This window comes from Scyliorhinus canicula, chromosome 11, assembly GCF_902713615.1.
Source record: "Scyliorhinus canicula chromosome 11, sScyCan1.1, whole genome shotgun sequence".
In the NCBI taxonomy this organism is placed as follows: Eukaryota; Metazoa; Chordata; class Chondrichthyes; order Carcharhiniformes; family Scyliorhinidae; genus Scyliorhinus; species Scyliorhinus canicula.
In genome coordinates this window covers 157,098,105-157,386,462 of record NC_052156.1, presented here as the reverse complement: position 1 = coordinate 157,386,462, position 288,358 = coordinate 157,098,105, and the positions used below count along the sequence as shown (strand labels likewise).

General features: G+C 46.8%; 5 protein-coding genes across 16 annotated transcripts in view; 2 read left to right on the top strand and 3 right to left on the bottom strand.

The window, feature by feature from the left end:
* Positions 1-40,252, top strand: part of LOC119973545 (protein TASOR 2-like) — a 104,573-nt gene extending 64,321 nt beyond the window's left edge. For 3 of the 6 annotated variants that reach the window (XM_038811840.1, XM_038811836.1, XM_038811841.1), the window contains 8 exons: positions 3,318-3,488; positions 7,055-9,123; positions 16,009-16,134; positions 22,565-22,718; positions 27,102-27,207; positions 32,437-32,618; positions 36,399-36,521; positions 38,008-39,580. In XM_038811840.1, coding sequence (XP_038667768.1) covers positions 3,318-3,488; positions 7,055-9,123; positions 16,009-16,134; positions 22,565-22,718; positions 27,102-27,207; positions 32,437-32,618; positions 36,399-36,521; positions 38,008-38,102 — 3,026 coding nt within the window. In that variant the 3' untranslated portion in view covers positions 38,103-39,580. Of the gene's footprint in view, positions 1-3,317; positions 3,489-7,054; positions 9,124-16,008; positions 16,135-22,564; positions 22,719-27,101; positions 27,208-32,436; positions 32,619-36,398; positions 36,522-38,007; positions 39,581-39,608; positions 39,700-40,000 lie in introns of those variants that run through there. The other 3 variants (XR_005462346.1, XM_038811838.1, XM_038811839.1) reach the window with 3 other exon arrangements.
* A 10,798-nt stretch (positions 40,253-51,050) lies between these two features.
* Positions 51,051-75,173, bottom strand: gdi2 (GDP dissociation inhibitor 2). Its single transcript, XM_038811835.1, has 11 exons — positions 74,977-75,173; positions 63,070-63,177; positions 61,907-62,006; positions 60,501-60,635; positions 59,231-59,429; positions 58,313-58,444; positions 56,248-56,347; positions 55,272-55,443; positions 54,577-54,721; positions 53,325-53,379; positions 51,051-51,779 (listed from the first exon to the last, which is right to left on the bottom strand). The coding sequence occupies exons 1-11, from the start codon at positions 75,019-75,021 to the stop codon at positions 51,612-51,614; spliced, it is 1,359 nt and encodes a 452-aa protein (XP_038667763.1). The 5' UTR covers positions 75,022-75,173; the 3' UTR covers positions 51,051-51,611.
* An 8,932-nt stretch (positions 75,174-84,105) lies between these two features.
* ankrd16 (ankyrin repeat domain 16) lies at positions 84,106-117,872 on the bottom strand. 2 transcript variants are annotated; one of them, XM_038811833.1, is made up of 7 exons: positions 117,178-117,872; positions 108,997-109,217; positions 101,928-101,970; positions 99,035-99,143; positions 97,112-97,273; positions 94,895-94,973; positions 84,106-84,286 (listed from the first exon to the last, which is right to left on the bottom strand). In XM_038811833.1, exons 1-7 carry the CDS (start codon positions 117,513-117,515, stop codon positions 84,126-84,128), a joined length of 1,113 nt encoding a protein of 370 aa, XP_038667761.1. In that variant the 5' UTR covers positions 117,516-117,872; the 3' UTR covers positions 84,106-84,125. The 2 variants fall into 2 exon arrangements, with proteins under 2 accessions (XP_038667761.1, XP_038667762.1); XM_038811834.1 differs by lacking the exon at positions 97,112-97,273.
* Positions 117,873-118,557: 685 nt separating this feature from the next.
* Positions 118,558-177,584, top strand: fbxo18 (F-box DNA helicase 1). 3 transcript variants are annotated; one of them, XM_038811832.1, is made up of 21 exons: positions 118,558-118,748; positions 120,312-120,367; positions 124,915-125,588; positions 126,475-126,605; positions 133,279-133,414; positions 136,028-136,218; positions 139,803-139,904; positions 142,237-142,334; positions 146,444-146,612; positions 152,224-152,443; positions 153,385-153,472; positions 155,126-155,212; positions 156,579-156,703; positions 160,568-160,667; positions 161,526-161,643; positions 161,785-161,861; positions 163,171-163,371; positions 164,392-164,517; positions 165,719-165,825; positions 169,928-170,062; positions 177,108-177,584. In XM_038811832.1, exons 2-21 carry the CDS (start codon positions 120,358-120,360, stop codon positions 177,216-177,218), a joined length of 3,006 nt encoding a protein of 1,001 aa, XP_038667760.1. In that variant the 5' UTR covers positions 118,558-118,748; positions 120,312-120,357; the 3' UTR covers positions 177,219-177,584. The 3 variants fall into 3 exon arrangements, 2 of the variants coding, with proteins under 2 accessions (XP_038667760.1, XP_038667759.1); XM_038811831.1 differs by having other exon boundaries at positions 153,385-153,487; positions 161,526-161,645; positions 161,787-161,861; XR_005462345.1 differs by lacking the exons at positions 169,928-170,062; positions 177,108-177,584 and having other exon boundaries at positions 153,385-153,487; positions 163,171-163,367.
* Positions 177,585-185,093: 7,509 nt separating this feature from the next.
* Positions 185,094-252,457, bottom strand: LOC119973541 (interleukin-15 receptor subunit alpha-like). 4 transcript variants are annotated; one of them, XM_038811826.1, is made up of 9 exons: positions 252,203-252,457; positions 225,277-225,474; positions 213,464-213,586; positions 202,359-202,490; positions 202,084-202,239; positions 201,288-201,392; positions 190,951-190,992; positions 188,104-188,182; positions 185,094-186,633 (listed from the first exon to the last, which is right to left on the bottom strand). In XM_038811826.1, exons 1-9 carry the CDS (start codon positions 252,264-252,266, stop codon positions 186,522-186,524), a joined length of 1,011 nt encoding a protein of 336 aa, XP_038667754.1. In that variant the 5' UTR covers positions 252,267-252,457; the 3' UTR covers positions 185,094-186,521. The 4 variants fall into 4 exon arrangements, with proteins under 4 accessions (XP_038667754.1, XP_038667755.1, XP_038667756.1 ...); XM_038811827.1 differs by having other exon boundaries at positions 202,359-202,445; XM_038811828.1 differs by lacking the exon at positions 202,359-202,490.
* Between the last annotated feature and the right edge of the window lie 35,901 nt (positions 252,458-288,358).

Genomic DNA, 288,358 nt, shown 5'->3' with positions numbered 1-288,358 from the left:
AAACTAGTATGGCCCGGGGGGGGGGGGGGGGGGGGGGATCTCAGCAGAGGGACAGGTACTGCAGCAGAATGACAGAGAAGCAAGGACAGTAATAAAAAACAGAACCGTAAAATGCAAAAACGGTAGACAAGAGTATTCAAAGATAAATAGGCAAATAGGGCCACAGTACAAAGAAAAGTTAGAATGATTAAAAATGGCAAAAAGACAAGCCTTAAGGCTTTATATCTTAACAAACCAAGCATTTGGAATAAGGTGAGGCCCGAAGGTTGTCCCTTGAACACATATCGATCTCTGGCCATGAATATATTCAATGACGGAGGATCCACAACCTGCCTGAGGCAGACGGTTTCAACCTCTTGGTGTCTACCTAGTCGAGCCCCTTCAGAATTGTTGGCAAATAGTGATCCAGACTCAAAACATTTTAGTCTCTCCCTCTCTCGCTCTCTGCAGAGATTGTGCGGCATCTGCGGTAATTTGCTTTGAACTTATTTCAGAAGCTTGTAGCCCCATTCCTTTCCTATCTTGCTTACCTCTGTCCTCAGAAGACACCTCCTGCTCCTTCTCACCCATCCTCCCGAAAAGGCACACCAGCCAGAAATTTAAATAATTAATGCAAGGTCACAGAAATGCCCTATTGTAAAATTCCAAACACCCAGGATTTGGAGTTGATTTATTGTCAGTTCAGTCTATAAGAGGGTCATTCAAGAGTCTGGCAATAGCTGGGAAGAAGCTGTTTTTGAATCTGTTAGTGCATGTTCTCAGACTTTTGTATCTCCTGTCCGATGGAAGAGGCTGGAAGAGAGAATAACCCGGATGGGAGGGGTCTTTGATTATGCCGCCTGCCTTCCCCAGGCAATGGGAGATGTAGACAGAGCCAGTGGATGGGAGATGGGTTTGTGTGATGGACTGGGCGGTGTTCACGACTCTCGGTCGTTTCTAACGTTCTTGGGCCGAGCAGTTGCCATACCAGGTTGTGATGCAGCCAGGTAGGATGCTTTCTATGATCCAGATGCAATGTTCAAGTGGTTTTACTACGCAGGTGGGGAGCAAACACTGGACATCCAGGCACTTCTCCAATGAGGTTCAAATGAGCACAGTTTAGAAATATTTTTGTGATTAGTTACAACTTAATGGTATTAAATGGTATTATACAGTGAAAGGTAGAACCCTCAAGAGTATTGACAGTCAGAGAGATCTAGGTGTACAGGTCCACAGGTCACTGAAAGGGCAACACAGGTGGAGAAGGTAGTCAAGAAGGCATACGGCATGCTTGCCTTAATTGGCCGGGGCATTGAGTATAAAAATTGCCAAGTCATGTTGGAGCTGTATGGAACCTTAGTTAGGCCACACTTGGAGTATAGTGTTCAATTCTGGTCGCCACACTACCAGGAGGATGTGGAGGCTTTAGAATGGGTGCAGAAGAGATTTACCAGGATGTTGCCTGGTATGGAGGGCATTAGCTATGAGGAGAGGTTGAATCAACTTGGTTTGTTCTCACTGGAATGATGGAGGTTGAGGGGCGACTTGATAGAGGTCTACAAAATTATAAGGGGCCTAGACAGAGTGGATAGTCAGAGACTTTTTCCCAGGGTAGAGGGGTCAATTACTAGGGGACATAGGTTTAAGGAGCGAGGGACAAGGTTTAGAGGAGATGTACGAGGCAAGTTTTTTACACAGAGGGTAGTGGGTGCCTAGAACTCGCTGCCGGAGGAGGTGGTGAAAGTAGGGACGATAGTGACGTTTAAGGGGCATCTTGATAAATACATGAATAGGATGGGAATAGAAGGATACAGACCCTGAAGTGCACAGGATTTTAGTTTAGATGGGCAGCATGGTCAGCAGAGGCTTGGAGGGCCTGTTCCTGTGCTGTACTTTTCTTCTTTATTAAGTAGACAAAGGCTACAGCACAATGGCCTCCGGTAGGCTGATAACTGTGTTCCTGTACAGTAGTTGTAATGCAGAGACCTGGTATTGTCCTTCCGGAGACAGTGAAGAATGTGGGTATTCTGCTTAACAGACTAGCGGGGTGAATTGATGTGCTTTGCGATCATCCATCAGACCATGTGAAATGGCTTCCCCCATTTCTTGATTTCAACTGCTCTCGTGTAAGGCTATGATTGTCAGTTTATATCCATAGAATCCCTACAGTGCAGAAGGAGGCCATTCGGCCATTGGGCCTGCAGCAACCCTCTGAAAGAGTACCCTACCTAGGCCCACTCCCCCACCCTATGCCTGTAACCCCATGAGCCCAATTAACCTGCATGTCTTTGGATGCCAGGGGGCAATTTTAGCACGGCCAATCCACCTAACCTGCATATTTTTGGACTGGAGCACCTGGAGGAAACCCACGGAGACACGGGAAGAATGTGCAAATTCCGCACGCCGGTCACCCAAGCCGGGAATCGAACCTGGGTCCCTGGCGCTGTGAGGCAGCCGGGCTAACTATTGTGCCCCAGCTGCTGGTCCTGACCGCCACTCTTAAGATAAGTCCAAATTAACAAATAGAAATTTTGCACCTCCATTAACAATAAACTGCAGTTGCCTGGGTTTAGAAGGGGATGTTTGGATTCCTTTGCCCGAGATCTGCCTTGTAGAACTCCCAAGTGTTAAGTTCACCTGCCTATCTGCGTCCTCGCGTAGAAATAAATGTGCTTTTTTGAAAATATCAATATCCTTTTACAAGAGGAAAACCATACTTTTCCAATATTTCAATAACGGTGCACTTTTATGTTGGAAATCTATATTTGCCAATTCCTTAATTTTTAATTATTGTTATTTTAGTGCAGATGTGTCGGACTATTGGAACTATAGCGTTCTTGCCCTATCTCTAGACCAGCCAACACCTCGAGTCTCATGAGGCAATTCTCTGTCTTGCAAAATGACTCTCTTTCACTTGGTGTATCCCTTTTTACTGTCGCTTCACAGCGCCAGGGTCCCAGGTTCGATTCCCGGCTTGGGTCACTGTCTGTGCGGAGTCTGCACGTTCTCCCCGTGTCTGCGTGGGTTTCCTCCGGGTGCTCCGGTTTCCTCCCACAAGTCTCGAAAGATGTGCTGTTAGGTAATTTGGACATTCTGAATTCTCCCTTAGTGTACCCGAACAGGCGCCGGAGTATGGCGACTAGGGGCGTTTCACAGTAACTTCATTACAATGTTAATGTAAGCCTACTTGTGACAATAATAAAGATTATTATTATTCACAACTTGAAATGGAATCTCAATTGTGAAGCGCATTTTTGTTTCAGTAATTCTTTAGTTGCGGTCATTTTTGAATTGCTGGGAAATCATATGTAACAATAGTGTAAACATCTGTTCAACAGATGAAAGAAGTGTGACTGATTTGATACAATACAACGGTGCCCAGGATACAGTTGCTGGATTGCTGGAAGAAAGCGACATTGTGGATACAAGTCAAACAGACAACAGAGAGACTAGTTCTGTTATAAAGCAAACGGAAAGTATTCAGCAATATACACAGGATGAGTCTGAAGGTAACTATTATAACTGAGGAAATACTTATATAGAACATAGAACAGTACATCACAGAGCAGGCCCTTCGGCCCTCAATGTTGTGCCGAGCATTGTCCAAAACCAAGATCAAGCTATCCCATTCCCTGTCATTCTGGTGTGCTCCATGTGCCTATTCAATAACTGCTTGAAAGTTCCTAAAGTGTCCGACTCCACTATCACAGCAGGCAGTCCATTCCACACCCTAACCACTCTCTGAGTAAAGAACCTACCTCCGAAAACCCTCCTATATCTCCCTCCCTGAATCTTATAATTATGCCCCCTTGTAACAGCTACATCCACCCGAGAAAATAGTCTCTGAACGTCCACTCTATCTATCCCCCCCATCTTATAAACCTCTGTTAAGTCGCCTTTCATCCTCTTCCGCTCCAAAGAGAAAAGCCCTAGCTCCCTCAACCTTTCGTCATTAGACCTATGGTGCAAACCAGGCAGCATCCTGGTAAATCTCCTTTGCACCCTTTCCAATGCTTCCACGTCCTTCCTATAGTGAGGTGACCTGAACTGCACACAATATTCCAAACGTGGTCTCACCAGGGTCCTGTACAGTTGCAGCATAACCCCACGGCTCTTAAACTCAAGCCCCCTGTTAATAAACGCTAACACACTATAAGCCTTCTTCACGGCTCTATCCACTTGAGTGGCAACCTTCAGAGATCTGTGGACATGAACCCCAAGATCTCTCTGTTCCTCCACATTCCTCAGAACCCTGCCGTTGACCCTGTATTCCGCATTCAAATTTTTTCTACCAAAATGAATCATCTCGCACTTATCAGGGTTAAACTCCATCTGCCTCCAGCTCTGCATCCTATCAATGCCTCTTTGCAGCCTACAACAGCCCTCCACCTCATCCACTACTCCACCAATCTTGGTGTCATCAGCATATTTACTGACCCACCCTTGAGCCCCCTCCTCCAAGTCATTTATAAAAATCACAAATAGCAGAGGACCCTGTGGTACACCGCTGGTAACTGGTCTCCAGTCTGAAAATTTTCCATCCACCACCACTTCTATGTGATTCTATGTGTCTTCTATGTGATAGCCAGTTACTTAACCAATTGGCCAAACTTCCCTCTATCCCACACCGTACTAAAATCCATGTATACGACATCAACTGCTCTACCTTCATCTACACATTTAGTTACTTCCTCAAAGAATTCAATCAAATTTGTGAGGCAAGGCTTACCCTTCACGAATCTGTGTTGACTATCCCAGATTAAGCTGCATCTTTCCAAATGATCATAAATCCTATCCTTCAGGACCTTTTCCATTAACTTACCGACCACCGACGTAAGACTAACTGGCCTATAATTAACAGGGTCATTCCTATTCCCTTTCTTGAACAGAGAAACAACATTTGCCACTCTTCAGTCCTCTAGCACTATCCCCGTGGACAGTGAGGACCCAAAGATCAAAGCCAAAGGCTCTGCAATCTCATCCCTTGCCTCCCAAAGAATCCTTGGATATATCCCATCTGGCCCAGGGGACTTGTCGACCCTCAGGATTTTCAAAACTGCTAATACATCCTTCCTCAGAACATCTACCTCCTCCAGCCTACCCGCCTGTATCACACTCTCATCCTCAAAAACATGGCCCCTCTCCTTGGTGAACACTGAAGAAAGGTATTCATTCAACGCCTCTCCTATTTCTTCTGAGTCCATGCACAAGTTCCCACTACTGTCCTTGACCGGCCCTACCCTCACCTTGGTCATTGTTTTATTTCTCACATAAGAGAAAAAAGCCTTGGGTTTTCCTTGATCCGACCGGCCAAGGAATTCTCATGCCCCCTCCTAGCTCTCCTCAGCCCCTTTTTTAGCTCATTCCTTGCTACCTTGTAACCCTCAACTGAACCTTGTTTTCTCATCCTTACATACTGTTCCTTTTTCCTCTTGACAAGACATTCAACCTCTTTTGTGAGCCATGGTTCCCTCACACGGCCATTTCCTCCCTGCCTGACAGGGACATGCCTATCAAGGACACACAATATTTGTTCCTTGAACAAGCATCACTTTTCATTTGTGCTTTTCCCTGACAGTTTCTGTTCCCATCTTATGCTCCCTAATTCTTGCCTAATCGCATCATAATTACCCCTGCCCCAATTATAAACCTTGCCCTGCCATATGGCCCTATCCCTCTCCATTGCAATAGTGAAAGACACCGAATTGTGGTCACTATCTCCCAAGTGCTCTCCCACAAACAAATCTACCGTAGATCACAGCGACTAAGTCAACATATGAAGGTTGAGACAAACTTACAAAAGCGGGGTCTCCTTGTATGTCAAACATAAAGTGTGAACTGCCAGTGTCGGTGTAGGTGCCGGTCATTTTGAAATGACCGTGTCTTAAACCCCCGTGAATCTTAAATCGGCAACAAGCCGTGATGTGCCCGCTTGATCCCATGCGCTGATTTATTAACCTTCGTTTCTGAGCTGGAAAATTGAGGTTGACTAATTTTTAAAAAGTATTTTTATTCCAGATTTTCGACCTTTACATTTTACAACAATAACAAACCTACTTGTGATACGTTAGACCCCCTCCCCCCCTCCCCGCGACGCAAAGGCCAAGACATCTGCCACCGCACTCTCTTGCAACTCCAGCCAGTCCGATATCCCGAATTTGGCTTCCGGGAACTGGGCATCTCGATGCAGAACCCCCGAAATCATGCTGAAAACTGACCTCCAAAACCTTTCCAACTTTGGGAGGCCCAGAACATAAGCATGTGATTCGCAGGAAGCCTCCCACTGGGTTGCATCTCTGATGGTAACATTAAACCACCAGGTTGTCAGAAATGCTCACCTGGTTCACTCCATCCTCACCTAGTCTAGCCCGTATGTGACTGCAGTGAACTCTCAGCTGCCCTCCGAAATGTCCGAGCAAGCCATTCGGTCAAGGTAAACTGGGGAGAGGCAGTAAATGTCGGCTTATTGTCTTCAATGAAGTTACTGTGAAAAGCCCCTAGTCGCCACATTCCGGCGCCTGTTTGGGGAGGCTGTTACAGGAATCGAACCGTGCTGCCGTGGTGAGATTTGAACTCGGGTCTCTGGATTACGAGTCTAGTAATATGACCACTATGCTGCTGTTCCTTTGCCCTGTTTAGATTCAGTGGGCCTTAACTGAGCCGTTTCTAATGGTCCTGGCATGGTTTTAGTATTAATGGATGGTCGCCGTTAACAGTCGAAATAAAGAACTAAATATCAGGTTGTGATGCCCTTGGTGAACAAGGTAGATTTGCTTCGGGGCGGCACGGTGGTGCAGTGATTAGCACTGCTGCCTCACGGCGCCGAGGACCCGGCTTTGATCCTGACCCCGGGTCACTGTCCGTGTGGAGTTTGCACATTCTCCCCGTGTCTGCGTGGGTTTCACCCCCACAACCCAAAAAGATGTTCAGGGTAGGTGGATTGGCCATGCTAAATTGCCCCTTAATTGCGAAAAAAAGAGAGTTTGATTTCTTTTTACTGTGTATCAGAAAAGCTTAAATAATACTTGGGCATTTCAAAGCAATTAATCAAATCTGTTTTGTTTTTCCTGTTAAGTATTGGACATCCAGAGTCCCTCAGCACAGCTCTCACCGTGCTCCATTTCTGATGCGGGGACGCCAGGAAGTACTGATGGCGCAGATGATCCTGTGATTGATGGCAGTCAACTGGGAATCATTCGACAGTCTTCGGTTATCAAAGAGATGCTGGGGATTCAGCTGCCAGCAGAGGAGCCACCTCTGGGTAAAGAAAACCCAAGCTCGGGCAACGTGGCTGCCTGGGGGAGTTGTCAAAAGCTGAAAGAATCCAGAGTTCAGAACAAACGGCTCGAAAATCTCGCTGCTTCAGAGGACGCCGAAAACCCATTATGCGCCGAGGACTCGGGAACCGTCAACGACACACCTGAAATGGAAAGAGATGCGTCACAGCATAAATGTGGTGAGGTAGACCATAGTGGTGCTGCTTTGCAAAGCTTTCCTTTTACAAACGATGGACCAGGTCATAATAACACTGCTGACGCCGTTGAATCTTCCAATGCCATCATGCACAACCTGAGCAGGACTTTGGGCTCCTCGGAGAACACAGCTGGGCCATTGGTGAAAGGGAACACTTGCTCTTACGTTGAAAGTTGTGCTGACGTACAGCTGCTCAAAGACGACACAGAAACACAAAGGAAGAGAATAAGCGTTGGAAAGTTGCAGGGAGACGGGACGGTTATGAGTGACTGTGATTCTGAGCATCCAGGCAGCCTGCAATGCATGTCCCCAGCTGACGAGTGCAGAAGCCAGATGAAACTTCGAGCGACCTCGAGTCAAAGCGGGGTGGGGATCCTGCATGCTCAGCAAATGCAGAAGGAATTTGAGGCAGTGAAACAGTGCAATGACTTTCACACCATTTCTCAAAAATCTGATTGCGGTCGCGCGTTTTCCAAAGAATCTGCTTTTTCCGTTGGAAACATTTCAGGAGGTTCGGAGGTTGAAATTCAGACGGGTGCTAGAGGTTTTTACAGCAAAACGATGCCTAGGACGAGTCTTAAAGTCAGCACTCAGAAGAGGAAAAGGAAAGTGCACAGGGAGAAATTGCAGTGCTTTTCCGATAGCGATCCAGAACGTGGAGATTTCAGAGAGCAGTGGAGCACCAGAGATGACCGTACGCAGGTGAGGGATGTTGACAGGAATTATTTACCAGATGTCTTCGAAGAAAACTACACGGCAGAGATTGAGATGAGCGACGGCGATGCCCCTGTGCGTCCGGTTATTAAAATCCTGGATCCTTTTGGGAGAACGAAAACCTATCAAAACTTTACTGTCACTGCAGAAGCGCGACAGAAACCTGATGGGCAAGTTGCGTGCAAAAGAATCACCAGGACCTTTTGTAACTGGCAAAAGGAAAGCGACACGCCTCAGCTGTCAGGACAGCGGAACTCGAGTGCAAGATGTCAAAGCGATACAAGTCCGATTGAGAAAATTCTAAACTTAGAGTATATCCATTTTTCTCAGCATCTCCACAATGTGGTGAGTACAGCACATGCTGCCCCCTACGCAAGCCTTGTCTCATCTTCTAGGGATGGGAACAAAACAGCTTTGAGGAGGAAGAGGCAAACCCGGACACTTTCCAGTGGGAGACACATTGGGAAGAGGAACGCATTGACCGTGACGATATTGTGCCGCAAGGTTGACCAAAGCAGCGGGAGGCATTTGCGTAATAAAACTCAAACGCCTCTTCGGACTAAGGCAGACGACGGGACCTGGCAGCAAGAAGATGTTGCATTTTACAAACCCACAAGTTACCCAAACCTCACGGGTATTCCCAAGAGGCCAGGTGGTCGGACACATGCCACGCGTCCCCATTCAATTGAGCTTGCAGACGGGATGCCCACTAAACCACACACCACTGGGGTGAAAGGGTCTTCCTTTGCTGATGAACTTTTAAATGTAAAACATAAGGAATATAAAGAACCCCGGTGTGACCGGAGGAAAAGAATTGATCCATTTTTGAGCCTAATAACTGAGTTATGCGGCGACTTGCACCAGAGCTTGAATGAAGTTGTAAAGGAATCGTGGAAAGGCACTTATAAGTTTTATGTCAGTGAGACAAATTCTGATCCATTTTTTAAGGAAATTAAGGTAATTGTACTTTTCATTATTTTATAACTGTTAACGTACTGAAAGCAAATCTCACACCTGCACCAATTTCTTGCCAACTTCACCAATTATAAGTTCACATACTTTCATGCTGTCGATGCAAACTTGCTGCATTGTAATTACAGCCTCCTACCACTGGAGGTGCTGCAATGTCATTGCTTGTGGGAAAGTGGAACTATAGACAAGTTTCTGTTAGAAATGTAAATGTAGGAATGTATCATTTATTTATTGGTGTATTTCATACAAGTAACACAACTTTAAACTGTGATTGGAATGATGTCTCATTGTGCCAATTATGAGCCAGGGTTTAGAGAACACCAAAGTATATCATGGAGTTCACCTGACCCACAACGTTTAATAGATTTTGGTTATGGGGAGCACAAGGGCCCACTTTCCAGGTGTTATGCAACAGAGACCTTAAGTATTTTTAAACAAAACAATGTTTATTCTATGAATTCAGTTAACATTTTATAAACACACAGTAAACATTTTATCAACTACCAACACAAATAATCCCCACAGATACAATACTCTGTAGGTAACCCTTAATAACTTTCCCAACAACATCCATAAGTCAAATACCCTTTTTAACAAAGACAGCAGGTTTGAATTCTGTACAGAAAGCAGTTATCACTTTTAAATTATCAAGTCATCTGAAGACATTCTTTAGCATGCAGAGAATGAGAGATCAAAATACTCCTTCTTGTCTGAATGCAGCTCCCAAGTGCAAATGAAACCAAAATCTCAGCTACAAAACAGCTTCCAGCTCAAAACAAAAGTAAAAGCCAGAAACCACAGCTCGGCTCCACCCACACAATGACATCACTACAGCTATTTGATAAATGCACTTTTCTTTAAGGGACCCTCACATGACATGCCTGATGCTCTTAACTGTCTTCAGCTAAACATTCTCTTCAACTCTTGAATGATATATATATATATATATAAAACATCACAGACAATTCACTTCATATAACACCACAGACAAGTGACTTCAATGCGTTTTTTAAAAAAAACTGTCCTGCGTGCATTGTTTAAAAAAAAGAAACAATTTGATAATTATTTTCACAATCACTGGATGTTCCAAAGCACTTTAGAACAATGGTTTATTTGAACTGCAGCCTTTGTTGTTCTGTAAACAACCATGAAAAACAACTTGTGCACAACAAGGTTCCATAAATTGGTTGGGATGGGGGGGGGGGGGGGGGGGAAGGTTGGCTGAGGAATTACAGGACATGAGTGGAAATCCTGGCTCTCCTGTGGAAAAGATCCATGGGATCATGTACAGGCCTCCGTTTAATGTCTATTTCTCCAGCAATGCAACTCTCCCTCATTATGGCACTGGAGTGTTCGACTCATATGTGCCAAACAGGATGTTGCCTGGTATGGAGGGAAGATCTAATGAGGGAAGGCTGAGGGACTTGAGGCTGTTTTCGTTAGAGAGAAGAAGGTTAAGAGGTGACTTAATAGAGGCATACTAGATGATCAGAGGATTAGATAGGGTGGACAGCGAGAGCCTTTTTCCTCGGATGGTGATGGCTCGCACGAGGGGACATAGCTTTAAATTGAGGGGAGATAGATACAGGACAGATGTCAGAAGTAGGTTCTTTACTCAGAGAGTAGTAGGGGCGTGGCCAATCTACCTAGCCTGTACATCTTTGGGCTGTGGGAGCGAAACCCATGCAGACACGGGGAGAATGTGCAAACTCCACACGGATAGTGACCCAGGTTCAAGGCATTTTCATATATACAAACCTCATCAGAAGAACGACCAAACAAACAACCAACACCCACTCACTCCCCTGCCAACCCCTCCTCACATTAATAAACAGCTTCCACCTCCGGATCAACCCATCTGCCGACCCCTCAGGATGAACTTAACCTTCTCCCGGCTCTGGGACTCCGCCAGGTCACCCACACCTTGCTTTCAGCGGCTCCGAGCCCTGTCACGTGAGCAAAATCCATCTCCGGGCTATCAGGGAGACAAAGACCAAAACATCGGCCTCTCTCACCTCCTGGACTCCCAGGTCTTCCGACACCCCAAACATTACTACCTTTGGACGCGGACCCCCACCTCCCCCTCCCAGCTCCTCCTCCCACGATATCCTCATCAAGGTTTCCTCCCACTCCATCTAGTCCTTATAGACATTTAAAAAGTTCCCCTCCCCTATTTCGTCCTTCAACAGCACCTTGTCCGGCAACCCCAGGGCGGCAGCCCAGGAAAGGACGACACCACTCCTTACAAAGCCCCGAACCTGCAGGTACCTAAAGCCATTCCAACTGGGCTATGCATACACTTTTTCCAAGTCCTCCAACTTTGCACATTTGCCTCCTATAGCCAATGCACTCAATCCCCGCCTGCCATCACCCCTGAAACCTCGAGTCCAGTCCCGCCGATGCAAACCTATGGTTATTACCAATCGGCGCCCACACCGAGGAACCCTCCAGCAACAGATGCTGGCGCCACTGCCTGCAGTTCCTTAGGCCGACACCACCAGTCGGCCTGGCCCTGTGAGAACGGTAAAGGCGCCAACAACAAAGCCCTAAGACACAAACCCTAAAACACATACCCCATACCCGATGCCGTCTACATCCATCCTCACATCGAACCCTCTCCCGCCGCCCATTTCCTAACCATAACGATATTCACTGTCCAGTAGTAAGTCATCATGTTCGGCAGCACCAGCCCCTACACCCCCCCCTTGCCCCCGCTCCGCTCCAGGAAAACCCTCCTAACCCACGGGTATTTACCCCGCCCACACAAATCCAGGGATCAGCCTATTGATCTTCCTAAAAAACGACTTGGGGACGAAGATTGGGAGGTTCTGAAATACAAACCGAAACCTTGGCAGCACCGTCATCTTTACTGTCTGCACCCACCCTGCCAGCGACAGGGGCAGCACAGCCCACCTCTTAAAGACCGCCCTCACCTGCTCCACCAACCAAGCCAGGTTCGGCTTGTACAACTGCACCCAGCTCCGCACCATCTGGATACCCAAATATCTAAAACCAGTCCCCGCCACCCTAAACGGCAACTTTCGCATCCTCCTCTCCTGCCCTCTAGTCTCAATTGGGAACACCTCCCTTTTTTCCATTTACAGTTTGTATCCCAAAAACCGACCAATCTGCCCCAGAATCCCCATGATGCCTCCGATGCTGCCCAGCGGGTCCGAAATATACAGTAGCAGATCGTCCACTTACAATGAGACCCTGTGATCTAGGCCCCCCCCCCACCCCGCTCAATCCCTTGACGCCCTAAAAGCCATTGTCAGCGGCCCTATCGCCAAGGCGAAGAACAACAGGGAGAGCGGGCATCACTGCCATGCCCCACAATGCAGCATAAAGTACCCAAACTCACTCGGTCTGTCCACCCGCTCGCAACCGTCGCCCTATACCCAACCCACAAACCCCTGCCCGAACCGCCCCAGCACTTTCAACAGATATGCCACTCCACCTGGTCAAACACTTTGTCTGTGTCGTTCGCCATCACTACCTCCACCTGGACGCAGTACGGCAGCATGGTAGCATTGTGGATAGCACAATCGCTTCACAGCTCCAGGGTCCCAGGTTCGATTCCGGCTTGGTTCACTGTCTGTGCGGAGTCTGCACATCCACCCCGTGTGTGCGTGGGATTCCTCCGGGCGCTCCGGTTTCCTCCCACAGTCCAAAAATGTGCAGGTTAGGTGGATTGGCCATGCTAAATTGCCCTTAGTGTCCAAAATTGCCCTTAGAGCTGGGTGGGGTTACTGGGTTATTGGGATAGGGGGAGGTGTTGACCTTGGGTAGGGTGCTCTTTCCAAGAGCCGGTGCAGACTCAATGGGCCGAATGGCCTCCTTCTGCACTGTAAATTCTATAATAAATTCACAATGCCAACACGTTTGCCATTAACTTCATGTCCACGTTCAATGAAGATATCAGGCGGTACGACCCACACTGTTCGCATCCTTATCCTTCCTTAAAATCAGGCGGATGGAAGCCTGTGACAATGTAGCGGGTAGCTCTCCCCTCTCCCTCGCTTCATTATACGCACTCACCAGCAGTGGTCTCAGGTCCGCCCCAAACTTTCTATAGAACTCTACCGGGAACCCTTCCCTGCCTGCATTGTCCCCAAACTATCCATCACCTCACTCAGCCCTGGAGGGCCCCCAGTTCCTGAACCAGCCCCTCCTCTACTTTTGGGAAAGTCTAATCCATCTAGGAACTGTCGCATCCCCTCCTCTGACTCGTAGAGCCTTCTATAAAACATCTCAAACACCCCATACACCCCCACCGGGTCTATCACCACTGTCCTTCTCATAGCTAATTCTGCTGATCTCCCTCGCTGCTCTTGCTTTCTCAGCTGATGGACTAACGTCCTACTTGCCTTCAGCAAGCATGGTGGCCCCCGCCCAACGCCTCCAACCGTCCTTCCTCCCTCCAGTTCCCACCGCCCCAACCATCTATCCCTAAAGAGTAACAAAAGGCACACTCCCCACCATTGCTGCCCTGTTAAAACCTGCCCCCAAAAAACCACCACCAAACATTTTAAGGAATACACAGAAATCCTCCAATAATACTCTCGCTTCTGGAAAGTCACCCACAGGCGAGCCCGGTACAATACCCCAAACTTCACCCCCTTTTTGAGGAGGGCAGACTTAATCCAGTTAAACGCGGCCCTCCTCTTTGCCAGCTCCCCTCCCAGGTCCTGGTGCACCCGCAGTGCGTTCCCAGGTTCATTTCCTGGTCTGCTTCGCCCATCGAAGGATCTTCGCCTTGTCCAGAAAGTGGTGGAACCGCACCGACATCGCCCTCGGCTGCTCGCCCGCCTGCGGCCTCCTCATCAGCACCCTGTGCCTCTGTCGACCTCCAGAGGCCAATCAAAGCCCCCCCCCCCCCCCCCCCCCCCCCCCCCAATCAGTTTCTCCAGAATTCTTGCCACACCACTGCAAGCCGACAATCCTTAGGTTTTGTCTTCTGGAGCGATTCTCCAATTCCTCCCTCGGTTTTTTTTGTGGTTTTCCCACATCACTCCCACCTCGGCCACCAGCGAGGCAAACTGCTCCTCGTGCTCCCACACCACCTGCTCCGCTTTCTGGATCGCCCGGCCCCGAGACTCCAACCTCTGCTCGACTCACTCGATCCCAGATCTCAGCGGTTCCATCACCTTGCCCGGGTCTTCCAGGACCTCTTTCCCCTGCTGCCGAAACTTATCATTCAAGAACTCCACCAGCTGCTCCGTTGACCACTGGGTGGGCAGCACAGCCCCCTTGTCCTCCACCATCTTTACCCATGGCGCACCGCAAAGACTCTCCTGCTCCCCCTCTTTCCTTCTTGCACCAGTCCTTGTCCGTGGATCCATCCACCAGCCACACCAGAGAAGTATGACCTTCCCCAGGCACTCCTGTACCTTTTGCCCTCAAATACTTGGGAGCCACCGACCATGTGACCGTTCACTCCATGTCTGCTACCGGAACGGCTAGACTACGAATATGAGCTGAATGTCTGACTCTAAAATGGGGGCTGGATTGCATTTGCATGCCCAGGTCCAGCTATCTCCCAGGTCCTTGGCTTTGTTAAAAATTCATTCATGGATGTTGGCATCGCTGGCCAAGCCAATGTTTATTGCCCATCCCTATATGTCCTGGAGAAGGAAGTGGTGAACTTACCTTCTTAAACTGCTGCAGTTTGGCGGCACAGTGGTTAGCACTGCTGCCTCACAGCGCCAGGAACCGAGTTTCGAATTGAGCCTTGGTTGACTGTGTGTGGAGTCTGCACCTTCTCCCCGTGTCTGCGTGTGGTTCCTCCGGGTGCTCCGGTTTCCTCCCACAGTCCAAAAGATGTGCAGGTCAGGTGGATTGGCCGTGATAAATTGCCCCTTTGTGTCCAACAATGTGAAGCTTAGGTGAGGTTACGGGGATAGGGTTCTCCTTCAGAGGATTGGTGCAGACTTGATGGGTCAAATGGCCTCCTTCTGCATTGGAGTGATTCTATGGTTTTAGTGGAGTGCACCCAGATGCTGTTGAGAAATGTATTCCAGGATTTTGACCCAGCAACAGTTAAGGAACAGCGATAACTGAAGATGTTGACTCCTGTGTGTGCGGTGTATGGTGGATTGATTAGTATGTAAATTATAATTGATATATGTGAGGAAGAATCATTTATTGAAACGACATAGAACACCAACACTCACTTGTCCTACAGAAATACACTTCTAGATATTCATAATGAAATATTTACAAAGAAATAAATCATTTGAATGGCTGTGAAACTGAAACCCAAACTATTGTGATGCATCACACCTCTGTTCACGTGGCACGTCAGTGCCTGACGGTCTATTAATCTTGTTAATGCAAAGTTCTCTGTTGCTTTGGATGAGGGGAGTGGGAGAAATCGTCCTTGAGCTCAAAGTAAGCAATTTAAATAATGACTGGTTTTGAACAACTTGCAATTCAGCTGAACAGATAATTTAAATTTCGCAACTTTGACTGAAGACGATTTCTTACTCTATGGACCATGGTCGAAATATTCAGCTTCAATAAATACTGGAAGACACTGGAATTTGTAAAATTCTGCTGGGTAAGGAAAGGTCTGTTGGTTGAGCTAATTGGACAGGGTCTATACAAGAATAGACTCAATGTGCTGAATGGTCCTTTTGTCATGCACGTTTTCTGCATTTGCGAGTTATTATTGGATAGCTTTGCTCCTCGCTGTTACTCCCTCACTTGATTCGGTCAGACAACGTTCGAAGACGTTTGCCTTTTACAGCGGTTAAGATACAATGCCATGACCGACACCTTTCTTCCGTTGCTTAACTGCCGCCTTGCCTCAAATGAGATGCCCCGTCCCAAATTAATGCTACTTATTTAATAACCCCATTAATGTTTCAGGAATTTCTAAAGAACGAAGGTCATGTGGAGATTGGACCATTGGATCTTTCAATGATACGGCCACGTCATTCTGGCAAAGTGCTTGTTATTATTAGAAACGAGGACATATCAGCCCACTTGCACCAGGTGAGTGGCGCAGCAAAGCTCTTGAACCTACATAACAAAGGCATTTTTATGAGACGTCTCTTTTCATTCAGGATATACATTGGAACGAGTTGTTTCCAGAAATTGCAACTTTAAAAAATCATAAATAAGGCCGGTGAAGGTCCTGGCATGAGTTACTTGAGCCAGATTCAATGCTGATATCACCACATTATCATAAAATAATATAGCACAAAAAAAAGAAGCCCTTCACCCCCCATTGCGCCTATAAAATAAATAATAAATATGCCCACTCTTTTGAAGGAGCTATCCAAATGGACCCATACCCCTGATCTCGATACAGCCCTGTCAATGCTTCCTTTGTCAGTGCACAGCCAGTTTCTTTTTAGAAATCAGCTTGGACCATCCTTCCATGCAGTGCATAGACAACCCACAACATCTTGGGCGCGATTCTCCGCTCCCCAGGCCAGGTGGGACAATCGCGGGAGGGCCGCTCTGGCACCCCCCGCGATTCTCCCACCCCCCCAAAATGGCGTGTCGCGTTTTGTGACACGCCTCTCAGAGAATCACGGGCCGCCGTTTTTCACGGCGACCGGCTATTCTCCGACCCAGATGGGCCGAGCGGCCTGCTGTTCCCGACCGGTTCACGCCGGCGGCAGCCACACCTGGTCGCCGCCGGCGTGAACATGGCGCCAATACCTGGTTTGTGGCTTGTGGGGGGGCGGAGAGGGGAGTGAGCACCACGACCGTGCTCGGGAGGGGACTGGCCCGCGATCGGGGCCAACCGATCGTCGGGTAGGCGTCTCTCAAGGGGACGCACTCTTTCCCCTCCGCCGCCCCTCAAGATCAAGCCACCACATCCGGCCAACCTGCGCATGTGCGGCTGACGTCATTAGGCGCGCCGGCCGCGTCATTCTCGGCGCCGGGCCTTGACGCCAGCGACAAGGCCCGGCGGCCGAGATTTACGGCACGGCCCTCCTAGTCCCCGGGGGGGGGGGGGGGGGGGGGGAATAGGGGGCCAGGAGCGGCCTCCGACACCGTCGTGAACCTCTCCGGGTTTCATGACGGCGTCGGGCCTTGCGGAGAATTCCGCCCCTTCTTCCTCCCCTCTGCTTTTTCTCCCAAATATCTTCAATCTGTGCCCTCGGGCTAACTGCCCCTGCTGCCAGAGGACACGATTAATGATGCTCGCTTCTCTTAAATCTCCCCTCAGTCCCCTCTTGTTATTAGTAAAACAACTGCAGCTTCTCAGTGTTGATGGGATCGGAGCTGGTTGCTGAAGTTGAAACCAAGACACAGAGGTTTTCTTTACGGAGAGAGTTTATTGACCTGTTCAGTCTCACAGCTCTCCTCCCCCTCAACCCAGTGTCCCAGTCATCCCCTATTTATATGTGCTCAATTACCCATCACCTGTTTCTCTTAAGTGTAACAATGTAATGAACAAGACATTGTCACATGTCTCAACACATTGTTTCATTCGTTCCTGGGATGTGGGCGTCGCTGGCCAGGCCGACATTTGCTGCTCATCCCCCTCAGTAAAAATATATCAAAAATAATAATGCGGATTGTCAATACTAAATTGTATTGCCTGTCACCTAAAGCCATTGGGAACCTAATGAATTGTAGTCTGTGTGTATATATAATATATAGGGCACGATCTACCGGCAGTATTGCACTTGAGCGAGTGTGCAACAAGGCTGGTAGATCCCGGAGAGGCATCCCGCGGGCTTCCCGGCAGATTTTACATCTCGCGGGATATACCCAAGTCCCGTGTGACGTCAGAATCAGAATCCCACCCAAAAGGGGCATGACCAAATGCCGCTTGCCTAAGGAGGGTTTAAATCTACTTAAGCGTACTTGCCTACGATCTACCGGCCTTCCAGGATCTACCGGCATTCCGGAATCCACCTTTCCCTAGTGACGCTGCAGCCATGCACCGTTTAGTACTGGTCCACACAAACGTGGACCAGACGGAAGGCACCCGGGGAGTCTCCTGGCCCATCGGAGACCCTGGGTGGTTATGGCCAGTGCAGGGTGGCCCTCTCCCTGGAACGTGGGCACCGTGGCACTGTCCAGCTGGCAGGAGCACTGCCCTGGTGGCACTGCCAAGAGTTAGACTCCAAGGAGGCCATGCCCATGAATGGAGGGTGGAGAGGGGTTTGAAGGGTGAGGGTGGGCTTTAGGACAGTTAAGTAGGGTCCTCTGGGAGGTTTGGGGGGGATGGGTAGGGATACCTGTCAGGGCATGTGGGTGGGGGGGGGGTCCTGAAGAGGGGGGAGCTCACTTGGGGGTGGGGGGGGGGGGGCAAGTAGTGCCCATGTGTGAGGGAGGGGGGGGGGGGGGAAGCGGTGACGACAGTGCCCATGGGTGTGAGGTCCCACATTCTCACTCGAAGATCAGGCACCCTTTCCAAATGGCGGCCCGATCTCAGAGTTCAGCTCCCCAGTGCTGAAAAAAATTCGAAGTGTGGGTTAAACCGGTGAGAAACTCCCCAGGGCCCAAAAAAGTGACTCAAGTGTCATTGAATCGTGATGAGGAACTCGCCGACAGAGCTGGCAGGAAATTCCCTGAAAATCCTGTCACAAATGAACTTAGAAAGGTCATTAAATTCTGCCCATAATGTCATTCTCTGAAATATAATTTAAGAGTCTAATATTAGGCAGTGTTGTGTATTAAACCATACTTTACAGTACATTGTAAAATGAAGATTCCATTCCCCCTTTCTCCTCAACCCACCTGAACTATACAAGGTAAGAAAATGACAGGAAAAACCTCTGGGAGAGAATGACGAGAGGTGGGGGTGTGGGAGAACCGGTTTTAGAAACTTTTCCCCCATCCCTTCAAAGGATCCGGTTTTTCTTTCTCTCGTCCTGAAGCATTCGCCATTTCCAGCTCCTGAATTCTTGAAAGACCACGGAAGGCTACCGGCAACAGAAGAACATTCGCCATTTACAGCTTCCCCCCTCCCGGTCAGTTTGGAGACTTGCTGTCTATCCTCCCTAACCCTTGCCCAGCTCACAGAATTTACACTCTGTCGATCCATTGTCTGGCTCGCAGAGACATTCTATCCCCTCCACTCCCCTCTTCAGCTCACCACAAAGCTCACCCCTGGGTAAATGTTCCTCTGTTCCCTTAACCTTGTTCCCATTCCGATGCTGGCTGCAGCACCTGCCTTGCGATGCTGCGGCTTTGCTCCAGATGTGTTCTTCCGTTGCCGGCAGCTTTTTGTGGTCTTTCAGGAATTCAGTAGTTCCTGCTTCGACTTGGCAGCCCAAAGTTCTCCCCTGAGCAAAGATGCAGTGTCAGGTACAGAAAATGTCTGGATTTGCATTGAGAAAAGTATCGGGAAGTAGAAGAGCTGTGATCTCCCAGTTGGATCACTCACTGCAGCAGCTTACACTACAACGGATGTTTTGTCATCCCAGGAGATCGAAATGTACATATTTGCTTAGAATGTGCATGTCTGACTCAGCAGCTAACCTGGGTATTCATGAGATAAGCTATCCTTGAAATCTAAATTGTATTTTAATCTTGAGGATAACTCCTAAACCACTAAGCTATCTTTTAAAACATTTTTTAAATTTTATTTTATTTTTTTAAATTTAGTGTACTCAATTCATTTTTTCCAATTAAGGGGCAATTTAGAGTGGCCAATTCACCTACCCTGCACATCTTTGGGTTGTGGGGGCGAAACCCACGCAAACACGGGGAGAATGTGCAAACTCCACACGGACAGTGACCCAGAGCCGGGATCGAACCTGGGACCTCAGCGCCGTGAGGCAGCAGGGCTAACCCACTGAGCCACCGTGATGCCTTAAGCTATCTTTTTTAACAAAACACGGTACCATTGTTTGCTGCATGATTCGTGACATTTGTCTGTCTTCACTCCGTTCAAGATTTCTTCACTGTTACATTCCCAATCCTGGACTCCCAAGTCTTTGCTGCATTTCATAATCATAATTATTGTCACAACTCGGCTTACATGAACACTACAATGAAGTTACTGTGAAAATCCCCTAGTCGCCACACTCCGGCGCCTGTTCGGGTACACAGAGGGAGAATTCAGAATGCCCAATTCACCTAACAGCACGTCCTTCGGGACTTGTGGGAGGAAACCGGAACACCCGGAGGGAACCCACGCAGACATGGGGAGAACGTGCAGACTTGGCACAGACAGTGGCGCAAGCGGGAATCAAACCTGGGACCCTGCCAGTGAAGGCTACCTGTGAAATTACAGAGTTGCCTGTTTTCTTGATTGCATTTTCAGTGGATGACCCCTTGCTCCTCCAGTACCTCTTAGCGCAGTTGATTACCCTTGCACGTGTCTCAGCCCTTGTCCTTATCTGCTTGACCAGTCCTGACCAGTAGGATCCCTCCAAGTGCAGTCACCTGTACCACCCTTGCATTGATGTAGCACTGTTAACGGCGTTAAACACCCCAGACCGCTTCACAAGAACCGGAACAACAATTGGAGAACTAGCCAAATAAAGTTATATTAAATCATAGATACATAGAAGACAGGAGCAGGAGGGAGGCCTTTTGGCCCTTCGAGCCTGCTTCGCCATTCATCACGATCATGGCTGATCGTCAAACTCAATAGCCTAATTCTGCTTTCTCCCCATTACCTTTGATCCCATTCTCCCCAAGTGCTATATCCAGCCGCCTCTTGAATATATTCAAAGTTTTAGCATCAACTACTTCCTGTGGTAATGACAACAATAACAACAAATACAATGGCAACGGCAAGCCAACGTTATGTTTTTTGAACGTTAAATAACATTATTGTTCTCTTTCTGTTCCAGTCAAATGTATGCATTTTTATTACCGTAAATCTGCTGACGTTCTCACATGTGACCAAAAGCTTGGTCAAAGAGTCAGATTTTAGATATAGAGTTGAGGTAGAGATTTAGGGTGGGAATTATCGAACTCTGGGCCTTAGGGGCAGAAGGCACAGCTGCCAGTGGTGGTTTGATTTTGTGTCGCGGAGGGGAATTGATGATTGCACTGGAGCAGTGGGGAATTCGTGAATGGCGCATGTACGTGACGCACGTCATTGTAGAATTATTGATGAGGAAAACCAACGTTGGTACACCACTAATGCACAGCAACCGGCTCTGCAAGATCAACCTGTGGTCTAGGGGGGATATTTTGTAATCATGCAGGAAGCTGCAAAAAGAAAATAAGTGTCCAGCAACACCCAAGGAAAAATAAACAAATAAAACACCCGTATCGGAAGTAAATCCTGCAAAGCAAAATTGTAAAGCTGGCCATGGAGAAGGCGAGGGATGAATAAGACATTTGGACGTTATATTTTCTTTTAATAAATATTTTTATTCTCCTTTTTCGCATTTTACAACAACAGCTAATCAACAATAACAACAAATACAATGGCAATCCGCCAGCCAACATTATGATTTTTGAATGTTAAAAAACATTATTGTTCTCTTTCTGCATCAGTCAGATGTATGCATTTTTATTACCGTAAATCTGCTGACGTCCTCACTAAAATTGCTGCGTTACAGAAATGAGTGAGCCTGTGTTGTGTGCCTGTGCTGCACTCAGTCCACCCCTGCGATCACAATCCCAAGTCCCAGACTGCCCATTGTCAGTGCTACAGGGGGTGGGGAAGGGGGTTGGTGGAAAGTGTGGAATCAAATGGTATTGGATAATGGCTGTGATGGAACCATCAATTCACCAGACACGTGTTTTCCGATATGAATATAGGCTTTAATCTACTTACTACAGAGCCAGCCTGTTACCCGTTGATGAACTCTCGGTGAACGGCCGGCCGACTCTGGACAAGGGTATTTATACAGCAGCACAAGGGGGAGGAGTCGTGGTCGGAGCCGAGGGTGGAGCCCTGTACAAGCTCCTGAGCATTCCCAGAGCTACTCCCCCTAGTGGTTGGATAACACTACTGCGCTTACAAAGATACAGTGTGAATTACCATGTTACATTCACCACAGGCTGTTAACAAAAATATGCTAGACTCATTGACAGCGGAACAGGAGGGAGCCGCAGTTCCAATGAGGTGACGCCAGGCAGTCCCACAGTGTGGGTCCAATGATTATCAATAATGATTTTTTAAACCTGATGTGAAAAATTTTTTAAAACTGAAATGTAACATCTTAAGAGTGTGCTTCCTGCTGGAGTCAGAGCCATTGCAATGGGGCAATTTTAACCTGACTCACTATGTAGGAAACCCAAGGGATCGAAGGGTTGGTTTTACCGTCCTGTCTAATATTGGTCTTCATTGATTTAAGTGGCGTATGAAACCAGCATGATACCCAATCCTGTCACCGTCCTAAGGGGTGACTTAGGCTAAAATTAGTCCTTCTAATTCTATCATTGATAAATAACTACAACACACTTGAGCTGATTTCTTGATTTGCCTTATAAGTGTGACTTTGTTGTGCATGTAGTGGAATAATTTTCTTTTGGGACCATTTCCCAGATTCCTCATTTAGTAACACTGAAACGGATGCCGTGTGTTCAGTTTGTTGGTGTGGATAGTCCAGGGGACATAAAGGACCAGACATTCCAAGAATTATTCATCTCGGGAGGCTTTGTTGTTTCTGACGAGACCGTACTGAACCATATGACTCCAGGTAGGTGCAGACGTGCAGTCAGTTTGTATAACAAGCAAAGTTAAGGCATATATATCTCAATGCTCTGACTATAATCATCTGAGGAAGGAGCAGGGCTCTGAAAGTTAGTGTTTGAAACAAACCTGTTGGACTTTAACCTGTTGTTATAAAACTTCTTACAGTGCTCACCCCAATCCAACACCAGCATCTCCACATCCTGACTATAATCGTTATTACTGTGCGGATGTAGAGGTCCAGAGTATGAAATAAGCTTAAATTTAATTTCAATGATAAATAAGCTTTTAAAATCATGAAGAAATGTAATAAAATCATCTTTATTATTGTCACATTAACACTGCAATGAAGTTAGTGTGAAAATCCCCTAGTCGCCACACTCCGGCGCCAGTTCGGGTACACTGAGGGAGAATTCAAAATGCCCAATTCACCTAACAAGCACGTCTCTCGGGACTTGAGAGGAAACAGGGAGCGTCCGGAGGAAACGCACGCAGACCCGGGGAAAACATGCAGACTCCACACAGACAGTGACCCAAGTGGGAATCGAACCCGGGCCCCTGGCGCTGTGACGCATCAGTGCTAACCACTGTGCTACTGTGCCACCCATGTGATGGGTAGTTTCAATCTTGGAACTGGAATGCTTAAGATTCCAAAATGTTGCCAGCTCATAAGGCAGCACGGTAGCACAGTGGTTAGCACTGGGGCTTCACAGCACCAGGGTCCCAGATTCGATTCCCCACTGTGTCACTGTCTGTGCGGAGTCTGCACGTTCTCCCCCTGTCTGAGTGGGTTTCCTCCGGGTGCTTTGGTTTCCTCCAACAGTCCAAAGACATGTAGGTTAGGTGGATTGGTCATGATACATTGCCCTTAGTGACCAAACAGGTTAGGAGGGGTTATTGTGTTACAGGGATAAGGTGGAAGTGAGAGCTTAAGGGGCTGGTTTAGCACACTGGGCTAAATTGCTGGCTTTTAAAGCAGACCAAGGCAGGCCAGCAGCACGGTTCGATTCCCGTACCAGCCTCCCCGGACAGGCACCGGAATGTGGTGACTAGGGGCTTTTCTCAGTAACTTCATTGAAGTCTACTCGTGACAATAAGCAATTTTCATTTTTCATTTCATTTCAAGTGGGTTGGTGAAGACTCGATGGGCCGAATGGCCTCCTTCTGCACTGTATGTTCTATGTCCTGATGTCGAATGGGATTAGTATCGTCATTGATAATGCATGGCACTTGATAAATGGGAAATTTGTCACATTAAAGTTGCCAGATGATTATTCACAGAAGAACTAATATTTCAATACCTTGGAAGGACACGGTGAAATGCCTTGAAATGATATAGGAGATTTAAATCCAATCTACAAATTTGTTTAGTTACGTGACTGCCTTCTGGAAATTCTGAAAGAAAAATGAATGATGCTGGGAACGTGTGGAAACTGGCAAACCCGCACATATAATGGTACCTGTGATAGGCTGCCAGTGGGAAGGAATAAAGCTCAGTCAGGGGAATCTCTACGAGACCAGGCTGTTCCTAATAGAATGTAATTGTTGATGAAAGCAGCGGCCTATGCAAATGGATGGTTAAAACTCTGTAGGGCACTCCCTAACCTCTTCTCTCGATAATTGTTCTGATTCCATTAGTTGTCGCTTTTGCAGTTTTTCCCCACCTAAATCAAACTGAACAAGTGGATTGTTGGTCAAACACCTGCCTTCATTTCGGGAGATTTTGCAATGGGAGGAATTCTAAAGCACTACGGTGTTAATTTTTACATTTTGGGCAGGGAAGAGAAAGTGGTAGTGAGGAAGCTGTCTCGCAATTAGGACTCCTATTAAAATCAAATTATGACGGACCATTAAAGCCTTGAAATGACACTGTGGAAAGCAAGAAAGTGTAGCACACTTTTGTCTAAAATTCCTCCAACTTAGTATAGTGCAAGCGTTAACCCCATCTTTTTTGCTGGTTATGACAATTGAGGGATATGGGACTATTACGAGAAAATGCAGATGACGTACAGATCAGTCTTTATCTAATTGAATGGTGGAAAAGGCTTGAGGGATTGGATGGTAAAATCCCTTTCCGACATTCTGACAACACCTAAAATAAATGGTTTACGATCGCCATTCAGTTATTGGAGTGCTTAATTTTTCATATACTGATATCAAAACCTATGATTTAATATTGGCATCTTTTTTACATAGAATTTACAGTGCAGAAATAGACCATTCGGCCCATCGAGTCTGCACCAGGCTCTTGGAAAGAGCATCCTACCCAAGGTCAACACCTCCACCCTATCCCCATAACCCAGTAACCCCACCCAACACTAAGGGCAATTTTGGACACTAAGGGCAATTTATCATGGCCAATCCACCTAACCTGCACATCTTTGGACTGTGGGAGGAAACCGGAGCACCCGGAGGAAACCCACGCACACACGGGGAGGATGTGCAGACTCCGCACAGACAGTGACCCAAGCCGGAATCGAACCTGGGACCCTGGAGCTGTGAAGCAATTGTGCTATCCACAATGCTACCGTGCTGCCCCAACAGTTTTGTTTGATCCCATCTGTTTAGTTAACTTGTTAGCTAGTTGCTAGACAGCTGTGAGTAACGACATCAGCATACCAGCTTGAACAGTAGAGAGATGGTCATTAGCCCGAGGATGCTCAAATACTCACTTAACACCAGCACTCACTGGATCCACACTCCCAGCAAAGAGTCATTCTTGGAGGTTCTGCATTGCAGTGTTGTAGCCCCATCTCCACGCGACAGTCCCCTCAAACCTGGCTCCCCATTGCAATGAGTCACATAAGATTAGGATAGAAGACCAAAAGCATGGTCAAGCAGGTTGGTTTCAATGACCATCTTATAGAAGGATTTGATACAGAGTCACATAAGGAGACAATAAGGATAATGAACAGAAGTCTGGCCAAAGAGGTAGATTTTAGGAGCGTCTTAAAGGAGGAAAGAAGGTTAGAGAGAGGGCAGCACGGTGGCGCATGGTTAGCACTGCTGCCTCACGGCACTGAGGACTCTGGTTCGATCATGCCCGTGGGTCACTGTCTGTGTGGAGTTTCCACATTCTCCCCGTGTTTGTGTGGATTTTGCCCCCACAACCCAAAGATGTGCAGGGTAGGTGGATTGGCCACGCTAAATTGCCCCTTAATTTGGAAAAAAAAGAATTGGGAACTCTAAATTTATGGGGAAAAAAGAGAGTCAGAGAGATTTAAAGATATTAGGGGAGTATAGATTTACCAGACTGAAGCCCGGACACCGAAAATTAAATTTTGAGGCGAGATTACAGAAATGGGGTTTATGTTCTGTGGAATTTAGAAAATTAAGGAGTGATTGGATCAAGATTTTTTTAAGGATAAATGAGAACCAGCCCTTAGAGGAGTGAAAATTGGCAAAACTTCCTCATACACAAAAGAGTGATAGAAGTTTGGAACTTTCTTTAGCCAAGAGCAAATTATGCCAGATCAATTGTTAAATGCCAGTTTGAGATTGATAAATTTCAATTAACCTTGGTATTAAGGAACATTGGGGTAAAGTGGGTATATGTAGTTAGATTTCAGATCAGCTGAATTTCCAACTCTAGTTCTTGTGTTCCTTGGAGAAATTGCCACAATATAGGGCTTGGGCAGCCAAAGGCTTGGTCACCAATGTTGGAGTCATGAAAAGCAGAGAAATGACCAATCTGTATGTGTGTACCTAAACGCTGAGTGTTAGCACACTTTCTAACCATGGGGCATTGCCGCTTACTCTGGCCTCAACATCTAATAATGTGCACTTGCCAGTAGGAATCACTGAGTAGTGATCCTGAATGGGAATCCTAGAAACCCAACAGAAGGAGGCCATTCTGTTCATCGGGTCTGCACCGGCCCTCCAAAAGAGCACCCCACCGAGAATCCCTACAGTGCAGAAGGAGACCATTCGACCCATTGAGTCGACACTAATCCTCCGAAAGAGCACCCCACCCTATCCCTGTAAGCCCACCTAACCTTTCGGACACCAAGGGGCAATTTAACATGGTCATTCCACCTCACCTGCACATCCTTGGATTGAGGGAGGAATCCGGAGCACCCAGAGGAAACCCACGCAGACACTGGTAGAACCCGGGTCCCTGGCACTGTGAGGCAGCAGTGCTAACCACCGTGCCACCTTCTGCTGGATGATTTCACCTCCTCCGTAGATGAGAGATGATAAACTCCTCCCGCCCCACCCTGCCACTCCCCTCCAACATACCGAAAAATTGGAACTGGGCTCCAATAAATGATTGTGCCGGTTTTAAGCACAATACACAGTAATTATCCAAGTGAGTGTGTTTACCAGCTCCATGGTATCCAACCTGACATTTTCACTGAGCATTTCTCTTTTTTTATTTTTGCACCATTAGAACATTTGCAACAGATTTCAGCCGTCTTGGAACAGCTGAGTGCAGAGCATAAATGGAAGTGGATGATACATTTCAAAGAACTTAAAAAGCTAAAGGAGACAGCAAGGTTGGTATATGATCAATTAATGTTCTGCCAACTGCTGTACGTGCTGGCAGGGGCATTATGGACCCTGGTCATCAGGCCAGGGGCTCAGGTACTGGTCACTGTGGAGTGTAGTCTGGTTGCTACAGGAATAGTGGCAGGGAGATGATTCAAAGCATTGATCTTATGAGCTCCAAAATGTGTGGTGCTGTAGATAATGGGGGGAGGGGGGGAATTCTGTTTTGTAAATATAACAATGACTTCTTTTTGAATAAAAAAAAAAGTAAAATAATTTTTATCCATGTTCATGAGAGCACCCTAAGGTTATAAATAGAGGACATACTATTCCTGACTGGAGAACTAGTGTGTTGCAATCAGTCTTAAAAGGAAAAATTAGTGCACCTTGCCTCAAGCTCTTGGGATCAATGAGAGTGTATGGTGGAGGAATAATACAGCAGCTCATCTTTTACCTTCAGCAAGTTTATTCTTCATACAGCTCGGTAAAGTTACCAACTCCTTATGGTTTCCCCAACTGTGTTCTTTTATATTCTTTTGGGAATTGAGCTAATAATCATCACCTATCTTCAACAATTGAATACATTGACAGATCCCCTCTCTTTTAAATTAACACTTTGGAAACAAAAATAAATTCAAGAACACATTTTTTTCAATCCAAACAAATGAAAACAAAGTCATGTACTGTAACAGTTTAGATCCCACATTCCCGTTATCATATAAATAAATATATATTACAACCCATCATATATTCAAAATCTCCCTTCTTTCCAACATTTCTTTTATGTTAGCTAAGTCGATTAACCTTTTTTCAGTGACGCTTTGTTGAATGGACAACAATCCAGAGGGATTGGCTATTAACAGAGCAGTCTATGGGCAAACCTTTCTCGCTTTGACCATCATACAGTATTTCTGTCAGTCTATTGGATGTGTAAACCCCCATATCTATTGCTTCAGCCAATCAAAAAAGAGTTTCTGCAGCTCAGGTGCTTTGCACTACCCTTTTAATTTTCTTGTCTTCCCAAACTAAAGGGCAACATTTATCCGTTTTTCCTACCAGAAATATGATTAACCCTGTGATGCTTGAATCTCCATCTGGAAGATTGGCATGCGCAGCATCACTAAAGATGACCAACCCCATATCATCTGGTTCACCCAAGGCTGGGAACTGAAGTGTGCTTTTCTCTGAGTTTAGTTTCTTTGGGGTTTGCCCTCAGAACTTCCTGTACCATGGCATGATTCACCATGGTACTCAGCTCCCAACACGTCACAACTGGCATCGGGAGCAGTGTGAGTACCTACATGACCAGTTCAACTGCCCAGTTAAACTTCCCAATTAATTGGTTTCTTTCTTGGTCGCTGGCTCCTCTTTCTGTGAAGATCTGACCTAATTTATTGGGATGCGACTAACATTTCCTGGATAGGATTATTGGTTCACAGATTTGATTTGATCTATTTAATGCTTAAACCTATGGATTTAAAAGCCCCTGAAGCCTGGCTTCCATCCTTGAACTCCTTCCTGATTTTATCAATCACCCATTGTTCAAGTTCTTCAGAACCACCAAATAGAAAATCATCCACATGCAAGATAAAGATCCCTGTTAGTCTCTCCGTGAGGTACCAATAGAACACTGCAGGATCTGCCTTTAACTGGAAGCAACCTGTTTTTTAACAGGACCAGCCTCACAGAAAAATACCATATTCTCGACGCATTATTCAATCCTTTAATTGCCACAATCTTCCTTCTATATCACAGGCTTCTTTAGGTGGTTCCAAAAATACTTCCCGTTGAAATCTCTCTCCCTGCAAAATGCTGGTTTAATATCTATCGATCAGCAGTCCCAGGGATATGTTGCTAAAATGCCCCCCAAAAAACTTCAAAACTTATTTTCCCTGTGGTCGGAGGGTCCATTCTGACATCTTCTTAAATAGGTTTTCATAAAAACCGAGCAAACAAAGTACAATACAGTATATTGACACAGCTTCTCCCTCCAGTAAACAAGCAAGCATCCACTGTGCAAACAAAACCAACAGTCAGCAATAGTTAACTGAAAGAAACATAAAGCTGCCATCTACGATAACATTTCTGGTAAATACTATTATGGTATGCATTGGTTTATTGTTACGTCCACCAAGGTACAGTGAAAAGTATTGTTCTGCGTGCAGCTCAGACAGATTATTCCGTACATGGACAGAAAATACATAAAAGGTGTTATGGGCCAGGGTTTCGAGAACCCCAAAGTGTATCTTGGAGTTCACCTGACCCACGACTTTTACTAGATTGTGGTACGGGGAGCACACGGCCCACTCTACAGGTGTGGTACAGCAGAAATCAAAAAGTATTTTTTTAAGCAAAACAATGTATATTCTATGAACTCAAGTTAACCTTTTTAAAACTTACAGTGGACATCTTAGCAACCATCAATTCAAATACAACCCACAAAGAATACAACACTAAGTAATCCTTCAGCTTTCCTTTTAACATCCATAAGATTTGCAAATAAAGTTTTAATAGAAGCACATCAGGTTTAAATTCACTACTGAGAACAGTTATCCCTCTGCATTCACCAAATGATCAAGTGATAGTCTTGACATGGCAGAGAGAACAACATTACACCTCCTGCGGATAACTGTAGCTCCAACACTGAAACAAAACCAAAAACAAACACAGACACACCCAAGCTTTTCTCAAAGTGAAACTAAAAAGCAGAGCCAGAGCTCAGCTCCACCCACACTCTGTCATCACTGCAGTAACATGAGCAGACAAGCATTTCTTAAAGTGACATTCTCATGACATAGGGCAAACATAAAATACGCAATGTAAGTACATAGATATAGGCATCGGGTGGAGCATACAAGAGTGTAGTTTTACTCAGTAGAGAAGACGGGGGAAGACATCCGATCAGTCCATAAGTCCATCAGCCCACAAGAGGGTTGTTTTGGAATCTGGTAACAGCAGGGAACAAGCTGTTTTTGAGTCTGTTTGTGCATGTTCTCAGACTTTTGTATCTCCTGCCCGATGAAAGAAGTTGGAAGAGTGAGTAAACCGAGTGGGAGAGGTCTTTGATTATGATGCCCGCTTTCCCAAGGCAGAGGGTGGTGTAAACAGAATCAATGGATGGGAGGTGGGTTTGCGTGATCGACTGGACCATGTTCACGACTCTAGTTTCTTACGGTCTTGCGCTAAACAGTTGCCATACCAGGCTGTGTTGCACTCCGATAGGATGCTTTCTAGATGCATCTATAAAAGTTGGTAATAGTCGGTGCGGATATACCGAATTCCATTCATTTCCTGAGAAAGTATAGGCGCTGTTGTTCTTTCTTGATTGTTGGTGATGTGCACACCTGGGAATTTGAAGCTGTCAACCATCTCCACCTCGGCACCAGTGATGCAGGCTGGAGTGTGTACGATACTTTGCTTTCTGAAGTCAATGACCAACTTTTTAGTTTTGCTGATATTGACATTTAATATTTTGCAAATGAAGTAACGCCATCAAATGCTTCCAACCAGGATGAAGCTGTGGGTGGTTTGGGGGAACCTCCAAGATAATAGAATCCACCTGTGGGTGATTAGCGAAGTGAATGCAATGACGTCTGCCATAATCTTCGTGAGACTGACTGGTTCAGGTGGGACTCCAAATGTGGCTATCCAAGGACTAGGCTGCAAATCAATATCTAAAACTTTGGAAAGCATGTCAAAGAAAGATGACCAATTGGTGGCCTTAATAAGTGACATCATGGTGCTCCCTTGCCCACTGAAGAACAAGCTCCTTTTCTTTATAGCGATGGAACCGTACCACAATAGCTCAGGGGAGGTTGCCTGGGCGAGGCTTCAGTCAGAGAGTATGGTAGGTTCTGAACAGCTCCAGGGGTTTATGGAAAGTTACCTCGCCACACCCCATCTTTTTGAATGACATAAACTGCGTTGGGGCCCAACCATCGGTTCCCTCTGGTAGGCCAATAATGCCTAGATTTTGTCGTCTGGACCCGTTTTCCAAGTCATCGACTTCGCCCTGCAGCGACACCTTCTCCTTGATCACCGCAGTCTGCTGGGACTCCAGGGTACAGATCCTGCCTCTGGTCCAAGAGGACAGTCTCGATGTCGGTCACCTTTGTTCTTACTTGGCTAGTTGTCCTCTTGAATAAATATCCTTATCCTGCGCCTCAACGTTACTTTGTTCATCATCAATCCACAGTCGGCTCCTCATAATTGCCCAATATGTGACGTGCACGGTGCCTCTTCAATCTCCATGTCTTGTTCCAAATCGGTAGCGGTATAATCAGTGCCAGTTAGCCTTGAAGGATGAATACTAACAGTTCGATTCCCGTGTTGTACAACACGATAGCACAGTGGTTAGCATTGTTGCTTCATAACTCCAGGGTCCCAGGTTCTATTCCCGACTCGGGTCACTCTCTGTGCTGAGTCTGCACGTTCTCCCCGTGTCTGTGTGGGTTTTCCTTCGGGTGCTCCGGTTTCCTCCCACAGTCCAAAGATGTGCAGGTTAGGTGGATTGGCCGTGATAAATTGCCCTTAGTGTCCAAAAAGGTTAGGTGGGGTTACGGGGATAGGGTGGGGGGTGGGGGGGCTTAAGAAGGGTGCTCTTTCCAAGGGCCAGTGCAGACTCGATGGGTCGAATGGCCTCCTTCTGCACTGTAAATTCTGATTCTACGGTTCACTCTACCAGGGCCTTCTTATTCTTTTTGTCCTTCTCTTCTGTAATATACCAGGTCTATGATTCTATGATCCCTGTCTGAACGTATTCCAGTTGACCTTATGCGGTGTCGTAAGGCCTGCTGAATTTTCTCTGAAACCTCAGGAGGTGAGTCAGGAGGCTGCAGGATTCCCAGCCTCTGACCTGCTCTTGTAGCCACAGTATTTATATGGCTAGTCCAGTTTCTGGTCAATGATAATCTTCCGGGTGTTGATAATGGAGGATTTAGCAATGGTAATGCCATTGATGACAAGGGGGTATAGTTAGATTTTCGTTGGAGATGGTCATTGCCTGACCCTCGTTGGCATGAATGTTACTTGTGCTTTAGACGAAATATTTCATTACACTCGGCTAGGAAGCGCTTTGGGATGTCCTGAGGATATTAAATGTACGATCTAACAGCAAGACACTTGTTTGATTATAAAGAACTCTTATTCCTTGTTTCGGTGCATGACATTTGAGTGGTTCCATTTTGTTACTTGTTTTAGAATGTATTCACTTGGCTTTGTATCATTTATTCATGCAGAGAAGACAACGCCGCAAAGAGAAAGATTTCCCTCCTGACTCGAAAGATTGCAGCCAACATCGTGGAAATTCTCCCTTTCCACGAGTGTGATTCCAGGTCCCAGAGTAAACCCGACCATCTCAGCTGTCTTGTGAAGCTACAGGGTCAGAAAATAAGCTCCAGGTTTGCCGTATTCCTCACAGGTGAGATGTGACAAAATCGGCTGCAAGGATGATGATCTTTAGAAGAATAAGATGGTATTGTTTGGAGTGAAAATAGAGAAAGTCAGGGGCTGAGACAGTAATATTTAAATTTTTAAAACTTAATTGGAACGTTGAAGGCATGGACATCTTTTGAGATTGTATTCAGCCTGTGTTCTTAACGTTTTCAAGTCTGCAGCCACTCAGGTTTCAGCTTCACAAATTCAGGGTCAGAATTTCCTCTGAAGTAAAATCAAGGATCAGATAAGATCTTTTTCTTTTAATTTTTCCAATCAAGGGGCAATTTTAGCCTGGCCAATCCACCTACCCATCGCATGTGGGGGTGAGACCCTGGCAGACATGGGGAGAATCTGCAAACTCCACACGGACACTGACCCCCGCGGGGCCTGGATCGAACCCGGGTCCCCGGCGCCGTGAGGCAAGCAAGATCAGATTTTATCGTCGCACTAAACTCATGAGCCTCATGAGGTGGTAAGAATGGAGCGTTGACAGCTGAGATTTGCAGGCATCAGGTATTGAGTGCGATGCAACAAAGCCACAATGGAACTGGGAACCAGAGCACAATGGGATGAATTCTCCCATTTAGAGAGTAGGTGGGGTGGCGGGCCGCTCCTTCAGCCCTGTTGGCCGGAATGGCAGGATCCCACACCAGATTCGGTGTTTGGAGCCTTATTAATTGGGCATAGGTGAGTTCCCCTCCCACTCACCTGGCGGACTGGCAGCCGATTCGTCCACCAGCCCCCGGCTGATGGCTTTGAAGCTCCGGCAGCCTATTCCAATACCACTCCAGCGCACTCATATCATTCTCTCCAGCCCTTCACACTTGTATCATTCTCTTCAGCCCTTCTTCACCAATCCACGCAGAGTGTCAGCAATCCAGAGAGAAAGAAGCTAGCAGCCTCAAGAGGACATCAGTTCCTCAATTCAACCCCCCCTCTCTCTGAGACCACCACCTGCGAGGCGCCAATGCCCCATTTGGGCCTACGCCCACCACATCTGAATCTTCGTGCATCCACTTCCAATAATAATAGCAGTAGAAACAACAATAAACAATGCAAATCCAAATATAAACATGGTGCATAAATCATTTCCATCCTTGACAAGTCCCGAAACAGAAAATAGCCTAACTCCTCCCCCTGCCCCCTCTCTTTAAATCTTTTGCCTCTGCGGACAGTTAATTTTCCCCGAAGAAGTCGACAAGCGGCTGCCACCTTTGAACGAACCCTAGCGTTGACCCTCTTAGGGCGAACTTGATTTTCTCAAGACCGAGGAACCCAGCCATGTCGCTAACCCAGGTCTCTGATTTCGGGGACTTCGAGTCCCTCCACGCTTGCAATATCCGTCTCCGGGCTACCAGGGAGGCAAAGGCCAAGATGTCAGCCTCTCTCACCCCCTGGACTCCCGGATCTTCTGACACTCCAAAAATCACACCTCTGGACTCGGCACCACCCATGTTTTTCGTACCGTGGACATGACATCGGCAAAACCCCTTTGACCTCTGTTTATGAGCTTTTCCTGCAGCCGTGTCAGGGTCCAGCTTCTCTCTGCCTACCATTGTTCGTCATCGTCATCCGACCGTGCCACTCTGCCTGTCAGTATGAGCTGTTCCCCTTTTCCCACCTCTCCCCTTCCAGAGCCCTCCTTCCACATTGCCCCCCTGTCTCTGTCATACTAACACTACCCACCTTTGCCTCACCTATCACTCCATCCCTGGAATTATGTCCTGCAGCACAATGCTATCCAAGTAGACACCGATGTGTGGAACCAGGTGGGGCGAGGAAACCGCTATACTCCCCATCCCCAAGCGCTGTGCTGATACGACATAGGAGGGTCCATGGGTCCAGCAGCACGATGCTGCCCATGAAGACCAGCTCGGCATGGAGAAGGAGGGCAGGAACCGGTCTGCCCTGGCCGAAAGGTGCTCGGGTATCAAGAGCAGCACAGTACGGTGGCAGACAGCTTTGTTGTACTCACCTCAAAGTCTCTTAAAACTGAGGACTTGTCTTGCACGCCACTCGTTATCAATCGCGTTCAATGCCGACATGATTTCCCGCTGGTGTGGCACAAGATTGGGAGGCCTGACGGGATACCAGTGGACAGTTGTTTTAACGAGCATTCATGAGCTGCAAATGGCATTTACGCCACCTGCCAGTGGGAAGACCAACCCACCATTGGGTGAATTTGGCTCCCGCCTTGCACCAAGCCCGCTGTAGGCGGGATGGGAGAATTCTGCCTGTTGTCTCAAATCTTTGATGGTATTGCACAGAATGAACAAGACCAAAAGAGACTCATCAGTCCAGCTAGTCTAGACTGGTGTTTATGTTCCGCATGAGCTTTCTCCTCTTCCACTCCATCTCACCCCAACAGCATATTCTTCGAGATAACCTTCGCTCCTTCAGAATATGAGTCAGCTCCGCTTCCATTATTTTTGCATAAGACGGGCGGCACGGTGGCACAGTGATTAGCATTGCTGCCTACGGCGCTGAGGATCCGGGTTCGAATCCCGGCCCTGGGTCACTGTCTGTGAGGAGTTTGCACGTTCTCCCTGTGTCTGCGTGGGTTTCACCCCCACAACCCAAAGATGTGCAGGTTAGGTGGATTGGCCACGTTAAATTGCCCCTTAATTGGAAAAAATGAATTGGATATTCTAAATTTAAAAAAAAATAAAAAAAATTTTTGTATAAGAGACAAGACCAAGTAGAAAGTGAAGAGCTCAATCTAGCCGCCAGGTCGCGCCCGGTGCAAATCCGAGGGAGCCGGTTAGATTGCGGGAGAGTCCGAAATCGAGAACTGCGCCTCTATCAGGTCACCTCTCAGTCTTCTTTTTCCTCAGGAAAAGTGGCCAGCCTGTTCAGACTTAAAGTATATAGTCCTGGTTGACACTTCAGTGTAGCATTTCACCAGTGTTGCAGGTAGCAAGTTACAGATGGGACATAATTCAAACTCCCACATGCCTGTTCAGCTGAATATAACATACTCGTGTTCAGCAGAGTCGGGCATATCTCCTGGTCGTGGCCAACAGTATGTGGAAGACATTGATCGGTCATTCATCTTATCTGCCGTACAGGATACTTTGCCATTGCATTGGCTGCTGTTTCTGACTCCAAATGAAATTGTGACTGACTATCCTTCCGAGTCATGAATTGATGATTAGGGATGTTTTTGAGATGTTCTGACGATGTTATAATCTCAAAATTGAGATCGAAAGATGCTTAATAGTTGGCAAAGGTTACGGAACCAAGGGAAATAGTTGGGAGTTCCGGTACAGATCAGCATCAATCCAACTGAATGATAGAAAAGCTGAATGGCCTGGTCCTACCTGCCGAGAAAAATTCAAGTATTCCTCTTTACATTATTAAATAAATGAACGGGCGGCATGGTGGCACAGTGGTTAGCACTGCTGCCTATGGAGCTGAGGACCCGGGTCACTGTCCGTGTGCAGTTTGCACATTCTCCCCGTGCCTGCGTGGGTTTCACCCCCACAACCCAAAGATGTGCAGAGTAGGCGGATTGGCCACGCTAAATTGCCCCTTAATTGGAAACAATAATCGGGTACGCTAAATTTATTTTAAAAAATTAAATAAATGAACATATTTTCAAACCGTCTCTTCTTTGAATAATAAAAACCCGAGCTCTCCTCGAGCATTGTCATTTTTTATACCTATTCCTTTTGAAAATGTGATCATGAATTATCAACTTGCAAACCTGTTAAAACTATAGTCGTTTATGTTTTATTGTCTTTTCAAATTGACAATCTTCCAGGGAATCCAGAGAACCGAGACGCTTTTGCACAGAGTGGAGTCCTTGTTACGGATATAAATAGTTTTACTAAAGGTTTAAGAATGCTAACCGCTCCTACACAAAGTACCCTGGCCACAAAAAATGGTAAGGCTGATTTACAATTTGTCTCTTTTGTTTCTAAATGGTTTTCTTTTTCTTGGTTGCTATAATTGGAAGATTGCCCGATGGTAGAAAACATTCTGATCAGCAAATGAGTTGATCGTCACGGGAAATCTGATCTGTTTTGCAAGTCTAGCAGCGTTACAAAAGACAATAAGCAGGGAATCCGAAATGTCAACTGAACATGCTGGAGATAGTTAGAGGGCGTAGCCAGCGGGAAACTGAGTTAACATTCAGGTCTATGAATTTACTTAAGAAATGGAAACGTTACTGAAGTAACAGCTTCAGCAGGTAACTGGGTCAGAGGGCAGGAGATTGGTGAGTTGAGGTCAGGAGGAAACACTGGTTTGTATTGTTTTCCAAATTGTTGAGCATTTGAAAACTAGGATCAGCAAACTTAGTACATGCAAACCGATTGGAGTAGAATACCCAGAGTGAATCACAATTCCTCTTTTAAAAAAAGCACAGCAAGAAATTTCACACAAATGTAATGTGATGACCAGTAGACTAAAGAGGGAAATGAACTGCCAGTATTGGATGTTAATTTGATGAAAGTTTTCCCCAGAGTAATTAATTGTTAACTGCATTTCTAATACATTTGAAATAAAATATATTAATATCCAAGCTAAACATCCAGCAGATTCGGGCATTATATCCCAAAGCATCAAGCCATGTCGCGTTTCCTCATTTATTACAGCTATGAATTCTCCCCATCCCATTGTTCTATGTGATTTATGCATAAGCCCTGAAGCCAAGCAGGTCTGTAAACCCGCACGAGGCAATGTGAACCAACGGTTTGATTTGATTTTTTTTTTTGGCCACTCAATTTTTTAAAATAAACTCTGTCCAAAGCAGCTTCATTTTACACATCTCAGGCATTTTTTGTGATTCTGTTTACCAAAAACTTCTGTAAATTATTGTTTTGAATTGTTAATGTTCTAAAAACGGCTCCGTGCAGAGACTTGCAAATGGGCCACGTTGTGTTTTTTTTCTTGTGACGTTTGTACAAAGTGCCATGGCAAACCAGAAGGCGGGTTTGCCAGATTGAGCTACAAAGAACAATAAACAAAGAACAAAACAGCACAGCAACAGGCCCTTCGGCCCTCCAAGCCTGCGCCGACCATGCTGCCCGTCTGAACTAAAATCTTCTACACTTCCGGGGTCCGTATTTCCTCTATTCCCATGCTACCTTCAAAGCCCTCTTGTCATTTTTGAACCGTTGAACCTTCCAGCACAGAAAGATGTAATTTGGCCTATCACACTTGTGGCGGCTTGTTGAAAGAGATGCGTTGAGATCCGTGGAGTGCTGAATTTGTTTTCTTTGGCATATCTGTGGTTCTGAAAACGGCTTGTCCAACACGTTGACGTATTTAATGAATGTGAGCAGAGTACAGGGCAAGCCAGTGCACAAGCGTAAAGTGACATCATATCTAAATTAGAGCACAAATAACTCTTTGTTCTTTCATTCTAGCATGTCTGGCTGAAGTAGGCCACTCCTCAGAGGCCCAGTTGGATTCGTCCTTTGGGAAAACTACAGTAACCCAGATGCCTCCCACCTTGTTCTGATTATGATCTGTGCATTGGTATGTGCAATGGGAGGAAGGGGGACGGGGTGGGGTGGGGTGGAGGGTGGCGTGGTGGTGGTGAAGAAAGTCTTCCCAACCTCTCTAGCCTGTTTTTGCTTTCAGCAAAACAAAGCCATTCATCCTCATTCAGTCATGTTAGCTCAACAAGGCATGACTATGGTGACCCATGCATTCACGAGGATCAGAGTGTGATTTTTGCATTTGGAAGAGGGTGCAACAGAATGCCCCTCTGTTGTTCATTTAGTGCATCCACATTAGTCTTTCTGCTTCTCACTTCTTTTCCTTGTTTGTTGCCGTGGATGGATTATTTTTCAGAGTGTCTTCCTGATTTTGGCAAACACTTGGCATTCTCGGCACAATTTGGAAAACCTGGTCTGATATTCTGGCTGACAGCCAACAACAAATCTCTTTTTAGTGTGGCCGAGAGGTTTCTTAATTCTCAATGTCTACTAGCATGTTCTCATCTACAAACCTCTTGCATTATTCGTTTCCCATTAGGCCAGTGAGAGTCTGGGGTGCGGGGGTGGGTGCAATCCTGAAGGGCCTCTTCTGATGCTCAAAGCGCTTACTGACCGGTTTTACCACTGAAGCTCTTGGAAAAGCTCAACGAACCCCGTTCTCCCCTACACAGTATTTCATTTTGAGCAGTCATAAACCCGTCAAGGTTACAGACATCAGCAGCACCACTTTTGTGTTCTGCATGCGCAGAATAAAGCTCTTTTGAAGAACGCAAAGGGACTTATGGTTGTGGATTCAGACAGGATTAGCCTGAAAAGGCACAGGTATCCTCCAATTTACCTGTTCGTAATATCCTGATTTACTGACATTTTGTGAAATACAATCTTCACTTGAGGAAATTAGTCTGAACCTAATGGGTAATAATAATCTACCTCTTATCCAGTAAAGTAATAGGAAACTGTTTAGGTTGTTGAAACATATCACTACGCAAAACAGGTATTGATTTGAATCAGTATTTAATGCTGTTTTTAAGGTTTCTCTGCATTAGGCACAATTCTCTCAACAGGTGAACTCCATGAGTTCTGTTTTCTTTTTTACTCACTCCCTCCCTTTTCAAATATGTAATAATTAAAGTTAACGGCCAAACTGAATGGAAATCACTTAACACAGAAACCTGCTTCAGATTTCTTGGGTGATAGTTAGGAAGACTTGTAAACCTAGAAATAGAATATACATTAATGATTATTGTTACTTGTCACAGAACTGTCACCGCTGCCACGTTTGATCAATTTTCATTATTTTGTGGATCAAAATGTGCTTTGTCTGTCTCGTTCAGACTAAAATTAACTTTGTCAATTGAAGTGTATTATATTTTTGTATTTATTTGTAAACATGTACATATTTAATCAGTGTCAAAATAAAGATTATTTCTGTATTTCAAAAATAGCATTACATTTGACACAATTTCCTTGTTAAAATAAAGTACGGCTTTGAAGATTTGTGAACGAGATTTTCTTTTTGCACGTAGAAACTCAACAGTTGTCTTAAGTTGGACAAAGTAAGAAAGAGGTAAAGTACTCCCCATCACTCCGTTAAAACATTAAAAAACACCTCTCCACAACTGGTTCCGTGGAATCCAGTACAGACAGACCTCCTAGAGCTGCCGGACAAAATATTTTTCCTTTACCTCTACAAAAGGCCCATGTCACCCTCTACAACTTTTCTCCTGCTTGTTTCACCTAACGCCAACAAATTGCATTGGTATTGTGCTGGTAATGTAGAAAAATGTCACAAGTGTTATCGGACAAACGTTGATGTACCCTTATTGATCCTGTTTGAATTACAGATGTTTTTGGCATACCCAGCAGTTTAATCAGCCCACGAATGGTGTGCTAAATTTTAACTTTCTTCACTCGACAGCAAATCCACAGAACATTCGATGGGTTCACACTAGAAAAAGCTGACCAAACGCCGATGCAGTAATTCTGAGCCTAGAGCTCACAATGATGTCCTACAGGAGATGGTGGATAGGACCAGGAAAAACCAAAATTCCCCTTGCGGGTTTTAAATGTATCTGACCGCCAAATAGAAAATGCAGCAAGCATTTTGTCAATCAGGCAGATGTGTTTGGTACCTGCTGTACATGGGAAAACCTTGAAAAGATGGTGTCTGATTAAAAAAAAAAAAGAAATTTAGAGTACCCAATTCATTTTTTCCAATTGAGGGGCAATTTAGCATAGCCAATCCACCTACCCTGCACATCTTTGGGTTGTGGGGGCAAAACCCACGCAAACACAGGGAGAATGCGCAAACTCCACACGGACAGTGACCCAGAGCCGGGATCGAACCTGGGACCTCGGCGCCGTGAGGCAACAGGGCTAACCCACCGTGCTGCCTGATGGTGTCTGATTTAAAGTCTCCCTTTGGTATTATCTTAATTTGTACGTATTGGGGAGGGTCTCAATTGCTCATATTGAACTGATGCAATAGTAATGTATCAATGGAAGCAGAGACTATCCTGCCAAAGTGGTGAACCTGAGCCACACCAAGCTAGGCACAAAATATCCTTTCATGAGCTAAAAGACTGACAATGTTATAGACCTTTATCATGTATTGCTGCTGTTTCATTAAATTGTGTGGCGTTCGATACAGTATCGCACAATAGACTTGCGAACAAACTTTTAGCTCCCGAAATGAAAGGGGCAGTAGCAACATGGATGTGAAATTGGCTGAGTGACAGGAGGTGGAGAGTGGTGGTTAAATGGTTGTTTTTCGGATTGTGGGAAGATTTATAGTGCCCCAGGCGTCAGTGTTAGAACCCCAGCTCTTCTTGATAATGCATGTACAGGGGCACAGTTTCGAAATTTGCAGATGGCATAAAACGTGGAACTGTGAAGAGGATAGTGTTAAACTTCAAAAGGACACAGGTTGGAATGGGCAGTCACGCTATTGTTGTTTCTCTCCCTGAACCTAGAGCAGACTTTTGTCTGTTCCCATCTCAGGTTTTACCTTGAACAGGTCACTGGTCTGTCTTGTCGCTCGAGGCTCTCCAGTCCACATCGATTATGGCTAACCAGGAGTTTCTCCCGGTCTTACCACCTGCCATCGGCGGCGTTATGAACGCATCCTTCCTTGGCCACACAAGTCCTGGGGTGGGTCTCGAACCTGAAGCTTCGTGACAGAGAGGCAGGGACGTGACCCACTGAACCACAAGACTCGGGCGGTCAGGTGGCAGATGCAATTTAATGCAGAGAGGTGTGAAGTTATTTGTTTTGGCAGGAAGAATGTGGGGAGACGATAATAAAAGTGTATAACTACAAAGAGGGTGCAGGGGCAGAGGCACTGTCGAGGGGTGGCACAGTGGTTAGCACAGCGCCAGAGACCCGGGTTCAATTCCGGCCTTGGGTGACTGGAGTTTGCACGTTCTCCCTGTGTTTGTGTGGGTTTCCTCCGGGTGCTCCGGTTTCCACCCACAGTCCAAAATATGTGCAGCTTAGGTGGATTGGCCATGATCAAAGCATGTGGTTACTGGGATGGGGCAAGTGAGTGGGCCTAGGTGGAGGGTTCTTTCGAAGGGTCAGTGCAGACTCAGTGGGTTGAATGGCCCCCTCTTGCACTGTAGGAATTCTATAGTTCTATATGTGCACAAGTCATTGCAGGTGACAGGTCAGTTTCTTTAAAATTCATTTTTGCAGCATGTAGGCTTCACTGGCTAGGCCAGCATTTGTTGCCCATCCCTAATTGCCCTTGAGAAGGTGGTGGTGAGCCACCCGCCATCTTGAACTGCTCAGTCCATGTGGTGTGGTACACCCACAGTGCTGTTATGGCTGGGGTTCCAGGATTTTGACCCAGGAGCAGAGATATATTTCCAAGTCAGGATGTTGAGTGACTTGGTGGGTAACCTCCAGGTGGTGGTGTTCCCAGGCATCTGCTGTCCTTGTCCTTCTAGATGGTAGTGGTCGTGGGTTTGGAAGGTGCTGCCTTGGTGAGTTCCTGCAGTGCATCTTGTAAGTGGTACACACAGCAGCTACCATGAGTCGGTGGTGGAGGGTGTGAATGTTTGTGGAAGGGGTGCCAATCAAGCAGGCTACTTTTTCCTGGATGGTGTTGAGCTTCTTGAGTGTTATTGGAGCTGCACTCATCCAGCCAAGCGGGGAGTATTCCATCAGACTTGTGCCTTGGAGATGGTGGATAGGCTTTGGGGAGTCAGGAGGCTGCAGGATTCCTAGCCTCTGACCTACTCTTGTAGCCACAGTATTTATATGGCTGGTCCAGTTCACTTTCTGGTCAATGGTAACCCCCAGGATTTTGTTAGTGGGGGATACAGTAATGGTACTGCCATTGAATGTCAAGGCTGATGGTTTGATTCTCTCTTATTGGAGATAGTCATTGCCTGACACTTGTGTGCCATGTTTATTGCTACTTGTCAGCCCAAGCCTGGACATTGTCCAAGTCTTGCTGCATTTGCACATGGAGTGCTTCAGTGTCTCAGGAGTTGTGAATGGTGCTGAACATTGTGCAGACATCAGCGAACATTCCTACATGTGACTACGAAGGAAAGAAGATCATTGATGAAGCAGCTGAAGATGGTTTGGCTGAGGACACTACCCTGAGGAACTCCTGCAGTGATGTCAAGGGCAGTTGATCTCACGTCTGGAGTTCAGCTCTTTTGTCCATATTTGAGCCAAGGCTGTAATGAGGTCAGGAGTTGAGTGACCCTGGCAGAACCCAAACTGAGCGTCTGTGAGCAGGTTATTGCCGAGTAAATGCTGCTTGATAGCTGTTGATGACCCATTCCATCACTTTACTGATGATCGAGAGTGGACTGATAGGGTGGTAATTAGCCGGGTTGGATTTGTCCTGGTTCTTGTGCACAGGACATACCTGGGCAATCTTTCACATTGCTGGGTAGATGCCTCTGTTGCAGCTGTACTGGAACAGATTGGCCAGATTGGTGAGGGGCGCAGTAAGTTCTGGAACTCAAGTCTTCAGCATTAGTGCCAGAATATTGCCAGGGCCCATAGCATTGTTTCTTGATATCACATGGAGTGAATTGTATTGGCTGAAGAGTGACAGCTTTGATGCTGGGAACCCGTGGAAGACACCGAGATGGATCATCCACTTCGCGCTTATGGTCTGTGAATTATTCATAGAATCATAGAATCTACAGTGCGGAAGGCCATTTGGCCCATTGAATCTGCACCGGCCCTTGGAAAGAGCACTCTACTCAAGTCCACACCTCTACCCTATCCCAGTAACCCCATCTAACCTTTTTTGGACACTAAGGGCAATTTGGTGCGGCCAATCCACCTAAGCTGCACATCTTTGGACTGCTGGAGGAAACCGGAGCACCCGGAGGAAATCCACGCAGACATGGGGAGAATGTGCAGACTCCTCCAACAGACAGTGACCCAAGCCGGGATTCGATCCTGGAGCTGTGAAGCAACTATGTTAACCGCTGTGCTACCGTGCTGCCCTACATGCTTCAGCCTAGATCTTTTGTACTGATGGTGGTGGGCTCCATTATCATTGAGGATGGAGAGATTTGTGCTTTCTCCAGAAAGTTGTTTAATTGTCCACCACCATTCCTGACTGGATGTGGCAGGACTGCAGAGCTCAGGTCCGATCCGTTGGTTGTGGGCTCGCTTAGCTCTGTCTATCACTTGCTGCTTATTCAGTTTAGCATGCATATAGTCCTGTGTTGTAGCTTCACCAGGTTGACACCTCATTTTTCGGTCTGCCTGGTGCTGCTCCTGACACTCATTATTGAGCAAGGGTTGATTCCCTGGCATGGTGGTAATGGTAGAGCTGGGGGTATGCTGGACCATGAGGTGGTTGAATACAATTCTGCTGATGGCCCACAGTGCCTCATGGATGCCCAGGCTTGAGTTGCTAGATTTGTTCTAAATCTATGCCATTTAGCACGGTGGTAGTGCCACACATGAAGGAGGGCGTCCTCAGTGTAAAGACGGGACTTCGTAAGGACTGACCAGTGGTCACTCCTACTAATACGTGGGCAGCACGGTAGCAATGCGGTTTCCTCCCACAGTCCAAAGATGTGCAGGTTAGGTGGATTGGCCATGATAAATTGCCCTTAGTGTCTACAATTGCCCTTAGTGTTGGGTGGGGTTACTGGGTTGTGGGGATAGGGTGGAGTTGTTGACCTTGGGTAGGGTGCTCTTTCCAAGAGCCGGTGCAGACTCGATGGGCTGAATGGCCTCCTTCTGCACTGTAAATTCTATGAATACTACCATGGACCTGCTGCAGGCAGATTGAGAGGATAAGGTCTTGTATGTTTATCCCTCTTGTTGGTTGCCTCACCACCCGTTGCAGACCCGGTCTAGCAGCCAGGTCCTTTAGGACTTGGTCAGTAGTGGTGCTAACGAGCAACTCTTGGTGATGGACATTGAAGTCCCCCACCCAGAGTACATTCTGTGCCCTCACTACCCTCCGTGCCTCCTCCACGTTGTGTTCATCGTGGATGAGTACTGATCTGTCAGCTGACGGTGGACAATATGTGCATGTTTCCTTGCTATGGGGTCGGAGTCGATGTTGAGGACACGCAGGGCAAATCCCTCCCTCCTGTAATCCACTGTGCCACCACCTCTGCCAGTAGGACAGGACATATCCAGGGATAATGATGGTGGTGTCTTTTACGCTATCTGTTAGACTGGTGGGCAGCACGGTAGCTGGGACGCTATCTGTTAGACTAGTGGGCAGCACGGTAGCATAGTGGTTAGCACAATTGCTTCACAGCTCCAGGGTCCCAGGTTCGATTCCCGGCTGGGTCACTGTGCGAAGTCTGCACGTTCTCCCCGTGTGTGTGTGGGTTTCCTCCGGGTGCTCCGGTTTCCTCCCACAGTCCAAAGATGTGCAGGTCAGGTGGATTGGCCATGATAAATTGCCCTTAGTGTCCAAAATTGCCCTTAGTGTTCGGTGGGGTTACTAGGTTATGGGGATAGGGTGGAGATGTGGGCCTGGATAGGGTGCTCTTTCCAAGATGGGCCGAATGGCCTCCTCCTGTACTGTAAATTCTATGATTCTAGCCTGTGCAACAGCTATTTCCCGACAAGGCCAGCAATTGTTTCTCACCCCTAATTTCCTTTTTAAAAAGTGGTGGTAAGCCACCTTCCTGAACCGCTAGAGTCCATCTTGTGTGGTACTCCCCCAGTGCTATTTAAGAAGGAAGTTCCAGTTCCAGAATTCTGAACCAGTGAGAGTGAAAGAATTGTGATCCGAGTCAGGATGATGTGTGGCTTGGAAGGGAATGCTGATGGTGGTGTCCCCATGAATCTACTGCCCGCGTCCTTGGTACAGATCACGAGTTTGAAAGGTGCTGTTGAAGGAACCTTGGTGAGTTTCTGCAGTCAATCTTGCGAATATAGTACACGCTGCTCCCACTGTGCGTCGGTGATGGAGGGAGTGAATAATGAAGGTGGTGGGTGGGATGCCGATCAAGTGGATTGCTTCGTCCTGGATGGTGTTGAGCTTCGAATATTGTTGGAGCTACATTAATCCAGGCAAGCGGAAAGTAATCCATTATACTCCTGACTTGTTCCTTGTAGATGGTGGCCAGGCTTTGAGGAGTCAGGAGGGTGAGTTACTATCTGCAGAATTCCCAACCTCCCCTTTTGCCACAGTATTTATATAGCTGGTCCAGATGGTTTCTGGTTGATGGTTACCTCAGGAGGTTGATAGTATGAGATTCAGTGATGGTAATGCCATTGAATATTGAAGGGACATGTTTAGATTCTCTGGGTGGGATTCTCCGGCCCCCCCGCCGGGTTGGAGAATCGCCAGGGGCTGGTGTGAATCCCACCCCTGCGTCGCCCAAAGTCTCCGGCCCCAGAGATTCGGCGGGGGCGGGAATCGCGCCACGCCTGTCGGCGGGCACCCCCGGCGATTCTCCGGCCTGCGATGGTCCGACGTCCCGCCGCTGTCATGCCGGTCCCGCCGGCGGGAATCAAACCACCTACCTTACCGGCAGGACCAGGCGGCATGGGCGGGCTCCGGGGTCCTTGGGGGGGGGGCGATTTGGCCCCGGGTGGTGCCCCCATGGTGGCCTGGCCCGTGATCAGGGCCCACCAATCAGTGGGCGGGCCTGTGCCGTGGGGGCACTCTTTTCCTTCTGCCTTCACTGTAGTCTTCACGATGGCGGAGGCGGAAGTGACCCCCTCCCCTGCGCATGCACGGGGATGACGTTAGCAGCTGCTGATGCTCCGGCGCATGCGAGGACTTACGCTGGCCGGCGAAGACTTCCGCACCTTTGGGGCGGCCCGACGCCGGAGTGGTTCACGCCACTCCATCCCGCTGGGACCCTCCGCCCCGCCGGGTAGGGGAGAATCCCGCCCTCTGTTGCTGTCACTTGGGTGACACAAATGTTAACACCATAAGAAATAGGAACAGGAGTAGGCTGTTTGACCCCTCGAGCCTGCTCTGCCATTCATGGCTGATTCAACATTCCGTGCGTCCACTTGCCTGCCCTTTCCCCGTAACCCTTGATTCCCTTACTGATCAAGAATCTACCTGTCTCAGCTTTAAATATACACAAGGACCCTGCCCCCACAGCTCTCAGTGGCAAAAGTTCCAAAGACTCACAATCCTCTTGCGAGAAGAAATTCCTCCTCATCTCAGTCTGAAATTGGACACCCCTTTATTCTAAGACTCTGCCCTCTGGTCCTCGACTCTCCCATCAGGCATTTACCCTGTCAGGCCCGTTAAGTGTTTCAATGAGATCACCTCTCATTCTTCTAAATTCCAATGAGTGGAGTCCCAACCTGTTTAACCTTTGCTCATGAGACAATCCCTCCACACTGGGGATCATCCTAGTGAACCTTCTCTGAACCGCCCCAATGACATAATATATTTCCTTAAATAAGGGGACCAAAACTGCTCACAGTGCTCCAGATACAGTCTCACCAGTACCTTGCACAGTTTCAGAAAGACTCCTACTTTTCTTTTGGGAAATATTTTTATTAAAACTTTTAAACAATTTTATTGTAAAACCTACAAAAACACAATAATTAAACAAGTGAGAGTCCCTCCCTCCACCTCCCTCTTCCCCTTACAAAAGTAACATTTAGTTACTACATCCCCGCCAAACAGCTAACTGTGACCAGTTCTTTAAAGTACAATACAAACGGCCACAATCTACGGTAAAAACTGACCCTCTCACAGTAAACTTAACCTTCTTAGGTGTAAAAACTCAAGTCACAAACCCAAACGCCGAGGCGCTTGGCAGTGTAATCGACGTCCAGCCCATGAGGATCGCCTTGTTACCAAGTGAGGCAAAGGCCAGGATGTCTGCCCCCACCTGCCCCCCTCCCGTCCCGAGTTCCAGCACAACCAAAACCCCAGAAACCGCCACCAATGGGCAAGGCTCCAACCCAATATTCAGGATTACAGACATAGTTTCAAAACAGGACCTCCAGAAGAAGTCCGCCAGCTTTGAGCAGGACCAGATTATGTGCACGTGATGGGCCTGACGCCCCCAGATATTGATCGCATCTATCATCCACCCCCTTCAGAAAATGACTCATTCTAGCCTACGTATGATGTGCTCGGAACACCACCTTCAGCTGGGTGAGTCTCAGGTTGGGTTCACTCTCCTCAACGCCTCACTCCAAACCACCTCCTCCTCCTCCAAGACCGGACTCAGCTCCTACGTCCACTTTGCCTTCACACCCTCAACAGTGCCCATCTCCTCCCCATCATATATACACGACATGCTGGCCAACCCTGAACCAGAGGAGGATATGATCCTCTTGAGCAAGGTAGAAGGCAGCTTCATCGGAAAGGCTACAAAGTACTTTTTGACCCAGCTGTGCACCTGAAGATAACAGAACCCATCTGCATCTGCGAGCTCATATTTTTCGTTTAGCTCCCCCATAGCTAGTGAGCCGACCACCTAAAAATAAGTCTCCCACTTTCTCTAAACCTTAATCCTTCCATTCTCTAAATTTCACATCCGGCCTAGCAGGTTTGAATAACTGATATCGCACAGACAGGGGTCAGCCACAAGTTAATATTATGGTGAGTTGCCTCCAAATTTCGAAAAAATCTTTTGAGTCAAATGTGACCCTTACTTTCGGTAGGTACACAACCCCAAAATCGCACACTTTCATTAAACAAGACTGTCTTTACCTTATTAAAGGCCGCCCATTGTTTCTCCTTGTGTGTGTCCTAATGACCTTCGGCATGGCAAATACTTCATCATTGCTCATCAATTGGGAAACCTTTGCAGCAAAGTATTTGGTCAGCAGTGCGTCCTCACCTCCCTCGGGTAGACCCACCAGCCTCAGGTTCATGCGCCTGGGCCTATTTTCCAAATCATCTAGCTTTGCCCCGAAGCCCTTTCTCCTATCTCCGGATTGCCATTTCAGCCTCGTGGACAAGCCTGCTGGGATAAAGCCTCCTGCACATTTTTCAATTTCTCCACCTGCACACCTACCAGTTTTTGCCCAGCTGCTCCCTTACTGGGCCCAAAGCCTCCTCCACTATGGTTTTCAATGAAGCCTTCAATTCTTGACCGTGTCTCTTGAAGCGTTCGGCCATTTCTTTAATTCTTTGGCTACCACCCCTGCCATCATGTTGAGGGTGATAGGCATGGATGCCATCTTTGGTGTCTCGTTGCTCAGACTGGACGTCTGTAATTTCACCCCTCCGCCTCTCTTCAATGCCACTTTCGAAAACACACACTTTGCAGTCATTTTCACTTTCGGGAAAGTCCATTTGAAAAAAATTCCGATTGGGCAGATAAGCCACAAGTGCCGATCCTGCCTGGGAGATACCCGGGATGTGGCTGCTACTTCATGCCGCCGCACCAGAAGTCTTCCCATCTCTTATACTCCAACCCCTTTGAAATAAGGGCCAACATTCAATTAGCCTTCCCCATCACATGTGCTAGCTTTCGGTGTTTTGTGCACAAGTACCCTCCAAGTCCTTTTGTGTTGCAGCTTTCTGCAGTTTTTCTCCATTTAAATACTGTTCTTTTGTTCTCCCAACTTTTTGCCCACTTACTTAACCTACCAATATCTCTTGCAAACTGTTTGTATCCATCTTGCAACTTGTCTTTCCACCTATTTTTGCCTGCAAATTTGGCAACAGTGCATTAGCTTCCTCCAAGTCACCATTACCATATTGAACAGTTGTGGTCCCAGTACTGATCCTGGTGGAACCCCACTGGTTACAGGTATTAACCTGAAAAAGAACCCCATATGCCCACTAGCCAATTCTCCATCCATGCCAATATACAACTCCAACACCATGGGCTTTTAAGACTTATCCTTTTGCAAGGTACCTTGCCGAACCTTACTTGCCACTAGTCAGCCCAAGCCTGAATGTTATCCAGGCTTTGTTGCATACGGACTTGTTTCAATATCTGAGGAGTTGTGAATGGTGCTGAACATCCCCACTTCTGCCTTTAGAATATAGGACGGTAATTGATAAAGCAGCTGAACATGGGTAGGACAAGAATAACCCGAGGAATTCCTGCAACAATGTCCTGGAACTGAAATGTTTGGCCTCAGCTCAGCTGGTGATGAAACCTTCAGCCAATTGTTACTTCTAGACGATTCCAACGCACACTTGCCTGGCCTCCCGTTTTCCAACCTCCATAAACCTGATCATCTACTGCATTGCCCTAATTTTCACAAAGTCCATTTCATCGTGCACCCCTCTGTTCACTGATCAATGTTGGTACCTGGTTAAGCAACACCTTGACCGTTAAAATTTGCATCCCTATTTTCAAGTCACTGCTGAACCCACCCATCTCTCAAACCCCCCCTCAGTTCAAAGGCCATTGGGGACATTGATACCCACAACCCATGTGAAAGAATTAAAATAATCAGAAATGTTAAACACAGAAGTATGACTAATTATGTTTGGCTAAGTTTGCAAAGTCCACTGGCTGTGCTTCAACCTCAGCCATGCTTCCATGTTGGGGTGAGGATAACCTTTTTGTGCAGTTAAAAATTAAAAGATGTCAGCAGCCCTATTTATATTCTGGTCCAGTCACACTTAACGTGTACAGTGCTGCAAATGGATTTTTAGATCGGTCCTGCTTCAGGTTCTTCTGGACCCATGACTGAACTCAGCACTCAGATTATTCAGAATCCTTCAAAATGACCTTTAATGTTGATAACATCCTTCCTGAGCTTTCAATGAACAAGGGGCAACCAAGAGAGAAAAGAGTGTGAACAGGTAACAACTTTTGATAAAGCGTCTTCATCTAGATGCACTAGAAAGGGTTACTCAAGTCTGGCAAGGCATTGGGAAGGAGTCAGTCAACTGCCTTTCAATGTTATAATAGTTTCGCTCGCCCATGGGCTGATCTGGAGCTCATCAAATGTGCCCAAATCGGAATATTTGGCAACTTCTCAAATGTTAAATTACCTGACTGAATGTCGAGCATGCGACTACCCAATAGTTAAGTTGGAAAACCATTCTGGGCTTGGAAAGTAGAAAGGTCTAAACGCAATCCCCAGTCATAAAAGCAAACTACAATTCTTGGTCACAATCTTTGCCAACGATTTGCATCTTTGCATGAAAGTTTGAACTCACCCCAAGTTATATGGTAGATTCAAAAAGCATACAGTAGTTTATTTGAAGACCATTTAACTTTCCAGTACAGAAGTCATTTTGTGTGAAGTGGTCATGACAGAAATAAGCTCCTGACATTTCACTGACCTTTCCAAACGAGAGACGGCATTCACAACCACCTGCTTTGAAATCAGTTCACTTGACCGAAATTCTCAAGTTGCCTCTAATCTACATTGTCTATAGCTCAGTTTAAAAGCATGGTTTACTTCAACTCAGTGTCCAGAGTAGGGCATCCTTTAGCAAGATCAGGGTCAGATCCACAGACCCTACTACCTTCAGAGTTAACTGAATCTAAAGAAAGCTTAATGGACACTCAAATGATGTGAAACTCCTGAAATGTAAACAAGATTAAAAATTATACAAGTGTCCATTGTGTTTAGAAATGGCTGGTGGTACATACAAGTTTTTATTGTGAAGTTGTAGTTCTACATAGAATCAATCCATCATAAACTGTTAGTCGATTACACAAATGAATTTTTAACCCATTAAATGTTAGAGCTGATGTTAAAGCAGATGGCAGTAAATACTTCCACACACAATATGGAATATTGCTTTAGCATTTTTACATCTTTCCACGTTTACAGTAAATGCATCTGAATCAAGTCCCGGCTTTGCCAACAACCCCCCCTCCCCCCAACCCAACAACCCCATTACTCCTCCTGCAGAATCGCTGATCAAATCTTTTCATACATCGGTAAATTGTCTTCTTTGGACAGCACCCCTAAGACATTAGCAAAATTTACACATGATGCCAAAGACAATTGATGGGGTTTCCATCTAGAATCAGTGCAATACTTGTCAGGATCTTGAAGACGCGATTTAAAAAATAAGCCGGCCCCACAATATAAACTTCCTTTTCTGCAGTGCTCATTAATTTCCTTAATGACACCAAAGTTGAATCAGCCAATTAAGTACCAGATTTCAGGGGTTTTTACTTCGAAGGTTCATTCGGCGCATCATCTCCGAAGATATCATTCTGCCTTCGCTTCATTTCTTCAAAGTCAAATTCAACTCCCATCATCCTCCTGTAAATATCTTTGATATCATCACAAGTGGTCTCAAAGTGAGTGGTTGCATCATATGTTCTAGATATGAAAACCTGTTAAAGATAAAACAAGTAACCAATTAATACTTAGCTTGCCTGACGGCTGTTTTCTGACCATCAGCCACATAGAACCAGTTTTCTGAAATTATAGAGCACTTGTCCCACTAGGCAGGTCAGTGGTTAGCACTGTTGCTTCACAGCACTAGGGTCCCAAGTCCTATTCCTGGCTTGGGTCACTGCCTGTGCGGAGTCTGCACGTTCTCCCAGTGTCTGTGTGTGTTTCCTCCGGGTGCTCCGGTTTCCTCCCACAAGTCCCGAAAGACATGCTGTTAGGTAATTTGGACATTGAATTCTCCCTCATGTACCTGAACAGGCACTAGAGTGTGGCGACTAGGGGCTTTTCACAGTAACTTCATTGCAGTGTTAATGTAAATCTACTTGTGACAATAAAGATTATTTTATTATTGAACCAGACACATTTGTTCAACTATTATCCGTAGGTATCTCTATCAATGGCTTCTTCCCACCCAGCATCATTACCTCAGGAGATAACTCACCCCTAACAACCTAACTTGGTCCCCTTGTATTCATCCCAAGCCCATGGCAATATTAGCTAGTTAGCTTCACAGGTTCAAAGTCTATAACTACCAGTGTTAATGTATTATATGCTTAAATTATCCCAAGTCTACTTTTCATGCCTTTTCTCCCTGTAAACCTTTCCCCTCCCGCTCAAAGGTTATGGTTTAGGTCACAGTTAAGCATGATCTCACAATGGTGGAAAAGGTTAGAGTGCCTAAATAACCTCCTCCTGTTCTTATGGTCCTCATCTTTGCTTCAAGTCACAAGTCCAAGTAGTACAGATTTAAATGTATATGATGCACAACAACCGTTCAATACCAGATCAAGATGGACCACAAGTGCCAGCAAGTCCTGATTATCTCAGCTGTTCCGAATGCAAAGGCAATCCTGCCTTTTTTCATTTCCAACTTCCACCTTAAATCCCTGCCCCCTGGCCCTTAAATCTCATTAACAATGTTCAAGAAGCTCAATACATTTGTTAAAAGACAGCAATCTAGTCAGCTCTGCCACATTCTCCGCTTCATCGCCAAGCTAAATTTCCCCGTTTCCCCACTGCCCTAAGTTTAAATCCACTCTTACTTCTCACTCATGTCCCCATACATCAAGAGTTGAACTTGACCATGACCTCCAGCCCAGCTAATTTCCCTTCATGGCCACCATGCTATCTAGTATTACAATTGGTGGTCTTTTCTCAGGTACTGCTTTCCTCCCCCTCAAAATGGCACACCTTAGAATCTTAGGAAAATGCCTGCCCCACTGCCAACATCCCTTTCTTCCCAAGTAATTTGTGGCCAACTTTTCCACATGTTCTGAATCTCTAATCCAGTCTGACCACCAGCCATACAGACTGCACCAATGATGGAGTTTTGAGCTCAATCTTCCAACTTCTGCTGCCACCAGACCAAACCGAAACCAATATATGTATTACCAGGAATGATCCAAGTAGTATCCATAACCAATTTACAAAGTTGGGATTCTACAAATATTTCAGTTAAAAGAATTTAAGACATCATATCTTACCTGGCTTTCAGTCCCAACGTCAACTGGAGCATACATATCACTGATGCAAACAAATCTGAAGAGTAAAAGTATATGATAAATTAAGTACCAAATTATCCCATAAACTTAAGGGGCTGCAATTTAATTTACATACGTCTGATAATGGAAGAGTTATAATAGGAAGAATTGCAGATACAGGATAGTCTATTAATGTCTTAAACTATATAAAATGCCTCAAATCCTAGCCTTCAGAAAGCGGGCATGGACCCAGTCAATAGGACAATCCTCCCAACTCCTCTAGAAATAGGGCAGAGCAATGCCTAGAGTTCAGCAATAATACAACAGGCAAAATGGCCTTCCTCTGTGACGTCATTTCCAGGACTCTCTAAAAGCACGATTAACAACTCCACTTTAAAACTTCCTGCAACCCAAGCATACATTTGTTGAACATTCAGAAACTACTGTATTTCACTGTTTCTTAAAGTCAATACCAGCTTTTGATTGATAAGCAATAGCCCATCATGAAATCACAAGGAAACCATCACAACTAAGGACATATTATTAACAAATCTGCCACAATAGTCCTCCATCTCACAGGGAAGATAACAGAAGCATTAACCATAATAAAATCTGTGGATTATATCAACAATCCTGCCACAGTAAAATTACTTTGTAGGTTGCAAAGTGGCACGGTGGGGAGGAGGCTCGTGTGGAGCATAAACACAGGCATGGACCAGTTGGGTCAAAACTACCCGTTTCTGGATAGTAAACCTCATGTAAATTTTAGGTAGCTGACAGCATTAATAATCCAACTACAAGTACAGACGGGCAAAATCTGACAAGATCATAACAAGTTGAAAAGACCACATCTCATCACATCTCGAATTTGGTGCCATTCCACAAAGCCTCTCAAGTCAGAAAAATATTTACTGTTGGACTCTCATCCATCATTAATGCTACCAATTTAACACACCCATCTATCAATTTTTTTATATATTGGAGTTTGTCTTCCATCCAGAATAGTTTGAAACTGCTTACTGTTTGTTTTGGGACTACTACCCCAACAAGGCTGGACTAAGACAAGTCCAATGACAATTGTTTGAAGGCCTCATTTATTCAAATGCACCTTTAGTGGCCAGGCCATCACATATACCACGGGAATGATAGCTTGCTTCTTCAAACATCTTCCTATACAAATCTCATCAATGTACAATCCAAAAATGTCTCATTGTAGTTTCAACTAAACATTATCTGCCAAAATATTAAAGCATACTTCTGTTCCACAGGCTCCAGAAGATCCAACGCTGGTTGAATTTCACTTTCTGGATCATTGGTCTCCACTGTTGTGCTAATAATGGCAATGTACTTTCCTTGAGCAGCTACATTGTGGGCGTAGGAAATCATGCAAATGTAGATGTCTAGGGAATGTTTAAAAAGATGAAGTCAAACAAATTCAAACAAGCCAAGTTTTCGATTATCCAAGAGTACAATTTTGACAAAAGATCAGATGCTTGATAAATTGTCATTTTCAATTTGAAACTTCACGCAGCAAACAGTCCTACAAACACGGATCTTGCATTATTCACCAGGTTGATGACCTGAACCCTATAGTAACAGTATTCTGTAACTAGGTATTTGGACATTCAAATCATTCTTCCCTTCTGCAAGTTTACCTGGTCTCTCAGATTCCGACCTTACTCAACCTTTGGGTGTTAACCGTCTCAGCCCTTTTCCACTCTGCCCCAATCTTGTGTATATTAATCCTTCAGGTCTGCATCCAATTTGTAATACAGGATCAAGGCAGGACGGTAATCCATTTATAGGCCTTGCACAATAACTAAGCTGGCTGCAAATTGACACGTACTTCGCCACCTTTGAGAACACTGCTCTGCTCAATTTAAAGCACAATATTGTCTACTCTTTACTTCCAGGGCTATAATAAAATGCAAGTTTATGAAAGCTACTCACCAGATTTTCTGTTGACCTGATTTTGGGGAATGATAATTTGACAGGAATTTACATCTGCTATGCTCTTAATGGTGTGACTCATGATGCAGATGACTCTAATCACCTGGCCGACTTTCTTCACACGGTCAGACACATAACTGGGGTCACAGATCAGCTGCTTGCAGCGGGCAATCTGCAAACAAAATATATATATATATTTTTAAAAAACTAAATCTGGCATTGAACCAGAACTTCACAAAAGGCTACTTGGCCCATTGCGCCTCTGTCAACAAGCAGCAGTTCTACTGCCAGCTTTCAAACAAGTACTCTTTTTGTACAAAGACATCAATTCCTCAAAACAGTATTTTTCCAATTCAACGCTGCCTTCACAAACATTCCGTGGATTATTTTTGGAGGATTGTTGCACTATTTAGTGGATAAAATCAAATCCCAAGTGCTCAAACTGCTGTGGGCACCTCAATCTAAACTAAATGTGGAAATGGAGTTGACTAGTCTGTTTTGCCAATACATTCATCTACAATGAAACTGCATTATTGCACAAAAACATTGTTCCAAGAAAGCAGCAAATCTTCCAAAATATTGTATCCATTGATCATTTTCATGACACTAAGCTACATAACTTGTGCACATTGCAAGTAGAATAAAATGTTTAACTGTTACCCTGCATGTGAAAAATTATGCAGCTTAAAAATGGATTTGATTTGCCTTAGCAAGTGCTCAATTGGGGTTTTCTTTGGCAATGCCAAATGAGCAGACAATGGAAAAACCAAATTATCATCCACATCAAGCACCTCACACTTGCACAGGTTTGAAAGCACTTCAGTCCTGTTTGCGCGCATGGACTCCAAATAAATACTCATTCCAGAAACCCTTCCATGGCATCACCCTTCCATGGCATCATAACTATTGTAACACTGTCCGCTATCCAAAGGAAGGAGATACTTTTGCTGCAGAGTTTCTTTACAAACTATCTCACCTCTCCCTCAGACTTTACTCCAACCACATGTCCATTTTCCATAATTATTTCTTCAATAGGCTTGTTTAACATATAAGTGCCACCATAAATGGCACTTAACCTAAAAAAAAAGATGAAATCTGGCATTAAACCGGTTTGTTCATTGCTTATGGATAGATACATCAGCACAGTGTGGGCATAGTTTGAAGCTGTAACTTTTTCACTCAAGAATTAGGTTAAAGGACATTTAAAAAAAGAATATCCAAGTTGTTCAAACATATCTGTAATATGTAAGCCATGTTAAATTCCCTTAATTTGGGAAAATACTCTGCCATTCGAGCCTTGTCCATTGTGTTTCACGGCACTAGGGTTTTAGATCACCTCAAGAGAAGCGAAAAATACTCAAACATGTGCTTTCCCTGCATTCACATTTGAATATTTGGATTTGTAACTATCAAGCACAGATTTTTAACTGGTCTAAAAGTCAGACCATTGAGACACTAGAAATCCACAACTGCATACGGACATCCATAATCGGGATTGCAAATATCTACAGGTCGGTTATGTCTTGTTGGAGTTTAGAAGGATGAAGGGGGATTTTATTGGAACTTGCAGGATACTGTGTGGCCTGGATAGAGTGGACGTGGAGAGGATGTTTCCACTTGTAGCAAAAACTAGAACCAGAGGACACCATCTCAGACTAAAGGGACAATCCTTTAAAACTGAGATGAGGAGGAGTTTCTTCAGCCAGAGGGTGGTGAATCTGTGGAATTCTTTGCAGCAAAAGGCTGTGGAGGCCAAATCACTGAGTATCTTTAAGACAGAGATAGATAGGTTCTTGATTAATAAGGGCATCAAGGGTTATGGGGAGAAGGCAGGAGAATAGGGGTGGGAAAAATATCAGCCATGATTGAACGGTGGAGCAGACTTGATGGCCGAAAGGTCCAATTGTGATCCTATGTCTTATTGACTTAACACCAAGATTTCATTGCACTCTGCTTGCCACCACACAAAATGCATAATGACTTCCACATGGAAAAAGGAAAACTAAAGAAAACCTGTTTACTTATCACTTGAACACCCAAGTATAGAACGTTGAGCAGACAGTAGCTAGTATAGGATGTGCGGAGGGTAGATAGCCCATCAAGCCAACATTTCGTTCGTGAACCTTCCAGACTTTGTGTGATGACTGCGACTGCATAGAGCTTTAAACAAAAATCTTTAAAAACTGAAACTTTCCCCAATTTTATGAATGAATGCTGATTGGCACTCCAGTCAGAAACATTAGCACCTGTGGTATTTGTACTTGGAAAAGTTTAAGATCCAGTGGGTTCTTCAAGCTTTAATCATAAAAAAGGTACTTGAGATTTATAAGCAGATGCAATTAACAGATTCAACAGTTTTAAATCAATGGTGCAGGTTGCACATCTCTATTTTGAAATCCAAGATAAACTTAAAAAAAGAACATGGCTTTCATTCATTTTGACATTAATTTTATACATTTGCCTCAATGGTTAAAATGATTAGGTAGGCCACAAGGTACTAGAATACCTGTAATCCAGGTACATTGGAACAAGTTGAGATTTAACAGTCAAAAATGTATCCAAATCAAAATCTCAAACAATGGGATTAATTTCCTAATAACCCCCAAGGAAATGGGATTATAGTGTGGATAATGTGGACAGACACAAAGGTTACCAATCTCAACCTCAGTATTGTACATACACCCACAAGTGGAGGCTGAGACCAAGTACTTTCACAATAGTTGGGGACAGCATAGTTGGGGACAGCTGAAGTAATGTCCGATTGTGTACGCTTCCTGGTGGGCAAATGAGATATAATCGGAAAAGGTTTCACAGCAATCCATGCAGACAAGAATCCAAGGTCACTCCCAGCTTTTAATACTATACTGAATCTATACTTTTGTACTTTGCAAATGCAAATTTGATTTGTGCATGTTTTCTAGTTTAGAGTTACAAGAATAAAATGCCGGAGCCCAACTTGTGTATTTACTTCCTTGCAAAATTAAACAACAGATCATTTTCATACTTAATAGAACATTCGTTCATTGAGAATAAATCCTCACCTGGCAAAACCCTGAGGCAATTCCCCAAGACCATAAAGAGGGTAAAGGTATGGACTCTTCCCATAGCGAGCCAGTGATTCACTGTAAAGCTTAATTCTGTTTAACGACTCAAGGCAAGGTTGATCAAGGTAGCTGAAATGGACAGGAAGACTTTAATGTGACCACAGTATTCATTTTTCTGAAGAAGCTAGAGCACTGACTGACCAAACTCGTACTGCGACCAGTATTGACATTCATCGTACTAGCAGGTTCTCAAATTGCAGTCATATGAAAATGTAGCAAAGTGGAGGCTCACTGGTTCTCTCAAGAAACACATGGAAAGGAAAACATTCATAGCATTCCCGCCTCACAGATGCCTAGGAAACAAATCAAATTGGTTCCATGGAAAGACCAGAGTTACATAGCGGTTAGACAACGCGAGGACAGAAATCCATTAATACTATGCTACAGGCCAACAGATCTGATCGTGGTTTGAAGCCACTTCTTTCTCATGTGCCCCAAATAGCTGGGAATCAGATTTGGTAAATGCAATGAATAAATGCTTCATAACCTGCCAAATGAAGGAACCAACTGGAGGCAGGGGTCATCCTTGGAGGTGATAATTCAACATTTAAGAGCAGGAGCCAAGTATACAACTGCAAAATAGGCTAAATGCAATTAAATGAGGTTGTTCGACAACACTGCAGTAGTATTCAAGATATAATGCTGAGCATGCATGTAGGATAAATAATGAAAATTAACTAAAACTAAACAAAAAAGTTACACTACATGGATTAACACATCAAACTCTATAGGAGATAAGGGAAATAATAGAAATGCAAATTAAAGGATGAAGGGGGAAATAGCCTTATGGTATTTATGCACATTAAAATGTTCATACTGGCTAACAAAAATATTACTGGAATAACAAGTACTCACTCATCAGTCCTATACAAGGCAAGAGCATGACCTGTAAAGTCGATGACATCCTTCCCCAAGCCAAATTTCTCATATACACACTTCATTGTTGTGTTCTTAGGGTCAATGCCATCCCAAGTCGTGGGGTCATTTTCATCATAAAGAGAAACGCGCTGTAAAAGTTTCCTGAATCGATTTTTTTCCATAAAACCCAACAAGTCTAAGAAAAACCCAACATCAATTTACAGTCAGCTCAATATTGATTCCGCCAGAAAATCAATAACCTTATTAGTTGAAACTAGCTTAACAATCGTAAATATTTTGACTTTTACTCATTTATGGCAGTCCTACAAACCACCGGAACCATTCTAATCAGTGTATTTTCTTTTAACACATTCAAGAGACACCCAATTCATTAGCTTGAACTGTTCTTCCAGCGACAGATCGGAAAAATCTGGTCTCGCGTTTCGTCAAATATTCTGTCTGGACAAAATTCAAGTTCATAAACCTACCAATAGTAGTTCCCCCCCATTATCCCCAGCTCACAAGGTGAAGAGTAAAAATTCACATGACTTGTTATTTTTCCCCACTGGAAGTCTAGTGACAATGATGGATTAAGCATCTAGCAGATCCAGGCTTAAGGCGAAACCAACAGGACAAACTGCTTAAGTTATATGCAAGTAGAGTAGACGGCCATTACATTAGTATGCAGGTTAAATTTCCTGGTAAAAACTCTGATTGCCTTACATCGTATAAAGCATCAATTTCACAGATAAGAAAATAACCCCCTCCCCAGAAGGCAGAAAAATGCAAGTAATTTTATTGCTTCGATCAAGTTAATTAGAAATAGATTTTTCTATTGGCTGACTTCTTATGTCAGAGTCTAAATTACTTGATTTCTGGTTCTGTAAAGCACCAGATAATTGCCTTATTGTAAAGATGCAGCTCAAACTACCTAACCTGTTACTGCACCACTGATTTGGTCCAGAAATTATAGCCATGAATTCCACCATTGTCATTTTGTGACATGCAAAAGCAATGTGAAAGCAAAGAGCTTGACAAGTGTACATTCAGTCTTAAAATGCCAGTTTTAAACAAAACAAAAATTGGCAAGTGTTTTCCTACACGAGTAGCCATTAGACATTTTAATTAGACTGGTTTTGCTTCATTTTGAGATTGGGCACAATCAGTAGAAAAAGAAAGTGTAGTCCATGAGTTATAACACATCTAAAATGGCATACAATTTCTTAACCACCACCACCACACTTTTACTACTTTATTTCCTACTCACTAGATGCCAAGGCTTCCTTCTCAGTAGATGGGACTTTGTAGATTTTGCCTTTTTTGTAAACATAGCTGCCTTCAATGACCTTAAAGTCAAGGTACCGGGTGACTTCAGTATACAGCAGCATCTTCACAAGTTGACCTGCAAACAAATTATTATACTTAAACGCATTTTAATAGAAATAAGCCGCAAAGCACTGCAGGCATCAAGACAGAAAGAGGGGGCAGGGAGGGTTAGTGAAAAGAAAAGTGGGCGGGGGGGTTGGAAAAAGAGCACAAGGAAAAAATGAATTTACATCGTGTTTTACATGTCTTCTGGGCATCTCTGAATAAATATCAGCTTATAGCTCAAATGACAGGTTTGGAGTAGAGGCTGATGATGTGCCTTAGATTCACCAACTCAGCTTCTTCTACTGGGCATTTAATTCATTCCCTTAAAACCCCTGTCAGTCTTCACATCGCCATGATGTGGAGATGCCGGCGTTGGGACTGGGGTGAGCACAGTAAGAAGTCTTACAACACCAGGTTAAAGTCCAACAGGTTTGATTCAAACACGAGCTTTCGGAGCGCAGCTCCTTTCTCAGGTGAAAAGTCTGCAACATACGGCTATATTAACCCAGTTTATCTACCATTACATAGTAGAGTACCAATACGTTATGCTACAAATTCACACAAAACTCACTGCTTTTTAGGGATGATGGGGTTGTAGGGAGCACAAGAGTAACACCGACATACAAATCATGGTATCCTTACATAGTATCGTTACAGTGCAGGTGACTATTCGGCCCGTGAGATCTACACCAAATCTCTGAAAGAGCACCCTACCTAGGCTCACTCCCCTGCCCTGTACCCCCATCTAACCTTTGGAACACTAAGAGGCAATTTAGAATGGCCAATCCATCTAACCTACACATCTTTGGACTGTGGAAGGAAACCCATGCAGACAGAGAATGTGCAAACTCGTCACAGTCACCCAAGGTTAGAATTGAACCTAGGTCCCTGGCGCTCAGGCAGCAGAGCTAATCACTGTGTCACCCTAATGGAGATAAACTGGAGGGTGGGGTGGTAGTAGTAAGAGAAACAGACAAATACTTGTGTACTCTGCCCTAAAGGAAATTCCCAGCTCAATATCTCACGGAGGTGTCTTGCCCAAGACCTCCAGTTATCATTATGCTTGCTGGGGTATGCACAACCAGACAGGTACCTCGCTGCAGGTCAACATTCATTTGCAGAACAATGCCCTTTTGAAAACAAAAACATGCTTCCCAGTTATTAAATAACCAGGTTCAAATGTTTATGGTCATGAACTATCACAAGATGACTGCCCCTGCAATCTTATTGCTTCACCCCATGAATTGTGGACAGTTTGTTCCATAAGGTGTACACTAAATATTTCAAAAGGCAATTTCTTACCATTCGCCATTAGAAACTTTGGAATCAGATCCACGTTCCAGTCTCTTCCCCTGCCCATGGACTCTGGCGGTGAACCAGGGAGATTAAATCTTTTGTACAGCTGAAGAAAATGGCACGAATTTAGAATAGTGTAACAAAATCTGATGTACTGAAGTTAGGACAAACTTGCGTAAAATGCCTATGACATCATTATTCATTTTACATTAATAAGTCTCGATTTGCTGTATGGAAAATGGATTAATGAGGATATACCCCATTTTTTTGTGAAAAACAAGGATAGCAGGAGGAACATGGATCAGCAATAGGGGACTGAATTCCAGGTACACATGGATCCATAATAAGTTAACCACAGGTGAAGAGATGGGTCACAATTGCTACCCAGAGCATATGAGCAGCTACACTGGTGTGAAAATTCCTTCCATTTCTAACATTTAAGTGAAGTTAAGTGACCCTCTTATGGACCAACCTGATTAACACCACACCCCAGTATGCTTCACCTGATGCCAGTGTTTATGTAGTTACATTGTGTTGCCCTATTATGTATTTTCTTTTCTTTTCATGTACTTAATGATCTGCTCGCAGAAAAATATTTTTCACTGTACTTCAGTACACGTGACAATAAACAAAATCCAAATCCAAAGGCTTTCTCCGGCAAATTAGGAAATTTTGTGCCAACAATACCCCACAAGCAGTTTACTGTTGCAGGCTCAGGTAAAGTGTCGGTGGCAACACGTATCTTTAATAGTCACATAAACCCACCAAAATAGGGTACAATATTGGTTTGGCACCTCAAATTGCATTCCCAACAACCTATGTCCTCAGAACTGTAATGAACCATCAGCCAAGGTAGCTTTAAAATGGGGGTGTAACCTACAATCTTCTGGTCCAAGCATTCAATTATTCCAACTAAGTCAAACTCGCAATCTAAAGAGGAAATTAAGAATGAAGTCAATTGCACATTGCAGTTATTGTGCCGCCAGGGGGCATACTGACTAGTGAGGAGAGATCAATATTCTAAACGCTCAACATTTTTTGGGGAGAAGGGACAACAATTGGAATTCATGACTGTATATATTTGATACCAAGCAGCAAGCAGTTTAGGGGCTTTTCACAGTAACTTCATTGAAGCCTACTGGTGACAATAAGCGATGATTATTACTTACATCATCCAGGGGAGTTATAGACGCACTTTCACCTCCATAGTAAGCGTTGCGATCCATGTGCAGCACCTTCTTCCCCTTCACCGACATTAGACCAGAAAGGATGCATTCCTGTGAAAAAAACATTTTTAAATTCAAAAATAGTCAGAACTCTCAATTCAGAAGAAGCTTGCTGAGCTTTGGGAAGAAGGAGGGGGGCAGGGAGGGGCGCGAGAGAGAGCGAGAGAGAGAGAGAGAGCGAGAGCGAGGGAGGGGGAAAGGGAGCAAAAACTCCATTACTTCTATTACTTTGTACTAAAATCCACTCTTCAAATGAAAAACAAATTATACATTCCTACCTTAGTTGAAAATCTTGAAATTGGTTATGTTGTTACAAATTTGAACAGATACTTAGCTTATTTATACAATAATAAGTCATGCCACAAGTGATTCACATTCTAATACTATTCATAGTAGCTTTCTTTGGCAAATAGTGAGCGATTTCAAAACTAATCTTATAACTTCAAATGCCTATGCGCAATTTAATTGTAAGTTTGCCATGAAAGGAAAGCTCAAAACAGGAAGTAAAGAGAAACCTGCAAACCCCAGGTTTCAATTGTTAACAAAATAATAATCCATGAATTAAAAGCAAAATTTCTAGCATGAATTTAAAACTGAGTCAGCTAAAATTAAATCATTCAGCCGATAAGCTTCCGACTGCACAAATGCTCAAATGTTTTAAACAGTGGATTACAATGTGATTTTGCATCCTTAGAACCAAAATTCAGAGTTCCAACAAAACATACTCAGCTAATTAATACTGCTTTGGTAGACTTTAGTCACAGAATTGTTAGCGCAGAAGGCATTTAACCCATTGTGTCTGCACCAGCTCTCCGAACAAGCATTTCACCTAGTGCCATTTTCCTGCCTTGCTCCCGTAACCCTATAGATTGCATTTAAAAGATTTGAAAAGAAACATTGATTGAACCTTCCCTCCACCACACACAGGCAGTGTTTTCCAGGCTGTAACCTGGAAAATTAAAGTATTGCTTTTGTTCCTTCTGCCAGTTATTTTAAATTTGCGCCCTTTGTTCTCACTTGTGAAAAGGACTGAGTTTCTCCTCGACCTTCTGTCCAGACCTCTCGTGCTTTTTGCATATCTATCAAATCTCCTCAGACGGGTAGCACTGTGGCGCAATGGTTAGCACTCCTGTCTCATGGCGTCGAGGACCCGTATTCGAAGCCAGCCCTGTGTGACAGTCCGTGTGGAGTTTGCACATTCTCCCCATGTTTGCATGGGTCTCACTCCCACAAATCCAAAAAGATGTGCCGGATAGGTCAATTGGCCACGCCACATTGCCCCTTAATTGGAAAAAAAGAATTGGGTGTGCTGAATTTATTTATTTTTTAAAAATCTCCTCAGGCAACATTTCCGCATGTCTAGCCCTCCACGGTAAATTCAGGTTCAGCTTCTGCAGAATTCTACTTTTCACCAACCCTGCCAACATTGCCAGATCCCATTAAAAGCCGTTTCTGATCCACAATTCAACACATTTGTTGAAACCTTCACTGTAAAATGCTGGGTGCAAGCTGCAGGTGAGTTCAGTTTCCAGGATGAACAGTACAATATCATATTGACCCACTGGGCCTCATCAGACCAACATTGCAAATATAGTTGCCATGGATCAATCAGCGTGCTTTAAAAGCACTGACACTTAAGCAACACTGCATGTGGTTTAAATGAAGGAATGGATCACAGGCATTCTACAGATCAATCATATCGAAGATATCTATAACCGTTAGCTGCAACAGCGCAAAATTTTCTATAATTTGGGCCTTTTCCTGACATTTTTTTGAAAAAATGTGCTCATCAGCTCGCCAAGTCCCTCGTGAGCAAATTGTACTGCATGTGTGCCATGAATACGACTGTTCACTCAACTACCAACAATAATTAACTACCAGCCATATAGAATATGTATAATTGCCTGTATGCCTGAAAGAGCAGTACACATTGTCAGTCGGAAACCAGGCTCACGTATACACTTAGAAAACTGAACCAACCCACAGGAGTTTATAAATGTCTCCTTCAGTACAAATTTACTGTAACAGTAAGTTTTCAAAGTATAATGGCCAGCTACTAAACTTGATCTACATCCTGAATATAGCCAATGACAAAGAAGGTCTCCAACTCACTGACAGTGCGGTGGAATCAGGACATGCTTGTATTGGTCACTTCCTTGATGCAGGCAGGCAAAGCAGGTCAAACTATCAGATCCGATGCTTGCTCATACCTATAATTATCTCAGCATTTTAACTTCATCTCAAGCTATCTATAGAACAGAAGGGGTCTTAGCCATATGCTAAGTCATGACTCAGAACCATCCTTGTGCTTGAACTGTCACCAATGCAGGAGTATCTTCAAAGCTAAACAGTCTCAGTGATGATCAATAACTTTGTTCCAGCTAATAGCGTAATATCATGGTCAGCAACTCAACCCAAACTCTTGCCATCCTGTAAACATCTCATTCCATTGGGCAACTGAATTCCCATCTATGGCATGTGCTGAATTGGTTAGGGCCCCAGACTCTTGCTGGTCAACTGATTGCTGAAGTCACAATCAAATTTTAAATTGAAAGTATATTCTCATCAATTCTGGATGGCATGAATACCACAGGGATTTAGAAGAAACCCCACTGGAAATTAGTAGTTGCCCCTGTCAGAGTATTGCATTCTTAATTTTATCAGCTCCCGAGTCAACCACTAGTTGGTAGTGGGCACTTCCATCAAACTAGTTTATTCTTAGCCTGTTCACCGAGAGTCTAAAAGCAAACAAAGCCAAATAAAAATTTAGATGCGGTGAATTAAATAATTTGGTTGTTTTGGCAGCACGATACCCTTGAGCAAAAACCTCATTTGATAATCCCCATTTAAATGTAATCAAGCATAATCAAATTAAATACATTAGATTTATTTCTTCCATAATATTGTGTTAACACTCCAGATTTTGAAATCCCAAGTCTGAATGCAATTCCCAGTATTTAATCTATTAACATAATTGTCACAGATTAAAGTTGGTCATTCTATTGACATGAATAATGCTCTCCCTGCCTGTCGAGCATTAGAGCAGTGCACCAATTTCCAGTTCTTAGTGCTGTACGTGATTGTAGTTACAAGCCAACATAAAGCAACCTTAATTCTATGTCTGTTACCTCGATTTCCTTGAATCGAGAGATGAAGATGAGAGGAAGGTCAAAAATATTGGGGTTACAAAACACTCTTCCACTCTTAAGCATTCAGCAAGATTGAAAGGTTGCTAAGCATCATGCCTGTGAAATGGATTCTCTTGTTAATTTCATTCCACTTCTATAACAATTAATTCAATTCATCCCAAATAATAGTCAGACTCAATTAAATATGCAAATTTGATGCAAAGTCTAGAATACAATCAGGACACAACCAGCAACATCAAGTTTCATCTGATGTCTGCCTCAACCACCTTGGGAAAACGGTACCCTTTTGTCACCGAGTACTATAATGCTCTCAAAACCGCTGTACCTACAAAGGGGATACCCAAAGATATGCAGGCTAGGTGGATTGGCCATGCTAAATTGCCCTCAAGTATCCAACAGTTGGGTCTAGATGGGGTGTTTTTTCAAAGGGTTGGTGCAGATCTTGATGGGCTGAATGGCCTCAGTCTGCACTGTAGGAATTCTATGAAAACTAAATATTGCAAACATATAGGGCCACAGTTTAAAAAAAATTGGACTGGACTTAGAAAAGGGAAAGGGTACAATTCTAAATCTGAACTCTAGGGTTAAGTCATGATTGAGTCATAAACGTCAACTCTCTCTCTCTCCACTGATGTTGCCACATAACACTTTTCCAGCACTTTTAATTTCAGATTTCCAGTATCCAACATGATAAATTCTGGATTCCACCTGGAGAACTGGACAGCATTCAAATCACCTCATTGTAGGAAACATTTTAAAGCCCTTATGGAAATTCAGGTCAGTAAGCTGCTTGTAAATTTTAATAAGTCAGAGGAAGCAATATATAGAAGAGAAATATAGATTTCACACAAATCTGAAAAGCTCCCCGGGGGAAGAAAGATTGAAAATCAAAAACTGCCTTGACATCCACCTCTGACCTGCCCAACACCAAAACTTGGGAACAAGGACCAAAAGTAACATTCCAACAGTAAACAAATCAACAAATGTCCAGAGGCAAGACAAGTACTAAACTTGGAACTTCAAGACTAATAAAGGACTGGTTAAGATTGTCCAGAATCTACCAAATATTATTTCACTTCAACCAGAGGTGCTCTCTGTGCAGCGAGGATTTGTCAAATCCCAGACTGTATTAACTAAACTAGAATGTGTTACCCATTTGTTTTTTTTCATAAAATCTCTAATAAACATTACAGAACATTTCGAATTGTCTTGACTGTACATTTCCATCAAAGTTACATAGTCCCTTGACTTTCTTCCATTCAATTGGGATGACATTACACACATATCCCTCTTTACATTACAATTCTTTCTTAAATATTTACATTGTCATGTTTCTTTTGTACATTGGAGTGTGGGAAGACCCAGACCGAGGGGTTTTACACTTTTACCCACCCCTCGGTGTACATTTGTTGGGAAACCTTACACAGTGGTCTTTCCCCATTGCGCCTTGGCGGCAGCTGCCCCAAGCTTGAGTGCGTCCCTCAACACGTAGTCCTGGACCTTGGAATGTGCCAGTCTGCAACACTCGGTCGAGGACAATTCTTTGCACTGGAAGATCAGCAAGTTTCGGGCAGACCAAAGAGTGTCTTTCACCGAGTTGATGACCTTCCAGCAGCAGTTGATGTTTGTCTCGGTGTCCCCCACCGGAAACAGTCCGTGGAGCACAGAGTCCTGTGTCGGGATGAATCTTGACAAATACCACTGCATCTCTCTCCAGACCTTCTTTGCAAAGGCTCGTTCCACAAGGAGGTGGGTGACCGTCTCATTTCCCCCACAGCCATGTGTTACCCATTTGTTAACCCATTTAAACAAACAAAATGGGGGGCATTTTGGCACAACCTAGTGAATCAAATTAATGATGGTCTAATGCAATCACTTTCAATTGATACTAGTTGGCTCTAACAGAGTGCAACCTCTTCTAGGTCTAATGCCCTCCACCTCTTCCAAAATTTAATAACTATTTCGATAAGCATTATTATGACGACGATAGTTTTGATCACGCAGTCTTAACAAATTAGGATTACACATCAGAATAGTGAACCAAAAGGAATCAAATAGGTTAAGTGGTTGTAGGACTAACACAAAACCACTGTTTCCTGTAACTGTTTCCTGTAATGTCTAAAAAAAAATTCTTCCAAGAAAACTAAGCAGCCCAGTTTTACATGCAAAATAAACCATAAAATGATATTCTAGCATCTAATATAAATCAGTTTAGATGCACAAAATCTCTACTGCCTTCTGTATCTTTAAAGATTTTTTGGACAATTACCTGCTTGGAAAGCTATTCAACCAGAGCTCAATTTAAAACCCCCAGGGCAATCTTTCTGGTTACAAAGCAGCTAAAGGGTGGAGTTTACTGAAGTGCTTTGATGGGGGGGGGGGGGGGGGGGGGAAATGCTTAAAGAGTGCAAAGAAGAAAGAAACAATTTTCCCAACAATTACACCAAAATAACATTCCGAACTACTTGCATATTGACCTTTTTCCACAGAATAGCATCTTCAGTAGCTGAAGTGGACAGTTTAAAAAAATAGCTTAGAACAAGGTTAATAGACTGGTGGTCATTCCCTGTGGTGATCATCAGACATAGGAGCAGAATTCAATCAAGTCTGCTCAGCTAGTCAATCATGGCTGGTGTGTTTTTCATCCCCATTCTCCTGCCTTAAAACCCTTGATCTCCTTATTAATCAAGAACACATCTCTGCCTTAAAGACAATAGTGATTTGGCCTCCACAGCTTTCTGCAGCAATGAGTTCCACAGATTCGCCACCCTCTGGCTGAAGAAATCCCCCCCCCTCCCCCCCATCTCAGTTTTAAAGGATTGCCCCTTCAGTCGGTGGCTGTGCCCTCAGTTTCTAGTTTCTCCTACTGGCAGAAACATCCTCTCCAGGTTTCAATGAGATCCCCGCTCATCCTTCTAAACTCCATTGAGTACAGACACAGAGTTCTCGTATGATAAGCTCTTCATTCTGGGGATCATTCTTGTGAACCTCCTCTACACACTTGCCAAGTCCAGCACATCCATCCTTCGATATGGGCCCAAAATTGCTCACAGTATTCTAAGTGGGGTCTGGCCAGAGCTTTACACAGCTTCAACAGTACATTCCTGCTTTTATATTCTATCCCGCTTGACACGAGTGCTAACAGGAATTGCCTTTCTATCTGCCAACTGAACCTCCATGTTAACTTTGAGAATCCTGAACTAGGACTCCCAAGTTCCTTTGTGCTTCTGATTTCTGAAGCCCTTTCCGCATTTAGAAATTAGACTATGCCCCTAGATTGCCTACTAAAGTGTACAAACCTCACTTTTCTACATTGTATTCCATCTTCCACTTCTTTGCCCACTCTCCTAGCCTGTCCAAGTCTTCTGCAGCCTCCCTGCTTCTTCAACACAACCTGTTCCTCTACATATCTTTGATAAGGGATTAAGATAATGAAAGTTCAGCAGACCACATCCTGCAACTTTGGTAGCAGTGGCTGGCAATCAGCACCAGGGTCCCAGGTTAGATTCCTGGCTTGGGTCACTGTCTGTACGGAGGCTGCACATTCTCACTCTGTCTGCGTGGGTTTCCTCCGGGTGCTCCAGTTTCCTCCCACAAGTCCCGAAAGGCGTGCGGTTAGGTAATCTGGACATTCTGAATTCTCCCTCCGTGTACCCGTACAGGCACCGGAATTTGGTGACTAGGAGCTTTTCACAGTAACTTCATTGCAGTGTAATAAGAGCCTACTTGTGACAATAAAGATTATTAAAAAAAATATTGACAGCGCAATGCAGCCAGAGATTTAGTGGCTACGGTGGGCTATAAAACTGAACTCAGCTTCTAATACGAGCCAGGATTTGATCCCATCCCCTGGGTACTACCATCATTCTGCCACTGCTGTCTATCATTTTGATTCCAACACAGCAAGATATTTGGGTATGGGAAAAGTAGCTTTGAGGGACTTGAAAGTTTTGAAAGCAATGTCCCATAATTGGAAACCAATGCAAATCAGCAATCAAAGAATAAACAGGACTTGGTACAAGTTAAGACAGGCCGTTTTGGATGACTTCAAGCTTATGGAGGCCGGCCAGAGCTGCACCGGAGTAGTCAAATCTAGAAATGATAAGGGATGAAATAGATGCAGAGGATGAGGTGAGACAGAGCAGAACTGACTATGTTACAGAGGTGAGAATAGGCAATTCTTGGTGAGGGTGCAGCTGTGAGATTGGAATTTCATCTGCAGATCACGAAATGCCAGTTTTTAACAACCTGAAACTATTGGAACAAACCAGCATCAAGGCAGAAAGAAACATTTAATGAAACAATTGCAAGGGATGTCAAGGATATCTGCCACTGATGTTTTGTTCCTTTAATCTATTTGCTCAGACACAATGTTTGCCTTATTAAAAATATAAATTATCTGCAAAGTACTAGCCAGACAAATAAGTGCATTTCAGCTACCTGTAATGTTTAATGCATTTAAATCAGAGCTGTGTTTAGTGACTTACTGTGAACTGATTTTCAAAGCATGGTGACTATGAACATACTGCCCAACAATCATGCAGGACCCTTTCCACACTCCAGGACTCCTCATTTAAATTGCATGGTGTAACAGATCAAACCAGTGCCTATTGCTAAATTCAAAGTGTCTCTATGATTAAAGAGACGTTAAGCATAGTTAGTTAAGTTATTTTTGAATTACTCCGTACGCAATGCAGGCAACAAGTAAACAATTTCCAGCATCACCTCGAACTTAATGACACTTCCAGCTGCCAGTATAAACATTGCTACAAGAGCCAGAAACTGGCAAGTGGACCAGTCAAAATGCTGTTGCCCACCTCTGTAGCGCCAGCATTCCACATTATAAATAATGTAATTTTAACAGCAAACTCAGATTCAAGTACTGCAAGTGTCTACAAATGGGCCAAGAAGTTTAGCCTTCAATTCCTCACACTGTTAAATGTACATCTTTTATGATCACTAAAAGGGCGTCAAAATGATTAATTCAGAAAGAATGCTGATGGGCAAATCCTTAAAACCAAACCATGCAAATTAATAAGCTTTTTATAAAAAGGTTGGTTGACTGATTAATTTCCAAGGTTTATTTTAAACCACGGGCACTTTTTACAATCACATTTGGGAGATTTGCTAGTGTTACTGCGCATGTTTTATGTCTTGCAAAAGCCTGCCACTTTACCCCAACCTGGATCCTTCTCACCTCTAATTTATCTGTACACCTGCAATTTAGAATTACAAATACCGGAACCTAATGGCTGCACATCCTTCTACTCTGATATCCGACTTCTCCAATACCAACATCAGTAATTGCTGGCTAACCTAACAGTGACATTAGATTTCAGCGTCAAGTGAAAAGCAGTCCCAACTTACAACTTTGAACAGATATTTCTTGAAAACCAGACCAGGTGTGCTCAGAACAGTAGGACACAGAATATGCCGCTTGCCACACAATCTTCATTACCGCCCTTTTTTCCTGTTGCGCCACATCAACCTATAATTATTGTGGAACTACTTCTTCCCAATGTGCCCATCTCATAATAAGATTGTTACTTCAACTCCCAATACAAAGCAGAACTGAGAGCTGTCTGGCTCTCAGACTTCCACAATTAAACTATGCACCATCTGTCAGTTTTTGTTTATCTTCAATACATTAATTCACATTGCTTTCACTTCCACTACTGCATCAAATTAAGCAATTACCAGACTTTCCGTCAAAAAAAAATTAAAAATCCCTTCCACTTCCCTCCCCAGTGTCAGCCTTGGCTCAGTGACAGCACGCAGCGCCCCCCCCCCCCCCCCCCCCCCCCCCCAGTCATAAGCTTTTGGGATCAAGCCCTACAAGAATTGAACAGATTCTAGGTTGATACTGAAAATGAATGAAATGAAAATCGCTTATTGTCACAAGTAGGCTTCAAATGAAGTTACTGTGAAAAGCCCCTAGTCGCCACATTCCGGCGCCTGTCCGGGGAGGCTGGTATGGGAATTGAACCATGCTGCTGGCCTGTCTTGGTCTGCTTTAAAAGCCAGCGATTTAGCCCAGTGTGCTAAACCACTTTAGTGAGGGATTTCTATTCGGTCTTTCAAATTATATCAAAGTCACAGAATCATAGAATTTACAGTCCATTTGACCCATCGAGTCTGCACCGGCCCTTGGAAAGAGCACCCCACTTAAGCCCACACCTCCATCCCATCCCCACCTAACCATTTTGGACACAAAGGGCAATTTTATCATGGACAATCCACCTAACCTGCACATATTTGAACTGTGGGAGGAAACTGGAGAACCCAGAGGGAACCCACACACACACACATGGGGAGAACTTGCAGACCCCACATAGACAGTGACCCAAGCCACCCAACACATCTGCTGTGTCAGGTCACTGTAAAAAATTTAATGATGCAATTAGTAAAGGAGCATGGTGTTTTCCTGCTGTCCTGGACAATAGTTATATCTTCCAGTGCATAATAGTGCCATTTTCCTACACTACCACAGTGACTACATTTCAAAATGTATCCAACGGAGAGGAATTTAAAAATTATTTCATGCTCCTGGTAAGAACAGTTGGCCACCCCCAATTCCCCTTGAACCAAGCGACCTGCTCAATCATTTCAGGGGGAAATTATTGTGGGTCTGGGGTCAAATGGATGTTGGACCAGTCCCTGGGCTTTTTGTTGACATGTCACAGTCACCTGAAGAGTAATACGGACTCAAAACATTCAGTGTTTCGCTCTCCACAAATACTGGTAGACCCAGGTTTATCCAACATTTTGTGTTTCTATTTCAGTATTAGATTTTACATTCCAGATTAATTGAATTCAAATTTTACCAGCTGCCATGGTGGGGTTTTAAGCAGTGTTCCCAGAGCATTAGCCTGGGCCTCTGGATTACTTGTCCAGTGACATCTCTCCCCATCGTTACTCAGTCATTTCTCCCAAAATGTACCCTGCAACCTGAAATTCAAATGCTTAAAAAACATTAAACCAGTAGCTTTCCATGTGTTAAATATACTCACTTTAGACTACACACTGAACAGCAATTTGGCTTTAAGTAGCTGTATATTGTTACACTCCACCATTGTGAAATGGATGCAGACAGATTTTTCTCCTGCAACAAGAATCCACATAAGCCACAGCAGGTCCAAAGTCCTGTTGTGTAACTATATCAACTGCTGACCCCTCTTCAGCAGCTGATTAAAACTTCATAGAATCGAATACATACCCAAAAACATACTTCACCTCTAGTACCTACTGCATCAGTTTACAAGGTGCAGTTATTTCACCAAGTAATGCAGTGCAAATACCTTGCCTTTGCATCACTGCTATTAAATGTTCATGATGTGGAGATGCCGGCGTTGGACTGGGGTGAGCACAGTAAGAAGTCTTACAACACCAGGTTAAAGTCCAACAGGTTTGTTTCAAACACGAGCTTTTGGAGCACGGCTCCTTCTTCAGGTGAATGAAGAAGGAGCCGTGCTCCGAAAGCTCGTGTTTGAAACAAACCTGTTGGACTTTAATTAAATGTTCAGCATTTTTCAAAAAACGAACTCACTTTCCTCCTCAGACAAACCACCCTAAAGTTTCACTGGGGGCATCACGCTTGCAGCAATACTACAAAGTGCACGATATTACACTTCAATGGTGACAATTTTAGTCCTTAGGTTGCACTTGTTCACACGAACTAAGCGAATCGAATGAAGGAAGTTTGGAGAGCATAGTTACATTGAAAGTATAGTTGTATTATTACTGAAACAAAAAATGTCCACGCATTTACAGTGGTCGCATGGAGCGTCTGCCTTTATTGCCGACCAACACTGACATTAAAAACTAGAAATCGCAGGAGGGAGGAAGAAGCACGGTTAACGTTGGAGATCTGGGAGCCTCCACCGGAATATTTCTCAGCTGCTCGCCGAGCAAGATTTCGGCTTTCTTACTGTTTTTACTTTCAGATTCCAGCACCCGCAGGAATTCGCGCGATTGCGTCGAGGAGAAACTGTAATGAAGTGCACTGCGGATGCTGGAAAGCCCAGAGAGGGAGACACACACAGACATTCAGACATATACAGAGAGAGACACACAGACATTCAGACACAGTGACAGAGAGAGAGACACACACACAGACATCCAGACAGGAGAGACACACACAGACATTCAGACACAGAGACACACACAGACATTCCGACAGAGGGAGAGAGACACACATTCAGACAGAGAGAGACACAGACATAGAGACACACAGACAGAGAGAGAGACAGACACATAGACACAGAGAGAAACAGACACACAGACAGAGGTGCTGGAAAAGCTGGGCAGAGCCGGCAGCAGCGGTAACATTTGGAGGTTACCAGCTGCCTGGGCAGACGGCTCCTCTCTCCACGTCAGCCGCGGGCTTCACCACCAACTCACAGGCTTCCGGGATCCAAAAATAAAACGCCCCCCATTTGTTCAATGCATCATAAAGCTGCCGGTGGGGGAAGGCCCCACCTCGCCCGGGAGACGGGGGGGGGGGAAATTCACTGGGAAATGCCATCCCCCCTTTCCGGGCGGGTGCCAGCCCACGGCCCAGCCCCCTCCCCCCCTGACTCAGCTGGAAGCAGAGAGAGTGAGCCAGAGGCCTGCGGCCTAGTCGGGCGCCGCCTGCCTGCCGCCCTCACACCGCCCGCCGCTCACACACCCAGTCCCCGTAAACAAGCAAAGGCGAACACACCGTGAGCCCGGTACCCAGCACGATCACGTCGTATTCCTCATTCATCTTGCAGCCGGAGCGGTTTACAGGGTGGGTGGGGGTTTATTTTCCGAAAGGGGAGGGGTGTAATGAGAGCGCTCCAGTCCGATCTGGAACAGTCGCTGCTCGCAGGCGGCGCAGGCGCTCTTGTGGGGAACACCCCCCGCGCACGCGCGCGCAGCGGGTACCGCCCAACACGCATGCGTGCGGAAACGCCTGCCCCGCCCCCATGCAGCCCCGGCCACGCGCATGCGTACACCTAACCCCCTCCCGCTTCCTCGGCGGGTTTCTGTACCCCCTGCAGGCAGGTTCTCGTGCGCAGGCGCGGGTGGTTCGCTGCGCAAGCGCAGACGCGTTCCTGCGCCTGCTACTTGGCGCGCAGGCGCAGTCGCAAGGTGTCCCCATGAACAATTTACACGTTGATGAGAGTGGAAAGCACAGAAACCATCATTCAGGGCAGGGTGGTTGGTTTTCATGATATATAGTAATCATCTGGATCTAAATGTGCAGGGGACAATTTCAAAGTTTGTAGATGACACTACACTTGGAAGTATTGTAAACTGAGTAGAGGACAGTGTCGAACTTTGCAAGGACAGACAAATAGGTGGAGTGGGCAAACAGGCGGCAGATGGAGTTTAATGCGGAGAAGAGCAAAGCCATGCATTTTGGTAGGAAAAACCTGGAGAGACAATATAAAATGAGGGGTAAAATTCTTAAGAGGGGTGCAGGAGCACAGGGACCTGGATGTATTTGTGCAGAGATCATTGAAGGTGGCAGGACAGGTGGAGATAGCAGTTAATAAAGCATAGAGTATCCTGGGCTTTATTAATAGGGGCATAGAGTACAAGAGACAGGAGGTTACGCTGAACGTAGACAAGACACTAGTTAGACCTCAGCTGGAATATGTGTACAGTTCTGGGAGCCACAATGTAGGAAGGAGCTGAAAGCATTGGAGAGAGTGAAGAAGAGGGGTGGCACAGCAGTTAGCAATGCTGCCTCACCATTCTCCCCGTGTCTGCATGGGCAGCACGGTAGCATTGTGGATAGCACAATCGCTTCACAGCTCCAGGTCCCAGGTTCGATTCCGGCTTGGGCCACTGTCTGTGCGGAGTCTGCACATCCTCCCCGTGTGTGCGTGGGTTTCCTCCGGGTGCTCTGGTTTCCTCCCACAGTCCAAAGATGTGCACGTTAGGTGGATTGGCCATGATAAAATGCCCTTAGTGTCCAAAATTTGCCCTTGGTGTTGGGTGGGGTTGCTGGGTTATGGGGATAGGGTGGAGGTGTTAACCTTGAGTAGGGTGCTCTTTCCGGGAGCCGGTGCAGACTCGATGGGCCGAATGGCCTCCTTCTGCACTGTAAATTCTATGTCTATGTTTCACCCCCACATTCCACAGATGTGCAGGTTAAGTGGATTGGCCATGCTAAATTGCCCTTTAATTGGAAAAAAATAATTGGGTACTCTAAATTTATTTTACAAATGCACTGCTGCCTCACAGCGCAGGGACCTGGGTTCAATTCCAGCCTTGGGTGACTGATGCTCCGGGTACTCCGGTTTCCTCCCACAATCCAAAGATGTGCAGGTTAGGTGGATTAACCATGCTAAATTGCCCCTTATTTGTCCAAAGATATGCCGGTTAGGTGGGGTTTCTGCTATAGGGCAGGGGAGTGGGCCTAGGTAAGGCGCTCTTTCAGAGGGTTGGCACAGTCTCGGTGGGCTGAATGGCCTCGCCCTGCACTCTAGGAATTTTATGGTTCTAAGAGGTTTACAAGAATGGCTTCAGTGATAAGAAACTACAATTATGAGGATAGATTGAAGAGATTGGGACTGCTCTCCTTGGAGAGAAGAAGGCCAAGAGGCTATGATAGAGATGGTCAAAACTATGAGGGGGCAGGACAGAGTAAATGGGGCAAAACTGTTACCGCTCGTAAAAGGATCAAGAACGAGAGGGCACAGATTTAAAGTGATTTACAAAAGAAGCAAATGTGATGTGAGGAAATATTTTTTCACACAACGAGTGGTTCTGGTCTGGAATGCACTGCCTGGAAGTGTGGTGGATGGAGATTCAAGCGAGGCATTCAAGAGGACATTTACTTGAATAGAAACAATGCAACGGTATGGGGAGAGGTTAGAGAAATGGTCCTAAGTCATGATGCCAATTGGCCTCCAGTGCCATGGGGGCAGCACGGTAGCATTGTGGATAGCACAATGGCTTCACAGCTCCAGGGTCCCAGGTTCGATTCCCGGCTTGTGTCACTGTCTGTGCGGAATCTGCACATCCTCCCCGTGTGTGCGTGGGTTTCCTCCGGGTGTTCCGGTTTCCTCCCACAGTCCAAAGATGTGCAGGTTAGGTGGACTGGCCATGATAAATTGCCCTTAGTGTCCAAAATTGCCCTTAGTGTTGGGTGGGGTTACTGGGGATAGGGTGGAGGTATTAACCTTGGGTAGGGTGCTCTTTCCAGGAGCCGGTGCAGACTCGATGGGCCGAATGGCCTCCTTCTGCACTGTAAATTCTATGAAATAACAATTCTGTGAGGACAAATTGAATAGTCACTTGGGAAAATATGGGTTAATTGAGGAACACCAACATGTATTTGTTCAGGGCTTACTTATTTACACTTCAGCCCAGGCATTGCCCTGTCTTTTGTCTGGTGGCTTCCAACTAGCATGATATATTTGCTGTTCTCTTCCATGTTTTGCTGGTATGGACTGCCTCAATTGAATCTCCCTCCTTAACACTTCAAGGCAGTGCATTCCAGACCAGAAATACTTGTGTGAAAAAATATTTCCTCACATCACATTTGCTTCTTTTGCAAATCACTTTAAATCTGTGCCCTCTCGTTCTTGATCCTATTACGAGCGGGAACAGTTTTGCCCTATCTAGTTGTTACTACCATTGACACACGGGTGGAATTCTCCCTTCCTGGGACTAAGTCCCATGGCAGGGTGGGAATGTGGAGTGATTCCTGCTACGGAAGCCAGCGGGAAAACATGTCAAATCGCCACATTTCTCTGGAAATACATCATATTATTTACTGGAATTGTTACAGATTCAGATTATAAGTGGTGTTGTTGTGTTATTAAAATTTGTAAAACAATGTCCATACTTGAAAGTTGAAAGCATGCAAACGCAATTATTTCAAACAATAACTATTTCAAAACACCAATTTAAGATTGTCAGTTGGGCTCGCAGTGTGGTGTATTTGAATGCACCAGAAGCTATGTATATTAGTAGACAGGGCCCTGTTTTTTTTGCAGACAGAAGGACATATGCACACGTTGCACCTGTTTCAGCTAAACAAAATCTGTGACCGCCATTCGCTAGTTCAATCCACGGGGCGATGCCTTGATCATTCAGAGTCAAGCTGCCTGATTTAAATTTCAAACAATGCTTGGCAGTTAACTGTCAGTCAACTGGTGCATTCTCTTTGGCAAAGCCTCTACCAATCAGTCTACATGCCAACCAATCAGCACTCTCTTATAGTCAAATACGTTGTCCCCTTTGTATTTGGTATTCTTGTGAATAATGTATGCAAAACAAAAAGCTTCAGCAACAAAAGTCTATTTCTTCAGTAAAATTTCAAAAAACAGGATTTTATATCTCACCTCTCCGGTTTGTTTCCAGAAAGCAAACACTGCATGCAAAATCTAGCAAAATTCTGGATTTGTATTTTTGAAGCTTTTGAGAAGTGAATTTCGATGAAGTATCAGACTCACTACTGTTTATGTGACATTTTCACACAAAAGCACAAAGAAGTGTTTGAGATTTCAGTATCAATAAATAGTTATCAATAAATATTTCACTGATGTGAACACTGTTGGGCGACTGCTCACACTCCACAGTAACTGAAGCAAATAGCTAAAGGCTCCATGAAATTGGTTAAGGAATTAATTACAGTCCCTATTTGAAATGTGAGCACTGTTGATGTACAACCACACTGCAGCGTATTGATTAAACATGTCCTCTTTGCAAAAGAAAATATTGAAAAAGGCCAGGCTGAATGGGAGATTCACCTCAGGATTATGGAGCACAGAACATTGAAGGGCTTTGAGCAGTATCACATGGTTGTTGCAAAACCAATTTTATGTTACTCGTCCATGAGATGTGGGTATTGCCAGGGCCGGCCCAAGGTACCGGCAACTCGGGCAGTCGCCCGGGGCGCCATGTGCTAGGGGGCGCCAGAGACTCGGGTCCCGCGCATGCGCAGTTGGGCCGGTGCCAACCAGCGCATGCGCGGTGGCCACCCTCCCCCAGGGCGGCCCCCTCCGCCCCCCCCTCCGGCCTCCGCCCCCCCCTCCGTCCACCCCCCCCACCTCGGCCCCGCCCCCCCGCCTCGGCCCCGCCCGCCCCCGCCTCGGCCCCCCCCCCGCCTCGCCCCCCCTCGGCCCCCCCCTCCCTCGGCCCCCCCCCCCCCGAAGGGCGCTGAAGTTCAGCTTGCCCGTGGCGCCAGCAACCCTAGGGCCGACGCTGGGTATTGCTGGAAAGGCCAACATTTATTGCCCATCACTAATTTCCCTTGAGAAGGTGGAGTGTTGGGATGCCTTGGCAGGACAATTAAATACAAAACAAGAAATACTATTCTGTCTCTGGGAAAGATCTTGTTCAGGTCTCATCTCGATTGCAGTTTTGTTCGTCTCAGTTGTGGGATAACCTGGGTTTTGATTAGTTTTTCAGCAGCATTCTAAAGGAGAAAAGGGAAAGAGGTGGGACAGCAGAGAGTATTCCAGAGCTAAAAAGAGGATCCTGGAATTCCCGTCTTAAGAGTATGGTAAACGTGCCTACACCAGACAGATTGCAATTGTCGCTAGCTTCTCAAGGGCAATTAGAGGTAGGCAACAAACGCTGGAGCGATGCTCGCATCCTAAGAATGAATATGAAATATATAATAATATAACAATGATCTTTATTGCCACAAGTAGGCTTACACTAACACTGCAATGAAGTTACTGTGAAAAGCCCCTAGTCGCCACATTCCAGGGCCTGGTCGGATACACAGAGGGAGAATTCAGAATGTCCAAATTATCTAACAGCATTTCTTTCAGGACTTGTGGGAGGAAACCGGAGCATCTGGAGGAAACCCACGCAGACGCGGGGAGAACGTGCAGACTCCGCACAGACAGTGACCCAAGCCAGGAATCGAACCTGGGACCCTGGCAACGTGAAGCGACAGTGCTAACCACTGTGCTACCTTGCCACCCTGACTAGTTTGGGTGGAACTCTTCTGTTCACTATTTTTGGCAGCTCGTTAACCTGTTTAAACTAACCTGGTTACTGGTTTTGTTAAGAGTGGCCTTCAGAGTAAGGTCATTCAACAGCTCCAACGAAGAACACATAGAGGAAATTCTTGAGTTACACGCGTCAGAATATTGACTGCATTTGTGTGAAACATGAACAGGGGATGACGTCTGCTGTTTGTGTTGATGTGGAAAATTATTGGAACTTGTCAGCAGCGTGCTTCTCACAAGAGGCGAAAGGCATTGAGGCAACAACTATTGGTGCTGTCAACAGAGGCAGGAAAGGATTTGCACAGACTGCCTACTCAGTGCTTTTATACAAGTAGATGGAAGTTCATGCCAATGGCACGGTTATCTGATGGTGGAGAAATTTCCTTTTTTAAAAATCATTGGTGGAGGGAACTCAATTTAGTTATTTGGATTACATTACAAATGCGTTTTCTCATAGTGCAAATTATCCTGCTTTGCATTCCCCACCAAGCATTTCTTTTTGCAAAATTACAAAAAGTTTCGTGCATTAGAATAATTTGTGTTTACTAAGGCTAAAGTCCCAGAATTCCTTCCCCAAATCTTAGACTCGCCAACTCTCCTCTCTCAGATATTTCATAAAACCTCTTCCATCAAACATTTGTCCCCACGCCCTAATATTTCCTTCTTTGGCTGAGTGTCACTTTCAGTCCGTTTATGCTCCGGTGTACTGCCTCAAGTCACTTTACATCAATGGCATTGTATTTTTATAGCACCTTTTTGCCCTTGGGATGTCCCGATGCATTTTATGGTCAATTAATTACTTTTGCAGTGTCATCACTAATCAGCAATCATGAATAAGGCTCACACTCAGCAAAGTCCCATAAATACCATATGATTAATCAAGCGTAGATGATGTTTGTAGAGAGATGATTGTGGCCCAGAAACTGAGAGAACTCTCAGCTCTCTTTTGAATAACCCCATCATACCTGTTTTACATCTACCAGAACAGGCCAATGGGACTTCGGTTAAGGTAAAGTCGCCATAGTCCCAGGTGCCATAGGCTGCTTTCCCCTTTTGAGGGGGAGAGCTGATGGGTGGTGGTTTAACCTGAGGTTAACCACACCTCAGGAGAGGGGCAAGGTCAAGAAGGCGGAGTCTTCATGGATAATGTCAGCTGTACAGGAATTGAACCCGTGCTGCTGGCCTTGCTTTGCATCACAAACAAGGGGCAAAATTCTCCCCTACCCGGCGGGGCGGGGGGGTCCCGGCGTAGCGGAGTGGCGCCAACCGCTCTGGCGTCGGGCCTCCCCAAAGGTGCGGAGAAGGGGCTAGGCCCGCGCCGGAGTGGCTCCCGCTCTGCCGACTGGCACCAAAACTGGTGCCAACGACCTTTGGCGCCATGCCGCCCGGTGTCGGGGCTGGCCGAAAGGCCTTTGCCGGTCAGCGTGAGTCCACGCATGCGCCGGAGCGTCAGCGGCCGCTGACGTCACCACCAGCGCATGCGCGGTGGAGGGGGTCTCTTCCGCCTCCGCCATGGTGGAGGCCGTGGCGGCAGCGGAAGAAAAAGTGTGCCCCCACGGCACAGGCCCGCCTGTCGATCAGTGGGCCCCGATCGCGGGCCAGGCCACCGTGGGGGCACCCCCGGGATCCGATCGGCCCACGCCCCCCCCCCCAGGACCCTGGGGGCCCACTCGCGCCGCCAATCCCGCCGGCATAGAGGTGGTTTAAACCACGTCGCGGGAGAGGCCTGACAGCGGCGGGACTTCGGCCCATCGCTGGCCTTCGGGGGGTCGGAGAATTCCGCCCAAGTTGTCTAGCCATCTGACCTAAACCGGTCCCCACAGGGACCTCAGTTAAACAGCTCATCAAAATGACCATGCAGCACTCACTCAGTATGCATTCAGTATCTAAGGAAGTCATTCCGATCATAAAAGGGAGAAATCAAAAATATTCATGGTTGATTGGTTTGATGAGTTCAGTGGTTTTCAACTGGTTGCTTCTAAGCTCACAAGAACACACGTAGATGGTACAATCTGGTCATAGCCTCAAACTGAACAGACAGTACCGTGGGAGATGCACTAGAAACTCTCGAGTTTCATTGCTGTTAAAGTGGACAGATTGTAATTGATTTTCAGGGGCTTTTGTGACTTTTAAAATGAAGTATGACTGGGAAGATCAGTGAGAAATTGAAGACATCCCACTCGCGTTAATGAAGGTATTTTAATTTTCTGTACATTCCAACTCACTGCTTTTGGTTCTCTTTATTTGGAAGGATATGAAAAATGAAAATCGCTTATTGTCACGAGTAGGCTTCAATGAAGTTACTGTGAAAAGCCCCTAGTCGCCACATTCCGGCACCTGTCCGGGGAGGCTGGTACGGGAATACTGCTGAGGTTAGGCGAAGAGGGGTGAGAGGAGACAGGTGTGGAGCATAAATAGCAGCATGAACCAGTTGGGCCGAATGGCCTGTTTCTGCATTGTAAATTCTATCCAACATTCTATGCCAAGTGTGACAACAAATGTGCAGAGTGACACTTAAAGTGAAATGGAGAAAATGTGGGCGGGATTATCCAACACCAGGCTGGGTCGGTAAATTGGCGGGGGGGGGGGCAACGATTCACACGACGCTGCCCTGATGCCGGTCGCTCTACGTGCCCCCCCCCCCCCCCCGGCGATTCTCCGCGCACGATGGGCCGAGTACCCGCCGGGTTAGGCTGAATCCCACCGGCGCCGTTCACGTGTGGTCCTATCTGGCGGGACTTCGGCGTTCATGTTGTGGGGGGCGGCCTGGTGGGGGTGAGGGGTGATCCGACCCCTGGGGGGGGGTTCCACCGTGGCCTGGCCCGCAATCGGAGCCTACCGATCGGCTGGCGGGCTTCTCCTGGTGGGGGCCTATGTTCCTCTGCGCCGGGCCCCTGTAGATCTCCACCATGTTGCGTCGGGGCCGGCGCGGAAGGCAACTAGAGCGCATGCGCGAATTCGTGCCGGCCATAGCGTGCATGCGCGGACCCATGGCGTCCGTTCTGATGGTGGATTGGCCACGCTAAATTGCCCCTTAATTGGAACAACAAAGAAAAAATAATAGATAGGTGCTCAATGGTCGGCCCAGGCATGATGGGCCTCTTTGCTGTTTTGTTAAACTCTATGGTTATGGCTCTTAGGACAACCTGATGGCTTCATGGTCATTACTGATACTAGATTTTTTGTTTTTTTAAATAAATTTAGAGTACCAAATTCTTATTTTTCCAATTAAGGGGCAATTTAGCGAGGCCAATTCACCTAGCATCCACATAGAGTGACGGATGTTTACAGCAAGGAAACAGGCCCTTCGGCCCATCTTGTCCATGCCGCCCAGTTTCTATCACATCCTTTGGGTTGTTTGGGGGAGGGGGTGAGCTCCATGCAGACACTGGGGGAATGTGCAACTCTATATGGACAGTATCCCGGGGTTGGAATCGAACCCGGATCCTCGGCGCCATGAGGTCACAGTGCTAACCACTGCGCCACCGTGCTGCCCTAGATTTTGTTTCTCTCGATGCATTTATTAAATGAATTTAAATCTTCCAGCTACTGTGAAGGGTTTTGAGCTCATGTCCCTGGATCATGAATCCAGGCCTTCCCATTACTAATCCATGTTGCTAGTTTGGTACCATAACAGTATGTTACCATTCCTTAAATTGGGATAGCTAAGGGTGAATTTTGCAGTTTCAGCCTCCCAGCATGGTACTATGTTTGAATGTAGTGTCAATGTCCACTTGAATGGAGCTCCACAATTGGGAGAGAAAGCTAAATGGCCAATATCTCGGATCAGAGGCAGGAAGCTGGCATTGGGAGGGGAGATGGAGTGGGCAGGACCGCATACATTCAGACTGATGTCCATCGAGAGCTAGAAAGAAATTCACTGCAGATAGAGTTGGGCGAATAACATTTATTTACAGCCCGTGAAGTCATCCAGAACCTTGAGTGCTTCGGGTTTCTTGAGAAGGTGGCTTGCTAGTGTTCCACTGTCATCCGTAGAATCAGTTAGTCCAGCAGCTATAAGCTGTCTTATGCACTTGGAATGCTGGCCTGCACAGGCCATGTGCAAAGCTGTAACAGAAAAAAAATTATATTGCACCTGTCACAACCTCAGGACATCCCAAAGCACTTTCAGCCAATGAAGTACTTTTTTGAAGTGTGGTCACTGCTGCAATGTAGAAAATACAGCAACCAATTTGGGTACAGAAAGCTCCCACGCATACTAATGACCAGACAATGTATTTTAGTGATGTTGCTTGGGGGATACGTATTGACCAGGGCACTGGGGACAGACTCTGCTGATCTTCTTCAAGCAGCCCCATTGGGAGATTCTATGTCCTACTGTCATTCAGCACAGAAACAGGCCCTTCGGCCCACCATGTCGATGGTGACCATCAAATACCAATCTTACTAACCCATTTACCAGCACCTGGTCCATGGCTTACTCTGCCGTGGCGATTTAAGTGCTCATCCAGATGCTTCTTACAGAAACAGAGTTCCTGCCTCCACCACCCTCTCAAGCAGCGCATTCCATTTTTCCACCACCCTCCGGGTGAAAGAAATGTTTCCTCCGGTCTCCTCTAAACTATTTACTCCTCACCTTAAATCTCTGCCCTCTGCTCTTAGACACCTCTGCCATGGGGAGAAATTCTTACGACCTACCCTATCAATGCCTCTCATAATGTTGTATAGCTCCAGCAGATCCTCCCCCCAGCCTCCTCTGCTCCAGGGAAAACAAACGCAGCTTCTGCAGTCTTCCCACCTCAGAGGACAGATAGGGCCTCAGTTTACCATTACTTGTGACACTAACAAAGATTATTAATTATTATGCATTACCATCTCATCTGACAGGTGCTACCTCTCACAGTGTCTAGATGTTCAGGAGTAGGATTTGAATCTACAACCACTGAATTGTAGGGGCAGCACGGTAGCACAGTGGTTAGCACAGTTTCTTCACAGCTCCAGGGTCCCAGGTTCGATTCCCGGCTTGGGTTACTGCCTGTGTGGAGTCTGCACATTCTCCCCGTGTGTGCGTGGGTTTCCTCCGAGATCTCCGGTTTCCTCCCACAGTCCAAAGACGTGCAGGTTGGGTGGATTGGCCATTCTAAATTCCCCCTTAGTGTGAAAAAAGGTTAGATTGGGTTACTGGGATAAAGGGGATAGGGTGGAGGCGTGGGGCATAAGTAGTGCTCTTTCCAAGGACTGGTGCAGACCCGAGGGGCTGAATGGCCTCCTTCTGCACTGTAAATTCTATGATTCTATAATTCAGAGGCGAGTGTGCTAACACTGAACCACAGCTGATCCCGTGTATATTTAGGAGACTTTTTTTTTAATAAACATTTTATTGAGGTATTTTTGGTATTGTAACAACAACAAAATAAACAATGTACATAAAACTATAAACATAGTGCAAAAGCCATCTCCCTTCTTTACAGGTCCCACCTTTATTAACCCACTACTCTAAGCTAAGCTAAACTAACCCCCCCCCCCCCCCCCCCGCCCCCCACCTTCTGCTGACGATTAATTTTCCGCGAAGAAGTCGACGAACGGTTGCCACCTCCGGGCGAACCCTAACAGTGACCCTCTCAAGGCGAACTTGATTTTCTCCAAACAGAGAAAGCTAGCCATGTCCGATAGCCAGATCTCCGACTTCGGGGGCTTTGAGTCTCTCCAAGCTAATAGTATCCGTCTCCGGGCTACCAAGGAAGCAAAGGCCAGAACATCTGCCTCTTTCTCCTCCTGGATTCCCGGGTCTTCCGACACCCCGAAAATCGCCACCTTCGGACTCAGCGCCACCCTTGTTTTTAACACCGTGGACATGACATCTGCAAACCCCTGCCAAAATCCCCTAAGCTTTGGACATGTCCAGAACATGTGGACATGGTTCGCTAGCCTGCCCAGCTAGCTTGGTGGCCCCCATCCCTGGCGCCGGATAGTCTCCCACCTATTGATCCCCCCCCCCCCCACGCTCATACAAACATACTCCAACATCTAACAATCCCCACACAATTGCCCGACAGAAAAACACCAAGATCTACACACCTACATCCCCCAACAGTGCAAATGAAAACTTAACTCACTCAGCTCTACCGCTGGTCACAAATCAATACAGAAGGCATTACAAACAGCTTCTACAAAATGAAAAACGAGAAACTTTTTTAAAAAAAGAACAGAAAAACAAAAAAAAAATGTTGCAGCAAAGTTCAAAAGTTCTCAGTCCACCACCTTTTCTTTTTGCGAAGTCCAGCGCATCTTCAGGTGACTCAAAATAAAAGTGCTGTTCCTCGTGTGTGACCCAGAGAAGGGCCGGATACAACAGTCCGAACTTCACCTTTTTCTTAAAAAGGATCGGCCTAATCTGGTTGAAGCCTGCTCTTCTCCTGGCCAACTCCACACTCAGGTCTTGGTAGACCCACAGGATAATATTGTCCCACTTACAGCTCCGTGTCTGCTTGGCCCACTGTAGAATGCGCTCCTTATCCAAATACCTGTGGAATCTCACCACCATTGCCCTCGGGGTGGGGGTGGGGGGTGGGGGCACAGTCTCCCATTCGTGGCAACCTTGCGAGTGCTCTGTGAGCCCTGTCCATCTCCAAGGGTCGGGAGAATTCCCCATCCCCCAGCAGCTTCTCAAACATGTCCGCGATACATGCTCCACCGTCCTCTCCTTCGGACCCCTCCGGGAGCCCAACGTTCTGCCGGCGAGACCTATTCTCTAGGTCCTCCACCTTTTCCAGGAGCTTCTTCTGCTGGTCTCTCAGGATCCCCACCAACTCCACCGCAGTTTGATGTTCCTCCTGCTCAGCCAGCGCCTTCTCTACCTTCTGGATTGCCCGATCTTCGGCGTCTAATCTAAGCTTCAGCCACTCAATTGACTCTTTTATCGGGTCCAAGCAGTCCCATTTCTGCTTAGCAAATCATTCCTGAATAACTTGCATCAGCTGCTCTGTTGACCGCTGGGTCGACAAACCAGAGGTCAGGTCCTCCGCCATGCTGTCTCCTGCTGCAGCTTCAGCCCAAGCCTTCTCTGTCTTTCTGTTTCTGCCTTTACCAGCAGTTCTAGTTCTTCTCTCCATGCACCGATGTGGAAATTCAGTACACAATTGCCTCTGTCATCAGTTTTACAATTCAAATCCGGTAGAAAATCGGGGGAAAAGGTCCAGAAGTCCGAGGCGAGCGGGAGCCACCAAATGTGCAATTTACTCCTTCATAGCCGCCAGCGGAACTAGGAGACGTTTTTTAATAACCACACTGCAATTGCAAATATAAGCACTACTTTTGTTTCTACCCATATTCCTTCCTCTTTTTCTGTTCATGTTTTGAGTTTCTTGTATTGTTAGAACTTTTTCATATCGTTTCTTATTTCAAATCTTTTTCTCCAGTGGTCATTTTACGGGTCATGAAACCTCCAGGTACTCTTGAGAAAAAAGACAGACAATTTGTCATTGCTTTTGTCACTCTTAGGCCAGTCATTATTGTACAGGACAGCTTAGTGTCCCCGTCAGATGTCACTTTGGGGTACGATCGTAATGAAAGAGACAGGAAAGCTCCCAAAACTAATATGGCTTTTGCAAGCCTCGGTTTATAAGGTTCTACGAAACTATGTAGATCTTATTCAGAGGCACAGGAAGCCTCAACTGGGCTGTCTCCCTCCATCAGTAGGCTCTGTTGACACTTCTGTGCAATGATAAAATAAATACCTGAACAAGATGTTGCTTTTCTCCCCTCTATTTGGCATTTCTTGGAGCAATTTACATTTTTGCGATGAGGGTGGGCACATCTCCTATCTGCACAAACTTTCTAAACAAACAGTGCTTGTCGCCCACTCTCGGGTTTCGGAGTAAAATTGGAACTCACAATTTGAAGAACTGTGAGGGAGAATCTGCAACCAATGGTCTGTGGTATGATGCACCAGACCCAAAATAACTCTCCTCACTTTCATAAACTCACAGACTTCTACTGCACGTTCTCCCCGTGTCTGCGTGGGTTTCCTCCGGGTGCTCCGGTTTCCTCCCACAAGTCCCGAAAGACGTGCTTGTTAGGTGAATTGAACATTCTGAATTCTCCCTCAGTGTGCCCGAATAGGCGCCGGAGTGTGGCGACTAGGGGCTTTTCACAGTAACGTCATTGCAGTGTTAATGTAAGCCTACTTGTGACACTAATAAAGATTATGATTACAATTATTATTATTGCGACAAGAACTGTTTGTGTAGAAAGCCAATAGGAGATGTGCCCACCCTCTCACACAAAAATGTAAATGTAGTTTTGTAGACCCTTGTAAATCGAGGCTTGCAAAAGCCATATTAGTTTTGGGAGCTTTCCTGTCTCTCATTCATGTCTTCTGGTGCTGCTGTGGTATCCTCACTGTATTTCCTCTGCTTGAGGAATGAAGGACTATTCAGAAAGATGGGTTGTGATGGAGTTGGAGGGCTGGGTGGTATTTCCAACCAGCTGTAATGTTTCACGAGAAATTCAGCCTCCCCTTTGGCTTCTCATTTGTGAGGCAACTTTGTATTTTTCTCAAAACGAAAACGAGATGAAATCCAGTATATTTTGCTGCTTTCACCTCTTAGAATCCGTAGAATTCCTATCGTGCAGAAGGGGGCCATTCAGCCCGTCGGGTTTGCATCTACCCTCCAAAAGAGCACCCTACCTAGGCCCACTCTCCTGCCCTATCCTCGTAACCCGCGCATTGATCATGGCCAATCTATCTTAGCTAGACGTCTTTCAACTGTGGGAGGAAACTGGAGCACCCGGAGGAAACCCACACAGACATCGGGAGAAAGTGCAAACTCCACACAGACAGTCACCCAAGGCTGGAATCGAACCTGGATCCCTGGGGCTGTGAGACAGTAGTGACCCAGGGCCGGGCTTCGAACCCGGATCCTCAGTGCCGTTGGCAGCAATGCTAACCACTGTGCCACAAATAGATTGGCAAGTAGACATAGACATAGAACATTACACTAGAGTCCACAAAAGATCAGGCATGATCTCATTGAATGGCGGAGCAGGCTCGAGGGGCCAGATGGCCTACTCCTGCTCCTAGTTCTTATGTTCTTATTACAGCGCAGTACAGGCCCTTCGGCCCTCGATGTTACGCCGACCTGTGAAACCTGACTTATATCAACCAAAACCAATTGAGCAAAAATGCCCCATTTTTAAAGCAGCAGGAATAAACCCCAAGTGAAAGTAGCGACAAAGGAAACTTATCAAACCATAATTTTACTTTCTGTAACCTCAGTACGTTTTAGCCCTGATGCTGCCCACCAGTTGCAGAAGGACTTCAGCGCACAGACAGGCACCATGTGTTCCTTCTCCAGGGCACCTGGATGCAGAAGTAGATGCAGAAGGGGAGGCAGGCAACCCTCTCCAGCTTTGTTCCCTCTCCACAGATACTGTCAGGCCTTTTGAACTTTTCCAGCATTTTTCTGTTCTTGTTTGTGAACAACCCCTTGCTTTTCCAGCCTTGGCAGTGGCCTGTACCTATTGGCCTTGGCTTCTTGAGTGAGTTGAAATAAAGAACTTACGTTCCGGTGGCGGCGATGACGTAGGAAGCCGCACATTTGGGAGCTCCCGATTCAAACGGACTTTTCGGCTTTTTTTAGAGCCCAAAATGGAATTTTTCGACGTCTCCCGGTGGGAGAAGGTGTGGTGATCAACTTTCTCCACATTTCATGACTCGAACTCGGAGTGGAAAGGGGGAAAAAAACGGCTGCAGCTCCCCAGAAAAAACGGGGGAAGGATTCCAAGATGGCGGCCGGCGGAGCACCAGAGGAGTGGAGGCTGTGGGCGCAGGAGCAGCAAGCTGCTCTCCTGCGCTGTTTTGCAGATTTTAAGGCTGAGGTGCTGAGCTCTCTGCAGGAAACAAATAAAAAGCTTTCGGAGAGGCTGGAGGGGTCGGATCTGACAACCTACGTGGCCACGATGCTGAACTCGCTAGTGGGGGCAGGATCTTCCATCTGCCCTTGGAGCTGGAGGGAGCCCATGAGTACTGGCCAGGAGGCCTAAGGAGAATGAACCCCCGGATGCGGTGCTGGTGAGGTTCCACCGGTTCAGTGATCGGGAGTGTGTGCTGCACTGGGCCAAGAGGGTGAAGAGCAGCAATTGGGAGAATGGGGTAGTACGGATCTACCAGGATTGGAGTGCGGAGGTGGCTAAGCGGCGGTCCGGGTTTAATCGGACGAAGGAGGTGCTCTATAAGAAGAAAATAAAGTTTGGAATGTTGCAGCCTGCGCGCTTGTGGGTAACTTATTTGGAGCGGCATTATTATTTTGATTCCCCTGAGGAGGCGTGGGCCTTCGTGCGGACGGAGAAGCTGGACTCGAACTAGGGGTTGGGGGTTGCGGGGTCGGTTGTAATACTTTATTGCTGGTTGCTGCTGGTGCTGTGTTTTTTCTGTACTTTTGTAATTTTGATATGGTTATTTATTGGTGTGTTCTGTTTTTTGTTGGTGGGCATTGTTTGGGTTTTGTATTTTGCGGGGGGGGGGGTTTGTTGTATTCTGTATAGGGTTGGGGGTATGGAGTGGGGCTGGTATTTGGTCAAAAGGGTGTGGTGGGGCAGTGCGAAAGCGCGGGCTTTCCTCTGGTTTCCCACGTTGCGGGGCTGGGGGGTGGAGATGATGATGGGGGGCGGGGCCTTAACTGGTTCCTCCCCACGCTGGAGCGGTGCCTTGAGGAGTGACAGGATGGGGGATGATCCCACTCTGGGAGGGGTCGGGTTTTTGTCGGGAGTTTCCGGGGTCAGCAGAAGTTAGCTGACCCACGGAAGTACAATGGAGGACGGTTCGCGGCTAGGAGGGTTCCTAGCCTGGGGGGGAGGGAGGGGGGGGAAAGGGGAATACCGGGTTGCTGCTGGCAGGGTCAGGAAGGAGCTGGTGGGGGCCGGGGGGACAGAGGTGAGGTGTTGTCGCCGTGGGGACTGGGTCGGGCGGGGGGTGCTGGCCTGGGGCGGGCAGTCGACGGGCTATGGCTAGTCGACGGGGGAGGGGGGCGGGACGCCCTTTGATCCGGTTGGTCACCTGGAATGTGAGAGGGTTGAATGGGCCGGTGAAGCGGTCGAGGGTACTGGCTCACCTGAAGGGGCTAAAGGCAGATGTGGCAATGCTTCAGGAGACCCACCTGAAGGTGGCGGACCAGGTCCGTCTGAGGAAGGGGTGGGTGGGGCAGGTTTTCCACTCTGGGTTGGATGTGAAGAACCGGGGAGTGGCGATTCTGGTGGGGAAGAATGTGTCATTTGAGGCATCTGAGGTGGTGGCGGCTAAGGGGGGTAGGTTTGTTATGGTAAGGGGCAGGCTACAGGGAGAGAAGGTGGTACTTGCTAGTGTGTATGCCCCAAATTGGGATGATGCGGGCTTTATGAGGCGCATGCTGGGACGTGTCCCGGATCTAGAGACGGGAGGTCTGATTATGGGGGGGGGGGGACTTCAATACGGTGTTGGATCCTTCACTGGATCGGTCCAGTTCAAGGACGTGTAGGAGGCCGGCGGCGGCCAAGGTACTGAGGGGGCTTATGGACCAGATGGGAGGGGTGGACCCATGGAGGTTTGCGAGGCCGAGGGCATGGGAGTACTCTTTCTTCTCCCATGTACATAGGGTTTATTCTCGGATAGACTTCTTCGTGGTGAGTAGGGGACTGATTCCGAGAGTGGAGGAGGCCGAATATTCGGCCATTGCAATCTCCGACCACGCTCCGCATTGGATGGAGTTGGAGATGGGGGAGGTGTGGGACCAGCTCCCGTTGTGGCGGTTGGATGTGGGGTTGTTGGCGGAGGAGGAGGTGTGCAGGAGGGTCCGGGCAAGTATTGAGGGGTACCCCGAGGTGAATGATACGGGGGAGGTCCAGGTGGGGATGGTCTGGGAAGCCTTGAAGGCAGTGATTCGTGGGGAGCTGATATCCATCCGGGCACACAGGGAGAGGAGCGAGAGGAGTGAGAGGGATAGACTGGTGGGAAAGATGCTGGAGGTGGACAGGAGGTACGCGGAGGCACCAGAGGAGGGATTGTTGGGGGAGAGGTGCAGCCTACAGGCTAAATTTGATTTGCTGACCACTAGAAAGGCGGAGGCACAGTGGAGGAAGGCACAAGGGGCAGTGTATGAACATGGTGAAAAGGCGAGTAGGATGCTGGCTCATCAGCTCCGCAAGCGGAATGCGGCTAGGGAAATTGCTGGAGCGAGAGATAAGATCGGGCAGATGCAGTCAGGGAAGGTGCCGGGGTCGGATGGGTTCCCGGTGGAGTTTTATAAAAAGTTTGTGGACCTAGTGGGCCCCTTGCTGGTGCAGGCACTTAATGAGGCGTGGGAAGGGGGGACTTTGACCCCGACGATGTCGCGGGCGCTGATTTCTTTAATCTTGAAGAGGGACAAGGACCCCCAGCAGTGTGGTTCATACAGGCCCATATCTCTCCTTAATGTGGATGCCAAGGTGCTGGCAAAGATCCTGGCCACCAGGATAGAGGACTGTGTGCCAGGGGTTGTACACGAGGACCAGACAGGGTTTGTGAAGGGAAGGCAGCTGAACACGAATGTGCGGAGGTTGTTGAATGTCATTATGATGCCGGCGACTGAGGGGGAGGCAGAGATAGTGGTGGTGCTGGATGCGGAAAAGGCCTTCGATAGAGTGGAGTGGGGGTACTTATGGGAGGTGTTGCGGAGGTTTGGATTTGGTGAAGGGTTTATTAGATGGGTGAGGCTGCTATATGAGGCCCCGATGGCGTGTGTGGCCACGAATGGGAGGAGGTCGGAGAACTTCCGGCTTTACCGAGGGACCAGGCAGGGTTGCCCCCTGTCCCCCTTGTTGTTTGCATTGGCAATCGAGCCGTTGGCGATGGCGTTGAGGGATTCAGGGAGATGGAGGGGTTTGGTGCGGGGTGGGGAGGAACATAGGGTGTCGTTGTATGCCGATGACCTGCTACTGTATGTGGCGGACCCAGTGGGAGGGATGCCGGGGGTGATGGAGCTGCTAGCTGAGTTTGGGACCTTTTCAGGGTATAAACTAAATCTAGGCAAGAGTGAGGTGTTTGTGGTGCACCCTGGGGACCAGAAGGAGGGAATTGGTAGGCTCCCGCTTAGGCGGGCAGGGGAGAGTTTTAGGTACCTGGGGGTGCAGGTGGCCAGGGACTGGGGGACTCTTCACAAGCATAATTTCACCAGGCTTTTGGATCAGATGGAGGAGGAGTTCAAGAGGAGGGACATGCTGCCATTGTCGTTGGCGGGGAGGGTGCAGTCCGTCAAAATGACGGTGCTTCCGAGGTTCTTGTTCCTCTTTCAGTGCCTGCCCATCTTCATCCCCAGGGCCTTCTTTAGGAGCTTCGTGTGGGCGCATGGGACTCCGAGAGTGAGGAGGGTTTTCCTGGAGCGAGGGAGGGATAGAGGCGGGCTGACGCTGCCCAACCTTTAAGGGTACTATTGGGCGGCCAATGTGTCAATGGTGCGTAAATGGGTGATGGGGGGGGGGGGGCGTGGAAAAGAATGGAGATGGCGTCTTGTAGAGGTACGAGCCTGGGTGCCCTGGTAACGGCGCCATTGCCGCTCTCTCCTAAGAGGTATACCACGAGCCCGGTGGTGGCGGCGACCCTAAGAATCTGGGGACAGTGGAGACGGCATAGGGGGGAAACAGGGGGCTCGATGGAGGCTCCATTAGGTGGAAATCATCGGTTCATCCCGGGGAACACTGATGGGGGATTTAGGGGGTGGCAAAGGGTGGGCATCAGTAAATTGAGGGACCTGTTTATTGGCGGGAGGTTTGTGGGCCTGTGGGAACTGGAAGATAAATTTGGGCTCCCCCAAGGGAACATGTTCAGATACTTGCAGGTAAAGGCGTTTGCTAGGCGACAGGTGGAGGAATTTCCTTTGCTGCCCTCGCGGGGGACGATGGACAGAGTGCTTTCGGGGGTATGGGTCAGAGAGGGGAAGGTGTCTGACATCTATAAGGTAATGCAGGAGGTGGAGGAGTCGTCAGTGGAGGAGCTGAAGGATAAATGGGAGGGGGAACTAGGGGAGCAGATAGAGGATGGGACTTGGGCGGATGCCTTGGAGAGAGTCAACTCTTCCTCTTCCTGTGCGAGGCTTAGTCTCATCCAATTTAAGGTGCTGCACCGGGCCCATATGTCTGTGACTCGGATGAGTAGGTTCTTTGGGGGTGAGGACAGGTGCATCAGGTGTTCGGGGAGTCCAGCGAATCATGCCCATATGTTCTGGGCATGCCCGGCACTGGAAGAATACCTGAAGGGGGTGGCGGGGACGGTGTCGAGGGTGGTTGGATCCAGGGTCAAACCAGGGTGGGGACTCACGATTTTTGGAGTTGCGACGGAGCCGGGAGTGCAGGAGGCGAAAGAGGCCGGTGTTCTGGCCTTTGCGTCCCTAGTAGCCCGGCGGAGGATCTTGATGCAGTGGAAAGATGCGAGGCCCCCAAGTGTGGAGACCTGGATCAGTGACATGGTGGGATTTATAAAATTGGAGAGGGTCAAATTTGCCCTGAGAGGATCAATACAAGGGTTCTATTAATATTGTGTTAACTTAAGTTGTTGTTATTATGTTTTGTTGTTCATTAGGGATGGGCGAATGTTTATGACTGTTATCATTATTGTTGGTATTTTATTGCGGTTCGTTGTTGTTATATAAATACAACATTTTTCAATAAAAATTATTTAAAAAAAAATAAAATAAATAAAGAACTTACCAGAGCGACCTTTGGCATCCCTTGCATATACGTCAGCACCTAATGTTAGCAGAGTCTCTATAGTGCCAGCATGGCCCTCCTTTAAAGACAGTAAAACAAGCACATGTTTGGTGCAATTCTACGATGGATAAATTTCCTCCAATTAATTCACCGGTAAACAAAGTTATTCGGCCGACTTCCTGTAGGTTGCTGTCAATGAACAGTACTTAGTCTTAAAAAACACCTATAAACGGCATCGCTAATTTTACTTAGTGCATTATACTGCTGTAAAATCTAAACGGGTTAGATGACACGACTGTGTCTATCTTCCATTCTTTAATAAGGCATCAAACGCTAATGCAGTTTCTGTGGTCATTCCCAGCTTCTGACTTTCAACACAGACGAACAATTATCAGCAGCAAGAAAAGCCCCTTGTCACCACATTCCGGCGCCTGTTCAGGTACGCTGAGGGAGAATTCAGAATGTCCAATTCACCCAACAGCACGTCTTTCGGGACTTGTAGGAGAAAACTGGAGCACCCGGAGGAAACCCACGCAGACACTGGGAGAGCGTGCTGACTCCGCACAAACAGTGACCTAAGTGGGAATTGGACCTGGGACCCTAGCGCTGTGAAGCAACAGTGCTACCCACTGTGCTACCATGCCGCCCATATTGATCGAGAGGCTAAATAAAATTAAAAGCAAATACTGCGGATGCTGGAAATCTGAAATCAGGACAGAGCATGCTGGAAAGACACGTTTCTCTCTCCATAGATGCTGCCAGACGTGCTGAATCTTTCCAGCACTTTCTGTGCATATATAAGCTGTCTGTCAGCGGAGCACCATGCACATCATTTTGTGTGGAATGGGGGGGGGGGATGAATAGAATGTCCTACATCTGCATTTCAGAGCCCCTCGATGCAGATGGAGAAGCTGGAAGTTTGGAGATTGACTGTAACGTGGAGAATCTGAGCATCCCGACATTCCAGCAAACAGTGACTGACGGTCCCTAAATCTAGTCTCCTCCCAGTGGTGATCACACTTTCCTACCACTCGGCAAGAGGTGAAAATTGGACTTCTGGACTGCTCTGACCGAGAGGAATTGGCATTGAATAGCAGAATTCTGTGCAGGGTTCCATGGAAACAAACAATGAGCTGTATTGTGGGCAGCTAGACATGGATAGACACCAAGAACAAAAATAGATTCAGGCCAGACATCCACATTGAGTAAGCTGGTGAGGGCTCTTTTCCTCACAGTCAACACACAGATTGGATAACCACAGGAAAATTGCCAAAGAAGGACATTGAGGGCAGCACGTTGGCGCAGTGGGTTAGCACTGCGGCCTCACGGCGCCGAGGTCCCAGGTTCGATCCCGGCTCTGGGTCACTCTCCGTGTGGAGTTTGCACATTTTCCCCGTGTCTGCGTGGGTCGCACCCCCACAACCCAAAGATGTGCAGGGTAGGTGGATTGACCACGCTAAATTGCCCCTTAATTGGAAAAAATGAATTGGGTACTCTAAATTTTTTAAAAAAGGACATTGACAGAAACGTCACAGCTGGCCAATTTTGATTTCAACAGAGATTTACCCAAAGTTATTTATGTAATCATATTTTTTTCTCTTTATTCATTTGTGAGATGTGGATGTCACTGGCAAAGCCAGCATTTGTTGCCCATCCCGAATTGCCCTTGAACTGACTGGCTCGCTGGGCCATCTCAGAGAGCAGTTAAAAGCCAAACACATTACCCACAAGCTAGGCCCAGTGAGGATGGCAGATTTCCTGCCCTAAAGGACCAGATGGGGTTTCAATGATGGTTTCATGGTCGTCATTACTGATGATGAGCTTTCAATTCCAGGCTTATTTACTGAATTTAAATTCTACCAGCTGCCACACTGGGATTTGAACCCATGAACTCAAGAGCATCACTGGGTCTCTTGATTACTAGACCTACATTACCACTATGCCCACCATCTCCTCCCCCTGCCCTGGAATCGAAAACCAAAGACAAAGAAACCGTACTTTCGTCACACTAATTGTAGTCTTATTGCTGAACCAAATGGTCTTGCAGATGCTGTCTTAATGGCTGGGGTCAAACACATCTCTGGGCATTACAGGGCCAATTGCCTAATTTCACCGAGACCATTTGACTCTTTGCAGGAACGTTGTCGCCGCGTAAACTGGGCAGCATACCCACAATGCTCAGTAATTATTCCTGCCATTGATCTCTTGACAACTGACCTTGGCCGCGTAATGCAGAGCTGTGAGCTTCAGATCCGTGGCTCTTTCATTTACGTTCACACCAAGCCCGGTGACCAGGAAGCGAATGGCTTCATCCTGCGCCGTGACCGTGGCTCGGTGCAGCGACTGAGCCCCCACGGCGTCAGTGGCTGAGAAACTGGCCTGAAACAGACGACGCATTTGTGAGAGTCACCACCAAGATTGAACCGCTGCCAATCATCCATTATCATCCTATCTGCTCCAGCCGGGATGACCTTCTCTTTCCGACGAGTGGTGATAGAGCGGAACGATGAGGCAAAGAGAATCGATGCAGAGAGGAAGCTGGATAAATACCGGGGAAAGGAACAGAGGGATAATGAGGGGGTTGGGTGACGGAGGGTGAGAGGGGGCCCTAGTGCAGTGCACACATTGTCGCAGACTAACAGGGTCAAATGGTTTCTCTGTACAGTAGATTTCATGTTGCTTTCCAATTGACTTTGCCCAATTTGCAGGTGTAACTGATCTGAAGAATGGATAGAGAACTGATGTGCAGGATTGCTGCTCTTATTAAAACCCACCCAATCTCCCAAGTCAGCTTTTGCACTCATGCTGGGCATAGTTTTGGGGCTGGGGATGGTTTAGCACAGTGGGATAAACAGCTGGCCTGTAATGCAGAACAAGGCCAGCAGCACGGGTTCAATTCCCGTACCAGCCTCCCCGAACAGGCGCCGGAATGTGGCGACTCGGAGCTTTTCACAGTAACTTCACTGAAGCTTAATTGTGACAATAAGCGATTATTATAGTTTTACTTAAATTAAGCCCTGTCAAAGTTCCCAATGTTTATCCTGGCATTGCATTCAATCATCATCTCCCCTCCCAGATATGGGTGTCCAGGGCTGTTTGTACAAATATATTTAAAAAGCTGAGGCTAGATTTGAACCAGCTCAGGGGAAGCTAGATAAACAAAGGAGAGAGAAATAAAGGATATGTCAATAGGGCAAGGTGGGAGGAGGCTCATGTGGAGCACAAACACTGGCATAGACCAGTTGGGCCGAATGGCCTGTACATGTGCTGGACATTCTATGTAAAGTGCAATGTTGATCCGAGCTCTGACTCGTTCCACAGACGCAAAGGGCCGAATGACCTCACCCTGCTCGGGGACCTTGGGTGAGTGCTGTTTGACACTGGTCCCCAGAAGCGGGGGGCCAGATGGAACAGCACTTGTGGGGGTCTCCAAGGGGCAGCTGCATGCCCTTTGGGCAAGATGGTGCCCTGGTACTGCTTGCACCATCTGGGTGCCTTGGTAATGCCAGCCTGGCACTGCCCAGAAATGCCACCTGGGTGCCAGCCTGGCACTGCCCAGGTGCTGAACTGCCATTTTTTGCATGTGATTGGGCCAGGGTTGCCTGGTGTTGGGGGGGGGGGGGGGGGGGGGGGGGGGGGGGGAGGACACCCTCCCATATTGCGTTCGGGCTGGGGGGAAGTTGGGGATGCTTTTTGGGGCCCCATAAAGAAAAATGGGCAGCACGGTTTCACAGTGGTTAGCATAGTTGCTTCACAGCTCCTGGGTCCCAGGTTCGATGCCCGTCTTGGGTCACTGACTGTGTGGAGTCCGCACGTTCTCCCCGTGCCTGCATGGGTTTCCACCGGGTGCTCCGGTTTCCTCCCACAGTCCAAAGATGTGCAGGTTAGGTGGATTGGCCATGCTAAATTGCCCTTCGTGTCCAAAAAGGTTAAGTGGGTTACTGGGATAGGGTGGAGGGGTGGGCTTTAGTAGGGTCCTCTTTCCAAGGGCTGGTGCAGACTCAATGGGCCGAATGGCCTCCTTCTGCACTGTAAATTCTATGATCACCTACGTGCTGGAAATACAGACTTCTCCACGTGTTCCCAAACTGTGACTCTACACAATTTACCCTCTACTCAGCAAGTCAGATTATTGCCCACCTTGTGCTTCTCCAGTAGGAGTTTAGCAATCTCAACGTGGCCATTCTGCACTGCATCCATGAACGGAGTGACTCCACAGCTGTCTTTGGCATCTGGTTTGTAACCGCACCTACAAACAACCAAGAACGTGTTCAAACCCAAAGTGCCCAACACCCCAACAAATAAATAAAGAGTCACTTTACAAACTCCAGTCCCGGTTCAGGTGAATACCGCATGATTACTCAACTATGGGAAATGGAAAATCACAGCCGAGACCAACACTCTCCTCAGTTGCAGCCAACACTCACATACCCTCAGTGATACCCCATCCCCCCCAGTGACTCTGTGGAGGGCAGTGTACCCAGCAGGGTAAGGCCACACCTGTGGTATAGCAGTCCACAGGTGACTGCCTAGTCCTCAGTTCCATTCGCAACTCCTTGGACATTAAGTAGCTTCCACCAAGACGACCCAGATGACATCCAGGCTTAGGTTGAACAGTGGCAGGCAACATTGATGCTACACGTGTGCCAGGTAATGACCACCTTGAACGAGAAAAAGTCCAGTCCCCTCCGATTGACCTTCAACAATATCGCCATTGTTGAGTCTCCACTCATAATATCTCGGGGTCACCACTACATGTAGCTGAGCTGGACCAGCCATTATAAATGGCTGTGTCGGGCAGCACGGTGGCACAGCGGTTAGCATTGCTGCCTCACGGCGCTGAGGTCCCAGGTTCGATCCCGGCCCTGGGTCACTGTCCGTGTGGAGTTTGCACATTCTCCCCGTGCCTGCGTGGGTTTCACGCCCACAACCCAAAGATGTGCAGGTTAGGTGGATTGGCCACACTAAATTGCCCCTTAATTGGAAAAAATAATTGGGTACGCTAAATTTATAAAAAAATAATAAAAAAAAATACATAAATGGCTGTGTCTATGTGGGTTTCCTCCGGTTTCCCCCCACAAGTCCCGAAAGACGTGGTGTTAGGTAATTTGGACATTCTGAATTCTCCCTCCGTGTACCCGAGGGAACTTTCACAGTAACTTCATTGCAGTGTTAATGTAAGCCTACTTGTGACACTAATAATGATTATAGATTATCATTATAACACTGTGCCCATAGCTGTAAATCACAGGGCTGGGTACTCTGTGACAGGCTGATCCTTCGAAGCTTCTCCAATATTTACAAGGTAAGGAGCAGGTGGAATTGTCGTGGAGACCTGGTGACTGAACAAAACTCAAGGTGCTGGATGTGGCAGCGCTGTTTGGAGCTTTGTGCATCTACCGCTGCTGGATTCAATCCTTACCCTCTCCCCCCCTCAGTACACCAGCTGTCGCTACAAGATGCTAGACACAACACACCAGGAGAAAGATACTCAATGCTGCGGGACCTCATTATCTCCTAAGTTACACGCCATCCTGACTTGGGGCATCCTTCGTTGGAACTGGGTCAACATCGTGGAATCCTCGACCTAACATCGTGCGAGCATCATTGCTGTGAGGGTTGCAGCAGTTTAAGTGAAAGAGTCATGCCAACCTCCTCGCAACCATGCCACCAGAGGTGGCCACCCTGAGAATAAATTTTATTTACAAAGGTTTGTATTTATTTAGCGCCTTTCACAACCTCAGGCTGTCCCAGAGTGCTTTACACCCAATGAAGTACTCTGTGAAGCGGAGCAATGCTAACAGCGTGGGTTCAATCCCCGTACCGGCTACGATTATTCATGAAGGCTCCACCTTCTCCACCTCGCCTGAGGTGTGGTGACCCTCGGGTTAAATCACCACCAGTCAGCTCTCCCCCCTCAAAGGGGAAAGCAGCCTCTGTCCATATGGGACTATGGCGACTTTACTGTTACAATGTATGTAGCAGCCAATTTGCTCACAGCCAGCTCCCACACACCGCAATGAGATAAGTTAACAGGTAATTTGTTTTATGATGTATTGTTTGAGGGATAAGATATTATCCCGGACACCAGAGAACCCCCCACTCTGTTCTTCAAAATAGTACCATGGAATCTGTCCACAAAATTATTAGTTATTAGTTAGCGCCTCCTCCGAAAGCCAGCGCCTCCAACAGTGCAGCACTCTTTCACTGCTGCATTAGTGTGACAACTTTGACTTGAGTGGGACCTTCTGACTCAGAGGCGAGAATGTGACCCACAGCTGACACTATTAAATGATTTTTAAAAAACCCTGCAGAATCCTGAGCAATGAGCTGTCCAATCTGCTTCTTGTCCTCAAATACCCTATTCCAATTTCGGTTCATAGAATTTCCAAAGCTTGACTAATTAAAAGAAACTGCTTTAATAACACAAACTAGTGTTCTGTAGCAACCGCATGTTTCATTGATTTCAACACACAATGGGCCCTTGTCAGTTACAGTGCTCTGACACAATGATGGTACTGCGCAGGAATTACAGCCCTAACTCATGGTTATGGTGACAACAGGAACCAGCTTTCGGCCAACAAGGATGCAACAGTATTAATAGGATACACTCAACACGCCGCATTTTTGGCAGGGGGAGATTGTACTCGAATGGTTCCACGTCTGTCTTGTCGCAAACCTTGGCGCGGCTATGTAAGCAGGGCTCAATGTTCTGGGACACATTTCCGCCAAGGTCAGAATATCTGTGGCACTGGGCTAAGGGGCACCAAAGCAGAACAAACATCACTTGCATTGGCCCCCCCATCCCCAGACTGGACGTCGGCCGTTTTGTCGAAACACTGTAGGAACTCCAAATTCCTGGTCTGGCAGACCCGGTATCAGGCATGGAGCAAGCTGTATTATGGCGACATTGTGCCATTACTAACACTGCGTGATGGACTTTCTATCCATAATTTGGGATCGGACTCTGTAATGATTATTACACAGCGTATTTCAGTAAATGACTCCTTGCTGTTGGTAGAAATGAGCTCACCTTTCCAGAAGCAGCTCTGTAGCCTCCAAGTGTCCGTGCATAGCTGAATAATAATGAAAAACACAATTTGCAAGCTGGGTCAATGAGTGCTGTTATTGTGATGCTTTCCACAATCAACCACATCTGAAAAGGGGCACTGTGCTTTTGCTGAAAGACCATTTTGCTAAACATTTTTTTTCTAAATTGCATTCATCAAATGCACAATATCATCTGTGTCCAAATGATTTATCGCTTTGGAATAATACATCACTGCGCCATAAACAATGCACAGTATTGTGCTCCGTGGGTGGTGCCCCCACCTCTGAGTCAGAAGGTTGTGGGTTCAAGTCCCACTCCAGAGTCTTGATCACAAGGTCTAGGCTGACTGAGGGAGTGCTGCACTGCCCCAGCTGCCATCCTTCAGCCTGGTCTGCCCTCCCAGGTGGACATAAAAGAACATTGATGAGCAAGGTAACCCTCCCTGGTGTCTTGGCAAGTACTTACCCATAGAATCCCTATAGAAACAGTGCAGAAGTAGGTCATTCGGTCCATCGAGCCTGCACCGACCCTCCGAAAGAGAACCCTACCTTGGCTCATTGATCCGCCCTATCCCTATAATCCCACCTAACCCGCACATCTTTGGACTGTGGGAGGAAACCGGAGCACCCGGAGGAAACCCACGCGGACACGGGGGAGAAAGCGAAAACTTTGCACAGTCACCCGAGGCTGGAATTGAACCCAGGTCCCTGGTGCTGTGAGGCAGCAGTGCTAACCACTGTGGCACCGTGCCCTTGAGTAAAATCACTCAAACAGTTGACCTGGTAACATCACATTGATGCCTCAATGCCATTTGAACTCATTCTCTAGATTACAATTCCACCACACTCATAGACGTTTATGGCACTGATGGAGGCCATTTGGCCCATCATGTCCACGCCGATCTATCTATACTAATCCCATTTTTCAGTACTTGGCCCATAGCCCTGATGTGGAGATGCTGGCGTTGGACTGGGGTGAGCACAGTAAGAAGTCTTACAACACCAGGTTAAAGTCCAACAGGTTTGTTTCAAACACGAGCTTTCGGAGCACTGCTCCTTCCTCAGGCGAATGGAGAGGGCTGTTTCAGAAACATTTATATAGACAAAGTCAGAGATGCCAGACAACCAGACAATGCTTGGAATGCGAGCATTTGCAGGTAATCAGTTCATTACAGATCCAGAGAGAGGGATAATCCCAGGTTAAAGAGGTGTGAATTGTCTCAAGCCAGAACAGTTGGTGGGATTTTGCAAGTCCAGGCCAGATGGTGGGGAGTGGATGTAATGCGACATGAATCCAAGATCCCGGTTGAGGCCGCACTCATGCGTGCGGAACTTAGCTATAAGTTTTTGCTCGGCAATTCTGCGTTGTCGCGTGTCCTGAAGGCCGCCTTGGAGAACGCTTACCCGGAGATCAGAGGCTGAATGCCCTTGACTGCTGAAGTGTTCCCCGACTGGAAGGGAACATTCCTGCCTGGTGATTGTTGCATGCCCGTTCATTCGTTGTCGCATGGTCTCGCCAATGTACCACGCTTCGGGACATCCTTTCCTGCAGCGTATGAGGTAGACTACATTGGTCGAGTCGCACGAGTATGTGCCGCATACCTGGTGGGTGGTGTTTCCATGTGTAATAGTGGTATCCATGTCGATGATCTGGCATGTCTTCTTTATGTCCCTTGACATCCAAGGTTTTCCGTCCTGGTCCCATCCTTCGTTCTTACGGGAACACATTTGCCCTGTACTCACACCATCTCCTACTTGAAGGCCTCCCACTGCTCTGCCACAGTTTTATCTGCAAGTAGCTGCTCAGTCCACTTGTTTCTTATCTTAGTAAAGTAACCACTACTTAGTAAAGTAACCACACGGAGACCGTTGACTTGGATGAGATACAAAGAGGGACCGGCACATTAGGAAGTCTACCCTGAAAAGAAATCAAAGGGAGGGGTTGAAGAACAGAAAAAAAACAAGAATTTTTTTTAAAAATCAGCTTGCTCGCAAATGTCTTCTTCCCACATCTTGTGAGCATGTATGTGGATTATTCAGGACAAATTCTTTCGTATGTTTGAAGGACAAATATTCTCTCCTCTCTCAATGAAAATTCCTTGGGGACTCAAGCTTGGGCTTCCTGCCATTAAGACTGTTTTGGAAGCAAGGCATGAATTGCATTCTAAGGAGCCACACAGGGAACACATTGTTTGGTGATAGTACAGAAGTTGCCGAGCAACAAGGAAACCCAAGTCGTCCGGCCTCCAGCAGGGTAAGGAATCAATTCATACAACTTTCTCCCCCCCCCCCTTTCCCGATAGCACCGTCATTCCCTCTCATTGGATTTAACCCTCGATGGATTGTGTTGGTAATTTTATCTTCTGCTGGGGTGCACTGTCTCATCATCTATCCACCCTGATTGAGGAACTTTGGGGGTCACTCTAAAACACCACATTGTCTTCATCTGCTGGACCTTGTCGCCGTGTGGAGATGTCTTCCACCACGTTGCCACCTGCCTGGACACCATCTGAAACAAGCTGCAATCAATCTTATGTCAGTAGACTAACAGTCTGGGGACCTGGACAAATAACCCAGCAGCAAAAAAAATTGAACCCCACTGTGACAATTTGAATACAGTTAAAAAGAAATACTTGGAAAGGAGAAAGCTGGTGCCACTTAAATGTGACCATGAAGTTGTCGCCTCATCCACTACCGTCAACATTCACTCCCTCCACCACTGATGCACAGTGGCCGCAGTGTGTGCCACGTGTAGAATGGGCAGCAGCAACTCGCCAAGCCTCTGTTTCTCAGTACCTTCCAAACCCCTGACCTCCACCACCTTGAAGGGCAAGGCCGACGGATGTATGGAAACATTACCACCTGCAAGTTCCCCTCCAAGCCACGCACCAGTGGCGTGCAAAGGGGGGGGGGGGGGGGGCGACGGTGTGTTGGCCTCGGGCATCCATTGGATGGGGGCAGTGGCGTGCGAGAATGGATCGCGCCTGCGCACCGCGTCGGCCAGAGCGCGCCTGCGCACCGCGTCGGCCAGAGCGCGCCTGCGCACCGCGGTCGGCCAGAGCGCGCCTGCGCACCGCGTCGGCCAGAGCACGCCTGCGCACCGCGTCGGCCAGAGCGCGCCTGCGCACCGCGGTCGGCCAGAGCGCGCCTGCGCACCGCGTCGGCCAGAGCACGCCTGCGCACCGCGTCGGCCAGAGCGCGCCTGCGCACCGCGGTCGGCCAGAGCGCGCCTGCGCACCGCGGTCGGCCAGAGCGCGCCTGCGCACCGCGGTCGCCGCTGGTGAAGAGGCGGCTTTCCACTCGGCAGCTGGAGCGGGAACAGAAAGGGCGCGAATTCTCCCGAATCGACGGCAATCAATGCCACCATGGGTGAGTTTTATTTATTCTTTATCTTTATCTTTTGATCCATTTTAAAACTCTTCTCTGCACCCTCTCTATAGCTGTCAACTTACTAAACTGTCGTGCCCAGAATTTGACATTTGGGCCAGGGTCACCCATTTGGGACAGAACCAGTATTTTATAAAGATTCATCATGGCCTCTTAACTTTTGCCCTCTTACCCTTTATACTTAAAGCCCAGGGTCCTATAAATGGGAGATTCTCAGAGACTTGACTGCAAGCTGCTGGAGCTCGGATCTTGAACAGAGCTTTTATATCTGGATTTGGGGACCCTTTATGCACTGGCATAGTGCAAAAACAGGCCCCACATGACCAGGGTTTTGTGAAGAAGAAGGGATCTGGAAATGTGTCGACTGTGAAAATTATATTTGTGGAAATTGGGTGAAGTAATGTCGGTGTTTGATGAGACTTGGTGCTAAAGCTTTAGAGAAATGAAGATGGAATTTGATTTGAAGAAGTTCAACGTTTTGAAGGATATTGTGGCTGAAATGAATGCGATACGTGCTGAATGGGCTGACTGAGAAATGTGTGAGATATGTCTTTGTATCTGCTATGTGTAATTTATCGGTCATATTATTGCAATTTTCCTGTTAATTCATGTTTAATTTACGTTGATTTTGGTGTGATTGCTAATATAAAAGTGAAGTCTTGTATATTGGTCTTAGTTGGGTTGTTTGTAGTTTGTTTCCACAAGGGCCATAACAGTATTTCCATGACGTTGCTGCTCTTATCCTTCTCCATGGGGGTTGCAGAGGAGGGAGGCACAACTTTCGAGACATAACATCTCACCCATTGCTGCAAAGCAAAATGACTGAAGAAGAGAACAATATCCCTAGAATCCCAGTGCTAAGGGGAAATTGACTAACTCTTACAGCGCAATTTAACCTCAGGCAGCCGTCCTATACCTTAGAGATGACAAAGATATCAGTGAATAGCTCTAGAACGGGTGCAACTACGTTTTTTATAGGTTTTTTGGTGATATTTAATGAAATATTTACGTGGGATGTAGTAAGAGTGAAGCCTGGATGATCAGAGGACTGCTATGGCATTTAATCTCGGAATAGGAGACATTTATTCCTTAACATGCTAATATTCGAATACAGATACCACTAATTTGCAAGTCTATGATATAAATTGCACAAAATTATCAGTGGAGATGAACAAGAAAGAGAGAAATTAAAAAAGGAATGTTCAGACTTTGCAAATTATTATGACAATGATGTGGTTGCAATTCAGTTATATGACGAAATTATTGATTTTGTGATGCTCCTTCGAGCTGGAGGGAATAGAGTTCCCCCTGATTCTAAAGATGCTCTGGAGTCTTTACTGCAGTATGGGAGGGATGTCTTTCCGACGCTGTGTGTTTCATACAGATTACTGCTTACAATCGCATTTTCAGTCGCAAGCTGTGAAAGGTCATTTTCAAAACAGAAATTAATAAAAACATATCTGAGGTCTTCTATGTCACAGGAGCGACTGACCAACCTGGCTTTAATAAGCATTGAAAAAGAATTTCTCACAGCTGATGTGAAGTAGTTCAGGTGTTTTGTGACAGGAGGTATCATTTGGGGAAAAGAACTTAATAAATTTGATTGATTTATATTAAAATCGAATAAAGCGTTTATTTCATGTTTCATCTGTGTTTATATATTCAAAATGTTTTCCTTTCTCATAATATTTCTCAGTATATTAGGCCTTATACTTGAGTCTTTGGGGCATACAATCAAGATTTGCCCCGGGCATCACCAGACCTCTGCACGCCACTGCCACTCGCCATCCTGACTTGGAACTATATCGCCGTTCCTTCACTGTCACTGGGTCAAAATCTGGAACTTCTTTCTCAGAAAGAAACCATTTCTCTGCCCGGCGCTGAGCGTGATAGATTGTTGCTAGGGAAGAGCGTATTACGGGTTGCCTAGCCAAGGTGGACTGAGGGGTTAAGATGCAGATTAACCCTGATCTAACTGAATTGCGTATCAGGCTAAAGGGGCTGACTGGCTTCCTCCTGTTTGTATCCACTTCTTCTTCTAGTCCCTTCCCGTATCTAATGGTGCACTAAGGCAGACGCCTGTTTGCTTCCATAGCCAGTAACTCCTGGAACAGGTCACTAGTCTGACTCGAGGGGTGTCGCTCCACATCATGCATGGCTGATCAGGAGTCTCCCCCACACTTGCTGCCTGTCATTGGTGTGCTGGAAGGATTTGCAGGTTGACACACTCAACCTGTTTGACCATGTTATGAACGCACCTTTGTTCAGAAAACAAAAGTAACTTTAAGGGATTCATATTTGTATTGGTAAACATTAGAAATAAGTCATAATTTTAAGTATGCTTTTGTACCTGGAAGGGTAAACTCTATAGTTAGATTTATGCTGGACAAAGGTGCTTGTATGTGTGGGGGTTCGTTAAGTTCCAACTGTGTTTCTATTGTGGTTAGAGAGGGCTACGGGGTAAAGAATAAATAAACCAGCACCGGTTGCTTAGCAACTGGGGCCTTGTGAAGAAGAGAAGCATTTAAGTTTTAGTTCAGCTAATTTGATTGCAGTTGGTGATAGGTAGTCAGAGAGAAGGCAGCTCTCACAGATCTGCTATAAGAAATTGGTTTTTGAAGGCCAAAAAGGGAACATCTCTCTCAGCCTTGTTAGAAGAAAAGTCATAATATAGAGTAATGGTCAAAAATACAGACACTGGAAATCTAAAGTCCAGCTTGTTAAGTAAACTAAAGAACTGAACGGAAGTGTCCAAGAAGTTAAGTGAACAGAGGCCAAGCTATGGTTCAGAAGACTTCAACGACGAGTAAACAAAGTGTTCTGAGTTAAAGGGGCAGTTGCAATAACCAGATTTAAAATGGGACAGTAGCGTTCAAAGGTAAATCAAAAGTCTGATGCCATTTTAATACAGTCTGGGAATCGAGAGTTAAAGCAGTCAAGACAAAGTAATTATTAAGATAAGGGGGGGGGGGGAAGTAAATGAGTATTGTATTATAATCCAGTTTTTTCATGTTTAATAAATGTTTTTTTTCTTTTTGTTAAAACAAATTAGCGGTCCTGTGATTGGGCCTCCACGTTTTATTTACAGCCTTTTGATCCAGGGTTCCATTCAGGGATCTTCCTGTCCAGTTCAGAATCCCTACAGTGCAGAAGGAGCCATTCGACCCATCGAGTCTGCACCGACCCTTGGAAAGAGCAACCTACCTAGGCCCAAGTCCCCATCCTATCCCCGTAACCACACTGAACATTTTGAACACCAAGGCCAATCACCTAACCTGCACATCTTTGGAAACCGGAGCACCCGGAGGAAACCCACGCACACACGGGGAGAACGTGAAAACTCCACACAGACAGACACCCGAGGCCGGAATTGAACCTGGGTCCTTGGCGCTGTGAGGCAGCAGTGCTAACCACTGTGCTACCGGGCTGCCTGTTATATCAACTGGGGACTGTAACACCATCCTTGGGCATCAGGGCCTGGGATGGGACTGGAACCTGGTGCTTCTGACTCAAGAGGTAGCTATGCTAACCAATCCACCACAAAACCTCCTGTTATGTTACAGTAAACTTATATGAATGAGGAAACTATCCATCTATAGTGCTGTGTGTTACCATCTGTTACAGCCGACACATCTAACACCAAAGCACATCCCTGTTCACCTTACCTGCTGTGTGTAGAGGAGTTCTATTTATTTTGCTCTCCACATCCCAGACAGCCGAGCTGACCCGGAGAAGATACTGGATCATTTCTGGATCACCCACTCGGCAAGCGATGTGGAAACTGCTCCACCCGTCCTTGTTTTTCAGGCTCAGGCTCGCTCCACTCTCAATCAGGTCTTTAACCACCTCAAGGTTCTTTCTGGTGCAAGCCATCATCAGTGGTGTCCTGCAGAGTAATCAGATTTGTAGATTTAAGAAGCCTCTCTCCCCCCCTCCCCCCCCCAGACCGCCCCATTCCTCACAGTTCAGTAGCTAAATGCATCGCTGGGTGTAACGCAGAGTCATTCAGACAGGGAAAGTTACCTGTTCACTCTCTGTCTCCCAGCCCGCTGTCCAGGCCTTCCTGGGCAAGGCAGTAACTTACACGCATTTCCTCCAACTCAGTGTTGCACCGATTGTACAGGACTGAACCAGGCCAATCAATCCAACTCGTCCACTCTAATACCGGGCGGCATGATAGCACAGTGGTTAGCACTGTTGCTTCACAGCTCCTAGGTTCCAGGTTTGATTCCCAGCTTGGGTCACTGTCTGTGCGGAGTCTGCACGTTCTCCCCGTGTCTGCGTGGGTTTCCCCCGGGTGCTCCGGTTTCCTCCCACAAGTCCCGAAAGGCGTGCTGTTAAGTGAATTGGACATTCTGAATTCTCCCTCTGTGTACCCGAACAGGCGCCGGAATGTGGCAACTGGGGGCTTTTCACAGTAACTTCATTGCAGTGTTAATGTAAGCCTACTTGTGACAATAAAGATTATTATTATGCTCTGCATCAGCTTCCTCACTTCTCTTTTCATCTAGCCTGTGGGCATATCTTCTATTCTTTCTCCATGCACTTTCTAGCTTTCCTTTAATTAAGTCCATACCATCAACCTCAACTACTCCCTGGGAGAGCGAGATCCACATTCCATCTACAACCCAGATAAAGACGTTTAACCTGAATTCCTTCATTTATTGGCGACCATCTTATATTCATGGCTGTTTCTTTTTTTTTTAAATTTAGTGTACCCAATTATTTTTTTCCAATTAAGGGGCAATTTAGCGTGGCCAATGCACCTGACCTGCACATCTTTGGGTTGTGGGGGCTAAACCCACGCAGACACAGGGAGAATGTGCAAACTGCACACGGACAGTGACCCAGGGCCGGGATTCGAACCCGGTTCCTCAGCGCCGTGAGGCAGCAATGCTAACCACTGTGCCACCGTGCTGCCCTTCATGGCTGTTTCTCTCTCCAGCTGAAGTACCTTCTCAAATCCCTTCCTAATTTTAAACATTTGTACAAGATCATCTCTGAACCTTAATGGAGATCCTTTTCTGACAAGCATAACCTCAGAATTCTGGTATTGTTTTAGTGGATCTTTTTGGCTGCTTCTCTAGTACACAATAAAAAAAGCCCAGAACTGTACACAGTGTGCACGCAAGTGTGGTTTAAACAGGATTCACTGCAGGTACAAAACCAGAGAATGCTGCAAAAACTCAGCAGGTCTGGCGGCTTCCGTAGCGACAGTAAACAGAGTTAATGTTTCAAGTCCGTGGACCCTTCAGAACTAACGGGAGGGGAAAGTATGTCAGATTACATATTGTGGAAGAGGGCGTGGAAGAGCTGGAACTGTGAGTAGTGGGAGCTGGGGGAGATTACAACAAAGGTGGAGGGGAACCTAAAGAACAAGTGACGGATGGCCCGGTGGGGAAGGGGGGAGAGTTTTTTTGCACTGGAACAGAAACGTCTGCCAGGCCCACCGGTTTTTCCCAGTTTTTTCTGTTTTTGTTTCGGATTCCGGCATCCACCAATCTTGAGAGTTGTTGGAGCTGCACCCATAGAACATACAGTGCAGAAGGAGGCCATTCGGCCCATCGAGTCTGCACCGACCCACTTAAGCCCTCACTTCCACCCGATCCCCGTAACCCAATAACCCCTCCTAACCTTTTTGGACACTAAGGGCAATTTATCGTGGCCAATCCACCTAACCCGCACGTCTTTGGACTGTGGGAGGGAATGAGAGCACCTGGAGGAAACCCACGCAGACACGGGGAGAACGTGCAGACTCCGCACAAACAGTGACTCAGTGGGGAATCGAACCTGGGACCCTGGGGCTGTGAAGCGACAGTGCTATCCACTTGTGCTACCGTGCCGCCCAAATATTGTGCATTTATTTTGCTACATGTACATTGTATTCGCTGGTGGTGGTGAGGAAGCTAAGCATAGATTAAACAACTGTTTTGGCGAACGTTCCTGATTTGTCCAAAAGTGCGTTTGACTTTAAGTTGTCTGGCATTTCAGTTCCTTGTCCCATTCCCGCCTCTCCGCCTTTGGCCTTCTGCACTGCTCCAATGATGCTCTTCTGAAGGCTGAGGCAAAGTGTCTCATTCTTTCTATTCAGCTTTCTGCACTCCTCTTGTGTGTTTGTCTTGGGGTGTGTGTGTCGTACGTTCTGTGTATGGGTTGTGTAGCCTGGTGCAAAAGCTTTTCATTTTCCCCCTTTCCGTATTTAAATGCAGTTCACATTTAATTTGTTGCGATTAAGGGTTTACACTCGAGTTAAATAACCCCTCTGTAGAGAACCTGCCCAACAGGCAGAATATTACCGGCTTTTTTGTCTCTTGGTTCAAATGGGTCACTGTCTGCGCGGAGTCTGCACGTTTTCCCGATGTCTGTGTGGATTTCCTCCGGGTGCTCTGCTTTCATAGATTATCATAGAAGTTACAGTGCAGAAGGAGGCCATTCGGCCCATCGAGTCTGCACCGGCTCTTGGAAAGAGCATCCTACCCGAGGTCAACACCTCCACCCTATCCCCATAACCCAGTAACCCCACTCAACACTAAGGGAAATTTTGGACACTAAGGGCAATTTATCATGGCCAATCCACCTAACCTGCACATCTTTGGACTGTGGGAGGAAACCGGAGCACCCGGAGTAAATCCACGCGCACACGGGGAGGATGTGCAGACTCCGCACAGACAGTGGCCCAAGCCGGAATCGAACCTGGGACCCTGGATCTGTGCAGCAATTGTGCTATCCACAATGCTACCGTGCTGCCCCTCCCACAAGTCCCGAAAGACGTGCTGTTGGGTAATTTGGACATTCTGAATTCTCCCCTCTGTGTACCCAAACAGGCGCTGGAATGTGGCGACCAGGGGCTTTTCACAGTAACTTCATTGTAGTGTTAATGTAAGCCTACTTGTGACAATAAATATTATTATTATTTCCATTATCTGGATTTTGTTTTGCTTTTTCAGACCATTCAGCAGCACCATCTGGTGGCGCCCTGCTGCAAGTACACGGGTGCAGGGCGACACCACAATCAAAGCGGCTGACAAAACAATGATGTGTTTATTCTGTAACGGGGAAAAGAAGCTACAGTGCCAGTCACACGATGATATCCATGTCCATGCCCGATGTTTGATCTTGTTTAAATTATTCCTTCACCTACAATCTTTGGTAAATACTGTACTCCCCAAAACCCTGAGCAAATGAAACACCAAAATATAAAGGGAGAGAAAACAAACTGAGTTTGCTGATGACCAGAATGAAGCTGGGTTAACATTCGACATTCCTACCACACTTGGCCGTCACTGTGACCCAGCCGCTGGCTCTCTGACCCTCTGGGTCAGAAGGTTAAAGATTCATGATCCACTTCTGTTCATAGCATCGGCTGATGCCCCAGCACAGGTCAGAGGTGCTGCTTTTCAGGGGAGCCATTAAACCAAGGCAGGCGGCACGGTGGCGCAGTGGTTATCACTGCTGCCTCATAGCGCCAAGGACACGGGTTCAATTCCGGCCTCGGGTGACTGTCTGTGCGGAGTCTGCACTTTCTCCCCGTGTCAGTGTGGGTTTCCTCCGGGTGCTCCGCTTTCCTCCCGCGGTCCAAAGGTGTGCAGGTTAGGTGGGGTTACGGGGCTAGGGTGGGGGAGTGGGCCGAAGTGGGGTGCTCTTTCGGAGGGTCGGTGCGGAGTCGATGGGCTGAATGACCTACGTCTGCACTGGAGGGATTCTACAGTCCCCTGGCACTGTTTTGAAGCAAAGCCAGATATTTCAGCCAATTGAGCATTTTAAAATTACAATCATTATTGAAATGTAGGAATCTCAGCAGCCAATTTGTGCATAGCAAGGTCCCATAAACGGCAATGAAATAAGTGACCAGATAACCTGTTTCAGTGATGTTGGCTGAGTGCTTATGTACTGGCCAGGACACCATGGAGAAATCTCCCAACTTCCCGTTGGAATACTGCCATTTTACATATCCACCTGAGAGGGGTGAAGGGGGGGTCATCACTTGTGCACCTGGGAGGGGGCAGCTGACATAAAAGCAAAATACTGCAGACGCTGGAAATCTGAAATAAAAGCAGAAAGTGCTGACAAACCTCAGCCGGTCTGGCAGCGTCTGTGGAGAGAGAGAGAGGCCGAGTTAACGTTTCAAGTGAACTGGACCAGCCTTAGCTGTAGCTGCAAGGGTTGATCACAGACGGAGAATTCTGCAGGGAGTAGCTCACCTCCTGTCTGCTATCTACAAAACACAAGTGACGGAATACTCTCAACTTGCCTGGACGACGGTTGAATTTTATAAGAAATATGCGGACCTGCTGGGACCCCTGTTGGTCAGGACCTTCAACGAGGCATGGGAGGGGGGGGTTCTGCCCCCGACGATGTCTCGGGCACTAATCTCCCTGATCCTGAAGCGTGATAAGGACCCCTTGCAGTGCGGATCATACAGGCCGATTTCACTGCTGAATGTAGACGCCAAGTTGCTGGCGAAGATCTTGGCCACTAGAATAGAGGACTGTGTGCCGGGGGTGATACATGAAGATCAGACGGGTTTTGTGAAGGGGAGGCAGCTGAACACTAACGTGCGAAGGCTGCTAAATGTGATAATGATGCCGGCAGCAGAAGGAGAGGCGGAGATTGTGGTGGCATTGGATGCGGAGAAGGCCTTTGACAGGGTTGAGTGGGGGTACTTGTGGGAGGTGTTGGAGAGGTTCGGGTTTGGGGTGGGGTTCATTAATTGGGTGAGGTTGCTGTACGAGGCCCCGATGGCGAGTGTAGCGACAAATGGGAGGAGGTCCGAGTACTTCAAGCTCCACCGTAGGACGAGGCAGGGGTGCCCCCTGTCCCCCTTGCTTTTTGCGCTGGCAATAGAGCCTCTTGTCATGGGTCTCAGGGAGTCGAGGCGGTGGAGGGGTTTGGTGCGAGGTGGGGAGGAGCACCAAGTGTCGCTGTATGCGGACGACTTGCTGTTGTATGTAGCAGACCCGGTGGGGGGAATGCCGGAGGTGATGGAGATTCTTGCTGAGTTTGGGAGTTTCTCGGGTTATAAATTGAACCTGGGCAAGAGTGAGCTGTTTGTCGTACACCCGGGAGATCAGGAGGAGGGGATTGGTAGGCTCCCGCTAAAAAGGGCAGTGAGGAGTTTTAGGTACCTGGGGGTTCAGGTGGCTAGGAGCTGAGGGACTCTGCACAAGCTCAATTTTACTAGGTTGGTGGAGCAGATGGAGGAGGAATTTAAAAGGTGGGACATGTTGCCGTTGTTGTTGGCGGGTAGAGTACAGTCCGTTAAAATGACGGTGCTCCCGAGGTTTTTGTTTTTGTTTCAGTGCCTCCCCATTTTCATTCCGAGGGCCTTTTTTAGGAGGGTGAACAGCAGCATCACGGGATTTGTTTGGGCGCACGGGACTCCGAGGGTAAGGAGGGTCTTTTTGGAGCGGGGCAGGGATAGAGGGGGGCTGGCTCTGCCCAACCTCTCTGGGTACTATTGGGCGGCTAATGTCTCGATGGTACGCAAGTGGGTAATGGATGGGGAGGGGGCAGCATGGAAATGGATGGAGATGGCGTCCTGTGGAGGCACGAGCCTGAAGGCACTGGTAACGGCTCCGTTGCCACTCACTCCAACGAGGTACACCATGAGCCCGGTGGTGGCGGCTATCCTCAAAATTTGGGGGCAGTGGAGGCGACACAGGGGGGAAGTGGGGGGGCTCGGTGGAGGCCCCGCTGCGGGGGAACCACCGGTTTGTCCCAGGGAACATGGATGGCGGGTTCCTGGGGTGGCACAGGGCGGGCATTAGGAAGTTGGGAGACCTGTTTATTGACGGGAGGTTCGCGAGCCTTGGTGAACTGAAGGAGAAGTTTGAGCTCCCCCCGGGGAATATGTTCAGGTACCTTCAGGTCAAGGCGTTTGCTAGGCGACAGGTGGAGGGGTTCCCTTTGCTGCCCCCGTGGGGGGGTAAGGGACAGGGTGCTTTCGGGGGTGCGGGTCGGGGATGGGAAGGTGTCTGACATCTACCAGGTAATGCAGGAGGTGGGGGAGGCATCGGTAGAGGAGCTGAAGGCTAAGTGGGAGGTGGAACTGGGGGAGCAGATTGAGGAGGGGACATGGGCGGACGCGTCAGGTGCATCAGGTGTTCGGGGAGTCCAGCGAACCATGCCCATATGTTCTGGGCATGCCCGGCACTGGAGGAGTTCTGGAAGGGGGTGTCGGGGACGGTGTCGAGGGTGGTGTGATCCAGGGTCAAGTCAGGCTGGGAACTCGCAATATTTGGGGTTGGGGTGGAGCCGGGAGTGCAGGAGGCCGAAAGAGGCCGATGTCTTGGCCTTTGCATCCCTAGTAGCCCGGCGGAGGATCTTGCTGCAGTGGAAAGATGCGAGACCTTCGAGCGTGGAGACCTGGATTAATGACATGGCGGGTTTCATTAAGCTGGAGAGGGTCAAGTTCGCCCTGAGGGGGTCGGTACAAGGGTTCTTTAGGAGGTGGCAGCCTTTCCTCGACTTTCTGGCTCAACGATAAGGTACTAGGTCAGCAGCAGCAGCAACCCGGGGGGGGAAGGGGGGGGGGGGGGGTTTAGGGGGATAGTGTTTAAGTTAATTTGCTTATTGTTAATTTATTTTGTTGTTTATTGGGGTTGGGGGGTGGTGGGGGGGTTTGTTATATGCGTTGTTACGGGTGCCGGGGGGTGTTTATTATTATTATTGTTTTGTTGATATATATTTTTCAAAAATTCCAATAAAAATTATTTTTTTAAAAACTTGCCTGGATGAATACAGCTCCAACAACACTGAAGAAACCAGACACCGCTGATTGAATTTTTTGAGAAGGTGACTCGGTGTGTAGATGAGGGCAGTGTAGTGGATGTAGTCTACATGGACTTCAGGTCCCACGGGGGAAACCTTTCAAGAAGGTAAGAGCCCAGGGGGTGGAAAACTGGATCCAAAATCAGTGGCAGGAGGCAAAGGGTGATGGTCAAAGGTTGCCCCTTTTACTTTGTCCCTCAGTTTGTTTGATTTAGTTTAATTGGTTCGCTACAAAATAATGGAAGCCTGTGTCCAGTGGTGTACCAAAGGGATTGCTGCTGCGTCCCTTGCTGTTTGTAGTGTACATTAATGATCTAGACCTGAATGTGGGTGGTAGGTTCAGTAAATCCGCAGATTATTGGAAAATTGGTGGAGCGGTAAATAGCGAAGAGGAAAGCCTTAGATTCCCGGACGATATAGACAGGCTGGTCAGATGGGCAAAACAGTGGCAGATAGAATTTAATCCTGAAAATGTGAGGTGACTTATTTTGGGAGGTCGGACAAGGCAAGGGAATATACAACGAACAGTAGGATTCTAGGCAGCACGGAGGACCAGAAGGGCCTTGGGGTACATGTCCCTGAAAGCAGCATGACAGGTGGGAGGAGTGGTTAGGAAGACGTCTGGGGACTTGGGGCGGCGGCCATGGAGTGAGTGTTTGCACACAGGGCAGCTCCGGCTCGAAGGATTCGGTTTGGGCAATTTTTACTCATTAGTGGGGGAATTTCGGCAGAAAGGTGAAGTGGAAGATGTAGGAGAAGAGGTTCTCCCCAAGACTGGCATGTCTACTGGCTACCAGACCCGGTAGAAGACAGTTAAAGGCCTGGCTAAGGAGTTGGAGGGGACCTGTGGGACCGCACCAATTTCGAGAATGGTGGAGGGGGAAAGATCACTGCCGGTGGGAAAGCCCCAGATGGAGCCCACATCTCAAGAACAAATTTTTAAATGTCCAATATGATTTTTTCAGAACTCTGAACGTGGGTACAGCCCATGATGCAGGCAGTCTTTAGGCAGGGCAAAGACAGGGCACACATGCCATACAGTTTACTTGCTGCTATCCAACAGTGGTGCCACTTACCAATCAGCCTTCTTCAAACAGTCAACTCTGGCCCCTTTTGCAATCAGGTACCTCGTGCACTCTCTGTGACCCATAGATGCAGCTTCGTGCAGGGCTCGCTTGTAATCGCTGTTGACTAGCTCAATGTTGGTACCAAGTTCGTCCACGAGGTACTTCAGTATCTCCAGGCGCCCATGCCTGGCAGCGTAATGTAGCACGGTGTCCCCCGATCTCCCAAAGCGACCCTTCAACACCGCAGCTCGCCCATCCTCATCCTTACACATCTCTTCTTTCAGATGGGAAAGTCTACCTTCTTGTATCAATCTAATGAGGTGTTTGATTTTGCCTTCACTGGCCATTGAGCTAGTGGTTTTAATCTAATATAACATCTCAAAACAAAAATAGCTCCAGCAGTGGAAAAAGTATTGTGCATTTAATATTCACCCTTACTTGTTTGTACCAATCTGTCTACAAACTCGTTTATTTGTTGTCCCAGGACCTTATCCTGTAGCCTGACAGGATCATTGTTTGAAGTTCTCAGGTTACTGTCTCCCTCACAGGGGTAGGTGCCCAGTGCTGGTGTCACCCTCTGGTACCCAGTGCTGGTACCTCACTCTGATGGGTATTATTCATGCACACGACTCTTTATCATGAAGCAGACAAGCCAGCTCTGTCTGTAGCTGCCAGCCAGATACACACACACACAGACAGCTCCACCTCCTGACTGTCTTGGACCGACCATAAACATTCCCAGGGCAACAAGCCAGGACATGCTGGAAATGCACACAGTAAAAGCCAGAAGTAGGTTAATATTTGGGGGGGGGGGGGGGGTTATGGACCCTTTTTCAATTCCAATTTGATTGTCAGAATTTCAAAGAATTCAAAATACAGACTCATTTAAAAGTCTCATTTTAAAAAAATAGGCTGCAAAAAGCCACATGTCATTATGAATCCTCCCAAAATAATATTTTACAGGGGACTCCTTATCGTGTGTCAATATTTACTGGGGGTCCCCTGGGAGGGAGACAATATTTGCTGGGGGTCCCTTGGGAGGGAGACAATATTTGCTGGGGGTCCCCTGGGAGGGAGACAATATTTGCTGAGAGTCCCCTGGGAGGGAGACAATATTTTCAGGGTCCCCCTCATAGAAATATATCAATAGTTTCTCGGGATTTCCAAAAGTATGTATTTGCAGCACCTTCCCCAGCAGGAGTTTCTCACATGGTGAGCTTTGGTAGAACAGATATCAGTAAACTCCTGGAAAGCACTCAGTCGTCCTTGAATGAGACCAACTGGCTGAGAAAGATCCCACCCACATCTCTCCCTCTGATTGGTGAGTGCCTGCCTGGGGATTGTGTGAATGGTTGTTCTGTGCCATCAATCAGAGAGAGGGTTGCTGTTTGTGTGAGAGGCAGGAAGGTGAGAGTTATGTGGAGGAGCTCACTGAGCAGCTGGGAACTCTTGTCTAACATTGAGGGGCTGGGAATATAAACCCTGCCTTTAATATGCGTGGGAAGAGAAATAGGGAGGTGATTGAAAACCAGACCAAGCTGCAAGATGTGACCACCAGGTGTCTTAGTGCCCTGGACATGGTGAGTAGCTGATACAGTCAGGCCAGGTTGCAGGACTGGGTGTCCTGTATTAGTGCTCTGGATCTGGCACTGGTTATAAACTGAATTCTGTCTGAGGATGACTTTCCCCAAACTGCAGCTGACCCCTTTTTCCCAGGTAATGATGGTAATAACGTCTGACAGTCAGCTGGGGGAGAGGGAGACTTAGGATTGTGCAAATGTCTGTTGGCTGCGGCAATCATAGAATCCCTGCAGTGCAGAAGGAGGCCATTCAGCCCATCGAGTCTGCACGGACCCTCTGAAAGAGCACCCAACCTAGGCCCACTCTGTGCCCTATCCCCGTGACCCCACCTAACCGCGTCCCTGGATACATGGCCAATCCACCTAACCTGCACATCTTTGGACTGTGGGAGGACACCGGAGCACCCGGAGGAAACCCACGCACACACAGGGAGAACGGGTAAACTCCATCCAGTCACCCAAGGTCGCAATCGAACCCAGGTCCCTGGTACTGTGAGGCACCAGAGCTAACCACTGCACTGCCACGGAGACTGGACACCGATGGCGCTGAGTGAGAGGGTGATGGGAGCACGTTCCGTGGTGACTTTCAGAAGGGAAATGGATAGTGGATCGAAACCTGTATAGGGCGATGGTGAACAAGCAGAGGAGAGTGGGAACGAGCTGAGGAGAGTGGGACTATTTGGGATGATTTTTCGAAGAGCTGGCCACAGGCATGATGGACCAATTGGCTGCTTCCTGTACTGTTCTGAGTCTGAGATTTTGATTCGACTATAGGAGTCAGATGCCAGTCCTTGCTGGCATCGCCACATTTGCACTTACTACTTTCCTCTCAACCCAGGGGCACTGATTTAAAAAAAAAAAAATTTAGCATACCCAATTATTTTTTCCAATTAAGGGGCAATTTAGCATGGCCAATTCACCTGCCCTGCACATCTTTGGGTTGTGGGGGCGAAACCCACGCAGACACGGGGAGAATGTGCAAACTCCACACGGACAGTGACCCAGGGCCGGGATTCGAACCCGGGTCCTCAGCGCCGTAGGCAGCAATGCTAACCATTGTGCCACCGTGCTGCCCTCCCAGGGGCACTGATAATGTTACATTCTGACTACATAGATACATATAAATACATAGAACATACAGTGCAGAAGGAGGCCATTCGGCCCATCGACTCTGCACCGACCCACTTAAGCCCTCACTTCCACCCTATCCCCATAACCCAGTAAACCCTCCTAACCTTTTTGGACACTTAAGGGCAATTTAGCATGGCCAATCCACCCACCCTGTACGTCTTTGGACTGTGGGAGGAAACCGGAGCACCCGGAGGAAACCCACGCAGACACTGGGAGAACGTGCAGACTCCGCGCAGTGACCCAGCAGGGAATCGAACCTGGGACCCTGGTGCTGTGAGGCCGCAGTGCTAGCCACTTGTGCTGCCCGTTCAGCTATGGTCAGCCAAGCTGGCACAGACTGGGCATTGGAACTAGCACACCTCTGGTCAGTCCCTTGACTAGCTGAACCATTGGGGTTCTGTCAGGATTTAATGTGTTTTTCTTACGTTACAGCTTGTGTAGCTCAAGTCACAGGTGCGACACTGTGGTCCATGTTACGATGACTCATTGTGAGTAAATCTCAATTTAAATTGTATGCTCCCTTATCCAATAACTTGTATTGCTACTTCAGCACACTGCAATGGAATGCTGGGAAAATAATTAATTTAGGAAATGAAGCAATGTGTGCAATTTAATATTGTTTAGGAAGTGAAATAGACTCCAAACCTGTTTAACTATTTACAGTTGTTTGTTTGAAAGGTTTATATGACGATAATAAGTGCCATTTATGAATCAAGATGTGGAGATGCCGGCGTTGGACTGGGGTGAGCACAGTAAGAAGTCTGACAACACCAGGTTAAAGTCCAACAGGTTTGTTTCAAACACTAGCTTTCGGAGCACCCATCTGAGGAAGGAGCAGTGCTCTGAAAGCTAATGTTTGAAACAAACCTGATGGACTTTAACCTGGTGTTGTAAGACTATTTATGAATCAAGATCAAGGTAGACTTGTATGGATGAAGACCCATGCAGCCACGTGGTTTCTCTTTCTAGGTAAATGTGAAGCCAGCTGCTGATTTCTTCTTTACTCTTTTTGTCCATAGATTAATAGATGTGTACAGCGCATAAGGAGGCCATTCAGCCCATCGTGTCCACACTGTTCAAAGATCTGACTACACTAATCCCATTTCCCTGTGCTTGTCCCATAGCTGAAATGAAAAATGAAAATCGCTTATTGTCACGAGTAGGCTTCAATGAAGTTACTGTGAAAAGCCCCTAGTCGCCACATTCCGGCGCCTGTCCGGGGAGGCTGGTACGGGAATCGAACCGTGCTGCTGGCCTGCTTGGTCTGCTTTAAAAGCCAGCGATTTAGCTGAGTGAGCTAAACCAGCCCCTGGAGGTTACGGCAGCTCTAAATACTTCTTAAATATTACAAGGGTTTTTGACCCAACCACCCTTTCGGGCAGTGAGTTCCAGATTCCCACCACCCTCTGGGTGAAGAAAAGTTTCCCCTCAACTCCCCTCTTAGTCTTCTGCCTCTTACCTTAAATCTATGCCCTCTGGTTATTGACCTCTCTACTATGGAAAAAGTGCCTTCCCAACCAGCCTATCTGTGCTCCTCAAAATCTTATACACCTCTATCAGGTCCCCTCTCGGCCTTCGCTTCTCCAATGAAAACATGAATCATAGAATTTACCGTGCAGAAGGAGGCCATTTGGCCCATCGAGTCTGCGCTGGCCTTTGGAAAGAGAACCCTGCCCAAGCACACCTCCGCCCGATCCCTGTAACCCAGTAACCCCATCCAACCTATTAGTCAATTTAGCCTAACCTGCACATCTTTGGACTGTGGGAGGAAACCGGAGCACCCGGAGGAAACCCACGCAGACACGGGGAGAACGTGCAGACTCCGCTCAGACAGTGACCCAAGCCGGGAATCGAAACTGGGTCCCTGGATCTGTGAAGCAACCGTGCTAACCATTGTGCTACCGTGCTGCCCCTCACAAAAGGCTAGTATAGAGCAGGGGTGGGCAAACTTTTCCGTGCAAGGGCCGCATTCAGAAATTCACAATTTTAAAGGGCCGCATAGTATATTAAGTAAAATAATTACTTCACCCGGTTATGATTCTAGGCGCCTCATATAGAACATAGAACAGTACAGCACAGAACAGGCCCTTCGGCCCTCGATGTTGTGCCGAGCAATGATCACCCTACTCAAGTCAACGTATCCACCCTATACCAGTAAGTAACCCAACAGCCCGCCTCCATTAACCTTAAAAAAAAAATGTAAAAATTAAAAGAAAAATTTATTTTTATTTTTTATGACTTGGTGGGCCGCATAAAGACCTTTGGCGCGGGCCATAGTTTGCCCACCCCTGATATAGAGCCTCAGCTTATCCAACCTTTCCTCATAGCTCAGATCCTCCAGTCCAGGCAGCATCCTGGTAAATCTCCACTGCACCCCCCCCAGTGCAGTCACATCCTTCCTATATTGTGGTGGCCACTGCTCAAAGATCTGACTACACTAATCCACAGTACTCCAGTTGTGGTCGAACCAGCGTTTCATACAGTTCCAGCATGCCCCCTTTGCTCTTGTATTCTATACCTCTTTTAATAGAAACAAGTATCCCATATACCTTCTTAACCACCTGCCCTACCATCTTTAAGTGTGCACTCCAAGGTCCCTCTGGTCTTCAGTACTTTCCAGGGTCCTACTATTCAAAGTGTAATCGTTTTGCCTTGTTGGCCTCCCCAAGTGTATCACCTCCCATTTTCCTGCGTTGAATTCCATTTGCCACTGCTCTGCCAACTCCATTGATATCCTCCAATCCAGTTTAACTACAGTTCGTGGCGAGGGGAAACAAATTCAGGTACCTGCAGGTGCGGGACTTCCTACGCAGGAAGGTTTCAACCTTCCCGCTCCTACCACCAAGGGGGATAGGGGGATACAGGACAGGGTAGTTTCCAGAGGGTGGGTGGGAGGAGGGAGGGTCTCTGACGTTTACAAGGAACTTGTGGGGTCAGAGAAGACGCAGACTGGGGAGCTGAAGCGCAAGTGGGAGGAGGAGTTGGGAGGAGAGATAGAGGATAGTCTATGGGTGGAGGCGTTGAGTAGAGTCAACGCGTCCAGAACATGTGCCAGGGTTTCAAGATCGCTCACCGGGCTCACATGACAGTGGCCTGGATGAGCAGATTCTTTGGGGTAGAAGATAGGTGTGCAAAGTGTGCGGGAGGGCCAGCGAACCATGTCCACATGTTCTGGGCATGTCTGAAGCTTAGGGGATTTTGGCAGGGGTTTGCGGACGTCATGTCCACGGTGTTAAAAACAAGGGTGGCGCTGAGTCCAGAGCTGGCGATTTTCGGGGTGTCGGAAGACCCGGGAATCCAGGAGGAGAAAGAGGCAGACGTTCTGGCCTTTGCTTCCCTGGTAGCCCGGAGACGGATACTATTGGCTTGGAGGGACTCAAAGCCCCCAAAGTCGGAGACCTGGCTATCGAACATGGCTAGCTTTCTCTGGAGAAAATCAAGTTTGCCTTGAGAGGGTCACTGTTTGAGCTCGCCCGGAGATGGCAACCGTTCATCGACTTCTTTGCGGAAAATTAATCGTCACCAGAAGTGGGGGGGGGGGGGGGGGGGGTTAGTTTAGCTTAGAGTAGGGGGTTAATAAAGGTGGGACCTGTAAGGAAGGAAGATGGCTTTTGCACTATGTTTATAGATTCATGGATATTGTTTATTTTGTTGTCGCTGTAAAACCAAAAAATACCTCGATAAAATGTTTATTTAAAAGAAAAGAGTTCATGGGATGTGGGCGTGGCTGGCTGGGCCAGAATTCATTGCCCAAGCCCTTGAGGGCATTTTAAGAGCCAACCACCCTGCTATGGATCTGGAGTCACATGTAGGCCAGACCAGGTAAGGATGACAGATTTCCTTCCCTAAAGAACATTCGTGAACTAGGTGGGTTTTTGCCAACAGTTGACAACGGTCTAATGGTCGTCTTTGGGCTTTTAATTCCAGATTTTTATTGAACTCAAATTCCACCAACTGCCCTGGCAGGATTCGAACCCACGTCGCCAGGGCATTAGCCTGGGTCTCTGGATTACTAGTCCAGTGACAATACCACTACTCCACTGCCTTCCCCACATCTCATTAATTTGCTGGGATATTTGGACACTTTCCATCTGTTGCAATCTGGTTATCTCTGGTTGCTTAGCAACATTTTGATGCAGCGATAATCAAATCTCTCCCAACTGTTTTGCTGAGACTAATGATCCTCTGGCAGTGTAGAGAGTTCTGACCAAAGTTTCTTCTCCATTCAATGGTCCAAAAACAAACAAACAAACTGGTTGATTATTTATCATATTAGTGGGGTTTTTGCACGTGCTAACTGCCACATGTGCCTGCACAGCAGTTGCTGAACCACAGTCTTGTACGTAAAACATTTTGGAATGTTTCTGAGCAATGTGATTTAAAGATTTTTAAAAAAAACAACTTGCCCAGGTCACTGTCCGTGTGGAGTTTGCACATTCTCCCCGTGTCTGTGTGGGTCTCGCCCCCACAACCCAAAGATGTGCAGGGTAGGTGAATTGGCCACGCTAAATTGCCCCTGAATTGGGGGGAGAAAAGTAAAAAAAACTTGCACCATCCTTTCATGATGTTGGGATGTCCCAAAGTGCTTCACACCGAGTGTAGTCACTGTTGTAACTCGGGAAACACGGCAGTCGGTTTCTGCACAGCAAGCTCCCACAAACGGCAAAGTGATATTGACTGGCCAATGTTGCTTATGGGAAAAACAATGGCCAGGCCATTGGGGAAATCCCTTTTGCTCTTCAAAGTCAAAGTAATGTCAAGGGATCATTTATGGCCAACTGAGAGGGCAAATGGGGTGTGTTTAATGCCCCATCAGAAAGTCAACATTATGACCAATTCAGCACTCCTTCAGTACACCATTGCAATGCCAACCTAGATTTTGTGCTCAAGTCTCGGGAGTGGGACTTGAACCCACAACCTATTGACTCTAAAGGCGCGCTTGCTGCCAACAGAGCCATGGCTGGCTCTGCACTAAACTGATGAGGTACTCTATAATTTCTTGGATCTTTATCTTTTTCCCCCCCTTCCTGTACAGATGGACGAGGCAAACGGAGACATCTTAATCCATCAGACTGTTGGTCCTTGAGCAATAGTAGTGAGGGTGCTTTCTCACTGGCCCAACCATTCACCTATACAGTCACCAACGGAGATTTGAACAGAGGCCTCTACCCAAGGAACAGGAAAGATAGAAGGACGGCCGCCCAGTTGTACCCTCTCCAAAGACAGTGGGTGCACAATGGCCGGAGGCTGTCAAAGGATGTAACCAGTGGCAAAGACATTGTTGGTTCATCATCCTCCAAGGTGGATTGCGTTTTTGACCCTGAAGATTTTCTTTCCTTGTTTGCTGAAAGCAATGTGCTGGCTCTGAATTCAAAGTCCAAGGAAGAGCACTCGGTCCTGTTGTTGAGAAGCCCAAACGAGGCCCGTGACGCAGCCTGGGGCCGTTGTACAAGGAGTCCCAGCTTAGAAGATGCCCCTACGGGCCAGCAGCAGAATTGGGTCGAAGGGGAAGAACCGGAGGTTGATGCTCTCCCGGACTCGTACTTTGGATTACTGGGATGCACACATTCCCAGACCTTGCCTTCTGGTCACATCAGTCAGCTGCCTGATGAAATCCTCAGGATTGTGTTCCTTTCTCTGCCAGCAGAAGACCTCTATCGCCTCAGCTCAGTGTGTCCGCAATGGTGGCGTGTTATTAGTGACCCAATGGTAAGCCTTGACGTCTTCTGTCACCTGGTTTGATCAGGATATGCTTTTTCAAGTTGCCTATCCAATTTTCCTCCTTCCCTCCTTCCTGCAGTCACACCTCTAACTGCCCATTAACCACTTCATAACCAATTCTTCACATGGGTGTGAGATAGTGGGTATTTGGAGAACTATATAACTGGATAGAGGGGTGATGGTCACACTGCAGCCTAACCCAGTCTTCGCCTGATGCCTACCCACATGCGTTTTCCAGCAGAGGTATCTAGCCCTCGGGCTGATTGCCCCTTGCCGCCCACACCACCTCCAGCACAGTAGGGTGGTGAAGTCTGGTGTAATCCTCCCCAGTGATTACTCCCACTGATTCATTGCAGATTGGAACTGGGTTTGACCTCTTGACCTTTTTTGCAACCAGCCTATCACCAATCATCATGAACATGTGACTTTACCAAAATGGCCACTCCTGGGGATTGATCATGGCGGATTGTAATCCAGCAACAATGGACACCTCTGAGAACATAAGGGGTGTGATTTTTTTTATTAAAAGCACGTCCTGACTCCTTGGATTTCTGATCCATTTTACTATTAGGGTGGCAGCTCTGCTAAAGTTAAATGTCACCTCAGGCCGAACTTACTTTCTGACTCTATTCAATTTTGTCTCATCGGATAGTGTAAAATAGCAGGAGCTTTGGAAGGAGGGGGCAGATAATAAATGGTAAGACTAGATCATGTCGGTCAGATTCCTTCCACATCCAAGTTCCTGATCCCCATGCGGCTGTTGGTGTCGCTCCAAGCAAACGAGGAACATTCCATGCAGGGAAAGACCGTGATCGGATAGCGAAATGCATTTTATTTCTAATGGTTTGTTTCTTTTCTGAATCTGATTTCATAGTTTGTACCATATAAGAAGTTGTACTATCGATACAGGAAGGGAGAAGAAAGAGCTGTGAAGGAGATTGATCAGATCCTGAAGGAAAATAATATTAAAAAGGAAAATGAACTTTGCGTGCTGAATCTCATAAAGTGAGTGTTCGGAATGTCAAATGCTTGTGTCCTAGCTATAGCTGTGTGTTCACCATTACCATTAATTGGGGCAGCACAGTGGTTAGCACAGTTGCTTCACAGCTCCAGGGTCCCAGGTTCGATTCCCAGCATGGGTAATCCTCCTCAGTGTGGAGAGTGCACGTTCTCCCCGTGCCTGCGTGGGTTTCCTCCCACAGGCCAAAGATGTGCGGGTTAGGTGGACTGGCCATGCTAAATTGCCCTTAGTATCCAAAAAGGTTAGGTTGGGTTATGGGAATAGGATGGAGGCGTGGGCTTAAGTAGGGTGCTCTTTCCTAGGGCCGGTGCAGACTCGATGGGTCGAATGGCCTCCTTCTGCACTGTAAATTCTATGATTTTATCAGAAGAGTTGTACATTTAACCAGGCAAAATTAAGAGGATGTATTTATCAGGAATAATTGAACAGGCTACAGCTCCGACAGAAGGATGACGACTTGAGGGGTTGACCTCATAAGGCGGTCTTTAAAATTCTGAAATGGTTTGATAGGGTAGTGTAATCGCCATGGAAACCAGCGACTGGCTATTTACTATTAACAATAATCTGCCCACGGCAGTATCTATCCACAATCACAGTCCCTGCTGGGACAGCCGACATGCCGGTCCCTGTTTGGGCCGGTTTTTATGTTCAGTTTCAGCGAGCCTCAGCTGGGTGGCCTCAGCCCCCTACCGGGGAAGCTCGTACTCCCCCAGGGGGCGGTCGACAATGGTTTCCCCGTGGGCCTCGTGGGGGTTAGGACAGGTAAAATTTAGAGAAGACGTCTCCATTTAGGGGAGGGAGGGAGGCGACCAAAACTGAAGTCACGAATAGCCCCGATGGGGAATCAGGAGAAATGGTTACAATGTGAAACTCGCCACCACAAGGAGGCATGGAAACATAAGGGGAAATTAGACAGCCCGATAAGCACATGAAGGAGAAAGGATTAAAAGGTGCAGCTGCTTCTGGGTTTGACGGAGAGGTTGGGAGAATGCTCATGTTACTCTGTGCACTTGTTTCTATTTAATATATTAATATATAGTCTGTGTAATGTATAATTGAAAATGACCATTTTCCGTCCACTTGAACTACGAAAACACTCTGCCGCTAGAAATTCAAGCTGGTCTTTTGTCGAGAGACTTTAGAAAAAATAAATTTAGAGTACCCAGTTAATTTTGTTTTCAATGAAGGGGCAATTTAGCGTGGCCAGTCCACCTACCCTCCACCTCTTTGGGTTGTGGGGGCGAAACCCACGCAAACACGCGGAGAATGTGCAAACTCCACACAGACAGTGACCCAGAGCCGGGATCGAACCTGGGACCTCGGTGCCGTGAGGCTGCAGTGCTAACCACTGCGCCATTGTGCCACCCTTCCAAGAAGGTGAAGATGTTGGAGGTTAGCTAACTATTAGTTCAGGCAATTTGATTGTCGTATTTGCTAGGAACGGGAAGCCATAGCTGCGAAGAGTAGAGATCATTGCAAATATTTCCATTCCTTGGCCAGGAGTCTTGCACACAAATTCGACCAGCTACAGATTCCGCCGCCTCACCTGCCTCCTAGCGTCTCACTGTGTCCCTAAGGGTAAAGTGGCCCAAAATAGGTGCGAGCAGTGTGAACCCGCCTTGTATGGCAGCATCCCCACTGAGTGAGCTCTAACCCTTCACCATCTCCAGCAACACCCCTCTTTCCCACCCCCCCCCCCCCCCCCCCCCCCCCCCTCCTCTAAGATATAACCCCCGAGAGGGTCTCGAGCATTGCGGTGGCCCTGCTGGGTCCTGCACAACATCAAACATCAGAGGGGAAACATGCTGGAGGAGGTGATTGGCAGAACAAGTTGACTGTCTCCACCACACAACCAGTTGTGACAAGGATTTGCCAGCACACATGCCGGGATCACCCGGGTGGATGTTTTGGAATGCAATCCTAAAGGCAGGAGTCAGACTTTGTGGAGCACCAGGGCTCACCTCACAGCGAGGAATCATCATCCTCCATCCCCCTGGGCAAGAGCCGCTGATGCTGCCAACCCAGGCCCAACACCCTGCTGGTCTGACCCTCGGAGGGGGAGCTGTGGTAGTGGGAGGGAGTGGAAGCCTCGGGGAAGGTGGAGTGAAGGACTGAGGGGGAGGGGAGGGTTTCAGGAGAAGGGGAATTCTGTGCGCGGGGCGGGGGTTGGGCAGGGGACAGGGCACTGGAGCTGCCAGTGGCCAGGCCTCCTTGTTGTAAATTGGGAGGTGATAAGTTGCCCCACGTGTGTCGGCCGTGCATCATACGTTGGGCGGCCTGGTGAGCCAGCTCAGGCACCCGTCCAGATCCTCCTGGACACCATCCCCCTCGTCAGATGAGGCCTGCTGGTTTGGCAACTGGCTGTGTGGTGGAGACAGTCAACTTGTTCTGCCAATCACCTCCTCCAGCATGTTTCCCCTCTGCTGTGTGATGTTGTGCAGGACACCGCAATGCTCGAGATCCTCTCGGGTGGGGGGTCATATTGGAGAGCCCACCAGAGCAGTCCAGGCATCGGAAGTGCACCTTGAACGAGCTGATGCACCGCTCGATGATGCTGCTGGTTGTTGTGTAAGCATCGTTATAATGGTTCCCCGTCTCAGTCTGAGGGTTCCGCATGTCGTCATTAGCCAAGACCTCAGCGGTAATCCTTGTCACCCAATAACCAACCTCTCACCCGAGGGGGCGCCTTTAAGATGCCGGGAACCGACTAGTGCAGCAAGTCGTATGTCGTGCACGTTGCCTGGATATCGGGCGCAGATGTGCATGATGTGGAGCTGGTGGTCACACATCAACTGTACGGTCATGGAGGGGAAGCCCTTCTGATTAATGAAGGGCCCCCCCCCTTGTTGACATGCGTGGCATTGATCACCCCCTGAACCTGGGGCATGCCAGCAATGGGAGCAAATTCTGCTGCCTGGCCTTCTTGATGGGCCACGTCCAGGTTGAAGGCAATGTAGCCCAATACCCAGGCGCATAATGCATGCTTTGTGTGGACGTTTGCAAGATCCCACGCAGGCCCCGTTTGAGCCCTAGAATGAGCCAGAGGCGTAAAGGTTCAGGGCGACCTACACCTTGATGGCCACCGGGAATGGGTGTCCTCCTCCAAGCCCCCATGTGCCAGCTGTGCCACAATCTGCCACACTGTCTCCCATGATGAGTCAGTCGGTGGTGGCACAAGTGGTCCGGCAGCTCCTTGAAGGACAGGCGGTGACGGTATGCACGTGGCCTGATGTGGCGCCTCCTTAACGGCTCCTCCCCGGCCGAAAGGACGGCCGGCCCCTTGACCCTCACTGGCTGGCGTCTGCTTTTCTGAGGCAGCCGCTTCTTGTGCAGGGTCCTGATTGGGCTGACCCTGGCGCTTTGGTCTCTGTGAATCCGCAGTGACAGCTGTGGCCAGGTAGATAGGGAGCACTGCTGGCTGTAGTCCGACATCCATGTCTCTGCGGGTGGAAGGGGTACAAACAGAGAATATTAGCAAGGTGAGGAATCTGTTGAACAATCAACGCTGTCAGGTTACATGGTCACCCTGAGTAACACTCCCATGCCACCCTTAACCTGTACCGCCCCTACCCCCACCCCTTGAGATGATGTCGTCCGCAGTGCACCCCTGTCCCCATTAGTGACCTGTGATGTGGGAGCTCCTGTCCTCACCACCCATCCGTGTCAGCAGGATGCTGGTATCTGCTGCAATCCGTATCAGCGATCGGCTCTGTAGCCCTGGTCCTATTTCCCCCAGTGGGGTCGATGTCCTCCCTGGGTGGGCCGTGCGTTATCCCGCTAGCAGGGTGGCACCTGGTGGTGTGGTGGAGACAGTCAACTTGTGCGGCCTGTCGCCTCCATGCTGTGCGGACAGGCTATACTGATGGGGGTGAGTGAGGGATGTCTGCTGCAGTGTTATGTGTAGCCTGGGTTTAACATACAGGTTGTGTGACAGGGTGCTGGCCAGGTCCCCTGGCTGCGGGCGGAAGGATGAGATGGAGAGGCAGGGCTTGGAGACGGCTGGTGAGCCTGAGGGGTGGGCTAGCGGATGGTGTCATTGCGAAGCTGTTACTCTGAGAGGAGATGTGCCAGGGAGCGGTCTAACGGCCACGGTGTATATGTCCTTTGTTTGAGGTGAGCTCCACTAATCCCCTCTTCCTCTGCTGTGGGGCTGCGCTTGTGAGAGGTGCACCGCAGAGTGCCAACACCTGGTGGGCTGGCGACTTGAGTATAATCCACGCCCGTCCTCTTGATGATTGGATGCATATGAAGGTGTCCAGAGGGGTGGGCTGGGTGGGATCTCACATGACCAGAAGCCCTCTGAGCATATCCAGGATACAGTCAGCACTGTGAACAGCCAGGATCCTGTAGGTTACAGCTAGGGGGTGGGTTTAAATGAACTAATGCAGCAATGGGGGAGTGAGCCAGGCCACCCATATCCCGATCACGAATCCATACACTTGCCACCAAGTCGACACCCACTACTTCCTGAGGTCCAGGCAGACAGCCCCCCAGCAAGACCAAACGGTTAGAGAATTTCTTTTACCTCCTTCCTGCTCTTCCTCATCAGCCATGGCGCCCGGGCTCCACCCATAAATACTTGCACCTATTCCCACCTGTGTGACTCCCGCCGGGGAGGGCTGGAGCATCCGGTGTCCAGCTTGTTAACCGTAATCAAATAGATGCACGTCACGAATTTGCCCGTGGCCGGCATTGACAACCTCAATGCCAGCGGGGGACAGGAGCATCACAACAGAATCGGCAAGGGAGCCAATCCCATTTATTGGTCAGCGCAGCATTGTCTGCCCACCTGCGAATCTTGCTCCCGCTGTTGGGCAGCATAGAATCCAGTCCATAGTCTTTCCTTTGGCTGGTAAATTAGTGGCAAGTATTGATTTAAATTTGCCCCTGTGAGTGAGCAGAAGCTCTCCCTATTTGGAAAAGTGCTTGCTTGCCCGATCTCCTCGGGTATGGTACAGGGGAATACGGGTTAGGAGCAGGAGGCTGGAAGAAAGATCAGGAGAGAGGGATGGGGAGGGGGGAGAGCAGGATGGACCGAGACAGGGACCGGCCGGGGAGAGCAGGATGGAGCGAGACCGGGACCGGCCGGGGAGAGCAGGATGGAGCGAGACAGGGATTGGGGAGGGAGGGAGAGAACGGTGGCAGAGCGGCGATGTGTTTCAGTACCCAGACCAGACCCCAATTTATATGAGGAAATTGGACGAGACCCCGACAATGTTTCAATTTGTAAACTGTGAGGAAAGGAGACTTTGCTGCAGGAGTGATTCCCCTGACAACTGGGGAACTTTTATATTAAAACAAAGTTTATTATTAACACAGGATTAACCCCATTGACATCCAAACAACAGCTTTTCAATTAATAGCTAAACAGTTATTACAAAAACATAAAGAAAAGTCTTTGAGCTCTAAAATTTTGATTGAGCAAAATCCACACACAGAGGTCAAATGCCACTTATTAATACTGTTAACATTCAGTGACTTACAGATTTATGCACAATGTCCTTGGGAGAGCAGCTTTCAGAGGTCAGTCTGAGAAAAACAACTCCTTGTCTCAGAAACCAGAACAGAACTTTTAAAATGAAACTAAAAGCGACAGACACGGCTGGGCTGAAAAACAAAAAACTTAAAAAACAGACCCAGCCCCTCCCACGAGTGACATCTTCAAGATTCATTTACTGAGCTGGACCAAAGAATCCGTAGAGAGCAGAAGGAGGCCATTCAGCCCATCGAGTCTGCACGACCCTGCGAAAGAGTACCCTACCTAGGCCCACTCTCCTGTCACCTCGGCCCTATCCCTGTAACCCCACCTAACCTACACACCTTTGGGGAGAGAACGTACAAACTCCACACACAGTCACCCGAGGCCAGAATTGAACCCGGGTCCCTGGTGCTGTGAGGCAGCCGTGCTAACCACTATGTCACCATGCCCCCTGGCTGTTAACTCCTTAATCTCAGTTTTAGCAGAAATATAATCTGGATACCTTAACATATTTAATAACATGACTGCAACAGATGCATAATACAATATATCTTAAAAAATTATAAACATTTCCTACATTCACAATAAATTCAACTGGACTGATGAGTCAGAGGCCCAGGCTCCAGAGACCAGGGAACAAACATGGCCGCTGGTGGAATTTAGCTTTGGTTAATAATCTGGAACTGAAAAGCCAGTCTCAGTAATGGCAAACTATGAAACCATTGTCGATTGTCATTAAAGCCCATCCACTTCACTAATGCCCTTTTATAGAAGGAAGTCTGCCATCTTTACCCAGCCTGGCCGATATGTGACCCCAGATTTGCAGCAGTGTGGCTGGCTTCTGAATGCCCCCTGAAATGGCCGAGTACGCCCCTGAGTTCAAGGACAATTGGGGATGAACAACCGGACGCTGGCCTTGCCCCAGCAACGCGCACTTGTGGGGAGGGTCCTTTATTTACATTTTTTTTTTAATGATTACATTTAGATAAAACCTTTTTGGGATGAATAACACCGGGGAGCTGGAAAATACCCATTAAATTCCAGTGTTGAGAAATGTATTTGTCTCACTCCACAATATAAACTCTTCGCAGTTCTCAGTTTACACTTTCTGTAATTATTTTTTTGTGTGTGTGCCTTTGCTGCCATTCTGTCACTGTTTTTTTAAATTTTAAATTTAGGTTTGTAGCATCTTTCCAGAATGTTCTGTCCGTGACCTCTGAAGCCGTCTTGCGTTGCCTAAAAGACCACCCTCTGTTCAAGCAATCTGAAGCATCTGTGGCTGAGACTCTGCCTGATTTGGCCAATGCAGCTGGGGTATGTCTCATTGTGTGTGTGTGCGTGTGTGTGTGTGAAAACATCGCAAAGCATTTCAGAGAAGCAATTTCAATTAGAAACCTAACCTTGAGTCATCTCGGGTGATGTTGGGGAAGGTGAGCAAAAACGTGGTCAGAATTGTTACCACACGAAAGGAGGCCATTTGGCCCATGGTATCTGCACCGTATCTTCGAACGAGCGCCACGACTCAGCGCCATTCCCCTGCCTACTCCCCGTACCCCTGCGCATTGTTTCTACTCAAGTAATCATCTAATGCGCTCTTGAATGCCCCGATTTCGCCTGCCTCCCACAATGACTCCAGGCAGAGCATTCTAGACTCATTGTGTGAAAAAGTTTTTTTTTTCTCGCACCACATTTGCTTCTTTTGCAAATCACTTTAAATCTGTACCCTCTCGTGCTTGATCCTTTTACGAGGGGGGGGGGAGAACAATTTTTCCACTTCTACTCCGTCCAGCCCCTCATGATTTTGAACATCTCTATCAAATCTCCTCTTAGCCTTTTCTCTCCAAAGAGAATAATCCAAACCTCTCCAATCTACCCTCTTAACTGACGTTTCGCATCCCAGGAACCATTTTTCGAAACCTCTTCTGCACTTTCTCCAATGCATTCACGTCCTTCCTATAGTGTGGCGCCCAGTATAGAACGCAATGCTCCAGCTGAGGTTTCCAACCAGTGTCTTGTGTAAGTTCAGCATTAGCTCTTTGCTTTTGTGACCCATGCCCTTATTAATGAAGCCCAGAATACTCTCAGGTTTATCAACTGCTCTCTCCACCCACCCTGCCACGGTCAATGACCTTTGCACATCGTCACCCAGGTCCCTCTGCTCCTGCGTCTACGGAGCGGCTTGTGGGGGGAATTTTAAATCCAGGCAATTGAAGGTCCTGCCCCCAATTCATGGAAGACATAAGCCATGAAGAGACTCGGACCATCACTGTTTGCTCCGATCAGATAACCCTCCAGGATTGACCCGGCCTCCAGAGATTGAAGATCAGTCACTCGGGATACTGCTGTGTGGAGCCCTGGGAAAAATCATCAGGATATTTTTGCTGTTTAAATTTCCTTTTCGAATATTTCTCTTAACCAATTATAGCAATTATGAAAGTGGGTGGGGTGGGTGAAGCATCATCCAATTGGATAATGAGTCTTTTTACTTTCCAATTGATGTCGGAAGGCGGTGCGTCACAGGGATGGGTGTGTTCACCGACTAACGACTGGAGTGTGGGCGCAAGTCATGATTAAATCTCCAGGAATACATTTAATCACAGTTAGCAACCCCACAATCAGATGACCGTGCAGACTTGAGCACTGTCTAACTCACTAACCACCCAATCTCCCAGAAGGCTCAATTAAACAGCCGCTGACGGGAACAATACGTGTGACCAGATCGGGAAAACAATCTCTGGGAAATTCCAAAATCTGTTGCCAAACTCATTAGCACTGACTGAAAGCATACCCTCCTGAACAGGAAATATCTTCATCTCTCAGGAATTTCAAATCCCTTTGAATGACTGTACAACTTAAGAAGGTTCTTGCACAACGAGCGCCATTCTCCGTTTGGGGAAATGCTCCCATTTGGGAGACTCTGTGCGGGATTCCCGTTGCCCGACGCTGATATTGTAATCGGTGATTGGGCGGAGAATCCTTATTTACGACCGAATCGGGGGTCGTCTGCTCCGCCCCCTCCAAAATAGCATCATTGAGGAGCACGACGCATGTCATTGGGAGGGCCACAGGACGTTATCTGAAGGCCCTCCCCCGATGCTCCGCCCTGATGGACCGAGTTCTCAATGGCCCGGGACACGTGTGCTCTCAGTTTTCATTAACCTGGCGTGGTGGCTGCGGACTGTGTCCAGCGCCACCGCTGGGGGGGGGGGGGGGATGGCATGCTGGGGGGGGAGGGGGGGGATGGCATGCTGGCGGGGGGGGGGGATGGCATGCTGGGGGGGGGCGTGCTGGGTGGGGGCTAGAGCCAGTGGGGGTGACGAGAAGGTGTCTGTGTCCAGTGGGGCACTGTCTGGCGGGTCGGGTCCGCACGCGGTCGGCGCCATGTTGTACTCGTGCTTGTGCACGGCCAAGGACCCGGCAATTCTCCAGGTGTTTACATCGGGAGCTTTACGTGCCGCGGCTGCTAGCCCCTCACCAGTCGGGGCATCTGTGCGGAGGCGGTGCCAACATTTTTGTTGTAAAACCAGACACTTCCTCTGGACATGTCTTCAAAATTGGAGAGTCCAGCGCCATGTTCGCCCGCTGGAGCTGAATTGCAACTGATTCGTGCAGCCGCTGGGAACGCAGATCAGGAAGCCATTCCCAACCCTTCGCTGTGCAAATTTATGCATGGCGAGGGTTGCGAGGGATCCCAGAGGGAATCCCGCTATAGGGCCGCCATTCTGAGCAGCTGGCCCGATAGCGAGATCCTGCAGCTGACCATCCTCCCCCCACCGCATCACAAAACCACCAGGCGCATCATAATTTAGCCCCCACCGCTAGATTTTCCAGAGCACCCCGTTCTCCCCCACCTTCTCCCAAGTATGGGAGGGCGGGGTATATAGTTAAAAAAACATATCATTGTGTGTATGATTTGATATAATTTAGATTACACATGTGTGGGCAATACTGGCTGTGATCGTTCTCCTGTCCGAAAGTGTGAAGGATGTCCAGGGACTGATTTCCTGTCTCCAGCAAACCCGGTCGACCCTGCCCCTAACAGAGGTGATGGAGATCCTGTACTGCATGGCGACCTTACTGTTTGCCTTGAGAGAGAAGGACATCAATATCAGCAACAGGTAGGTCAAACTCCTGTTGGGTCCCCCTTCTACAGCTTCTAATGGTTGCAACGGGTCTTGGTGGCTGTTTATAGATCACATCACTGACTTCAGTTGGGTTGTGTGCTTTCAATCTCAACTGTGGAGATGGACCAAAGAAGTACTCTCAACACTGTGTGTTTCTTGAATTGTTTGTGCATTCATCCTGTTTCCATTGCCCGAGTGTAGGAGCTGACTCTCCTTTTTCTTGTGATGATGGAATCTTATTATTCCTGTTTTGTTTGACATCTGCCATGTTTTTTATTTTATTTTTTAAAAAAAGGCCTCTTCCATCTAGGAGGATAAAAGCGGCAGACACATGGGAACACAACCATTTGCAAGTCCCCCCCCAGGCCACACACCATCCTACTTGGGAAAGATATCTCCGTTCCTTCACTGTCACTGGGCCAAAAATCCCAGAACTCCCTTAGAACATAGAACATAGAACAGTACAGCACAGAACAGGCCCTTCGGCCCTCAATGTTGTGCCGAGCCATGATCACCCTACTCAAACCCACGTATCCACCCTATACCCGTAACCCAACAACCCCCCCCCTTAACCTTACTTTTTTATTAGGACACTACGGGCAATTTAGCATGGCCAATCCACCTAACCCGCACATCTTTGGACTGTGGGAGGAAACCGGAGCACCCGGAGGAAACCCACGCACACAGGGGGAGGACGTGCAGACTCCACACAGACAGTGACCCAGCCGGGAATCGAACCTGGGACCCTGGAGCTGTGAAGCATTTATGCTAACCACTATGCTACCCTGCTGCCCCCATGCTACCCTGCTGCCCTTCCGAGCAACACTCTGGGTGTATCTACACCACGTGGGCTGCAGCGGTTCAAGAAGGCGGCTCACCACCACCACCTCCTCCTCGAGGGCATTTAGGGATGGGCAACAAATGGCTGGCCTAGCCAGCGAAGCCCACATTCCTGAAATTATGGGGGGGGGAGGGGGGAAGCACAGGAGCAGTGGGGACCAGAGAACCACAGCTGGAGGCCTCCAGCCATCTTGTGGTGGGATTTCCCCCTCCGCACTGATGGACTGGAAGCTGTGACCACGTAGATCATTTTAAGACAACATCATTATGCCTCTGGGGTGCGACTCCACCTTGAGGCACCCATGCAATCTCCTGTCCGCCTGTCGGTTTGCTGACAGGATACCGCTATGGGTCCTCTGGGCAGGATGGAACGCTCCTGCCATCCTTAATTACACAATGGACGTGGAGTTGCCCAGTTAAGCTGTGTTGTGTAAGATTGCTTCGATGGAAATGGGTCCTGACTCCTGAATAAAGATTTTGATAATATTATTTTAAAAATTAACAATCAGCAGAGGATCTAGCCCATTGTTTGTGCTGAAAATGTGAGGAAAATGTCAGTGTCGCTGCTTCAGCAGGTAAGTGCACGGTCGTGTTGGCTTGAGACAGACCGTGAAAGTGACAGTTTGTGATTCCCTGGACGGCAATTCTCCCATTCCGCGCCATATGGGAGAATCGCCGTTGGCGGCATTTTTTCCCACGGTGCCTGTCCGTCCCTGGCAGGCGATTCTCCGAGGAGCGGAGAACCGGCGCCATTTGCGCCAGTGCATTTGGCGTGGTGCCGCTCACGGGCTACTGCCTGTGGCCGGGCCGCCGATTCTCTGGCCTTGATGGACCGAGCAGCCGCGCGGAAACGGCAGAGTCCCGGCGGCGCCATTCACACCTGCTCACAGCCGGCGGAAACTCTGCGCGTAGGGTCGGGGGGGGGGCGGCCTGTTTTGGGGGGGGGGGGGTGGCTCCTTCACCGGGGGGGGGAGCCTCCGATGGGTCAGGCCCGCGATCGGGTCCCACCGATTGGCGGGCCGGCCTCTCCAGTCCCAGCCCTGTTTTATTACGCAGCCGGCCCCTGAACCCCCACGCCATGTTGTGTCAGGACCGGCACATTGAGGAAGTCCCCTGCGCATTTGTGGGTTGGCGTGGCCCAACTGCGCATGCGCGGGTTGGCACAGCGCCCAGTTAGCATCAGGAAGGGAGGCTGGAGCAGCGTAAACCACTCCAGCGCCGTGCTGGCCCCCTGTGGGTAGTGCCCGTGCCCGTTTCGCGCCGTCGTGAGGGGGACAACCACAGGGGATTCCTGCACTGACTGCCTGTCCTTTCTGGTGGTCACCTATTTCTCTGCCTGCACCTTGGGTGAAACCACATTTATATAACTGCTATCTATGACGCTTTCCGCCACCTGCGATGCTCCTAAGTGCATCCAACTGCTGCTCCAACCGAACCATGCGGTCTGTGAGGAGCTCCAGTTAGGTGCACTTTCTGCAGATGAAGCCATCCGGGACATTGAAAACCTCCCAGACCTGCCACATCTCACAGTCAGAGCACTGCACCCCTCTAATTGACATTGCGTCAATTAATTAGTAAATTAAATTTAAATATTTTTTTAAAAAGTTACTGTTAACTATATGTTTCCTAGCACTAGATTTCCACTCTAAATGTGAAAGCTAAATACAGTACTCTCCGATCTCTGGCTTAGATACCCCTCTAAATTATAATTAAGTAATTATGTTTAATTTGTTTAACAATGCTTAATTTTTAAATTTAGTGTAGATTCCCAACCAGCCAATCAAGTCTCAGCTTTACTGTGATGTCATTTCAGTTCCCCCCCCCCACACAATTTGAAAAGGTAATAAAAATAAATAAAAATCACTTGCGTTCCCAGATGCTCTCTGGTTCACTCCCTGCAGATTAAAAGTTACAGGTCAGAAGAAAGAGAGAGAACAAAACTGTCGTGGAAAAAGCACCTTCTCCCACTCTGCACCGAATTACCTCACTGCACCAAATTACCAAGTTCCAATTCCCACTCCGGCTGTGTCTCCTTCCCTTGCGCAAAGCTTACCGAGTGCGCTTTCTGTGTCTTTTATACAGACGTCAGCTACCCAGGGTGACACACACTACTTAAGCTTCAAAGAGAAGAATACAATGTGCACCTTTGCGCCACTAAATAGGCCTCAGGTGACTGACCGATAATTGCCTCTCAGCAATTAGGGTGGAGGGCCACTGACTCGAAATGTTAACTCTGTTTCTCGTTCCACAGCTGCTGCCTGAACCGCTGAATATTTCCAGCATTCCCGACTTTTCTAAACCCGCCCACACAGCCCGACAATAATTGTCTGACGCACAGTTGGCCTTGTCTGTAAAGGCAATTGATTCTCGGGATGATCAGTAATGCAGGCTGGCCCTCGCCTGGAGAATAAAAATGTCCCAATTTAATCCAGAATACAGATGCACAGTTTCTCGTTAATGGTGTGTGACTCAACTGAGTCCAATGCTAAATCAGCAACTGGATGATTGATGTGGGTAATTTTGTTGCAGCGGGATCTTTTCTCCACATCTAAATGTATTGTGGTTGCCCTGGCAGACATTGATGTTGACAAAGGGCGTCTGAAATCTTAAGCATTTCCATTCCACAACAATCACATTCCTTGCCTTGATGAGCATAAAATCCTCCCTCCATATGGGAGAGTTTGTCTAATGTTAAAGCTTAACTACTGTTCTGAACTATTTTTCTCTGAATATTCCAGAATTCACTACAATCTGTTCTGCGCACTCTATTTGCTGGGGAATCCAGCCAGTATCGGTAGACGACATGTGAAGCACCTTTGCTCAGCTCGGAGCTCTGGCAGGTGAGCTGTTCAATGCTGTGCCTTTTAAAATTAGTCAGAACTAATTCCATCAAGATTGGTGGAACAATATTTTGCTGCTGGAACGGATAACGGGAACTTTTATTTATCGACGAAAGCAGAATTTTGCAGATGCTGCAGATCGGATGTAAAAACAAGTGCTGCGGCATGGCAGCACAGTGGTTAGCACTGTGGCTTCACAGCTCCAAGGTCCCAGGTACGATTCCCGGCTTGGGTCACTGTCTGTGCAGAGTCTGCCCGCTCTCCCCGTGTCTGCGTGGGTTTCCTCCGGGTGCTCCGGTTTCCTCCCACAGTCCAAAGATGTGCAGGTTAGGTGGATTGGCCATGCTGAATTGCCCCTTCGTGTCCAAAAAAGAATAGAACAGGTGGGGTTACTGGGATACTGTGGAGGTGTGGGCTTAAGTAGGGTGCTCTTTCCAAGGGCCGGTACAGACTCGATGGGCTGATTGGCCTCCTTCTGCACTGTAAATTCTATGATTCTATGAAATACTCAGCAGGCCTGGTAGCATCTGTGGGGAGAGAAACCAAGGGCAAGATTTTCCAGCCCCTGGCGGCCTGTTTTTCCGGTCATGTTGAGGAATGTTTCAGGGTAGAGAGTCTTTGGAACTCCTTGCCACAGAGCTGTGGGGCAGAGAGTCCTTGTGTATATTTAAGGCCAAGATGGATAGGTTCTTGATCAGTAAGGGAATCTAGGGTTACAGGGAAAAGGTGGGAAAGTGGACGTGAAGAATGTCGAAGCAACCATGATCCTATTGAGTGGCGGAACAGATTTGAGGGGCCGAATGGCCGTCTCATGTTCCTATTTATTGTGGTCAGATTGCCCCTGTCCCTGGAGCCTGTCTTGAAGCAGACTGTTTACAACCTTGATCTCATATTTGACCCCAAGATGAACTCTGACCATCTATCACCAAGCACCAAGCCTACTTCTACCTCTACTCCATCCCTGCCTCAATTCATCTGCTGATAAAACGTCACCCCTGCCTTTGGCACCTCTAGAGGTGACTATTACAGTGTTCTGTTGGCAGGTCTCCCATCGTACATCCTCTCTAAGCTTCAGCTCATCCAGATTTCTGCCACCCACATTCCAACTTGCACTTGCCCTCTTTGCCCATCACCCCTGTCCTCCAGGGCATGTGTTGATTTATGGTCTAGCATGCCTTCAGTTTTAAAAATGTCATCCTTGTTTACAAATCAGTGCATGGCCTCGCCCCCACCCTTTCTTTGTAACCTCCTCCAGAACTACAACCCTTGGAGATCACCGCGCTTCCCCAAGTCTGGCCTCTTTCACGCCCTTGATTTTCACCGTTCCACCATTTGTGGCCACACCATCAGCCTGAAACCCCAGAACTGCCCCCTCAGCTCTCTGTCTCTACCATTTTAAAGTGCTTTAAAGAAAAATCCACCAACCATTTGGTCGCCTGTTCCAATATTGGCTTACGTGTCTCAGTGCCCGATTTTGTTTGGTCAGGCCCATGTGAGGCGCCTCAGGAATTTTTGCTTATGCTGCAAACGCTATATAGAAGCAAGTTATTGTTGTTGTTGACTCCAGCTCGACCTGAGCAGCCTCCTTCAGGTATGGATCCAAGCTTCTGAGAGGTGGGCAGCCCTGCTTCTAGTCTAGTCTTTAATCATCATGACACTGCTCTTTCAAGTTCTCCTAAACGCTTCTCTTGAGCGTTTAATAGCCACCCATAAAATATCTCTTTGAACTTGCCTTTGCTCACCTCTTGCAATTTTTCTCCTAATTCCTGTCTGGTATCTTCCGTTTCCCCATCCTCCAACTCTTTTAATTCCTCTCTTTCCCTTTCCATCCCCCCCGCCAACCACTCCCTCTGTGTTAAAGTGATGATAACTGGAGGTTAATATTATTGTCTTAGACACACATTTTACTGCTCAATGCCAGGACCCGAAAGACATCTTATTAGAATATCGTAGAATTTACAGTGCAGAAGGAGGCCATTCGGCCCATCGAGTAACCCCACCTAACCTTTTTGAACATGAAGGGCAATTTCGCGTGGCCAATCCACCTAACCTGCACATCTTTGGAATGTGGGAGGAAACCGGAGCATCTGGAGGAAACCCACGCAGACACGGGGAGAACGTGCAGACTCCGCACAGACAGTGACCCAAGCCAGGAATCGAACCTGGGACCCTGGAGCTGTGAAGCATCAGTGCTAACCACTGTGCCGCCGTGCCACCCTCGTTTGCACAATGTGCGGTTAAAACAAGTAAATACTTTGCATTTTACTTTATTATCTCTGAAGATGTTTGTAGTAGTTAGACAGCATTGATCGATTTTTCTTTCCAAACAAAGGCTCGAGGTACACAAACTTGAACTGACTCGAGAGCAGCAACAAATACTGAAGCAGGAAACTGCCCCAGGACGTGTGATTCAAATAATGGGATTTGCAGGTGAATAGCAAATAGGTGGATTAGTGGCCGTGGTGCAGGATGTGTCGCTAATATGAGACAGTGGTAGCCCCTCGTGGAGGTTTGTTTATTTGACCTAATCCCCACCTCCCACCGTTCCTTTGTCCCTTCCTCCTTACCATTCTCTTTCTCTCTCCCCTCTTTGTTTCCCCCCCCCGCTTGCCGTCTCTTCTATCTCTTTCTCCCCTCCACTTGCCCTCGGTGTATTTCCTCATGGCGTGTCAGAGGCATGTCACAGTTAACCTCTGGGCTTCTGAGTTGCTATGACAACATGCATGCTGTCGTCCAGAGCTATGCATAGTGGTGATGGTGGCTCCAACATCCTTTTCTGTCACGTGGCCGATCAGGTATTTCTCTCGCTCTTGCCGCCTATCACTGCCGTGCATTGGGAAGATTTACAGGTTGATACCCAACCAGGTTACGAACACTCCTTCATTGGCCATCTCGTGGGGCCGAATGGCCTCCTTCTGCACTGTAAATTCTATGATATTCTAATACACAGCTATATTTCACCCGTAATAACTTCCCTTTACTGTTTCACTCAAGTAACAACATCCATAAATCAGAACACTCTTTTTACCACAAAACAGTGGGCGCGATTCTCCGCCCCCCACGACGGGTCGGAGAATAGCGGGAGGGCCTTCCCGACATTTTTCCCGCCCTCCCGCTATTCTCCCCCCCCGCCCAACTCCCGACACGAATCGCTGCCGCCGTTTTTTTACGGCCGGCAGCGATTCACAGCTGATAGATGGGCCGAAGTCCCAGCCCTTTACGCTGTTTTTACGAACGGCAAACAGACTTGGTCTGGCCGTTCGTAAAAACGGCGGGAACAACTCGCTTTTTATAACCATGGCACCGATTGGCACGGCAGTACCACGGCCGTGCCAAGGGTGCCATGGGCCCGCGATCGGTGGGCACTGATCGCGGGCAGCGGGCCCGATGCCCGCGCACTATTTCTCCTTCCGCCGCCCCGCAGTATCCATTCGCGGGGCGGCTGAGGGGCATCCCGGCCCGCGCATGCGCGGGTTTCGTGCAAATACGCGATGACGTCATCCGCGCATGCGCGGGTTGGAGTCTTCCAATCCGCGCATGCGCGGCTGACGTCATATGACGCGTCAGCCGGCGCTAACTCCGGCAAGCCGGAGTGATGCCGGAGCTTACGGCGTCGGGCTGCTAGCCCCGACCGGGGACCAGAATCGGTTCCCGGTTGGGAAGGGGCGCTCTGGCGTCAAACCCGCCCGGGTTTGACGCCAGCCTTACGATTTCTCCCGTTTTGGGAGAATCGCGCCCAGTAGGTTTGAACTCCTTCCAGAACGCAGTTATCACTTTGAAGTTATCAAGTGATCTGGAGACACCTTTTTAACATGCAGGGAAAGAGACTCCAAGATCCTTGTAGTCCGAATACAGCTTCCAACTGTCTAAACTGAAAGTAAAACTCAGAGCCACAAGCAGCTTCCAGCTCAAAACGAAAGTAAAAACCAGAGCCACAGCCCAGCTCCACCCACACAATGACATCACTGCAGCCATTTGAGAAGACAAACCGTTCTGAAAGGGACATTCCCATGACACACTGTAAGCCTACTTGTGACACTAATAAAAATTATTCTTCGTCCATTGCTTGCAAATATTCTTGAAGTCATTGAAAGTTCTTCTGAATGGCTTCAACTGTGATGAAGAAATTATGAATTAACTCACCGTGATTATTACAAGGAAATATGTTGGAAATATGTAAGACATTCAGCCAGGAGTCCCCTGTTCGAGTACATATCTGTGGTTCAGGCCCAAGGGTAGGAACTGAGTGTCACTGGGATCATTTTAAAGTTAATTTATGTCCCCTTCCTCTGTGATGTAAGTGGCCTGAGGATATTTGATGTTTACAGCCACGCCACTCGCTATGATATTCCTGACAACAAGACAACCTTTCTTTGCGTTTGTTCTCCCTCACTCTCCAGAAAGAAGTAAGCAGCTTCCACTCTGTCCAGGCAAGGTCAGGGCTTTTGGATTTGGAACTTGCCTAGTTTCCAATCTGTCTTCGGCTACTTGAATGCTGTAACCTACAGTCCCAAGAGCTGGAAAGCTGGATTAGGCTGGGTCTTTGGCTGGCACGGGCACGGTGGGGGTGAATGGCCTCTTTCTGTGCTGTAAAATTTTCTGAATTTCATACACCATCATGGCTGGGTGACCTTTTGTATATCTCCTGGGGCTGGGTGTCGTGGTGAGACCCGTAGAAGTTTGGGCCGAGAAAGCATTTTCACCTGTGTCTCTGAGACGTTAACCTACTCTTCCCTCTGGACAGGTGTTCACCTCTTAAGCCACCATTCTTCTCATTTGGATCAGGAGACTGATTGGTGGCCTATTTGATTCCAGTGACATTCAGTTCCTACCCTTGGGCCTGAACCACAGATATGTACTCGAACAGGGGACTCCTGGCTGGATGTCTTATTTTCAAATTACCGTATCTCTCTCCCATCTTGCTGCAGGAGATTCTGAGACCAACCAGTCTTGTTTCGTGTGCATTGTGATTTAACCTCAGCGAATTCACCCATTTACTGAACCCTACGGTGTCACACAGTTTTGGGGATTTTGTGACCGTTTTGTTCACAGGATTTGAGGGGAGAAAGAATCACTTTGAATGGCTTGGCTTTGAGGTAAATTGTATCCACACAGATCTGAAAACTGCGCAGAAAGGTTAGCTGATTAAAATACTAAGGGGCAAAGTTTTGATGTTGTTTTCCTCTAGCTGGCAAATAATCAATAGATTAGCCTGTTCGGCAATCAAATTGCACTGCGGACGTATAGTGTAGAAGGTTCTAGCATAAGTATTAAACTGGAATTTCCCTGGTGATTCAGCTGTAAGTTGTTGAGCCGTGTGACGCAAGGAGCTCTCTGGAAGTTGGAGAATGACTGGCAAATGAGCGAGCGATGGAGGGAAAATGTGTTAACTTGTTATAAGACCATAAGAAATAGGAGCAGAATTAGGCCACTCGGCCCATCGAGTCTGCTCCACCATTCAATCATGGCTGATATTTTTCTCATCCCCATTCTCCTGCCTTCTCCTCATAACCCCTGATCCCCTTATTGATCAAAAACCTATCTATCTCTGTCTTAAAGACACTCAGTGAATTGGCCTCCGCAGCCTTCTGCGGCAAAGAGACAGATTCACCAACCTCTGGCTGAAGAAATTCTCCTCATCTCTGTTTTAAAGGACTATCACTTTAGTCTGAGATTGTGTCCTCTGCTTCTAATTTTTCCTACAAGTGGAAACATCCTCTCCACGTCCACTCTATCCAGGCCACACAGTATCCTGTAAGTTTCAATAAGATCCCCACTCATCCTTCTGAACTACAGTGAATACAGACCCCAAGTCCTCAACCATTCTTCATACAACAAGCTCTTCATTCCAGGGATTATTCTTGTGAACCTCCTCTGGACCCTTTCCAAGGCCAGCACATCATTCCTTAGATACGGGGCCCAAAACTGCTCACAATACTCCAAAAGCGGTCTGACCAGAACCTTATATAACCTCAGAAGTACATTTTGAATTCGAGCCCTCTCGACATGAATGCTAACATTGCATTTGCCTTCCTAACTGCCGACTGAACCTGCTTGTTAACCTTAAGAGAATCGTGAACAAGGACTCCCAAGTCCCTTTGTGCTTCTGATTTCCTAAGCATCTTCCCACTTAGAAGATAGTCTATGCCTCCATTTCTCCTTCCAAAGTGCATAACCTCACACTTTCCCACATTGTATTCCATCTGCCACTTCTTTGCCCACTCTCCTAGCCTGTCCAAGTCCTTCTGCAGCCCCCTTGCTTCTTCAATACTACCTGCCCTTCTCCCCTCTACAGATCCTTGTATCATCTGCAAACTTAGCAACAGTGCCTGCAGTACCTTCCTCCAAATCATGATGTTAGATTCTTTAAAGTGGGGAAATGACTCCCCCCCCCCCCCCCCCCCCCCCCCCCCTCCCCCGGTGCAACTTTCCAGCCCTAGTCTGACTGTTGAAACAATGGGCATTTTTATTTACACCGCAGATCCTGATCTGATTCCTATTGTTTGAGTTAATGTCCATTATTTCTCCTTCTACCCAAGGTGCAGGTAAAACGTCTACACTGATCGAGTATGCGTGGAGCAGACCTCGCCTCACGTTCCTGTACATTGTTTGTGCTAAGCCTGTTCCAATGGTGATTAATCACATCTTCCCACCAAATGTGGAGTGTACGACTATGCACGCAATGGCCTATCGGTCTATAGGTTACAAGTAAGTGAAGTATCATGGAGACAATGGCCGAATTTCTCCATTTGGCAAACAATGTTCTCTCGCCGGAGCTGGGAGTGCAAATCAGGAAGCAAATAATGAAGCGATTTTCAATCCTTCACATTTCAATTTATGCATGGCGAGCATTGCGAGGGAGTCCTGAGGGAATCCTGCTATCGAGCTACCATTTTGAGTTGTCGCATCCCCACCCCCCAGATTTTTTAGTTTTCCCCGCTCCCCCTTCCCCGAATACAGAGATGATCCACTTAGATCCTTGAGCTGCAAGCCATTCATTCATTTCCTTTACTAGGCTGTGATTGATAGTTTCCACAGAGGCATGGCTGCCAGCTTTGCTGCATTCATCTTCCTTCACAGTTGAGTAACTCTAAAGTGGTCGAACTGCAATGTTCGTCAACATCAAGCTTTGATTGACAGCTCCTGGACCACTTCAAACAGAATTAAGTGCTGCCAGTTTCCAGCTGATCCCATCACAATTACTGAAGCATGAAAGGAGCCTTCTGGGGGGTTTCAAGACGGGAGTCTCTTTTCTGTGGGGTGGGGGGGCGGAGTCTGTGGAGGGCCTCTTTATTGGGAGGGTCTCCTTATTTAGGGGGTATCAGTGTGGGGCTTTTATTTTGGGGATGTCTCTGGGGCTGGGGTGGGTAGGAATTGCATTGTGAGGTATGGGGTGGATGGCCCTCTGATGGACTTTGGGTGCAACACCCTTAAGGAGTTATTCCCTTGGCCACCATGAGATTCATCATGTCAGGGCACGGTGGGAAATACCTGTAGTATTTCCCGGCCAAGAGGACCGGAGAATCACGCGGGCATGGAGAATATGGTGTCTGCCCCGCTAAGTGGTTGCAAACAGTTCTTGATGTCCCATTTGCATCTTCTCTCTGGCACCGGGCATGAACCTCGATCCCGACATGAGCACCGATCCTGTTTTCTCCCTGACGCTTGATTCTCAGCCTCACCAGGAACTTCGCTACCGGCGGCAAGAGGTGGAGATTTTCACCCAATGTGGGTTTTTGTTCTGTGTGAAGGAGGCCATCTGGCCCATCGGGTCTGCGCTGACCATCCCAAAGGAGCGCCATACCAGGCCCCCACCTCCACCCTATCCCCATTACTCCACCCTATCCCCATTACTCCACCCTATCCCCATTACTCCACCCTATCCCCATTACTCCACCCTATCCCCATTACTCCACCCTATCCCCATTACTCCACCCTATCCCCATTACTCCACCCTATCCCCATTACTCCACCCTATCCCCATTACTCCACCCTATCCCCATTACTCCACCCTATCTCCATTACTCCACCCTATCCCCATTACTCCACCCTATCCCCATTACTCCACCTAATCGTTTGGACACTAAGGGCAATTTAGCACGGCCAATCCACCTAACCTGCACGTCTTTGGACTGTGGGAAGAAACCGGAGCACCCGGAGGAAACCCACATAGACACATAGTACAAACTCTACACAGTTGGCCAACGTGTAAATCAAATCCGGCTCCCTGACCTCATGAGGCAACGGGTATGATAAAAGTTGGGTAAAAAGCTTCTCTTGACTCACCAAGCCATTTACCTGCTGACATCAGTGCCGCCTGTTCCCAGGTGCTGGCCAATGTGACAGAGCTGGTTTAGCTCAGTTGGTTGGACAGCTGGTTTGTGATGCAGAGCGAGGCCAACAGCGTGAGTTCAATCCCCGTACCGGCTGAGGTTATTTGTGAAGGCTCCACCTTGGCCTTCGTCTGAGGTGTGCTGATCCTCAGGTTAAATCACCACCAGTCAGCTCTCCCCCTCAAAGGGGAAAGCAGCCGATGGTCCTCTGGGACTCTGGCGACTTTACTTCTTTATACCTGGTGAATAAGGAAGGAATTTGTCAACAGCAGCAGAACAGATTGACTCATCTAATTGGTGTCCGTGGGCCCTTCTACTTGCCTCCATAGCAACAATGGCATGTTTGGAAGGTACGGTAATTTGTTGACTGGGAAGTACTTTGTGAAGTCATGAGGGTGTGAAAGGCGCCATATACAAAGTGCAAGTCTTTCCTCTTCCTCTCATAGCGGCTGAGGACTTTGTGAATGAGGATTGGTGCAGACTCGATGGGCCAAATGGCCTCCTTCAGTAAACTGAGGAGATTTGATTCTGCATTTTCTTTCCCCTTCCTGGTGCACTGCCCTCCGGGTACTCATTCCTGGTTGTTGTCAGGGATCAAAAATGCAAAAATATTCCCTACAGTTCAAACATTACAGTAAATAAACAAATCTTTCTCTAAAACTGTGCTGGAAAAAGAAGCCAATGCCCCGAGGCCTTGTCATGAGAGAAACATGACCATGATTGTCATGAGGAATGGTTTATTGAACCAGGCTAACTATATAACTGAGCATATGAATTAGGAACAGCAGGAGGCCACTCAGCCCTTCGGGACTGCTCTGCCATTTACTAAGATCATGGCTGATCTGATTGTGACCACAGCCCAACATCCTGCCTACCCCCGATCATCCCCTTGATAATCAAGAATCTATCTCTGCCTTGAAAACATTCAAAGACTCTGCTTCCACTGCCTCTCGAGGAAGAGAGTTCCAAAGACTCCTGATCCTCTCAGAAAAAGCACTTCTCATCTTAAATGGGCGACCTCTGATTTTTAAACCAGGAATCTAGCCCCTGGTTCTAGATTCTTCTACAAGAGGAAACATCCTCTCCTCAACTACCCTGTCCAGACCCCCCAGGACCTTGCATGTTTCATCTCATATAGAATTTACAGTGCAGAAGGAGGCTATTCGGCCCATCGAGTCTGTACCGGCTCTTGGAAAGAGCACCCTACCCAAGCCCACACTTCCACCCTATCCCCATAACCCAGTAACCCCACCCAACACGAAGGGCAATTTTGGACACTAAGGGCAATTTAGCATGGCCAATCCACCTAACCTGCACATCTTTGGACTGTGGGAGGAAACCGGAGCACCCGGAGGAAACCCACGCACACACGGGGAGGATGTGCAGACTCCGCACAGACAGTGACCCAAGCCGGAATCGAACCTGGGACCCTGGAGCTGTGAAGCGATTGTGCTGTCCACAACGCTACCGTGCTCACGTCACCTCTTAACTCCTCTAAACTCCGGCAGATACAAACCCAGCCTGACCAACCTTTCCTCATAAAACCATTCCTGGTATTTGTTTAGTAAACATTTTCTGAACTGCCTGCATTTACATTGTTTCTTAAATAAGGAGACCAATACTGCACACAATACTCCAGATGCCGAGCAGTTTTAGTTCCCTTATTTAAGGAAAGATAATGGCTTGAATTCTTCGTTTCGAGACTATGTTCCTGCCGGCACTGAATTGTCTGCGATTCCTACTTTCATTGGGGGCTCAGCAAGTCAGGGCGAGCACTCTGTCGGGGCGAATTGAGGGAAATTCCCGGCCTAGCGGGTATTGTAACACCCTCTTCCATGGGTGGGCCGCAGACTCAAGCCAGCCCTCCTGAACAGTACCTGGGAGGTGTTGGCAGAGGCAGTCAGCGCTGCCAGCCCTACCATGAGGAGACAGCTGGCGATCCTGAGTGGTGGAGAGTCACTGGTGAGGCCTCTGGCCTGAGACGGGCCGAGAACCAGGGAAGGTTCCAACGGCCACGGTGCAGGTGTCCTCCGGTTGGGGTGAGCTCTGCTGATCCCCTGCCCCCTCTGCAGTGGGGCAGCGCTTCTGAGGAGGGCCAGCACCTGGTGACCCCTGATTGAGCTAGGCCACACCCATCCCCTTGAGGAAACAGCTGGGATATGAATGTGTCAGAGGCGTGGCCTGGGGTAGGCTCCCAGATGACCAGAAAGGACACAGTGAGCAGTCAGGAGCCGGCAGTAGCACCAAAGGAGTGCTTTGAAATCCGCAAACTGCAGCAACGGTGATCTGAGCCAAGCCACCCCGATCCTGAGGTGGACACCCAGAGTCCATGGACTTGGCACCAAGTTGTTCCCCGGTACTACCCTAGGCCCGGGCAGCCATCTCCCAGCAAAGCTGACAATTTCTGAGGCTTTTTCAGAGTTTTTTTAGGCCTCTCGCTCCCCCTCAACAGCTATGGGCACCCAGGACCCGCTTGCAAATACTTCCACTAATAAGACATCCGCCTAAGAGAGGGGTGGAGCATCGCAGAGGGGTGGAGCATCGCAGAGGGGTGGAGCATTGCAGAGGGGTGGAGCATCGCAGAGGGGTGGAGCATCGCAGAGGGGTGGAGCATCGCAGAGGGGTGGAGCATCGCAGAGGGGTGGAGCATCGCAGAGGGGTGGAGCATCGCAGAGGGGTGGAGCATCGCAGAGGGGTGGAGCATCGCAGAGGGGTGGAGCATCGCAGAGGGGTGGAGCATCGCAGAGGGGTGGAGCATCGCAGAGGGGCGGAGCATCGCAGAGGGGCGGAGCATCGCAGAGGGGCGGAGCATCGCAGAGGGGCGGAGCATCGCAGAGGGGCGGAGCATCGCAGAGGGGCGGAGCATCGCAGAGGGGCGGAGCATCGCAGAGGGGCGGAGCATCGCAGAGGGGCGGAGCATCGCAGAGGGGCGGAGCATCGCAGAGGGGCGGAGCATCGCAGAGGGGCGGAGCATCGCAGAGGGGCGGAGCATCGCAGAGGGGCGGAGCATCGCAGAGGGGTGGAGCATCGCAGAGGGGTGGAGCATGAAGTGTCAAAGCCGCTAATGAAATTAATATCCATGCAAACGACGGTAATGCATGGATCTTCCAGCGCAGGGCATAAACCTTAACATCACCGCCAGCGAGGGACCCCGGGGGGCGTGGAGTCGGATTGGGCACTGGGTGCAAAATGGATTTTTTCCGTTTTTCCACGGTTCTCCGCCCAATCACGATTCTCACTTTTGGCATCGTGAAGCAGATAATTCAGCCATTGTTTAATTGGTAAGGGGGTTTGACAGGGTAAATGCTGAGAAGAAGTTTCCCCTCAGGGGAGATTCTCGGGCCAGAGGGCATAACCTCAGAAAAAAGGGGTGCCAATTGTAGGACTGAGTTGAGGAGGAATCTCTTCTCGGAGGGTTGTAAGTCTTTGGATCTCCTTGCCACAGAGAGCTGTGGGGGCCTTGTGTATATTTAAGTCTGAGATACATAGATTCTTGACCTGTAAGGGAATCCAGGGTTATGGGGAAAGGGCAGGAAAGTGGACGTGAGGCATGTAGTCGGATCAGCCCTGATCCTATTGAATGGTGGAGCAGTCTCAGAGGGCTGAATGGCCTACTCCTGTTCCTATTCCTTATAGTCTTGTGAAACTTGGTACCTGAAATACAAATGCCACTTATTCTCCAGCACAATAGAAGAAAACCCAATTGTTTGGTTACTTTGTGTTGGTCACCATCTTTCAGCTTCTGCTGATCACAAGCTAGTGACTCCTACTGGACGGTGCATGGGTGGGACGATGGGCAAGAACAGGATTGGGTTTTGTTAAGAACACCCTGAATAGCTCGCTGATGATCACTGCCAATGCTTCCAGGTGAAGATTGAGCGCAATGGTGACGTGATGATACTGTACCTCAAGTAGTCATGATATGAAGGTGTTCTAAAATGTTTTGTGATGACGGCACATATTTGAACTCTTGAATTTTCCATTAGATACCAGCGTATGAGGAGGTTAATGTTTTCTGACCTGAAACCATTCGCTATTTTTGGACTTCCCGAAGCACGTGGCAGCTTTCTCAGAGCAAGCTTGATCTGCCAAAGCCTCTGCACATTCTTCTCCTCCACGGATGGGACTATCTCGGTTTCTCACGTACCAGAACACAGTAAGAGGGCCCGCGGAGGGATCAGGCCCACGGAATATCAAGAAAACCTGGTCAGTTCACAAATCGCATGTGGAATATTCCTCTATTGTGCTCCAGTTGTCCGCCCAGCTATCCTGAAGCTATTGAACCATGTCCGGTGATGGTTATGCAATGCCAGAGACCTGTCGGCCATGGCTCGGGTTGGTGACACTCTTGCCTCTGAGTCAGAAGGTTGTGGGTTCAAGTCCTGCTCCTAAGACCCGAAGACAAAAAGGTAGACTGATACTTCAGTGAGGTGCCGAGGGAGTGTTGCATTGTTGTAGGTGCCTTCTTTCAGGTGTTATATTGAATTGAGGCCCTGTGTGCTCTCGGGTGTATGTGCGAAATCCCACTATGGCGCATCAGAGTAGAGGAGTTATCTCCAGTGTCATGGCCAATATGTACCCCTCAGCCAGCATCACTAAAACCGAGATTACCTAGTCATTAGCACGCTGCTGTTTCTGGAAGCTTGTTAAGGGTTAACAACAGTGAACGCACACCTCCAAAATACTTCATTGGCTGTAGAATGCTTTGGGCCTCCCTTAGGTCAGGAACGGTGCTATATAAATCTTATTTCCTCTGGGTAGTCCACGTGGCTATTTGTAGGAAGAACTTGGGATGGATAATAAATGGAGGCTGCCCGGGATGGATAATAAATGGAGGCTGCCCGGAATCACCTGACATCTCAAAAAACATTTTTTATAATATTCCTGTCCTTACTCACCAGCATCTTACCAGGAAACCCAGATGATATGTTTCCTTCCCCCTCTCTATCCCACCCTCAATGCTACCTCCAAAAGCACTAGCCGAGTCCATCCAACTCAACACAAAGTTGGGAATTGTACCTCAGAAATTCAATGTCAGGAGTTTTCCTAGACGATCCGATTCGACGAGATCCATGTCATCCCTCCCATTAATTATAAAAAAACAAGAAAATTCCTTGGATTAATAACAATTGTGCTCTTTGTTTCAGGAACTGGTTGAAGACGCAAAGAGGATTTGGCGGAGGATGAGGGATCTTGGTGAACCTAAGGAGAACGGTTACTTCATGACTGAAGATGGTGAAGTTGATGAAAGTGCTTTCAGTGTATTTATTTTTCCAGTTAATTAGGAGCAAAGGGCAGTCTCTCCTCGTTCCCCCCCACCCCTCCTCTTTTCTCCCCCCCAGTGGCTGGCCAGGTCAGTATTTATTGGCCATCCCTAATTGCCCTTGATCAGGTGGCGCTGAGACAACTACAGCTGAGTGACTTGCTAGGGTAAATAGCTGTGGATTTGCAATCACGCCTCGGCCAGATTGGGCAAGGACGGCAGATTTACCGCCCAGATGTGTTTTTATGGCAATTATGAAACCAACACTTTATTCCAGATTTATTAATTAATTTGATTTAAATTTCCCCAAACTTCCGGGGTTAGATTTGAACTCCTCCCTCCGAAGTTGGCCCTTTGCGTTGCTGGTCGGGTAGCATTGTGGATGGCACAGTTGCTTCACAGCTCCTGGGTCCCAGGTTCGATTCCGGCTTGGGTCACTGTCTGTGCGGAGTCTGCACATCCTCCCCGTGTGTGCGTGGGTTTCCTCCGGGTGCTCCGGTTTCCTCCCACAGTCAAAGATGTGCGGGTTAGGTGGATTGGCCAGGATAAATTGCCCTTAGTGCCCAAAATTGCCCTTAGTGTTGGGTGGGGTTACTGGGTTATGGGGATAGGGTGGAAGTGTTCACCTTGGGTCGGGTGCTCTTTCCAAGAGCCGGTGCAGATACGATGGGCCGAATGGCCTCCTTCTGCACTGTAAATTCTATGATAATCTATGATGGTCCACGGACATCACCATGATGCTCCTGTCCCCGTTCTCTTTGACTCCTCTTCCATACCTTGCCGCAGAAATGGAAATGTCTCGCTGTGTGATTTTGGTGATGCATCTTAAAATTCCTATTCCAGCCTAGATATCTAAACTTTCCATGATCTGTCTGAATTTGCTGCTAAGAGAGCAGTAGATTTGGAGGATGCAGGAAAATATTACTGAAGATAACTTAATAAAGAAAAAAATTAAAGAAATGCAAACAACAGAATTGATCTGCCACTGATTTCATGTAAAATACTAGGACCGAGCTATGTGGTTTGGACCTATCAGGTTGAAAGGAAACACTGCTCATTGCCCTTCTCGGGGGTAATTAATGATGGACATTAAATGTTGGATTTCCAATTACTGCTCACATCCCGTGAATGAACAGAAGGAAAATCCCCGGGAATGAACCTGTGAGCGATAGTTACTTCCACTGTCCAGATAATATGGCGAAACAACAAATAAAAGTCAATCACGCACATAATTCATTGCATAGCAGTAGGATTTGCTCTGTAAAAGTTATGCACAGGTTTCACAATGCGCTGCTCCAGGCCACAGACCAGTTCTGGTCACCAACCTGTTAAAAAACACATGTCTGTCTGCGCATACACACACACACACACACGCACACATATATTGGAAAAGGAATAGACAAGGCTGAATTGTGTCAAGAGGGTGAGCTGGGAGGCAAGACTAAAATAGCTTCAGCGTTGAATTCTAGCAAGGCGGTGGCCCCCGAAGTGTAAAGCATAATGTGCCATAACCAAAAATAGTGTTTACACTTTGCTGAATTTCTTTTTGGAGTGCAACTATCTCTGCAATATTGCAGGACTGCTAACTGCCTGTTGGATTTACGATTTTGTGTTTTCCTTTTAAGGATACCTGAAACTTTGGCAACTTAGCAAACCCAGTCTGTCACAGTTTGATGTCATCCTTTTAGACGAAGCTGAAGATTGTAGCCCAGGTGGGTTAGTTACCTGCTGCCCTCTACCTTCTGGGAGAGGACAGTTCAAACTCGAGATATGTTTGAAATAAAAAGCCTGAACAGGTGATATTTAGCGTTCCACCATAGCTATTCCAATTGTAAAAGCCTTGGGGCGGGGTTTTACTGTCGTGCTCGCCCCGTGATGGGAAATTCCCGCCCGAGGTCAACAGGCATGTAACTGGTCTGTCGGATTTTCCGTTCCGCCTGTGACAATTCCCGCAGCAGTTGGGACTGGAAAAGTTAGCCCTTGAGGTGGAAAGATATATATAAACTTGGGATGGAAATTAAATTGTACTGCAGTTCATTGCATTCCAAATAACCTCTCTATAATTTTGCAATGTACAAGACCAGCGTACACTGGAACTGCTTGCAGCAACTTTAGACCCGTCACGGAGCCCATGGTCTTGGGATTGTTTCTCCCCTCCGGTGTCAGCTGACACTGATGGCCCAGACGGCCTTGCTCAGGCTCCAGCTGGACCCTACAACCAAGAGCACTGACATTCTGCTCCAGTAAATAGGAACATAGGAATTAGGAGCAGAAGTGGGCAATTCAGCTCCGCCATTCAATCAGGTCACGGCTGATCTCTTCCTGGTCTCAAATCCACCTCCCAACCTGTTCCCATATCCCTTTAACCAGTTTCAAAAAATCAGAAATATATCTATCTCCTTCTTGAAACCAAGGTTTAGCACACTGGGCTAAATCGCTGACTTTTAAAGCAGACCAAGGCAGGCCAGCAGCACGGTTCAATTTCCGTACCAGCCTCCCCAAACAGGCGCCGGAATGTGGCAACTAGGGGCTTTTCACAGTAACTTCATTGAAGCCCACTTGTGACAATAAGCGATTTTCATTTTTTTCATTTCATTTCATTTAACGATTCAGATTCCACCGCACTTTGGGGCAGCAAGTTCTACAAATTCACCACCCTCTGCAAGAAGTAGTTCCTCCTCATCTCAGTTTTAAATCTACTGCCCCTCAACCTATATCTGTGGCCTCTTGTTCTAGATTGCCCCACAAGGGGGAACATTTGGTCTGCGTTTACTTTATCAATCCCTCTTCGTATTTTATATACCTCGATTCTAAACTCCAGCGAGTATATTCCCGAACTGCTCAATCTCTCCTGAGACGGTGTTCCCTGCTGCCTGAGGCTCAAATATAACACATTTATACTGGAGAGAACTAGTGACCGTTATCTTCCCAAAACATTTCCTGCTGTAGACTGTGCAATTTGTGAGTTCACAAAGCTGATCAGCAGCCTCGTTACTCATGATAAAGGATGTACCAAAGCCAACACCATTCGTTTTGGAAAGTCTCTCTCTCACACATAATCTCTTTGCTTTTCTCCAGCAATCATGGACATTGTACTCTCCCAGAAGTGTGGGAAGATTCTTGCGGCAGATCCACACCAGCAGATCAGTGGATTCGATGGTACTGTGGGCGCTCTGCGTCCCCATCTGTTTAGCCTGACACAGGTAAGGCCTCACTTTCAATAGCCAATTCTTTTGAAGTGTCACCACAATACTTGTTTCAGACCACACAAGCCATGACAGACCCGGCCGTAAACTACCTTGTAATCATCGCGCGATAGCCAGTAGCAATCTGTCAAGGGGAGGAAAAAAACAACTTGCATTCATGTAGCACCTAAACCATAGCCCCACTACTTCACAAGAGGTGTTACCAAATCTGACACCAAGCCAGAGAGAGCTATTCGGACAGGCGACCAACAACTTGGCCAAAGAGGAAGGTTTGCAGAATTGGCAGAAAGAGAAAGTTGCAGGAAGAGATGAAAAATAAATACCGCAGTTGCTGGAATCTGAAATACAAACAGAAAACACTAGGAAAGCTCAGCAGGTCTGGCAGCCGAGTTAGGTGGATTGGCCATGATAAAATTGCTCACCGGTGTCTCGGGATGTGCAGGTTTGGTGGGGTTTACGGGGATAGGGCAGGGAGTGGGCTTCGTTGGGGGCGCTCCTGCAGAGGGTCGGTGCTGACTCAATGGACTGGATGGCCTCCTTCTGGACTGTAGGGATTCTGTAACTCTGTGAAGGGAACCAAAACTGATCACAGTATTCCAGGTGCGGTTTAACAAGTACTTTGTATAGTTTTAGCAGGATCTTTATACTTCATTCCCTTTGAAATAAAGGCCAACATTCCATTTGCCTTCCTAACTACCTGCTGGCCTTGCATGCTAGCTTTGTGATTTATGTGCGAGCATCCCCAAATCCCTGTGCTGCAGCTTTCTGCAGTCTTTCTCCATTTAAATGATATTCAGCTCCTTTATTCTTTCTACCGAAGTGCGTAACTTCACATGTTCCTACTTTACATTTAGATTTATTATCACGTGTTCCGAGGTACAGTGAAAAGTATTGTTCCGCATACAGTCCAGGCAGATCGCTCCATACATGAAAACATAATGAATACACAACGTAAATACATAAATATAGACATCGGGTGCTACAACTGTAGAGAAAATGCGTCAAGAGATCAGTTCAGTCCATAAGAGGGCCATTCAGGAGTCTGGTAACAGCAGGGAAGAAGCCGTTTTTGAATCTATTAGTGCATGTTCTCAGACTTTGGTATCTTCTGCCCGATGGAAGAGGTTGGAAGAGAGAATGATCTGGTTGGGAGGGGTCTTTGATTATGCTGCCCGCTTGCCCAAGGCAGTATTATGTTCCATTTGCCAGGTTTTTTGCCCACTCGCCTAACCTGTCTGTATCCCTCTGTCGACTCTTTGTGTTATCCTCACCATTTGCCTTGCACCTATCTTTGTGTCATCTGCAAACTTGGCAATAGTGCATTCACTTCCCTCGTCCGAGCCATTAATATATGTTGTAAATGGGGCAGCACGGTGGCACAGTGGTTAGCATTGCTGCCTACGGCGCCGAGGACCTGGGTTCGAATCCCGACCCTGGGTCACTGTCCGTGTGGAGTTTGCACATTCTCCCCGTGTCTGCGTGGGTGTCACCCCCACAACCCAAAGATGTGCAGGGTAGGCGGATTGGCCATTCTAAATTGCCCCTTAATTGGAAAAAAATAATTGGGTACTCTAAATTTATTTAAAAAAAAAAATATATGTTGTAAATAAATGTGGCCCCAGCACGGATCCCTGTGGCACTCCACTGGTTATAGATTACCATCCTGAAAATGCCCCTCTTATCCCCAACTCTTTATCTTCTATTAGTTAGCTAATCCTCTATCCATGCCAATATACTACTCCCACCCCAACTCCACGGGATCATATCTTAAGTAGCTCTTTGTATGGTACCTCATTGAACACTCTTTGGAAATCCATGTATATTACATCTACTGGTTCCCTTTCATCTACCCTGCTCGTTACCACCTCAAAGAATTCTAATAAATTTGTCAGGCATGATTTCCCTTTTGTGAAGCCATGCTGACTGCTTGATTATACTATGTATTTCTAAATGCTCTGCTATTACATACTTTAGAATGGACTCTAACATTGACTTAGGGGCTGTTTAGCACAGGGCTAAATTGCTGGCTTTGAAAGCAGACCAAGCGGGCCTGCAGCACGGTTCGATTCCTGTAACAGTCTCCCCGGACAGGCGCCGGAATGTGGCGACTAGGGGCTTTTCACAGTAACTTCATTTGAAGCCTACTTGTGACAATAAGCGATTTTCACTTTCACTTTCACATTATCCCAGTGACGGATGTTAAGATAACTGACCTATAGCTACCCGTTTTTGTTTTTTTTAGTCTCCCTCCTTTTTTTGAATAAAGGTGTTACATTGGGCAGTTTTACAATCCTCTGGGGCTTTTCCAGAATTTAAGGATTCTTGGAACCAGTGCACCTGTAATCTCCGTAGCTACTTCCTTTAGTAGCTGCAGACTTTTGGCTTGACCCATCAGGTCCAGGAGGAGTATTGGCCTTTAGCCCCATTGGTTTCCCCAGTACCTTTTACCTATTGTTATTGTTTTTATTTCCTCCCCCACCCCCTCTTCTGCCCCTTGATTATTTAGTATTTTTGGAATGCTTTTTATGTCTTCCGCCACGAAGACTAACACACAGTATTAGTTTAACTCCTCTGTCAGTTCCTGGTTATTATTTCCCCAGTCTCATTCTCTAAGGGACCTGCCTAAGCAGGATCATTTTAAACCTTTGGAAAATACACTTTGACCACTTAGCGGACATTCACCAGATACTCACGGCCGACTGACCTCCTCCCCGGGTGAAAAAGTTAGAAAAGCAGAACACCCCCTCACTGATCTCCCTCTTCTCACCAAGTGTCCGCTCTCTGTCCAAAGCCTCACTCAGTAACCATGGGTGTGTTTCTTTTGGCCGTGATAGCCGAGTGCCGGATCTCGGGATCGGGGAGGGAAATCTGGAGAGATTCGGGAAATGCGATTCACCCTGGAGAGCTTGCGTTTCCTGATTCTCCACGCCCCTCGCTGGTGGTATCACAAGGTCCATGTCCACATTTCAGTGTTACTATCCAGCCCACCCACATGATCCCTCCCCTCACTGAATATTCAAACATCGGCGGCATGACTTCACACTGGCGAGCTTTACATTAGCTACTTAAAGATGTGAATCAGTTGGGGGCGGGGGGGCGGGGGGGGAGACACTGAGACAATTGAGGGGGAGCTTGCAGGCACAGGAAGGGAGCGGGCACAGGGTGAGGGGAGCGGGCAGTGATGGGGGGGGGGGGGGGCTGTTGGTGGTACCTTTGTGGGGGATAGGGGAGAGCCGCCAATGATTGTGTGGGCAGGGGGGGAATGCTGGCGATACCTCTGGGTGGGGGGGTGGTTGGTGGTGATGGGGGGTGATAGGGGGTGGGGTGGAGTTGACCTTCAGTTCTGATCAGACCACACTTTAAAGTTGTCGCCCTGATCTCTGTAGAGCCTGACACTTTGAAAAATGTGCTCAGATTCTGCCCCATAATACTAAAAACCCATCCTATTCACTAATATCCTTCAGGGAAGGAAATCTGCCATCTTTGCCTGGCCTGGCCCGGCCCACATCTAATCCTATAGCCACAGCAATGGGTTTGATTCATAAATGCCCGTAAAAAGGTCTTTGCAAGTCCATCTGCTGTATTCAAGAAGGCAATTCACCATCACCTTTCTGAAGATGCTTGGGGATGGGACAGTAAATGCTGTTCTTGCCGCCCCCTGCAAATTAACAAAGGGAAACGATGATCTGAAGACTTTGACCACTTGCATTTCACACACATTAATGGCCATTAGCTTCTTTGTATTAAGGTAATATTGCAAATGAAACATGATTTTTATAATGCAGCTGACTTGTTATTTGATGACTGCGATATTCTTAAAGTATGCCCTAATCTTGGCATTTGCTTTTCGTGTATTTGCAGAGTTTCCGATTTGGACCTCAGATTGCCTACGTTGCGGCAACAATATTGGATGTGTGCAAAAATGTAAAAGACAAGACCTTGGTTGGTAGAAGCCAAGATGGTAAATGAGCAAGAACTCTGTTTAGTGTGCGTGTGTGAGAGAGTGTTGGTGCGCACCCATTTGTCTGCCTGGACATGTGTTGGGAGAATAATAGTAAGGCAGCAGAGGGAGGAGCATTCTGAAAATCCTAAATTAACTGAAAACAGTTCACCTGTTCACGGTTTGTTATTGTTGCCCCATTTATTTTCTTTAGAATTTATTTCCAATCGTAGTGGTAGTGCGTTCATCGCGGTAGAGTTTAGTCATCACCGACTTGGTGTCGGGACGAGACCGAAGAATCCTGCGGGAGGCTTCTCGCAAGATCTGCGACGCTCAAAATGTCGTGATCTGGATCTGGCCCTCACTGGCCGACATCCAAATCCATACATTCTTGGCTCATTTAAATATGCATTTGTGGGATTCTCCCGGCGCCCGGGACCTATTGGGAGACCTCGCCTGGGTGCTGTTGAGTACTGGTTTCCACAAATCTAGGCCAGTGGTAATGGGGCCATTAGAGATACTCGGGGGGGGGGGGGGGGGGGGGGGGGGAGTCAAAATTTGGTGGAGGGAGAGTGGCGGTGAAGGGGGGGGAGGAAGAGAGGTATCCGGGCAGGCAGACAGAATGGCACCCTGATCTGCGAGGACCCTTTCCTGCTGGGCTCGAAATGACGCGTGTGCGGTCTCGGCGGAGATAAACTCCCTGACGTCAAAAAAAGGCAAAGTTCCGTTGAATAGCGGGATCTTTCTCGGCACTGCAGCGCCGAGAAACACTCCGCTAAACACGCCCAAAACCGGACATAGATTTTTATCCGTTGAATCGCGCCCTAAAGCTGCCTTGGGTTTGTACCCAACAACAACAACATGAGCTCCTTATTGCAGGCAATGCTGATGATAAGACTGGGCAGGTGGCTATTCTCTGCAGGACTGATGCAGCTGTGTTTGACGAGGCCGTGCGCGTCGTGACGAGTGACCATCCAGGCAAAATATACATCATCGGAGTGAGTACGGTCTCCTGATATTTGTTGCAGCTCCAGGTTTTAAACTGCAGCCTTGCACACTTGATCATTCTTTAGGCAGATGCCCTTTATTCCATCTGTTCTAGCCCACAGCGCTCTGACTCCTCAAATCGTCTCTCCTCAGGGCTTGATAAATTAGGTATGGACACAATACTGGACGTCTGGATGCTTCTGATGCTGGAGAAGGAACCAGCAACAGGTGAGTTTAGTTTTTGATCAAATTAATTCCCCATTCCATTCCTCCTTCTGTTTTCCTGCCTTCTCCCCCAGGTGGTTGGGGGGAGGGTTCCAGGGGCCTCCCAAGCTGCACCTTCAACTGTGGACCATTGAGAAGCGACTCGCCCACTGTCTTTCATACCATTAGAACAGAAGAGGCAGGCAGCACCACTTCTTATTGTACAAGTTGCCGTTCAAACCCTGTGTTATGTTGCCATCCTGTCACAATGAAATGTAGTCTCCAGTTGTAAATGAGAGCAAGTTCTAAATGGTGTGAAAAGGAATAGTGGGCCTGTGTTCTCTGGGTCTTGAGTAAAGCTATGCTAAGGAAAGGCTGGTCCCAGATTCCCCCTTACTCAGTGAATGAGTAATAAATTAAAACACCCTATTTGGAGTAATATTTGGCATATAATGTTTTACTTGGTACTTGCATGAGACTATATTTAAAAATTTCCAGTAGAGCCGTGTACCATTGAATTAGGAAGGACTTTTGAGTTACAGAGATGATTAATTACGTTCATTCCAGTTATTGAAGTCTGTAATGAGGAAAGGAGAATCATAGAATCTACAGTGCGGAAGGAGGCCATTCGGCCCATCGAGTGCACCAGCTCTTGGAAAGAGCACCCTATCCAAGCCCACACCTCCACCCTATCCCCATAACCCAGTAACCCCACCCAACACTAAGGGCAAATTTGGGACACTAAGGGCAATTTATCATGGCCAATCCACCTAACCTGCACATCTTTGGACTGTGGGAGGAAACCGGAGCACCTGGAGGAAACCCACGCAGACACGGGGAGAACATGCAGACTCCACACAGACAGTGACCCAAGCCGGGAACCGAACCTGGGACCCTGGAGCTGTGAAGCAATTGTGCTAACCACCATGCTACCGTGGACTTTTTTCCTTGGAATAGCAAGGACTTATTTTCCTTGAATCTGACTGAATCGAGGTTTTACTAGTTCATAAAGGTAATTTGTTCTCTATTGGAGGACGCAAACACTAGGGAACATGAATGGAAAGATGGTAAATTGGGCAGAATTTATGTTGCACAAAATTACTCGAGTCGTGCAGTAAGGGAAATGACATTGAAACTGAAATATAAATGGGTAACAAAAGCTAGCATCAAACCGGCCAAGTTTTCAGTTCTTGCATATGTATCTAAATCTATCGTGGGTAAAGTTGTTTTGCTTCCTTATAAAATTCTGCCATTTTCAAGCTGGGTGGGACTTCGCAAACTCTTTTTTTTCACACTGTGGCTGTATGATTATATGCTTCTTGTTATTCACCAGCGGAAGACCTTGTATTCCGGGATCCATTCATCAGAATATTTGAACGTAAAGGTGGTTTGCGAAGTTTGAAAGATTATGCAGCTGAAGCTGAAGATAAGGAGTTGGAAGACAGGATTGCAGTGGTGGAGAAATATAGTGTGGGACTCCCTGTACTCCTAGAGAAAATCGCCAGCTACTCTGTCACTGATTCAGCATTTGCAAGTAACAAGGCCATTTTCTCCTCCGCCGACTCTTCATTCTGTTCCCTTCCTCTTCCTCCCAAATGCTTTTTCTCTCTGCTTTGAGCGTTCAACAGATTGGGTTCTATCGCTTATCAGCTTAGAGCAGTTGAGTGTTCATGTTGCGAATTAACTTTAAATCTTTAAAATAAAATCACCTCGCTTTGATGAAAATAGCGAGGAAAAGCAGTAACCCGGTTGCGGACGCAGATATGTCCTTTCTGTCTCTTGCTGCATTGCACCAAACCTTGTGGTTTGAAAAATAAAAGCGGAGGGTGGAATCTTTCCTCCACCTGGGAAGGGAGTCGGACCCTCGGTTTAACGTCTCATCGGAAAGGGAGCACCACCAGTGCAGCACTCTACCCCCCACCCCTCCCCAGCACTGCACTGGAGCCTTGGATTTTGTGCTCAAGTCCTGGAGTGGGAATTGAACCGAGAAACCTGGTTTCCCAAAGGGAAGAGTACAATAATGTCCCAAAAGATTTAGCAATTGCTAAACTATGATTGGACCATATTGATTGGACCACGAGTATTTGGTCTGGAGATCTCTGCTTCAGATGTTGTGCTTGGCTTACGTGTGTTTTTGCTTTTAGTCTTTGTCTTCACAGTTTAATGAAACCCTCTGCCGATTGTTTTGACGGTGTTACAAAGCGTGGGCAAGTGTATCAGTTCTAAAAGGGTATGAACCGTTCGGGGATGTCCTCTGCGATGTGTGAGTCAGTCCCCTGAACCCAGCTGCTGGTGCTGGGTCAGTTGTGAATTTTAAACCTGTCGAAGATATTAAGGGATTCGGGGCAAAGACAGTGAAATTGAGTTATTGCCGATCAACCCCGGTCTCATTAACCGGCGGTAAAGGCTGGAGGGACTGAATGGTATCCTCCTGTTCCTACATTTGGTGAATTTTCTCTCTGCTGCATGCTTTTCTATCTGGGGATTAATGAGTTTGAGTGATTGAAAAGATTAAACATTTTGGATTTCAGTCGAACCTTTCAATCTTTTAAAGGTATTATTTTGGGAACTGTGCACAAAGCAAAAGGATACGAGTTTGACATGGTGCAGATAAACAATGACCTTGCAAAAGTGCCAGGCTATCGACATGATCATCATACACTTTTGGATTTCAGGATAGGCAAGTTCTTTTCTGTTTGTTTCTGAACCTTTTTCTCTCACTTCTATTGAAGGTTTATAGTCGGTGCTGCACTATATACTTTTTAAACCTCCATTTGTTTGCCTAAAATTATCTTCCTATATAAGTCTAGTTCGTAAAGCCCAGTGGACTATTCAATCACATGAAGTGGGGGAGGGGGTTAGTTGCAGGAAATGGTGGGGTAGTGGTAACGTCACTGAAGTCAGAATCCAGAGACCCAGGCTGATGCTCTGGGATCCAGGTTAGAATCCCACCATGGCAACTTGGCATAATTTAAATTCTATTAATTAAAACTGGGATGGAACCTGGAAGCTAGCCTCAACTACCATCAATTGTTGTTGAAAAACTCACCTGAAAACATAGAATTACAGCATCTACAGTGAAGCAGGAGGCCATTTGGCCCATCGAGTCTGCACCGGCCCATCGAAAGAGCACCACACCTCCACCCCATCCTAGTAACCCCAGCTAACCTTTTTGGACACTAAGGAGCAATTTCCCACGGCCAATCCACCTAACCTGCACATCTTTGGACTGTGGGAGGAAACCGGAGCCCCCGGAGGAAACCCACGCAGACACTGGGAGAAGGTGCAGATTCCGCACAGACAGCGACCCAAGCCGAGGATTGAACCCGGGACCCTGGAGCTGTGAAGCGACAGTGCTAACCACCGTGCCGCCCCGTTCAAAACTTTGGTTCACCTTAGGGAAGGGAATCTGCCGTTCTGACCTGGCTTGACCTATGTGTGACCCCTGAACCAGTGTGTTTGTCACTCCGTTCAAGGGCAGTTAGGATTGGGAAGCAAATGTTGGCTTTGCCAGTGATGCCCACAATCAATGAAAGAATAAAGAAATACACCCCAGCCCAGATATGTTCTCCGTTGTGGTCCACGAAAGCTCACTTAACTGTAGTTACCAGGATGAGAAACACTGACGTTGACCTGCTTTGAGAAGTGGCAATGGTTTCAGCTGGAGAATTGTAGAATAAATTTCCAAAAGGCTGATTCAGTTTGAGAGATCTCCATTATTCTACATCACCTTAACTTGCTCTCTCATTTCAATATTACCGCGTGAATGACTAACCTTCCACCTCAAGGGAAAATAAACGCTGCAATTCTGCAAATGTTGGGCATTATTTGCTTTTTGAGATTGAATTTCTGTGTATCTAAATTGCATCTCTCTCCCTCAGATGCAGTGCCAGATATTGATTGGAACTTGCTTTACATTGCTGTGACGCGGGCAAAAAGGTGTCTCGTGATGAGCAGGTCTTTGGAATGTCTGCTGTCCTTTGCTGGTGTGAGTGAAGTACCCATTCGGTTTCCTTTCTCTTTCGTCTTCAGTCTGCATGTTGGATAGGTCAGCGGCTCGCAAGCGATGTTATGTTGGGCTGGATGGTTCACCAGCACCATGGGCAGACCCAGGTTTCTGTACCACCCAAGCCCACTCTCTCCTGTGTTACCAAACTAGCCTAAAGGCATCACCTCAGTCAGTCAGAGACCTCTGGCTGTGGGGGCTGAAAACCCGATTAAGGCTTGGTGGAGATTTAAAAGAAAAGACTCACTTCTGAAACATAAGTACTTGCATTTATCTCGTGTTCTTATCACCTGTCGAAAAATGCTTCACGCAGGCTGAATTGCTTTTGGAGGGCAGCAATTGGCACAAAGCAAGATCTTGCAAAGAGCAATGAGATGATTGGCCTGCTAATGAGTTCTAGGGGGCATCAGTTCAGGGAGAAGTGCAGAATTCTGGGAGACCCACCTTCTCCTTGCGTTATTCCACTGGATCCACATCCTAATTTTGAAAGATTAGAACAGGAGCCTCGGTTGAATTTTTTATCTGAAGTCACAGGGTAAATTATAGGTTCAATTCATAGAATCCCTATGGACCATTCAGCCCATGGAGTCTGCACGACCCTCCGAAAGAGCATTCCACCTACACCCACTCCCCCACCGTATCTCCATAACCTTTGGACACTAAGGGGTAATTTATCATGGCCAATCACCCTAACCTGACTGGAGAAAACTGGAGCACTCGGAGGAAACCCACCCAGGCACGGGGAGAACATGAAATCTCCGCACAGACAGCCACCCGAGGCTGGATTCGAACCCGGGTCCCTGGCGCTGTGAGGCAGCCGTGCTAACCACTGTGCCACCCTAGGATGGGGTAGGCTTCAGCCCATATCCTTTTGGCACAGGTGTGTCCGAGTCTCACTGAGCTATGATGACGTGCTAGAGGAGTTGAGAGTGATTTGGATTACCCAGTTGGTCAGTCATTTGTATCTGTGGAAACGAAGGACTGCGTTCACACAATTGATACAGAGCAGAAGGAGGCCACTCGACCCATCGTGTTTACACCAGCTCTCCAAACGAATAGTTCGTCTAGTGCCATTTTCCCACTTCTCTCCGAAACCTTGCACGTTCTTCCCTTTTCAGATAACAGTCTAATTCCTACCAACTGTCCTGGCTAGAGACAATTTACACCTCTTTAACCTGGGGTTACCCCCATCTCTGGATCTGTAAAGATTCAATTACCTGCAAATGCTCGCATTCTAAGCATTGTCTGGCATCTTTGAATTTGTCTATATATATGTTTCTGGATCAAACCTGTTCATTCACCTGAGGAAGGAACAGCGCGCCGAAAGCTAGTGTTTGAAACAAACCTGTTGGACTTTAACCTGGTGTTGTAAGACTTCTTACTGTGCTCACCACAGTCCAACGCCGGCATCTCCACATCAAGTCTAATTCCTGTTTGACCTCTCTGAAAATCAAGTGGTGGGGAAATTCTACAGAACCCCCCCGTGCTGCCAACATTAATTGGCCGAAGCCAAGACCGGGAATTTGGCCAAAACTGAGGGGGGGGGGGGGGGGGTTCTGAGGAATATTCTGGCCATGATACACGGCATACTCAAAATTGTGCGTTGCCTCTAACCAAAAAACAAACAACATCTACCCTCTTATAATAGTGTCTTTAATGTCACAAATTATCAAACAAAAACAGAACCACATAAGGAGAGGCAACAAGTGGTGGGTTCAAAGGAAGAGGGGGAGATAGTGATCACAGAGGTCCTAACAGTAGCAGCAGATCCACTGTCTCTAAGCAACCAGGACCTGCTGATTCTAGAGGAAGCTGTTGACAGTAACTCGTCACGATGAAAATAGTGCAGGGAACTGGGTGCGTGCAGAGGTGAAAAGCAGGGGCTATTCCCCTTGGCAGGAATTTACAATGTTAACCGTAAATGGTTTAAGGAAGATGGATTTGATTTCTTTGGTGATGTGTGGGAGGGGGTGTTGGAAAAAGGAGACTTTGAGATAATCTAATCCTACCTTTTTAGGAGTAATCATCCTTGGCATAAAAACCATTTCCTGCTGGTAAAAGCTTGAAATGTTTTTTAATTCTTTCGTAATTCAGTCATGCGGCATGTACGGACAAGACCGACAAATTATTAATGTGCAATACCCTCTCCATTCATCCGACTTTGATTTCAAATAAGTTTTTAACAATCTTGCCGATCTCTTCTGTCTCCATATCTATTCTGGAGCTACTGGGTTTTTGCAGCAACTACTTTTGTCCCTTGGAAAGGGTCAACTATGCATTAAAAATATTTTCAAAAGTCTCAAATGCTTACAAATCCTGGACCCCTTTTAGGCATCTACATCCTTTTAATTTTCTTCTTTACCAGCTGTCTAAAGTCAGCAGCCGTCATTCCCGAGTCTGAAAGAGTGGAGGAGATTATGTCTATCTGTCAGAAAGGCTTCCAGCCCAGGGCTTGGAAAAATACATTTTAATTTTATTGATTTATTTTTTAAAATATAATTTTCTTTTCCAATTAAGGAGAAATTTAGTGAAGCCAATCCACCTACCCTGCACATCTGTTTGGCTTTGTGGGGGTGAGACCTACGCAGACACGGGGAGAATGTGCAAACTCCACACGGGCAATGACCCAGAGCCGCGATCGAACCTGGGACCTCAGCGCCGTGAGGCCACAATGCTAGCCACCCCGTCACCGTGCCATCCTGGAAAATACATTTATCTTGTCCTGCAGTAAAAGCCATTTCCAATCCTGCTCTAATTTGGCCCAGCTTTGGGAGTATTTTTAGTTACGGACGTCAGTGCAATTAATGATTGACAAAGCTGGCAATGTGGAGAAGGGGGAGGCAGGACAGTGGTGTAGCGATAAGTGTCAGATCACAGCTGATCATATTGAATGGTAGAGCAGACGAGGGGCTGAATGGCCGGCATCTGCTGCTATGTGTGTCTGTGTGTGTGTTATGGATGGAAGGATGAGGCAGGCAGTATGAACTGAATGGCATAACTTTTAAAATGGGTGCAGAAGCAGTGACTTGCAGGCTGGGGGCTACACTCACCAATCTTTGAAGGTGGTAGGGCAAGTTGGGAGAAAGCTGTTTAAAAATCAATAATGGAATCCATGGCTTTATTAGTAAAGGCACAGTGGACAAAAGGAAGTTATGCTCAAACCTTTTCTTGCTGATTTGGCCCCAGCTAGACCATTGTGTTCAATTCTGGGCACCACTTTAGGAAGACCTTGGAGAGGCCGCAGACGAGATTTCTTCTTTGTCCCTCTGGATCCAGGGCGGCTTGCTCGCACTCTGGTGCATTGTGTTCTGAGATGGCCAATGTGCGACCTGTACACTCTGCCACGTGCTTGAAGGGGCGGGTAGATGGGTAGTTTGGAGGTTTGTACCGTCTCTCCGATCCCTTGACTTTGCCTCTGCCTGGTTTCCGACCAAGTCTCTCTGCGTTCTGTGCCTTCCCGAAGTATCCTTTCCTGTTTGCGTTGTTCAAAAGTCAGGGACCCAGTGAGTTGCCTGGGAGACTTGACCCCCTTCAGGGGTGCTTTGAGAACATCCCTAAAGCATTTCCGATGCCCTCCTGGAGTCTCCTGCTGCGACTGAGGTCCGAGCGGAGCAGTTACACTGGTGTCAGGCAAATCCCACCCGGCAGAGCTGGTTTTGTGGGCTTAGGTAGGGTGTTCTTTCAGAGGGTCAGTACAGACCTGGATGGGCTGAATGGTCTCCGTTCTGTCAGGATTCTGTGTTTGAATAACAGTTACAGCAAACCACAAAATTGTGAAAAGCCATTTACTCCAATCAACTCGTCCTAATATTTCACACAAATGCATCATTCCATGTAAAATTCTTTGAGAATGCTTTCGCAGTGCAGCTCCTTCCTCAGGTGAGGGACCATTCATCTGACGCAGGAGCAGTGCTCCGAAAGCTGGTGATTTGAAACAAACCTGTTGGACTTTAACCTGGTGTTGTAAGACTTCTTACTGTGCTCGCCTCAGTCCATCGCTGGCACCTCCACTCCTTTTGCAATAGGTCAGTTTTGGCTTGGAATTATTTTTCTCGCTTTGACAAATCTGCTTCCAACACCACAGGAATATTTTCTGAAATGGGAGCTGACTTCCAGCCTGCTTGTAGAGGGAACACTCCCTAGCTGCCGGGCAAGAGGATGTTTGAATCGCATTGCGAGTGAAACAGTATTAACTCTGAGAACAGTGCCAAATACACGGGTGAGTATTTTGTTTTCCAATGTAATTGCAAGGGATTAAGAGAAGATAACTTCTTGGTTGAGGAGAACAAGAGTGGTGATGCGGAGGCAGACTTCTGTTGCTGCTGGTTGTGCTAGCGAGGGAATATATTAGCCAGAGGTGCTTCTCAACCAATCACCTGCTACCTAAACCATTCGGCCTTCAGGCTTTCGCCCCCTGTGGTAGCGCAAAGTAATGCAATGCGGCAGAGTTAAATCACAACAGCGATTTGTAAACAAACTGCCGAATTAAATATAAATAAACACAGATCTGGTCACATTGACTCCAGGGCTTGGTCTGCTTGACCCCCCCCCCCCCCCCCCCCCCCCCCCCCCCCCCCCCCGCCTACCCAGGATCACGCCCGAGCACTGATAGGCCCAGTTTCGCACACCCTGTCCCCACAGGTCCCAGACAGGTCACGTGGCCTGTGAAAGATCGTCTCTTAAAGGGACCACACCATCACGTTCTTCCTCCCTTTTAAGTTCCCTCACAATTCACAAGAAAAACTATTATATACAACTACGTACAGTCAACAGAATTCTCCGTGAGGGAGCCAATGGGCAAAGTTCATAAAGTCAGCCTATCCGGGGACAACTATGTAACTTGTTCCGCCATGCTTGGGAGGTACCAGAGTCCACAACAGCGGCAGGGAAATTACTGATTCCAAAGATGAATCGGTGTCAGCATCTTCCCCGAATCCCCGTGGCAAACCCTTGGTTCTGCCGCCGTCGAATCGGTGGGCTGGCAGACTGGTGACTACTACTGGGCCCACAAGTCTTGCTGTGGGGACAACAATGGTGGGCTAGACTGCTTCCCCTTTGAGGCCTTAAAGATTTGGACTGCTCTTTCCATCAACCCGTTGGAAGCAGAGTGGTAGGGGGACGACCATAAGGTGGTGGATACCGTTGATTTGATAAGGCGCTGAAACCCTTTGGCTGTGAAAGCGGTGCCATTATCAGAAACAATCACCTCTGGGATGACGTGTGTTGTGGAAATTTGTGGCAGCTTGTCGATAGTGGCTGACTAAGTCGTTGAACGCAAGAGTTGGACGTTCAACCATTTTAAGTGGGTGTCCACAATGATTAAAAAAGTAATTCCCATAAAAGGGCCGGCAAAGTCAATGTGGAACCTCGTCCACAGGCAACCCGGCCACTCCCAAGGGAGCAGTTTAGCTGCAGGTGGAAGGATCTGCTGTGCTTGGCAATATTCGCAATTGTTGACTACACTCTCTGTCTCTGTCTATCCCTGGACACCAAATGTAGCTCCTAGTCAATATTTTCATCTTGGTCTGGCCAGGATACATGCTGTCCAACTCCTGGAGAAATGACTGTTGCCTCCGGGATGGCATGATCACTCTGCACCCACAAAAGCACCTCATATTCACAGCTAACTTTCTCCCTTCACTGAAGGTAGGGCCTGGCTCCCATTGACTTATCAAAATGCCAGCCAGTTAGCACCATTCTTTTGACCTTCGCTAAAACCGAGTCCCTGTCAATCCACATGTTGTTATGGTCCGCAAAATGAGCAGAGTATCTAAAAACAATTTGGAGCAAGGACTATCTCCCATGGAATGGGAGGCAAAGACATCGTCTGTGGAAATGGACACCAGCTTAGAACGTCGGCATTTGAGATCTGCGAACCTGATTTGTGTTGTAATGTGTAACTGTACGCAGACAACAATAATGTCCGTCTTTGTACTCTGGCTGCTGCGATCAGTGGAATCGGTTATCCTCGCGGAAGTGCTCAAGTAACAGCTTATGGACCGAGATGATGGTGAAGTGACGGCCGTTAACATATCAGTGGAGTTTCATGATGACATATATGGCTGCAAACTCTCTCTATCTGCTCCGCACCATCGTCCATCTCATGGGAAAGTACCGCCCGTATGCTATAAGGCAGTGTTCTTCAAACTTTTTTTCCGGGGACCCATTTTTACCAACCGGCCAACCTTCGCGACCCACGCCGGCCGACCTTCGCGACCCACGCCGGCCGACCTTCGCGACCCACGCCGGCCGACCTTCGCGACCCACCATTTTCTCTTACCTTGTTTGCTGCTGACAAAAACGGAGGAAAAGGTTTTGGGTCCCTCTGGCCCTCGTACACGCTCCTCCAATGGAACCTGTTGGATGAAGGTGAAGCCTTCCGGTGTCGGAAAGCATGGAGTCTTTATCAAATAAACCCCCTCCCGAACTTGTAAAAAAATATAAAATGAGTAAAATAAATGAAAAAAATGAATAAAACCCCCCCTGAACTTGTAATAAAAAAAGAATAAAATAAATGAAAAAAAAATTAAATGAATAAAATAAATGAATAAAAACCACTGCAGAACTTGTAAAACAAAAAGTTGCAATGGTTTAAAAAAAATAGTGGCCCACTGCGCATGCGTGCCCGATTATTGGCGTGCATGTGCATTCTGCGAAAATGTTTTTAAAAATCGGTCGCATTGTGCATGATGATCGGGCACGCAGGCACAATGCTGTCGCTAAGTTGGGTAAAGAACAGCCACAGTGGTTGACCTTCCCCAAGAAGGACTTCAACTCGGTGCATGCAACGCCTTTTGCTGTTACTGTGAATCCTAAACATGGCAGCACGGTAGCATGGTGGTTAGCATAAATGCTTCACAGCTCCAGGGTCCCAGGTTCGGTTCCCGGCTTGGGTCACTGTCTGTGTGGAGTCTGCACATCCTCCCCGTGTGTGCGTGGGTTTCCTCCGGGTGCTCCGGTTTCCTCCCACAGTCCAAAGATGTGCGGGTTAGGTGGATTGGCCATGCTAAATTGCCCGTAGTGTCCTAAAAAGTAAGGTTAAGGGGTGGGGGGTTGTTGGGTTACGGGTATAGGGTGGATACGTGGGTTTGAGTAGGGTGATCATGGCTCGGCACAACATCGAGGGCCGAAGGGCCTGTTCTGTGCTGTACTGTTCTATGTTCTATGTGACCTCATCTGCCTGAAATATGCACTTTTAGCGTATCCACGTTTACCAGCTTCTTTCAATGTCCTGAGGACTTCTTCCATTTTGTTGCTAAGGTCTTCAGGTGATGTCTCCGTCACATCGTCCAGATTATGATGCAGGACAACTTTTGGGATCCCTTGTAAAAGGCCCTCCGTCGTGCGCTGAAATATAACACAGGCAGATGAAATACCGAAGGGTTACCTCATGTACTGGAATAAGTTCTTGTGTGTGTTTATGGTGACCAATTTCCTCAAGTCTTTCTCCAACTCAAGCTGCTAGTAAGCGTGACTTATCCAATTTCGTGTACTTGAGGCCACCTGCCAATTTTACATAGAGGTCCTCTGTCCTAGGAATACGATATCTAGCCATTTGAGCATCCCCATTCATAGTTATTTTGTAATTGCTGGCAAATCCTTACTGTGCGGTCTGGCTTTAATACTGGGACTATAGGTGCTGCCCCTTCTGAAAACTGTACCGGTCTAATTCTCCCCATGTCTTCCAAACATTTCAATTCCAGTTCCAACGTTTTGATGCAGGGCATAGGGCACCGATTGGGCTCTAAACAAATATTGAATCAGGGTCGATGTAGATTTTGGCCTTTACTCCTTTCATGCATCCCAACTCTCTCTGAAAACTTTCTGGTACTTGTACAGATTCTCACTGGTAAATCCCGTCCATGATACTGGATATCTCCCGCCAATTTGGCTTGGTTTGCTTCAGGCAATCTTGCCACATAAGTCTTGGTCTCGGTCCTTTTACTACGATGAAGTGCAAATGGGCAGACTGGTGCCGATAGGACACTGGTATTGACATTGTGCCCATTGTCTTCAGGGCTTCCCCGGTATAGGTGGCTAAAGTAGCCGTTGTACTGTTGAGCCTCGAGGGTTGCGGCCTTCCCTGTAAATAGTCACACGTCTGTTCTCCCACCACCGTGGCAGAGCACCTGTATCGACCTCCATATTCAGTGGGTGGCCATCAACAATAAGGACAATTTCAATTGGGGGGGGGGGGGGGGGGGGGTGTCTTGTTTAACGTCACAATGTTGAGCTTATAATCAGTGAACGTTTCTTCCGGGTGTTCCACAAACCTATTCACTGGAGTCATCGGTTATTTTGGGAATTCGGTGCAGTCTGTCTGACCTGCATCTGACTTTTGTTTGCAGGTCTCGGAGGCCTCCCGGGTCCACGCCCTAGCACCCGATAGGCTCGAGTTTGCACGCTCTGTCACCATAGGTCCTCAGGTGTGTCACGTGGCCCGTGAGGATCGCCTCTTAAAGGGACCACACTATCACACACTCGCCTCTTAAAGGGACCACACTATCACACTCTCGCCTCTTAAAGGGACCACACTATCACACTCTCGCCTCTTAAAGCGACCACACTATCACACACTCGCCTCTTAAAGGGACCACACTATCACACTCTCGCCTCTTAAAGGGACCACACTATCACACACTCGCCTCTTAAAGAGACCACACTATCACACACTCAAATCCAAGAGGAGGCCTGATGGCCTCGCCTGATGCTGAGTTAATAAATTGAGTTTTGCAGTTTGCTCCGTGATAAAAATGCACCTCATTTAAAATCAAACCTTTGAGATAGCAGCACAACAGAATCTGCTTTCTGAAGCATGTGTGCTCTCCCCACAGCCATATTTCCTTCAGGCCCAGAGACCCTGCGTATGAATTAGTGAATAGCCACTTAAAGACCCCCCCCACACACATTAGTTGCAGTTTAAGTAATTAAAATGAAAACACAGCATACCAGCTTTTAAAAATTTGGTTTACGGGATGTGGGCATCACTGGACCAGCATTTTTGCCCATCCCTAGTTGCCCTCGGGAAGGTGGTGGTGAGCTGCCTTCTTGAACCACTGAGCTCATCCAGGTAGGACTGATTTATCCAGTTGGGTGATAGCGTGAAGGTGGAAGGGAAGAATTCCAGTCTCTGCTCCATCTCTCCAGTTCCTGTCTCTGAGCCAGGCTAACTGGTCAGTACCGTTGTTGAGTCCTACACACATTCCATAAGAAATAGGAGCAGAATTAGGCCACTTGGCCCATCGAGTCTGCTCCACCATTCAATCATGGCTGATATTGTTCTCATCCCCATTCTCCTGCCTTCTTCCCATATCCCTTATTAATCAAGAACCTATCTATCTTAGTCATAAAGACACTCAGTGAATTGGCCTCCACAGCCTTCTGCGGCAAAGAGTTCCACAGATTCACCACCCTCTGGCTGAAGAAATTCTTCCTCATCTCTGTTTTAAAGGATCGTCCCTTTAGTCTGAGATTGTGTCCTCTGGTTCTAGTTTTTCTTTCAAGTAGAAACATCCTCTCCACGTCCACTCTATCCAGGCCTTGCAGTATCCTGTAAGCTTCAATAAGATCCCCTCTCATCCTTCTAAACTCCGAGTACAGACCCAGAGTCCTCAAACGTTCCTTATATGACAAGTTCTTCATTCCAGGGATCATTCTTGCGAACCTCCTCTGGACCGTTTCCAAGGCCAGCACATCCTTCCTTAGATACGGGGCCCAAAACTACTCAAAATGGGGTCTGACCAGAGCCTTATACAGCCTCAGAAGTACATCCCTGGTCTTGTATCCTAGCCCTCTTGACATGAATGCTAACATTGCATTTGCCTTCTTAACTGCTGACTGAACCTGCACATTAACCTTAAGAGAATCGTGAACAAGGACTCCCAAGTCCCTTTGTGCTTCTGCTTTCCGAAGCATTTCCCCTGGCTTGGGTATTGATTACTGAATCTGAGTCAGTCTTCCGTCGGCAGGCGTGTGATCTTGGAGCCAACTTGTTACTCCAGAAGTGTTGGGCACAGGCGGCTGTAGGTTTGCGCCCATGGTAGGTCTCTGGAGGCACCGGGGGTTCCTCCCGAATGGCTTGGTGAGCGATCCATTTTGCCGTAAAATGAGAGTGCGTTGCCATCATCCTCCCTGCTTTACACCCTATTCCCAGTCAATGCCGTTTGCTTCAACTGGTGGCCTCCTTTCAAACCTCATCCCAGCACCAGCAAAAGGAAATCTTGCTCCCTGCTGGAAGGGGCAGTCCCTTGTGTTGGAAAAAGGGAACATACGGATGTCAAGCCGTGATGGGACAGGAGAAGGTGTGAATGCGATGCCTTAATGACAGAATAGTCTTCGGCACTCACTGTCCAGGTCCACATATTAAGAATGGGCCTTTGCCACTCTCTTGATGTCTCAGCTGGTCAAGGCAGTGAGCTGCTCAATAGAGTCCCTGAACATCCCTGCTGTAAATTAGTTCAGCTCAGCTTAGTGGCAGTCGCACTGTTCAAGCTGTGCTCTGCACCTTCAGTAAGTGCAAACAAAATTAACCACGGCTTCAGTTGCTGATCATTAAGAGGAAGTAGCAAACGCTGTAGGATTAACTGTTCATCCATTTTGATGCTGTTCCAACCATGCCTTTCTCAAAGTGTCTCCCTGTCCTGTTGTTGTGGAGAAGGCCAAGAAATTGACAAAATAGCCCTGGACTTTGTGAAAAAGCAGCATCTTCAACAAATGGTCTGCAGCCTGGGCTGTGCTTCGCTCGGTGATGTGGTTTAAAAATTGTACAAAAGGCCCATTTCAGAATATTCTACAGTCCCAACTTTATTGAGTAAATATTTAAATGAATTAGCATAATGTTCAATAGCACACTTCTATTGCTTGGCACTATTTAGACTGCATTATATAATCTTTAGCCAATATTGAAACCGCTAATGAATAACAGTTTTTGTAATACTGTGCGGGATTGGGCTGGCACTGATGAAACTTGTGAGCTAGTAGCTGACATTTGCTGTCTTGATTCATAGCCATGTATTAAAGTACAGGAGGGCCCCAATGAAGAAGGAAAGTGGAGGGGAAATTGAGACATACGGGCGCAAAAAGGCTTGGGGGTGGGAAAGGGGGGGGGGGGAGACATGAAACGTGCCCACATTCTGTGGAATGATATCCAAGGGGCAGGATGGGGGTGGTGTGGAAATGAATGCCTTTCAGTTTACTGCTGCGTGCTGTTTAAAACATTGTTGTTGCCTCATTCTCTTCTATGCTTTGCTCCTGTTATGTGACAGAGTGGTGGCGAAGACGCTGGAGGTCCACTTTGCTTCGCGTGCGCAAAGCAGCGGATTGGCCCAATGGCCTACCTCACTGCACCCCCAGAGCTGGTGAGGTTGGCGAGGTAGAACGGGGTGAACGGAGCTGTGACTCCCCTCGAACCATCCTCTCGATTCTGATCCTGTGGGGGGGGGGGGGGGGGGGAGTGGGGCTGAGTGACTCGGAAGTAATCAGAAGGCCGTGAAACATTCTTTCTACTGGGTTGTCCTAAACGAATTGATTTTTGGTGCTGTCAAGTGTGTATATAAATAAAATGAAAAAATCCAGCAAAATCGAACTGGACTCCATGCAATATCCAATATTTCCTCGACATTCTACACTGGTTTAGATCAACTTTTATATAAAGTTATGACTGCTGTTTTTGAAATGTTAAATGTAAATCTCCCTGAAGAAATTACTATTTACAGCCAATAAAGATATTTTCTATATTTGTATATCTTTGTTTCTAGAAGCTGCTACTTTCAGTGAATGTATAGTGATTGTTCTGTTCACCTCCTCCTAACAACCCTAAAATCTGTCCACCACCTACAAGGGGGAGGTGGTGGTGTTGTGGTATTGTCACTGAACCAGTGGTCCAGAAATCTGAATTAAATAAAAAACGATCTGAAATTAATGATGACCTTGAACGTACTTGACGACCCCAAACTCTACAGCTCTCTGGGGTAACGAGTTTCACAGATTCACTACCTTCAGAGAAAATAAATACCTCCTCATCTCTGTCTTAAATGGGCAACCCCCTACTCTGAGATTATGCCCTCTGGTCCCAGACTCTTCCAGCATCCACCCGGTCAAGCCCCCTGAGAATCCTATATGTGTCAATAAGGTCGCCTCTCATTCTTCTAAACTCCACTGAGTACAGGCCCAACCTACTTAATATCTCCCCATGAGAAAATCCCTCCGTACCAGGATCAACCTAGTGAAACTTCTCTGGATGGCCTCCAATGCCACATTCTAAAATTCCTTTAAATAAGGGGACCAAAGATTGTTCGCAGTATTTCAACTGTGGTCTAACTGGTGCCTTGTATAGTTTCAGCAGGATTTTACTATTTTTATACTCCATTCCCTTTGAAATAAAGGCCCAACATTCCATTTGCCTTCCTAACTACCTGCTAGCCTTTTGTGATTTATATTGTGTATCTATATTCAAGAGGCGGCTGGATACAGCACTTGGGGGGAATGGGATCAACGGCTATGGGGAGAAAGCAGGATTAGGCTATTGAGTTGGATGATCAGCCATAATCGAGATGAATGGCGGAGCAGGCTCAAAGGGCCAAAAGGCCTCCTCCTGCTCCTATCTTCTACATATCTATGCTTGAGGACACCCAAAGACCTCCGTGCTGCAGCTTTATGCAGTCCTTCTCCATTTAAATAATAATCTGCTCCTTTATTCTTCCTACCAAAGTGCTTAACTTCACATTTTCTTACATTGTATTCCATCTGCCAAGTTTTGGCCATTCGCCTAAGCTGTCTATATCCCTCTGCAGACTCTTCCTATCTCCTCACCACTTGCCTTCTCGCCTATTTTTGTGTCAGCCTCAAAATTGGCAATAATGCATTTTTGTCCCTCGTCTAAGTCATTAATATATATTGCAAATAATTTTGGCCCCAGCCCTGATCCCTGTGGCAATCCATTAATTAGAGGCTGCCATTTTGAAAATGCCCCTCACCCCAACTCTCTGTCTTCTATTAGTTTGCCAATCCTTTATCCATGCTAATATACTCCCCCCAACACCATAGAGTCTTATCTTATTAAGTAGAGTTTTGGGTGGGACCTTAACAAAGGTTGTTTGGAAATCCAAATGTATTACATCTAGTTCCCCTTCATCTATCCTGCTCATTACCACCACAAAGAATTCCAATACATTTGTCAGGCATGATTTCCCCTTCATGAAGCCATGCTGACTCTGCTTGATTATATTATGTATTTCTAAATGATCTGTTATTACATTCTTAATAATGTACTCTAACATTTTCCCAATGACACAAATGAAGCTAACTGACCTATAATTGGTTTTTTTTTGTCTCCCTCGTTTTTTGAATAAAGGTGTTACATTAGCAGTTTAACAATCCTCTGGGGCTTTTCCAGAATTTAAGAACTCTTGGAAGATTACTACCAGTGCAAGCACTATCTCTATAATATCTCTTTAATATCCTGGGGTGCAACCCACCAGGTCCAGGGGACTCACCCGCCTTTAGTTCCATTAGTTTCCCTAATACTTTTTTCCCAGTGATTGTTATTGTATTTATTTCCTTCCCCCTTCTGCCCCTTTGTTATTTAGTATTTTTGGAATGTTATTTGTGTCTTCCACCGTGAACACTGATGCAAAGTATTTAACTCATCTGCCATTTCCTGGTACCCCATTATTAATTCCCCAGTCTCATTCTCTAAGGGGCCTATGTTTACTTTTGCCTCCCTCTTCCTTATATATTTAAAGAAGCTCTTGCTGTGCATTTTATATTACTTGTTAGTTTACCCTCATAGTACATCTCTTTTTTTGTCAGTTTTTAAATCTTTCCCAATCCTCTGGCTTACCACTAATCTTTGCCCCATTATATGTTTTTTCTTTCAGTTTATTATTATGCTTCACTTCCTTGGTTAACCATGATTCATTATCCCCTTACTAGACTACTTCTTCCTCACTGGGGTGTATCTTTGTTGTGAGTCATGAAATATTTTCATAAACGTCTGCCATTGCTCATCAACCCTCTTTCCTGCAAAACTCTTTTCCCAGTCCACTCCAGCCAACTCTTCCCTCATTCCTTTATAATTACCCTTATTTAAGTGTAGCACAGTTTTTTCTGACCCAAGTTTCTCACTCTCAAATTGAATGCTAAATTCTACCATGTTATGATCACTGCTTCCTAAGGGATTTTATACTCCGAGATTGTTTATTAAACCTTTACGAAATCCAAAATAGCCCGGTCCCTGGTTGGAGCAGTGTGTCCCAAACACACTCTTGAAATGAAGTGAAATAAAATGAAATGAAAATCGCTTATGAAGTTACTGTGAACAGCCCCTAGTCGCCACATTCCGGCGCCTGTTCGGGGAGGCTGTTACGGGAATCAAACCGTGCTGCTTGGTCTGCTTTCAAAGCTAGCGATTTAGCCCTGTGCTAAACAGCCCCTCTGTGAATTCTTCCTCATGGCTACCTCTGCTAATTTGATTTTCCCGATCTCCATGAAGTTCAAATTCTTCCATGATCAAAGTACTGCCTTTTTGCAAGACCTTATCTCCTGATTTATTCTCCCTCTTACAGTATACCTCCTGTTTGGGGGCCTATAAACTACTCCCACCAGTGTCATCTTACTTTGTTATTTCTTACCTCCACCCATATGGATTCTACACCTTCCGATCCAAGATCATTTCTTGCTATTGTACTTATTCCATCTCTTATTAACAAAGCTACCCCACCACTGGTTCCTTCCTGTCCTTATGAAATGTTACACCCCTGAATATGTAGTTCCCAGTTATGATCTCCTTGTAACCACGTCTCTGTAATATACCGATTAACCTTAATTTATGCCGTTAATTCATTTATTTTGTGTCAATTGCTACATACGTTTAAGAGCCATTAATTTTTTACCTTGTAACTATTTTTTTCCCCCTTTTTGACTCGATTTGCTGTTTTTTAAAAAAGAATGTTTGTACACTCTGTCCCTTCCTGTCACACCCTGGGTATCGTTACCAAAATGGCTGCCCAGTAATGCTGTCATCTCCTTTGCTTTGTACCTCGCTACAGAACAGGCCCCCCTCTATTACAGCCCCCCCCCCCCCATTTAGTTCAAGGACCTCACTACTTTCTGAGTTATGCGGTTTGCAAGAAAACTGGCGCCAGTACGGTTCAGATGTAGACCATCCCAGTGGTACAACCCACTTTCCCCAGTGCGGATGATAGTGCCCCACAATCGACTCCCAGTCCTCCCACACCAATCTTTGAGCCACGTATTCACCCCTCGTTTTATGTACCCTATGTCGATTTGCACTTGGCTCAGCTAAATCCAGAGATTATAAACCACCTGGCCCTTGTTGTTGAAAACTCCCCCTATACCAAAAAGGGCCGACATTCCAAATGGTGAACAAGGATTCTCACTCCCTGACTCCGATGCAGGCTTCGGTGAGTGCTATTCAGGTCAAACTATATTTTCAAGTTATCCCCCGGTATAACCCATACCTTCACCGAAGATTTCATCTACTTACCACTTAGTAGCATCGATCCTGGGTCCCGCATTGCTAAGTAAGTAAAGTAGACTTGGGAATAACCACTGTTTCAGATGAAAACTTTTAAGTTACTTTATTATTATATTTTTTCTTTTAACAACTGCAATCACTTTCTTTACAGAAAGACAAAACAATCTTGCTTCTGGATCCTTCTAGTTGGTTGAAGGGACCTTCAGGCCCACCTTGACAACCAATCTTTTTAAAATCTGGTCTTCTTTAGATGTATTCGCTGGTGAGCTTGGTTGCTATGTCCTATCTTTCCCATGTACTGAGCTGTGAGAGCTGGCTCTGCTGGCTATCTCTGAGCTGACTCTGCCTCCTCTTTAGTCTTCCTTAGATGTATTAGTTGTTTTAGCTCGGCTGCTATGTCTCATCTTTCCCAAGACCGAGTTGACTGTAAGCTGACTCTGCTTGCTTCTCTTGTTCCTTCTCTGCTTCTCTCCTCTCTCTGAGTTCTGGTAGTTCCTGCTCTGGTCTCTGGGTTTATATTCTCTTTCTAACAGTTATTTTTTATGACTTTATTGTAAAGTAACTTTTATTTCACTTTGATTGTAAAAGGTACCTTTAATCTAAATTTTCTAATACAACTAAGTATTTATTTTGACTTGACCTCACCTCTCAGGTTTCTGATTACATTGTTTCCTTTGTGATGTTCAAAGTTCCTTTGTGATATTCAAAAATGCTTTGGTTTCAATAGAGGTGTGAATTTTGGTTTGGTTCCTGTCATTTCTATAGTTTTATTTTCGAATTGTGTCTCCAGCTCATAATTTTGACTTTGATTTTGGCTTTAAATTATGTTTCTCGTAGACTGATAGTCTCCAATTTTCTTTTAATTTTCCTGGTGTTAGCAGAATTTCACACCTAGAATTGTCACCAAATTCAACTGAACCTCATCCTTTCCTTTCCAGCTGTTTATTAAGATAGTTAATTTCAATGAAGGTGTGAAACATTGCTTTTAGCGTAATGCTAAAAATCCACTTGGTTATAACTTGAAAGGTTTACATTTATCACCCAACTAAAGTGAAACCCTCATCCATGCTTTTCCAGATGCTTACTAAGATAGTTAATTTCCATGAAGGTGTGAGCCATTGATTTTAGCTTCATACAAAAATCCTGTTTGGGAGAAGGAATCTGCATTTTATAATCCTGCTCTTTGCAGCTGCTATTAACCCTTTGTGGGATATTTCCCTACATTCTCTTGTGTTTCTCTCAGACCAGATTTTGCCAGACTTCCATGTTCCAAATGACACATCTTTCCATATTATCAATTACACCCTGCACCCCTATTTTCTTTAATTTGTTTTCAGTTTGTCTTTGAATTTTGCTACTGATCTTTAGCTTTTAATTTCTTTCCACCTAGCCTTCAATCTCAAAGCAGGTTCCTTTTTTTTTCATGTACTGAATGATCTGTTGAGCTGCTTGCAGAAAAATACTTTTCACTGCACCTTGGTACACGTGACAAACAAAATCGAGAAGAAAAAGTACTCGCCTATCAATCACTTACCTGTGACATTACACTGATGTTGTAGGATTGCTGCAACCTATCTCCCAGCTCTCCAGCCTTGGCCTGTTCCTGCCTCCACTGGCCTGTGGCTGTAGTTGGGGAAACAAGACACAGCAATATCTACCCTTCACCCACTGTGCAGCCCAGAAGCTAGAGGCTTCTGTCCAACAGCCTCCGCCAAAGGTTCCATAGCCAACATGAACTGCAAGGGGCATAAGGGGGCCCCTGTCTGGTCCCTCTCTGAAGGCAAAAATTCTCAGATCTATAACCATTCGTGAGCACTGCTGCCAAGGGCCTATGATACAGCACCTCTACCCACTTAGCATGTTCCTCTCCCAACCCAAATGGCTGCTGTTGAGTAGAGTCAAGAGTTCTGCTCCTTTTCACAAACACCTTTATTTTCCTTTAACACACACTGTACAAAACTCTTATCACCACATCACATGCTCCAAAGGCCACCTGAAGTCCCTTTACATATCAGTGTCAATTATTGGATACTTAACATAAATGAGACATCTAATTGGAATGTCTCCTAACCCATTCCTTAACAATCTCAGCAATGTGTAAACCAAGTAGTTCCATCCCACTTAGTCAAAAGCTTTCTCCGCATCCAGGGAAATAATTAACCCATCCAACACCTGCTATTGAAGACTTGGGATATCATCCAATAGCCTTCTGATATTATTGTTTGGGACACACTGCTCCAACCAGGGATCAGGCTATTTTGGATTTGGTAACGGTTTAATAAACAATCTGAGTATAAAATCCCTCAGGAAGCAGTGATCATAACATGGTAGAATTTAGCATTCAATTTGAGAGTGAGAAACTTGGGTCAGAAACAACTGTGCTACGCTTAAATAAGAGTAATTATAAAGGAATGAGGGCAGAGTTGGCTGGAGTGGACTGGGAAAGGAGTTTTGCAGGAAAGAGGGTTGATGAGCAATGGCAGACGTTTATGAGAATATTTCATGACTCACAACAAAGTTATACCCCAGTGAGGAAGAAGTATTCTAGTAAGGGGATAATCAATTGACCCTTTATGAACCCAGTCTGATCACCCAGGATGATCAATGGGAGAATTCCCCATAAATCGCCGTGCTAACAATTTGGACAGCAATTTCAAATCAAAATTCAGAAGTGAGATTGGCCTATAGGAAGCACACTCCTCTGGGTTCTTGCCTGTCTTCAAAATCAAAGAAATATTCACTTCTCCGACGTGCCTCAGATGGATGACAGTACATTGCAATTAACGGTTTATCGGCAAGTCCTTAAATTTCCTGTAAATCTCAAATCCAAAACCCCAACGCAACCAAAGATAAAAATCAATAGTTTTAAGACATTCCTCAACATGTGAGGACTCATAAGGCTGACACTAAGGTCATACCATCATTACCAACAGGAGATATACTGCTTGAAAAGGAGGACAAGAGATAAGCCAAAAAGGAGAATCGAAGCATAATGTTCCTCCCACACTTTGGACCTACGCAAGACCAAAACCTTTCACCCATCTCCAGGCAGTTGCACCACTCGATTTTATCATGGCAGATATTTAACACACGGCATAGCTACCATAAATGTAGGTCCCTGAGATTCTTGAGATAAAACATTCAGTATCGTGCTCAATTATTGATATCTCCCAATAAACATGGGTGTGATCAAACAGCCTCATGCCCGATTCGGTGACGCGACAAGGCCATTTCTCACTAGATTTGGAGCACCTCTCGTGTTCTAACAGGATCGTGTGAGGCCTTGCAGTCTGGATCATGCCCCTTGGTGTCCAAAGGTGTGTAGGTTAGGTGGGTTACAGGGATAGGGCGGGGGATTGAACCTAGTTCGGGTATTCTTTCAGAGTGCCGGTGCAGACTCAATGGGCCAAGTGGCCTCCTTCTGCACTGTAGAGGTTTTATAAGAGTCCACCTGTGAGGCTTCTCATTTCTACTAAACTTTCTGGAATTGATTAGCAGAAAGCATTTGGGTCCAAGCTTCAGGAAATGTCACTCCATTTTCCAACAATCCCCTCAGTCCACTCCAAACACAAACAGGCCAAATTTACCCATTACAGATCTGCTTTTAATCTCATTGCATTCACTGAGAAATAAAAATCTGTTTTGAATCTGGCCATTTGGACAGTTTCCAATGAATGGTGTTGACCTGTTCGCTGTTTCATGAATCTCGGGTTGAGTAATGTTTCCTCCGAAACAATGAATATTATCACACTGATTAAAGCAACTTATAAATTTATTTACAATTAAATAATATAATGAAGCACTATATATATTTACAGATATACATAAACGCACGTACAGAAAGTAAACCCTTAATAGAGCTTCAGATTGAATATGATATTCTAGATTTAACAAACCCCAAAGTTCAGCTTTCCGATGTGATAAATCCAATCAGCTTTGTATTCCTGTGAAACTTTTTCTTTTAAACAGCCCATCACGTACTCCTCAATAAATGAACCAGTTTTCAGTTCTTCGGAGGCTTCAGATTTTGGCAAGGAGCTGTTTGAAGCTCCTGCTTTTAAATGCTTAGATGTCAACTCCAATTAATGGTAACTCCTATGTCGAATTGCTCAAAACAATGTGCCTTGTTCTTATTTACAATAAACAATATTACAACAAATGTTCATAAATATGAAGGCCGAAACATAAATGTGTCCCTCTCAAATTATTACACAATGCAAGGACCCATTCCTTTCACATCAAAGCACTAATCCGCTAATTAAGATCAGGAAACAGGCCCGCTTAGCATCCCAGTCAAAACATATTGTCTGATTGACAGATGTCAGAGGTAGGTACTTTACTCAGAGAGGAGTAAGGGCGTGGAATGCCCTGCCTGCAACAGTAGTGGACTCGCCGACATTAAGGGCATTTAAATGGTCATTGGATAAACATATGGATGATAAGGGAATAGTGTAGCTGGGCTTTAGAGTGGTTTCACAGGTCGGCGCAACATCGAGGGCTGTAGGGCCTGTACTGCGCTGTAATGTTCTATATATGTTCTATGATTGTGAACAATGCCCTTTAAATACAAGAGCAGTCTTTGGGTTGCCACAGAATGCACCGTTAAAATTAAATAAAAATATTTTGAGGAAAAAGAATCTGTTCTTTGAAATGTCGTATAAAAATACAGAAATTCAGATGTGGCTCAATTTTTACTTTTGGGAAACTTAGTAGAAATATATATTTATCTCTATATATAATAATCAGAAAAATTAATTTCAAAGCATTGATCCTTCTACCCACCTGTTTGTCACTAATCTGATCTAAAGGAGAGTCGATGGGTTTGTAGCATGGCTTCATATTGAGAATAACATTCATGTCCATAATGGAAGTCCACAGGTTCATTCATTCTGTTGGTTGATCCATACATGTTAGTGATGGAGGCTTGGTGAGGAACCCAATTGCAACAGTCTAGCGTCTGTGGCCTACTCTCTTCTTGCTAGAAGGGACGGAGTGTATCCATATGGCTCAGAAAGAGGCAGGAAACAAAAGTAATTTAAAAAAGAAAATTGATGGCTCTGCTTAATGTACAAATACAAATTTTGACGTGTTCATCCCTTCAGCCACCCTTGGACTTGTCTCTGTATTTGCCCGTGCTGAATAGCCGTGGATAACACTGATCCGCCTCAATGGGTGATGAGGGTCAGCTTTCTGTTTCTTGCTGTAGAGGCTCAGTTTCATTTATATTTGTCACTGCTTGCACCTCCGTTGATGGCATTGGTGCTAATTCATATTCTTGTGACCTGGTACAGCTACTGAATAAAAAGAAAAGAAGGGTTTAGCGAGTAAAAGCATTTTGATAAGTTTTGTCACTCAACTGGATAAAGGGAGGGAGGGTGGGTAAACCCACCCACCCATTCAACCAGAAAAGGGTCTCTGATACACAGGAACTTATTCAAGATTCCTCCAGCCGTGCACTCCCCAGGTATCACCTGCCTCTCTTACTGTTCGCTTTTCTCTCCGACCTCTGCACTATTGGAGAGTGTTCTTTCACTGCCTCAAGTCTTGCCATTTTGCTGGGGGGGTCAGCCTTAACTCCGGTGTACCATCTAGAAGGCTATAGGTTCAAACCCCAATCCCACCAAAACAAGTAATCCAGGCTAATACTCCAGTGCAGTGTTGTACCGTTGAAAGTACCATTCTTCAAATGAAACGTAAATCCAGGGCTCTGTTCCGAGGGTCAGCGGGACAATGATGCTTTGTCCGAATTCCCCACTGGATGTATTAGTGATTTTCTTAACATTATGGCCCCCAGTTACTCCTGTTGCAACCACTGAGATTTTCAATACTGAGACAGATTGATTTGTGCTAGGTAAAGATATGAAGGCATCATGGAGCAAAAGTGAGCAAAGGGAGTTGGGGTTGAGATCAGCCATGATCTGATAAAGAGCAGACCATTGCAGACTGAGATGGGGAGTAATTTCTACAATCAGAAGGCAGTGAATCCTTGGAATTGTCAACCTCAGAGGCTGCGGAGGCTCAGTCATTGAGTATGTCCAAGGCAGACATCGATGGATTTCTAGATACTAAAGACATCAAGACGTATGGAGATAGCCCAGGAAAGTAGCTTTGAGGTAGATGATCAGCCTTGATTTAATCGAATGGTGCAGTAGGCTCGGTGGGCTGAATGGGCTACACCAACCCCTATGTTTCTAAAGAATAATAGAACAGGTTTGAATTGCTTCCTCCTGGCCCAAATTCTGTTTGATCTCAAATGAATGAGGTTATGCAACATGAGCCATAAAAATCTCCTAATTTGATACTGATTGAAGCTAAATCTCAACATGCCATTGCTTGGCTCATAGCCGGAGCAAAAGCGGCAGGGTAGCACAGTGGTGAGCACTGTTGCTTCACATAGCCAGGGTTCCAGGTTTGATTCCCGGCTTGGGTCACTGTCTGTGCGGAGTCTGCACTATCCCCCCGTGTCTGCCTGGGTTTCCTCCGGGTGCTCCGGTTTCCTCCCACAAGTCCTGAAAGACGTGCTATTAGGTAATTTGGACATTCTGAACCTGAACAGGCGCCGGAATGTGGCGACGAGGGGATTTTCACAGCAACTTCATTGCAGTGTTAATGTAAGCCTACTTGTGACAATAATAAAGATTATTATTAACTGTGCTGCCCCCGGGTCTAGTAGTGGAGTGTTCACTGTTGGAGTTTGGCATTGATTTTGGAGGCAGATATGCGACAAAAATAGTGATTCAACAAAGTGCCTCCACAATACTCACATTTTGTGTTGGAACACAATCACCCAAAGCAAGAGTAGAACACATATTGTGATGAAAAACAAGCTGCCTGCACTGGTACCTACAGTTAAGAGAATGAAAGACAATATTGTCAGGTCAGCATTGTTAAATGGGAAACTGCGTTAAGAATTCACACACCGCGGGAGACATGTAACAAATTAAGTTCAATTTTACTGTCAATTATGCTCAGGAAAACATGCCCTGGGTACGAAACAGAGGATGGAGTGCAGGAGGCTCCTGCTAACTGGTGTCTTTTTAAAAATTCTTTCAGGGATTTTAAAGATTAATTGCATAGCTGTGCCATTATTGCCCATCCCTAATTGCCCCTGAGAAGGTAGTGATGAGCCACCTTCTTGAAACCGCTGCAGTCCATGCGATGTAGGTACACCCACTGTGCTGTTAGGGAGGGAGCTCCAGGATTTTGACCCTGTGACACAGAAGGAACGGTGATGTAATTACAAATCAGGGTAGGGAGTGGCTCGGAGGGGTGGCATTCTCAAGTGCCTGCTATGTCCTTCTAGGTGGTGGAGGTCAGGGGTTTTGAAGGTGCTGTTCAAGGAGTGTTTGAGCGTTGTTGCTTTGCATCTTATAGATGGTACGCACATCTGCCGCTGGGCATTGGTGGTGGAGGGAGTGAATGATGTCCAAGGTGGTGGATGAGGTGCCAGTCAAGTGGGCAGCTTTGTCCTGGACGGTGTCCGGCTTCTTGGGTGATGTTGCAGCTGCACTCACCCAAGAACTCCTTTACATTGCCCCTGATTTCCTTTGACAGAGATTTCTACAAGCTAATGAGGCCCCATGTTCTTGGTTGCCTGCCTCAGTTACCAGCAGAAGGGGGATGTTTAGAAGGCCTCGGGCCTAGTGCCGAGCTCCTTTCTATTTGGAGGGACAGACTGCAGTATTGCTGAGTCAATCCTAGTGTTTTCTGAGCCATGGATTGGTTCCGGAGGCTTTCCACCTATAAGGCCCTGGCTGAGGCAGTAGAAATGGCCTTTTGTTTCCCACTAAGGACCTGCTAGAAGACAGGGCAGTCCCCGTGTAGTGTCTGGGACATTTATATTGACTGAACCACAAACACACTGGCGCTCAAGTATTTGGAGTTCAGGTAATTGGAAGCAGAGACCCCTTTGGTTACCCTCTGTTCATGGAGCCCGGGCACAGGCCCACATGAAGATTGGTCATTTTCTAAACATCGCATTGCACTGATAACATGTTGGGGAGCATGGTTATAATGTTTTAATTACTAAAAGCTGTGCTTAACCTGATCCCTCCCATTTAAGAACGTATCTCAGGTATCAGGAACCGCTCTAAATGCACATATCCCGAAGTGAATTAGAGGCAAGAAGTTTGTGCGAGGCTACAGTTAAGAGGCTGTGTTCGTGAGGGGCGTCTTGTGGCTGCAGCTGGGCCCGATCTGGCTCCTCCCTATCTACGTCTCATTTCTTTTCTCCCTCCCTACAAACCCAGACCCGATCCGTCGGTGCTGCATTTGACTTGCTTTCCGCTCTCACTCATGGACTGGGAAGAGTGGAACGTAGGAAGCTTAGGGGTGATCTTAGAGAGGTCTATAAAATAATGAGGGGCATAGATAAGGTAGATAGTCGACATCATTCTCCAAAGGTAGGGGAGTCTAGAACTGGAGGGCATAGGTTTAAGGTGAGAGGGGAGAGATACAAAAGAGACCAGAGGGGAAATTCTTCACACAGAGGGTGGTGAGCATCTGGAACGGGCTGCCAGAGGCAGTGGTAGAGGCGGGTACGATTTGTTCCTTTAAAAAAGTTAGTCAGTTACATTGACAGGGTGGGTACGGAGGGATATGGGCCAAATGCGGGCAAGTGGGACTAGCTTAGTGACAGAAACTGGCCGGCACGGACAAGCTGGGCCGAAGGGCCTGTTTCCATGCTGTAACCATCAATTTGCTGTCAATCTGCAAATTCTTCTGATGCACCCAAGGCAGGCGGCAAGATGGGAAAGTCTCCTGGTCAGCTCAGCCAGAAACCTGGAGTACCTGCAGTGCAACAGCCTCCTCGTGTTAAAAGACTCAATTTGCATACTCCTGCCAGGAACTGCACTCGGAGCATAGTCCCCACCCTCCCACAACGTAGCTTATTACAGGGGGGGATATTGAAACCATCAGGACCATAGAGGCTACATTCACAAGAGTAGGAAGCTGTAGTTATGATGACTATGCGCAAATAAGGAAAGCTCAGAAAAGCCTGATGGAGTAAAAGACCCTTTGGCCTATCCAGCCAGCTCCATTCAGGGCCTACATATTACTCAATCATGGGGCCTGTTGCTGGTTATTGATCCTACTACACCACAAGGAAAAGCTGCAGCCACAACAGGAACAATGGCATCTCCATCAGTGAATGAGTCAAGACCACCTGCTTAGCACCTTCAGAGGATACAGAGATAAGAATCTGCGGGGAAATGAGGGACAATTCTCTTTTATGCAGTGAGGTGGTCTGACGCAGAATGTACTTCAGGAAAGGCAGGTGGAGGCTGTTTCAACAGTAGCATTCAAAAAGGGAATTGGCCCAATATTATACTTACGAGTAAAGAATTTGCAAGGCTATGGTGAAAGAAGGGCAGGAGAGACAGGAACTAATTGGGCAGTGCTCCCAAAGAGCTAGCACAGACACGAAGGGCAGAACAGACTCCCTTTCTGGACGGGGCCAAAAAATGACCTTTTCTGTTTCCCTTTTGAAATAACTTTTATAAATTACATTTTTAGGTGAAATAAGTTCTGCCCAGTTGAGTGAGTTGGGGATATTTGCCCCATTTTCCTCTTGTTCCCTGAGAAATAAGCTGTCTTTGTTTGTGCCTTACCGACTATGAGTCCAATGTTTTTTCCAGCAGTTATATTGGTATCTGAATAATAATAAAAGAGAAGTACATTTAATACAATACCAATTGTCTACTGGAACAGTAGCATTACAAGGAGGAGAAACAAAACAAGCTGGTGAGCCAAAGGGCGAATTCAGATGATACTATAGAGCCCCCTCCAGTAGCCATGATCATCCCATGCAATCTTTGCCCCATTTTGCACTGGACTATGAACATAGAACATTACAGCGCAGTACAGGCCCTTCGGTCCTCGATGTTGCGCCGACCTGTGAAACCACTCTAAAGCCCATCTACACTATTCCCTTATCATCCATATGTCTATCCAATGACCATTTGAAAGCGTTTAGTGTTGGCGAGTCCACTACAGTTGCAGGCAGGGCATTCCACGTCCTCACTACTCTCTGAATAAAGAACCTACCTCTGACATCTGTCCTGTATCTATCTCCCCTCAATTTAAAGCTATGTCCCCTTGTGCGAGACATCACCATCCGAGGAAAAAGGCTCTCACTGTCCACCCTATCTAATCCTCTGATCATCTTGTATGCCTCAATTAAGTCACCTCTTAACCTTCTTCTCTCTAACGAAAACAGCCTCAAGTCCCTCAGCCTTCCCTCATAAGATCTTCCCTCCATACCAGGCAACATTCTGGTAAATCTCCTCTACTCCCTTTCCAATGCTTCCACATCCTTCCTAAGGGCAGGAAGATCGGAGGCACAATCCTCAATCCTTTTATTTTCAGGTTGCTGGCATTAAGGCAACTAAGAAAATATTATAAATCCTCCTGAGTCGGAAGGGGGGCATAAAAAAAGCTGCGACAGTAAACCCTGTGCCCCCACACAACCCCCAACTGTTGTCCAGTGATCCTTACTTGTATAGAATAGAATACAATATCTGCAGTGCAAAAGGAGGCCATTCCGTCCATCGAATCTGCATCGACCCTCCGAAAGAGCACCCTACCCCGGCCCAAACTCCTGCCCTATCCCCATAACCCCACCTAACCGTTGGACACTAAGGGGTAATTTAACATGGCCAATCCACCTAATTCTTGTTGGGCGAGGTTGTCTACCACAGAGGAAGAATCTGTCAAATTTTACTGTCTTAGTTTACAAGTTAAAACGGCGGCTCAATGAAGTATTGATGCTTGTGGAATTTTACACTGATACCATTCAGCAGCGCCAGAGTGCAGGGCAGACAACGGAAGTCTGGAAGGAAAAGGCAGAGAGGTTTGGAACAGAATCAAAGAAAAGGTCTTAATTTCACTGATACATGCTTGATTGTTTCAATCTGCCAATAAAAATTAAAGCTTTGCTGTGAATTTGTGAAAAAAAAGTCTACTTAAGTAATCCATGGCTGAGAGAGAAAATACTTACACATCAGATTTCCCCAAAGTGGTGAACGTATTGTATTAACCTTTCACCATGGATGTTACTGTATCATGCTGTTGCCCACGTGGGCTCCACCTATGGACCATTGTACGATATTACATGGAATGTATCAGGTTGATGCCCTTGTGGGCTCCGCCCCTGGCTCCGCCCCTTGAGGGGAGGTATAAAGAGCAGCAGCCCTGTAGGCGTCTCTCATTAGCAGAGCAGGCGCAGGCAGGCACTGTTCCAGTCGATTAAAACCACAGTTTACATCCACTCTCTGTTTCACGTGAATTGATCGTCACATCACCCATGCAGTACGTTACTGCTTTGCCCACTGACAGAAGGGTCCAGTAACTACTTCCACAACACTACTTGAATTGATCTCACCCGCTGGCAGTTATCTGGGTTGGAATCACACCCGTGTGCAGTATTCAAAATTAACATATTAATGTGAAAGCACTCCTGTAACTCTGGCCTCTGATTTTCATTATCCCTCCATTTTTAACCCTGCCTTCAGCTGCCCAGGCCCTGAACTCTGGATTACCCTTGTTAAAATCCTTCCTTCTCTCCTCCTTTACAAGGCCTGACACGTTCTCCCTGTCTACCTTCAGGATGCTCAAGCATCCAAGTCCAGCTCCCCGAGAACACAGGGGAAGAAATGGTCAGTGTTGGGCCTAACACAGGATCAGATATGACCTGTTTCACAGCTGAAAGGATGTTCAATGTCACGTTGACCCCATGTGGCTTTTGAGGTGGTCTAAAACAGGCCTCAGGCCTCCCCATGGGCGAATGAAGGGCCTAGTGCCGTTTTAGGGCCTCCAAGAGAAACTGCCCTGTCCTGAGAGAAGTAGCTAGGCTTCAGTTAAGAATCAGCTGTCACTGAAAAGGTAGGCTTTGATTTTTTTAAATGCAAACACACGTGGGATGGGAAGAAGCAGCAATTCTCCTCACAGAATTCCAACTACCACCCCCCGACATCTGCCACATCATTCACCACTCCTCTCCCTTACCTAGGAGCTGCTTATACTTAGCAATAATGAATTTGAAGAGGTACTTGAAAACTTCTGTCATTTTGGGCATTGGCTTTCATAATTCCCTTCCAAGTAGAATCCTCCAGCTGAGGCTGATGAAAGGCAGCTGGTTTCTACAGATGCACACATTCTCCAACAGTTTGGTGGAATAATACTCGGAAGTGAAAATTCTCACTATCTTTTCCTCCATCTTTAATTCAAGGTCATTAAGGCGAACTGCGCTATCTCCAACGAGTTAAGGCAAAAAAACCAGATTAGACCCAGAATTGTCAGTAGAATTGTCGTCCACTCACGACACACACACAAACACACATTAATAGAAGTTCTGGAAGCGAATCTTGCACCAGTTACCTCATGGCTTTCACACATTTAAAGCAATTTGCCTGCAAATTCGGTGAAGGTGAATGTGTGACTCATCCAATTTACTCAGAAGGCCCAATTTTAGGCCACGTTGAGTGTGTACCCCAAAATCTCTTTCCACCCTCTTTAGTTTTGGGAAGAGACCCTGCTTCAGGTTACATAGAAACAGACATCGAAAATAGAAGCAGGAGGAGGCCATTCGGCCCTTCGAGCCAGCTCTGTCATTCATTATGATCACGGCTGATCATCAAGTTCAATACCCCGATCCTGCCTTCCCCTATATCGCGTGATCTCTTTAGTCCCAACAGCTATATCTAATTCCTTCTTGAAATTTCTCAATGTTTTTGCCTCAACTACTTTTTGTGGTAGTGAATTCCAGATTCACCACTCTCTGGGTGAAGGAATTTCTCCTCACCCCAGTCGGAAAGGGTTTACCCCTTATCCTCAAACTATAACCCCTAGTTCTGGACTCCCAACCAAGGGGAACATTCTTTCTGAATCTACCTTGTCTAATCCTGCTAGAATTTTATGGGATGGATTCTCCACTGCTGGGATTCTCTGTTGCGTCAGCAGCGTACCACGCCACAGATCCCTGCGATACCCCGCTAGTCACTGACTGCCAATTGGAAAAAGATTCATTTATTCCATTTTGTGAGGTTTCTCAAGAAATGAGTGGAAGAATGAGAAGGATTTAGCAAACCCCGTGCAGAAGGAGAAACGTCCCAGCCTCCACCTGCCAACAGTCTTTGCAAAATACTGTTGCGCCCTTTGTGGAGGCAGATGGAGAAATCCCAGACACAAGAGTAAGAATCTGACCAGTTGGGAGGTAGATGGGCTTGGGAACAGAAGGAGTCCTGAAGTTCTTGTGCGGGTCCGAGAGACCTGTAGCAAGGAAGAATAACACAGATGCACCAGAGGGAAGGGAGAGGCAAGTAACAGAATTATAAAAACAATCAAGGGAGGCAATGGCTCAGTGATATTGTCACTGGGCTACCAAACCAGAGATCCAGGGTAATGCTCTGGGGGCCCTGGTTCGAATCCCCCCTTGGCAGATGGTGAAAGCTGAATTCAATTTTTAGAAATATGAATGAAAGAAGTCTAATGATGGAACTATCGTCGCAAAAACCTATCTGGTTCACTAATGTCATTTATGGAAGAAAACCTGGTCTGGTCTTTGTGTGAGTCCAGAACCCACAGCAATGTGGTTGACTCTTAAAATGCACTCAAGGATGAGGGATGGGCAATGAAATGGGCTCAGCCAATGATGCCCACATTCCATGTATGAATAGAAAAGAAATCAGAATATATAACCTGGCAGCTTATTCCTTATTTTACCAACTTGTTGGTTATGGCTTAAATCCAACTATTATTAGAGTTGGGATGAGCTTTATAATAGTCAGCTTGGACTCCTGCTTTTTGAGGCAGTGTGAAGGAAAAGCAATGTCTCCAGCTCAAGAGTTTGATCACAGTGTGTAATTGAGAGAAATTCTTCACTTTATACCAATCTATCTTCCATTGACATGGCACATGGGGAGTTAAGATATTTTTGGGACCGGCAGTGTTGGAGGAAGGGGAATTAATGGAACCAATCGGGAGGGGAGAGGAGGCACATGGGAGGGGGAGGGAGAGAGCAGAGGAAGGGGCTAGAGATGGATAAGAAGAGTCGGAGCAAAGGAGACTGGGAATGGGGAGAGGAGAAGAGGTGGGAGATACAAAGGGAGAGAGCAGTGCGGAAAAGGGGATAGGGATTGGGGATAGGGATAGGGATTGGGGACGGAAAGAATTGAGGAGGGAGGAGAAGAGGAGGTAGTGGAGAGTGTGAGAGTGTGTAGAGGGGAGGGTAGAGTGGTAGCAGGGGTAAAGGAAAGAAGGGAAGGAAGGGAAGTGTGGAGGAAGAGGGAGGAGGAGATCATGAGGATCAGGACAGATGGAAAGAATGAGTCGGAAAGAGGAAAGGAGAGTGGGTGTGGATGGAGGAGAGGGTTGAGTAGAGATGGAGAGAGTGATTAGGGATTGGGTGATGTGGAGGAATGAGGGGACAATCACTTGCAAGGAACGTTGCCATGCTCTGCGACTTTGTTCTATAGCCGGACCTGTAATTAAGCTTTAAAAAATGGTCACTTGTGTACTCCAACTTGGTATCAAGTCGACCATAGAATCATAGAGTTCCTACAGTGCAGAAGAAGGCCATTTGGCCCATCGAGTTTGCACAGACCCTCTGAAAGATCACCCTCCTAGGCCAACTCCCCCGCCCTACCCCATAACCCTGCACATTGATCACGACCAACCCACCTAACCTGCACATTTTTGGACACTAAGGGGCAATTTAACATGGCCAATCCACAAAACCAACTTTGTGATTTGAACCAACAGATAGTAGAAGTCGTTGCGATTTTTCCCATTTTAAAGTATGGGTTGGCGAAATTGGCATGTTACACAAATACAAATACAACTGGAGAGATTCTCAAGGTGCCATGACCTCAGACCTCAGACCTTCAATTTCTTCTGGCAGGCTCTGCCACATAACATGTTGCAATCGCAAATAAGTTCACAGCGAGACCACACACTGCGGATCATTTTCAGATATAGCCGGCAGCAGGCGGGTGGTGGGTGGAGTGATTTTGCCACCTGACCAATGGTATTAACGAGAGGCTGCGACCATTTTTATAGCAATAAAAGACAGCTTAATGATCGAGGAGGATGTGAAACCCAGAGATTCCTCAGCAATGTCCAGCTGGAAGTCATTGTTTCCTGCCATAGAATCCCTACAGGGCAGAAAGAGGCCATCTGGCCCATTGAGCCTGCACTGACCCTCCAAATGAGCACCCCACCTAGGTCCACTCCCCTATCCTATCCCCACAACCCCCCTAACCCCACTTAACCTGCACATCTTTGGACACTAAGCGGCAATGTAGCATGGTCAATTCACCTAGCCTGCACATCTTTGGACTGCGGGAGGAAACCAGAGCGCCCGGAGGGAACCCACGCACACACACGGAGAAAATGCGAACCCCACACAGTCACCCGAGGCCGGAATTGAACCCGGGTCCCTGGCATTGTGAGGTAGCAGTGCTAATCACCGTGCCACCATGCAGGTTTTGGTGGCAATCCTGATGGCTGGACATGGCAAGGAACCAGCTGGAAGTGGAAGATTTTGTGAAGACATGAAAAATACTCCCGGCCCTGCTGAAATCACTTTACCAGCTCCCTCCAGTTTCCTTCTGGCATGGTCCCTTTAAGGACTACCAGCTGGGATATTCAGGGATCATAGGCAGGTAGGAATAGGAGAAGGCCATTCATCCCCTCTAACCTTCTGCTGTTCAACGAAGTGATGGCTGAGCTGGCAGTCCCACTAGGCAGACCACATGCTCCTCCCAGGAGACCATGGAAGGTGTGGCAGGGACTGATATCTGGTGTAGGACCCCAAATAACAGATTTTGTTAATGTTCATGACTGTTTCAGGCATGACAGTTTGGGTTCCCCATCCTGAGTCCCACACAAAAGTTAACCCGGGATGACCAAGTATTTTTCTAATATTTGTTTATTTGCAAGTTTCCCTGCTTTCCAGGGCATTAGGCAGGTGAAAATTCCTCCCACTATTTTTAAGTTAAAATAAGATTACAGGCGGTGCTACATCTGAGCTTGACGAAGTTTTCATTTTCACTGCCATTACTGTCATTGATTCAGCTTGGATTCAGATTTTAGCCACAAGTCCTGAAAGACGTGCTGTTAGTTAAATTGGAGATGCTGAACTCTCCCTCCGTGTACCCGAACAGGCGTCGGAATGTGGCGACTAGGGGCTTTTCCCAGTAACTTCATTGCAGTGTTTGTCTTGTTACCTGTGTGGTAGGTAACTCGTACTACTCAATCCTTGGTTGATGGTGAGGTCTTTTGAATCTCGATGAAGAAGACTCAAATTCGTCCAGTAACAACAACGTTTTATTGAGTAACTATAACAACAAGTACATGACTTTTTTACTTTAATTTTGATACGAGTGATAAGGTTACCAAGATCTAACAACAGTGACTATACGTAACTCCACTAACTATCTGAACTATTCTGATATTGCCCTGATCACAGTGCACCCAAGAGAGAGACTGGCGAAGACCCAATGTGGCTGCCAATGTGGCTGTGGTCCGGCCCTCTAGTGATCACATGGTGCTACTGATTACTCATTAACCCCTTGTGTACATGCACATACAGAAACCACTACATCCCCCCCCCCCCTCTTTATTGTGGTACATATTTTCTGTATGTTGTAAAGAAAATTGAACAAACATAATGAATGCAGTTAACTGGAGACAGGTAAGCCAAATAAGGCTGTGTACAATCTGTGATGATAATGAGGACTGTTCAAAGCCAATTAATGTTTAAAGAGTCAAATCTTAACAATAAAATTTGTGAGTCCAAACTTTATGAATTTGATCAGTTGGGTTGCTTTCTACTTCTGTCGTCGAGGTGGCAATGTTGATGTCGTTATTTTGTTGTGAACATCATCAGTGTTCATGTGTGGAAGTGACCAGCAAGTCATCATAAGGTGTTCGAATGGTTGAAGCAGCTTGTTGTCTGCCCAGGACTTTTTTTTTGCACTTGCGGTATTGACTCCGTGCGCCCTCGTTCTTGAAAGCTGGCTTGGTTGCTTGCTGTGGTGCAGATATGAAATCGAGAGATTTGTTGTCATGGAATGGAATGTTTGTCGTCTTACCACTGTTTTGAACTGTGTCCTTTATGTGTGGAGTTGTGACATGATGTACAGGTCATTGTTTCATTGCTGTTGCTTTTGCGGCTTCTGTCTTTGTTGATATCGTTGTTGTTCTTGTTGTTGTTGTTACAATTTTGCTCACTCACTGTACCGTGTGTATTATTCGAGTCATACTCAAAGGTGTTTGTGTCAGTGCCGTTTTTGGTAGCCGACGTTTCGTTGAGCCTTTTTTCTTGAGAATTGTGAGAATGATCTGATGTTGCATTGATGTTGGTGACATCAGTCATTTGTGGTGGATTTGATTGCTCATCTTAGCTTCCCTGGTGTTACTCTTCTGTAAACATTTCCGATACATTTGAATCATCTGTGATCTCTTTATGCTCCTCTTCAGGAGTTATTTCCGGTTCATTTGAATCACCTTTGGTTTCTTGGTGCTCCTCTTCTGGAGTCAAAATCTTCAAGATTTCAATTGACGTGGTCTCACTGGACCCAAGAGTAGACCTACTATGTGCTTCTGTACAGATGAGCTGAGATCTGTCAGTCTCGTTGTGATCCTGCACACTGTGTATGTCGAGTGTGATCACTGTGTCACTGTTTTTCCACACAGTGGGTAGACATTCAATGTCTTCTTGTAGGTTCCATGAGCTGGGTAGACTTTCATAGTCTGCTGCTGGTTGCTCATAAAAGGCGGATAGACAATCATAGTCTTCCTCGTGCACAGTTGCCACTCCAGAGTCTTTAATTGCGGCCATTCTGGAGTCTGTCACCAAGCTACAATTGATCGTGCATCAATTTATTGCAGTAAGATTTTCTAAAAGATGGACTCCAAATCAAACCACATCGTGCACGATCAATTGTACAAAGACTAAGGTTGGATACAACTGTGGCTTTATTGCAGCAAGATGGGTGGCCTCCCACAGCAGCTGGCGAAATGGCTGCTGAATAGAGGTCACGCATATTTATACTCCTCCTACTGGGCGGAGCCAGCAGGCAGGGGCTACCGGCGAACCTGTAGTACAGGTCCTATCTTACATCACCTAATACAGGTGTAACAGTGGTTTACCACAATACGCACGGAGGCAGATGGCATGGCTGAGGTATAAAATGGATGTTTTCAACTATCTTTACCAAGGAAGAAGATGCTGCCCAGGTCGTGATGAAAGAGAAGGTAATTCAGACAATCGAGGGATTTAAAATTGGTAAGGAGGAGGTAATGGATAGGCTGTGTGTACTTAAAATTGATAAAGTACCAGGAGAAGATGAGATGCGTGCCACGATCGTGAATTAAGAGTGGAAATTGTGGAGACATTGACTCAGAGGACTGGAAGATTGTAAATGTTAAGCCCTTCTTCAAAAAGGTGTAAAGATAAACCCAGCAAATACAGACCAGGCCATTTAACTTTGGTGGTGGGGAAGCTGTCAGACACGATGATCTGGGACAAAATTAATAGTCACTCCGGCAAATATGGGTTGAAAAATATGGAAAAGTCAGCAGAGATTTGTTTAACTGACTTGCTGGAATTTTTTGATAAGTGCAATACTGTTAATGTGGACTTTCAAAAGGCATTTGATACAGTGCCATCCTGCAGTCTTGTGAGCAAAGTTATAGCTCGTGAAATAAAAGGGACAGTAGCAACATGGGTCGACCATAAGATAAAATCAAATTACTGCAGGTGCTGGAATCTGAAACAAAAACAGAAAATGCTGGACAATCTCAACAGGTCTGACAGCATTTCTGAAATAAACATTGGCTGAGTGACAGGAAACAAGAGTAGTAGCAAATGAATGATTTTCTGGCTGGAAGAAGGTTTATAGTGGAGTTCCCCAGCGGCCCCGAACATTTCTATTTTAACCTAAACTTTGGCATACAGTGCACAATTTCAAACTTTGTGAATGTTACAAAACTTGGAATTATTGTGAACTGCAGGGAGTACAGTGTAGCATTTCAAATGGACAAAGACACGCTGATGGAATGAGCAGACAAGTGGCAAGTGAAATTTAATGCAGAGAAGTGCAAAATGTTTCATTTTGGTGGGATGAACGTGGAGACAAATAAGGGCATTCGACTCTAAAGGGGGTGCAGGAGCAGAGGAATCTGGGTGAGTGTGTACTTAAATCACTGCATGTGGCAGGACAGGTTGTGAGTACGGTCAATAAAGCATTCAGAGCTTTATCAATCGGGTCATAGTGTACAGAAGCAAGGCACATTATATTAAACTTGTATCAAACACTGCTCTAGCCTCAGCTAGAGTATCCCCTCCTGTTCTGTTCTACGGAAGGATGTGAAGGCATTGTTAAACAGACATCGTGGACGCCATTTGATGGCCACGCTGCACCAAAAAGCAACTAGGCCGGTGCAGTGTGACTGATAAAAGCCGGGAGACCTGATCCCAGGATCTATGCGGCTCGCAACACCTCACAAGGTCCATTGTGGGGGGGGGCAATAAAGATTCTTCTTCTTATTAATATGGGAGACCAGCCAGAAATGCATTGGATAAGCCAAATCTAGAAGGAATGAATGAACCCAGACAATTATAATTGAAAACATATTTGAATGTGGTGATGACGGGGGCACTAAAGCCTTGTCTGATCATCTCACGTGGTGTCCATGGATACCTTTGCACCAGGAATTACCAGGACTTTGAGTGGGTGACCTGGCTAATTATCTTTCCCATTCCCTTGTTCAGGGCACCAAGATTAACTGGAGCACCAGTAGCTTCCTCAGGGAAGTAGCGAAAACACTGAACCCAGCCATAGCAAGTTGTGGAATAAGTTACAATCCTGAAATTACGGTACTCATTACACTTCCAAAAGTCCAAGTAACAAGCTCAGAGAAAAAAGTTACGGTTCTACCTGACCTGAGGTGCCAAGAGTGACGGTAACGTCAGAAGCAGTTTCTGATGCTGTAGTTGGTTTTACTGTCCTTTCTGTCACTGCTCTCCTGGTTGTCACTGGCTCCGTTCCTAAGTTGGCGTTAATATAAGATGGAGAACGTTTACAATTAGCTAGCTCTTGCAGAAATTAGAAACGTATTTTGGTGGCGTGACATGAGCAACAGGCTAGCTTAAATTTACGCTGTTACAAATACTGTGCGTCTGGAAGAGGAGCGGGGCTTCTTATTGAGCTCCAGCGTTGTCTGTGTTACAATGTGGTGGCAGGTAGTAAGGTTTGGCAGTCTAGCTTTACCAACTGTGATGTTGACGTTAATCCATCAAAATGATCGGATAAAGAATCATAGAATTTACAGTGCAGAAGGAGGCCATTCAGCCCTTCGAGTCTGCACCGGCCCTTGGAAAGAGCACCCCACTCAAGGACACACCTCCTCCACCCCCTCCCCTTAACCGAGTAACCCCAATTAACTTTTTTGGACACTAAGGGCAATTTAGCATGGCCAATCCACCTGACCCGCACATCTTTGGACCGCGGGAGGAAACCGGAGCACCCGGAGGAAACCCACGCAGACACGGGGAGGACGTGCAGACTCCACACAGACAGTGACCCCAGCCGGGAATCGAACCTGGGACCCTGGAGCTGTGAAGCAACTGTGCTAACCACTATGCTACCGAGCAATGGGATTACGACTGCCAATCCGAGCACAGCCAAGACTATCATAAGAAGCATGACATGTCTCACACGCTCTGAAAGTCTACTGACCTGTAGTACCGTGAATACTGTTAGTGACTGTGGTTTCAGCTGCTGCTTTCAGAGTGGTGGCTGAGGGTACTGTTGCTTCAAATTCTGTTTCAGCTGTCGAGGCACTTGGCGTTGAAGGCCTTACTGCTGTCCATGCTGTAGCTAAGGGTCCCAGTCCTACGTTTTAATTAATATAATGGGCAATATTTAAGATAAACTGATATTTACACAACTTCCATGAAATCTTCAACAACATTTCATTTGCTGGGCTGTGCAGGCCCTATTGAGGAACCAACCTGAGGTGGCTGTATTGCCTGGAGGGCTGGAAGACGTTTGATTGCAGCCTGAAACTGACGTTGGTGTAGCAGTCAGGGTTGTTGACTCTATCGGTACAGTTAATGTTGTCATTGCTGATGATAAATGGCTTCCTAGAGTTTCCGTTGCGTAATAAAGTACAAAATATTTACAGTGAGCTCAGGCTGCTGCTTTAAGGAAGGCCTTTGCCTATAAGATGGAACTCTGCACAGGATGACCCTTCCTATTCGACAAGGTCAGGCAATGCATGACCCTGGGCCGATTCTGATGAATTACCATGGCGTTTTCATGCTTGTGCTCACTTGAGGAAGAGGAAGTCCTGACGGGTGGGATTGGCACAGAACGCACAGTGCAATAATGTGCAAAAGATTCCGGGCATGTTTTTAAAACACCTACGTAATTATTGCACATAATTCTGGTCGCCACACTGCCAGAAAGATGCGGAGGCTTTGGATAGGGTGCAGAGGAGGTTTGCCAGGATGTTACCTGGTCTGGAGGGTGTTAGCTACGTGGGGAGGCTGAATAGAACGACGGAGGTTGAAGGGTGACCTGGAAGAGGTCTACAAGATTATGAGGGGCATGGGTAGAGTGGATGGGCGGGCACTCTTTCCCAGGGTGGAGGGGTCAGTCACCAGGGGACATAGGTTTAAGGTCCATGGGACAAAGTTTAGAGATGTGCGAGGCAAGTGTTTTTACACAGAGGGTGATGAGTGACTGGAATGCCAGGGGAGGTTGTGGAAACAGATGCAGTAACGGCGTTCAAAAGGCATCTTGACAAACACATGGATAGGATGGATACAGAGGGATACGGCACAAGGAAGTGCTGAGGGTTTTAGACCAAGGGTGGGACCATGACCGGTACAGGCTTGGAGGGCCGAAGGGCCTGTTCCTGTGCTGTATTGTTCTTTGTTCTTTCTAAAATAGTCCATGAGATCTAACTGGGCCATATCAATGTTTATATTTCACATAGAACTCCTCCCACCCCTCATCATCTGGTGGGGCTGGTTTAGCACAGGGCTCAATCGCTGGCTTTTAAAGCAGACCAAGGCAGGCCTGCAGCGCGGGTTCATTTCCCGTATCAGCCTCCCCGAATAGGCGCCGGAATGTGGCGACTAGGGGCTGTTCACAGCAACTTCATTTGAAGCCTACTTGTGACAATACGCGATTTTCATTTCATTTCATCTAACCATATCATCATGTCATTTTATTTATTTCTTCATTCTGTGCTTACCTAGTTGCACCGTAACTGCATCTATTCTAACTGCTTCAGGGCAGCACGGTAGCATTGTGGATAGCACAATTGCTTCACAGCTCCAGGGTCCCAGGTTCGATTCCGGATTGGGTCACTATCTGTGCGGAGTCTACACATCCTCCCCGTGTGTGCGTGGGTTTCCTCCGGGTGCTCCGGTTTCCTCCCACAGTCCAAAGATGCAGGTTAGGTGGATTGGCCATGATAAATTGCCCTTAGTGTCCAAAATGTGTTGGGTGGGGTTACTGGGTTAAGGGGATAGGGTGGAGGTGTTGATCTTGGGTAGGGTGCTCTTTCCAAGAGCCGGTGCAGACCTGATGGGCTGAATGGCCTCCTTCTGCACTGTAAATTCTATGATAAAAAATCTGTGCAGTAGTTAGTTCTATATTCTTACTACTCTTTGAGTAAATACATTTCTCCTGAATTTCCTACAGGTTTTATTAGCCAATAGCCTATTTTTATGGCCTGGTTTCCCTACACGAGGAAACATTTTCTCCATGTCTTCCCGACATAATACTTGCATTACTTTAAAGACCTCTATCTTGTACTTTTCCAAGAAAGGAACCTCATTCTAATCAGGCTTTGCTGCTACTTAGAACCTCTCAGTTCTGGTATCTACCTTGGATTTTTTTGACAACTTCACCCATGCCTCTAAGTCTTTATCTACATCTTTTTATAAATGGAGACCAGTACAGTGCACAGTACTCCAAATCTGGCTGTTGGTGTCAGTGTATCTTCACACCTATTTACTGTTTTTACCCTTTGGGGGAATAGTGAGGGAAGTGGCGGAAGGGTTTCCGAGATGATTGTTAGCCCTTTGAATAGTGTTGAACACTCCTTCCATGGCCGAAAAGTCCTGTTGTTGGACACATCCAAATGTGGCCTGACCAAGATTCTGGACAAGTTTGACAATTACTTCCCTTCGATCGTATTCCCCCAGAAATCAACCCCAATGATAAGGGGCGGGATTCTCCGATTTTCAGGCTATGCCCTGACGCCGGAGTGGGAACGGTAGCATTTTACGACTGAAAATTCGGCGCAAAACGGCCATCGATCCTCTGTCTGGTGGGGGGCTAGCAGGCAGGCAGCGTAGAGCACCCAGGTCTAGCTACCGATACGGCCGGAGAATTGCCGGGTTCGAGGCTGCGCCGTGCAACATGGCGGCGGCCACCTGCAGAGCCGGCCTGCCAAATAGTGCCCCCCTTTTGGCCAGTTCGTGACCCCCAGACCACCCCCCAACAGTGCTCCCAGCCCGTGCCAAAGTCCCCCCTGTCCGCGGATCGGCTCTCCCCCGACTGTGGTGTCGCTGGTCTGAGTCCGCAGCCGCCACACCGAGTTCCCGACAAATAATAGCGTGAGAGACCCACACCATCAGGAACTTGGCCTGTCAGGGGCGGAGCATGGGGGGGCTGAGGCGATCTCCTGAGGCCGTCAATATGGCAGCTGGCATACTCCGAGAGTACGTCACTTTGGAGGGGGGCAGAACATCGCGAAAGCGGTGCCGTCCCCGAATTCGGCGCAAACGTTGATTCTCCGGCCAATCACCGAACGCGATTTTGGCATCGGTGACCGGAGAATCACGTCCAGGGTTAGCATTTTATGGCCTTATTATTCTTTGTTTCTGCTTTTAATGGTTACGTGCCTTGGATGTTTCTAATCCATTTAATCTCTTATTGTCCGAATAATGGTTGCCCTGCATGTTCTTCCTTCCAAAATGCATCACCTCAGACTTACATTAAAATAATTTGTAAATCAAACACCCATTCTGCAAATTTATTAATGTTTTTCTGTGCTTTGTAATCATTTTCCATTGTATTAACTGTATCTTTCAATAAGCTGTCACGGCAAATTTAGAAATTGTACTTCCAATTTCCAAGCCAATACTGTTAATGTAAGCTTTTAACAACAGTGGTCCTAACATCGATTCCTGTAGAGGACCTCTTAGCACATTGAGTACAGTTCCTAACACCTCGTCTCTATTTTGTGACCCACTTACTATCCATTCTTTACTCAAGGCACTGAGGATCCGGGTTCGATCCTGACCCCGGGTCACTGTCCGTGTGGAGCTTACACATTCTCCCCGTGTCTGCGTGGGTCTCGCCCCCACAACCCAAAGATGTGCAGGCTAGGTGGATTGGCCATGCTAAATTGCCCCTTAATTGGAAAAAAAGAATTGGGCTCTCTAACTTCTTAAAAAAATACTATCCATTCAGCCACCTGTCCCCTGACTGCACATTTCTGATCTTAGAAATGAGTCTATGTGTAACTTGAGAAGATTGCTTAATGTGATCATGATGCCCCCGACGGGCAAGGAGGAGGAGGTAGTGGTGGCGATGGACGCTGAGAAGGCCTTCGATCGGATGGAGTGGGGCTATCTGTGGGAGGTGCTCGGACGGTTTGGGTTTGGGGAGGGACTGGTGAATTGGTTCAGACTACTGTACCAGGCCCCAAAAGCTAGCGTTAGGACGAACAGGGTAGTGTCAGATTATTTCAGACTCTAGAGGAGTAGGAGGAGAGGGTAGAGTCTCAGAAATTTATAAGGTGCTCATGAAGGGGGAAGAGTCCCAGACGGAGGAACTGAAACTCAAATGGGAGGAGGAGCTTGGCGGGGAGATGGAGGACGGGCTGTGGGCAGAAGCCCTGAGTAGGGTAAATTCAACCGCAACATGTGCCAGGCTCGGCCTGATTCAATTTAAGGTCGTTCACCGGGCCCACATGACGGTAGCTCGGATGAGCAAATTCTTTGGGGTAGAGGATAAGTGCGGTAGATGCGGGGGAGGACCAGCAAACCACGCTCACATGTTTTGGGCATGCCCTAAGCTTAGCGGGTACTGGGAAGGATTTGCGGGAATCATGTCCCGGGTGCTAAAAACAGGGGTGGCAATTTTTCGGGTTTCGGAAGACCCGGGAGTCCAGGGTGAGAAAGAAGCCGATGTTCTGGCCTTTGCTTCCCTGATAGCCCGGCGACGAATACTGCTGGCATGGAGGGACTGAAAACCCCCGAAGACCGAGCTATGGCTTTCGGACATGTCAAGTTTCCTGGGTATGGAAAAAATTAAGTTTGCCTTGAGGGGATCTGTATTGGGGTTCGCCCGAAGGTGGCACCCATTCATCGACTTCTTCGCGGGAGAGTGAGCGTCAGCAGGGGTGGAGGGGGGTGGGGGGAGAGATTAGAGTAGAGTAGGAGGGATAAATAAGCGGGTAGTGTCAATGGGAGAGGGGCGGACTTGTGCAGTATGGTTGTTTGAAGTATTGTTTTTACGTTGACGTTTGCACATTTTTGCCTTCTTTGCTTTTTTTTGTGTTGTTAACTGTAACTGTTTACAATGCTGAAAAATACCTCAATAAAACTGTTTGATAAAAAAATGAAATGAGTCTATGTGGTATCTTATCAATTGCCTTTTGAAGATCCAAATACTATCTATTAACTTTCTGTTACTTCTTCAAGGAATTAAATACGGTTCATTTTTGAAGCCTCTGCTTTTGTTCATTTTTTGGTTCTCGATGTTTTTCTGTTATGTAAAGATTCCATTATCTTTCCCAATAACGACATTAAGCCTACTGTTTACAGTTCTGTAGTTTATAGGTCTACTGTTTCCTGAACTTCTTCTGCCACCCTTTTAAAATATAGCAATAGGGTTTCTATCAGCCAGTCCACTGGCATTAACACCTTTTCTAATGAATTGTTATATATATGCTAAATTGCCGCTGGTAGTTCTTCCCTAACTTCTTTTAATACGTGCACATGTGATCTGTTTGGAGAAGTTGCTTTGTCTTCCCTAAGTTTTTAAAATTTGTTTAGCAATTATCTCCTCCTTTTCAATCTTAACTGTCTCCGGATCAGTTTTGGTCTCATCTTCTAACTTAGTGTCGACCTCGTTATTCTCCCTGGTAAATGCTGAGGCAAAGAAACCCATCAATATTTCTGCCAATTCACTGTTTATCGCCTGTACACTTTTGTGGTTCGACCCAACGTTCCCGCTACACTGGGTCTGTGTACGGCTGCACGACAATCTGGAAGGCACAGCGAAGACGGCTCACAAGATGTTGCCTGTAAGATTCTGTGCATCTGTGGCTATGCAAACAATGTGTCATGCATTGATATAAATAGGCTGCGTGCAACAAAGAGAATTTAGAGAGAACACCAGTCACATCCCTTTCTTTATACTTATTCTGTTATTTATCTGTCTGTACAGTACTTTATTTTTTCTTTTTATATTCGTTGACAGTTTAGTTTGGTTGTGCTGCTTTGCCCGTTTTGAATTGCTTGCCAAACCACTGCATATTCCATTTTGTCATTCTTTGCTTCATTACCTGTGCATGCAGTGGATTTCCTTCTTCCATAGTTTCAATTTTCTATTTATCTCTTCCTCCATCTGTGGTTTGTCCTTGTTGGCTTTTTAAAAAGAGGAATCCATTTCTTTTAAACGCTACAGATTGCAAATATAATTTTTTTTAACAGCTCCTCTATCTCTCTACTTGCCAAAATGTTCTTCCAGTTTATGTTCCATGGTTCTATTCCCATTACCTTAAAATTAACTTTTTTTTTCAATCTATCACTTTGATCACTGTCTTATAACTTCTCAATCATTATTTTAGACTTTATTATGTTATGATTGCAGTTGGACAGATGTTCCCCTATGCTTCCTTCTCTTTTCTGTTCTGGTTCATCTCTCAAGGACAGCAGAGTGGTTAGCACTGCTGCCTCACAGCTCCAGGGACCTGGGTTCAATTCTGACCTCGGGTGACTGTGCAGAGTTTGCACTTTCTCCCAGTGTCTGCTCCGGTTCCCTCCCACAGTCCAAAGATGTGCAGGTTAGGTGGATTGGCCATGCTAAATTGCCCCTCAGCATCCAAAAGGATAGGTAGGGTTACTGAGTTTACGAGGATAGGGTGGAGGCACGGGCTTGAGTAGAGTGGTCTTTCCAAGGGCCGATGCAGGCTCGATGGGCTGAATGTCCTCCTTCTGCACTGAAATTTCTGTGTAAGTCTTTTTGGGCTTCTAATGGATTCAGTAGGAAAGGAGTCATGAACACGTGGAAAAACATCATTCCGTTTCCTCCATTCCTTTACCTTATCAGTTTATTTGGGAATAGTTGAAATCTCTCAAATTATTATTCCATGTTTTTATTACTGCTTTCATAGCTTTTGTACCTATTTCTTTTTCCACTTCCCTTCCACTATTAGGTGGTCTGTGGAGTATTAACGTGATCTGTTCCAGCTTAACCTTTGTCTCACCCCATGGGCAGGGTTTACCTACTCCAACTTATCCTTTACCTTTGCCACAATGTTCCCAATTTTTAAATTGGTTGTGGCTGCAGAGGATGCTGTCAATCCCCTAATTATCAAATCTCCTATGACCGCAACCTGCCTATTCTGCCTCTTTCTCTCTGGGGCTCTACTCCAAGGTGCCAGCTAACATTCTGGCCATCCTTCGTGCAACTTTCATCATCACAGTTACTGTGTTGCTCCCGGTGGAAAGGGCCAGGATCTGTAGAATCATTCCTCTGAACTCCAGCGAATACAATCAGAACCGACTCAATCTCTCCTCATACATCAGTCCTGCCATCCCAGGACTCAGCCTGGTAAACCTTCTCTGTATTCTCTCTATAGCAAGAATATCCTTCCTCGGATAAGGAGACCAAAACCACACATAATATTCCAGGGGTGGCCTCACCAAGGCCCAGTATAATTGCAGCAAGACACCCCTGCTCCTGTACTCGAATCCTCTCGCTATGAAGGCCAACATACCATTTGCCATCTTTACCCCCGTTATACCTGCATGCTTACCTTCAGCAACTGGTGTACGAAGACACCTAGGTCTCGTTGTACATTCCCCTCTTCTAGTTTAGGGCCATTCAGATAATAATCTGCCTTCCCATTTTTGCTACCAAAGTGGATTACCTCACATTTGTCCAGATTATCCTGCATTAGCCATTAATTTGCCCACTCACTCAACTTGTCCAAATCATACTGAAGGATCTCTGCATCCTCCTCACAGCTCACCCTCCAACCCAACTTGGTGTCATCCGCAAATCTGGAGATATTACATTTTGTTCCCTCATCTAAATCATTAAAATATATTGTAAATAGCTGGGCTCCCAGCACCGATCCCTGCGGTACCCCACTAGTCACTGCCTGTCATTTGGAAAAATACCTGTTTATTCCTGATCTTTGTTTCCTGTCTGCCATCAATTTTTCTATCTATCTCAATACACTAGCCTTAATCCCATGTGCTTTAATGTTACGAGCTAATCTCTTTTGTGGGGCTTTGCCAAAAGCCTTTTGAAAGTCCAAATAGATCACATCCACTGGCTCCCCTTCATCAACTCTACTAGTTACATCCTTGAAGATTTCCAGTAGATTTGTCAAGCATGATTTGCCTTTCATAAATCCATATTGACCCTGTCCGATCCTGCCACTGTTTTCTAAGTGCTCTGCTATAAAATCTTTGAGAATGGATTGTAGAATTTTCTCCACTACCAATGTCAGGTTGACAGGTCTATAATTCCCTGTTTTCTCTCGACCTTTCTTTCTAAATAGTGGGGTTACATCAGCTACCCTCCAATCTTCAGGAACTGTTCCAGAGTCTGTAGAATCTTGGAAGATGACAACCAATACATCCACTATTTCTAGAGCTAGTTCCTTAAGTACTTAGGAATGTAGATGATCAGGTCCAAGGGATTTATTGGCCTTCAATCCCATCAATTTCCCCAGACCATTTCTCTATTAATATTGATTTCCTTCAGTTCCTCCCTCTCACTAAACCCTGTGTTCCCCCACATTTCTGGTACGTTATTTGTGTCCTCCTTTGTGAAGGCACAACGAGGTACATATTTAGTTGGTCAGCCATTTCTTTGTTCCCCATTATAAATCCCCCTGTTTCTGTCTGAAGGCATTGGTCTTCACCAACCTTTTTCTCTTTACATACCTATAGAAACGTTTACAGCCAATTTTTATGTCCCTCACAAACATTTGACTTGTGGATAACCAGCTACCCCCATTGAAGTGGGATTTTGGAAGGCCAGAAGTGAGAGCCCTGGAGTGTGCAGATCTGAACAGGTAAGAACTGGTCTGAACTTGATGGATTCACTTGGATAGCTGTGGTACGCTTTGGAAAGACACCTTTGGGAGAGGTAAGGCACAATTCTGGTTTGTTAAAAGTGAACATGATTGTGTACTTTTTAAGTACAAACTCATTGAAACTGTCAAGCTGTCAATGAACTGTCCAGCTGTCAGGGAACTGTTAAAGAGCTATTCAGCTGTCAAAGAACTGTCCAGTTGTCAATGTACTCTTAAAGAGCTGTCCAGCTATTTTTTTAGAACAGTACAGCACAGAACAGGCCCTTCGGCCCTCGATGTTGTGCCGAGCAATGATCACCCCACTCAAACCCACATATTCACCCCATACCCTTAACCCAACAACCCCCCCATTAACCTTATTCTTTAGGACACTAAGGGCAATTTATCATGGCCAATCCACCTCACCCGCACATCTTTGGACTGTGGGAGGAAACCGGAGCACCCGGAGGAAACCCACGCACACACGGGGAGGACGTGCAGACTCCACACAGACAGTGACCCAGCCGGGAATCGAACCTGGGCCCCTGAGCTGTGAAGCATTTATGCTAACCACCATGCTACCGTGCTGCCCCTGTCAAAGCTATCCAGGAAGTGTCAATGTTGTCAAGAAGCTGTCCAAGGATACTAGATGAGTTGGCACAGATGAGGTTAGGGAAAAGGGTGGTAAGGTGGAGCATGGTTTGGCACTAAATTGATGTAGGGAGTATGGGGGAAACGTGGGTGGGTAGAGGGGCATGGGGTTGTCATAGGTGTGAGAGGGACATGGGGGTGGGTACGGTATGGGGAGGGGGGTGAATGTTGTTTTTTTGTTAAATTATTATTTTAAAATTCATTTAAAAACAATGCCCGGCAACAGATACAAGACCTGTGCCCAGCCAGCCTGTGCACCCAGCAGCCTGAACATTCATTCCAGGGTCGCCCGCAACAACTCCCGTTTCATGACTCGATGGGCCGAATGGCCTCCATCTGCACTGCAGTGATTCTATGATTCCATGCCATAACTTTGCCTTTAGTTTGGTGGAAACACTGTTTTTTCACATGCACCGACTGCCTCTCGCAAAGTTTCACCTATGCAACAAGAGCAGTTCCGAGGAATATGATATCAGAGCAGCACATGTTTCGAGGAAATTCCCAAATATAATCTCAGCATCTTCAATATGCCACCTTGAAATATCTTTCTAAAGAAAGCCCAGCAGCTTTAACCATTCATCCTAACGTCCAGCTCTGGTCTCTGGGACCGTTTATGGTCAACTGCCTCTGCACCCTCTCAAGAGCAGATCTGTCTCAGCTGATTGCCCAGGTCTCTGCTTCTGTCAGGCTCTGTCTGTTGTGTATCTCCTTGTGAAACAGCCCCTTTCCACTATGGTTCAATCCCTCTAAAATGCATCAAGGCAGAGTTCACATTTTATAGCCATTCAAACATGGGTCAATAACCCACGGCAACACAAAGTTTGTTTTTATATTAAATACTAGAAGAAACAGTTAACATTTAAAATGATTTTCGGGCTCATCGGTCATGGAGGCCTGTACCAAAGGCGAGTGAGCCGCCAAGAGTAGTGACTCTGTGCTTCCGTAGGTACAGTGTAAAGGAGAAGGACCTGTGCTGGGCAAAGCAGAAGCGGGTGGTGCAGTGGGCTGGAGCTGGTATACGCATACACCAGGACTTTACGGTGGAGCTGGCGAGGAGGCGGGCTGCCTTCAGCCGGGTGAAGAAGGCACTGTACATCAGCAAGGTGCAGTGCGGCATAGTATACCCAGTTAGGTTGAGGGTAACCTACAAATCCAAGGATTTTTATTTTGGGACAGCAGAAGCAACGGAGGAGTTTGCGAAGGCAGAAGGACTGTGACTGAATTGAGAAATGGTCGTGTACCGATGTAGCCCCATGTAACTGTATTTTTTCACTGCGTGCTGGTGTATGTGCTAAATGAGCCAACGTTGTATATATTTGGACAAGGGAACAGTTGGGACTTTCGCTGGCCATGGTGGTTCTTTGGGGCTTGGGTGTGTATGCGGGGGTTGTGTGCTCAAGGGGATTTCTTGGTTTTCCTGGGACCGGGCAAGGGGGAAGGAGACCCGGGCGGGGGCCTCCACGCTGGCTGGTTTAAGCCGGCCAGTGAACGGGAGTGAGGTGGGGGGAGGGGCTGCGGCCATCGGAGCCTGGTAGAACAGGTTCCGGTGAGTCTAGCCGGGGTGGAAAGTTGGGGGGAAGGAACAGAGGTTGTGGGAAGGAGTTTTATAAGAGGAAGTGGAAGGGAGGAGCCGGGGAGGGGGGGGGTTTACAATTCATGGGTGTCATTTGCAGTACTCTTTCGGGGATTGGATGCCATTGAATGTTTTGGGGGGGGGGGGTGGGGGGACTCTATAGGTCAATGATGACCATAGGCGATTCCAGATTCCTTTTTCTTTTTTTTTTCCTTTGTTTTTCCCACCGTGGGAGGGTTTGTTTTATTTGATGCTTATATTGTCAGGCGGGCCATTGTTTGGGGGTTGGTGGGAGGATGTGATCGTTGTTGTTGATAAAGGGATTGACTTTGTATTTGTTACCGTTTACTGTTTGTTGGTGGGGTGTAAATTCTGAAGAAAATGTGAAAATGGAGAATAAAAATATTTTACAAAAAAAACATTTAAAATTATTTGATATTCAACATATTAAGGAAATATCGTTCAATTAAATATTCACTGAATATTCCACACATGCGTTTACGTTTTTCTCAGTACTCCCTGAAAATTACTGGCGTTAAATAGTAACGCACCTGTGGTGACTGTAATGTCCATAGTTGATGCTGTAAAATGGTCTGAAATTGATCCTGCCGTAGGTGCCGATGGTGGTGACTCTACAGATGTTGACTCTACAGATGTCGCTAAAGATGTCAATGCTGTGAACAGACGACTTTCTAGATTTTCATCCACATAAAACTTGAAATATTTAAAACAAACTCAGGCCACCGTCATTAACAATGTAGCCTTCCTTTCGGAACGCTCCCTTAATTTAAAAAAAAAATGATATTGGAATAATAACTTTCTCTCAAATGTCTCACACACGTGTCTGGCAGAGTGAGCCTTTCGCTGATCTACCATGTGCTGAGGGTGTGAGGTAGCTTCGCAGATAATATATGGGACTTGCCATTGTTGGTCCGACAATAAATGATGGATGGAAATTGGGGCAAGAGCACCCATCTGCAAAGACTCCCACACACAATGCCTGGAGCCCTTCAAAAGAAATTGACACAGGATCACAGAATGGTTCAGCACTAAAGGATGCTAGTCGGCCTATCATGGTTGTCTCATCTCCCTACAACAACAACTCAACCAGTGCCACACCCCACCCTCCCCACGTAGTCAAGCAATTTGATTTTTCGTCTTCAGAGAATTATCCAATTTCCTTTTGAAAGCCATCATTCATTTTTCATTGGCTCATGGGATGTGCTTCCTGGGCCAGCATTTATTGCCCATCCCGGATTGTCCCGGGGAAGCTAATGGTGAACTGCCTTCCCGAACCACTTCAGTCCAAGTGTTGTAGGAACAGCCACGTCTGCCCCCACCACACTCCAGATCGTGATCACTCGCCACCTAAAAATGTCTATTTAGGATCATATCTGTGTCCTCCGGTTCTCAAAGCTTCAGGAACAGTTTCTCGTTTTTTAATCACCCCTCGTGATTTCAAATTATTTTTATTTATTTACTTTTATTGATCTATTTTACTTTTTTAAATGGGAAATTAGTTATGTACGTACTGTAATTTATATATAGAGGAATTTGGCAACAGTGTTGCTGAAACAAAATTTACAGCTAACATATCCCGCCTAGGGAACATGATCCCTTCAAATGGAACGCATAATTGTTCAGCTAAAGGGCTACTTGTTATGAAGACATATGTCAGAACTTGCATTATGCTGTGCAGTAGAGCAAGGGGTGGACTCTATGCAGATTAATGTTTAGGTATGGGGTGGGGGGGGCGGCACGGTGGCACAGTCGTTAGCACTGCTGCCTCATGGCGCCAAGGACCCGGGTTCGATCCGTGTGGAGTTTGCACATTCTCCCCGTGCTGGCATGGGTTTCACCCCCACAACCCAAAGATGCGCAGGGTCAGTAGATTGGCCAGGCTAAGAACAAAGAACAAAGAAAAGTACAGCACAGGAACAGGCCCTTCGGCCCTCCAAGCCTGCGCCGACCATGCTGCCCTAACTAAAAAAGGAAACCGTCTGCCCCTTACTCGGTCCGTGTAAGGAAGGACAATTTGCCCCTTAATTGGAAAAACTTGGGTAGTGTAAATTTAATTTAAAAAAAGAGAAAACTAACCAAAGAAACAACCAAAAGATTTTAGAGAGGTCCTCCTATTTTTCATCTACATACTGCGGGTGACATCATCCGAAAACGTCTACCTCACCACCACCTTTCTCGACCCGTCCACTGCCTCAAAATGATCAGACCGCCTGTCGACATCTTCCAGCTGAAATTTCCTCCAATTAAATATTGGCAAGACTGAAGCCATCAACATTGGTCGCCATGACAAACCTCATTTCCCTAGCCACCCACTCCATCCCTCTCCCTGGTAACTGTCTGAGGTTTGGTGTCATGTTTGACCCCGAGCTAACTCTTAACCATACAGTTGTGCCATCACTATAAGGTGCTTATTTGCACCTCTATGCTATTGTTTGATGCCATGCCTGCCTCAGCTCATCTGTTGATGAAACGCTTGCCGTTGTTACCTTTGGGCTGTTCTAAAGGACTCTTTGATGGCATCCCCCATTCACCCTCTGTAAACACGAAGTTATCCAAAACCCTGCTGCCTTGGTTCTAAAACCAAATGTCACCCTTCACTCCTGTTCTTGTTGTCTTACATAGGCTTCTGCTTAAGCAGCGCCTCGATTTGTAATCCCTTCATGTGCTCACCTATCCTTACCTCTGTAATATCCGACAGCCCAACAAGCCTCTGAGATACCTGCACTACTCTAATTCTGGTCTCTTGAGCATCCCCTACGTTAATTGCTTCATCTGTGGTTAGCACTGCAGCCTCACAGCCTCACAGCGCCAGGGAACCGGGTTCGATTCCTACCTTGGATGACTGTGCGGAATCTGCACGTTCTTCCCGTGTCTGCCTGTGTTCCCTCCGGGTGCTCCCGTTTTCCTCCCACAGTCCAGCGATGTGCAGGTTAGGTGGGGTTACGGGTTTACAGGGCTAGGCCGGGAGAATGGGCCTAGATGGGCCGCTCTTTCGTAGGGTCGGTGCAAATGCAATGGGCCAAGTGGCCTCCTTCTAGTCTGTAGCAATTCTACCATTGGTGGCTGCGCTTTCAGTTGCCTTGTTCTGGAATACCCTCCCTCAATCCTTCTACCTCTCATTTGTTCTTTAAAACACTCCTTAAATCTCCCCCACTGACCAAGCCTTTGGTCAACTGCCCTGATATCTGATATCTCCTAATGTGGCTCAGCGTCAGATTTCAATTGATGAACTCTCCTGTCAAGCACCGAGAGACATTTTATTATTACATTAAAGGAGCTACATATATACAAGTTGTTGCTGCAAAACAGTATTTTTCGTGATCTAAGAGATCAGAAAGCCTCCAAGGCTGCTCCAAGACTTCACAAGTGAGAGGAGCAATTTAGTTATGGGGAACGGGTAGTGGGGACTTGAAAATATATTTGGATGTTAGGCTGGGAGTCTGAGGGTAGGTTTCATTCAGTATCATTTTTGAAATAAATTTAACTGTTCGATTCCTCATTTGAGTAGGTAACTGCATCACTGATTTTGAAGATGTTAACGCTGCCTTTCTGCTGGGAGCTCACCATTCTGCAGAGCGTGTCAGTCCCTCAATAACCAATGCTTTCTAACAACCTGCAAAGTCTGACAGGGGATGCATGAAGAATAGCTGCTTGTGGTACTCAAGAGTATTCACCACTGAAAACATTTTCAAAGTTAGGTCCCAGCTAACATTATGTTTCTTATCAATCCAAATGGGCACTGACATTTGTTATATTTTAATGCATCTTCTTTTGCCCTGGGTCACCATGTTAGGTACAGGTAGCCCATCACTATGTCTACATAGACATGGCTTTGGTTTATACAGGATTTCTTACACCAGCCACCAATATGTGTCAAATATCAAATTGTACATGCAGCTTATACAGGTATTGTATTGTTACGTGAGAGTACCTTTAAGAAATGGGTGTTTAAGAAATGTACCTTTAAGAAATACAGCTGCTCATGTTACTGGAGTGATGTCAGAGTGTGGGTGGAGCTGAGCTCTGCTTCTGCTTTTTAGTTTCAGTTTGAAAAAAGCTTGAGTGTGTCTGTGTTTTTCAGTGAGCGGCATCTGAAGTTAAACAAAGAGCTGTATGGTTGATCTCTGCCATCCAAAGACTATCTATGGATCACTTGGTGAACCCAGAATTGTAAACGGTCTCAGTATTGAATGTAAACCTAATGTGGTCCTGTTTGAAGGTTTGTTAAGTCTTTTGGATGTTAAAAGCACAGCTTACATGGTTACTTAGTTGTATTCTTTGGGGTTGTATTTGAATTAATGGTTGTTTAGATGTTCACTGTTTGTTTTAAAAAGGTTAACTTGGGGTCAGCCGCAAGAAACCGCTTTCCAGCGGGTAAAACAACAATTGTCGTCATCTAGGTTACTAACTCACTCTGATCCTGGAAAGCCTTTGCTCATCACGTGTGATGCATCCCCGTATAGTATTGGGACCGTCCTGTACCACAAGATGAGAAGGAGGCCGATCGGCTGATAGCTTTCGCCTCCCGCATATTGTCTTCAGCAGAAAAGAAGTACGCACAGATCAAGAAGGAGGGCCTGGCGGAGGTCTTTGCAGTGAAACGCTTTCACCAGTATGTATATGGCCGCCATTTCACTATCGTGATTGATCATAAGCCTCTGCTGGGACTTTTCCAAGAGGATAAGCCAATACCGCCCATTGCTTCCGCACAGATCCAGCGCTGGTCTTTGTTGCTTGCTGCCTACGAGTATTCTCTAGAGCACAAACCAGGAACCCAGATAGGGAATGCCGACGCATTGAGCTGATTGCCTTTATCGACCGGCCCCATGTCGACCCCCACGACTGGTGAGGTGGTTGCAACCCTAAATTTTATGGATTCCTTGCCTGTCACGGCATCACAGATCCGTGAGTGGACCCAGACGGAGCCAGTCCTGTCAAAGGTTCGGCACATAGTCCTGTATGGTGGGCAACATAGACAGCTCCCAGGCGAGTTGTGGGCATTTTCCTCCAAGCTGTCCGAATTCAGCATGGAAGACGGCATCCTCTTGTGGGGGACGCGTGTGATTGTCCCGTAAAAAGGACAAGAGCTGATACTAAGGGACTTGCACAATCGGCATCCAGGTGTGACCAAAATGAAAATGTTGGCCCGGAGTTATGTCTGGTGGCCAGGCCTCGACACCGACATTGAGAAGGTGGCCCAAAACTGCTCCATTTGCCAGGAGCATCAGAAGCTTCCGCCGGCTGCGCCCCTACATCACTGTGAAGCCACAGTGCTATCTACTTGTGCTACCATACTGCCCAAGAAGATGCGTTTGTCGTTCAGTACGCATGGCCTCCCCGAGGTGCTTGTCATGGACAATGGCACTCCGTTCACAAATGAGGAGTTTGCGAGGTTCATGAAGATAAATGGCATACACCATATCCGCACCATTCCATACCACCCGACCTCCAATGGGTTGGCGGAGCGTGCAGTACAGACATTCAAACGAGGTCTAAAGAAGCAGTCTTCCAGGTCTATGGACACGAGAATGGCTCGTTTTTTGTTTTCATATGGGACCAACCCCCCATGCGGTGACTGGGGTAGCTCCCGCAGAACTCCTAATGGGCTAGAGACATCGTACCTGCCTTAGCATGGTTTTCCCGGACATTGGCGCAAATGTACGCCGCACACAAGAACGGCAGAGACATGGTTTTTCTCGGCATCGGCCGATTCGGCAGTTTACGCCCGGTGATCCAGTGTTCATTCGGAATTTTGCTGGTGGTGCCCAGTGGGTCCCTGGCGTAATCTTTCGCCAAACGTGCCCTATCTCTTACCAGGTGTAAGCCCAGGGCCGTCTCCAGCTCAAGCATGTAGACCACGTTCGGTCTAGAAGACCATCCCTTCCAAAGATACCCCGCCCCCGGTGCTCATTTCTATAGCCACAGAGGAGAGTATTCCGCACAATCTTCCTCTGGTGCCGCATTCAAAGCCTGCGCAGGTCGTAGCAGAACCGCGTGGAGATAGAGACGCCGAGATGACGGAGGCAACGGACTCCGACTCCGAGATGGAGACACAGAACGCCTCAGAGGGAGAGTCTTCAGGCCCACGGGCCGTGGATGTACAACCGTTACACCGTTCATCACGGAAGTGCTGTTCGCCACCTTGTTACACGCCGCCCAATCCAGCGCCACGTGCAAATGGTGTCCGGCCTGCGGCAAAACGAGTCCGACGCCCTCCTTCGCCAGGGTCTTCGGTGGATTCCTTGGACTTTGGGGGGAAGGGATGTTATAACCTGCCTGCTTACCACTGTCTGGGGACTAATGGCAATCCCACAATCCTTTGGGAATATGAGCTTCCCCAATGAGTGGGGGCGGAGAAATCATTAGCAGATTCCCTGCATGAATAGAGCTGGCCAGTTTGGAACCAGTAGAGAGGAGTGAGCAGCAAGGGAGTTGCTGCTGATATTGTGTATATATATATTATTGTAAATAAATGTCATTTCTTTCTATCCTTCAACTCGTGCTGAATTCTTCGTGGCCCTCACAAAATTATCTAATTCTCTTTTGAAAGTTAACTCCTATTGAATTTGCTTCCACCATCATTTCGTGCCTTCCAGATCACGACAATTCACAACATGTCTGAATTAAATTTCAGATGTAATCTCAAGAGAGATGCACAATGTTGGTGTGAAATGAACAAAGGAACAGTCAACAGAAGGTGACAATGTGGAAAGCACAGTAAAATTGGCAGCAACATTATGCAGAAAAGGTCATTCGGCCACTTGAGCCCAGGCCAACGTTCTGTTGATTGACCCAGTCAACCCCACTCTCCCGCTCTGTGCCCACAAGCTCTGCTACTTTGTTTCCTTCAAGACGCCATCCAATTTCCTCCTGAAATGATTGATCATCTTTGATTCAACCACCCATGCGGGCAGTGAGTACCAGGAGTTGCTGTTCTTCCTTACACTTACCCCTACAGCTCTTGTCCAAAACATTGCCCAAAACATCTATGGCTCCTAGTCTTTGTACCGGGGCACCACCTCCTCTTGCCTTTTTTCTAATTGCAACATTGGAAATTTTCCTCCAATCTGCTTCAAGACTAGTTCAGCAGCCTGAAATGTTGATTCTGTTTCTCTCTCCGCTGAAACCCCTGAGCCTCCTGAGTATTTCCAATATTTTCCATATTTATTTCATGGCTCGGGTTTATATTTTCTAAGCCAGCGGCAGACTCAGCACGTGCATGTGCATGTCTAATTGAACAGCCTCTTCCCCAAGAGGATTCACAGCCCAAAGTAAGCCAGACTATTGTTGGCGAATCTCAGGAACTTGAATCTCAGATCATGACCCCCTTCTCCTCTTTCCTGTTCCATTATCCCTCTCTTAATTATAGTTACTACATGCATAAGGCGAACCCCCCATGGGACTCCCCAGCCCTGGCACCGCCCCCCCCCCCCCCCCCCCCCCGGCACTGCCTCCAGAGACTGGGCAATGCCAGGAGGCAGTGCTGACCTGTGCCGGGGCAGTGCCAGGGGGCAGTGTCGACCTGTGCTGGGGCAGTGTCAAGGGGCAGTGCCAAGGGGCAGCCGGCATGTCGCTCTCCCCTCGGGGGTGATACGTGCCTTGGCGCCCCCCCGGTGGGTTTGTCACGACTGGATCCCGTTTTGAAATAGCTGTTGTAAACCTCACTGGCATGGCGTCACGTGGGCGAGCTATTCATAATCAGTGTGCGGGGAATGCCTGGCTGGGAAGCCCTTTAATAAGATGTAAATGTATTAAAATACATGGAAAGTAGGTTTCCGCCCTGTCTGGGCAGAAACCTCATTGTGTCAACAATGAAGGATGGGGAAATTGGGAAACGAGACTTCGCTTGCGAGATTCTCATTTCCCAATTGACCAGACATGAGCAGGCCCACCAAACCCTCCGTTAATGATGCTGTGTGGTTGGTTTATTTCAGTCTTTTGCAAGTTACTGATTGTTACGTCAGTGTTGGCGACAGTTTCCACTACTCACGATCAAGTGGAGAATAAGAAAGCTAAAATATTGGCACTAAAAAGCGGCTGCCACTCAGCAAGAGATGACCAGTCTCCAGATATAAGGAGGGAGAAATTGAAGATAGGGGGTCTGGACAGAGTAGGCAGTGAGAAACCAGTCCCACTCGTGATAGGGTCAAGAACGAGCGGGCACAGTTTGGAGGTAATTGGCGGCTGAAATGATGGTAGCCTGATAAAAACCTCCACGCAATAAGTGATTAAGGTCTGGAACGCGCTGCCTTAGAGAGTGGTGGAGGAAAGTTCAATCGATTCAAAAAGGAGAATGTGCACGGTTAGGGTGAGAAGGCGAGGGAATGGTACTCAGGAAATTGCTCATTCAGAGAGCAGTATGATGGGCTGAATGGCCTTCTAGCACTGTAAGAGTTCTGTAATTCAATTATGCTGTGATTCTATGCCGAATGCCCCCAATTGCTCTATCAGTGCCGCAGATGCTTGTGTTGACGCACTATAACCAAGGTTCTTTTTACAATGAATAAAACAAGAGTAGAACAGAGGAGATACTTTAAAGCTGGAAGACTGCAGATTAAAACAGATATTGGGTAAACCGCCTCTCTCGAAGGCACTGAAATTATGCAATTGAACCAATTACCTCAAATCTATCTCCCCCGGTAATTGACCCCTCAGCCAGAGGAAACAAGTCTTCCTGTCTATCCTGCCCAAGCCACTCATCATTTTGTACACCACAATTAGGTCAGCCCTTAGCTGCCTTTGTTCGAAGGAAAACAAACCCAGCCTAACCAATCTCTCCTCATAGCTGCAATTTTCAAACCCCTGCAACATTCCTGTAAATCTCTTCTGCACTTTTTCCAGCGCATCTTGACCCCTTGTACACCTGTCCTGCCACCTGCAGGGACCTGAGGACGTGCACTCCAAAGTCTCTCACTTTCTCAATATCTTCCCATAAGTGTTCCCTTGCTTCGTTGGCCCTCCCGGAATGCCTAACCTCACACTTCGCTGGGTTGAATTCAATTTGCCACTTCTCTGTCCACTCAACCAAAACATTGATGCCATTCTGGGGTCGACAGCTATCCTCTTCACTATCATCTACGGGGCCAATCTTTGTGTCATTTGCAAATTTCCCAATCTTGCCATCCACATTTCAGCCTAGATCATTAATGCACTTAACAAGCAGCCTGGGGCACAACAGTACGGCAGCACGGTAGCATGGTGGTTAGCATAAATGCTTCACAGCTCCAGGGTCCCAGGTTCGATTCCCGGCTGGGTCACTGTGCGGAGTCTGCACGTCCTCCCCGTGTGTGCGTGGGTTTCCTCCGGGCGCTCCGGTTTCCTCCCACAGTCCAAAGATGTGCGGGTTAGGTGGATTGGCCATGATAAATTGCCCGTAGCGTCCTAAAAAGTAAGGTTAGGGGGGGGGGGGGGTTGTTGGGTTACGGGTATAGGGTGGATACGTGGGTTTGAGTAGGGTGATCATTGCTCGGCACAACATCGAGGGCCGAAGGGCCTGTTCTGTGCTGTACTGTTCTATGTTCTATGTTCTATAATACTGAGCCCTGTGGAACTTCACTGGATACTGTTTTCCAGTCGCAACAACATCCATCGACCGTGACCCTTTGTTTCCAATCACTGAGCCAATTTTGGATCCATTTGCCGTCTTCCCCTGCATCCCATGAGATCTCACTTTTCCAACCAATTTTCCTCATTCTTCTGTTTATATACAAGAAAAGAAGGCATAAAACACTGGAACGCTCAGATAGAGAATGCAATTGGCATTCTGTTAACTCAGCATGAAGTTAGACCTTGAATAGTTATTTCATGTACAGCCAACAGGCCTCCCTCCATTTCCTCTTCGTCTAACTCTACCAACATAACATTCCATTCCTTTCTCTATTGTTTGACCCAGCTTCCCCTTAATGGCAATTTAATCAAACTTGTTTGAGCACCACACACATTCCACCAGCATGAGAGTCCCCTTCTTCACAATCACAAATGTAAAAAAAAGATATGGACTCCTTCGGTTGAACAACACCAATAACGGCACGGTTGTACAGACCCCTCGCTTGCATTTCAGATTTTGGGACTCACTGGACCATTTCACCCTCTGCATTCCAAAGTTCTCAATGTATACAAATCGAATGACGATGACTTGTCAGCTCCTGTTAAATTACATGCCAACCGGTGTGATAAATAAAAAAGATGCTTTTGCACTCTTAAAACCCGTGTGCCAGACAAGCAATCAAAATAATTATTTTGCTTGCAAAAATAAAACATTACTAAATGGGTCAGGTAATTTGTCATTGGGAACCGATGAGATTCATTACTTAATCGGCAATTATGCTAATGTTAACAGCTTATATAAAATAATGCTGTGGTGAAGTGCTTGATTGATAGCATTTGAGAGGCATTTTATAGGAGTAACATGAGACAAATCATGTAGTAAATATGATATGCTGGGGAAAAACAGGTAATTTATGAAGAATGGGTCCCATGTGGTGAAAATATTTGAAAACAGATAGTTCTGTGGTGATCCAGGAGACACAATGGAGGAGGCTTAACAACTTTATTTTAACTCAAAGATAAAGGGCGCGATTCTCCGCTGCCCACGACGGGTCGGAGAATAGCGGGAAGGCCTTCCCGACATTTTTCCCGACCTCCCGCTATTCTCCCACACCCACGGCCGCCCCACGACACGAATCGCTGCTCGCCGTTTTTTACGGTGAACAGCGATTCTCCCCTAGCCGATGGGCCGAGTTCCCAGGCCGTTTTCACAAACGCAAACACACCTGCTCTCACCGTTCGTGAAAACGGCCGCAAAGTGCCGTCCCAGACAACCATGGCACCGATTGGCACGGCCGCACCACGGCCGTGCCAAGCGTGGCATGGGCCCGCGATCGTGGGAACTGATCACGGGCAGCGGGTCCGATACCCGCGCACTCTTTGTTCCTCCGCCGCCCCGCAGGATCAGTCCGCGGGGTGGCTGAGGGGCATGACGGCCCGCGCATGCACGGGTTTGAAGCATATGCGTGATGACGTCATCTGCGCTTGCGCGGGTTGGAGCTGTCCAACCCGCGCATGCGCGGCTGACGTCATCGTGCGCGTCAGCCGGCGTGACGCTTGGCGCGCGGGCTTAGCGACGGTCGCTAAGCCCGCGATGCCGTTCTTCACGGGGCCGCGCTGCTAGCCCCGACCGGGGGGGAGAATCGGGTCCCGGGAGGGGGCGTGGAGGCTGCCGTCAAACACGGCCAGTTTCACGGCAGCCTTTACGACTCTCCGCATTTGCGGAGAATCGCGTCCAAATCCTCTACTGCGGTGCACGTCACAAATCCCAGCCCGGGACTATCGGAATTCCCGGTCCGGGTCTCCGAGCAACATTTAACGGGTTCACTAACGAGTTCCAGCTGGGCGGCCACCGCCCACTGCCACAGAACACGTAGTCTACGATCCCCTTGGGGGATCAATTAGTGATCCCCCATGGTCCTCGTGTGGGTTGCCACGCCCTCAAACATGGGCAGCGCCTACATCAAGACATTGGGGCCAACCTGGCCAAACGCTGGGCTGAGTTCAATGGGGCCAAGGTGGTGGCTCTATTTAAGAACAGTTTGGGATGCTGTACCCATCAAGGCTCTGAGTGATATAGTGCAACAAGAAGTATTTCAACTCACCTACCCATGGCAACCTCACATCAATTGTTTTCAAAAGTTAAAGTGTACAGTCTATTACTGTAATTTCTGGGAAAGAAGTTGCACCATTGCAAACTATTTACACAAAATGACATCAATAGATGTTTCACTTTAATTTTCCAGAGCAATATGTGCAGATAATGTCATTGTGCTTGGCAGGAATATCGTGTCTTAATGGAAGGTTCCAGATTTGTTAGTAACAGGCATCTATTGGTATTCTTTGTTTGGTTCTAAAATTGGACTATCTGTAAAAGGATTTGGAGACCAATTTGTTTGGCATGTCGATACTGTGATGTTGAATGAATGTGAGGTCTCTGACTTTCTACTCTCAGTTCATTATTTCTAAGGCACGTACCTGATCATATTACGACGCCCTTTATCCCGGAGAACTTCATTGTAATAGTGTGTTCAAATCTGTCGCCAAATTGACATGGTAGGAATGGAGAACCCGCTACCACAAGTGGTGGTTGAAGAAAATGGCACAGGTGCATTTAAAGGGAAGACAGATAAGTGCATGAGGGAGAAGGGAGTTGATAGTTACAATAGGAGAATTAGATGAGGAAAGATGGGAGGAGGCTTGAGTGGAGCGTAAACACCAGCATGGCCTAGTTGGGCCAAATGGCCGGTTTTGCGGCATATCCCTTGCGTCATCCTATGCAATAAATGGAACTTACTTATGCACATGAGGTTTGGCTTTGACCACATTATTTGTTGAGTGTTGTTCTCACATCGGATTAGGTTTGACGTTCCTGCTTTTCTCTTATAACCACTTTGGCACTTCAGACGAAGCCTCTGACCAACTTCAAAAAGTGTGTCCATTATTTCGCTCAGGTCTACATTTTCAACTTTAAAGTCGGGTTTGCTGCAGCTTCCTAAAAGAAGAAAGAAACCGTGTTACACAGGAACATACATCGAAAATAGAAACAGGAGTGGGCCATTGCATTGAATCTCAGCAGCGCAATGTAAATCAATTCTTTTAGCACATCCATCAGACTTTTATTTTGAAGTCAAATTTGGAGGTGATCGCATTGCCCTTGATCTCAGGTCCTAGATTTCCTGACCCAATTGCTGGTACCCCTCTTACCCAGGCCTTGGAAATTCAGTCCCGCAGCTTCTTAGGTTCTCTCTGCTCGGTCTTTCAACCTGGAGACATTTTCGCCAGGCTTAAAACCCACCGAGGTATTAAAAAGGACATTTTCTGAGGCCCCCACGTCATCCTTGTGGATGCCATCAACGACTTCCTTCCAATTTTAGTACATAGCCATAGCCATTATCCCTAGTCGCTGCCTTCTGCCACTTAACAATCTCTTAACAAGGTCAGCAGTTTGTCTTCACATCTTATTGTCTAGCTTCCAGTCCTCTCCTTGATTCCAGAGGGATTAAAATCGCAGAATCCCATTCAAATAAAATAAATAAGTAAAAACTTTGTGAGAAGTAAATTTAGAGTACCCAATTCTTTTTTTTTTCCAATTAAGGGGCAATTTAGCATGGCCAATCCACCTACCCGGCTCATCTTTTGAAAATCGCTTATCGTCACAAGTAGGCTTCAAACAAAGTTACTGTGAAAAGCCCCTAGTCCCCACATTCCGGCGTCTGTTCGGTGAGGCTGGTACGGGAATTGAACCGTGCTGCTGGCCTGCCTTGAAAGCCAGCTCTTTAGCCCTGTGCTAAACCAGCCCCTGACTGTTTTGGGTTGTGGGGTGAGACCCGCGCAGGCATGGAGAGAATGTGCAAACTCCACATGGACAGTGACCCGGGGCTGGGATTCGAACCCGGGTCCTCAGCAATAAGTAAGGACTTAGCAAGAAAACAAAGCTTTGTACTTTTAAAATGCCACAATTTCAGCCAGGCCATTTTGAAATCTTTCAGATATTTTACTTCAGTGTTTCTGACATCACTCAGTTAGTCCTACAAATCTAAGATGTATATAATATTTTTTAAATGGATGTTTTTGGCGTAACACTCATTCTGAAGGACCATCTTTTTGCTCAAACTCCACCTTAAGTATTTAAGAATCCAGTTGCTCCTTCCTAAGCTTAATAGGCCTGATTAACCTCCTCTTCTTCTCGATGGGCGGTAGTCAGGTAGACTGTACTTGCAAAAATGATATGCTTGATGAGATTGTTATCTACTGTATTTCCAGATTCAGTTCATGTCAACAAGTCAGGTGGCCTCCCTGATCCATGCCTGGCTCCTGGAAGCAAGTCATTTAATCCCATAAAACCTTCCCAAGGTCATAAAACAAAATTGCTTTCTCAGAGTTACAAAGCCAATGTGCAGAATGAACAGGGCCAAGTCCTTAACCCATTTCCTTGCATGTTCCAAAAAACACAATTCAAATTCAAATTGAATCCAATTCATGTTCCCCACAAGAGAGAGATATTGACAAGAACAGGCATTAACTCCTGATATCATGCTTCAGTTTACACTTGCTCTTAGCCAAAAGGCATGGTTCAGCTGCGAGCACTCTTACAATCAAGACAAAAGGTTATGCGTACAAGTCCCACTCCAGATATCAGGGCTGACTCCAATATGGTACGAGGGGAATTGTTGACTTTCAGTTAATTAAATCAAGACCCCTCTGCCCTCTCGTGTCGATTTAAAAAAAAATCCATACTTTATTCTGAAAAGGGGAGCTCCCCCCCAGAGTCCGAGGCAACATCTACCCCTCGACCAACCACAAGAACTTGCATTTATAAAGCGCCTTCTGTGTAATAAAACGTGCCGAAGTATTTGGCGTTATGAAGCAAAATTTGACAGCGAACCACATAAAGTAACATCAGGGCAGATGGTCAAAGGCTTGGCCACAGAGGTAGGTTTTAAGGAAATTATTAAAGGAAGAAGAGGTATAGAGTCAGAGTGAGTAAGAGAGGGAATTCTAGAGCTTATAGCCGAGGTAGCCAAAAGTGCAGCCACCAATGAAAAGGCAATTAGAACCTGGGATACTTAAGAGGCCAGAATGAGATGAGCGTAGCTGTCTCACAGAGTGTGAGGTTGGAGACGATTACAGATGGGGGTAGATTGCCTGCTTGCGATTGGATTGTTGTTAGTGGGAGTGGCAGTCTGTAAACTGACTGCCGCAGGGTGACGAGTGCATAACTGGCTGTAAAGGGCTTGGGGACATCCTGACACCAGGAAAGGTGCTACATAAATGCAAACCTTCCACCGAGAAACGGCCCTTGGCACGAACAGGGCTGTTACAAGGCTGCCCATCGACTGTGAATGAGCATCCACTTGGTAATTACCCAGGAAAATAAGAACACAAGAAATAGGAGCTGGAGTAGACCATTTGGCCCTTCAAACTCGCTTCTGCCATTCAGCCAGATGATCTACCTCATCTCTGCCTTCCCACACTGTACCCATATCATTCCATCCTTCAGTGCCTAGACATTTATCAATCACCTTGGATATGTGCAATGACTAATCATGCACCACTCTCCAGAGCAGAATTTCAAAGATTGACAACCTTTGGGAGAAAATGTTTTGACACATTCCAGCCTAAATGGCTGTCCCGTTATTCTGAAACCATGGCTCCATGTTCTGGATTGCCCAGGGGTAATATTTTCCCAGAATCTACCCTGTCTGTGATTCATGTACAAGGACAATCAGGTCCCTCTGAATAAAACTTATTCCCAGTCACTCACCATTCAAATATATTTTCAAAAAATATTTTTCCTACCAAAATGAATAATTGCACACTTCCCCAGATTATATTTCATTTGCCATGATCCTGCCTATTCACCGAACCTGTATATATCCCTCTGTGCATCCTCCTCACACTTACTTTCCCATCTAACTTTGTATCATCCGTATGGTTGTGTTCTTTGTTTTAGTTCTTCCAGAAAGGTGAAGATTGTACTGCTAACAAAGAACATCAAGCTGTGTTTCATAAACAAAGCTAATTTATTACACTACACTGAATTAAATTTGAACATATTACTAAGGAATTAGTTAAGTAAAGATTACACTACACATCTGCACTATTAACTATACTATTAGTTCAACTATCTCACAACTACTCTGTCTTGCTCTCTCCCACTCTCCATGTATCTCCATCGATCTCCCAGAAGTTAAGGAGACATGCAATATTTATATGGTTGCTCAATAGCACCATCTAGTGACTAGAGTAGTAACATTACATTAACCCTTTATGTTCATGCTACTCCCACCTCACTAACACACTTGCAACTGCTATGGGAAAAAGCCACTCTATCCTTTGGTTTAGGAAACCACAAGATGATAATGTGGGTCTGAGCATTGTTACGACAATCAGGATGGGAGGAGTGCAAACTTGATCTACCCCATTACTCCAACGTTGGTTCGATTCACACACCCTAAATGGCCAATTATTTACCTTCACTACTGTTACCCAGAATAAAAGGGACTTTAACCAGGCTTCTTTCAACAACAACTAACTTAATTAGTTAATTACGAAACCAGTCTTGTTGAATAGAAAGGTAAACCTTATCAACATTAAAGAATGAACAATCAGCACCCTGCATTAAGCCGTTAAGGTACATAGTCTTTTAAAAGACAAATACTCCCAGAACATTCTTAATCCTTGAAGGTGAACCGTTTTCTGTGATTAAATTTCTCATAGCAACGTCATTGCTCTCCACCCTCTTTTTCTTCTATTTTCTGTCCGAAAAATAATCTTTCTCTGGATGGGAAAGCTAATCAACCCACTTTCATGCACAGTCAGTGAATTAACCCTCTACCCTGTTCATTCCCAAGAGCAGTTTTAGGTTCAAACAAAGAATCATCGACTGAAAGTTGTAACTCTACCTCCCTCTCTCCACAGATGTTGCCTGACCTGCTGAATGTTTTCCCACATTTTCTGTTTTCACGATCAGTGAGCACACAAGGTGTGCCCACGCTCAGATGGGCACCCGGTGAGGACAGGGCGATGATTGACTCTGCCTTGACTCCCCAATACTCTGGTGGCAGCAGTAGAAGAGGCCCCGGCATCCGCTTTACTTCAGTAAGTTTGCCGGAGCTGTGATGTGGGCATGAGCCATGATGTTGGTTGAGGTTAAATGTCACTCGCGACTTTGGGGAGAACATTCCTGCTCTTCTCCCTGAAGCGCCGACGGATTCTTTTCCATCCACCATTGAGGGAAACATTCCCCGATTCTGTCCAACTGGATTAATTTCTCCTCCTACATCATAAAAGTTAGTTTCGGAGTCAGTTAATAATTTCTGTTGCACTGTGCTTTGCACGAAATGGATTTATTGCTTTGCGTGAACTTGATCCTGAGGCAGGGAGCCAGGACGTTTATGAGCTTGTATGTGTCTGGATCATAAGAATTACTTGTTCTGCTGCATTGATGCATTTAACCACAGATGCCAACAAGACATGCCCTTGCTTGATGCACAGGAGTATATTTTCCTGTCTGCACCTGACACGATGCTTTGCCAGCCTAGACCCACATTTGGGAAATTCCAGCCCACAGCGTTCCTTTCATCACCAGCTCCCTGCCCACCCCTTTCTCATATGCAACGCCACTTAACTCCTTCCAGAGCAGGGCTGGAGGTAAAGGTCCACAAGTACTGACGGCCCTCAGATAGCCCAACACAGGTTGCTGCTATACAGATATGGAGCCTAGTTAATAAGAGCTGGTAAGCTATTTGCCCATGGTAGAGTTACAACCATGTGATGGAGAACGAGCTGGCCCCCCTTTTTCCAGCACCCTCCGTTGGTCGCAACATTGTTTACAATTCTTTCCCCCATGAGTAGCCTTTCCAGTCCAACTGTATTTACTTTTTAACAAGGAGGCAATCAAACCCAGTTTGCATGAGGCAACAAAAGAGTAAGCTGATGTAGTGGATCCAATCAGGGATCAGGCTATTTTGGATTTGGTAATGTGCAATAAGGCAGGTTTAATAAAAAATCTCAGAGTAAAAGATCCCTCAGGAAGTAGTGACCATAACATGGTAGAATTTAGCATTCAATTTCAGAGTGGGCAGCACGGTAGCATTGTGGATAGCACAAATGCTTCACAGCTCCAGGGTCCCAGGTTCGATTCCGGCTTGGGTCACTGTCTGTCCGGAGTCTGCATGTTCTCCCCGTGTCTGCGTGGGTTTCCTCCGGGTGCTCCGGTGTCCTCCCACAGTCCAAAGGTGTGCAGGTTAGGTGGATTGGCTATGATAAATTGCCCTTAGAGTCCAAAATTGTCTTTAGTGTTGGGTGGGGTTACTGGGTTGTGGGGATAGGGTGGAGGTGTGGGCTTGGGTAGGGTGCTCTTTCCAAGAGCCGGTTCAGACTCGATGGGCCGAATGGCCTCCTTCTGCACTGTAAATTCAATGTCTATGTCTAACTGCGCTGCAATTAAGTAAAAGTAATTCTTTAAAAAAATGAGGGCCGGATTGGCCGGAGTGGCGTGGGAAAGGAGTTTAACAGGAAAGACAGTTTCATCAATGGCAGATGTTTCTGAAATTATTTAATGACTCACAAAAAAGATGTATCCCAGTGAGGAAGAAGGATACTGGGAAGGGGGTAAACCAATCCTGGTTAACCATGGAAGTGAAAGACAGTCTTAACTGAAAGAAAAACACATAGAATGGAGCAAAGATTAGTGCTAAACTAGAGGAGTGTGAACATTTTAAAAACCAACAAAAGATGACCAGAAAAATAATAGAGAGGGAGAAGATAAACCATGAGGTTAAATTAGCAAGTAATATAAAAATAGACAGCAAGAGCATCTTTAAGTATATAAAAAGGAAGCAAGAGGCCCAAGTGAATGTCAGCCCGTTGGGGAATAAGACTGGGGAAATAATATGGGGAAACCAGGAAATGGCAGGGGAGTTAAACAAATACTTTGCATCAGTGTTCATGGTGGAAAACACAAATAACATTCCAAAAATATTAAATAATCAAGGACAGAGGAGGGAAGGAAATAAATACAACAATCACTAGGGAAAAAGTGCTGGGGAACGAATGGTGTAAAAGGCTGATAAGTCCCCTGGACCTGATGGGCTGCATCCCAGGATATTAAAGGAAGTAGCTACAGAGATAGTGGATGCACTCAAAGTAATCTTCCAAAGATCCTTAAATTCTGGTAAAGTCCCAGACGATTGCAAAACTGCCAATGCCTAATTTCTTCAAAAGGGGAGCGAGACAAAAAAACAAGTAAATAAAGGCCAGTTAGCTGAGCTTCTGTCATTGGGAAAATGTTTCTTATCTATTATTAAGAATGCAATACAGAGCATTTAGAAATACATAATATAATAAGGCAGTCGGCATGGCTTCATGAATGGGAAATCATGCCTGATATAGTTATTAGAATTCTGTGAGATGGTAATGAGCAGGATAGACGAAGGGGAACCAGTAGATGTAATATACTTGAATTTACAAAAAGCATTCGATAAGGCAGCATACAAATGGCTACTTTATAAGATAACAGCCCATGGTGTTGGGGGTAGACTATTAGCATGGATAGAAGATTGGCCAACTGATAGAAGACAGAGAGTTGGGATGAGAAGGACATTTCCAGGATGGCAACCTTTAACTAGTGGAGTGCCAGAGGGATCCATGATGAGGCCACAATTATTTCAACAGTAAGGGAATCAAGGATATCGGGATAAGGCAGGAAGGGGCAGTTGAGGATTATCATTTCAGATCAGCCATGATCTCATGCAATGACGGAGCAGACTCATTAGGCCGCATGGCCTACTTGTGCTCCTAGGTTGCATGGTCTTATTAGTCATGAAAACCTGAGGCAGAATAATAAAAGATGCAACAGTCGTTCACTCAGATCACAAGAGTCCAAATAAAAATGAAAAGAAATACACAAATAAGTCTTTGGCTTAGACATTGTGAGGCACAGAACATGTTACAGTGCAGATGTTTGTCAGGTGATTTCAGTAGATCTCTGAAGCTGACCGTGACAGTTTTGCAGTCTGTTGGAAACACTTGGTGGCGAAGTTCAGTTCTGCATTCTGCTGAAGGTGACACCTTTGAGCTTTGATTGTTGTCAGAGACAGCGTGCGTGCGCGCGAGAGAGAGAGAGAGAGAGAGGTGTCCTCCTTGCGTCTTTGTCATTGTTCTTCTGCTCTGCCACTGACAAACACTGCACTTTGGAGCCAGTTTCAGACTAATTTCCGCGTGTATTCCTGGAAGGGGAAATAGGCAGGTCTTTCATCGAAGGTCCGGTTTGTTTTCAATTTAGAAACCTTTTGACATATTCTGAGATGTTTTGAGAAACCACTTGCCTCCAATCAACTGTCCATCAAGATCCTTTGGGAGTTTATTAAGGGGATGGCCGGGTGGGGGGGGGGGGACCGATGTAACAATGTAGTTACATTGTATATCTTGCGTTGCCCTATTATGTATTTTCTTGTATTTTCTTGAATTTTGTTTAATTCCCTTTTCTTTCCATGTACTGAATGATCTGTTGAGCTGCTTGCAGAAAAATACTTTTCACTGTACCTCGGTACACGTGACAATAAACAAATCCAATCCAATCCAAGAAGGTGATTTTGAAATCGCAGACCCACCAAACTGAACAGTCAGGTGCACACTGTCGGGTGCAATGTGGGAGCCATCAGCCTGCAAGGCAGCATCACGCCCAGTCACGGTTGCCATTTGCCTTTGAGGAATGTCCTCCAGGCAGTGTCTGCTACCCCAAACTGGGCACCACGTTTGCTGCCGGCCTAATTGGACAATGGAATCACACCATGTTTCCAAGGAGTGATGTATCAAAAGCACACATGCCATCTCGTGTGGAGATAATGGGATCTGATTATCATCTCAGCAGCAGTGTGATCAATGTCCCAGACCATTTGTGGATTTTTGCATTTCAGGAACGTACAAAGACTGGGCTAAAGGCCGCCTGCAAATCCTGGTCAGTGGTGACTGGTGCTGGTTGTGTCAGGAGGAAATGGAGCAGTTGCAAGTCCCCTGCAGGTAGCTCTCTCTCTCTGATTGTTGTAGCGAGCCAAGACAGCAAAGCCATAGCTGAGAGGACAGCAGGGCAGTTTGTCATCGAGACCGCAGAACACTGGAATCTCAAAATCGACTATTCGCTTCTGAAGTGGCTAAGTTCCATCGCTGCTCCTTGCGAGCAAGTCAAATACTGATTTGTATCTTTTTTTAAATGACATTTGGACTCAATTCTCACTTCTAATCTGTATGAATGTATGTGCATTATCAGTTTTTTCATGTTTAGTAGCTAATAAATCCACCCTTTCTTTAACTCAAGAGAACCTGGTTTAATTGGCTCCTTTTAGAACTGAGATACACTGGGCTGAGAAGGGAGACTGTTAAAATTCATCTGCATGGGACCAACCAACGAGGTTGAATAAATGAAGGGAGCCAGTTCATCTCTCCCCACTGGGGATGACAATTTGGGGGTATCCCATCCAGAACTAACAAATTGAGGGATTTCATCTGGGATATCAAGTGTGGGGAACATCGCCTGGGGACCAGTCACAACTAGAGGCTCATGAGAGGGGAGACTTCAGTTCTGTGGATAGATTGGAGAAGCTGGACTTGTCCTCCTCCTCGGAGGAGGAGGAGGTTGAGAGGAGATTTGGTAGTGTTCAAAATTACGTGTGGTCTGGACAAAATAGATAGAGAGAAGCTATTTCAGTTACCTTCGGGGTTTAAGACTATAGTGCACCAATTTAAGTTGATTAGGAAAGAAAGCACTGGCAGCTGCGGAAGAATATTTTTTGCACAGCGAGTGGTTAGGCTCTGGAAGCAGCGCCTTGAGTCAGTGACGGAGGTGGATTCAATCGTAGCACTCAAAAGGGAATTGGAAAGCACCTGCGTAGACAGAAAGTGTGGAGGAGTCGCTCCTGGAGAGAGCTGGCATTGACACAATAGGCCAAATGGCCTCCTTCTGTGCTGTAATCATTCTATAAATGACGGCAGTTCTGTGGCTAGACGGGGAAAAAGTGGGGTTGCTTTGCTAAGAACAATAATAATAATAATAATAATTTTTATTGTCACATGTAGGCTTACATTAACACTGCAATTAAGTTACTGTGAAAATCCCCTAGTCGCCACAGTCTGGCACCTGTTCGGTTACACAGAGGGAGAATTCACCTAACAAGCACGTCTTTTGGGTCCTGTGGGCAGAACATCGATTCTGGACCCCATGAAGGCTCATAACATCAAGTCAAACATGGGCAAGGAAACCTCCAGCTGTTTACCACACACCCCGCTCCCCCCCCTTTCTGCCCAACACCCACCCCCCCAACCCCCCACCCCCTCCCCTCCCCCCACAAGCTAATGAAGCAGTCCATGTCCCAATGCAGCAAGACCTGGGCAATATCCAGGTTTGGACTGACAAGTGGCAAGTTACAGTCCGCTGCACAACTGCCAGGCAATGACCATCTCCAACAAGAGAGGATCTAACTGTCATCCCTTGACATTCAATGACATTACCACCCCGAATCCCCCACAACCACTACCAACTAGAAGGACAAGGGCAGCAGACACATGGGAACACCACCACCTACAAGTTCTCCTCCAAGTCACTCACCACCCTGATTTGGAAATATATCGCCGTTCCTTCACTGTCGCTGGGTCAAAGTCCTGGAACACCCTCCCTAACAGCACTGTGGGTGTACCTACATTACATGGTTCAAGAAGGCAGCTGAGCACCACCCTCTCAAAGGCAATTAGGGAGGGGCAATGAATGTTGGCCTCGCCAGCGATGCCCACATCCCAAGAATAGTAATAGAAAATTCATCATAAGCAAAAGATATTACAGATGAACAGGGGCAGCATGGTGGAGTAGTGGTTAGCACTGCTGCCTCACGGCGCAGAGGTCCCGGGTTCAATCCCGGCTCTGGGTCACTGTCCGTGTGGAGTTTCCACAACCCCAAAGATGTGCAGGGTAGGTGGATTGGCCACACTAAATTGCCCCTTAATTGGTAAAAATGAATTAGGTACTCTAAATTTATAACAAAAAAAAAGATATTAGAGATGAATGGCATTTAAAAAGAGCCAGAGGAAAGCCACACATATACACTCACAAGTAATGAAGTGTAATCTACTTCAGTTTTGAAACAGGGCATGGTTAAATGGTTGAAACAATATTGATGCGAGATAAGACAAGACGTAAGAAGAGAAATGAAAGCCATAGTGAGTGAGGGGGAAGGCAGGTCCAAATGGAAGTACCAGAAAGCAATAAAATGCAGCAGGCTTCAAGTTGGACAAAATGTAGCTCAAGGGTGGAGACCCTTGGTTCAATTTTCCCAACTCTTCGGAGGCAGGCTGGATGGTGGGAGGTTCTGTCAATATGGCAGGGAAAGACATAATGGGGAGGGGAGCTCATTGTATGGCCCACTGAGCCACTTAAGAGCTGAATGAAGGGCTACTTCTTGCTCCCAAGGCATTTTGGCCGCATTGGGAGGGCCCACCGCTATGTGGGGAGACTCCCAGCTCGTCCCCAATGGGGAGGCGAGGAGACATCGGCCGCGATGCCTCAGCATTCCGCCCTTTCACCTGTGCTGATGTCTCACAAGGTCACCATTAGCGGGGACCCTGCTGAGGCATCTGGTCCTCTGATTGGACCAGGAGCTCTGGGTGTGGGCTGCCATCATCATTGGCTGTTAGCTCCAGTGCCGGACTCTTAATTGACACCTGCAGGCCGGGAATCTCATTTCAATGCATTTGAATAAATTATCATACAATGAAAGGGGTTCCCGCCGTGCCCCCCCCCCCCCCCCCCCCCCCCCCCCCCCCCCCGCCCCCCCAACATTAAGAATTCACATCGGCGAGGTTCACAACTGCTTTTGCAAAAGGTGAAGCAGTCGTAGGGACCTGCTGGGTACGGAAAACAAGTATAGCCCCGGGCATGAGGGACATGCCTGTAGTGCCATCCTGGATGGCAGGGTGGTATTGACAGGGGCAATGCCAGGGCGGACCCTCTGGGGACCTGTTATCTGTGAATTTGTATATGTCTGTATACGTGTATGTCTGTCTATGGAATCATAGAATTTACAGTGCAGAAGGAGGCCATTTGGCCCATCGAGTCTGCACCGTCCCTTGGAAAGAGCACCCTACTTAAGCCCACGCCTCCACCCTATCCCCGTAACCCAGTAACTCCACCTAACCTAGGGCAGCACGGTGGCCTAGTGGTTAGCACCGCTGCCTCACGGTGCTGAGGTCCCAGGTTCAATTCTGGGTCACTGTCTGTGTGGAGTTTGCACATTCTCCCCGTGTCTGCGTGGGTTTTGCCCCCACAACCCAAAGATGTGCAGAGTAGGTGGATTGGCCACGCTAAATTGCCCCTTAATTGGAAAAAAATAATTGGGTAATCTAAATTTATTTTTAAAAATTCCACCTAACCTTTTGGACACTAAGGGGCAATTTAGCATGGCCAATCCATCTAACCTGCATGTCTTTGGACTGTGTGCGTGTCTGTCTATGTGTGTGTGTGACTGTGTGTTTATTTATTCTCACCCTTGCCTTTGTCCTGTTCTATTTTTATTGCTGATAACAGCAACATGGTCCAGTTGTGGTAATCTACCCGCAGAATGTCTGTGAGAATCCATGACTAATCTGTTTCCAAACATTTTGATATTCGTACTTCCCTTCTCACAATGGCCAAACTCCACAGTCATTTTACTGCATGGTCCCAGGATTGACTTGAGTAAAAGAAATACAACCTTTTCAAGTGGGACCCTGATGTGTAAATGGCGAGCGTCAGGGACAGGCTGAGTTTGTAGAATGACTCTACAAACTCAACTCCTATCACAGCTTGGGAGATAGAACATAGAACAGTACAGCACAGAACAGGCCCTTCGGCCCTCGATGTTGTGCCGAGCATTGTCCGAAACCAAGATCAAGGTATCCAACACCCTGTCATTCTGGTGTGCTCCATGTGCCTATCCAATAACCGCTTGAAAGTTCCTAAAGTGTCCGACTCCACTGTCACAGCAGGCAGTCCATACCACACCCTAACCACTCTCTGAGTAAAGAACCTACCTCGGACATCCCTCCTATATCTCCCACCCTGAACCTTATAGTTATGACCACTTGTAACAGCTACATCCACCTGAGGAAATAGTGTCTGAACGTCCACCCTAACTATCCCCCTCATCATCTTATAAACCTCTATTAAGTCGCCTCTCATTGTAGACAGAAAGGACACCTAGCCCTCTCAGTGGGGCATTGTAAAGTAATTTAGTTAATTTAGTTTTTTTTTTGGAGGAGTTAAGAGTAACAGGCCGACAATCCCGGCCCTGGGTCACTGTCCGTGTGGAGTTTGTATATTCTCCCTGTGTCTGCGTGGGTTTCACCCCCACAACCCAAAGATGTGCAGGTCAGGTGGACTGCCCACACTAAATTGCCCCTTAATTGGAAAAAAATAATTGGGTACTCTAAATTTATATTAACATTTTTAAAAAAATAAATGGGCGTTTGATATTCAAGCAGCATTTGGCGAAACAGGAAACAAAAAGTGATGAAACAGAAACAGAAAGTGCTTGAAATGCTCAGCAGATCTATCAACGCCCGTGGAGAACATCGCTGGCGGGAAGGTTCAGAAGATTCGGCCCTTTGTCCCGCGTCCCTTAAGGACAGGGTAACCAACACCTGGCTAAATCTGTAATGGACAAATTGGCGTTAGTGCAAACCCGTAGCAGGTGGACTGGGGCAGGGGGTGGTAAGGGGCGGGGGGGGGGGGGGGGGGGGGGGGGGTCAAATATGGAAAAAATGGCACACCAGTCTCACCAGGGACATGGGACAACCTGTCAGTCATGGTACAGTCCCACAAAATCCGGGACTCTTGGTCCCGCTACTTAAGAATCTTTACAGAGCAGGAGGAGGCAATTTGGTCAATCGAGTCTGCACCAACCCTCTGAAAAAGAGCACCATACCCAGGCTCACACCCTTGGCCTATCCCCATAACCCCACCTACCAGGGGCTGGTTTAGCACAGGGCTAAATAGCTGGCTTTGAAAGTAGACCAAGGCAGGCCAGCAGCACGGTTCAATTCCTGTGCCAGCCTCCCCAAACAGGCGCTGGAATGTGGCAACTAGGGGCTTTTCACAGTAACTTCCTTTGAAGCCTATTTGTGACAATAAGCAATTTTCATAACCTGTGCATCCTTGAACACCGAGGGGCAATTTTATTATGGCTAATCCAGCCAACCTGCACTTCTTGGGTCTGGGGGAGGAAACCGGAGCACCCGGAGGAAACCCACGCAGACACGGGGAGAACGTGCAAACTCTACACAGTCGCCCAAGGCTGGAATTGAACCCGGGTCCCTGGTGCTGTGAGGCAGCAGTGCTAACCACTGTGACACCGCGCTGCCCAAAGGGACGTCTTGTGACCCAGGTTCCGAGAACAGCACGTGGGAGACTGAGCCTGGGAGTATCGGTTGAATGATTTCAGTGAGATGGTGAATCAGCCGGCAGAGAGCTGACAATAAAAGCAAATTGCTGCAGATGCTGGAAATCTGAACTTAGATCAGGAAGTGTTGAAAATACTCAGCAGGTCTGGAAGCTTCCGCGGAGACAAAAACAGAGTTAACATATCAAGCCCAACATAACTGAATAAAACCAGGGCCTTTTTTAGCACAGTGGGCTAAATAGCTGACATGCATTGCAGAATAATGCCAGCAGCATGGGTTCAATTCCTGTACTGGCCTCCCTGAACAGGCACTGGAATGTGGTGACTAGGGGGTGTTTCACAGTAACTTCATTGAAGCCTACTTATGACAATAAGTTATTATGACTCTACTTCAAAACTGAGAGATGATAACGCTGTGGTTCCACAAGATAAGTTGTAAGTTTTGTATGCTTTAACCAAGTCGTCGTGGAAGGCTAAATGAGGTAGTAGTGGGTCAAGTAAACAAACCAAAGGTGTGCCTAGAGGAGGTGCGAATGGCAGGACCCTGTAAAACTGACATCCAGAAGCAGAGGCAAGAGGTACACGAGAAAATAAACCCAAACCTGCAAAGGAGAAAAGAACCCTAATGGGAGCAGACGTTTGTATCTGAAATTGTTGACCTCAGTGTTGACCCCAGAAGTCTGCAGAGTGCTGAGATGAAAGATATGGGGTGATGCGACCATCAATTCACACGAGACGATTAGTAGAAGTGAACAATGGTTTTAATAAGCTAGATATGTGCCTGCCTGCGACTGCTCTGTACTGAGTGCCGCCTACAGGCTGCAGATTTATATACCACCCCCAAGGGGGCGGAGCCACAGGCGGAGCCCACAAGGCCATCAACATAATGCAATACAATGCAGTGGTGAATTGTAGTAGCAAACGGTAAATTTGTGACTAGAAGGTTATTACCGTTCAAATGTAACTTTACACAGAATCGTTGAATCAAACAGCACAGAAAGAGGCCATTTGGCCCATCGTCCTGGAGCCGATCATTTGGAAGACTCTTGAATCAGTCCTACTCCCTAGCTCCTACACCTTCTGCTTCCAGCATATATCCAATTATCTTTTGAAAGTTACTATTAAGTCAGTCTCCTTCCAGGAAGTGCATTCCAGATCATAATGACATGCTGCTTATAAAGAATTCTCCTCATGTTCCCTCAGGCTCAAATGTAACTAATGCATTGGTATGAATTACTTAACGAATGAATAATACTTGATAATAACCTCCAATTTGCCTGTGCCATGTTACAGCGTGCATCAGAAGTATCTGACTTTTGTCTTTTTAAATTACTCGCCATCAGGCACCTCCCCAAGGGCGATCAGGGATGGATAATAAATATTGGCCTAGCCAGCGAAGCCCACACCCCCTGAACAAATAAACAAAAACTTTAGCAGAGCCCGTCCGGATGGTTTAAATGATGGGCAGTTCAAAATAAACCTATTCATAAATGAACACATTCCCGGTTCAGAGAATTTTCCACTCTTGACATAAGTATCCAAACTTTCTTGAACGTTGGGAATGTGCTCCCAGCTTTTATGAGGCAAATTAAACAAAAATAAAATCCCAGGAAATCCTGAAAGCACTCAACAGATCTGGCAACACCTGTGAGGAGAGAGGAACAGAGTTCACAATTGGAATCGTTATTGAAAGGCCAGTCGGACTGATTCGCCATTTTGCGAAATCCTTCAATCCGTTTTCTCCGAATACATACCCAATTGTCTGATTGATCCTGAGAGAGCTTCCCTGTAAATTTATTCCACAGGTCGTTACCCTTTGAATGAAATTATTTTCCTTGATTTTCGCATCTACTTCTAGTTCACCTTGCGCTTCCTGATATTTCAATCCGTCAGAGTTAACAACTTGTCTTGATCTGTTTCATAATATGGTAAACTTGCACTGCATCACTTCAACAATTCCCCTTCAGAAAATATGTCCAATTTCCTCAACCCTTCCTCATACTTGAAGTTCCTCAAATCCAAAACCAAAGTTTGTTAGTCGCCTCCAATGGCCTCGATATCTTTGAGCTAAAAGGCAGCACAAATTAACAGATCACCAACCACCCAGAACTGTCAGGTTGGGCGGCCTTGTGTTTGGCTGTGAGTCAGATGACTGCCAAAGTTTAGGCAATAAGAACGACCATTGCCAAGGGTTGGGAGTTGCCTGTGGAACTGCAGTTCAGGTTACATCAGAAGAGCACAGGATGAGGAGAAAAAAGATGTCAAGAGTGGCATTGTGACGATATAAGGACATTAGCATTGCAGAACAGTACGGTTCCGGTAAAAGAAACCTTTCAATGCTTTCTGCCAGTCACAAAATAAAACAAAATTGCCATCAACGTGCACAATGAGGTCTGCATGCTCGCCTTGAATTTGGTGATTAATATTTCAGAATTATCTGTAATATTTTCCGCTGACTGGTTTAGCTTTCACGGTTTAAAGATTATTAATGAACACTTCAGTATTAGTTGCCTCCATGAGTCCAGCCTTCCTGTCAACATCCCCTCTCTATTGAACCGTGAGCTATGTTGTCTTTCAGGTCCGTCAGGTTGATGAGCTTTCTCACAGTTTATATGATGCTTACAGATGAAGAAGGCCACACAGCACACCTTAATTCATCCATCCAAAAAGTTCCCTTCCTGCAGCATCCACCTGCTTCTTAAATGAAACAAAAACAGAAAATGCTCAATCGGTCTGAGAGCCTCTGTGGAGAGAGGACAGAGCTAATGATTCAGAGGTGATGAGCAGTCACCCCGACTCGAAACAATGGCTCCACAGTTCTCTCTCCACAGATGCTGTCAGATCTGCCGCGATTGACCAGCATCTTCTGATTCATTTTCAGGTTCCAGTCTCCGCAGCAATTTGTTTTTATCTTTGCTTCTTATACGAGACGAGGATTTCACTTCCACAATTCCTTTTGCAATTCTGCACCACGTGCTGATCACTACGTGTGAAGGACGTTTTGATGTCAGCAATAAAATGACCCTTCTACTTTGAATCTGAGTTCTTGTTCTACGTCCATGATTGAACTTTAAGTCTGAGCGGCGGCCCAGTTCGTCGCACTCTCACCTTCCGGAATCAGGAATCAGGAACCACTCCACAGACTTATGCATATAATCTGGGCAAACTCTCCAGTGCAGTCCTGAGGGAGTGCTGCACTGTCGGACGTCCCATCTTTCGGATAAGATATTATACTAAGGCCCCACCTGCCATCTCAGGTGGCACGGTAGCACAGTGGCTAGCACTGTGGCTTCACAGTGACAGGGTCCCAGGTGCGATTCCTGGCTTGGGTCACTGTCTGTGTGGAGTGTGCACATTCTCCCCGTGTCTGCGTGGGTTTCCTCCGGGTGCTCCGGTTTCTTCCCACAAGTCCCGAAAGACGTGCTGTTAGGTGAATTGGACATTCTGAATTCTCCCCTCTGTGTACCCGAACAGGCGCTGGAATGTGGCGACTAGGGGATTTTCACAGTAACTTCAGTGCAGTGTTAATGTAAGCCTACTTGTGACAATAAAGATTATTATTATGTCTGACCCCCACAACCCAAAGATGTACAGGGTAGGTGGATTGGCCACGCCAAATTGCCCCTTAATTGGAAAAATAAATTGGGTACTCTAAATTTATTTTAAAAAAGTAGTTTATTGACTGTGAGGTATGTTGAAATATCCTGAGAATGTGAAAGGTACTATTTAAATAAAATGCTACATAATTGGAAGCCCTTCTTGAATTTTCCAAATGTACCTTTCCCATTTCTTTGCCAACCTTCAGTATATCGATGGGAAACACCCAAGCATCTCTCGCCTTTCCTCAGCCCTTAGACACTTGCCGAGATTTGGGGTTAACATTGTGAGTCTTCTTTGCACTTGTTTCTTGGCAAATGGATGCATTCTTCACATTGTGGGCTGAACAGAGAACCACTAGATCTGATCACTGCCTGCTTTAATGTACAATCTACTGCTCTGGCTGTGTCAGTTGGCTCCACCCGAAAGCATCATAATTGGAAATTGAAGGCATCTGAAGATGTCCCGAAGGGGATGATATATTTAGCAACTCGCGCAGGAGGGAAACAAAAAAATGTTATTTTGAGATTTATTCTCGCTATAAAAGAACATAATAATAATAATAATCACTTATTGTCACAAGTAGGCTTCAGTGAAGTTCCCGTGAAAAGCCCCTAGTCACCACATTCCGGCGCCTGTTCGGGTAGGCCGGTACTGGAATTGAACCCGCGCTGCTGGCATCGTTCCGCATTACAAGCCAGCTGTTTAGCCCATTGTGCCAAGGCTCACATTTATTGCCCATTACGAGTTGCCCAGGACAAAGTACTGATGAACCCTTGGCCATGCTAAATTGCCCTTTTGTGTACAAAAAAACAAGATTAGGTGGGGTTACAGGGATAGGGTGGAGGTGTGGGCTTATGTAGGGTGCTCTTTCCGAGGGCCGGTGCAGACTCGATGGGCCGAATGGCCTCCTTCTGCACTGTAAATTCTCTGATTCTCTCTGACCCTCTTTTTGAGCAAGAATATGAGGAACGAGCGGAGGAAATGGGATGTGATTTGAAGAGCTGTTGCCGGCACAGGTGTGATGGGCTGTACGATGCTGTGATTCTGTGATCATTTGGTTGTACAGTGACCAGTCAGGATACTACAATGAATTGCACAATTCAGAATAAGGCAGAAGGAGTTCAAGAGTGTGGGCAAGCAATCGGCGATTACTTCTACATTTGTGAATAAACGTGTCTTGTTATGAATCATTTTTGATAAAGTCAACTGAAAAGTTAACCTAAAGACTTTCTAGTGATGCGCTGGGTAGCCAGGACTCTGGGATTGGTTGACTTACCGGGGGTAAGATCTAGCCCACGGCAAACATAGGGAATAAGAGGAAGAGCCTCCAACCTGTTCTGACATTTAATATCATGGCTGATCTTTTGACTTCAGCTCCACTTTCCCTGCCCCATTCCCATGTCCCTTGATCCCTTCAGTATGAAAAATTATTTTTTGTGATAAGCTAAATGCCTAGTAAACAGTGAGAGTCTGGCATTACAAGGAATGGCAAGGTGCAGAATTAGGAAAGAAGAACTCAATAGCATGGGAGGCACAAAAATGTGTAGTACCTGCGCAGGATTCGTTCAAAATGATTTTTCACCCGTCGTATTTAATGTACACCAATTAGTTGAATAAGATTTGGTCCCTATTATTAGGATGGCAGTAAAACAGATTGGAGGGAAATAGGTTTGCCAACACGGGTTGGATGTGTTCTTGGAGGAGTCTAACATGGTTTCTGCCTTCAATAGCCCCACCCAACACACTCCTGCCTTTGATCGCCAACATGCCTATACTCATGTTCTGTCAGCTTCTCAGACCCTTGAAAAGCGAACCAACCCAACACTTTATTACCCGATTGACAATCAAGAATCATCCAGGCAAACAGCACTTTTCCCCAAGTCAGGTAGTATTACAAGCATCATTTTCTTGGCTGGAGAGAAGCACATTGTACGGACCCCCTCAGGAGTTGGTATTAGGACCACCATTTTTCTTGTTTATTAGGACCACCATTTTTCTTACGTCTAAATGACTCAGACTTGGGCGTAGGGAAAACAAAGCTTGCTGTGATATAAAACTGGGCAATGAAGAGGGTTACTAGCAAACCTGAAGAGGAAAGAGACAGGCTGGTGACATGGGCTAGCACATGGCAGATGCAGTTTAATGAGGATAAGCGTGGCGTGGGATGTACTTTGGGAGAAAAAGTGTGGAGATGCAGTATAATCTAAATGTACTATTTAAGCAGATGCAAATGCAGAGGGACCAGGGGCTGCATATTCACAAATCCTTGAAGATGGATGGACAGGTTGATATGGCGGATGGGAGGTTAAGAAAATGTTGAGAAAGTTAATAGAGGTGTCGAATACAAAAATAAGGGAGCTCTACAAAATATTTAAAAGTAACACTGATTCGGATGGAACATGGAGTACAACTCTATACTTTAGTCGGACTTGAAGAGAGTGCAGGGGAGGACCACCAGAATTATATCAGGGATGAGAGATGCAGGTGCATGGATAAACTGGGGAGGCTGAAATTGTTTGCGTTAGAGAAAAGAAGGTTAAAGGGAGGACTAATAGAGGTATTAAAATCATGATGGAGCAAAGTGGTGAGAAATCGTTTCATCTGACAAGTGACTAACGTTCGCAGATTTAAAATAATTGACAAAAAGGGAAATTAGGACAAATTATTTCACATGGAGGTTGTTCAGTCAGGATCACACCACCTGAATCAGATGCTGTAGCAACTTTCAAAAGGTAACTGGGTGTGTACTTAAAGGGAAGCATAGGGAGCATTTGACTGGGTATGGCATCAAGGAGCCCCAGTTAAACTGGAGTCAATGGGACTCAGGAGTGAATCTCTCCGCTGGCTGGAGTCATCCTGGCACAAAGGAAGATGGTGCGGTGGTTGGAAGTCAATCATCTCAACTCCAGAACAAAAATGTTACAGACCACCTACTTGACAATTAAGGAAGAAGTCAATTTAATGACTCGAAAGGACATATCAATGCTTATTTATAATTTCACTGAAGATTCACTGAAGAGGAAGAGGTTTAAATGTGAGTTATCCCAGGTATCATTCTCTAGATACACTCTACTTTCAGTTTTCCATTCCACATTAACTATAACCAAGGTTGAGCGAGAAAAACAATGCTCAGAAATTTGGGTTAGGCAGCAATAGGGCCGATGGTGAAGCTGCAATGTGGTAGCCCATTGGCTCCCTTGACTACAATGGAAAAGGAAATTGGGCAGCACAGGATACGGGTTGCTGAAGCATTCACGCTCATTTTACGCGATGATCTGCTCAATCCAGAGATTGGCTGGTATTTGCAGCAGAAGCGAACTCCAGCTTGACATCCATTCCTCAGAGATCTACCCAGCTCGCCACACCTCGCGTGATCTAAAGTCATCTCGTGAGACGTTGCGATGTGAAGCCCGCCCATTGTAGGCGGGATCACATTTTGGCAAACCTGCATATTAGAGTGAGACAGCTGGTCTCACTTTAATATGCAGTAACCAAGGCAACCAAGATGTGGAGATGGCGGCGTTGGACTGCAGTGAGCACAGCAAGAAGTCTGCAACACCAGGTTAAAGTCCAACAGGTTTGTTTAGAATCAATAGCTTTCGGAGCACAGCTTCGTCCTCGGGTGAATGAAGAGATGGGTTCCAGAAACATGTATATAGACAAAGTCAATGATGCAAGACAATACTTTGAATGCGAGTACCTTAACTCCACTTCCCTGCCCTATTCCCATTTCCCTTGATTTCGTTATGAGATGCTTAAGGGAGCAAAGGGAATATTGATGATGTCGAAAGCACGGTTCCATCCTACAGAGTATCCAAGGAGACTTTCTGCCCCCAAACAGAAATGTTTTACAACCATTCGGCCCAATTAACAAGAAACAATACAAAAAAACAATTCTAGACACAAAGGAAGATTAGGAAGGTAACGACTGCAGAAAGGTTTGTTTATCTCTATCTTCCTCCATCTGAAGCAGGCCAGGTGTTGACTGAGTGAACTGCCGGCTGGCATGACATGTTTGCAAATCCAACAGCTAAGGGAGAGACACTCATTGTTCTTTTAGTTTTCAGGCAAAGCCAGCAGGTGGGGTTTGCATAGTTGCTTCACAGCGCCAGGGTCCCAGGTTCGATTCCCGGCTTGGTTCACTGTCTGTGCTGGGTCTGCACGTTCTCCCCATACCATAGAATCATTGAATTTACAATGCAAGCTATTCTGCCCATTGAGGCTGCACTGGCCCTTGGAAAGAGCACCTACTTAAACCCATGCCTCCACCCTATCCCCGTAACCCAGTCTAACCATTTTTTTGGACACTAAGGGCAATTTAGCATGGCCAATCCACCTAACCTGCACATCTTTGAACTGTGGCAGGAAACCGGAGCACCCGGAGGAAACCCACGCAGACGCGGGGAGAACGTGCAGACTCCGCAGAGACAGTGACGCAAGTGGAAATCGAACCTGGGACCCCGGAGCTGTGAAGATACTGTGCTAACCACTGTGCTACTGTGCTGCCCACGGTGTCTGCATGGGTTTCCTCCGGGTGCTCGGGTTTCCTCCCACGAGTCCCGAAAGATGCGCTTGTTAGGTGAATTGGACATTCTGAATTCTCCCACAGGCGTCGGAGTGTGGCGACGAGGTGATTTGTACAGTAACTTTATTGCAGTGTTAATATAAGCCTACTTGTGACAACAATAAAGATTATTATTGTATTATCGAGCTATTGCTCATGGGTCAATGACCAGGGGAGTTGTGGCCAATATTTAACTCTCAACTGATGTTACTAAAACAGAACATCTGGCCATTATAAGGTTCCCATTAGTGGGAGCTTGCTGTGCTGAGGTCAGCTGCCAGTTTTCTGACGTTACAACAGTAAATATGCTTCAAAAAGTACAAAATTGCCTGAACAGAACTTTCAATGTCACGTGGTTGTGAGTGACACTAGACAAATGCAATTTGTGTTTGTCTGTATCTTTCTTTGAGCATTGTCACCTATTTTATGTTGAGCGGAGGCTATTGCATGTCTAAGTGAATCCAGATTTTCTGACAAGTGTCATCCCTCGAGTGTTGAGACACCGATGTGGAGATCACAGCATTTTAAAAATGGAAGAAGAAATCTGGTAAAGCAAACCGCTGGCAGCTGACTTGCAGCCTGCACACAGCTAACGATCTTTAGACGTCACGAGAAAACCCGATTGCACAACCGGCAAGGGAGTCGTGATGCATTTCCGAATTACATTTCTCACGTTAACAAACTGCAGATATGATCCCCAAACAAATGCCACAAACCGCCCAGAGGACAGTTGAGAAAATAAGTACAATCAGCGTTGCTCTGCTCATAGTGGAACTCAAGCAGAGCCACCGATTGTTATAACAGGTTCCCTGGGTGAGGAAGGCTATTTGCACCATTCTTTACAGGTCCAAGATGCCCCGCAGTTATAGAACCCAGTTGTATCTTAAATATTTCCAGGGCTTTTGCCTCTATAATTTTATTTGGAAATGTTTTCAGATATAGTTTATTTATGTTTTCATTTCACCCTTTGTGTGATGAGGAATTTCAGCACATCAGTCATAAAATACCAGATAAATCTCCATCCTCTTTGCTCCACTCCTATAGTTTAAAGTAACGTTGCAAATTAACTCTCTCCTTAATGGTCATCTCTACCTCCATAAAATCATCACAGATTTCTCCTTGGATCAAAAGTCTTGTTTCATTCTTAATCAGACTTTTGACTAGATAACAGTGTTATGGTTCTATTCTGCACGGCCTCCTGCATTTCAATGTCTCTTGTTGTTTTTTTGTCGACCGGAACGGGATGCAGTGTTCAAGGTACCTTGTGTGACTTGACAGTGAACACTGTGCCCTGCAAGACCCCCTCAAAGCCAAACACCAGGCTGACTTGGAAATATATCACCGCTCCTGTTACTTGAACTTAAATCCTAATTGTGTTCAGTTGTGACTTTAACCATTTGGGCAGCAGGAAACGGTTTGTGAATTAACTCAGGGAATCTTTAGTAAGTTGTGGAGCGGTGCTGATCAAAGAGAGGGCGGGACGACTAGCCTACTATGGCTCTTCTCTCTGTTTCAGCCTTGAGCACAGGTTGACACTCGGTTTCCAGCTCTCTGGTCCCGCCGGTGTCAATGGGGTTTCCCGTTGTTTTCACCCTTTACCGTCGGGGGAACCAGCGGTGGGGCTTGGGCGTGGACAGTATCAGACCATCCTGCTGGAGAGACAGGTTGGGACTCCCATGCATAACTTTCAAAACAAGGAATAGAGTGGTAAAGTTGCTTATGAAGCATAAAATTAATAAAGGAGATGGCAAAGTACTAATGGAAAATATATGTAGACTATAAGTGAGAATGGCCTGTTTTTATTAAGATAAGACAGCATGTGATGTCTGGGAACATGGATTCATTGGTCCTGATGTCTATTTGATCTATAGGTATCAGTATGTGTGGTGATATGCCTGTGGGCTATATCATAGTTGGAAGGTGTGCGACCTCCAACCAGCAGGTGGTGGTACAGACACACCATGCAGTCTGTAGACCAAGGTCATGTGACCTGTGACTCCGCTATAAGGGGAGACACATCCGGCCGCCTTCAGAAAAAGATTGAGGGTAATAAGACGTACATGTGAATGGTCAGTGCTGGGTGAAAGTTTCAGAGGAGTAGTTAGCAGACTCCATGGTAATGTGCTCTGTATCAGATTGCTATCTTACCACACGAGACTCAATAAAGGATTTTGATTTGGACAAGTCAAAGTGTTTGGTGCGTTTCTTCGTGAAGTACAAAGGTCCAAACACAACAGTACGTTCTGTAGGTCTTATTGAAACAGGTGCTTATCAAGGCGTTTTTGTTGAGATAACTGCTTTGCCATAGTCTGTCTTTGTCGTACCTCCTAGTGTTTGGTACATGACAATTAAAAATACGGGATAGTCTTGCAAAACTTATAAAGTTACAGCAAATGCACAAAATCTGTATAAAATCACTGCTCGAAAGTGATTGATGTGTGAAATAAAACACAACTCATTCAACTAACAGATACTGACATTTTTTTAAACACTAGAGCGTGACAAAGGCTAATTGCAGAACTTGATTCAAAACTTACAAAATCAAAAAGGATTGCATACGGTGAAATAAAGTGACTTGCCTTAAACATCACAAGTGAAACTGCATTAATTTAATACATAAAAAAGGCTGACTGATTTAATACTTGTTTTTCTTTGCACAATAGGACTTTGAAGTTAGAGAACCGAGCTGGTAATTTTAATTGTGAGGGAGGTGGAAGGCACTTTACCAGTAATTGATCCCCTTTAAGGTCTTGCATCATTGCCTTAAGGGCACATGTCTTGTCACGTTTGAATGTGATGCTGAGACTCAGTCATGTGATGGACTAGCATCCCAAAATTCAACATAAAACCACACTGGATTGACGTACTTTGATTATTTGACTTATGCCATAACTAATCTACAAACTAATTGTAAATAATGATCAAAGTTAAACTTTTGAACACTCCTTCTGTCATGATATGCAAACTTGCAGCTAATGAACACATAGAATAGGACACGACCAATGAGCAGTCAGGACACTCAGGGGTGGCACCTTACTATAAAAGGGATGAGGCACTCACACCCCGCCTCTTTCCACAGACCAACATCGACAGAGTGGGACAGGGTGTATCCTCAGCATCACACCCCAGCACGTGGCTTAGAGCAAGGCTGGTTCAGGTAGACTGCGTTACTACATTTAGATTAGCAGAGAGTCAAACTCATTGAGAACTGTGCTAATAGTTCAATACAACACACTGAACTCACTTCAAAGTCTGGAGCATCTTTTACTCAAAACTGCATCAAGTGGCAGCTTGTGTTATTCCAAATTACATAACACACGATACCAGGAGTCTGTTCAATCTAGTTAGTTCAAATCAGCAAGACCAGTGACGACCAGCGAATGTATACCGGCTCCTCACCAGCTCAGGACATCCGGCAATCTCAGTGCCAACTGGCAGACATTCAAGCAGAAATTTCAGCTTTACGCCGAAGCATCAGACCTTGTGCAGCCTCTCGATTTTTGCCCACGGCGGTTCCCCAGCTATGAGTGGCTGCTGAAGCGACCTGTGAGTGGCGTCTCCCTCTGGGGGCTTGGTGAAGCCTCCTCGCCGACCAGCTTCTCGAGCATTGCTGCTATGTATTCTGTGGTCTCCCCTTCGTTCCCTCTGGCAGCCCCACGATTCCTAGGTTTTACAGTTGTGATTGGTTTTCTTTGTTGTCAATTTTATCCTTCAACCCCTGACCAGACTCGCCACCTCGGTGTTGACTGCTGTGATATGGTCTCCTTGGTCCATGGCGGCTTTTTTGAGGTTCCATGTTGTCATTGCCTGGGCCTCTAGCCTCCGCTCCATTGCCACCCTCATGGAAGCTAGCGCAGTCTCCACAACCACCCCTCTGGGTAGCAGTGCAGTGCAGGAGGAGGCCATTCAGCCCATTGAGTCTTCACCGGCCCTTGGAAAGAGCACCCTATTTAAGCCCACACTTTGAACCTATCCCCGTTATCCAGTAACTCCACCTAACCTTTTTGGACACTTTGGACACAATTTATCATGGACAATCCATCTAACCTGCACATCTTTGGACTGTGGGAGGAAACCGGAGCACCCGGAGGAAACACACGCAGACACGGGGAGAACGTGCAGACTCCGCACAGACAGTGACCCAAACCGGGAATCGAGCCTGGGACCCTGGAGCTGTGAAGCACTGTGCTAGCCACTGTGCTACCCTGCTGCCCTGTGCTACATCAGGCCAACTCGCCAACTCTCAGGTTACAACTGCTCAATGTGCCAAAACCCCTTGGGCGCAATATCCCAGCGTCGGCACGGCCGACTTGGCGATGAGGCTGTTGAATCTTGTGAGATTCGTGACTCTCGAGATGTCTCGCGAGATTCAACCAATCTAATGTTTGCCTACACTACAGCAGGTGATTGCATTTTGAAAGTACTACACTGTCTAAATGCTGTGGGACAGAATGAGAAAATGAGAATGAGAGCTGCAGCAATAGAAACTCTTTCCTGTCCTTTGATCCATCAACTCAGGCTAGAAACCACTTGTATTTCCCCGATTTATACTTGATGGATTGAAACCTCCCCTTTAAATATCTCCCCTGTTCTTAGCTTCTCTTCACATCTCCCTGTAATGCAAACTGTCCTCCGACCCAGACTGACTGGTTGTTCGGTAACATTGTCTAAATGTCAGTCTTGGACCCACGGATGTCTAGCCAGACCCGTTCACCCTGTAACTCCCTGCCTTCCCCAAAACACCCCCGGGGTGCAACTTGATCTGAGTAGACAACTTAAATACCATTGCACCATTTGCAGTGAGCAGACGGTAATTTATGATTGCAACAAGATCAATGTGGAAAGCCTGAATACTGTTGCACTTTGCATGATGGCCATTTTTGAAACGTTTGTAATGTTCTTTCAGATAAAGTATATGTTTGCAAACAAAAAAAGACTTTCCACAAAAGGGACTGTTTTGCCTCCGAGCTATCCCTGGCACTTGAGGCTACTACCTGTACTCCCTTCTTGTCTTTTGCAAATACTATTGCCTCTGAATCCCTCACAGTGAGGAGGGGGCGCAGAGAAGACTAACCCCCGCCCCAATCCAGGCTGTTTTTGGTGGATATAACAGTAATGTAGGTGCCTACCTTTAAAGGCAAGGGTCGCCTGGAGTATTGAGCAGAGCACAAGTAGCTGTTTGATCCCAGCCATGTGGATGCGGTCAGTTCACTGTCCCAGCCGGGCGTTCTTCCATCTCCTGTCCCTCTGCCTCCTTGCCACCACCACCACCCCCCCACCTATTAACACAGCCCTTCGCCGGGGGGGAGAGACTTTCACATGATGATCACCGCCCGGCACAGACCCGTTCCTCGCCTTCCAGACAGGCAGCAGCTGACACACATCGTTAACTTTCACTTTCACTTTTTGTTACTTTCCTTCTCCCCCCCCCCCCCCCCCCCCGGAACTGCGAATTTCCTAGAATAATCTCTGACACTTCCAGGGGGGGGTGGGGGAGCTGGTGGGATTTTACGTGTGTGCATTCCCCCCACCCTATACACACACACTCAGGGTGACAAGTCTTGTTATTTCCCGGTGCCAGGGGTGAGTGAGGAGTTGAGCTACTTGCCGGGGACTTGGTGTCACTGTCAGTTTACACATCACTGCCCGACCTGCTGAGAAAACCCCCCAAACATGCGCACAGCTAACTGACTGCACTGTTCACACACAACTAAGCTCAATACTGGGGACATTCCTGCTTCCTCCCACACAGGCACATTCCAGATCAATGTCCAGATCAATGTCCAGCTCCTTCCCACAATAGGAACCCATCAGCTGTTCACATGAATCCCCCTCCTCTCCCCACTGCTGTTGACTGTAACAGTCTGCCTGCCCTTTTATTTAACTGGCCTGGGTCAGCGCGAGTTCTGGAGCACAGTTCCACTCCACCCACACACTTTACACACAGATTTATGATAGTGGCGGGGGGGGGGGGGGGTGGGGGGTAGTGGTGGCACAGTGGTTAGCACTGCTGCCTCACAGAGCCGAGGGACCCGGGTTCGATTCAAGACTTCGGGGACTGTGCGGAGACTGCACGTTCTCCCCGTGTCTACGTGGGTTTCCATCCGGTTTCCTCCCACAGTCCAAAGATGGGCAGCACAGTAGCACAAGTGGGCAGCACTGTGGCTTCACAGCGCCAGGGTCCCAGATTGGATTGGATTTGTTTATTGTCACGCGTACTGAGGTACAGTGAAAAGTATTTTTCTGCAAACAGCTCAACAGATCATTTAGTACATGGGAAGAAAAGGGAATTAAACAAAATACAAGAAAATACATAATAGGGCATCACAAGATATACGATGTAACTATATAAGCATTGGCATCGGATGAAGCGTACAGGGTGTACTGTCAGTCAATAAGAGGGTCATTTAGGAGTCTGGTGACAGTGGGGAAGAAGCTGTTTTTGAGTCTGTTCGTGCGTGTTCTCAGACTTCTGTATATCCTGCCCGATGGAAGAAGTTGGAAAAGTGAGTAAGCCGGGTGGGAGGGATCCTTGATTATGCTGCCTGCTTTCCCCAGGCAGCGGTTCGATTCCCCGCTGGGTCACTGACTGCGTGGAGTCTGCGCGTTCTGCGTGGGTTTCCTCCGGGTGCTCCGGTTTCCTCCCACAGTGCAAAGACGTGCAGGTTAGGTGGATTGGCCATGCTAAATTGCCCTTAGTGTCCAAAAAAGGTTAGGAGGGGTTATTGGGTTACGGGGATAGGGCTTAAGTGGGTCGGTGCAGACTCGATGAGTCGAATGGCCTCCTTCTGCACGGTATGGTCTATGTTCTAAGTGCAGATTAAGTAGGGTTACGGGAATCGGGCGGAGGAGTAGGCCGAGGTAGGGTGCTCTTTCAGAGGATCGATGCAGATCCGATGGGCCGAATGGCCTCCTTCTGCACTGTAGGGATTCCCTAGACAAGATTATTTGCCTGCGGTGTGAGGGGGGGCTTGAAGTGAGCCAGATGCTGTTCTGCCCTCACTGGCAGGATTCGCCAGGTAGAAATCGGGAGTGCAACTCTGGCTGAATTTTCCTCTTTCCAGCTGAAAGCAATCGACTCTTCATGCCTGAGGCCTGATGACTTGACACAAACTAGAAGAGGGGTTCCTGGCGAGATGAGATTTTGGGTTGTGAGCCCAGAGGGAGCCATGGCTGCCATGGGAGCGCAAACTGATTTCTGACAACTGTGAGGTCCCTTTGACTCTCTGGGATTATTTTTTCGTGGTGGGTGTGGCCTATTGGACTGCGTTCTCTCTCTCTCTCTCTCTCTCTGTGGCACAGTTGCTGCTGCAAAAAAAAGTGAACACCAACCTTTTTACAGCTTTTTGTTTCACAGGAAGCCCGCCTTTTCACCAATCCCCCTCCTGCTCAACGACCTCGCCCCTGCCTGCCCTGGCCACCCAAGCCACTCAGCCCACTCAAGAACTCTCACACAATCCAAATTTTCACTGGCTGCTTTTTCTGACAACACAGTGGGCTGGTTTAGCACTGGGCTAAATCACTGGCTTTGAAAGCAGACCAAGGCAGGCCAGCAGCACGGTTCAATTCCCGTACCAGCCTCCCGGAACAGGCGCCGGAATGTGGTGACTAGGGGCTTTTCACAGTAACTTCATTTGAAGCCTACTTGTGACAATAAGCGATTTTCATTTTAATTTCACAGTTCATGCACCGATGTATCGTTTGCTCCTTGACATCATTGAGAGTGACAGGGATGAGAATTCACATTAAATATACTTTTCCGTTCCTTAGATACCCAAGGGCCTAAGATTTTTATTTGTAATTATAAATGACTGAGTGTAGTGTGTTTTTATATTAAAACAAAAGTGGTCATCCCTCTGTTAAAGTATCAAATCTCTATGTAATCTCATTTTCTAAGTATTAACGCATGAATGTACTTTCACGTGAAACAATTCAAAAACATTTCAAGATTAATTTGAAGGGCTTCAGATATTGAATATACAAGCCTCAAATTCAGAATATAATGTTCTGCTGTCTTAACTCGAGATTATCTAGAAAGTTCATACATCACCAAATGATAAAGAGCCTAATAAAACACATATTTATGAAGAGCAAAATGCATAAATTCCAGTTCTTTGAGATTTGAAGAAATCATAGTTTTTGGAATCAAATTGCTGGTACCAGGTTTCTGGCCAAGTACATCATTAGTTTTCTGCGCATGTGCAGGCAGATATCGGCGGCCATCTTGTGCTGCCAGGAGACACAATGGGCATGATTCACGACCGTGTTGCGCCTGGCACGGATCAGGCGGCACCAGGTAAATAGCGGGAAAGACCAAAATCGAGATTTGCGACGAGCGCGAACCTGCTTGCAATTCACCCAGCCCACTCCCGATGCTGAGTTCCGGATCTCGCCCAAAGATGGCAAGAATATCATTCTATATAGCTGGTTTAGCTCAGCGGGCTAGACAGCTGGCTAACGATGCAAAGGGCAGCAGCGCGGGTTCAATTCCTGTACCAGCTGAGAATTCTGAATTGTCCCTCTGTGTGCCCAAACAGGCGCCAGAATGTGGCGACTAGGAGCCTTTCACAGTACCTGCATTGCAGTGTTAATGTAATTGTCACAATAAAAAGATTATATTATTAACCCTCACTTGTATTAATTTCAATCTCATTAGCGAGTTTGAAGTCAATGCAGTGGCCTCCCGGGAGTTACCTGACTCCCCAGCGAGAAATCACGTGGGGGAGGGGGAGGGACCCCCACAGTGGGATTGAGCTTGTTCTGGGGGTGAGTGGGCGGGGGGGGGGGGGGGGGGGGGGGGTGGCTGAAACATTCCTGATGTGGACGGGGGTTAGTGTGCTGAGCAAGTTTACCAGCACAACTGGCTCACTGGGAGAGAAGGCGGGACAGTTTGGGACATTCTGCTTGGCCTGACCAAGCACGCCAGCAGCACGGTTCGATTCCCGTACCAGCCTCCCCGGACAGGCGCCGGAATGTGGCGACTAGGGGCTTTTCACAGTAACTTCATTGAAGCCTACTCGTGACAATAAGCGATTTTCATTTCATTTTGTTTCAGTTATGGTCAGGGTGGAGGGGTAGGGGGGCTGCTTGTGGGATTTGAGGGGCCCTGGATGGAAGGCCTAATGGTTGGTCTGTCTCTCGCCTTCTGCAATGCAGCCATGACCTTTTATGCACCCGGCTCATTCCATGCTCGAGCCGGGACCTGTGCGGCATTTCACAATCTAACACCTTCAGGTGGATCCGGAGGTCACGGATACCCTGTATGCGCGGGCATCCAACTACATCACCTTTGAGCTGGAGCAGGCCCACCAAGATGCCGGGCTGCAAGATTCTCTGGCCTTCCAGAGGAAACAGCAGCCAGATCATGTCCAAGTCAGGGTCAGTTTCATAGTGGGCTTGGGTGGCAAGACAGTAAGGAAACAGCCCACATAGGAAGCTGGGGGACCACAACCCCAATCTCAGATCAGTTGGAGCCAGCAGCCAGCATCAGTGCTCCCATGGCAGATCTGGAACAAAGGGGGGGGGGGGGGCAGAAGTCTTGCAGAGGCCCCATTGTTGATCCAGGAACAATCTACAGAAGGGAATAACCCTGCAGGGTTGGTGGACTCTCAGGAACATTCTGGTAACAGTGACAACATCGTTACCTCCGAGTTGAAGGAACCAGTTGGGGCAATGAGACTCAGGAAATCTCCTGATAGATTAAGGCTTTGATGGACCTTTTGGGCTCTCTTCCCTTCTTGTTCCTTGGTCTTATGTTGTGTATAATTAGAGTATGTAGCCTATTTGTACATACGGTAATTGAGGGACTTAAGTGGGCAGGCATGTGGTAGTGTGGCCCCTTTAAGGGGCATGCTCTTGTGGCCCACATGACTGGCTCGGAGCCTATTGTGCGGGAGTGTGCAAACCCTGACCAATGAGCGATCCGCGTGGGTCCCAGGGAGCGGGGGCCCTCTGGTCAGAGTGAACCCAGGAACTAAAGTTAACACCTTTGTTAGAGGCACTGTGGCTTTACATATTTGTTAGGTGCCAATAAGCAGTGGCGGACTGGGTCTAAAAGTATTGGTTGCCAGGAGACAAAGGGGGCCCTCCCACAACTACAATGCTATCATTTAATTTTCATAACGAATAAATAACATTTTCAAAAAATACATATGGAAAAAAGGGTACAATTAAAATTTTTGTGGAAAAAATGTGTATTTCTTAGTAATTACAGTGTACATGTACTGTACATATTACTGGCAGTAGATACCAAATGTAAATACAGAATGTTATGATTGCATTTTTTATTTATTTTTTAAAATTTTAAGTAATTGGTTGATATTTTTAAATAGTTTACTGCACAATTTACACATTAACAGATAGTTCAAAAGCACAATAGAGCATTGCATGCAGTCCACTATATTAAGAGCAATCGTTTGTGTTCGCTAGATGATTGTGCGAATCTGCCAATAGTTGCTTCTGCATCCAATTCATCTAACAATTCCTTTTCAATGGATAGCAACATGAATGATTCCAAATTCTCCTCAGACAGCGAATTTCTTAACCTTGTCTTTATGATCTTTAGCTTTGAAAATGTCCTCTCACATTGGACTTGAGTAACTGATAGTGTGCAGATGACTTTATAAAGTTGATAAAGGTTATTATATGCCTTGTCATGAAGTCTATTTGATGCCAGAGTTTTTAGTACACATGATGGGCAAGTGCTGCAAATTTTACAATTGTTGCAACTGGAATTCATAGTCTCACCATCATTAAGCAATAGCTTTAATACATCAAAGTTTGAAGCAAAAGAAAACAATTCCAATATTACTTGATCTTTGCTGATTTGTGGAAACAGCTTAATAATACCTTCCAATGCTTCATCTTCAAGGCCCTTCTCTGCAATAGTGTTAAACTTTGCTGGGTCCAAGCAGGACAAATCTTTATACAACTGTTTGTGTTGTACAAAGCGTGATTCTAGTGACTGGACAATGCGATCCATTATTAGGTTAAACACATTTACTCGAAAATCAGCTAGAGAATCTGAAGAATTTCTTTCTTCATCAATAAGCTCATCTGCCATTCTTTTCTTCTTCCTCTGCCTCTGCACTGGTAATGCTATTTCCAACGCATCAATTTCCAATGTTTGATTTTCATCCATATTCATCTGTGAAATCCTGTCATTACATTTATTTACAAATTCCAAAGCCTTGCTGTGAACGTTATCAAATGTTCTTGTCTGTTCCTTCAACTTTGTTGTAGCTGAATCTACCAAACTCCATGCAGTAAACATATCTAAACCACTTGTCTGTAGATAACTTGATAACGGGGTTGTAGTTTCAAATATATACAAGTAAGTAAATGCTGTCAATATGGTTTCAAACTTTAGAAGACTTTGAAGTAAAACATTTGCTTCATGTTTTGTTTTTGCATCAAACTTTTCTGAATCTTGTATCATTGATAAGCATGTCAATAGATTTACGAAAGTACTGGCAGAGGCATCATCAAAACATCCAAATATAGTTGTTGCTGCATTGGATTTTCCTGACCATCTGGTCTCACCAATTAGCTTTAATCGTTTCATTTTTTCTTGTCCTAGATGTTTTCCAACAACTTCTATCCATACAGCCATTCTCTTGTATGATGCTTTCACAAGCGTTGCTATATTCTGGAGCAAATTGAAAAAAAGAAACTGCAGGCACACAACATTTTGTTGTTTCAGTTATCACCAAATTCAAGACATGGGCATAGCACCATATATGAACATGTTGATCAGCCACATCAGCAATTTTACTTTGTAAAGCATTATACTGGCCATGGTAGCTTGCAGCGCCATCTGTGCTATCAGATAAACATTTTTGGGGGTCAATTTTAAGATGCTGTAATGTTTCAATCAATAGATCAAAAAGTCGCTGTCCTGTACCATCATTACTTGGCACAACTGAAAGTAGTCGCTCACAGATAATACCTTTAAGCACATACCGAATAATAATGCTAAACTGATCGATGGATGAATTATCTTGTGTTGAATCAACCTGAATAGAATAATATTTTGCTTGAGAAACTTCATGACTAATTCTTTCTTGTATCATATTCTTCATAATTTTGATTAACATGTTTATAGTTGTTTTACTCAGGTATGTAACAAGTCCACCACGGCAGTTACTTTGAGCCTTTCCTTGTTGCTCTAATCGCTTGATTCTTTGTTTAGACTTGTTTTGCACTGCAGAAACGTGAGCTGCCATAATGGGGTCATATTTTGCCATCAACTGCACTGTAGCTAAAAAATTGCCATGATTCAGAACCTCATTATCTAGAGTGTAGGCCGATTAATTTCTGTGACCTCGAAAAGGAAGTGCTTGCTTGCCTAACATCTTTATGATGTCTATAATCCTCATGACAATACTTCTCTGCTTCAATACTTCTTCTTTCCTTTTAATTAGTGATGTTGCAAAAAAATTATCTAAGGTGCCATCATTAACCACACTGATATATTGCTGAGCATTTCTGAAATGTGTTGTTGTCGATTCATGTAAAGTCAAGCTCTGGCTAATACACCTGTAGTCACTAAAGCCACGTACAAATGGTGATGGATTACAAGTGTTGGGAAACTCAAAGGCTAAGCAGTATGAACAATATAAGCATCTATTTTCTTTGTTATATGTTAGCCATTTTCTTGGGACTGAGTTATTCATAATTTTCCTCTCATACAAACGAGCATCAAATGGCAGATCATCAAGTGGCTGAAGTGGATGTTCAGCAAAAAACTGTTTTAGCTTTGCTCGTGATGGATATTGGAAGATTCCAGTAATTGATCTTTCATTTTCTTGCGTAGGTTCATTTACAGGATGTGCTTCAGAAACCAAGCCATTTATGCTTGAAGGAATATCTGATTCCCTGTCACTAGTTGAAGCTATGTGTTCAGATGTTGCAACTACAGGCAGTACAGATAACGGAACAAGGGAGCCAGAAGAAATACTGGGCCTGGGTTGATTAGTAATGGATGCACTTGTATTTGTCTCTACATTCAAAGTAGCTCTTCTCTGTTCTTGTAACTCGCATGTCATTGCATCATCACCATGAGCATTGTTTCTTGCTTCTTGATTATTTGTTGCAGAACTGGATATTGATGTGGATTGTGCTTGTGGTATTATAAACTCTGTAATAGGCCTGCATCGCTTAGCTGATTCCTTCCTTTCTGCTTCTTTTTGTTCTTTGCGTTTTAGTGACCCAGATTTATGCTTTTTCTTTTCCATGCTGGTAGGGGTAATATTCCTGAAATAAAAACTTAATTAAAAATAGCCCACATTGGGAAAAATTAATATTGATGATTGCAAGAATAACTTGAAGGAACACCAGATAAACCCCTACTTGATAAAAAATATAAAATAACTTATTTACACTTCAATAGGCTATGTTCATTAGTCAATACTGCTGTGGCCTATGCAGCTTCAGAAGAGGAGACAATCCACTGTCCAGTGTTCACACCAGCAAGCAACTGAAACAACTGTTGAAACTTTGAAGTTTGGTCCGACTATAGTAAGACATTAAGAATGGTCCCACGACCAAAGTTAACATGTCCAGTTTGATACCAGTGTAGTGTTACAAGTCGCAATCCTTTGAGTTAACCGACCATGGCTTATCACTTCAATATCTTTGACCTCATGATTCACGGTCAAAGGTACCGCTTCTCCTTTTCGGTGACCTCACGACCCTATGTACTGCTTGATATCCTTTCAAGTTGCCGACCATCTCAAATCACGAACTGTAACTTTATTTTTAAATTCACACACTCTTGCTGAAAACGTGGATTTTCAACTATGTCCAACCCGGGTGAACCAGCCACCCCCCCCCCCCCCCCCCCCCACTCCTTTTCACATCCGTTTAACACTGCTTCGTTCCTTCATACACTGAGTGATTATTTGTTTGTTTCTTTATTGCAGTTTTATGTGGTATTGCTCTTTTTAAAAACAATTAAATTTTATTAAGTTAGAATACAAATCTCAGGAAAGAAGTTGGAGATTTATTTATCTAATTAATTATAATTTTTAAGGGCCCTTCAGAGATTCAGGGGCCCCTTCTTGGCTCTCCGGGCCCTGGACCGATGTACCGGCTGAACCAAGACTACTGCTTGATATCCTTTGAAGTTGCCGACCATCTCAAATCACGAATTGTAACTTTATCTTTAAATTCACACACTCTTGCTGAAAACATGGAATTTCCTTAATTATGCCCGACCCGGGGCCCCCTATTCCACATCCTTCCACTACCTCCCCTGCTTCGTTCCTTTTCATGCACTGCTTATTTGTGTCCTGTTCTCTTTTTTTTCTTATTCCTTTTTATTACTAAAACAGTTGTCTGTGTTTGTTTCTTTATTGCATTTTTATTTGATATAGGGGGCCCACTTCATCAGGGGCCCACTTGCCATCGGGCAAGCTGACACCCTGGCCAGTCCGCCACTGCCAATAAGCACTTTGTTCTTCATCACTACCGTCTACCTGACATTGCCCCGAGCTACCACTGATGGAAATTTACAATAGTACACAGAAATAGTATCTGGAAAATGGGACCAAGGTTATGGTCAAAATGACATTAACAGATAGCTATGGCTGTATAAGACACCGTTTCCCATTTCTGCAAACTCCTTCAGAAGATAGAAGAATCTGCTCCAGCAGATTCATCAGCTGCCAAGACAGCTCTGCGTCATGAGCAAGGAATGTTGCTTTTCAAACATTGTGGAACAGAAGGGTGGGCCAATTGTTCGCAGCCAGCTATCTTCCAGGAACAGAACACCCTAGAGTTGTTTTGAGCAATATTTACATCAGTTTGAAGACCACTGAATTCTGCCACAAATGTTTTGTTTGGCTCATTTATACATTGCCACTATATAATTTACCATAGTTACCTAATGCACTAGTTTGATTGCAGCTGGAGATGTCCCTGGGTGCATTATTTTAGAATAAAAGCATAAAATGCTGGATAAACTCAGCAGGTCTGGCAGCATCTTTGGAGAGAGAAACAGAGTTAACGTTTGGATTATAATCCATCATATTTCTACCCCTCTTCAGCTCTGAAGAACAGCCCTTCGGACTCGAAACATTAACTATCTTTCTCTCTCTGTTGATGCTGCCAGACCTGCTGAGTTAATCCAGCATTTTCTGTTTTTATTTCAGATTTCCAGCATCCTCAGTACTTTGCTTTTGTTGCAGTGCATTATTTTGTTGCTAGGCAACGATGATCACATTGGGAATTGTGCTGTCACTGTGTCGTGGATGCACTCTAGCAAAATGGCAAAGGTCCAGGGAGGTATATTAAAGGACAATTAAAGTAGCCCAAGGAGTCCACAGTGTTGGTGGCTTAGTGCCGTTGTTGTCCTGGCTGGCCGCCCCTCCTGCACTCTCTATAAACATCTACTCATCCAAAGCTGTCAGGTTCCCACCTCACACCAAGTTCTGCTCACCCCCGAAACCTCTGCTTGCTGACGTACATTCCATTTCCGTCCTTCAACCCCTCAGAAGTAGATGTCTTAACCTTCCAAAGCCTTGCCCACTTCCTCCAATCTCTGTAAGCTCCTGCAGACCTACGACCTTGCAAGAACTTGTGTTCTTCCCAGTTCTGGGCCTTCAGCTCAGACTAGCTACAGACAATTCTGGGTACAGTATGCAGTTACCACCTTCACAGAATTTATTGAGCTAATCATAGTAAGTACAAAGTGTGATAATTAACGAATGCAGTGACATACAGCCTGGTCATTCTGGAATCCTGGCTCACGATCCTCCAGGTGATGCTGTCTCTTGCTGTGTTGTGTTGGCTGGAGTCTATCTCCTCTAAGCTTGCCTTCTTTGAGCGGCGCACAAAAAGGTCTCAAAAGCTCTTTCCTTATACTCTCATTAGACCCGGTCGATGTGCACCATCTGTTGTACTCCCGAACTCTTACTGGTTTGTGCAATTCGAGATCAGTTTTTGACTGCTTTCTTAAGGGTCATCTCCTGATGTCACTTCCTATACTGGATGGCAGGTGCCCTGATTGGAGGTGGGAGAGCGTCTGGATACCAATGTGATCCAGGCCAAACACATCTGGATACCGGTGTGATCCAGGCCAAACACATCTGGATACCGGTGTGATCCAGGCCAAACACATCTGGATACCGGTGTGATCCAGGCCAAACACATCTGGATCCTGGTGTGATCCAGGCCAAACACATCGACAGTAAGTGTTTGCAGCTGCAGGAACCTTGGCTCAGAGTTCCTGAGCTGGAGGTCAAGCTGTGGCACATCAGGGAGGGGAAAGTTACCGTGACACTTTATTCCATGAGACCATTTGGACAGGGTCTTCTGATTTGGCCACTGGTCAGGGGCAGGAAGGTGTGACTGCAAGTGAGACAGAGAGGGCAGGAGTGCAGGAAACTCAGCCTTTACAATTGTCCAACAGCTTTGAGTTTTTTCAGTTTGTTTGGTTGAGAGTGGGGTCTACAGAGTGGATGAGTTAACTGGCCATGGCACTGTGGTACAGCAAGCCATTCAAACCAGGGGAATAACAAGGAAGGTAGTGGTAGTAAGGGACAATATCGACAGAGGGATTGACACCATTCTCTGCAGCAGAGATTGAGCCCAGGCGGCTGTGCTTCCTGCCCAGTGTCAGAGTTCGGGACTTTTGCTCAGGGCTGGAGAGGAACCCGTTGTGGGAGGGGGAGGGTCCAGTGGTTATAGTCCATGTAGATACCAGTGACGGAAGCAGGGTGAAGAAGGAAGTTCTGCACAGTCAGTATGAGGAACTTGGCACCAAATTAAGAAGCAGAACCTCAGGAGGACATAATCTCTGGGTTATTACCTGAGCCACTTGAAAATTGGTGGAGGAGAAGTCAGATTAGGGAGATGAATGTGTGACTGGAAGACCGGTGGGGGAGAAGTGGGTTCCAATTCGTGGGGTGCTGGCAGCAATACTGCGGAAAGTGGGATCTGTACCATTGGGACAGTCTCCACCCAAACCTTGCTGGGACTGGTGTTCCTGTAAACCGCATAACTAGGGAAGTAGAAAGAGTTTTAAACTAAGTAATGGGGATCAAATTTGGGAAGATGCAGTGAATCAAAAGGTAGAGACAAGGCAAAAGAGAAAGGCATTATTACGGGAAATGAAAAACAGACTGTGACAGAATGGGATAGAGAGTAGGGTGATCATGGCTCGGCACAACATTGAGGGCCGAAGGGCCTGTTCTGTGCTGTACTGTTCTATGTTCTAGAGTACATTTCTAACAGTAAATCAACAGATGAGATACAGGTTATAAAAAGGAAAAAAAGATAAAAGTAACACCTCTGTATCTGAACGCCTTAAGCTTTCAAGACAAAACAGATGGACCGAGAGTACACATAAACATAAATAAGTACAATTTGATACCCTTTACTGAGATATGACTGCAGGAGAACGTGGATTGGGAAGTGAATATTAAAGGATACAAGACATTTAGGAAGGATGGAAGTGAGGGAAAGGCAGAGCAGTGGCTCTGTTAGTTAATAATGGCATTAGCACAATAGAGGGATAACTTAAATTCAGGAAACCAGGATGTGGAAACAGTTTAGGTAGATGGCAGCACGGTGGTACAGTGGTTAGCACTATTGCCTCATAGTACCAGGGACCCAGATGACTGTCTGTGTGGAGTTTGCACTTCTCCCCATGTCTGCGTGGGTTTCCTCCGGGTGCTCCGGTTTCCTCCCACAGTCCAAAGATGTGCAGATCAGGTGGCGTTACGAGGATAGGGCTCACATCACACTGCCCCCTCATGGGAGAGTTTAATCTACACATAGGCTGGAAAAGGTAGCCTCGATGAACAGTTCATAGAATGTTTCCGGGATAGTCTCTTAGAACAGAATGTTCTGGAGCCAACCAGAGAACAGGCTGCACTCGACCTGGCATTGTGCAATGAAGTGGGATTGATTAATGATCTCAAAGTGAAGGTAGAGCAGTCATAATATGATCAAATTTTACATTCAGTTTGAGGGAGAGAGGAATGGGTCTGAGACTATGTTTTTAAAGGTAAGTAAAGGCAATTATGAGGGCATGAAAACAGAGTTGGCTAAAGTGAATTAGCTAATTAGGTTAAGGGATAGGTCAGTAGAGAAGCAGTGGCAAACATTTAAGGATATTTCAGAATACACAGAAGAGATGCATTCAAACGAGTAGGCACAAGTCCAGGGACAAACACACCATCCGTGGTTAACTAGATATATTATAGATAGAATCAAACTTCCAAACTGACAAATGAAACTCCATTATTCAAAAAGGGAAGGAGACAGAAAGTGGGAAACTATAGGCCAGTTAGCTTAACATCTGACAGAGGGAAAATGTTAAAAGCTATTATTAAATAAGCTATATCAGGGTGCTAGGATAAGTTCATCGTAATCAGGCAAAGTCAACATGATTTTGTGAAAGGGAAATCATGTTTAACCAATTTATTGGAGTTCTTTGAGGAAGTAACATGTGCTGTGGTTAAAGGGGAACTGGTGGATGTACTGTACTTAGACTTCCAGAGAGTATTTTATAAAGTGGCACATCAAAGTTTATTGTGGAAAATACAAGGTCAATGTATGAGGGTAACATATTGGCATGGATAGAAGATTGGCAGGCAAATAGGAAGCAGAGAATAGGCATTAGCGTGTCTTTTTCAGGTTGGCAAGATGTAACAGGTGGCACGCCACAGGGGTCAGTGCCAGAGCCTCAACTATTCATGTAAATGACTTTGATGGAAGGATGGTTGCCAAATTTCCCAATGACGCAAAGATAGGTCAGAAAGTAAGTTGTGATGGGGACATAAGGAGGTCACAAGGGGACATAGATAGGTTAAGTGAGTGGGCAAAGTTCTGGCAACTGGAGAATAATGTGGGAAAATGTGAAATTGTTTCTTTTTGGCAGGAGGAATCAAAGAGAAGCATATTATCTAAATGGTGAGAGATTGCAGAGCTCTGAGATACAGAGGGATCTGGGTGACTTAGTGAATGAATCACATAAGGTTAATATGTAGAAACAGCAAGTGATTAGGAAAACTAATAGAATGTTGTCAGTTATTGCGGGGAAAATTGAATACAAAAGTAGGGAGGTTATGCTTCATTTAGTAGGAGCACTAATGAGACCACATCAGGATTATTGTGTACAGTATTGGTCTCCTTATTTGAAGAAAGATGTTAATGTGTTGGAAGGAGTTCAGAGAAGGTTGACCAGACTAATACCTGGAATGGGTGAGTTGCTTTATGAGGAAAGGTGGGCTTGTATCAAGTTTAGAAGTATGAGAGGTGACTTGACTAAAACATACAAGGTCCTCAGGAGCCTCGACAGGGTGGATGTGGGGACGATGTTTCTTCTTGTGAAAGAATCTAGAACTCAGGGTCACTGTTCAGAAATAAGGGACCATCCATTTAAAACGGAGCAGAGGTGAAATCCCTTCTCCCAGAGGGTCATGAGCCTTTGTACTCATTCCTTGGGGTGGTGGGCCCACCTTGTAATTCAGCCTGACCCCTCCCCAGAACAAAAATCTCAACTGTGGACCGCCATTTCTAAAGGTAGGATTTACAGAGCCAGGGTTTCTGCCGTCTCCGCACACTCAACCCGGGAGTGAAAATCTCGGTTCAAATAATACAAATGGGCAGCACGGTAGCATCGTGGATAGCACAATCGCTTAACAGCTCCAGGGTCCCAGGTTCGATTCCGGCTTGGGTCACTGTCTGTGCGGAGTCTGCACATCCTCCCCGTGTGTGCGTGGGTTTCCTCCGGGTGCTCCGGTTTCCTCCCACAGTCCAAAGATGTGCAGGTTAGGTGGATTGGCCATGATAAATTGCCCTTAGTGTCCAAAATTGCCCTTAGTGTTGGGTGGGGTTACTGGTTTATGGGGATAGGGTGGAGGTGTTAACCTTGGGTAGGGTGCTCTTTCCAGGAGCCGGTGCAGACTCGATGGGCCGAATGGCCTCCTTCTGCACTGTAAATTCTATGAAATGTCTATGAAATACCTGCTTCGGTCAATTTCTCAATCATTTACTTTCGGGACTCCTAAGTGTTGTCGCTTGAGCAATTGGAAGTCTGTAGCTCATTACTGCTTGGATTCCTGATAAAGGGAGGTGTTGAGCACTGGATAACTAACACTTTCATGTATCCTGCCTCCATGCAAGTCTTCCAACATTTAAGAGCTGATCAAGGAGAACCAGTGTGGAATAGTGAAGATTAAGTCATGCTTACCAAATCTGGTTGGGCATTTTTGAGGAAATAACAAAGGTGCAGCGAGCAGAGTTTCTATGGACGTTATTTACATGTACTTCTGAAAGTATTGAACAGAGGTTTCACGTAATAGATATAATTGAACTCAATGTTGAGTCTAGAAGGTTGTAAAATACTGAATCATAAGTTGGCGTGCTGTTCTTTGAGCTTCCCTTGTGCTTCACGAGAGCAGTGTCGGGAACAATGGACAGAGAGGTCAGATTGTGAGTGAGGTAGAAAATTATAATGACAAGTGGCCAAATCCTCAGGGTCACACTTGCAGACTGAATGGAGCTGTTCTGTTAAGGCGATCACTCAATCTGTGTTAGTGTCTGCATTGTAAAGGAGACTATATCGTGAGCAGCGATTATAGAATACTAAATTGAAAGAAATGCATGTAAATTGCAGTTTCGGCTGAAGGGTGTGTTTGGAGCCCTGGACAGTGGGAAGAGAGGGGGTAAGAAATTAGGCACCGGAGGGCAGCACAGTGGTGCAATGGTTAGCACTGTTGCCTTACGGCGCCGAGATCCCAGATTCGATCCCAGCTCTGGGTCACTGTCCGTGTGGAGTTTGCACATTCTCACCGTGTTTGCGTGGGTTTCGCCCCCACAACTCAAAAGATGTGTAGGGTAGGTGGATTGGCCACGCTAAATTGCCCTTTTAATTGAGAAAATGAATTGGGTACTCTAAACTAAAATGAAAAGAAATTAGGCATTGCATCACCTGCACATGCACAGACAGGTGCTGTGGGAAAGGATGGCGGTGCGCTGGAAGGGGGGGCGGGGAGGTGGCTGAGGGGTAGAGCAAGGAGTTGCAGAGGGAATGGTCCCTTCGGAATGCAGAAATGGGAGGGGAGGTAACAATGTGTTTAGCGGTGGCATCGCAGTGAGAGGGAGAGAAAGGGATGCGGGTTGAAGTTCAGGAAACGGGATGGACATGGATGAGGGTCCTGTCAACCACAGTGGAGGGGAGTCGATGGTTGAGGAAAAAGGAAGACATATCAGAACATCGATATGGAAGTTGTCATCATCAGAACAGATATAATAGAGAAGGAGAAACTGGGAGAATGAAATTGAATTCTTCAGGAAAGCAGATGGGAGGAAGTGCAGTAAACATTGTTAATTGTGGGTTTAATTATATGTAGATAGTGGACATCAACTGGGGATTCACTCGTGCTCCTATAAAGAGACACAGGCGGAAACTATGGGGCTTGAGTTAGGAGGTGAATGCTTGTAACATGTACTTCTGTAACAAAAGCTTTTCAAAGTGTGTAAAGATTAGGTTCCACTTATACCTCTCAGCATTAGAGTTCCTGCGATAGGACAAAGATAGCTGTCGGCGTCAGAGAACTGACAGTAGATGTTGGTTGACAGCCTATCATCAGAAATGGAGATAGTAAAGTTGAGGAAAGGAAGTGAAGAGTCAGAACTGGACCACGTAAAAGGCAAGGGAGAGATGGAAACAGGGTGCAGAGTGAATTATATTTTCCAGTTGAGGGTGAGAGTAGAAAATGACACGCTTGCAGCTGTCAGTCTATCAGAATAAGAGGTGAGGGAGAAAACCTGGAGCTGAAATAAAAAATACTCCCTATTTCGGAGATGGCACGGTGGCACAGTGGTTAACACTGCTGCCTCACAGTGCCTGGGATGCGGGTTCAATTCCAACCGTGGGTGACTTTGCATGGGTTCCTCCGGGTGCTCTGGTTTCCTCCAGAGTCCAAACAAAGATGTACAGGTTAGATGGTTTGGCCACGCTAAATTGCCTCTTCTTGTCCACAAGAACAGGTTGGGCGACAGGGATGTGGCGTGGGCATCGGTGGGGTGCTCTTTCAGAGGGTCGGTGCAGACTCGATGGGCCGAATGGCCTCCTTCCGCACTGTCGGGATTCAACGGATTTTATGGATGGATTCTACAAAAAGGGCCAACATAGTTAGATCCTATACAGGTTTCCATAGCAACATTTGTTGTTTGGAGGAATTGAGTAAAGTCAAGCAGTTCATCCCACTCCCCTCACAGAAGATACAGTAAGCCACTCAAATCTCTGTTGACTTTGATCCCAACAGAGGGCCTGGAAATTCCCACCCAACCTTCCCGAATATGACAACAGATTTCCTCGAAATAGGGAACTCAGAAATTCTCCTTCAGGCCATTTCTGAATCAACTGTTAATTGTGTCACTGACAGGCAGGAAACGTAGCTTTCCTTTTTGTAAAAGAATGTACAAATGGAAATTTTCTCTGCTAAATTCTCAGCTTAATTCGAAACCACATCAAATGAAGAAAATATACTTTCTCTTTTTCATCTCTGCCTTTGCTTCTCTCTGATCCCAATCCCGTCGTCATCCCAATGTCCTGAACACCCGGTCTCTTTCCGGGTTACCGCCCCCACCCCTCATTCCCCTTCCTTTCCAGATGCTTGCTCCGATTAACTTCGCTTTTCCGAGAATTGGGGAGGATATTCTAATACCCATTGCTTGCATATTTTTAGCATTTCCCTGGTGCTTTGACTCACTGCCCACATTAATCAAACCTGGGATCCTATATTCTGCACTCACATATTGCTTTGTGGAAATATAAACACAGGGTTAATAGTTTTCTGAATCAAGAATGCTGGAACATGTTCGGATTATGGGAACTGTAATAACTTGTTCCTGGATAGGGATTCTCCAATGGATTAATTTTTTCAGTGCATTGACAGAAGCATAGATACATAGAAGATAGGAGCAGGAGGAGGCCTTTTGGCCCTTCGAGCCTGCTCCGCCATTCATCACAATCATGGCAGATTGTCCAACTCAATAGCCTAATCCTGCTTTCTCCCCATAGCCTTTGATCCCATTCTCCACAAGTGTTATATCCAGCCGCCTCTTGAATATGTTCAAAGTTTTAGCATCAACTACTTCCTGTGGGTAATGAATTCCACAGGCTCACCATTCTTTGGGTGAAGAAATGACTCCTTATCTCTGTCCGAAATGGTTTACCCTGAATCCTCAGACTGTGACCCCTGGTTCTGGACACATCCATCATTGGTAACATCTTCCCTGCATCTACCCTGTCTAGTCCTGTTAGAATTTTATAAGTCTCTATGAGATCCCACCTCATTCTTCTGAACTCCAGCGAGAACAATCCCAACCTAGTCAATCTCTCCTCATATGACAGTCCCGCCATCCCTGGAATTAGTTTGGTAAACCTTCGCTGCACTCCCTAGAGAGCAAGAACATCCTTCCTTAGAGAAGGAGACCAAAACTGCACACAATACTCCAAGTGTGGCCTCACCAAGGCCCTGTACAATTGCAGCAACACGTCCCTGCTTCTATACTTGAAACCTCTCGCAATGAAGGCCAACATACCATTCGCCTTCTTTACCATCTGCTGCACCTGCATTCTTACCTTCAGCAAATGGTGCACAAGGACGTCCAGGTCCAGCTGCACACTCCCCTCTCCCAATTTACAACCATTCAGGTAGTAATCTGCCTTCCTGTTTTTGCTTCCAAAATGAATAACCTCACACTTATCCAAATTAGAACATAGAACATAGAACATAGAACGATACAGCGCAGTACAGGCCCTTCGGCCCTCGATGTTGCACCGACATGGAAAAAATCTAAAGGCCATCTAACCTACACTATGCCCTTACCATCCATATGCTTATCCAATATATTTTTAAATGCCCTCAATGTTGGCGTGTTCACTACTGTTGCAGGTAGGGCATTCCACGGCCTCACCACTCTTTGCGTAAAAAACCCACCTCTGACCTCTGTCCTATATCTATTACCCCTCAATTTAAGGCTATGTCCCCTCGTGCTAGCCACCTCCATCCGCGGGAGAAGGCTCTCGCTGTCCACCCTATCTAACCCTCTGATCATTTTGTATGCCTCTATTAAGTCACCTCTTAACCTTCTTCTCTCTAACGAAAACAACCTCAAGTCCATCAGCCTTTCCTCATAAGATTTTCCCTCCATACCAGGCAACATCCTGGTAAATCTCCTCTGCACCCGTTCCAAAGCTTCCACGTCCTTCCTATAATGAGGCGACCAGAACTGTACGCAATACTCCAAATGCGGCCGTACTAGAGTTTTATACAACTGCAACATGACCTCATGGCTCCGGAACTCAATCCCTCTACCAATAAAGGCCAACACACCATAGGCCTTCTTCACAACCCTATCAACCTGGGTGGCAACTTTCAGGGATCTATGTACATGGACACCGAGATCCCTCTGCTCATCCACACTACCAAGAATTTTACCATTAGCCAAATATTCCGCATTTCTGTTATTCTTTCCAAAGTGAATCACCTCACACTTCTCCACATTAAACTCCATTTGCCACCTCTCAGCCCAGCTCTGCAGCTTATCTATGTCCCTCTGTAACCTGCAACATCCTTCCGCACTGTCTACAACTCCACCGACTTTAGTGTCGTCTGCAAATTTACTCACCCATCCTTCTGCGCCCTCCTCTAGGTCATTTATAAAAATGACAAACAGCAACGGCCCCAGAACAGATCCTTGTGGTACGCCACTCGTAACTGAACTCCATTCTGAACATTTCCCATCAACTACCACTCTCTGTCTTCTTTCAACTAGCCAATTTCTGATCCACATCTCTAAATCACCCTCAATCCCCAGCCTCCGTATTTTCTGCAATAGCCGACCGCTTTACTGAAATCCATATACACCACATTAACTGCTCTACCCTCGTCTACCTGTTCAGTCACCTTCTCAAAGAACTCGATAAGGTTTGTGAGGCATGACCTACCCTTCACAAAACCATGCTGACTGTCCCTAATCATATTATTCCTATCTAGATGATTATAAATCGTATCTTTTATAATCCTCTCCAAGACTTTACCCACCACAGACGTTAGGCTCACCGGCCTATAGTTACCGGGGTTATCTCTACTCCCCTTCTTGAACAAAGGGACCACATTTGCTATCCTCTAGTCCTCTGGCACTATTCCTGTAGCCAATGATGACCTAAAAATCAAAGCCAAAGGCTCAGCAATCTCTTCCCTGGCTTCCCAGAGAATCCTAGGATAAATCCCATCCGGCCCCGGGGACTTATCTATTTTCACCTTGTCCAGAGTTGCCAACACTTCTTCCCTACGCACCTCAATGCTATCTATTCTAATAGCCTGGGTCTCAGCATTCTCCTCCACAATATTATCTTTTTCTTGAGTGAATACTGACGAAAAGTATTCATTTAGTATCTCGCTTATCTCCTCAGCCTCCACACACAACTTCCCACCACTGTCCTTGACTGGCCCTACTCTTACCCTAGTCATTCTTTTATTCCTGACGTACGTATAGAAAGCTTTTGGGTTTTCCTTGATTCTACCTGCCAAAGACTTCTCATGTCCCCTCCTTGCTCGTCTCAGCTCTCTCTTTAGATCCTTCCTCGCTTCCTTGTAACTATCAAGCGCCCCAACTGAAACTTCACGCCTCATCTTCACATAGGCCTCCTTCTTCCTCTTAACAAGAGATTCCACTTCTTTGGTAAACCACGGTTCCCTCGCTTGACCCCTTCCTCCCTGCCTGACTGGTACGTACTTATCAAGAACATGCAATAGCTGTTTCTTGAACAAGCTCCACATATCCAGTGTGCCCAACCCTTGCAGCCTACTTCTCCAACCAACACATCCTAAGTCATGTCTAATGGCATCATAATTGCCCTTCCCCCAGCTATAACTCTTGCCCTGCGGGGTATACTTATCCCTTTCCATCACTAACGTAAAGGTCACCGAATTGTGGTCACTGTTTCCAAAGTGCTCACCTACCTCCAGATCTAACACCTGGCCTGGTTCATTACCCAAAACCAAATCCAATGTGGCCTCGCCTCTTGTTGGCCTGTCAACATATTGTGTCAGGAAACCCTCCTGCACACATTGTACAAAGAATGACCCATCTAATGTACTCGAACTATATCTTTTCCAGTCAATATTTGGAAAGTTAAAGTCTCCCATAACAACTACCCTGTTACTTTCGCTCTTTTCCAGAATCATCTTCGCCATCCTTTCCTCTACATCCCTAGAACTATTAGGTGGCCTATAGAAAACTCCCAACAGGGTGACCTCTCCTTTCCTGTTTCTAACCTCAGCCCATACTACCTCAGAAGAAGAGTCCCCATCTAGCATCCTTTCCGCCACCGTAATACTGTCCTTGACTAGCAGCGCCACACCTCCCCCTCTTTTGTCCCCTTCTCTGAGCTTACTAAAACACCTAAACCCCGGAACCTGCAACAACCATTCCTGTCCCTGCTCTATCCATGTCTCTGAAATGGCCACAACATCGAAGTCCCAGGTACCAACCCATGCTGCCAGTTCCCCTACCTTATTTTGTATACTCCTGGCATTGAAGTAGACACACTTCAAACCATCTACCTGAACACTGGCACCCTCCTGCGAAGTCAAATCTGTGCTCCTGACCTCTATACTCTCAATCTCCCGTACCCCAAAACTACAATCCAGGTTCCCATGCCCCTGCTGAATTAGTTTAAACCCCCCCAAAGAGCACTAACAAATCTCCCCCCCAGGATATTGGTGCCCCTCAGGTTCAGATGTAGACCATCCTGTCTATAGAGGTCCCACCTTCCCCAGAAAGAGCCCCAGTTATCCAGAAATCTGAATCCCTCCCGCCTGCACCATCCCTGTAGCCACGTGTTTAATTGCTCTCTCTCCCTATTCCTCATCTCACTATCACGTGGCACGGGCAACAACCCAGAGATAACAACTCTGTTTGTTCTCGCTCTGAGCTTCCATCCTAGCTCCCTAAAGGCCTGCCTGACATCCTTGTCCCCTTTCCTACCTATGTCGTTAGTGCCAATGTGGACTACGACTTGGGGCTGCTCCCCCTCCCCCTTAAGGACCCGGAAAACACGATCCGAGACATCACGTACCCTTGCACCTGGGAGGCAACATACCAAACGTGAGTCTCTCTCGCTCCCACAAAATCTCCTATCTGTGCCCCTGACTATTGAGTCCCCAATTACTAATGTTCTACTCCTTTCCCCCCTTCCCTTCTGAGCAACAGGAACAGACTCCGTGCCAGAGGCCCGTACCCCATGGCTTACCCCTGGTAAGTCGTTCCCCCCACAAGTATCCAAAACGGTATACTTGTTACTCAGGGGAACGACCGCAGGGGGTCCCTGCACTGACTGCTTCTTCCCAGTCTCTCTTACAGTTACCCATCTATCTCCAGTCTTTGGTGTAACTACTTCCCTGAAGCTCCTATCTATGACCCCCTCTGCCTCCCGAATGATCCGAAGTTCATCCAGCTCAAGCTCCAGGTCCCTAACACGGTTTTTGAGGAGCTGGAGTTGGGTGCACTTCCCACAGATGAAATCAGCAGGGACACTGACGGCGTCCCTCACCTCAAACATTTTGCAGGAGGAGCATTGTACTGCCTTCCCTGACATCACCTCTAGATTTAAAAAAAAACAAGAAAAAGAAAAAGAAAGGAAGAGCTTACCTGATATTACCTCAAACCCTGCTCCCGCTGAAAGGTAAGCAAATTTAAAGGCACTCACTCACCTTCACGACAGGCCCCTGCTCCCGCTTCCCAACCACCGTGGGGTGGGGGGGTTGGTCAGAGGAGGAGGTAGGGTGGGAAACACTCACGAAGTGTGTCGGGTTTAACTGTCACTTGCCAACAGCCTCTCCACAAACCATCTTCAACTTAGGCTGACCGCACTGCACGTATGCAAATTTCCCCAGAACAGCTGATCAGTAGCTCTGCTCTGCTGCCCTCTGCTGGATGATTGCCTTCACTCAAACTCCTCGGGTCTCCTTCGCAGATTCACCTTCAACTTAGGCTGACCGCACTGCACGTATGCAAATTTCCCCAGAACAGCTGATCAGTAGCTCTGCTCTGCTGCCCTCTGCTGGATGCATCTGCATCTGCCATTGGTTTGCCCACTCGCCCAACCTGTCCAGATCTTGCTGTAGGATCCCTGCATTCTCATCACAATTCACCCTCCCACCTAATTTGGTATCATCTGCAAACTTTGAGATGTTACATTTTGTTCCCTCATTCAAATCATGAATATATATTGTGAATAGCTGGGGCCCCAGCATCGATCCCTGTGGTAGCCCACTGGTTACTGCCTGCCAATTTGAAAAGGACCCAGTAATCCCTACTCTTTGTTTCCTCTCTGCCAACCAGTTTCCTATCCACCTCAATACATTTCCCCAATCCCATGCGCTTTAATTTTGCACAATAATCCCTTATGTGGGACTTTGTCAAACGCCTTCTAAAAGTCCAAATATACCACATCAACTGGCTCTCCCTTGTCGACTGTACTGGTTACCTCTTCAAAGAATTCCAACAGATTTGTCAAGCATGGAACTGTGGTGAATGTAATTCACACTGTATTGCATTTTGTCCTTGTGGGCTCTGTCTGTGAGCCGTTGCGCGGCTCTGCCCACAGGGGGAGATGAGGAGCTTGTACAGGGCTCCACCCTCGGATCCGCCCATGGCCCCTCCCACTACCGGAAGTATAAGGTGCTGCAGCCGTGTGAGCCTGCCCTCAGTTCTTCTGGTCACAGGCAGGCTCAGTTGTAAGTCTATTAAAACCATAGTTTACTTCCAATCGTGTCTCGAGTGAATTGATGGTCACATCAATTTAATAGACTTAGAAAACTTTAAGAAAACTACTATGGAGTCAGCCCTCAAACCTGATCGACTAGAACTCGACCCGCAGGCTGCAGAGGCGAAGGAAATCTTCCTACACTGGCTTCGGTGTTTCAAGGCCTACCTGGCTACATCAACCACCTCCGAGACTACAGAGGAGCAGAAACTCAGCCTAATGCACGCACGGGTGAGCCATCGCATCTCTACGCAACTCAACTGTACTGAACCGTATACCAAGGCCCTCGCTATGCTTGACCGATTATTTGTGCAGCCGGTAAACGAGGTCTACGCGCGGCACATTTTCACTACCCGCCACCAGCGCCCTGCAGAGTCACTAGAGGACTTCCTGCGCGATTTAAAAGCCCTTGCTCGGGACTGCAACTTTCAGGCTGTAACTGCCTCCCAGCAAATGGAACGTTGCAGGGGTCCGGTCTAACTACGTGCGCCAGCGACTACTCGAAAAGGGGCCCAGAACTTGGAGGACACGGTAGCGCTAGCAACCACTATGGAGGTCGCGTTTCAAAGTCTCAACTCATTCCTCGCAGACCAAGCGACCCCATCGTGGACCCCCGACCAGCGAATGCCCCAGGCCTGCGCCGCGCGGCCACCCACCCACTATGAAGCGCCAGCGTGCCATTTCTGTGGCCAGCCCCAATACGCACGGCAGCACTGCCCGGCCCGCAACGCGACCTGCAGCAGCTGCAGTCGAAAAGGACATTATGCCAAAGTATGCCTAGCAAAATCAAAACACTCTAACTCCTCCGCAGTCCAGAACAATCACTCCCCCAACTCGCAGGCCCGCAGGCCCCGCAATGTTGATGCGTGTCTGCCGACTCCGCCTCCGCCCGACATGTGCGACTCACATCCTCCCCCACGCGGCCGGCCATGTGCGAATCATGGGGGCCGCCATCTTGGGTGCCATCTTCCTCGCCGCACGCCACGTGCGACCCACGGGGCGGCCATCTTGGACGCCATCTTCTTCATCGCCCGCCACGTGCGATCAACGGGGGCCGCCATCTTGGCCATCACCCAATGTTCACCTCGACGACTACGACCTCCGTGGACAGCCATCACGGGTCCACTCCAGCACTGCTGATCAAGCCACCGACTACCCGCAACTCAACGCAGTCACGTTGGACCAGTAGCGTCCTAAATACCTCAGGAGCTCGATGATGTCCGTTCAAATCAACGGATACAAGACACCGTGCCTCTTCGACTCCGGGTGCACCGAGAGCTTCATACATCCTGATCTGGTAAGACACTGTACGCTCCCTATTATCCCTGCACGGCAAACTATCTCCCTCGCCTCGGGCTCGCACTCGGTCCAAGTACAAGGGCGCACCATTGCGACCTTAATGATTCAGGGCGCCAGCTACTCTAATTTCCAGCTGTACGTACTCCCCGACCTCTGCGCCCCACTCTTACTCGGGCTTGACTTTCAATGCAACCTCAAGAGCCTCACACTCAGCTTCGGTGGACCCCTACCTCCTCTCACTATGTGCAGCTTAGCGACTCTAAAAATCGACCCCCTCCACTCTTCGCTAACCTAACGGCTAACTGTAAACCAGTGGCCACTCGCAGCAGGCGGTACAGCCTGCAGGATAGAGTATTCATCAGAGCCGAAGTCCAACGGCTCCCACGTGAGGGAGTCATAGAGGCCAGTAACAGCCTCTGGAGAGCTCAGGTGGTGGTCGTCAAGACCGGGGAAAAGTTCCGGATGGATTTCTCCAAACCGCCCAGAAACTCAATCTCACCTACAATAAGGAGAAATGGGTTTTCCGCACTACCAGACTAGCCATCCTTGACTATGTCGTGGAAAACGGAGTCCTGGGCCCCGACCCGGACCGTATGCGCCCCCTCTTACAACTCCCTCAATGTCCCAGGGCCCTCAAGAGGTGCCTGGGATTCTTCTCTTATTACGCCCAGTGGGTCCCCCAGTATGCGGACAAAGCCCGCCCACTATTTAAGACCACGCTCTTTTCACTGTTAGCTGAGGCCCGCCAGGCCTTCAACTGCATCAAGGAGGACATCGCCAAAGCGGCCATGCGGGCGGTGGATGAATCCGTCCCTTTTCAGCTAGACAGCGATGCCTCAGAGGTCGCTCTCGCCGCCACTCTGAATCAGGCAGGTAGACCAGTAGCTTTCTTCTCCCGAACCCTCTCCGCTTCGGAACTTCAACACTCCTCAGTCGAAAAAGAAGCTCAAGCCATTGTGGAAGCCATATGGCACTGGAGGTACTATCTCGCAGGTAGGAGTATTACCCTCATCACCGACCAGAGATCGGTTGCCTTCATGTAAGACAACTCGCAAAGGGGCAAAATAAAAAACGATAAAATCTTGCGGTGGAGGATCGAACTCTCCACCTATAATTATGACATCATATATCGACCGGGGAAGCTCAACGAGCCCCCAGATTCCCTGTCCCGCGGCACATGCGCCAGCACGCAAGAGGACCGCCTGAATGCTATCCACAACGACCTCTGCCACCCGGGAGTCACCCGGCTCGCCCACTACGTCAAAGCCCGAAATCTGCCTTTCTCCACCGAGGAGGTAAAAGCCATCACCAGGGATTGCCCGATCTGCGCGGAGTGCAAACCGCACTTCTACAGACCAGACAGGGCCCACCTGGTAAAGGCATCCCGGCCCTTTGAACACCTGAGCATCGATTTCAAAGGGCCACTCCCTTCGACCAATCAAAATGTGTACTTCCTCAACGTCATAGACAAATTCTCCCGCTTCCCCTTTGCCATCCCGTGCCCCGATATGACCTCCCATACAGTCATCAGAGCCCTGCACAGTGTCTTCACCCTGTTCGGTTTCCCCAGCTACGTACACAGCGACAGGGGTTTGTCCTTCATGAGCGACGAGCTGCATCAGTACCTGCTCGACAAGGGCATCGCCTCGAGCAGGACTACCAGCTACAACCCCAGGGGGAACGGGCAGGTGGAGAGGGAGAACGCGACAATCTGGAAGACCGTCCTACTGACCCTACAGTCCAGGAATCTCCCGACCTCCCACTGGCAGGAGGTCCTCCCCGACGCGCTCCATGCAATTAGGTCCCTCCTGTGCACCGCCACCAACCAGACCCCTCACGAGCGATTATTTGTTTTCTCTAGGGGCACTACCACGGGAGCTTTGCTCCCATCTTGGTTGAGGTCACCGGGCCCGGTTCTCTTCCGGAAGCACATCCGGACACACAAAACGGACACACTAGTAGAGATGATACTACTGCTACATTCAAACCCACACTATGCCTTTATTGAATACCCCAACGGCTGTCAGGACATCGTTTCCCTCCGGGACCTGGCGCCTGCAGGATCCACCACCACCGCCGAGGTACCCCTCACACTACACCTCACCCAACCCCTCACGCCCAGCGCCCCCACGCCTATAGGTTTCCTGCCCACGCCCTGCGCCCTCAGGTTTCCTGCGCCCCCCTTCGCCCGTCGCACCGGTCAGGAACGAAGCTTGGACCGAAATACCCCCGGAGTCCACCCTCATATCCACACCGACCGTCACCACCCAGCCACCCGAAGAGGCTGCAACCCCCGTGCTCCGCCAATCCCAAAGGACGACTCGGCCACCGGACCGGCTCAACCTGTAGACCAGTCACCCCCGCCGGACTTAATTTTTTTTACAGGGGGTGAATGTGGTGAATGTAATTCACACTGTATTGTATTGTGTCCTTGTGGGCTCTGTCTGTGAGCCATTGCACGGCTCTACCCACAGGGGGAGATGAGGAGCATGTACAGGGATCCACCCTTGGCTCCGTCCATGGCTCCGTCCATGACACCTCCCACTACCGGAAGTATAAGGTGCTGCAGCCGTGTGAGCCTGCCCTCAGTTCTTCTGGTCACAGGCAGGCTCAGTTGTAAGTCTATTAAAACCACAGTTTACTTCCAATCGTGTCTCGAATAAATTGATGGTCACACCAGGAACCAATGGAGGTTATTCAGCCCAATGTGCCTGTGTCAGCCCTTTGAAAGAGCTGTCCAATTAACTCCATTCTCCCACTCTTTTTCCCATCACCTTGAATTGTTTTTATTTTTCAAGGGCATAATGGATTCGCAACGTGGTCAACATAAGGAGACTTGGCAATTTTTAAAAGAAAATTGGCACTGGGCGGGTGAAGAGGTTTATGAGATATATCTGGGTGAATGCGCAACATGGGCTCAATGTAAAATAAAGCTTATAGAAACATAGAAAATAGGTACAGGAGTAGGCCATTCAGCCCTTCGAGCCGATCGTCACCATTCAATATGAACATGGCTGATCATCAAATTCAGAATCCCACTCCCGCTTTCTCTCCATACCCCTTGATCCCTTTAGCCGCAAGGGCCACATTCAGCTCCCTCTTGAATATATCCAACAAACTGGCCCCAACAGCTTTCTGTGGCAGAGAATTCCACAAGATAGGTAGTAAGAGGGATGACAACTCTCACTGCTCTGCTAGAAGCAATTGGTTTAGAAGGCTAGAGAGGGAACATATCTCTCAGCTTTGCTTGAAGAAAAGCCATACCATGCAGTAATGGTTAAGAAAACAAGTGCAGAGTGCTGAAGAGCAGCTAGTTAAGGAAATAGAGAACTTAAGAGATTTTCCCAAGATGTCTGAGGTTAAAGGTATTAGGACAGTGCACCGTTGAGTAAATACAGACAGAGTTGAGAAGAAATCTGAGATGCCAGAAAGGTATCTGAAATGATTTTTAGGTTTGTAACATTTTACTACAGACTGTGGAACTTGAGTTGCAATACCTATGGAAATCAGTGGCTGGATCTCGGAGTTTGTGTAAAAACAGTGAAGACAAAGGAAACCTAAAAGGGGTGGTGTAAATCCTGGACTGGATTTGCCGTTAAAGGTAGAGTGGAAGCTCTGTTTAAAAGTGTCATTTGTAAAATCTGGACTGGACTTCGGAATGCAACCGCTGAGGGAAAACATTATTATGAGAAGAGATTTTAAAACCTGTCTTTGGGAGAGGAATGTGGAAACTCTCATGTGATCATCATCTGGGGGCGATTGAGGAGAAATCAACAAACACTAACTCGTGTTCAGGGCAGTGTGTGAGTGTGTTTGACTAGTCATCTTGTGTGCTTCAAAGGGACTTTTTATGTAAGTGCAACATATCTTAAGATGCACTTTTTAATCCATGTTAATCTTTCAATCTGTGTGTATTTTTAAGATAAGGGGGGAGTAAAGTAGTATCGTATTATAATCCAACTTTTCCATGTGTAATTAATGGGGTTTTTTTGTGTTGTTGTAACTAATTAACAGTCCAGTGACTCTGTTCCTGCGCATTTTATTTTAAAAATGTAAAATTACGGTCTTTTATTAGCTAGGGTCCATTCTGGAATCTTCCATTCCAGATGTAACAACCACGAGGATCATAAGAGTTGACTGTGGAGAGAGGGGAAGTTTTCAAAGAAAAATTCAAATCCCAAGAGGTTGCAAATAGGTTGAAATTAAGACTGAACTAAAATAGATAATATTCAGAATATTTGCTTTCAAAACAAAACAATTACATCCTTGACAGCATCCATGAATTGGTTCCTGCCTTGCTTCACCAAATCATAGCTAAGAACAACATGTAAAGGGAAAATATGAAAGCCTTTTCTTTTGGGTGACAGACGCACGCAATCTGAAATGACGGCAAACTCATCTCCTGCTTATTGGGTACCTTCCTTGCAATGTTCTATGATGTGGAGATGCCGGTGTTGGACTGGGGTGAGCACAGTAAGAAGTCTTACAACACCAGGTTAAAGTCCAAGACTTCTTACTGTGCAATGTTCTAAGTAGGGTATTTCCACTCCAGTTTTCAAGGAACTAAGTGCTGAGATCTGCCCGACGTCTGTTCCTCATTATTTTTTCATATTTTAGCACCGAGGACATTTCTCTTCTCATTCCATCAAGACGACAGAATAAATACTGACCCTGACATTGCACTGGGAGGTATTACCAGATTCAGGGACCAGGTTATTTTACATAAGTTAAGGCTTCAGCTAGAATAGTGGACAGAGGAATTTTGAATCTGTGTTCATTGCTTACCATATTTAGAGGAGGGAAATTATCCTTCAGCATCATTGTGGACCAACGTTCCATTGCCTTTCTTGTAATAGAAAATCATTCTCCGGGGCAACCCCGACCCTCCTGCCCCCAGGACCCCTCCAGTGCGGTCCCAGGCTGAGGCACAGCGTTACAGTACCTCTTCTGGCCACTGCAGCGCTGTGCCTGGACAGGCTGGAGAGCTGTCAGCCAATCCGATTGGCCAACCGGACTCCAAGAAGGGACTTCCTTCCACCTTTCAACCTACTCTTCATACATCGACGAAGAGAACAAAGAACAAAAGAACAAAGAAAAGTACAGCGCAGGAACAGGCCCTTCGGCCCTCCAAGCCCGACCTTGTCGGATTTTGTGGTGGGGGGCAGGCTGGGATTCAACCACCCTGCCATTACCTCATGGGGGTCCAAGGCCCAGGCGCCATATTTAAATGGTATCCACAAACAGGTTCACTGTCTGCAGCCCAGAACTTGTTGTGGCAAAGATAAGAATGGCCCCCAAGAAGAAACAGCTCCTTGGACAGACTCCTCCAGGCAGCCCCGGACCAGCAGGAGTTCCTCTATTCCAGAGATGGCAGCAGGCGGTCCACCAACCACACCATACCGGCTTGTGAGTAGGTCACCAGGGAGGTGTGTGCATGTGGATCTCAGAAGAGGTCCGCTCTGCAGGGCTGGGAGGAGAGTGAATTATCTCATCCACTCCACCACCGTAAGTCAGCTTTCTCCCCCCTTCAAGCTCACATTCTCATGAGGCCATCAGGCAGCCTAAGGGTTACAGTTCACAGGGATCTCACACACTACCAGCAGAAGGGGCAACACCACAGTTTGTCTCACAGACACGTGAACATCACCACCTCCTGTAACATCCTGAACATGTTACATTTCCAACCCTTACTGGGGACTGCTCAGCGTACCACAAGGCATGCATCTGCTCTTTCATCCATTGTGGTCATGGCCTAACCATGTCATTATGGAGGGTGGGTTCGGGTTCACCCATAACAAGAGGGAAAAATCCCAGACTGGAGGGGTGATGCTGAAGTTGAAAAATGAAATGAAATGAAAATCGCTTATTGTCACCAGTAGGCTTCAATGAAGTTACTGTGAAAAGCCCCTAGTCGCCACATTCCGGCGCCTGTCCGGGGAGGCTGGTACGGGAATCGAACCGTGCTGCTGGCCTGCTTGGTCTGCTTTAAAAGCCAGCGATTTAGCCCAGTGTGCTAAACCAGCCCCTTATTTGCCCCATATGTGGAACAGGCAACAGAGCTAGCTAGTGAGGACAGGGACCACTCTTGTACTGAAGATGAGATTAGTGTTCTTCAACAAGCCAGTGAATGTCCATGCAGTAATCATGGGCTACCCGTGAGTGATTGTAAAGGTCCTTCCTGTTTATTCCGTTATTTCCCCTTCCTTTTATTTTGTCATTATTATTTTTGATCCATGGATGATTAATGGACACGTGTCTTCAAGTCAAGCAGCAGAATGCAGAAGTTGCTGCAGAGAATACGAGTTACAGCTGTTTGAGCAGGAGGCTTCAGACTTGTCGTGACCAAAGAGCGAGATGGGCTGGGTTTGAATGATTAGCTAGGGGGCCAATGAATTGGCCTAAGAGGCTTACTCTGCCCGGTAACTAATGGTGATTGAATCCTATTCCAGTAAGACCTGAGGGTTTCACCTTGACACCTGGCAGTTCAGAGGCAGGATCATACTCTCTTTCTTCCATGTTTGTCTAGAAAGGCTGTATTCCTGGGGCGGCAGAGGACCCGAATGAATAAATCTACAGGAAACCCATTACAGGCTGCAGACTAACGCAGACCTTCTCTCTCTCTCTCCCTCCAGGAAGGGCGTGGTATATCTGGTGCCACAGAGACAGGAATTAATCTAAAAAGAACCATTAACTGAAAGCAAAGTTTAACTAGAAGTAAAATGCTGGAAGCACCCATCTAAAACAAAAACAATTTTTTTGCTTTTACTTAAATTTTTTCCCCCTTTCTTCCTCTCTGTTTTTGAGTGTCTTGTGTGTGTGTGTGTGTGTGTGTGTGTGTGTGTATAGAGCATGGGGGGCAAGTTAAAGCAGGGAGTTAGGAATTAGATAATAGTTAACCAATTGCATTTGTTGCATGTTTTATGATAGTTCTTGTTATAAATAAACAGTAATTGTGTTTAAACTTACAAACCTGGTGACTGCCATTACTGAGCAGACATAGACCAAAGACTATGGGTATTTTTCTAAGAATTATTGATTAATTCACTCTGGGTCCAGTGGGGCTGGAATTGACTGCGCACCGGCCCAGGGTATCGCACGATAATCTTTAATTTGGCTGCCTGTCTAGTCAATCACTAATTATCTCTCCTCTCTTGTTACACACATCAGCCCCCAGAACACCACGGATGAGGATTCTGAGGAATACCGGTCACTGTGTCCACTTGCAACTTCTACCGATGCAGACACACTCATCGGTGTGACCGGGTGCTAGAGCATGCTCGGAATCACTATCTAGTGAACAGAACACTGAAAAGGCCACATGGAAGGTGGAGGCAGTTCCAGTCAAAGTCTTGGATACTCGGAGGACTGCTTGAGACCTGGGCCCCTGCTGAGTCCGAGTCTGATGATAAGCCTCTGGAATCATAGATTTCATAGAATTTACAGTGCAGAAGGAGGCCATTCGGCCCACCGAGTCTGCACCGGCTCCTGGAAAGAGCACCCTACCTAAGGTTAACACATCCACCCTATCTCCATAACCCAGTAACCCCACCCAACACTAAGGGCAATTTTGGTCACTAAGGGCAATTTATCATGGCCAATCCACCTAACCTGCACATCTTTGGACTGTGGGAGGAAACCGGAGCCCCCGGAGGAAACCCACACACACACGGGGAGGATGTGCAGACTCCGCACAGACAGTGACCCAAGCTGGAATCGAACCTGGGACCCTGGAGCTGTGAAGCGATTGTGCTATCCACAATGCTACCGTGTGGCCCAGAATCGGCCCTCAGAAAAATGTTGGAGCATCAAAGACAAGCTGCGGGACAGGCAGGCAAGGTTGTCAGAGACCATCAGTAGATTAGAATGAAGGCTGATGGAGTCCAACCCCATTCTGTCTGATGTACCTATTGGAAGGGTGGTGCCCGCTCTGGTGGGAATCCCGAGCGAATCCCGCTTTCAGGCTAGTATTCTGAGCAGGCAACCCAATAGCGAGGTGCTGAGGCTGGCCACCATCCCCCTTATCGTAAATCAGTCCCCCACTGATTATCTGGGTCTCCCCTTCCCCAAGTACAGGACTGCCCCAATCCGTCCCATCCACACAGAGTCCCTCTAAATAAGGGGACTCCTCCAAATAAAGGCACCACACAAACCCCCTAAATAAAGGGACACCCCAAAGACCCTCAGGAAAGAGACCCCTGCCAGGAAGCCCCCCAGAACAGAGACCCTGTCAGGCAGTCCCCAGAAAAGAGACCCCTGATTGGAAGCTAGAGAGCAGTCCAGACAGAAGCAATGAAAAAAACATACTATTGTAGCACTCACCTGGGCAGTCCACCCTCTGGTTCAGACACAGAAAGCAGCACATGTCAATTCTTGGAAAGAGAAACAAGCAGCTGTGTTTAAACCCCCTCAGATCTTTGAGCTGCAAGCCATTCATTCATTTCCTTCACTGGGCTGCGATTGACAGCTTCCCCACACACACACACACAGAGCAGTCAGCCTTGCTTCATTCATCTTCCTTCATGGTTGAGTAACTCTGAAGTGCTCTAACCACACTAAGCATCAACCACTTCAAAAAGAGCTAAGTGCTGTCAATTTCCAGCTGAGTTTCAAAAGCACTGAAGCATGAAGGGGTTGATTGGGACAACTTAATTGACCCTAATCCCTTAGCATATAAAACAACATTAGTGAAAATGACTGTGACAAATACCTACCGCCCAGTGAATGATAGTCATCACAGCTGCCTGCACCCTGATTGCAGCATTTAAACCAGTGTTCTTTGTTCCAGGGTTGTGTGTGTGTAGGTGAAGATTCTGCTGACAGGTTTGGGCTGTAAGTAAAAATGAGACTTCTCAATATTTTTGCAATATCAGTGTAATCTACCGTGAAACAGTATTGTGTTTGTAAGTTATGGATTGGACTGGTTTAATTATTCTCAAGATAGTTAAACTGCAAAGGTCAAAACATTAATAAAGGCAAGTGATTGAGGCAGGAACAATGTTGGATGCGGCTTGAATAAGAATTTACATTCTGCAGACAAGGGAAGTTTTTTAAAGTTAATTGTTGTGGGGATCACGTGATGTGAGCGTGGGAGCGGCTGCGTATTCCTGTGCTCCGGCTCTACTCATCTTTCGATCTTTTTTTTTAATCCTTGAGCACATCTCTTTTTTTCTGCCTTTTTCGGTTCACGTGGTTTTTCCCGTGTACTGAGATTTGTTGGTCGTCACTTCAGCTTTCTAAAGTCGGGACAACCTCTTCATTGATTCGTGGCGGCTGAAGGGATTTGGGGTGGGGGGCTTATCTTTGGTGGCGCAGCTGCTTTCGAGAGGATTCGCGCTCTAACGATACGGGGCGCGCCGACGGATGATGGCCTCTTGCGTTGACGGTGATCTGTCGGATAGTCTGGGCTCCGCGGTGCAGGACACTAAAGCCCAATTTCAAGAGTTGCGAGTCTTTATGGAGGCGGTGGTGGCACACGAGGAGGTTCTTCACAGAGAAGGACACTGTCTCTGTAGCAAGCCCGCCTCCTCTGTCATCCACCCTGGGCAGTTCAGTTGAGGACAACGGGCCTGGTCGAACCTGGTATTTCGGGTGAGGTGGTGGAGAAGTTCCCAGCCGTGTTTGAGGACTGATTGCCTTGTTTCGGGAATCTTGATCAGCTCAAGTTCGAAGGAACACATTTGTTCCAGGCTCGGAGGCCTGGGGTTGGCCTTCCAACCTGTGGTTCTGTTCCTGTGATGGATTGAGAGGGGTTGGGGTCACCTGAGCTTGCTGGGGCCGTTCCCCCGCCGGAGCCTGGGTAGTTGACCACCTGGGTCCAGTGGAGCCAGCATGTTGGGAGTAATAAGGTTTGTGTTCCAATCGTTGGAATCCTTGGAAGATCCTGGAGAGAGATCTCCTTTTCAAATCCTGTTTTATCCGGGGTGTCTGCCTTCCTCGTGCACTGCTGGAGTGGTGACTGCCTTGTGCCTCAATTGTTATCCTGGACTTTGCTCCATGATAACCATGTTAATTATTATCTGTTAATGTTGTCAACTTCTCTAATTGCGGGGTAGTAAATGTTTCGGGTGTAATGTATTGCACCATTGTTATCTGAATTTAATCAGGTTTATCATGTTGAGCTGAATTTTGATTTCAGGGTGTGTGCGCAGTTTCTATATTCTAATTTGATCCTTTGGGGGGAGGATGTCCAGGGCCATAGTGGGAGGAGGATGTGGGGGGTAATGCTAGTTCAGTCCAGACAATCTGTCTTCAGCACTAGGACACACCGCCAACCTCTGTACCCCTGACAACGATCTCTTCCCCCCCCCCCCCCCCCCCCCAGTCATACATCTATATTCCCCCTCCCGTTCCCTCCCATGCACGACTCAAATCAAAGACCCCTCCCACCTGGCTTATTCTCTCTTCCAACCTCCTCCATCGGGCAGGCGATACAGAAGTCTGAGAACACGCACAAACAGGTTCAAAAACAGCTTCTTCCCCGCTCTTACCAGACTCCTGGATGACCCTCTTATGGACTGAACTGATCTCTTCACATATCTTCTCCGCTGAGCAGTGCCGCAGTCCTGTACGCTTCACCCGATGTTTGTGTCTATGTATTTACATTGTGTATTTATATACGTCCAATGTTTTTCCACGCATGGAACAATCTGTCTGGACTCTACGCAGAACAATACTTTTCACTGCACCTCGGCACACGGGACAACAAAACAAATCCGAAATCGATCTGACTGTTGCAGTAGGATTGGTTGGGGTGGGGCCCAGGTTGCCGTAGCGTTGTTGTCACTGAACGGGCTTTTACCTCTGCAGCGCTGCGTGCATCCAGATCATGGCTGTCATTGAGAATGTTCTCTCGATGAGGATCCTGGTTCCTTGGTGCACTTTGAGGAGCTGCGACACGGTAACACAATGGTTAGCACTGTTGCTTCACAGCGCCAGGGTCCCGAGCTCGATTCCCGGCTTGGGTCACTGTCTGTGCGGAGTCTGCACGTTCTTCCCGTGTCTGCGTGGGTTTCCTCCGGGTGCTCCGGTTTCCTCCCACAGTCCAGAGATGTGCGGGTTAGGTGGATTGGCCATGCTAAATTTCCCTAAGTGTCCAAAAAAGGTTGGGTGGGGTTACTGGGTTATGGGAGATGTGGGCTTAAGTAGGGTGTTTTTTCCCAGATTTGATGGGCCAAATGGTCTCCTTCTGCAC

Coding starts and splice junctions, on each gene's coding strand:
- gdi2 (XM_038811835.1), bottom strand. CDS start 75,021: ATGAATGAGGAATACGACGTGATCGTGCTGGGTACCGGGCTCACG. Junction 56,348..58,312: donor TTGCCTCAGGGTTTTGCCAG/GTGAGGATTTAT, acceptor CTTTTTTTTTAG/GTTAAGTGCCATTTATGGTG. Junction 55,444..56,247: donor GAGTAAAGTCTGAGGGAGAG/GTGAGATAGTTT, acceptor TTTTGTTTGCAG/ATTGCCCGCTGCAAGCAGCT.
- ankrd16 (XM_038811833.1), bottom strand. CDS start 117,515: ATGGCCAGTGAAGGCAAAATCAAACACCTCATTAGATTGATACAAGAA. Junction 101,971..108,996: donor AACTCCTCTACACACAGCAG/GTAAGGTGAACA, acceptor ATTATTATTCAG/CTATGCACGGACACTTGGAG. Junction 84,287..94,894: donor GGATGCCAAAGGTCGCTCTG/GTAAGTTCTTTA, acceptor TTTCTGTTACAG/CTTTGCACATGGCCTGTGCA.
- fbxo18 (XM_038811831.1), top strand. Junction 126,606..133,278: donor TGCGTGCTGAATCTCATAAA/GTGAGTGTTCGG, acceptor TTTTAAATTTAG/GTTTGTAGCATCTTTCCAGA. Junction 161,646..161,786: donor CAAAATATACATCATCGGAG/TGAGTACGGTCT, acceptor GTCTCTCCTCAG/GGCTTGATAAATTAGGTATG.
- LOC119973541 (XM_038811826.1), bottom strand. CDS start 252,266: ATGGCTGGGATCAAACAGCTACTTGTGCTCTGCTCAATACTCCAGGCG. Junction 225,475..252,202: donor GGCGACCCTTGCCTTTAAAG/GTAGGCACCTAC, acceptor TTCTTCTTTTAG/GAAGCTGCAGCAAACCCGAC. Junction 202,491..213,463: donor GGACATTACAGTCACCACAG/GTGCGTTACTAT, acceptor CGGAAACTCTAG/GAAGCCATTTATCATCAGCA.